General features: G+C 43.8%; 2 protein-coding genes, 1 non-coding gene and 3 pseudogenes across 6 annotated transcripts; 3 read left to right on the plus strand and 3 right to left on the minus strand.

Annotated features, from left to right (window-relative positions):
• The first annotated feature begins 637 nt into the window (after nucleotides 1-637).
• Gng12 (G protein subunit gamma 12) lies at nucleotides 638-145,006 on the plus strand. 4 transcript variants are annotated; one of them, XM_045150116.1, is made up of 4 exons: nucleotides 638-662; nucleotides 62,274-62,326; nucleotides 139,291-139,408; nucleotides 141,078-145,006. In XM_045150116.1, exons 3-4 carry the CDS (start codon nucleotides 139,316-139,318, stop codon nucleotides 141,201-141,203), a joined length of 219 nt encoding a protein of 72 aa, XP_045006051.1. In that variant the 5' UTR covers nucleotides 638-662; nucleotides 62,274-62,326; nucleotides 139,291-139,315; the 3' UTR covers nucleotides 141,204-145,006. The 4 variants fall into 4 exon arrangements, with proteins under 4 accessions (XP_045006051.1, XP_045006049.1, XP_045006048.1 ...); XM_045150114.1 differs by lacking the exon at nucleotides 638-662 and adding an exon at nucleotides 683-741; XM_045150113.1 differs by lacking the exon at nucleotides 638-662 and adding an exon at nucleotides 1,082-1,150.
• Nucleotides 3,317-3,416, minus strand: LOC123461214 (annotated as a pseudogene).
• LOC123460684 lies at nucleotides 39,505-60,747 on the plus strand (annotated as a pseudogene).
• On the plus strand, nucleotides 129,829-129,935 carry LOC123461097. The gene has a single exon (XR_006637415.1). It is a non-coding gene; the product is annotated as a U6 spliceosomal RNA (small nuclear RNA).
• A 21,678-nt stretch (nucleotides 145,007-166,684) lies between the features above and the next one.
• Nucleotides 166,685-168,991, minus strand: Gadd45a (growth arrest and DNA damage inducible alpha). Its single transcript, XM_004663218.2, has 4 exons — nucleotides 168,822-168,991; nucleotides 168,530-168,631; nucleotides 168,176-168,416; nucleotides 166,685-167,340 (listed from the first exon to the last, which is right to left on the minus strand). The coding sequence occupies exons 1-4, from the start codon at nucleotides 168,863-168,865 to the stop codon at nucleotides 167,227-167,229; spliced, it is 501 nt and encodes a 166-aa protein (XP_004663275.1). The 5' UTR covers nucleotides 168,866-168,991; the 3' UTR covers nucleotides 166,685-167,226.
• Nucleotides 168,992-192,619: 23,628 nt separating this feature from the next.
• LOC101606492 lies at nucleotides 192,620-193,513 on the minus strand (annotated as a pseudogene).
• Between the last annotated feature and the right edge of the window lie 94,845 nt (nucleotides 193,514-288,358).

Genomic DNA, 288,358 nt, shown 5'->3' on the forward strand with positions numbered 1-288,358 from the left:
AGGAGGCAGAGAGGGAAAGAGGGGTAGAGGAGAGAGAACGAAGAGGAGGAGGAAGGGAAAGGAGAGGCAGGAGAAGGAGGAGGGAGAGAAAGGAGAAGGAGGAGGGAGGGGAAGGAGAGGGAGGAGGGAGAGGAGGAGGAGGGAGGGTAAGGAAAGGGAGGAGAGGGGGAGAGGAGGAGGGAGGGTAAGGAAAGGGAGGAGAGGGAGGAGGGAGAGGAGGAGGGAGGGTAAGGAAAGGGAGGAGAGGGAGGAGGGAGAGGAGGAGGGAGGGTAAGGAAAGGGAGGAGAGGGAGGAGGGAGAGGAGGAGGAGGGAGGGTAAGGAAAGGGAGGAGAGGGGGAGAGGAGGAGGGAGGGTAAGGAAAGGGAGGAGGGGGAGGGAGAGGAAGAGGAGGGAGGGTAAGGAAAGGGAGGGGGGGAGGGAGAGGAAGAGGAGGGAGGGTAAGGAGAGAGAGGAGAGGGGGAGAGGAGGAGGGCGGGTAAGGAAAGGGAGGAGAGGGAGGAGGGAGAGGAGGAGGAGGGAGGGTAAGGAAAGGGAGGAGGGAGAGGAGGAGGGAGAGAAGGAGCAGAGGGAGAGGGAGAGGAGAGAGAGGGGAAGGGAGGAGCGGGGGCCGGCCGCTCCTCCCCGCGGCGGGGCGGAGCCGGGGCCGAGGCGCGAGGAGAGGTAGGTCGGGCGGTCGGGCGGCTCGGAGCGCTCCGAGACTCGTCCCGGTGGCGGCGGCAGCGGCGGCCCCGCGGCAGCGGTGAGTGTGGCGGGCGGCGGGGCCGAGTCCGCGGGCCGCCGGCGGGGTCCCGAGGTCGGGGCGCCCCCGAGACTCGAGATCTGGGCGCGAGATGGAGGGATAGAGCGGAGGGAGGAGGGAGAGAGGAAGGAAGGAAGGAGCGAAGTGTCCGGAGGGCGGAGACTGCCCGGGGCCCTGGGGCCCGTGGAGTGGCGGGCGGGCCGGGGCCGCGGGAGGACCGGGACCTCACCCGAGCCCCGGGCGCCGCGCCACGCCCCTCTTCTGCCCCCGGGCCCGCGCGGGTTCGCAGCCCGGCGCCCAGCGCGGCCCTGGCGGGGGCCGCGGGCTGTGGAGAGACCTTGGTGCCCTCCACGAAGGAGCACGGCGGACCGCGGCCGGGCCGAAGCCGCCCCTTGACGGGCGGGATTTGGTAAGGGGTGGTCAGGGCTCGGACTTCAGACGAGTTTTTTTTTTTAATGTATCGCCTGGGCATTTACTCGAGGGAGTAAGATTTCTTCTCATTTTAATTAAGACATACCAGCTATAACTCATTTTACGACGCTGTCACGGGCCGGGCAGCTGGCTCAGCGGTTCAAAGAGCGTGCTTTCCAGGCCTGCGGGCCCGGGTTCAAGTCCCCAGACCCGCGCCCGGCCCGAGGGCCCTTGCTGTGCGGCGGCCGCCGACCGTGCCCGCGAGCGCGCGCGTTTCGCAGAAAAATCAAAACGCTGTCGCGAGCGTCCCCCGGCCCTCGGAAGGGGGTCTCATCGCCGTGACTGTAACCATTCGTAATTTTCAGAAAGGGCACGTGATTCTTATTTAAACACCCCGCGGTGGACTGCAACTTGGGGCCCCTGGAATGGGCGCTGAGATCGGACAGGCCTGCGCTCTTGTGCTGGCCGGTCTGTGGGCCAACCAGAGGGTAGATGCGGAAGGAGGGAGGTCGGCACCCGTGGACAGGGCTCGTGGAAGGGCTGCTCCGGGAGAAACGCACCGAATTGAAATTCTTAGTCCCTTCAGAGTTGGACAGACTTCATAGGGTTAGCCTCCTTCCCACCAGTTAGTTCCTCTCCCGCGTTGCCTTTGTGGACACTTGTTTATATTTCCTCGGGCAGTTGTAGCTTCGCCTGAATAGATTGTCTATAATGCGTCTTGTGAATGTCACAGACAGGCCTGGGTCTGTGTGTTCTCTGTTTCAAAGCAGAGCTTGTCACTACGCTGCGCCATTGCTGGCACTTCTGAGCCTTAGATGTAAGTTATCACGGGGTCTCAGCCTTCCCCTAGGCAGCCAGAAAAGCTAGAAGGATAGAATTGAATTTTGCTCTTACCAAACAATCACTTTCAAGTAATGATCCCCTCCCTCCCCCACACAAATGTATATGCCAGTAACCCCTTTTTTAGTTTTTTGAGGTAGGGTTTCACTCTGGTCTGGAATTCACTATGTAGTCTCAGGGTGGCCTTGAACTCGGTGATCTTCCTACCTCTGCCTCCCGAGTGCTGGGATCAAAGATGTGTGCCACCATGCCCGGCTTCACAACACAAAAGCATTCAATTGCCAAGTGGACTTTTAGATTAAATGATAGATGTTTTTGCTTCCTTAGCAAGTAACCAGGGCTGACAGCAACCATATAGTATGTTAGCCTTATGAAACAATGCAACTGTATGTATCCCAACTTATTTTTTACTAAGTAGAGAACACAATAAAATGCAAATTTTTGTTTCACAAGTGACTGGAAAAGGTGGTTATGGCTACTTTCTGTGTACAGAGCCCCTCTTATTTGGAGGAAAAACTGGTAAGAATTTAGTTGGTGGAGTCACTTGTTTCAGAGCTCATATGGTTGGTTCATTTGGGGGAGCAAAGAACTGCATATAGTCAATGGTTAGCTAATGCTAAGTTGGTTTTATACCTTAACCTCTACTACAAAAAATGAAAGAGGCAAATTTAGAATGATGTCCCTTGCTGTACTGAATTTTCATTAGATGGGTTTGCTTCTTATTTTTGTTATGTTATTATTTTTGGTTTTTCGAGGTAGGGTCTCTCTCTAACCCAGGCTGACCTGGAATTCACTATGTAGTCTCAGGGTGGCCTTGAACTCACGGCGATCCTCCTACCTCTGCCTCCTGAGTGCTGGGATTAAAGGCATTCGCCACCATGTCCAGCTGTGTTTCTTTTTTTATTATTTTTATATCAGCATAAGCCTAATCTAGGAATATATATCCTGGAAAATAATTTTTTTTCTGAGAACTGAGTTCTGAAAGAAGTGTGGGCTTTGGTGTCAGACTGGGATGAGAATATTAGTTATTTGACTTTTTCACTCTGATTTGGAAAATTGGGATAATAGCAGTCTCTCAATTTCTAGATCTTAAAGGAAAATATATGAAGTATCCAATCTACAGTAAATGTCCAAAATTCTTTTCTTTTCTTTTTTCTGAGGTAGGGTCTCCCTTTAGCTCAGGCTGACCTGGAATTCACTATGAAGTCTTAGGGTGGCCTCGCACTCATTGGATTCTTCTACCTCTGCCTCTGGAATGCTGAGATTAAAGGCTTGCACTACCACAAACGGCTCAAGATTCTTTTTTCTTTCTTTCCTTCTCTTTTTTTTAATGGAACATTTCACGAACTTCCGTGTCATCCTTGCTCATGCTAATCTTCTCTGCATTTTTCTAATTTTAGTATATGTGCTGCTGAAGCAAGCACTCAAAATTATGTTCTTATCTAGCTTGCTCAATCAACAAGCTACTGGATAAATCATAAAATGGCAGCTTGAGCCTTCTGGAAATGCTGGTGAGCAGTTTTAAATTCCAAAGATAATTTACCTGTATGCCAGTATGGTGGTTTATGCCTGCAATCCCATTCAGTTGGGAGATTGAGGCAGGAGGATTTCTGTGAGTTCAAGATCAACCTGGATACTATAGTGTTCCAGGCTGGCCTAGGCTACAGAGTGAAAGGTCTCAAACACAAAACAAAACAAAAAAACATGGATTACTTACCTGTATATGTGTAAATATTTATGTGTGAAAAGTTGTGTTCTGTTTCTACCACTGCAGTGTGAATAATTAGGACTGAAGGATTAGCAATTTTAACATGCTTTTAGTGGTGATATAATAGTTACATAGTATTTCTATGGTCAGGCAGTCGAACTTTTTATGAGTTGTCTTTCAAATTTAGCCTTGGGTATGAAACTAAATCAGGAACAGAAGAAGCATTTTGTCTTTAACCAAGTATGATTTAAAAATAAAGTCTGAAAAGATGTGACCCAAGAGTGTACAGTTGTTCACTTTGACATATATGGATGTCCAAGGCTAACAGATAAGAACTGTGAATTATGAGCATTTGTTTTTAAACTTTTGTGAATGTGAATGTTTAGTTAATTCAGGGAATCTGCTCATTAAATCATTTGCTGTACATATATATGCATATATTTAAACATATACATACATATATATATATATATATATATATATATATATATATGTATATTGTTTTTTTTGTTGTTGTTTTTGAGGTAGAGTCTCACTCTAGCCCAGGCTGACCTAGAATTTATGTAGTCTCAGGCTGGCCTACCTCTGCCTCCCAAGTGCTGGGATTAAAGGCATGTGCTACCACACCTGGCCTACATCATGTGCTAAAATTTGCAAAATTGAAAAAAGTTCCTTTAAGCTTTTTTTTCCTGAATGCATATTGGGTCCCTGGGATCAAGCTGAGCGGACTCCTAGCTCATCTCAGAAGACTTACACTTTTACTGATGGTTCCACAGGGACACAGAAGTCGTTTATGATTTTGAAAACCTCTAAATGGTACAGAATTACTGTAATTGTTCCTGGCCTACGCCTTTTTGCTCTGACACTTGACTGACTGAATGAATGATGCTTTAACTCCTAGAACATTGCAGTATAATGGATTACTGGCTCTTATTTCTAGGTATGCAGACTGGCCAAGGTACTTAGTTTCTTTGTGCTGCATCAGTGTTGTGAGGAATAATTGAATTAGTCTCTATAGACCATTTAGAACAGTGCCTGGCATGTAGCCCATTCTCAACATTAATATTAAATTGTCTTCAAAGTATTATGTAATAAATATGCATTATTTTAATAACAGGAAAATAGCCATGCAAAACTTTAGTATTTCTCCCAAATCCAAAATGGTTGTTACCACTTAAAAACTCCTGCCAAATTATACTTAAAAGAAACTAATAGTTAGGTAATAGCATTGTGTCTTTAAAAAATATATATATACATATATATTTAAATAATTTTATTTATTTACTTGACAGGGAGTGAGAAAAAGGCAGAGAGAAAGTGAGTGGTACACTAGGTCCCCAGCCACTGCAAATGAACTCCAAATGCATGTGCTAGTTTGTGCATCTGGCTTCACGTGGGTACTGGGGAATCAAACTCAGGTTGGCAGGCTTTGCAAGCTTTCCTAACTGCTGAGCTGTCTCCCCAGGCCTATATTGTGTTTTTAAAATATGAAATGGATTGTGATACTGATGTAATCAACAAATTAATTTAGATCTGTTTCATATTTTTGGAATTCACTCTGGTGTGTCAGGGTGGCCTTGAACTCATGGTGACCCTCCTACCTCTGCCTCCCAAGTGCTGGGATTAAAGGCGTGTGTCACCACATCTGGCTTGCAGCTGGATTTTTAAAAGACTTGAGTGACATATAGACCATTGAGTTATGGGATTATAAAAGCTTGCCTCCATTTTCTTCCATAAGCATGTAATATATAATATAGTAGTAATAATATGGTAGTAACATATAATAGTTACTCAAAATAAATTATGTTTTATCCTATATTCAGCAAGGCATTGTTTTAGAAAAAAAAGTACCAACTTTTTTTTTTTTTTTTTGGTTTTTCAAGGTAAGTCTCATTTTAGCGCAGGCTAACCTAGAATTTACTATGCAGTCTCAGTGTGGCCTTGAACTCATGGTGATTCTCCTACCTCTACCTGTGTCTTAGTGCTGGGATTAAAGGTATGCGCCATCATGCCTGGCTTTTTTTTTTTTTAAATATGTACCAACTTTTTCATGGCACATTAAATGTCCTTCAGTTAAGTGCAAAAATCTCAGTAGTATAAGGGAGGCCACTTCAGAAGTTTGCTGGTTTATTTTCAGGAGCGATATTTTAATTAATTTAGATGGTATGTATGAAAGAGGGGGAGAGCGCAGGAGAGGGAGAATGAATTAAATTTAGGGCCTTATACACTCTAGGCCACACAGTGCACTAAGTTACCCAGGCAGGCCTTGAATTTACCCTCCTGCCACGACCTTCCAAATGCTGGGATCACAGGTTTGTGCCACCAGGCCTAGCTCCTCCTAAGAGGTATTTGAAAAAGTTTGTCAATTAATGATAAAGAGCCTTGATTTCACTGAAGGTGTCACTTGAAAAGCTCCATTTGTCCAAATCTCCACTAGTCTGCCAGACACCTGAGTGACAGAAATGAGGAAGATTTGGGTACACTTAGGTTAACAAGAATGTTTGAGAAATAAAAAGTGATTCTGGCACCATTGTGTGATTCTCCTCACTAAACTGTGCTATGGACTCTTTCATTTTGCCCAGTCCTCACAAAGTCCTAGATGAGGAAGTTGGGGTTCCCTAAGGGTCTGGACCTTTCGCAAGGGGCTGGAGCTGAGTTTTTCCCCAGAGTTGCTCTGGCTCCTCAGGCTTGCACTGACCATTCTGGCAAGAGCCATCCATCTAGAAGAGAGTGCAGAGGGCTGAGTGGGTTCAGTTGTGTAACTCATGGTCTCTGGGTGTTTCCTCGTTCTTGATGTCTTACTCAAAGAATTGAGGAGGGCTGAAGAGATGGCTTAGCGGTTAAGCGCTTGCCTGTGAAGCCTAAGGACCCCGGTTCGAGGCTCGGTTCCCCAGGTCCCACGTTAGCCAGATGCACAAGGGGGCGCACGCATCTGGAGTTCGTTTGCAGAGGCTGGAAGCCCTGGCGCGCCCATTCTCTCTCTCTCCCTCTATCTGTCTTTCTCTCTGTGTCTGTCGCTCTCAAATAAATAAATAAAAAATTAAAAAAGTAAAATATCCAGAGCAAAGCAGAGTTTGGATATGGTGTCTAAGGGCCAGCAGGCCTCTCTAGTGGAAATACAGGTGCCAGGGAGTGCTCTGGGGCATCTCTTTACGATTTTAAGGAGAGGATGGACTGGTTGCTGGGGGTTTTGTTTGAGTAAACATCTGGTTTGATTGACAAGTTGTGGTTATATAACATTTTCTCTACTGTGCATGCTTCTACCCATGGTGCAACTGATTTGAATCAAATGCATGCCCAGTTATATATAGGCATAAGATAGTAAATGGAGGTTTCTCTATAAAAGTTCATTTATAGGACACAGTTTGCTTTACTGGTACATGTATCCACACCAGTCTAAACTTAATGGCCCCCAGCTATTCTCATCCCAGGTCTTACATGAATAGGAACTGATCACAACTAATGGGTGCTAGGGGAGGAGAAACCTAGTTCCTTGTTAGGAGTGGGGTATACATGCAGCTTGGAGCAGGTGTGGGCCCCAGGTTGTCAACAGGTTGCTGGAGTGTATTGTGAGAAAAAGGGTGGGTGTATTTACTGCCCAAGACAATTAGTGTTCCAGCTGGCTAAACTATTTGCTTATCTGCCTCAGTTCCATTGGAAAGATGTAAATCAAGTCAAGGGAGAGGGCAGCTTGCACGTTTGAGAAGAGCTAAGTCCTGTTCCTGGACAGATCCTGCCAACAGGTGCAGCACACCACAGTTTCTTTCAGTCAGGGCAAGTAGGCTGCTGAGAACTGGGCAGAGTGCAGGTGACTGGACTGAAGATGAATGACTTCCATCTTGATTCCATTCAGTGCCAAGTCTCTCTTGAAAATTACATCTAGCATCACTTAAGCGTTTGGTTTAGCATGGTAAGTTTTATTGGGTGGCATGACAGTGTTGAGCTATGAGTGTCTGGTTGCTTTCCTGGTACAAAAAGGGGTTTTGTCTTTTAACTCTTTTTAAAAATATTGTATTTATTTATTAGAGAGAAAGAGGCAGACAGAGAAAAAAAAGGGCACCCCAGGACCTCTAGCCACTGTAAACAAACTCCAAATGCATGTGCCACCTTGTGAATCTGGCTTACATGGGTACTAGGGAATCAAACCTGGGTCCTTTTTAGAGGAGGTGTCAGTCTAGCCCAGGCTGATCTCTGGAATTCATAATGTCGTTTCAGTCTGGCTTTGAACTCATAAAGTGATCCTCCTAGCTCTGCCACCATGCCACGCTAATTCATTAATCTTTCTGTTTTTCGAGGTAGGGTCTTACTCTAGTCCAGGCTGACTTGGAATTCGCTATGTAATCTCAGGGTAGCCTCGAACTCACAGCAACCCTCCTATCCCTGCCTCCTGAGTGCTGGGATTAAAGGTGTGCGCTACCATACCCAGCTAGTTTTTTTTTTTAATTTTTATTTATTTGTTTATTTATTTGAGAGCGACAGACACAGAGAGAAAGACAGATAGAGGGAGAGAGAGAGAATGGGGCGCCAGGGCTTCCAGCCTCTGCAAACGAACTCTAGACGCGTGCGCCCCCTTGTGCATCTGGCTAACGTGGGACCTGGGGAACCGAGCCTCGAACCGGGGTCCTTAGGCTTCACAGGCAAGCGCTTAACCGCTAAGCCATTTCTCCAGCCCTAGTTTTTTTTTTTTTTAATTAGAATGTAAAGTAGGTTTTGTTGTGTTGTGTTCAGTTTTTGTTCCCTTCCCCTCTTTTTTCCTCTCCTCCCCTGTGTCCTCCCCCCTGACATAGCATCCTTTCACATTCCTCCCATGTGTCCTTTGGCGTTCTACCCTTTCTTGCCCCCCTTCCCCTCTCATTGCCTCCTATTTTGAATCATAGCCTATACTCACTTTCACGTTTCTTACATTCAAACATTAAAAGTTAAGATTTACATATGTGAGAACATGTGAATGGGCTTGGGTTACCTCACATAGTCTAACTTTTTCCAATTCCATCCAATTTCCTGACTTCATTTTTCTTTCTTTACAGCAAAGTAAATCTCCATTATGCATTTTTATTATCAGTCATCAGCTAATGGACATTTTAGGTTGATTCTTTTTCTTCACTATTGTGAACATAGTAGTATGGATGTGCAGGTGTCTTTGTGCTTGGATATAGAATCCTTTGGCTATATGCTTAGTGGTAGTATAGCTGGGTCATATGTTAGCCACTGCCCACTGCAAATGAACTCCAGACTCATGGGCCACTTTGTGCCTCTGGCTTTATGTAGGTACTGGGGAATTGAACCTGGGCCCACTCTTTTTTTTTTTTAAATTTATTGTTTATTTTTATTATTTGAGAGTGACAGAGAGAGAGAGAGAGAGAATGGGTGTGCCAGAGTCTCCAGCCACTGCAAATGAACTCCAGATGTGTGCGCCACTTGCACATCTGGCTTACATGGGTCCTGGGGAATCGAACCTCAAACCGGGGTCATAGGCTTCACGGCAAGCATTTAACCGATAAGCCATCTCTCCAGCCTTTTTTTTTAAAAAAAATATTTATTTGCAAGGAGAGAGAAGAGAATGTGTGTGAGAGAGAATGGGCACACCAGGGCCTCTAACCACTGCAAACAAACTCCAGATACTTGTACTATTTTGTGTTTCTGGCTTTATGTGAGTACTGGGGAATTGAACCCAGACCTAGGCTTTGCAGATAAATGTCTTAACCGCTGAGCCATTTCTTCAGCCCCCAGATCAGTTTTTAGCTTTATTGAGAAAACTTCACACTTATTTCCATAGTGGCTATACCAGTTTACACTCCCATAGCCAATGAATAAAAAGTCTTCCTTTCCCTACAACCTCGCCAGCATTTGTTATCATTTGTTTTCTTGATGATAGCCATTCTGATTAGAGTGAGGTGAAATCTCAAAGTGCTTTAATTTGCATTTTTGCATTTCCCTGATGGTTGAGGATGATGAACATTAAAAAAAACAAAAAAAAACAAAAAAAAAACAGCTGAGGCTGGCATAACAGTCAAAGCACTTGCCAGCAAAGCAAAAGGACCCAGATTTGATTTCCCAGTACCCACATAAAGTCAGATATAGGAGGTGGTACATGTGTCTGGAGTTTGTTTGCAGTGGCTAGAGGCTCTGCTGTGCCCATTCTCTCTCTCAAATAGATAAATGCACAAATAATCTGTTGGCCATTTGTGTTTGTTCTATTGATAATTGTATATTTATTGACAGTTTTGTTACTTTAGTGGTTACTTTTTGCAGTCTTTTGTATATTCTAGATGACAACCCCATGTCAAAGGATTAGCTGGAAAAGCTCTTCTCTTAGGCTTTCTGTTCACTCTTCTGATGGTTTCCTTTGTTGTGCAGAAACTTTTACTTCCAGGTAGTCCCTTGTGTTGATTCTGAGGACTGTTTCCTGTGCTATTGGAGCTGTTTTCAGAAAGTTCTGGCATTTGCTGGTTGCTTGGGTTGGAGATCGCAGGGCTAGAGAGTCTGCCCTTTACCTGCCTTCCACTCATCTGTTGGCTGGATGCCCTCTGTGGGCTGGGTTCTGGGGCCTGCCTTCCCTTCTAGTCTCTGCTGGTCAATTGGCTAGAGGTCTCTTGTGTGGGCAGGGGCAGGTCATGTGCTGGAGCCTGGCTTCCACTGGCTGGTTGGCTGGAGATCCCTGTCAGGATTTTGTCTTATTATTATTTACTTTTTTTTTTGGACAATTTCAAATAGGTATATATTATATTTTTTGGGGGGGTATTCAAGATAGAGTCTTCCTGTAGCCCAGGCTTACCTGGAATTCACTGTGTAGTCTCAGGGTGGCCTCAAACTCATGGTGATCCTCCTACCTCTGCCTCCTGAGTGCTGAGATAAAGGCATGTGCCACCATGCCTGGCTATACATTGTATTTTGATCATACTCTCCTCCCATTACCTTCTGTTAGTCTCCCCATTCCTGTCCCCAACCCACTGCACCCCTTCTTTCTTCTATTAGGATGTCTTAAAACAATTGTCCTTGCTTCATCATTCATCTGAAAATACTGATAGGCCCAAAACTGTGTAGGTCTGTTTATTTTTATTATTTTTTTATTATTTGCAGGTGGCAATAGCTGCTGGGGTGCTGTGAATGCACTGGCCATTTCATGACCAGAAGATAGTGTTTCAAAGCACTCCTTCCATCCTCTGGATTTTACATCCTTTTCTCCTTGTCTTTGGTGATGTTCCCTGAGCCTTGGAGGGCAAGGGAAATCCCTCCTTTAGCATTGAGCTCTCAACGACTTATTCTCAGGATTTAGCTAATTTTGACTCTTCTCAGTAGTCACCATCATCTGCAAGAAGAAGGTTCTCTGCCCTAAGTTTGAGAATAAAAATATTTAGAGAAAAATCTTATGGGTACAACATCTTCTTTTTGCCAAACTACAATAGTAACCCCTCCCCTCCCGGGGCTATGAACTTTCAAACCCATGGGCTTTTTTTTTTTTTTTTAAGAGAAAAGATGAGAGAGAATGGGTGAGCCAGGGCCTTCAGCACTGAAAACGAGCTCCAGACATGTGCCCTCCCTTGTACCTATGTGTAATATTGTGTGCTTGTGTCACTGTGCATCTGGCTTACATGGGACCTGGAGATTTGAACATGAGTTCTTAGGCTTTGCAGGCAAGCTCCTTAACTGCTAAGCCATCTCTTCAGCCCAGCCCAGCCCAGCCCAGCCCATAGGCTTTTGATTAGGTTTTCTTTACCAGGCATGAGTTCACTCCCATAGAGATGGCCTCAAATCCAATCAAAGGGCCATTGGTTACCCCTATAACAGACACGACACTATTGTACCAGGGGGCACATTTTGTTTGGCTACTTGGCTGTGTTGGATGCATGCTGGATCCACTGGTACCTAAGACTGTTAGTGAATTTTCTCCCTCAATAGTCTTTATACACATCTCCCCATCTCTTTGTTTGATCTTTTTTAATTGTTTAGGTTTTTGAGTTTTTGTATATACTAGATAGTAGTCCTCTGTGAGATGTTTAGCTAACAAAGATTTTCTCCTGTTGTGTAGGTTGCCTTTTGACTTGCTTGATTGTTTTTTGTTGCAATCAGGTTCGCATTGTTGGTAGAAATCACCCGAACAAGAGCAGCTTGTGGGAAAAAAGAGGTTATTTTGGCTTACAGGCTGGAGGAGAAGTCTCCATCATGGCAGGGAAAATGAAGGCATGAGCAGAGGGTGGACATCACCCCCTGGCCAACGTAAGGTGGACAACAGCAACTGGAGAGTGTGCCAAACACTGGCATGGGGAAACTGGCTGTAACACCCATAAACCCTCTCCCAACAATAAAAAAAAGCAGTCTTCCAAGAGTTGTTAATTCCCAAATCTCCATCAGCTGGGAACCTAGCATTCAGAACACCTAAGTTTATGGGGGACACTTGAATCAAACCACCATAGTTTTCTTAGGTGTACAAAAGCTTTTTAGTTTTATGAGGTACCACAGTATAGTAATTTGAATTTATGTCCCCAAATAGATTCCAATGTTTTATTAAAGTTGTAGCTTGGTTTTCCGAGCTGCCTGGCTGCAAGAGGTGTCACTGTGGTGGATCCTGGGGTCTAGCCCTAAAGTGTTAATTGGGGTCAATCTGAATTCCATCCTAAGTTAGGCCAAGAGCAGTCTGAATTCTGCCTGGATTCCTGCTGTTTTTACTGTTGGTATTTTGTTGCTGGTTGCTTGCTTTGTGGTACTGGTGTGGTTTTTCTGTCTTTGTTCACCTGTGAACGGGGGCCACTATAATGGAACTTCCCCTGGATCTTTTAGCCTGAAATAAATCCCTTCCTCATAATCTCGGTCTGGTTTCAAGGTTCATCCCAGCAGTGTGAAGCTGACTGAAACACACGGGCTGGTTGTTTCTTAGATAGTCCTATTCAGAAAGTCCTTCCCTGTTTGAAGTGTTCTTATTTTTTTCTCTAGTTGTTTCAGAGTTTCAGGTCTTATATCGAGGTGAATGATTTCATTTAAAGTGGATTTTGGGGCTGGAGAGATTGCTTAGTGGTTAAGGTACTTACCTGTAAAGCCTAAGGACTAAGGTTCGACTCCCCAGAACCCATGTAAGCCAGATGCACAAGGTGGTGCATGTTTCTGGAGTTCATTTGCAGTGGCTGAAGGTTCTGATGCAACCATTCTCTTTCTGTACTAATAAAATTTTAAAAAATAAGTTTTTTTTTGAGGTAGGGTTTTACTCTAGTCCAGGCTGACCTGAAATTCACTATGGAGTCTCAGGGTGGCCTTGAACTCATGGCGATCCTCCTACTTCTGCCTCCCAAGTGCTGGGATTAAAGGTGTGTGCCACCATGCCCAGATTAAAAAAACATTTTTTAAAGTTGATTTTTGTGAGAGGGTGAGATAGAATCTATTTCATGCTACTACAAGTAGATATTCTGTGTTCCCAGAACCCTTTGTTAAAAATGCTGTATTTTCTTCACTATATATTTTTGCCATCTTTATCTAAAATCAGGTGGATACATGGACTTAATACCTAATACCTTGGTTCTCTGTTCTATTCCGCTGATGGACATGCCTGCTCTTGTTTTTTTTTTTTTTTTTTAGTTTTTATTACAATGACTCTGTAGTATAACTTGACATCAGGAATGGTAATATCTCCAGTAGTATTTTATCATTGTTGTTTAGGATAGTTTTGGCCCTTCAGAATCTTTTGTGCTTCCGTATGAATTTTTTCTTTTCTTTTTTAAAGTTTTCTTTTCTTTTCTTTTTTTTTTGATTTTTCAAGGTAGGGTCTCACTGCAGCCCAGGCTGACCTGGAATTCACTGTGGAGCCTAGAACTCATGGCAATCCTCCTACCTCTGCCTCCCGAGTGCTGTGATTAAAGGCATGCACCACCATGCCCGGCTAGTTTTCTTTTACTTATTTGAGAGAGAGAAAGAATGGGCATGCCAGGGCCTTCAGCCACTGTAAATGAGCTCCAGATGCATATACCACCTTGTACATCTGGCTTACATGGGTCCTGGGGAATTGAACCTGGGTTCTTTGGCTTTGCAGGCAAATGCCTTACCCGCTGAGCCATCTCTGTAGCGCTCCATGTGAACTTGTCCTATTGCTGTGAAGAGTGATGCTAGAATTTAGATTTGGACTGTGTATGGCTTTGGGTAGCATGGACACTTTTTCAATGTTAATTCTTCCAATCCATGAGCATGGGAGGCATTTGTATCTTCTGATGTTTTCCTCAATATCATTCTTCAGTGTTTTCAAATTTTTATTGTAAATATCTTTCACTTTCTTCATTAGGGATATTTTAAGATATTTAATTTTTTAAAATAAATTATTTCTTTACTTATTTGAGAGAGAGAGAGAGGAAGAAAGAGGATGGGCATGCCAGGACCTCCAGCCACTGCAAATAAACTCCAGATACATGTGCCCCCTTGTGCATCTGGAATAACTTTTTTTGTTTTTTAAGACAGAGTTGTTCATTGGCCTGGAATTCATGAAGTAAGCTTAGACTGGCTGCTTATCAAGCTCCTGGGATCTACCCATCTCTTTCTCTCCAGGTCTGAGATTAATATTTTAAGATATTTAATTTTTTTTGTGGCTGTTATGAATGGGATTGTTTCCCTGATTTCTTTCTCTGTATGTTTAATGTTGATGTACAAAAAGTCTTCAGATTTTGGTGTGTTAATTTTGTGTCCTGCCACTTTGCTGAAAGTGTTTATCAGCTCTAGCTATTTTCTCACTCTACCTCAGGTTGACCTGAAGCTCACTCTGTAGCCCCATGTTGGCTATGAACTCACAGTGATCCTTCTACTTCAGCCTCCCAAGTGTGAAATTAAAAGCATGTGCCAGTACATCTGGCTAAATTATTTATCTTTTCTTATTTAAAAAGGATTTTAATTTATTTTTATATTATTTTTATTCATCTATTTTTATATTACTTATTTATTTACTTGAGAGAGAAACAGAGATAGGGAGAGAGAGAATGGGCACAACAGAGCCTCTTGGCTGTTAGAAACTCCAGATGCATGTGCCACCTTGTGCTTCTGGCTTTAGGTAGATATTGGGAATTTGACCTGGCCTGTCAGGCTTTGTCAGCAAGTGCCTTTAACCACTGAACCACCTCTCCAGCCCCTTGTTTATCTTTTCAAAGAGCCAGTTCTGCAGGGCATGCAGAGGTAGGAGGATCACTGTGAGTTAGAGGCTACTCTGAAATTACATCGTGAATTCCAGGTCAGTCTGGGCTGGAGTGAAACCGTACTTCGAAAAACAAAGCAAACAATAAAAAGAGCCAATTCTGTGTTTCATGGATTCTTTGATTTTTTTTTTTTGATTCTATTTTATTGATTTCTGCCCTGATATTGATTATTTCTTTCCATCTGCTGCTTTTGGTTTTCATTCATTTTTGTTTTTCCAAGGTCTTCAGATGCATTATGAAGTTATTTATTTGGGATCTTTTTGTTTTTGTAATCTAGTTACTTAGAGCTATAAACTCTCTTTAGGACTACCTTCCTTTTTTCGATATATATATATATATTTTTTTGTATATTGGGTTTTCATTTTGATTTAGTTAAAGGCAATTGTTGATTCATTTTCAGTCATGTCTTGTTTCATCTCCATGAGTTTGTGTGTTTCTGTTTCTGTAATTTTTATTTAATTACTTTCTAGCTTTATTATCCTGGGGTTGAATAAAATACAAGAGGGTCTTTGCAAGCAAGCATCTTATCTGCTGAGCCAATTCCCCAGTCCCTGTTGGCAGTTTTTTATGTGTTCTAGAAATAAAGAAGTAATATAGGGATTGGGGAGATGGCTTAGTGGTTAAAGGCTCTTGCTTGCAAAGCCTGTTGGTTCAATTTGATTCTCTAGTATCCATGTAAAACTAAATGTACAAAGTATCCCATTCATCTGGAATTCATTTGCAGTAGCAAAAGGCCTTGATGCACCTATACTCTCATGCTCAAATAAATAATGAAATACATAAAATCTTTAAAAAATAAAATACAAGAAGTTTATCAGTTTTCTTGTTTGTTGAAACTTGCTTTTCTTTTTTTTTTTTTTTTTTTGGTTTTTTTGAGGTAAGGTTTCACTCTAGCTCAGGCTGACCTGGAATTCACTATGGAGTCTCAGGGTGGCCTCGAACTCACGGCGATCCTCCTACCTCTGCCTCCCAAGTGCTGGGATTAAAGGCGTGCGCCACCACGCCCGGCTGAAACTTGCTTTTCTTTGTGCTGTCTTTTAGAGAAGGTCCCATGGACTGCTAAGAAAAAGTTATGTTCTGTATGTAGTGTTTGAATGGAATGTTTAAATGTCTGTTAGGTCCTTTGATTTTTTTTTTTTAATGTTTAGAAAGATTTTTTACCATAGAGTATGACAGAGCTTGAAAGAAGGCAAAGTACCTGTAAAACAGAAGGGGGTCCTGAGTGGGTAATCCCTAAGGTTCCATTTTACTTCAGTGTTTCTCTTTATTTTTTTGACCAGCTGGCTTATACTACTGAGAGTAAAATGTTGAAGTCACTCACTATTACTGTATTGGGATTTATTTCTATATCTAGTAGAATTTATTTTATAAAACTAGGTGCATATATGTGTAGAATTCTGATGTTTTCTTTATGGATTGTTCTCTTAATTGGTATGAATTGACCAGTCTTTCCTCTGATTAATTTTAGCTTGAAGTCTATTTTGTCAGATTGTAGCCCTAAAGTAATGTATGTCTTTGATGGTATGACAAGTTCCTTGAAGATAGCAAAAAGGATGGATCCTGTTTTCTTAGCCAATATGTAGGTATCTGTCTTTTGACTGGGGAATTAAGTCCATTAATATTGTTACTGAAAAGTGTGGGTTAATCACTGTCATGTTGATAATTTTGTGGTGTTTCATATTTTCTGTTTTTGTTGTGGTTTTTTCTGAGGTAGTGTCTCACTCTAGCCCAGGATGACCTAGAATTCACTACGTAGTCTCAGGATGTTTTTTTAACTCACAGCGATCCTCCTACCTCTGCCTCCCAAGTGCTGGGATTAAAGGTATGCGCCACCATGCCTGGCTAGTGTTTCATGTTTTCTTAACCTTCATTTACTTACTCTAACATTGAGCATTATTTATATCTCCCTCATTTTAAAAAATATTTAATTTATTTATTTGATAGAAAAAGAGGGAGAGAGAAAGAGAATGGGTGCACCAGGGCCTTCAGCCATTGCAAACAAACTCCAGACATGTGCACCCCCTTATGCATCTGGCTAATGTGGGTTCTGGGGAATCAGAACTGGGTCCTTTGGCTTTGCAGGCAAATGCCTTAACCACTAAGCCATCCCTCCAGCCCTCCCTCATTCATCCCCCCCCCGCCAAGGTAGGGTCTCACTCTAGCCCAGGTTGACCCAGATTTCTTACTGTAATCTTAGGCTGGCCTCAAACTCACAGTGATCCTCCTACCTCTGCCTCCCAAGTGCTGGGATTAAAGGTGTGCATCACCATGCCTGGCTTTTGTTTTCTTTTTCCCTCCCTCATTCTTTTGAATATTGTTGTTTTTCTCTTCAGTGCTGAGTAGTCTGTCTAGGTGGTTTGGTGGTCATGTGTTCCTTTAGCTTGCTTTTGTCATGGAGAGTTTTTCTTCTTCTATTACATAGATAACTTTGCTGGGTATAGTACTTTGGGTTGGCAGCTGTTGTCTTCCAATACATGAAATGCATCATTCCAAGCCCTTCTAGTTTTTAGAGGTTCCATTGGAAAATCAACTGATTCTGATGGGCCTAACTTTATATATGACTGAATGTTTGTCCTCTGTGAATGCCAGTATACTTTCTACTTTGTTCTGTGTATTTAGTGTTTATTTCTTTTTTAAAATTTGATTATTTGTGCATGTGCACACACATGTGCATGTGTGTGTGCATGGTCAGAAGACAACTTTTATGTCACTTCTATGTCCACATCATTTGGAGCAGATTATCTTGATCTAAAGTCTTCATTTGCTGTCCTTCACTGCACTTGCCATGAGGGTCCAGACAATTCAGCATCCAGGTGTTGAGATTACATGGGTCTGTGGATTGAATTTGGGGACTCAGGCTTGGATGGCAAGTACTTTATCCACTGAACCACCCATCTAGCCCCAGATTTAATGTTGTGGCTATAATAATATCATGTGGGGAGTTTCTTTTATGGTCCTATCTACTTTGTATTCCATTTACCTCATGTACCTGGATAGAGATGTTTTCCCCTAAATTTGGGATTTTTTTTTTCCTTTTAGCATTTTATTGATAATATTTACTTTGTCATTGTTCTGAAGTTCTTATTCAAATAGTTGGTCTCTTGGTGCCCCAAATATCTCTTATATTCTGTTCATGCTCATGTTTTGAGTTTCTTTTTTTTTTTTTTTTTTTTACCAATTGATCCCACTCCTCCACTTTATCGTCTGGACCTGTAACCCAGGCTGACCTGGGGCTTATCCTCCTACTTCTGTCTTCCAAATACTGGTATTAAAGATGTGCATCACCAAGCCTGCTCCTTGGAGTTTTTTGTTTGATTTACTGTACTTTTCATTTCCAACTTTATTTCAGTTTGATTTCTCTACAGGATTTCTATCTCCTTATTAAATTTCATTTTCATATCCAGATTTGACTTGCTAATTTTGTGTTTGTGGTTGTTTTCTTATAACTCACTTCAGTGTTTGTGTCATCTTTGTGTTCTCTCAGGGTTTTATATGGACATTATCTCTGTCCTCCTTGTCTGTGTACAGATTTATAATCATTCTTTTTGAGTTCATTGTCTCATGGGGATCCTCTACTATGAGATTGATCAGGGGACAATCATGGGCTTTTTTTTTTTTTTTTTTTTTTTAATGTAGGTCTTGCTATAGCCCAGGCTGACCTGGAATTCACTATGTACTCTCAGGGTGGCCTTGAACTCACTCACTGTAATCCTCCTACCTCTGTCTCCCAGGTGCTGAGATTAAAGGTATGCATCACCACACACAGCTGGGCTTGGTTTTTTGTTACCTTTTTTTTTTTTTTTTTTTTAGCACCTTGACCATCTGGATACTATTAGTTGATCGGGTCTTACACACCTGTGTTACGTGAGTATCTGGGTTGGTACCTAGCCTTTCTTTTTGTTTACTTCTCTTTGTGCTGCTTGGAGTTCAGTCTTGAAGATACTTGTTGCTGCTTCATGGCTGAGGTGATCTCACCTGGGTTCCTTCTCTGTCCCCTTGTTCCTATAGCAGAAACACTGGCTGTCCACTCAGCAGTGGGAAGCGACAGTGATTTGGGGGAACTGTGTGCTCCCCTTGGTAGGTCCTCTAGGTCAGGGGAAGAGTCTTCCTGGAGTGGGGAAAGGAGAGTGCTGTGTGCTGCAGCTAACAAGCTACAATGCTCAGGGAGGGGAAGGAGAATACCTCACAGGAACTCAGTGGCAGAAATCGCAGTCTAGTGTCCTTGGCAAGGAAAGGCACAAGCCTCTGGGGAAGTGTGCTGGGACTAAGGCAGCTCAGTCGCCCACAGCAATGCCCGTGGCAGGGAAGCGAGAATGACTTAAGGCAAGCTGTGTGCTGGGACTAAGGTGGTGGAGGTCTTCCTGCTCCTATGCCCAGGGTAAGGAAGTTGGCACTAATCCCCCAACTCCAATGCTGAGATTTTGTCTTTCAATGCCTCTGAATTTCAGAAGACTATTGATAGTAAGTATCAGAGTGTTGCAAACTGTTCTGATTGGATACTTTCAGTCCTCCTAGAAGATTAGTCTCTAAAAGAACTTTTTCCAAGTCTGTCTGAGTCAGTTAAAAATCTTTTATAGTTTTCACACTTAATATTAAGTGCATAGCTTTGGGAACAAGGCTTCAGAAGGTCTGATGGACTTCTTTTTTTTGTTGTTGTTGTTGTTGTTTGTTTTTGAGGTAAGGACTCACTGTAGCTCAGGCTGACCTGGCATTCCCTCGGTAGTCCCAGGCTGGCCTCGAACTCACAGCACTCTTCCTACTTCTTCCTGAGTGCTGGAGTTAATGTTCCTTTTCGTGTATTCTCTGCAGTATGTGTCAGCATGAGATAGGGTTTTGATTTTGACCAAAAAAGTAAGGTTGAGGCTGGAGAGATGGCTCAACTTCTAAAGGCACTTGCTTGCAAAGACTGATTGGGTTCGATTCTCCAATACCCATGTAAAGCCAGACACACAAAGTAGTGCATGTGTCTGGGGTTCATTTACAGTGGCAGAAGGCCCTGGTGCACCCACACATTCTGGAAAGAAAGGAAGAAGTTTAAAACAGAAAAAGAGAAACTCCACAGGGACTGCTCGGTAGGAATTGTCATCTTCTGCTAGTTTTGCTTTGGAAATTTGAAGTTTTCTGAAGATGATTGAGCTTGATGAGGTTTACATGGGAAAGTGTTCACTTTTCTGGCCTTTTCACGATGGCTTTTTGAGGTTCATTCTCTCCATAAAACAGTAGAAGGCCAAGGGGCAAAGTAGAGACCAGCCTTTGTATTCTTAGCACTCTGCCTAAGAGCTAGTCCCACCAAACAGGGCTGAGCTCCCGCTGTTGTGCAGATGCCTCTCAGGAGGGGAGCAAGGCAAGAAAGTTAATTCTTTATTATTATTATTATTATTATTATTATTATTATTATTGAGGTAGAGTTTCACTGTAGCCCAGGCTGACCTGGAATTCACTATGGAGTCTCAGGGTGGCTTCGAACTCACGGCGATCCTCCTACCACTGCCTCCCGAGTGCTGGGATTAAAGGCGTGTGGCTTTAAAGGAAGCTAATTCTGATGGTGAAGACAAGTTGAAAGAGAAAGCATGGGGCTGGGGAGAAGGCTCAGTGAGTAAAGGTACTTGCTTACGAAGCCTGCTAACCTGAGTTTAGTTCCTCAGCCACCCAAATAAAACAAGATTTAATACATGGCACAAGTGTCATGTGTGTGTTTGCAGCAGCAAGAGGCCCTGTCATACACACACACACACACACACACACACACACACACACACACACACACACTCCAATAGGTACCTAAAAAAAAAAGATTACAAAGAAGAGAAAGCATGTATGAAGAGGCTGTTGACACTGAGATAGCCACAGACACTCTTAATTTCTGGTGGCTCTGTCACCAAGACTCATTCTAGTTTCTGGTTTCCTCACTTCTTCCCTAAATTAGAAGTCTTTTCCAAAAGAGTCAGTCCCAGTGGTTTCTGTTGCCTGCATTTCATCCCAAAGAGGAGGGACCTGGTACGTACATAGCAGACTCCCTTCCTACATCCCCAGCAGGCACTAGGACTCCCTTCCTTGCATCAGACAGGCTATGCTACGGAGCGGGGAACCTCAGCTGTTTCAGATGGCGCTGAGAGCAATGTGAATACCACCACATTTTAGGCTTTAGTCACTGCTGCCTTTAGGGAATGATGAACTTGAAAGAAGTCATCAAAAGATCTATGTACCACAGAATGTATGCTTTCTAGCAAATACATTTGTGTTACTTTTTTAAATTAAAAAAAATATTTATTTGAGAGAGAGGGAGGGAGGGACAGATAGATAATGGGCACACCAGGGCCTCCTATCACTACAAAAGAACTCCAGACACATGTGCCACCTTGTGCAGCAGGCTTATATGGGTACTGGGGAATCACATCTGGGTCCTTGGGCTTTATAGGCAAGCACCTTAGCCACTTAGCTGTCTCTCTAGTCCCCTATTAAAAAAATTAAATATTATTTATTTATTTACTTACTTATTGGAGAAAGAGAGAGAGAGGGAGAGAAAGGAAAATAGTGAGATAATGGGTGTGCCAGGGTCTCTAACCACTGTGAATGAACTCCAGACACATGCCCCACATTGTGCATCTGGCTTATGCAGTTGTGGTGGTTTGATTCAGGTGTCCCCTATAAGCTTAGGTGCTCTGAATGCTAGGTTCCCAGCTGATGAAGATTTGGAAATTCATACCTACTAGATGCAGTGTATTGTTGGGGGCAGGCTTATGGGTGTTATAGCCAGTTTCCCCATGACAGTGTTTGGCACACTCTCCTGTTGCTACTGTCTACCTTATTTTGGCCAGGGGGTGATGTCCACCCTCTCTTTGCTCATGCCGTCATTTCTCCTGCCATCATGGAGCTTCACCTAGAGTCTGTAAACCAAAATAAACCCTTTTTTCCACAAAAGCTGCTCTTGGTTGGGTGATTTCTGCCAGCAATGCGAACCCAACTGCAACAGTAGTACTGGGGAAAATAATCTGGGTCCTTAGGCTTCGCAGGCAAGCACCTTAACCTCTAAGCCATCTTTCCAGTCCCAGTCTTATGTTTAAAATTTTTATTTATTTATTTGAGACACAGAGTTAGTATGGGCACTCCAGATGAATGTACCATTTTGTGCATCTGGCTTTCTGTGGGTACTAAGGAATTAATTGAGCCCTGGATAGGTTTTATAAGCAAGCACCTTTTGCTGCTGAAAACTCTCTCCCCTGTTTTTTTACTTTTTATTTTTTATTTTTTTAAGCAGGGCTGTAATTTAGTCCAGACTGATCTAGAACTCGCTCTGTAATCCAGGATGGTCTTAAACTCCTGGTGATCCTCTGACCTCAGCCTCCCAAGTGCTGGACTTAGTGTGCACCACCATGCTTGGCTTGGAGTTTCTTAAATAGCAAACTCACCTGCTGCATTTTCAGTATGATTTCATTTCAGCAAAATTACAGGACTTTGAACTTTTCAGGAATCTTTCTCTTGTGCTAAATATTTGACATATACTTTGCTGTCATGTTTAACATACAGCATGTGATGAGTGGTTTGTTTCAGTCCTAGTGTCTAATTCCAGAGAGCTACACACTCCTGGCACAGTGCCTGGGAGGTAGTTCTAGCGTTCTACCTTTGCCACCCATTCACCTGCAGCTCTTGTACCTTCTTGCTGTAATAAACACCAGCAACTCCAGGCCACCCACACCCAACAGGGCATAAGTTATCCTGTCCACGCCTGCTGTGCTGGCCTCCTGAGCTCTGGACAAGTTTCCCTGACTTACAGACTTTGACATGAGAATTTACTGCCTCCACCCAGCTCTTCAGAGCCCTGCTCTTGAGCTCATCTACTTAGCTTTGTTTTGTTTATCCAAGCTGCTCTTATTCTTCACATTTCTGGGAACTGTTAATCCCAGCACTCAGGAGGCAGAGGTAGGAGGATTGCCTTGAGTTCGAGGCCAGCCTGAGACTACATAGTGAATTTCAGGTCAGCCTGGACTCTGCCTCAAGAAAACCAAAAAACAAACAAACAAAAAAGGTGATATGTAATATGCTAATCTGGCCTGCCAAAAATTGCACAACCACATGTAAAAAGGAAAACCTTGAAAGTAGCTTCCATCTCATTTCTATCTAAGCTGAAATTTCCCATACTACCTACAAGTTTTAGCTTATAAATATAAGCAATTAAGGCTAGATATCAGGGAACCTCATAGAAGGGGATGGAAATAATGGAAAAGCAAGAGAATGGCGAGGAGGTTTGTGAAGAGCTGTCTCTGGACAGGGCATGGCGGACACTCATGAACTCATTGCAGCTGTGGTTTCCTGCCCAAGATTGAGCATGTCAGTGCTTCATCATCACCCTTGATGGGGGAAGGGTACATAAAACTCCATATCCACTAGAGCTAATGGTTGCTGAGAGAGGAAGGGGCACATAGATCGAGTAAGTGAGTGTGTGGGGGGCTAAGCAGGTGGCTGTGTGGGCAGAGGAGGTGCACATGGCACAGGCAACGTGCCCAGACTGTTACATGCTGGTGTTGGCAGGGGAGGTTGTCTGGAATGGGATGGTGGGCTTGGGCTCTTGCATGGAAGTAGGGGCAGCAATGTTTGAGGGGAGCAAAAAGGCTGGATTGAATAAAAATGCCGGCCTTTAATCCCAGGCAGAGGCAGAGGTAGTAGGAGGATCACCATGAGTTTGAGGCCACTCTGAGACTACATGAATTCCAGGTCAGCCTGAGCTAGAGTGAGACCCTACCTCAAAATAACAACATCAATAAAACCCAAATAAACTTCATAGAGAAATCTACTCTGTTTACAGATAAGCTGATTGGGTTGGGGCATGTATCCTGAACATGATTTTCAAAGACAGGAAGGTTTCTAAACTGTTTTGCTCTTGATTTTAAAAATATTTTAAAGGCTGGGGAGTTGGCTCAGTGTTTAAAGGCACTAGCTTGCAAAGCCTCCTGGCTCAGGTTCAATTCCCTAGCACCCATGTAAAGCCAGAAACACAAAGTGGCACATGTATCTGGAGTTCATTTGCCAGTGGCAAGAGGGCCTGTCATACCCATTATCTCACTCTTTCTTAAATAAATAAATGAAAGTATTTTAAAAGTTAAAATATTTTAAGGGTATCTAAGGCAGAGGGAAGGAGGAGAGTGGTTTTCAGAACCAGGCTAAAAAGAGGAGCTGGTTAACACTTAATGAGCTACTCTCTGGATCTTGCATTGATTTTCTTTAAAACTTCACACTGTCAACCTCAGGCTCTTCAAATTCAGGTCAACATTGTTAAATATTCCTCCAGCCTCCCCTCCCCTCATATCTCCTTTCTCACCTCTTCTAGTTTCTGTCTCTGCTGACCTTTCCTTCCTGCCACCATGTCAGGCTCTGAACTGTTGGTCCTCCAAATCTCTTCCCTCCTGCATACCTTCACACGCCCCAGTCCTGGGCCACTTTCTAACTCCCTTCTGCCTCACACCTGATCTTTGCCCTCCACATTGACACCAGATAGTTTCCTGGCTGGCTGACAGTGAGTTCCCCAGAGGCATTCCAGTTTTTGTTTTTGTCTCAGTTTCACCATCTCTAAAATGAGGGTGATACAGCACCCACCCCACACAAGTAGATTATAGATTTTGAAATACGTTAAGAGTGAGAGGTAGTCAGCGCTTGCCTGACACCCAGAAGCCTCAGTGAACACTAGCTGCTCTGTAGCAGGCTCGGCTGGTCTAGCCTGCTGTGCTCCCCGTCAACCCCCCCCCCCCATCACTCCGGTAACAGGCCATATGTAAGTACCGGCATCGAGAACATACAAGCTTAGACATCCTTGTAGCAATTTGACTATCGTTTCCAGTAACAAGTTGGATTTACATTTTGTCCAAGTTTTTAGTTAATTTATATTGCAGTTTACAAAACTTTCTTCCATGATGAATTGTAAATTTTAAAAAACAGCAGGTCTTGACCCCACAAATCAAATTGTTCAAGAACCAGTAATATACCCTGATTCAGTTTCTTCTGCTGCGCATCATTTATCAAGTGCCTACAATAACTATAAGACTGGCATAACGATGGTAAGGCGCTGCCTTTACTTTTTAGAACGTTTTCCTCAAACTAGTCCATGGATTTTTGCTTGTTTCCTAAAACTAGCATAAAACATTTAAAAAAACATTTTATTGACAACTTCCATAAATATTAAGTATGTACCCCTCCCACCCACCACTTTCCTTTTCCTTCCTCCCAAACCTACCCCTCCAGTGAGTCCTTTCTTCTTTACAAATAGTTGTTCTTCTATCTTGATGTTATCATTTTTCTATCTTGATGTTAATCATTTTTCCTCTTCTATTATATGGGTCTTGCATAGGCAGTGTTAACCACTGTGAGGTCGTGACTATCTAGGCCACTTTGTGTCTGGAAAACAGTACTGTAAACATTCCTCACCCCGAAGATTTATGAAGAAGCCATATGGAAACCTACTTCTTCACTAGCTAATAATGTATATGTTAAAAAAGGTGTTTGAGCCAAATTTAATTTTTTTTGTTCACACATTAAGAAGATGTATATTAAATACCAAGTGCTTGGACCACAAAGACAAAACTGATAACAAGTAGTAACTGTAGCTTAGAGCATTGTGACTGGGGAAGTGCGGAAGTACTGCAGAAGGTGCTGAGCTCGGCTTTGCCTTGGCTGGGGAGGGGGTTGGGGGAGTCAGAAGTGGTTTCACCTGTGAGGCAGAGACAGCGCGATGAAAGATGACGATATGTATCTTAGAGGCAAGGCCGTGACCAGAGCCCAGCTATGCACTCACTGTGGAATGAGGGCCTGTCTCTCTGAACTTGAGACCTCCCCTTCTGTAACACGGGGTTGCAGCACCTGCCTACTTTGCAGACTTGTCTTGAGTTTTACTCAGAGTTGGTACAAAGTGTGCTTAGAAAAATGTCTGATAACAAGCTCCGTAAGTCACCTGATGTGACTGTGCTCTCCTTTAACTCCCATCCCTGCCTTACTGTGGCTAGCGAGCCAACCAGGATACTAATGTGAAACTGCAAGCAAGCAGCTTTAACTGCTGAGCCATCTCCTGAGCCCCTAATGATGAAACTGGATTAGGTAGTTTTGCCTGCTGTGTTTTGGTCTTCCTTCTGGAATCTTTTGTCCCCCTTGAGTACAGTGCCATTTTTTCATCTTCACATTGCCAGTGACAGTATGTAGTGGGTGGAAGGCTCCATGTAGCTGAGAACCTTGTACCTTTCAGAAGGCTTTATGACATGAATTTCTACCTTACAGGTGGGGAAACTGAGGCTCTTTCTAGATAGTTTCTGTTTACTTACTAAGGCCATGGAGGTGGTAGGCATAGCATTAGAACCCTGTACCTCTTCCGTGCTCTGTGCTGTCTTACCTAGCCAACTCTGAGAACTACCGGCCATGAGGCTACTGGCTGGGCTTTGAACCGTCTTATCACCTGCTGTAACCCTGCCTGGTATGGCTTAGTGGGTAGGAGCCTGGAGACACACCTTCTCCCCACCCTGCTCACTCCTTGTTGCCCTGAAAGTACTTGTTTATGTGAGAGTCCACCGGGGAGGAAGTGGGGTAAGGTGGCCAGCTACAGCTGGGGGAAGGAGGAAGAAGCCCTGGTCCTAAGTGAGTGATTCTAGAGCAGGGGCCTGGCGGCAGGGAGCTGGGGAGAGGAGCCAAATGGAATTAGGGGGTGGGAAAGCCTTGGTCAGGATGACCAAAAGGCAAATAGAACCTGTCACAGACTACTCTCTACTCCTACCCTCTCCCCCCCAGCCTGCATCTTGGTACACAAGTCCTCTGCTGGGGACATGTTCTATGCTTGATCCCTCTGATTGGGTTGGAATCATCATTATATCAGTGCTGGGATAGGCATGCATGAAGTACTCTGATCTCAGCTCTCTTGACTCAAGCAAGTTTGAAATTTTTTATTATTATTATTTTTTTAAATCTCTTCTCTCATTCAGAAAAAAAACACTGTCCAGAGGGAGAAGGATCCAACTTCAGGGAGACAGAAGGAATCAGGGTGTGGTTCTCACCCTGGTCTGCATCAGCTGGGGAGTGACTGAAAATCACTATGTCCAACCGCACCCAGACCTGTGGAGTCAGCCCCTGGGATGTGGTCCAAAGACAGTGGCTCCTGTACAGCTGGGGTGTTTCCAGCATGGTGCAATGTGGGAGTTCGAGAAATCTCTGCAGCACAGATAATAGGAGGGACTTAGATTCTGGCTACTCAGGAGTCTTAAGATTCTAGCTCATTTTCTTCATGCTTATACGAGGCTTATTAGCCCAAATTCATATTAGCTCACAGAGCTCCTTTCACAAAAGACCTAATCTACTATTCAAAGAATGCAAACCAGAAACTCTTCTATTTGTCAATTATTGCTCTATCCAATTAGGTCAAAACTAAGCAGAAGCCGGGTGTGGTGGCGCACACCTTTAATCCCAGCACTTTGTAGGCAGAGGTAGGAGGATCACTGTGCGTTCGAGGCCACTCTGAGACTGCATAGAGAATTCCAGGTCAGCTTGAGCTAAAGTGAAACCCTACCTCATAAAACCAAAAAAAAAAAAAAAAAAACCCCAACCAACCAAACAAACAAACAAAAACTAAACAGTGTGTCCTTGGAGGAAGAATGTTACCTACAGCATAGCAGCCCAGCCCCTGGGGATGAGGCACATGCAGACAGCCTTGGCTGAGTCCTCTCTTGAGTGTAGTCACACTGTGATGGCTTTCTAGAGCTTGGATTCTGGGACACAAGACCACCTTGTTATTATACAGTGGGTTGAAGAAAATTATTTATTGAGGGGCATGTGGACTCTTAAATTTTGCTTAGAAATGGCTTTCATGCTCAACATTAATCTAATGCAGGATTTAAGTGTTCTCTTTATTTGGGCTGGAAGGATGGCTTAGCAGTTAATGCGCTTGCTTGCAAATCCAAAGGACCCAGGTTTGATTCCCCAGGACCCACATTAGCCAGATGCACAAAGGGGCGCACACATCTGGAGTTTGTTTGCAGTGGCTGGAGGCCGTGGTGTACCCGTTCTCTCTCCCCCCTCCTTTCTCTGTCAAATAAATACATTTCTTTTTTTTTTAATTTTTTTTGTTTATTTTTGTTTATTTATTTGAGAGTGATAGATAGGGAGGGAGAGAGGAAGAGGGAGAGAGGGGGAGAGAGAGAGAGAGAGAGAGAGAGGGAGAAAATGGGCACGCCAGGGCCTCCAGCCACTGCAAACGAACTCCAGACACATGCTCCCCCTTGTGCATTTGGCTAACGTGAGTCCTGGAGAATCAAGCCTCGAACCGGGGTCCTTAGGCTTCACAGGCAAGCGCTTAACCGCTAAGCCATCTCTCCAGCCCAAAAGGTAGTTTCTTTTAAACTTTCTTCTTTATTTAAAAGTAGGGTCTCACTCTGTAACCCAGGCTGGTCCTCAGCTCATGGTATTCCTCCTACCTCAGCCTCTCAGGTGCTGGGACTAAAAGTGTGTGCCACCATGCCTAGCCAAGAATATTTTATTTTACTTTTTGATTTTCTGAGGTAGGGTCTCACTCTAGTCTAAACTGACCTGGAACTCACTATGTAGCCTCAGGGTGGCCTTGAACTCATGGTGATCCACCTACCTCTGCCTCCCAAGTGCTGGGATTAAAGGCGTGTGCCACCACGCCTGGCACAAGAATATTTTATTTTTGTCTGGAATTTAGTAAGAGGAAAGTTGTGATGGAATGCAATCTGTAACATGTTTCTAGAAACAATTTCTAGCTCTGTATTGATTGATCCAAATGCAGGTCCCTCTGTTTTGTTGTGTTTTATTTCAAAGAAGGGTTTTGTGTGCTCACATTTCAGATCATCATGTATTTTCCCCTCTCTCCGGAGTGATCAAGCCCAGGAATATGCATTCAGATTGCCCTGAAAAACATCTTCCACTGTAGAGGGGGTTATATTGTTGATGATTGCCTACTGTTGAGTTCTTTGTCTTGTGATCATGAAAGTTTAGGCACATGCATGATGAGGAGGGAGTAAGATGAAGGAGATTTCTTTAGAAAAAAGTAAGAAGGCTCCAAAGTGTCAAAGCAAGCATGCTTACAATTTGGGCCTGCATCTAAAGAAGAGAAAGAATGGAAAAAGGAAATGCTACACTTTCTGACTTAGAATGAGAGAAGTGGGCAGGATCAGCAGTGAGGGGCTGCCACGGGTAAAGCACATTGTTGACTATTCCTTCCACCTTTTTGTTTTGTTTGTTTTTTTGAGGTAGGGTCTCACTCTAGCCCAGGCTGACCTGGAATTCACTATGGAGTCTCAGGGTGGCCTTGAATTCACAGTGATCCTCCTATCTCTGCCTCCCCAGTGCTGGTATTGAAGGCATGCACCACCACACCTGGCTTCCTTCCACTTTTTTAGTATTTCTGTAGGTGAGTGGTGGTCTCTTGATCAGGTGATTGACAGGTTCCATTGATTTAACTCTTCAGGAAGGTAACTTAGTCTCCACCTAGGCTTAGAGGACTTTGTTCCTTTGTTTAAGGAGGACATGGCTGGCTCTTCTCTTTCATACAGTATTTTAAATCCTATGGCGAGGCAATTATGATGTTTCCCTTACTAATGTTACCCAGGAGACAAGGGTAATGTTTACCTACCTACAACAATATGAGGTTTTACTAGTTACAGAACAAAGACATGCATATATCAAGGCATTTACCAAATACATTGGTTTGGACTGCATGCAGGTGGGTTACAGTCAATTGGAGGGAAAACAAAACAACAAAACAAAACAAAAGCTCTGTTATAGGTTTCCAATGATGTCTGAAACATAGAAGCTATCAGACACTGGAGTGGGCAATGAACAGCTTTCAGAGGGAGTAAAAGTAGCTCTGGTGCGCAACATTTTAACTCTCCAGAATCCTGAAGTTTAGTTATTTGCTCTTTTAGAATATTCAATGTGAGGCTTTTTTAAAAAAAAAATTTTATTAGCATTTTCCATGATTATAAAAAAAAAATCCCATGGTAATCCCCCCCCACTTTCCCCTTTGAAATTCCATTCTCCATCATATTACCTCCCCATCACAATCATTGTACTTACATATATACAATATCAACCTATTAAGTACCCTCCTCCCTTCCTTTCTCTTCCCTTTATGTCTCCTTTTTAACTTACTGGCCTCTGCTACTAAGTATTTTCCTTCTCACGCAGAAGCCCAATCATCTGTAGCTAGAATCCACATATGAGAGAGAACATGTGGTGCTTGGCTTTCTGGGCCTGGGTTGAATGTGAGGCTTTTTTTTAAAAAAAAATTTTTTTTCTTGTAATTTATTTCACAGAGAAATACAGAGGGGGGGGAGGGAGGGAGGGAGGGAAGGAGGGAGGTAGAGAGGGAGAGGGAGAGAAAGAGAGAAAGGATGGGCATGCCAGGGCCTCCAGCCACTGCAAATGAACTCCAGACGCATGTACCATCTTGTGCATCTGGCTTACATAGGTCCTGGGGAACTGAACACCTGGGTCCTTTGGCTTTACAGACAAGCACCTTAGCCTCTAAGCCATCTTGCTCAGCCCTCAATGTGAGGCTTTTTAAAACACATTTAAAAATATTTATTATTTGAGAGAGAGAAAGAGGCAGAGAGAGGGAGAGAGAGAGGGAGGGAGGGAGAGAGAATGGGTGCACTAGGGCCTTCACTCACTGTAAACAAACCCCAGACATATACGCCTCCTTGTGCATCTGGCTGATGTGGGTCCTGGGGAATCGAACCTTGGTCCTTTGGCTTTGCAGGCAAATACCTTAACCATTAAGCCCTTTCTCTAGCCTCAACATGAGGCTTTCAAAATTTTTATCTGGGAACTTCAGTTTACAACTCACGAAGTTGTTGTGAGGATAAAAGTAAAACTGTGTGTGTAAAGGACACAGCTGAGAGCCTGCCACGAGGGCCTGGCCTGGCTTAGGAGGAGAACCCGTCATCACTGCTCCCTCGTGGTCCCCAGCTTCTGCCCTACCTGGCTGCCCTCTCACTCCTTCCTTGTTGGTACTTTCCTCTGAATAACTGCATCTTAGCCTGTTTTTCATCAGCACACAGTGCTGTGTACCTTAAAGTGCTATCTCTAATTAGACAAATTAAACAATAAGGAGTACTATGTTGAGTAGGACTGAGCTTTGGATAGCCACAGATCCCTTAACCCAAGAACCAGTTCCCACCCATGAGAATCTATTCCTATTTCTCTGTCTTGTTTGTGGGCTTTTCAAACACATCTCTTTGTTCTCTCTTAGTTCTACCAGCTTCTCTGGCTGGGGCAACCCCACCTCCTGCCTGTTGCTTCTCAGGCCTTTCTTTATACATCTGTCTGCAGCCCACTCAGCCATGTAGCAGGGACTAACTGAACTTCTAAGGAGAGAAGGACACACCTAACTTCTTTAGCAGCAAACAGGCCAACGAGTGGGTGCGAAAGGAACGCGCTGCTCAAACTGCAGGGTAAAGAGGAGTGTGTGGCCGGGTATAGGGATGCCTGGTGCAGAACTACCCAGAGGCGGGGAGGACGCTAGACCTTCAAAGGTACCACCGAGCACGCTTTATCCCAGTGGTTGTTTTCTTTTGCCATAATCATATCATTTGAGTTTAAAAGATAAGATCTACCATTTTTTGAGTGTTAATAAGGAAGAGGAGCAGGGGCAAGGTGTGGTTGCACAAGTGCAGTGATCATCAGATCGCAGGTTTGCAGAGTGACTGCAGTAACTGACTAGAAAATGGAGAGTCATGTGCCAGGCCACCCGGCATTAGTAAACTGTGCATGGTTTTATAAAAGTGCTCCTTATTCTCATTTCTCCATTTGTTCTCATTGTCCTGTGTCCTCATTATTAGTGCCAAATGTCACACATGTGTGTCGATTCTTTTACTAGCCCATCCTTTCTCTACTATGGACTCTATATATATTTGTGGAAATGTATCCCCTTTGGCAACTTTGGACCAGATGCCCCGTGGGCACCTTCATGCCATCTCATTGTCATGGGTACTCAGGCTTTGAAACCTTGGCTTGACCTGAGGCTTCTTTCCTTGTGCTCTGGTTAGGATACCATGAGCAGGGCACATCAGATTTGTTCTCCTCTAGACACTATCTGGGTTCTCTCAGGCAGCCTGCAAGTAAGTACCTACTCCCTCCCCTCACTGCCCCCTTATTTCTCCTTCCTCCCTTACTCTTTCTCGTCTCTCTCTAAGTTAATATTTATTTTATTTTTTCCAAGATAGGGTCTCACTGTAGGTCAGGCTGACCTTGAATTCACTATGCAGTCTCAGGGTGGCCCCTCAAACTCATGGCAATCCTCCTACCTCTGCCTCCTGAGGGCTGGGATTAAAGGTGTGTGCCCCCCCCACATCTGGCTTTTTAGGTTAATATTTATTAAACTAAGAACTGTGCTCATTGCTTTGTATGTATTTTTTCATTTAACGCTCACATAAGGTTTATGAAATGAAGTATTAATATTGCTTCATTTTGCAGTTTAGGGAAATGTCACATAGTAATGTCATAATTAGAGGAAATCTGTCAGGTTTAGTTGATACACCCAAATCCCAACCCCTTGTGACTTTCACATAGACCACTGAACTAGGACACAAATTAGTCTTTCCTCCTCCTGTCCATGATTTCTTCTAAAATCATTCCAGATCTTTCCAGAGCACAAATGTGATTATGTCACTCCCTTATTAAAAGTTTTTCACTTTGTAGATCATCCCAGTCTTCCCCTCAACCCATGTCACTTTAAAGTCTGACACCTGGGCTTGAAGGCCGGGGATCAGCACTGGAGCCTCTACTTCCTTAAGGCAGACGCTTCCCTGAGCACCATTCCTTTTCTCATCAAGTGGATATTCATCATATGTTTTGTTATGGTCATCAGTGTGTTGAGGGATTTTAATGTTTAGAGAATTCTCAGATTGGCCATTTCTTTTTTTAAAAAATTATTTATTTATTTATTTGAGAGCGACAGACACAGAGAGAAAGACAGATAGAGGGAGAGAGAGAGAATGGGCGCGCCAGGGCTTCCAGCCTCTGCAAACGAACTCCAGACGTGTGCGCCCCCTTGTGCATCTGGCTAATGTGGGACCTGGGGAACCGAGCCTCGAACCGGGGTCCTTAGGCTTCACAGGCAAGCGCTTAACCACTAAGCCATCTCTCCAGCCCAAGATTGGCCATTTCTTAATCTTTGAAGGAGTCTGGTGATGGTATCTTCTCACTGGACTGTGAGAGGATCAACAGAGCTATTGTGAACAGAAAACACGTGCCAGCCGGCTCCAGCTGGGCTTCCTCTGTTCTCGCCTTGAGGTATTCTGTCACTTTTCTTTTATTTATTTGAAAGAGAGAGAGAGAGGGCACACCAGGGCCTTCACCTGCTATAAATGAACTCCAGATGCATGAGCCACCTAGTTAGTGTATGTGGGTCCTGGGGAATCAAACCAGGGTCCTTTGACTTTGCAGGCAAATGCCTTAACTGCTAAGCCATCTCTCCAACGCCCCCCCCCCCTTTTTTTTGTATTTTTGAGGTAGGGTCTCACTCTAGCCCAGGCTGACCTGGAATTCACTATGTAGTCTCAGGGTGGCCTCGAATTCATGGTGATTCTCCTACTTCTGCCTCCCAAGTGCTGGGATCAAAGGCATGCACCACCATGTCCAGCCCTCCTTTTCTTACTTTTAATACAGCTTTTCCCAGCTTCCTTTCCCTTTAAACATTCTGTATGGTCTTCATGGGTGAGCTGAAAAGATCTCAAACCCTTTGATCCTTGTTGGAACCATCTTGCTTAATGGAGTTGTACTTACTTATGGAAGGATTCGGTAATTCTGATTGAACACTTTAAAAATGTTTTTTTGTTTTATTTGTATTTATTTGAGAGTGACAGGCAGAGAGAGAGAAAGAGGCAGATAGAGACAGAGAGAGAGAATGGGCATGCCAGGGCCTCCAGCACTGCAAATGAACTCCAGACACGTGCATCCCCTTGTGCATCTGGCTTATGTGAGTCTTGGGGAATCAAACCTCAAACCCGGGTCCTTAGGCTTCATAGGCAAGCGCTAAACCACTAAGCCAGTGTTTTTCAGAGTGCGGTTCATAGACCCTACAGAGTCTCAGATCCTTTTAAGGTATCTACAAGGTCAGATTTGTTTTAATAATAATATTGTGATATTATTTGATGTTTTCCGTGTACTTCTGTTTTCATGTTTTCGTTTGGAATGGTGCTGCAAAAGAAGTAGTAGATAAACTTGAGTTAATCATTAATAGTAATCAAATTCCTCAGGACCGCACAGTTGGAGCCAACCAAAACAGAGAGCTTTCTTTCACTTAAGGATGTCCTTGAAGCAGTAAAAAATATTTATGAAGCCTTATAATTTTAAAGCACACATCTTTTTAATACATGTGACACAATAGAATGAAGCTTTTCTGCTGATAATAAAACATGTTGTCTCCAGGAACAACACTGATTAAAGTTTTGTTATTTTGAGAGATGAGAGAGAGAGAATAAGCATGCCAGAGCCATCAACCCTGCAAAGGAACCCCAGAGGCATGCAGCATCATGTGCATCTGGCTTACGTGGGTCTTGGGGAATCGAACGTAGGTCCTTTGGCTTTGCAGGCAAAGCCATCTTTCCAATCCAACACTGATTATTTTATTTGTAAGCCAAACTAGCCACTTTTTTACTCAACACCATTCTTCTTGGAAGGTGCCTAAGAGATAAGCTATGATTATTCAGATTTGGACGTTTGACATTGTCTCCAAAAAAAAAACCAAAAAAAAAAAAAAACCACAAAGAATAGTAAAATAAACCTGCCACTTCTAGAAAACAGCTGTCAGTATTTGTTGCTGATGACAGAATTCTAGATTTCAATCAGAACTTAGAATTTTGGAAAACTTGTGCCTCTCAACAATTGAGCACTTCCCAGTATGTAAAGACTTTCCTGAAGAGCTCATAGTGATATATTTTTGATATAGTGGAATGCAATATGTCAGCATTTGCAAAGCCTAAATAATGTGTTGAATCAGTGCTTTTCATTGACCAATGTGTGTATGATGTTACAAATCCTGAATGGGTCTATTCTAGAGCAAAGATTATTGAAAGGATTTCAGTTAATGTCTAACAAACCACTACTTATCAAGTGTGGTGACAGTATGGAAGAAAAGCACGCAAAGTTATCTAAGAATGTACATCTCTGTGAAGCCAGACACTCCTCATATACAACAGCTGAAGTGAACTAATACCGACATACTGCACTTAGAAGCAGGAAAAGAGAATCTAGCTATCTCCTACGGAGATTTGCAAAGAAACTTGATGTGAGATTTGAAAAAGGTAAAGCAGTTCTCTTTTGCTTTGGAAAATACATTTTAAAAATTTTATTTATTTATTTATTTAGTGTTTGTGTGTGTGTGTGTGAGAGAGAGAGAGAGGGAGTGAATGAGTGTGCCAGGACCTCTTGCCACTGTAAATGAACTCCACACACATGTACCATTTTGTGCATCTGGCTTTACGTGGATTCATGGGCATTGAACCTCAGCCATTAGGCAAGTACATTTAGTTACTGAGTAATCTCCCCAGCCCTAGAAAATATATATTTAAAAAATTTTAATTTTTATTTATTTCAGAGAGGAGAGAGAAAGAAGCAGATAGATAAGTAGGTAGATAATAGACAACATGCGCTGCAGGGCTTCCAGCCACTGCAAATGAACTCCAGATGCATGTGCCACCCTATGCATCTGGCTTACATAGGTCCTGGGGGATTGAACATAGGTCCTTGGGCTTTGCAGGCAAGCATCTTAATCCTTAATCACCTATGCATCCCCAAAATACATTTTTTTTAAATAAAATGTTCTTTTGTTACAATGTAACAATGTAGTAGATATATTTCTGATGTGTTAAATCTTTAAAATTTTTTCAATTCCATTTTCTTATTTTAATACTTATTTTCATTTATTTCTTTGAGAGATAAGGAGAGAGAGAGAGGGAGGGAGAGAGAGAGAGAGAGGGAGAATGGACACGCGCTAGGGCCTCCAACTGCTGCAAACGAACTCCAGACACGTGTACCACCTTGGGCATCTGAACTACGTGGGTCCTGGTGAATCAAACCTGGGTCCTTTGGCTTTTTAGGCAGGCTCCTTAACTGACAAACCACTTCTGCAGCCCTCCATTTTCTTATAGTATATGTCAGTAGATTATGCCAAATAAACAAAAGCTCCTTGATGTTCTTAATTTTTAGGAATGTCAGACAGTTCCTGAGACCAAAAAAAAAAAAAAAAAAAAAAAAGGCTAAAAGACTGCTCTGTTAGTACTGTGTATTGACAGTCCATTTACTGGTATATGCATCAGTGAAAACTCCCTCTTCTAATATAGTTTGTCGGTGAACATCACTGTCTGGACTAGAGATATTACCTGACTGGGTTCAAAGTCAGACAAATCTGCATGAAGGCGTTACATTGCCCAGTGCTCTCCTGTCTGTAGCCAGGCCTGGCAGTGTGTATTGCTAAAAGTTCATTAAAGATGTGAAAAAAAAAAAGCGCCACACACTAAAGAAACTAATAAAAGTACCTCCTGCCATGTCTATGGTGATAGTAGATTCATAAGATGTATATTTGGCCTTTGTCCTGTTTCTCAGCTTTTAATAGAGGCTAAAAGCCTTGGATAATCTTTGAAGTTATAAATAAATGTGTTTTTATATGCGAGTGAGTTGCCTTAACATCTCCTTACCTTCAAGATGGGTGCTATCTACAAAACATCCCAGGTCAGATTAGGTGGTTGGGGCTTCCAGTGCCACCCTCCCAGCCTTTGGTAAGGGAAGAGGAACTATTGCTAAGAGCTGGGCTGGCCAGTGATTTTATTTTTATTTATTTATTTGAGAGTGACAGAGAGAGAGGAGAGGAGGGAGGGAGGGGGAGGGGCAGAGAGAGGGAGAGAATGGGCACGCCAGGGCCTTCAGCTACTGCATATGAACTCCAAGTGCTTGCGCTACCTTGTGCATCTGGCTTACATGGGTCCTGAGGAATTGAGCCTCAAACCAGTGTCCTTAGGCTTTACAGACAAGTGCTTACCTGCTAAGCCATCTCTCCAGCCCCCTGGCCAGTGATTTTAATAAGTCCCACATGAAGCGTCTGTGAAAAGCACCAGGTCAGGGTTTGAAGAGCTTCTTAGTAGCTAAGCAGTGGAGACTACTGGAAGTTTGGGCCCCTCGAGAGGGCATGATAGCTCCATGTCCTTTCTCCCATTCCTTGACCCATCCATCTCTTCATCTGCATTCACTGTAATATTTAAAATAGACCAGTAAATTTTAAGTGTTTCTCGGTTCTGTGAGCTGCACTCTCAAGTTATTGAACCCAATGAAGAGGTTGTGGAAATGACAATTTCTAGCTGGTCAGTCAGAAACAGGTGCAACAGCCCAGGCTTTGCCTGGAGTCCTAAGACTTCAGGACTGTGCTTCCACTAGTGGGATCACTGCAGAATTGCTTGCTTGCTGGCATGTAGGGCTTAACCACACACAGTGGGTTAAGTGGGTTGCAGACGTTTTCTGGGTTGGATGTTAGGTAAGAATATAGGAGAAATTGAGCTTGATTTTTTTCTCTGTCTTTTCAGAAACTCTTTATAAAATGACCCACTTTTTATCTTCAGTACTATAAGCAAGAAGGTTCATTTTCAGCTGAGGATAGGGCACTTTCTGCTCTTGGCTACTCAGTGGCAGTAGTACACTAACTAATGTGATTTCTTCTTCCTTAACCTTCCTCCTTAGCCACCGCTGATGTGTCAAGAAGAGCCCTTGACTGGGGATGCCCTCAGCTGACAGCAGTTGAGCTATGGCAAAGAGCTCAGCCCAGTTTAAGCACCAGCACCACAGTATTCCCTTGAAATAGGAGGTTTTTATGTGAAGATGAGAGAAAGCTAGGATGGGGAGAGTCAGCCAGTGACTGGGAAGACCATCACAGAGGGAGTCCAAGAGGCAAGCTCTAAGTGATCAGAGGGAAGGAAGACTCATGATGTCGACAGAGGCCACAAAAGCAGAGAAAGCTGGGCTGAGTCCAGACCCTAGTGTCATCTTGGCTCCACTTAGTTCGTGAGTTGCCGTTTGGGTCTCAGTAGGCCAGACTCCGTGGCCTTTGGCATCAATGTCTTTATGACTAACTTAGACTAGAGGAAGTGGGTGTCTTTCTCCAAAAGATTGATATGGATGAAGGGCTGAGTATCCTTGGAGGAGGTGAAATTAGCCAGGCCTCCCAGGACTGATGCAGACCAAAGTAACAACAGAGCAGAGAGAGGCCTGAGTGAGGAACACAGAGGGACCTTCATCACAGCAGAGCGGAGCCGCACTGTTAGCTCAGGCGAGCGTGGGGGACACGGGGACGTCATCACAGCAGAGCAGCGCCTCACTGTTAGCTCAGGCGAGCGTGGGGGACGCGGGGACGTCATCACAGCAGAGCAGCGCCTCACTGTTAGCTCAGGAGAGCGTGGGGGACACGGGGACGTCATCACAGCAGACCTGTGCCTCACTGTTAGCTCAGGCGAGCGTGGGGGACACGGGGACGTCATCACAGCAGAGCTGCGCCTCACTGTTAGCTCAGGCGAGCGTGGGGGACACGGGGACGTCATCACAGCAGAGCAGCGCCGCACTGTTAGCTCAGGCGAGCGTGGGGGACGCGGGGACGTCATCACAGCAGAGCTGCGCCTCACTGTTAGCTCAGGAGAGCGTGGGGGACACGGGGACGTCATCACAGCAGAGCAGCGCCGCACTGTTAGCTCAGGCGAGCGTGGGGGACGCGGGGGACGTCATCACAGCAGAGCAGCGCCTCACTGTTAGCTCAGGAGAGCGTGGGGGACACGGGGACGTCATCACAGCAGAGCTGCACCTCACTGTTAGCTCAGGCGAGCGTGGGGGACACGGGGACGTCATCACAGCAGAGCAGCGCCTCACTGTTAGCTCAGGCGAGCGTGGGGGACACGGGGACGTCATCACAGCAGAGCTGCGCCGCACTGTTAGCTCAGGCGAGCGTGGGGGACACGGGGACGTCATCACAGCAGAGCAGCGCCTCACTGTTAGCTCAGGCGAGCGTGGGGGACACGGGGACGTCATCACAGCAGAGCAGCGCCTCACTGTTAGCTCAGGCGAGCGTGGGGGACACGGGGACGTCATCACAGCAGAGCGGAGCCGCACTGTTAGCTCAGGCGAGCGTGGGGGACACGGGGACGTCATCACAGCAGAGCAGCGCCTCACTGTTAGCTCAGGCGAGCGTGGGGGACACGGGGACGTCATCACAGCAGAGCAGCGCCTCACTGTTAGCTCAGGCGAGCGTGGGGGACGCGGGGACGTCATCACAGCAGAGCAGCGCCTCACTGTTAGCTCAGGCGAGCGTGGGGGACACGGGGACGTCATCACAACAGAGCAGCGCCTCACTGTTAGCTCAGGCGAGCGTGGGGGACACGGGGACGTCATCACAGCAGAGCAGCGCCTCACTGTTAGCTCAGGCGAGCGTGGGGGACGCGGGGACGTCATCACAGCAGAGCAGCGCCTCACTGTTAGCTCAGGAGAGCGTGGGGGACACGGGGACGTCATCACAGCAGAGCTGCGCCTCACTGTTAGCTCAGGCGAGCGTGGGGGACACGGGGAACGTCATCACAGCAGAGCAGCGCCTCACTGTTAGCTCAGGAGAGCTGGGGGACACGGATGGTCATCATAGCAGAGCAGCGCCGCACTGTTAGCTCAGGCGAGCGTGGGGGACGCGGGGACGTCATCACAGCAGAGCAGCGCCTCACTGTTAGCTCAGGCGAGCGTGGGGGACACGGGGAACGTCATCACAGCAGAGCAGCGCCTCACTGTTAGCTCAGGAGAGCTGGGGGACACGGATGGTCATCATAGCAGAGCAGCGCCTCACTGTTAGCTCAGGCGAGCGTGGGGGACACGGGGACGTCATCACAGCAGAGCAGCGCCTCACTGTTAGCTCAGGCGAGCGTGGGGGACACGGGAACGTCATCACAGCAGAGCAGCGCCTCACTGTTAGCTCAGGAGAGCGTGGGGGACGCGGGGACGTCATCACAGCAGAGCAGCGCCTCACTGTTAGCTCAGGAGAGCTGGGGGACACGGATGGTCATCATAGCAGAGCAGCGCCTCACTGTTAGCTCAGGCGAGCGTGGGGGACACGGGGACGTCATCACAGCAGAGCAGCGCCTCACTGTTAGCTCAGGCGAGCGTGGGGGACACGGGAACGTCATCACAGCAGAGCAGCGCCTCACTGTTAGCTCAGGAGAGCTGGGGGACACGGATGGTCATCATAGCAGAGCAGCGCCGCACTGTTAGCTCAGGGAAGCACCTCTTGGGGTAAAGCGCTAGAAAGTACACAAGGGGCTGACTGAGGCAGGGAGGGCTGCAGAGACCCCCTCAGGGTTCTAGAACATAGCACTGGAATGGAGCTTGGGGAAGGGTGGAGTGGCCTGGGGAAGGGAAGCTGAGGAGAGAGCATCTGAGTCAGACACTGATTCCACTGGGGTTGTCCACTTGTGCCAGTCAGGGTTGAAGTTTCTGACCTCATTCCAGTGGAGAGGCTTGGAGAGTCTCAAGATGGTGAAAGGCAGAAGCTGCCAGGACAAAGTGAATTTCTCACTTTTATAACTTTTATATGGTGTGTGTGGGGGGTATCTAACTAGAGATATGGCCTTGCTACAGACAGGGTGGATGTGCCTGGGATCATTCAGTGTCAGGGGCTGAGGGAAGGCACAGGAGAGGTTACGCAGTCATAAGCCTGTGCACTTTCCTGGTCTTGCTATTCTAACCAGGCTATCAATCAGCTTTTCTTTCTTGTTGTGCTTGGGGTCAGCAGGAACTATAGGGGCCTTGTGGCTACTTTGTCTGCATAGGACTGCATCTGTCCTCTTAAGGGAACAGTGTCTATGACCAAACAAGTGGTAGGCTAGCTCCTCAGCTGTGCTCTGTGTGCAATAACCTTAGAGGGCCTGACTCACCTGAGAAAGGCCTTAGCTCTGAAGCAGCAGCTTTCCATTTAAATGTTGGGTGTGACTATCTCAGTGGTAGCACTAAAAGTGGCACTGATGGTTCTTTTCTTTCATTTCTTTTCTTTTCTTTTTTTTTTTTTTTGAGGCAAGCACAACAGACTGGCCTTTTTTTTTTTTTTAATGTGAGGGAACAAGAAAGAATTGGTGCGCCAGGGCCTCCAGCCACTACAATTGAACTCCAGGCCTGTGTGCCACCTTGTACCCATGTTTGATCTTGGGTGCTTGTGTCACCTTGTGCATCAGGGGTAGGTGGGATCTGAAGAGTCAAACATGAGTCCTTGGGCTTTGCAAGCAAGTGCCTTTACTACATCTCTACAGCCCTCCTCCATTTTTTGAGTCAGAATCTCTTCAGGCAGAATGTGGAAAGTTTAACTAGGAATTGCTTGAATAAAATCAGTTGGGAAGTTTACAAAAAGCAAAACCAAAAAAACTAAGGAACTTTCCCCATAAGCCACGGCCTCCTGGCTGGGCTTCCTCGGCTGTGTGAGGCTTTGCTTCTCAGATGCTCGTTCTTGAGATATTGCCTTGTCTTCACAGGAACTTCATTCATGGTTTTGCGCTGCCTCAGTTGTGCTCATGAGACTTGGCACTCAGCCACAAGCAGAGCTGCCTGCTTTCTTCAGTGTCTGGTACACAGAGAGCTTTAGCAGGATGCCTCTACCTTGCTATGCAGTCTTTAGTCAGGTGTTAGAAAAATAATCTGAGCATTTATCTGGTGAACATGACTCTTGCATCTTATTTTATTTATTTAAGAGAGAAAGAGGCAGAAAGAATGAGTGTGCCAGGGCCTCTAGCCACTGCAGGCAAACTTGAGACACATGTGCCACATTGGTATTGGGGAATCAAACTCCAGTCCTTAGGTTTTGCAGGCAAACACCATATCTGCTGAGCCATCTCTCCAGCCCCAACTTTGTGTTTTATTCATTCCTTTTTTTGGCTTGTGTATGTATGTGTGTAGTATGTGTGATATGGTATGTATAGTGCATGCATGTGTGTGTACACGTGTGAGGACAGAGGCAAACATGAGGTGTTCTCTTCCATCACTCTTCCATTGTTTCCTTGGGGCAGAATCTCTTGCTGAACGTGGAGCTACCATTTTTTTTATTCATTCTGCATGGCCAGCAAGTTCCATTGATTTTTCTATTTCCCTTCCTTACAGGACTTCGGATACAGGAGGTATGTGGGTGTTGGGGATTGAACTCAGGCTGTTCCAGACCCTCTCAGGCCCTCATGCTTGTGCAGCAAGTGTTTTATTCAACAAACCATCTACAGCCCTCATCTGTTGCTTTTTTTTTTTTTAATTTTGAGGTAGGGTCTCACTCTAGCTCAGGCTGACGTGAAATTCACTATGTAGTCTCAGGGTGGCCTTGAACTCACGGTGATCCTCCTACCTCTGCCTCCCAAGTGTTGGGATTAAAGACATGTGCCACCACATCTGGCTCCTTCATCTGTTTAAACTCATTATCCCAGTGACAACAAGCCAGAGGTTGCAATATAGTAAGCTGACATGGGAGCTAACTTATTTCTGTCAGCCTTGACAAAATGTTCACTTAAAGCAAACGACTCTTTGCACCATATATAAAACGTTGATTATTAAAATGCTTTCTTTCCTGGGTGGGCATGAAAGTTACATGAAACTAAATTGTAATGTGACCAGCAGACATGTAATGAGTGCCTACTATGTCATTTATTTTGAGTTTATACTCTAAGACTAAAGGATTCCATAGAAAAATGCTTACAGATGTGCCTAGAGACACCCAGGTTTAGAACTTGTGGAACAAGCCAGAATTAACCAAGAGAAGGGTGAAGAAATGAGTCCCTGTAAGAAAGCATCATGGGTGTGCCAGTCTCTGCAGGGAACGGTTGTCTCTGTAGAACAGACCCATGCTGTGTGAATCTGTGGTGTGGAAAGTCACGGACTGATTTTCATACAGCACTTACTCTCTTGTGGCCTTCACATGTTGAAAACAATTGATATGTTTAGCTTGCATATAAACGAGTATGTTTTGTCAAGAAGGCATTCATTTTCATCATGTACACAAAGGCATGCTTTTCAAAATTGTTAAATTGTTAAAAGTGTTAAATTGTGAGCTACTTTTTGTAAGAATTTGAAACATTAATAAATAAGACTAGATAAAACAGCAGAAAGAAGACCCAGTGTTCATTTCTTTTATTAGCCCTGAACTTTCAGTGTAGACTTAAGTATTCTTACAAATCCAGATTCAGGGCTGGGAAGATTCAGTGGCTAAAGGCAATTACTTGCAAAGCTTATCAGACTGGGTTCAGTTCTACAGTACACACATAAAGGCAGATACACAAAGTAGCACATGCATGTAGAGTTTGTTTACAGTGGCAAAAGGTCCTGGCATGTCCATTCAATCTCTCTCTCCTCTTAAACAAGTAAATATAAAAACAAATCCAGCTGAGCAGTGACAGTGGAAGGCATCTCCATCACCCTCTAAGGCTCAGGGACAATTGTGGAAGAGATGGTGGAAAGAATGTAAGAGCCAAAAGAAAGGGAGGAGTGCTTACAATACTGTCAGACACAATGTGACTGGTATTCATGACCCCACAGTGGCTGGGGCTGTCTTCACAAGGCCTGCATAGTAGAAGGGTAAAAAAATGATGCCATCAAAATAGAAGAGAGACTAGTTGGAAAGAAGAAGGGATTCAGTGAAGGGGCATGTGGGAAGGGAAAAGAGAAGGTGGTGGGAGCAGATTATGATCATGTTACATTGTTTATATTTATGGAAGTTGTCACTGAAAAGGTTAAAAAAAAAAAACAAGTCCAGATTCACATTTTCGTGCCAGTTTCAACACACATATTTTTGTGTAGTTGGAGCCTGTATGTGAGTCTGTTGGTCTGTCTTTACATCCAACCTTGTTGTATTGTTCTTTTCCGGTATCCTTCTGCACTACATCCTTCTTATAATGATGGTAAAATAAACTCCTGCCTGGTGAATGGCTGTTGGTTTAACTTTTCATCCAGATACTGGACATTTGGGTTGTTTTCAAGGTTTTATAGTTAGGGACATATTTGTTATAAACATTATGTACAGAGAGCTTAGTCAGCAACATTCTGAACCCCTTTTGGGATGGGACTCTGCCAGGGTCTTTGAAGTGATAGAAACTCATTAAATTAAGAGTCTCAAGAATTGGCAGTCAGGTCTTCTGAGGCAGCATCTTATTCTTAGCCTGACTTTCCTCCTCATACATTTAGGCGTCTGACCTAATGGGGGACCTATGTGTGTCAAGGAGTGTACCGTGCATTGGTGAGCATGGTGGGAGAGTTTTGAGGTACATGCAAAGTGAGGCCATTCTTCACAGCTGTCATGGTAGCATAGGGTTGGTCTTCCAGCCAGGTGAAAGTCACCAATTGAATGTCAGTCTAGCTCTAAGTGGGTGACCCTATGCTGGCAGACTTTGCAAGCAGGTGTCATTAACCACTGAGCCACCTTCCCAGGCCCAAGACTTACATCTTCATTCATTTCTCTGACCTGAATGGCATTCACTTGGCTTCCCAAGTGGATGGATTTGAACTAGGACTTTGGCACTTACCAGCCTGAAGTCTTTCTGTGCCTTCTGTCTGAAGGTCATGTCACCTGTTTTATTCATTAGCCCTGTTATAGGGAAAGAAATATTATTGAACAACTCTTCCTTCCTTTATCAGACAGGAAGTATATTTAGCAGCTTAAAGTTCTAAAGTCAACAGCAGTAGCTTAAGTGCAACCTATATCATATACATAGTCCAGTGGGTGGATTGAGTAACTGTGTGGTGGTTTGATTCAGGTGTCAGCCATAAACTTAGGTGTTCTGAACGCTAGGTCTCCAGCAGTTGGTGATTTGGGAATTAAGGCCTCCTCGAGGCAGTGTATTGTTGGGGGTGGGCTTCTGGGTGTTATAGCCAGATTCCCCTTGCCAATGTTAGGCACACATTCCTGCTCCTGTTGTCCATCCGATGTTGGCCAGGAGTTGATGTCTACCTTCTGCTTGTGCCATCATTTCCCCCTGCCATCATGGAGCTTCCCCTTGAGTGTGTAAGCCAAAATAAAACTTTTTTCTCTACAAGCTGTTCTTGGTCAGGTGTTTTCTAGCAGCAATGAGAACCTGACTATTGGATTTTCCTTGGAATTGGGACTACCATTGTATGTAATATGGTTGTGACTGTGGGACAGTCTTCTTTCCAAAGGCCTGCTACCTAAAAGGGCTTCGGTTTATCCCCATCCATGCTTGCTCTGTCAAAGTGAGGGTGGGAGGGACTGTGGCTTATTTCTACTGCCCCTCTGGTCCAAACTGTACTTACATGCTTTGTTTTACTTGACTAGTAGCTCTCAGGTAGTAAGTCACCATGCGGGACTCACAGTGAGCTCTCTCTAGCACTTACAGTGCCAAGGAACTGGTTTCCTCTTCTGCTCATTCATCACGTTGTAGCTTGGATAACTGCTAACTCTTGGAAGCTTTGCTGGACATCCCAGACTGGTGTGGGCCCTTCTCCGTGCTTTCTGAACTCCTTGTTTTCTCCGTGATACGCTATATGCCACCAATCCTGAGACGCTGCATGGCCTGATTCCTTGTCTACACAGTCACTGCGGGCTTCTTGAGAAGGACAGTATTTTGCTCTCTCGTCCTCCCAGCACCTCTGCTAAACACACACTAGGTACTAGAGAAGCTTGTAAGGAGCAGGATGGTGGAAGAACCACCATGCTGCAAACTCCCTGCCTCAGTGCTTGTTTGGCTGTTACCCTCCTTTCAGCTTTCTTTGGGCGATGAGTACACACTGGATCTGGTTTTAATTTGTACTGCAAGGCATGGGGACTTCATGAAAATATACACATTAAAATAGCGAATGTTGGGCTGGGGAGATTGCTCAATGGTTCAAGTGCTTGCTTGTAAAGTCTGACAGCCAAAGTTCTACTCCTTAGTATCCACAGAAAGCACAAAGTGGTGTGTGCATCTGGAGTTTGTGTGCAGTGGTCCATATACCCCCTCCCTTCCTTCTTCTTCACAAATAAATAACTAATATTAAAACAAAACAAAATTCGCTTACCTCATCTGACAGGGTGACAGTGGGAAGGTGTAGAGCCTGGGAGTGTATTATCAATGCTATGTCTATTGGTACATACAATAAAAACATTTCTATTGTGATAAAGCATTTCAGTGCTGAAGATCTGATGACTCACAGGCTATCCTGTATTAAATTGTGAAATTTGGATGGTTTTGTTTCCTTAATGCCCTTCAGTAAAAATCATTTCCTGTGACTTTTATTGATATTAGGGGAAACGTTCCATATTTTTTATGAATTCTTTCCAAATGAATTAGGTCAGAATTTGCAAATGAAACTACAGAAGATACATTTACAGCATTACTCAAATCTTGTGTAGGATTGGAGACATTTGGGGGCATTCTGTTTAATAGAGTTGAGTATTGCTTGGCTAATGCAGATTTTGGGCCCGAGTATGCACTGAAATTGTCTTGATGATGTATCTGCCAAAGCATGGAATAACATAGCAGAGAGCATGCGGCTAATGCAACCTCTATTGTAACACTGATGCTTGACCAAACTGCTCTTTTTTTGAGGTAGAGTCTCGTTCTAGCCCAGGCTGATCTGGAATTCACTATGTAGTCTTAAGCTGGCCTCAAACTCACAGCAATCTTCCTATTTCTGCCTCCCCAGTGCTGGGATTAAAGGCAGGCACCACCATGCTTGGCAGAGAGAGAAAGAGAATGAGTATGCCAGGGCCTCTAGCTGCAGCAAACGAACTCCAGATGTTTGCACCATTTTGTGCATATGGCTTTACATGGACACTGGGAATCACACTCAGGTCATTGGGTTTTACAGGTAAGCATCTTAACCAGTGAGCAATCTCTCCAGTCCCAAACTTGTAGTTTTTATTAGCTATTTTCACTTAACTGTGTAAGATTGTTTTTTTTTTTCCTTTCTAAAACATTGAATTTGTGCTCTTCTGCACAAAGCAATTATAAATTGGGAACTGGAACTATGGAAGAGTGGACCCTTGAAGCCTTGCCATCCAATATAAATGCAATATACTCTGCATTGGTTTGATCGAGGGTAAAATGTGGGTAAGTTTTAGAAATTTGCAGAGGGGAGTAGTTCCAGTGTGCCATAGATAAGAAAGCTGAAAAGAGGGTAACAGCCAAACATAGATAAGATTGGGAGAAGATGTGTTAAAAAATATGAAGACAGGGGCTGGAGAGATGGTCCAGCCACGGTTGAGGGGTTCATTACCCATGTAAAGCCAGATGTTGCATGTATCTGGAGTTCATTTATAGTGACTGGAGCCCTGGTGCACTCATTTTCTCTCCTCCCTTCTTTCAAATAAATAAATAAAATATTAAAAACAAACAAAAGTCATGAACACAGAAGCAGATGTGGTCCTGCATGCCTGTAGCACGTGGGATGGTGGGGTGCAAGAGTCAAGGTAGGGGCTGGAGAGATGGCTTAGCTGTTAAGCGCTTGCCGGTGAAGCCTAAGGACCCCGGTTCGAGGCTCGGTTCCCCAGGTCCCACGTTAGCCAGATGCACAAGGGGGCGCACGTGTCTGGAGTTCGTTTGCAGGGGCTGGAAACCCTGGCGCGCCCATTCTCTCCCTCTTCCTCTGTCTTTCTCTCTGTGTCTGTCACTCTCAAATAAATAAATAAAAAATGAACAAAAAAATATTAAAAAAAAAGAGTCAAGGTAGTTTCCAGACCAGAAGGGTTATCCAGTGAGGCCATGCTCATAACAAGCAAAACAAAACTTAGTTGATGTTTAAATTATTTATATTATTTCAGCTACATAAGAAACTGGGTAAGGATGACTGGCCACCATTTTTGTGGATTCACCAAAGTGCCAATATTTCTTGAGTGTCTCTAGTGCAGCACATGATGGTTCCTTGATGCTTTATGCAGAGACTTTCCCATGGGAAATGCTGTAGAGTGGGTGCTGTGAGATTCCATATATGTTTCTTCATCTTACCTCACAGGGCCCTCGTCTTATCTCTGGGATGCAGACTCTGGTCTTGGTTAACTCCAGGACTTAGGGACCCTACCATGTCACCTGGTGGTCTGCCCCCCAGTTTTCCATGCCGTTCATTGGTATTGTATAACCTGGCAGTTTCTTCACAGGGTCCCTGTGAAGTTGAAAGTGAATATTAATGGGCTTTAAAAAGCTATCAAAAGGCAAACATTTTGCCAAGAAGCAGTGCTATAGGTTAGGAATTTTTTTGTTTATTTGTTTGTTTTTTTGAGGTGAGTCTCACTCTAGCTCAGGCTGACCTGGAATTCACTATGTAGTCTCAGGGTGGCCTCGAACTCACAGCCATCCTCCTACCTCTGCCTCCCGAGTGCTGGGATTAAAGGCATGTGCCACCACGCCTGGCTCTTTTTTTTTTTTTTTTAAAGGATTAGGTTTCCTTTTCCTTTTTTATCTTTTTAACATTCTTTATTTATGACAGACAGAAAGAGAGAGAGAAAATGAGTACAACAGGGCCTCCAGCCCCTGCAAATGAACTCCAGATGTATGTGCCATGTATATCTGGTTTATGTGGGTTCTGGGGAATTGAACCTGGGTCTTTTGACTTTGCAGGCAAGTGTCTTAACTGCTAAGCTATCTCTCCAGCCCAGTTATGAGTTTTAAATAAAATATGTCTGTTTTATATTTACTAAATGACATGTAAGTGAAAAATTTTATCTTAAAATTGCAAAAGTTTTGGGAATATATTTGTAGCAAATACATACATATTAACTGCTAACCATGAGCTATAAGGAAGACATTCATATTTTTAAGAAAAATGTCAAAATCTGGGACAGGAGAGAGATGGCTCAGCAGTGAAGGTACTTGCCTGAAAAGTCTAAGGACTCGTGTTCGACTTTCGGTCCCATGTGAGGCAGACACACAAGGTCACGCATGTGCCCAAGATGGCACAAGCATCTGGAGTTTGATTGCAGTGGCTAGAGGCCCTGGTGTGCCAATTCTCTTTAACTCTGCCCCTCACTCTCTTTCTGTGATAAAAAACAATAAAAAACAAATGTCAAAATCCTAGTATGTGAGCCAGGTGTGGTGGTGCACGCCTTTAATCCCAGCACTCGGGAGGCAGAGGTAGGAGGTTTGCTGTGAGTTCGAGGCCACCTTGAGACTCCATAGTGAATTCCAGGTCAGCCTGGGCTAGAGTGAGACCCTACCTCAAAAAAAATTTTTTTTTAAATTAAAAAAAAATCCTAGTATGTGAATGAAACAAAGAAATAACCATTTTCAGTCTAGCATGATGGGGAATGATTTAACAAAGTATGGCTTTTCAAAATGAGGGACTTTGGGCTGGAGAGATAGCTTAGCCATTAAGCGCTTGCCTGTGAAGCCTAAGGACCCCGCTTCAAGGTTCGATTCCCAGGACCCATGTTAGCCAGATGCACAAGGGGGGGGGGCATACATCTGGAGTTTGCAGTGGCTGGAGGCCCTGGCGCACCCATTCTCTCTCTCTCTCTCTCTGCCACTGTCTGTGGCTCTCAAATAAATAAATAAAAATGAATAAAAAAATTTTAAAAAATGAGGGACTTTGAATTTATTTAGAAATGTACATGAAGTTTAAAAAAATTAAAATGAATAAAAGGAATGATGACTATCATTTATAGAGTTTTTTATTCTTCTATCAACTATATACAGAAAGTGTTATTAGTTCCTATTTTATAATAGAGGAAATTGAGGACCAAAAGTAAATTGTCCAAGGACTTTCTGTTTATTGGTTGAAGATCCAGACTTCCTTTTAGCTCTTCCCAACTCCCAAGCCTTTACTAGGTTTATTACCCACGAATGTAAAGTGCAACCAGAGTCATATAACATGCGTCGGCTCATCAGTAGTCACAGCTAAAAGTAGATGAACAGCACCAGAATAGCAGGGGTAGAGGTAAAGTCCACTGAAGCTTGCTGCCTTTTTTTTAATTTTTAATTTTTTAACATTTATTTTATTTATTAGAGAGAGAAAGAATGGGTGGGGCCTCTAGCCCCGCAAACAAGCTCCAGACACATGTACTACCTTGTATATCTCCTTTACATGAGTCCTGGGGAATTGAACCCGTGTTCTTTGGCTTTGCAGGCAAGTACCTTAACCTCTAAGCCATCTCTCCAGCCCTTGCTGCTCTTTTAAAACTGCTGCTGGGGCTGGAGAGGTGGCTTAGTGGTTAAGCGCTTGCCTGTGAAGCCTAAGGACCCCAGTTCGAGGTTCAATCCTCAGGACCCATGTTAGCCAGATGCACAAGGGGGCGCACGTGTCTGGAGTTCGTTTGCAGAGGCTGGAAGCCATGGTATGCCCTTTCTCTCTGTCTCTCTGTCTGCCTCTTTGTCTGTCGCTCTCAAATAAATGAAAAACAAAAACAGTTTTAAAACTGCTGCTGAATTTTCAGTAGGAAAAAAATGAGGGGAAAACAGCACATGTAATATTGCAACTTATTGTTCATGCCAACATTTTAATCCATTTTTCTTGGATTGTGACAAAATGAAAGCACAGGCGTGGGTTTTTTTTTTAAATTTTACTCTGATGTTGGTATTGTCAGAATGCTTCATCTCAACTTATCCATGCACTTAGTTGAGAACATATACAACGATGTGGTGGTTTGAGTCAGGTGTCCCCCATAAACTTATGTGTTTTGAATGCTAGGTTCCCAGCTGATGGAGATTTGGGAATTAACACCTCCTGGAAGCAGTGTTGTTGGGGGCGGGCTTATGGATATCATAGCTAGTTTCCCTTTGCCAGCGTTTAGCACTCTCTCCTGTTGCTATGTTGTCCACCTGTTGTTGACAAGGAGGTGATATCCACCCTCTGATAATGCCATTGTTTTCCCCTGCCATCAGGGAGCTTTCCCTCAAGCCTGTAAGCCAAAATAAACCTTTATTCCCACAAGCTGCTCTTTGTTGGGTGATTTCTGTCAGCAATGCAAACCGGACTGCAATACACCAGCTCTTCAACTGAAAATAAAATTGTGGGGGCTGGGGAGTAGTCTCAGAGGTTAAAAGCACTTGCTTGCAAAGTCGGCCAGCCCAGATTCAATTCCCCAGCCACCTATGTAAAGCCAGACAGGCATTCATTTGCAGTGGCAAGAGCCCCTGGTGTATCCATATGCATGCATGTACACACACACACACATGCATGCACACACATAAATAAATGAGAAAAGGCTCAGTAGTTAAAGGTACTTGCTTGCAAAGACTGAAGGCCCAGGGTTAGATTCCCCAGTGCCTATGTAAAACCAGATGCACAAAGTGGCACACGCATCTGGAGTTCATTTGCAGTGGCAAGAGGCCCTGGCATGCCCATAGTCATTCATTCTCTCCCCCTCTTTCCCTCCCTCCCTCCTTCCCTTTCTCTGTTTTTGTCTCTTTTTCTCTGTCTCAAATAAATAAAAATATATTTTTAAATGAAAATAAATTAATTAAATAACCCTTTAGTCTTGCATATGAGGCTGGTGACTAGGTAGAAGAGGTATTCCCAATGAACAACCCAAACCAGCTCTGCTGGGAGGAACCTTTCTTGGGTGGAGATAATGGGGATTACCCTTCGGTTAAAGGGGGCCAGTTCACCATTCTGGGGCATGCCCGACTTCCGCAAACTCTAGTTCTACCTCTAGAGCTACTTCTCTCTATTGCTACTGCTGTCATCCTGGGCCAAGCCGCCATCACATCACACCTGAACAATCAGTTGCTCAGAACTGGTCACCGTTAGCCTGCTGTTGTCTCTTCTAGGTACCTGCACACAAGTTGAACCTATTAGGACATGACATTCCCAGCTCTTGTGAATTTTTAGAACTTGGCACTGCTCAAAATTATCTACAGAGTTTTTTATTTCATTAACTGTGTTCTTCATTGCTAGTAATTCTGACTGGTTTTTCTTTATTATTTCTATTTCCTTATTTATGTCTTGTATTGCCTTCTTTATTTCATGAAATTGGTGTCCTGCATCTTCTTTGATTCCTTTGATTTCCTCTTTAAGTTCCTCTTTGACTCCTTTGATTTGTTCTCTGACTTCTTTGAACATATTTACAATCATTCTTTTGAAATCTTTCTCAGGCATTTCCTCTAACTCGTTCTCACTGGAGGTCATTTCTGATGCACTAATACTTTTAGGTGGATTTATATCATCTTGCTTTTTAGTGTTTCTTGTGTTATAATGTATATATTTTTGCATCTTGGATTAAGTTAATGCTTGGATTTTCTAGCTAGCTGGGTATTCTTAGCTGTATCAATTGATTTGATGTAATATATTTTCAGGGTAGGAGCTTAAGGTGTTAGGTGTGGCTCTTAAGACTCTGAGAGTATCTACAAAGGTGTTCCTAGGGGTTGCGTTTCCCTGCTATGGGAGTAGTCAAGTAGGCTGAGTGGAATAAAATAGAATAAAATACAGGTAGATTCTAAAATTGAACTAAACACTGTACACATTCAATCAAAAACAGCACTGAATATTTATGTAAGAGTAGTTATTATAGCAACCAGATCCTCTAGCAACATAGAGGTTAAGATTTCTGGTCTGTTGAGGGATATCCAAGTCAGCTTGTGACCAAGTGAGACCCTTCCCTGGTGCAATCCTAGTTACCTTGGATGATTTTGGTTTCAGTTAAGTTGCTGCCTGGTCATTGGGCTACTGTTCTGATTTCTGGAGCTGGGCACTGGCTTTTCCTGTGGGGCAAATTGAGCCTGGCAACTGTGGCCCTGCAGATCAGCACCCCTGCTGCTAGGACTGCTGCTGCTAAAGCTGCCTCTGCTGGGTCTGTCAGCAGCTGAAGCTGCTGCTGCTGGGCCCACCGCTGCTGCTGCCTCTGCCGTTGCTGCGGCTGTAGCTAGCTGCCACTTCTGGAGCCACTGCTGCTGCTGAAGCTGCTGCTGCTGGGTCCACTCCTGCTGCTGCCACTGAAGCTGCTGCTGCTGGGTCTGCTGCTGCTGCCGCTCCTGGGTCTGCCGCTGCTGGGTCTGCCGCTGCTGCTGCTGCTACTGGGTCTGCTGCTGCTGGGGCCGCTGTTACCGGTGCTGGAGCCACTGATGTTGCTGCCGAACTCTGCTCCTGCTTGGGTCCCGCTGTCGGCTCAAGTTGGCGTGGCCTGTCCTGGGACTGCTGCTGTGCTCGCTGGAGCTGGGCTCAGGCGGTGGGGGAGGGGAGGGAGCCACAGCTGCTCTGGTTCTCTCGCTGCTCCACGTGTTCTTCTACCTCGAGGTCTGCTCTTCCGTTGCTCACTGCCGCTCTCCCTTCACGTTTCCTGAGTTGCGGAGAGCGCGGTGTGAGGGGAAGCGCCCGCACCTGGCTTTTCCTGCGGCTGAAGCCGAGTCTGGCGGCTTTCTGGTGCACCGCCGCCGCCACCGCCGTGCCGCTTTTGCCGGCCTGTGCGGGCTCTGGATGCTCTGGATCTCTTCTACTTCTCCACTGCTGCTTCAATTTCCTATACACCTCACTTTTTAGTAAAAGTGTATTTTGCTGGATTTTTTTGGTCTTTCTTCCCCCCAGGCTGCTTTGGCGTGGTACCTACGCCGCCATCTTAACCAGAAGTTCCTCAAAATTATCTTACAGGGGTTGAAGAGATGGCTCAGTAGTAAAAGACTCTTAACCTGCAGACTGAAGGCCCCAGTTTGATTCCCCAGTACCCATGTAAAATCAGAGGCACAAAGTGGTGCATGCATCTGGAGTGTCTTTGCAAAGACTGGAGGCCTTGGTGTGTCCATAGTCGCACTCTGTCTTTCTCTGCCCCCCAATAAAATATTTTTTTAAACTATCTATTTTTATATGTGTTTATTATGATGTTAAGGGCCTCAGATGGAGAATACTATTTTCTCGTTCACTGCTGTACCTTCAGTACCTCCAGCGGTTCCCAGCATACAGTTTGTATTGTCTCAGTCACAGTCACATTCATGTACCGCTTATTATTGTCTGTGGAGACGAGAAAGCAAGAGTCAGAATACAGAGAGTGTACTCCTTCCAAGTCCTTTTTCATAGTCATTTAAGAGTACTTTAAATAGTAATGGAAAGATGTGCAGTATAAGATCTAGAGATAACCTAAGTCATGTCCAGGCACCCAAAGGAGATTTTCCAGCCTGTGTTTTCCCTATGTTAATTTACACCAAGGGTGCCCAATCTTTTTGATGTCTCTGGACCACAATGGATGTATGGTCTTGGGCCATAAAACAAATGTATTAACAAAAACTGACAAGCAAAAAAAAATACTTTTGTGATAATCTGTCACCACCAGAGAGTCCTTACTTCGTGATCCTTACCAGATAGCACCCTGCTTGGAGTCTTGAAATCATTGAATAGGTCCCACATTTTGCAGTCACAAATAAGGAAAACAATACATCTAAGTACTAAAATTTGGTTATTATTTTTTTATGAGAGAGAGAATTGGCACACCAGGGTATATGGCCACTGCAGCCGAACTCCAGATGTGTGCGCCACCTTGTTCCCATGCGTCGCCTTGTGCGTCTAGCTTACACTGCTAAGCCATCTCTCCAGCCCCATTGATTTACTTTTGGACATTTTATTCTATTACAGAGATCCTTGCACAAACATGTTCATTGCTGCTCTAGTCACAATAGCTAGGAAATGAACAAACCTACCTGTCATCAATTAATGAATGGATAATGAATATGTATTACAATTATACAATGGAATTTTATTAAGCCATAAAGAAAAATGAAACTGAAATTTTCAGGAAAATGGATAGAAAATGAATTGTCTTGAATGAGGTAACCCAGGCATAGCAAGTCAGACGCTCCATGTTCTCTGTCATAAGTGGATCCTAGCTTTGAATCTTTAGTGTCTGTCTATAGAGGCCAAAAAAACTAGCAAGTGGCTATGGAGGGTAGTTGGGGGTTCAAGGTAGGGGTAGTAGAACACATGTGATATAAACATAACAGGGGAGAAGACCTGGCGTGTGGGGAAGTCTAAACAGGGATGGAGGGTGGATGAGGGAGAGGAAGAAGTAGGGGAAAGGGTTAGCTAAAACTAGGATGAATGAAACTTTCTACTTTGTAAGCTAATTAAAACATATTTTAAAAATATTTTTAGTTATTTATTTGCAAGCAGAGAGAGAGAATGAGAATGGGTATGCCAGGGCTTCCAACTTCTGCAAATGAACTCCAGATGCATGTGCCACTGTGCATCTGGATTTACATGAGTACTGGGGAATTGAACCTGGGTTGTTAGGCTTTGCAGGCAAGTGCCTTAACCACTGAGCAATCACTCCAGCTTTAAAATATGGTTTTATTTTTATTTTTATTTTTTTTTGTTTTTCAAGGTAGGGTTTCACTCTAGCCCAGGCTGATCTGGAATTCATTATGTAGTCTCAGGCTGGCCTGGAGCTCACGGCAATCCTCCTACCTCTGCCTCCCAAGTGCTGGGATTAAAGGCATGCGCCACTATGCCCGGCCCTAAAATACATTTTTAAAAGTTTGAATGATAGCTGGTTGTGGTGGCACCAAAAAATAAAAATAAAAATAAAAAAGAACAAAGGAAGGTACCATACATGGATAGATAATAAAGAAGCCATAGGTTATTAGACAAAACCAGATGTGAGATACGTCCCCTATAAGTTGTTGGTCAGGAAGCCTGCAGAGGTCTTTAAAATAATATAGGCTATTGTTTTGTTCTTGGTTGACCACCAACACTATTCCCTATTGCTGAAGACACCACATGCCTCAGTTGTAATGTATAGAGACATTAATCTGAAACTGAGCCAGAAGTTTCCTCCTTGACGGCTAGTTTTTTATAATACCACCAGAAGGTACTATGCAGGATGCTGGGGGAGAAAAGTCATCAACCGTGTTAATCATCATGACCCTTGATACTACACAACCAACCTACCAGGAAAGATGTGCTCACTCATGCAATAGTGACAGGATTGTTACTGGGATAACCAATTGCTTTCATATATATATTTGAGAGAGAGAGAGAGACAGAGGGGTGGGGGAGGAAGAATGGGTATACCAGGGTCTCTTGCCACTGCTCACAAACTCTAGATACAATATTTGTGCATGTGGCTTTATGTAGGTACTGGGGAATCAGACCCAGACTGGCAGGCTTGCAAGCAATTGCCTTTAACTCTTGAGCCATCTCTCCAGCCCTACCAGTTACTTTCTGATTAGTACTCAACCTAGTCAAAAGCGCATAGTCAAGGAGGTCATAGGTCTCTAGTGGGAAACCTGTTGTTATGATGAATGGACATGCTGTCAAAGTTCCTACTAAATAGTTATATTTATACCTATAGTGTTGCTCTCAGCTTTGATCAGAGAAGCGCTTTTTTTGTGTGTGGGGAGCAGCAGTAAATGCTGAGACACACATCTGTTCTAAGTGCTAAGAATAAGTTTAGTTGTGTGATCATCCCTAAATAAGGCATTTGTATCACTTCCTCTAAGGCTTAGGGAATATTGTGGAAAAGGGGCTGGAAAGAATGGAAAAGCAGGAAATGAGGGGAAGTGCTGTGGAATGCTGCCTCCTGGACAGAACATGGCCTTTCATGGACCTCTGGCAGCTATGCTTTCCTGCAGATTGAGCTAGTCAGTCAGTGTTTCATCATGCTGAGGCTCAGGAGCCCTGCCCCTCCTGAAAGGAGCTGTTGGCATCAAATGTTTGATGGGGGAGTGTGACTCATACTCTAGTTCTTAAGCCACTGGTAAATTGCCTATGCTCCAGTTAATACTGCACCTCCCTCCATGCAAGTAACCCTGATTTAACTCCATGGGTCACCAAAAAAAAAAAAAAAAAAAAAAAACAATAGCTGGTTGTGATGGCACACACCTTTAATCGCAGCACTACACAGGAGGCAGAGGTGGGAGGATTGCTGTGAGTTTAAGGTCTGCCTGAGACTACAGAGTGCATTCCAGGTCAGCCTAGGCTAGAGTGAGACCTACCTCAAAAACTAAAATAAAATAAGCAAAAATGAAAATAAGAGAGGGACAAATTGGGAAGAAGGGGCTTTAGAGAGTATGAGAGGGAAATGGGGGACAAGTATGTTCCAGCTATGTTATATATTGAAGCTAACCTGCTTTCTTCCTTCCTCACTCAAAGCAACCCTTGATCCTGTGGTTTCATATTCCCACCTCAAATTATTCTTTCATTTAGTTTGCAAGCGTGGGCAGCAATTCTCCCTTCTGCAATTAACTGCTATTATCTAACAATGTTGTTATGAGAACAGACTTGGATCAGTTGATGGTTATAATTAAAATGGAAAATAATTATCTTGTTTTGAATTGTTCAAATTTATTGAGAGTAGAGGTGCTAGGAGCATGGACTCTGGAGGCAGACTCTGCTGCCACCTCATATCCTTGAGTGAGCACTTAAACCTTATTGGGCCTTAGTTGCTCCATTACAGAGTGGGGCTGTTAATTTCCTTATCACATAAAGTTATTGAGAAGATGAGTTGAAGTAACAGGAATAAGAACAGGTCCTGGGACATGGGAAGTATTATGCAATATTGGCAGTCACTGTGATTTTCTATTAAAATGACATCATAAGATAAGGTGGTGCCAGATTACTGGGAGAAGGAAACTGGTGAATGAATTCTCTGTTGTTTGAATATAAAATGTCCTTGATAGGCTCATGTGTTTGAAAACTAGTACCCCCACTGGTGGCACTACTTGGGAAGATTATGGAACCTTTAGGTTTTAGCACCTTGCTGGAGGAGGTGGGTCACTGGTGGAGTGCCTTGAGGTTGACTCCACCTCCTGTTCATTTTTGCTTTCTGGTTGAACTGTGATGAGCTGTCCCACCATGATTTCCCTACCATAATGAACTATGTCCTCCAAAACATAAGCAGTATGAACCCTTTCCTTCCTTAAGTTTTTTTGGTCAAGTATGTGTTCACAACAATGAAAAAGTAACTAATAGAGAAAATTGATGGGGCCAGAGAGATGACTTAGCAGTTAAAGTGCTTGCCTACAAAGCCTAAGGACCCAGGTTCAATTTGCTAGTCCCCATATAGAGCCAGCACACGATGGTACATGCATCTAGAGTCCGTTTGCAGTGGCTAAGAGGCCCTGGAGTACCCATTCCCTCTCTATCTTTCTCATAAATAATAAATAAATAAATAAAATACTTAAAAAGAAGAAAATTGGTAATGAGAACTGGGGCCATTGCTGTGATAAACCTGACCATGTTTCATAAGTCTTTGGAACTGGTTTGTGGGATTTAGGAACTCTTGTAAAGACTTTGGAACTTTAGGCTAGAGAAGCCTTAGGGCTATAAGCAGACTTTAATGGACCATTCTGGTAGGAGTCTGGATGACTAGGATGCCGAGAGAAACATGGGCAGTGGAGGCCTGTCTCATGAGGTTTCAGAGGTGAACAAGGACTTATCTGGAACTGAGCTACTGGCAGGTTATGTGAGATTCTGACAAAGAATCTAGCTGCATTCTGCTGTGTCCTGAGAAGGTCAGTTGAACTTAAAGGTAATGGACTAATTGGTTTGGCTGAGGAACTCTCAAGGAAGCCCAGTGTTCTGTCTGTGGAGTGGCTTCAGTGGCTGCTCTTATTCTGGTCGACAGTGAAGAAGAATAAAATGACTTTCAAAATATAAAATTTGGCAAGGAAAGAAGTATGTGCAAGTGTAAAGTTGCAGATTCAGAGGCTGCTGGACAAAGCAGCTGTGATTGTTGGGGGATTAGCACCCTTTAAACAGAAGCCCGCTGCTCTGCACTGGGTAGGATGCCCTGAGCGCAAGACGCATTGTCATCTCTAGTGAGCATAAAATATTCTTTTTCTGTGCTAGAGAAATGGCTCAGCAGTTGAGGCGCTTACTTGCAAAGCCTAAGGGCCCAGGCTTGATTCCCAAGTGCCCACATAAGCCAAATGCACAAGGTAGCACATGTATCTGGAGTTTGTTTGCAGTGGTTGGAGGCTTTAGCATGCCTGTTGTTTCTGTTTGTCTCTTTCTCTTTCAAGTAAATAAATTTGTTTTTTGTTTGTTTGTTTGTTTGGTTGGTTGGTTTTTCAAGGTAGGGCCTCACTCTAGCCCAGGCTGACCTGGAATTCACTATGTATTCTCAGGCTGGCCTTGAACTCATGGTGATCCACCTACCTCTGCCTCCCAAGTGCTGGGATTAGAGCTGTGTGCCACAATGCCTGGCAATAAATTTGATTTTTAAAACAGAAGAAAATTCTTTTTCAAAGATAGAGCCCCTTCTCAATGGGGTGCCCACCCTTAGTGCTAGTAGGGGCTTGTGCCCTCCCCTCTGGCCCATGGGACTCCACGGCGTCCAGCCCAGTTGCCCCTCTTCCACTTCTGCCAGCTGCCCACTCTTCCATAGGTCCCTCCCCAGGCTGGGAACTCACCCTGGGCAGCGCTGCAGCCTACCTGAAACTCAGACAGAGGTGCCTCCCTAGGGTGGGACCTTTCATGCTGGGGATCATTTGATAATGGAGAACTAGAAGACAGGCCTCAAGCACTTCCTGTACGAATTAGCAGTCCCACGTTAGCCCTAGAGGCTAAACTCTTTTGTCAGCCAATCACAGTTTGAAACCTCTGTCCTCTGTTTCAGAGGAGAAAATTCCAAGGACTAGAACCATATTCTCTGGCACAGAGAAGGAAATAAGAAGGGATGGCTAGAGATTTCTTCTCCATCTGACTTTGAGCCCACCATCCTTGTTGGCTTTGATGCTGTTACTGGAGAGTTTACTGGCATGCTGGGACAGTGGGCCCAATTCTTACAGGCCTCTGATAACAAAAGACTAAAAAAAAAGAATCCCTGTCTTAAAGTTCTATGATTATAACAAGGGAAAGAGAAATACCTGAGTTATACTCCTGAGAAAAATGGCCTCCCTTCTGGAACACCAGCACTGGATACCAAGGGATCAGAAAAGTCTTACAGAGGAAGACAGTGATGATGAAGAGACTGCTCCTCCACTCATTGTCATCTGAACAAGCTGTACAAAATCAGGTTATAGGCACTCTGTAAATGACCCCATTGCTGTCTTAAGTCATTAATTCTAACATTGATGGTGGTGCTAAGTCTAAAAGACAAAGAAGAACAAGATGACAGATGATGAGATTACAAAGAGATTATGAACTATTGTGTGCTTAGGTGACTGTGTAAAACAATCAAAAGTTCAGACAAGGGCCTGCTGGTAGTTTTCACTGTGATTAGTGTGGAACTGAAGCAGGAAGTTGCTATAAAGCTGATTAAGGGCTGGAGAAATGGCTTAGAGGTTGAGGCACTTGTTTGCAAAGCCTAACGACCCAGGTTCAATTCCCAAGTACTCATGTAAAGCCAAAACAAAGTGGCACATGCATCTGGAGTTTGTTTGCAGTGGCTGGAGACTCTGGCAGGTCCATATTCTCTCTCTCTCTCTCTCTTTCTTCCTGCTCGCAAATACAAAAAATAGGTTAATTTACAAGAACAGTTGAAGAAGGACTTGATCATTAATGAGATTCTGGTGGTGAAAGAGTTAAGGATCATGACATAGTGAAGCTCTTAAATGATTACCTTGTGGGAAAGGGGTTGTTTGTGGTACCTTGCTGGTTGCTCACTCACAATTGTAACAGAAACTGTATGGATGAAGCAGACTGCTGAATGAAGTATTTATAGGTACTGGGGTGTTTACATGCTAATCAGTGATCCACAGAGACATCAGAAATGATCATGTGCTTTGGGTGATGGAAGGCTTCCGTTTGTGTGCCCAGATCACTCCTGAAGCAGAGCAGTCACAGTATCCTGGTTGGAATGCCATCATGAATGGACCAGAAGCAGTGACAAGGAAAGCTTCTGATTCTAAAGTTGACATATGGTCTCTGGTTATTATGGCTTTTAAGATGGTTGAAGGAGTGCCTCCATGCTTCTGTGAGAATCCCTTGTACATAACAGCAGTGAATGGAACCCTACAACTTCAGAATCCAGAGAAACTTCCAACAGTATTTCTGGATTATTTTGTTTTTAATTAATTTCCTCACTTGAATCTAATATAATTTGATCATAATCTTATCCCAATATCTTCTTCTATCCCCTTATCCCCCTTTCCTGCCAGTAAACTTCTTTTTAACTACTCCCTCTTGTCTTTTATTTTAATAGATTTTTGTTTGCTTGTTTTTCGAGGTAGGGTCTTGCTCTAGCCCAGGCTGACCTGGAATTCACTGTGTAGTCTCAGGGTGGCCTTGAACTCACAGCAATCCTCCTACCTCTGCCTCCCAAGTGCTGGGACTGAAGAAGTGCACCACCACGTACAGCTACTACAGAATTTTTTAATACCATCATCCTCCATGTTGAAATGTTGATGAACTCAATATTGTGGAGGTCTTGTGGGGGTATTGATAGCTACTGTGAGGTCATAAAGTAACAGGCATGAAGTTAGAAGCTAGTGTCTCAAAGTACTCCTATCCTCTGGCTTTTACATTGTTTCTGTCCCCTATTCCCCAACGTTTTTTGAGCCTGAAGGGTATGATAAGGATGTCCTGTTTGACACTGAGGACACGGCCATCGTATATATATATATATCAATGGGCATAAACACAATATAAATATTATATTTTGATGGGCACAGCATATTATTCCCCCTAGGGTCTGTGACCCATTCAGCCATAGGTTTGGGACTAGGTTTTCAGTACCAGGGATGAATTCTCTCCCATGGAATCAGCATATTATTCCCCCTAGGGTCTGTGACCCATTCAGCCATAGGTTTGGGACTAGGTTTTCAGTACCAGGGATGAATTCTCTCCCATGGAATGAGTCTCAGGTGCAGCCATGTCACTACTGTACTGGTGGATACCTCTTGCCTGGTTAATTGGTTGTGTAGTACATAGAATAAATCCATAGTTGGCCTGTTGGTGACTTTTCTTCTCTAGCCGGCTGCATAGCACTTTCCAGCACTATGATAGCTAGCCAGGAGGGAGGTTTCCAGCATCATTTCAACTTGATTTTCCAATGTCCTGAGACTGACACTTGTGGTGTCTTTAGTAATAGGGCCTTACAGCCTAGTTCTGATGGGCAACCAAGAGCTTTAGCAATAGCCTTAACTGTTTTGTGGTTAAGTGACCATTGTCACAAAGCCTAGCATACAAGTTCTCTTTTACATGTTGCTTGGGCAGCAGCTTTCTTAACTGAGTCCTTAGTGGGAGCCATGGCTTAGTCCAAGCAGAAGGAAATTGTGGGACCAGGACAAGAGCAACAACTGAGGAGGCCTCTGTTAACTTGAAGATGTTTGAATGAAAACAATACCATTTATAGTTATACTAGCCTCAGCCTCCAAACACACCCTGAAGTAGATGCAAGAATTCTTCTATTCAGGAAGTTGAAATATGTAGGCAAAAAAAAAAAAAAATGCCTTGTACGCTTTCAGGAGCCAGAAAAAAAAAAAAGCTTTGTTAATCTCTAACTAACTAAATACTCAAATTATGGCAGTCACTTAGGATTGAAAGCATAACCCCTTCCAACCGTGATTTACTTATGGAATATTTGTTTAATTCTATTTCAGATTCATCCTACCACTAAAAACCCCCAAACACTGGACCACACAAAGCCTTACTGGTAAGTCTTTATACATTCAGTATCTTTAGTATCATGACTAAATGTCTATTTATTTATACATTTTTTTCTCTTTCAAATGATTTATGGTATGTCCATGCCTTACAAAGCCAAAGCAACTCAGGCCATTCTTTTTCTTAAATATCAACAAGGAAGAGATCTGACTGCATGTCAAGTACTAGTAAAATAAACCCTTTTTCTTTGTAATGAAATTGTTTCCAAGCCCAAGTTGATGGTCTTTTTAAAAACAGTATCCATAACAACAAAATGTTCTGTGCTGGATAAATTCAGAGAGTCCCTTGTGGTGTCTTATAATGAAAATGGGTGCATAGCTACAACATGTTGAGTAAAGTCAAGGTCAATGTGAAACATTGTTTCTGGGGGTTACCTGGCTATCAGCTGAAGTGTTAATAATAATAATGTCTGAACCATAGATACAGATTCTTTCTTTATTTTTTACTTATTTGCAAGCAAGAGAGATAGAAGAAAGAGAGAATGGGTGAGCCAGGGCCTCCAGTTGCTACAAACCAACTTCAGATATATGTGTCTCTTTGTGCATCTGGCTTTATGTGGGTATTGGGGAATCAAACCTGGGTCTTAGACTTTGCAGGCCAGCACCTTAACCACTAAGCCATCTCTCCAACCCATGGAATCTTTCTTGATGAGAAAAATGGCACAATCTCATTAGAAGGAACATGGATACAAGGATAAGAAGAACTGAACCTCTGCTTTGTCATCTCCTGTAGTAGTTTTGGATCTCGTGAAAACATGTGCAGATGGTAAGAGCACCAGCAGCGGAGGACTCCAGTTAGACTCCCGTTTCATCACCCTCCTGCTGCCCCATTCTAATGACCGAGAGCCTAGAATTCTAGTCCTTCCCTTCGTCGCCTGGTGTCTCACCCAGCTTAGTAGGCTGCGCTAATACCAGCTTCCCCATCCTTTTGTCCTCTCTTCGTTGTTCTGCACAGCAGTGCCACACTTGCTATCCTTTGTGTCGCCTTTCAGGATGTTCCTCCTTTGTTCAGAAGCCATTCCTGCTCCTCCACACCACCTGTCACACCAGCCTAGGTGCCTCCCTCTGGCTTCCCCATTCTCACTATGTGGTGGTTTGAATGTAACATCTCATAGGCTCGTGTGGTTGAATAGCTGATCACAAGCAAAGTGGCACTATTTGGAAAGGTTGAGCAACCTTTAGGACGCAGAGCCTTGCCGGAGGAAGTATGTCTATGGGGGCAGACTTGAAATGTTCAGCCCAGCCCTGCTTGCTCACTCACTCCTTCCCCCACCCCACCGTCTCTCTCCCTCCCTCCCTCCCTCTATCTCTCTCTTTCTCTCTCTCTCCTTCCTACTGATGTGATATGTGACCCTGGCTTCCTGCTTCTGCCATGCTTTGCCCACCATGATGCAGTCTATCCATTGGAACTATAAGCCAAGTCAAATCTTCCTTCTACAAGCTGCTTCTGGTCAGATATTTGCCCACAGCAATAAGAAAGTCACTTATGCAAACTATCTGTGTCCATCCTCTCCTGCTCACTTCCCACTGTTACCTTTAGTCTTACCAGGCTCATTTATTCACCACTTCATAAAACATCTACTTACTCCTCCTCCACCTGGAAATCCTTCTCATCTCGTGAGGCACTGGACTCTCCCTTTTTCCTGCCATATGCGATCTCCCTCTAACCTCCTTCCGGGTCAAGCAGTGTCCTCTCAGGCTTGCGCTTTTTTCTTTCATCTTGCCTCCTCAGTTGCTTTGTTAGCTCTTAGAGAGTAGAAGATTCTATATGCCATCTTGTGGCCCACAGTGCAGGCTGAGAGGTTCCTAGTTCACCAGGCAGTAGCATCGATACTATACTTATTCAGCCTCTCCCAGCAGCTCAGGTGAGCTCCACAATACAAACTTGTTCGTTCATTTGCTCTTTCTTTATTTTTTTAATATTTTATTTATTTGCAAGGAAAGACAGAGAAAGAATGAGCATGGGCACACCAAGGCCTCTAGCCTTTGCAAATGAATTCCAGGTGCATATGCCACTTTGTGCACCTGGCTTTGCATGGGTATTAGGGAATCAAACCCAGGTTGTTAGGCTTTTCAGACAAGCACCTTAACTGCAGAGCCATGCTCCAGCCCTCATAGTCCCTTTCATTCATCAGGTTTGGGGTGGGCCTCGGGATCTTGCTCACTTGATTCTATTGGGATGCTTTCTGCTAGCAACCACTTGTTACAGAACCCCCCCCCCCAAAAAAAAACCCCAACAAACAAAAAAAGCAAGAAGTTTATACAAGACTTGGGTTTGGTCCCAGCAGCCCTGAGCCCTTATAAGAACAGTGTTTTTGAGCTGCTGTTAGTTCTTCATGTGGAAGATGGGAATGATATTTAACTCAAGGCTTGCTGGGAATCTAAAACAATGATGGTTGTTTAAAAAAAAAAAAAAAGCTTTGTAGACCATAAAAAGATATCTAAACAGTGATTTATTGTGGATCTCTGACTACTCATCATTGTGAAGAGAGCTGTTACCTATATGCTGGTAATAGAGAAACAGGCAGCGAGTGGTTGAGTAGTGAGTGGGGCGGAATGATTTAGCATGGTGGACGCAGTACTACTTCGTGAATGGTGCATGTTTGCCAGCACTGTGCTTTCTGCTGTACGTAGAGGTTTACAGGGACATTCTCCAGCCACTTGCATACGTGTCATTTTCTTGAGGTAGGGTGGCCTCCACCTCAGTCCTCTTGCTTCAACCCCCAAGTGCTGGGATTTCAGGTTTACACCACCACAAATTGATCCTCGTAGGCCCCAACTTTGTACTGTACTCTACCATTTGTGAATTTGTATGTGTGTTTGTGTATTTGTGTATGTGTTTGGTATTTCAGAACACCTGCTTTAAATATCTCTGTCCCTGAGAAAAAAGTGGTACTATCAAACATTAACAATTTACAGTTAAGTACAAGGTCTTGTAGGTAACCTGAGATGTTTCGATTTGATGGAGAAGTTGAGAAAGGCAGAGCCGGTCATAAGATTGAAAAAAGCGCAAGTGAGGCTATCTAGGAATGGGCTAGAGAGCCCCCAAGTGCCCAAGGAAGGATGGAGTTAAGCCCGAGCAGGAAGGCGAGGGGAAGACTGAGGTATTGGCTGACTTGGCTCTTTCTAGTCCAAGGCCAGCACTTCCAGCCTGCTTCCCTACTTGGAGCTCCCCATAATTGCTGCCACCATAGGCAGCATTTATAAAATGTCCTCCATTCACCTGGCAGTGCATTTCCATTATTTTGATCACCATAGCCTGAACTATTTGCTTTTAAATATTCATATACTAATAATAAAATTCATAAAAATGAGGAAGGTGATGTTCAGGGAAAGGAAAATCTGAAGTTATTGAGAGATTGGGCCACACCACACTGAGAGCATGCTCAGTGCTGGAGGTCACATGACCCTGTGCTTCGGAGCAGGCAGTCCCAGAAGAAATACAAGCTCAGCCACCACTTCACAGTGGCCGTGAGATTAAAAACATACTAGTTGTGCAGAATACAAATCACAGTTCAAGACTGGTGGATATTTCCTCTGGTCACAAGGAGAATAATGCACAAGGTAACACACAGCCCTCAAGTTGGTATGACATAACACCTGGTGTTGCCCAAGAAATGCCCTGCCAGGCCAAGTGTGCATTCCTCTGTTGGCCTTGCTTAATCCGAGGATAAATTTTTAATAGTTTCAGCTGGAATGAAAAGTTTTTGTATTCATACCTTTGCTTCCTTGTCATCCTCATGGTGGACTGCACAGCTTGACATGGCTTTTTTAAGACAGCCTTGGAATTTGGCTGTGGCATAGGTATGGTACCCAAGGTGAAATTGACTTGTCACTTTTCCAAAAGAAAACCAAGCCACTTCCTGACAGTGCTTTGTGAATTTTTTCTCTTTTTTGAAATTTTATTTATTTTATTTTTTTTAATTTTTATTAACATTTTCCATGATTATAAAAAAATCCCATGGTAATACCCTCCCCCCCACACACACTTTGAATTCTTTCTCTTAACTCCCAGTCTTTCTGGGCTCTGATTCAATTTGGGAAATAGCTGCATTCCTCTCTCCCTCTTTCCCTCCCTTCCTGATTTCTTTCCTTCCTCCTCCTCTCCTCTCCCCTCCCCTCCCCTCCCCTCCCCTCCTCTTCCCTCCTCTTCCCTCCTCTCCCGTCCCCTCCCCTCCCGTCCCCTTCCTTCCTCTCCCCTCCTCTGCCCTCCCCTCCCCTCCCCTCCTCTGCCCTCCCCTCCCCTCCCCTCCTCTCCCCTCCCTTCCCCTCCTCTCCTCTCCTCTCCTCTCCTCTCCTCTCCTCTCCTCTCCTCTTCTCCTCTTCCCCTCTCCTCTCCTCCTCTTCCCCTCTCTTATTTTGAGGCAGAATCTCTAGCCCAGGCTGGCCTTAAACTCACCTTGTTCCTCTTCCCTTGACCTCCTGAGTTCTGGATTAAAGGCATGTACCATCACAACTGGCTGATTTGAGGACTAGCTTTCTGATGCACAGTGTGGACACTGACCCTTTCTGCTTTGACAGGGGTGATGCTCTTGAGTACTGGAACTTGGGCCATGTTTTATACTGGAGGGTTAGTTCTTTTTAGGGGAAGTTTGAGCAGTGTAAGGAGCTTGATTCCAGCTATTTGTTTGATGGAAGCCAATATAAATTGTGCTACCATTGCCCAGTTCTGGATCTTTCTTCTTCAGGTTAATAATTATGACATGGGCTCAGTTCTGTTTGATGGCAACACTGGCAAGAAGAACAGCTAGTATAGATGGCAATATGGGGATCATGCCATGTCTATACTCTTGTTAGGAATTTCATTCAGAGAAGCAATTTTATTTTAGTCAGAATTATTATCAGAAAGGGGCCCAAAGGGCTGGGCATGGTAGGATATGCCTTTAATCCCAGCACTTGAGAGTCAGAGGTAGGAGGATCACCATGAGTTCGAGGCCACCCTGAGACTACATAGTGAATTCAAGGTCAGTCTGCACTAGAGTGAGATCCTACCCTGAAAAAAAAGTGGGGGGACCAAAGTTCCACAGGGATGGACTATCCACGGAAAGACATTTTCTTTGGTCATTATTTTTCTTCAAATAAAGTTATAAATATTTTGGTCATAACAATAGAAATCCAATTTAGTTTCTTTTCCTGTGTGTGTGTGTGTGTGTGTGTGTGTGTGTGTGCGCATGAGCTAGGGCTCTTGCTCCTGCCAGTGAACTCCAAATGTTTGTGCTACGTTTTGCATCTGGCTTTATGTGAGTACTAGGGAATTGAACCCATGCTGGTGGCAGACTTTGTTTTGATTTTGGTTTTCCAAGGTAGGATCTCACTCTAGCCCAAGCTGACCTGGAATTCACTATGTAGTCTCAGGGTGGCCTCAAACTCATGGTGATCTTCCTACCTCTGCCTCCTGAGTGCTGGGATTATAAGTGTGCACCACCAGGCTTGGCTCCTGTAATTCTGAGAACTTTAGATTTGTTACAGCACCACCTTCTAGAACCATCTCCTTCCAGCTACCTCTCCAACAGCACAGGACACACACACTTTTTCTTCTCCCCTGTCTGCTTTTGGAGTTCCCTTTCCTTCAACTTCCCACCCACAGGTGATTGAATCAGAATGAATGCCTGTGTCAAAAGAGGCACTAAGATCATGCAGTTCCATGGGTTTCAAATTCTGCTTGTTGGATTTCTTTTTTTAGAATATATATTTTATTTTTATTTATTTGAAGGAGAGAGAGAATGGGTATGCAGGGCTTCTAGCCACTGCAGAACTCCAGACTATGTGTCACCTTGTGCATCTGGCTTATGTGGGTACTGGAGAACTGAACCTGGGTCCTTTGGCTTTGCAGGCAAGTGTCTTAACCACTAACCCCTCTCTCCAGCCCTGGATTTCTTAATCAAGGACTCCTGAGGAGAAAGAATGGGCTTTAACCAATTCCCTGTCTTGTTTCAGTCACAAATGTTTTATAGAACTTACTCACTTGAGAGGATAGTTTAGAGTTGGGTGGGGGAACTGGTCCTGTATGGGTTCTGTCAACTCTGCTTATATACCTGTGTGACCCTGGAGAAGCTGCCCGATCTGAGTTTTCTTGTCTATCTCATGGAGTTGTTAAAGGGACCTGAATCAGATGATGGGTGGTAAGTCCCTGGCCCCGTGCATGCACAAAGCCAAGTCATAGCAAATGCTTGCTTAGCTAGTGTAAATGAGAGCTATAACCTGTGCATATGCTAGCAACGCATAATGGAGCCATAGCTTTCTGGTGGTTTCCTACTGTCCCTTTCAAGTTTATTCCGTGAGGTATCCCCCCCTCCCTACTGTTAGGTGATAAAAAGTCTGAAGGCCACTTAAAGTCAAAACCTCTCTCCATCTTTCTCTCTCCTCTTTTATACTCTCTCTCTTGTAGTACTTACCTCCTCTTCCAGCCCCCAGCTTCAGGCCTCTTTGACAGTGATGGTGACGCCTGGCCCTGAGGCTTGAGGGACTGATGAAGAAAAGTACCTTTTGGGAGGCTAGAGAGATGGCTCGGAGGCTCATTACCTACCGCTGATGAGAGGACAGTGCCATCTCTTTGAATAAATCTATTTTGTCCAAATTGATTATTTTGGGCAAATCCTCTCATGTTTGTTTCTTTCAGGCAGATGTTACATTACAGTCCTAGGACTTCAGGACACATGTGCCACACTCTGTAGACATTGCCTTCAAAACCTGACTCAGGGCCAGCTCTCTCCCTGCCTGCATTGGTGTGATAGGAATCAGAACATTTCCAATGAATCTTCCTCAGATAGTGTTGTCATTTTCCACTGTGCTGACCTGCTTGGATCCACTTTATTGTGCCTAGGGCCACCTCGGTCAGCTTCTTAGAAATTTCCACTTTATGGTCTGTAGACTTGTACTTTGGAATTTCCCATCTGTTGCATCTTGATGCCACAGTGGAAATTTACACTATAGCATCTTGTTACGTTAACTCAGTCTGAGTAGCTACTGGAAACTCCTCACCAGCACTCTCAAAGTGGTCCTTTACCCAGGGCTTGAAACCTTTCCAGGCACAGGGACTTTCTTTCTCCATCCCTTCCTCCTTCCTTTCGTCTTTCCCTCCCAATTCATTCTGTTGGGTTTCCAAATAACTTAGAATTGTTGTTCTACCAAGCCAAACCCAGCTTCCTGTAATGTTCTTGTTAAAAGGGTATGTGGGTGGGGGAGGGGTGCACGTGTTTGCTTGCAAGCACCACACAGCACCTTGTCTGAGATTTTCCTGCATGGGTGGCAGGATTCCAGAGTAAGGCTCACATGCTCTGTTCTCTGTGACTACAGGAAAACCTTTGGCCCACATCCCTGGGTAGGTTTCTTTACCTGCATACCAAAGTACACTTGATACAGTCCTGTAGAATGCTAGTATGTCTGTGGAAACTGTGCAGTCATCGTTTTTTGAGTTTATGACCTTGACATAGTTTCTCTTGATTTACTGTACATCATGAGGGCATTTTGATTAGGGCTTTGTTTAAAGTTTATGAATTGTGCAAAGCCTTGCAAAATGTGTTCTCACTCTTGAGACCCTCCCCTTTCTATCTTTTTTACAGACTTTTTTCATGAGAGGGAACTTAAAATTTTTATTTAGAATACAAATTAATGGGTTTCATTAGGACATTTCAATTATTGATCTCATTGTTCCTTGCTCCTGGTCGCACTTCATTGTCCTCCCTCCTCTGTCGCTGCTTCCTTTTCTCTCAAGTAGCTTTTTTGGAGTCATCAGACTTTTCTGCCTGCTCTAGCCATAGCACTGTGAACTCAGCCTTGCTACCAACATGATTTGTCATTTGCACCGTGGACCACTATGATGCTGGGTCCTTGGAACAATTGGGTCACTCTCTTGTTTTTGAGATGGGGTCTGACGTAGTCAAGGCTGGCCTCAGACTCACTAGAGCTGAGGATGACCTTGAAGTCTCCGGGGCTCCTTCCGGGCAGGTAGGTAGCGCTGTGGAAGGACCAGGCCTGCTGGTTCCTTCCTGGGGGTTGAGGAGGAAGCTGAGCTACGACGACTCAGAAACCTCTCCTGGCCACCGGAGAAAAAACACACTGAGTCGGGAGTCTTTTCGAAGCAGGAACTCACAGAAAAAACTCGCTTTATTGCTATGAGCAGTTGCCTATATCATGTTGGGGACAAAGGCAGGGATTTTAGGATGTGGGGGGCAGAGGTAAGGGCCAATAGTAAACTGTAACTATTGAAATGGTAATTATAATTGCCACGTGGAAGTGGCAGGCCAGAAGCCATTAGGCGTCTTGCTGAGTCCTAGCTGGCCAGAGACAGGTCGCCAAACTGTAGCTAGGCTCAGGAAGTTCCAGGAGGCCTCACGCCTGCGCCTTTCAGAGCCCAACAGAAGTCTTAATACTTCTTCATCAGCTTCCCAAGTGCTGGATTACAGGGTTGTGCCACCATGCCTAGTGAGGTCAGTCTTGATGTTCAGTTCCCCCATTGTCCCTACACAAGTGAGGGCAGCATGTCAAATGAGTACGTGACACATAAGATACTCTTGACTGCTGGGATAATTCAAAAAGACTTTTTTATTGTTGTTTTTGTTTGTTTGTTTTTTGTTTTCAAGGTAGGGTCTCTAGCCCAGGCTGACTTGGAATTTACTATTTAGTCACAGGGTGGCCTTGAACTCATGATTCTCCTGCCTGTGCCTCCTGAGTGTTGGGAGTAAAGGCATATGCCACCAAGCCCAACTCTTCTAAAAAAACTTTTTTTAAAAAAATATTTATTTAGCTGGGTGTGGTGGTGCATGCCTTTAATCCCAGCATTCAGAAGGCAGAGGTAGGAGGATCACTGTGAGTTCAAGGCCACTCTGAGATTACATAGTGAATTCCAGATCATCCTGGGCTAGAATGAGACCCTACCTCGAAAAACCAAAACAAAACAAAATGCATTTTGTGTATGTACATATTATTTATTTATTTGACAGAGAGAAAGAGGCAGATATATAGAAGAATGGGTGCACCAGGGCCTCTAGCCACTGCAAATGAACTCCAGATGCATGTACCACCTCGTGTATCTGGCTTATGTGGGTACTGGGGAATTAAACCTGGGTCCTTGGGCTTCTTAGTCAAGTAAGTGCCTTATAACTTCTACGCCATCTCTCCTGCCCTAAAAATCTCTTAAAGCCTTTAAAAAGTAGCTCAATTCTCAAGCAAAGGTCTTTTCTTTTAATCAAGTAGGCATTTGAGAAAAACTCATAATATATGCAGGTACCTTTGTTTAAATTTTATTTTGACAATTTTGTACATGTACTTAAGCTATTTTGATCTTATTTCCACATGCCATTGTGTTAAAAAAAATATGGTTTGTTTTATTTCTGTTCAGAGAGAGGGGGAGGAAGGGAGGTGTTGGGTGCACCAAGGCCTCTTGCCACTGCAAACGAACTCCAGATGCATGTGCCACTTTGTGCATCAGTTTTATGTGAGTGCTGGAGAATTGAACCTGGGCTATCAGGCTTTGCATGCAAGCACCTTTAGCTGCTGAATCATCTCTCCAGAACCCCCATTCCCTTTTAGCCCCTGCGTACTTCCACTAAAACCCTTCTTCTTCCCAACTAATCCCCCTCCTACTTTCATAACATTTTTGTGACCCACTGAGTTAAATTAGGGTTGCTTGCACAGGCATAAGGAGGAGGATATTTACTGTCATTTGGGCAAATTTCTCAGTGGCTATACCCCTGAAAATCATGTGCAAACTGCCAACAGCTACACTGGGATGAGTGGGAACTTGTGGGCATTTCCTCCATCCATGATGGGACGTTGATGGCTCTGTCTTAGGCAGGAAGTTACAGCTGCTGTGAGTCCATTATTGTAGTGGTCATGTTGTATCCAGAAGTCAACATCCCACAGCACTCCTCCCCATCCCCTGGCTCTTACATTCTTTCAGACCCTCTTCTGCTAGGTTCCCTGAGCCTTGGAAGGGTTGGTTTCGATGCTCCCGTTGGGGCTGTGTTTAGTAGGAAAGGAGAGAATGGATTATCTTGTTCTTGATCTTAGCAGGAGTACTTCAAGTTCTTCTCCATTTTGCATGATATTGAACACTGCTTTATCATACATAGCCTTTATTATGCTGAGATATGGTCCTGCCATCCTTAAACTCTATAGGACTTTTATCATGAAGAGATGTTGGATTTTTGCAGAGGTCTTTTCTGCATCAGTTAAGATGATCATGTGATTTCTGTCCTTGGGTACTTTTGTGCGTGTGTGCGTGCACATAGTTTGTGTGTTGTGGTATCCGTATGTGCTGATAGGGCACTCTGTGTGCTCACCTTTGTTGCCTGGTGGGCTCACATGCTGCTGTAGCCGGAGCAAGTCATCGGGCGTCTCCCTCCATCATGTACCTGCCTGGTTTTTCCTTCTGACAGTCTTTAACTGATTCTGGAGTTTGCTCTTCATGAGCCTTAGCAATTCTTTGGTCTCTACTCCCCTCAGGACTGGGGTTATAGACATGAAGGGTCATTCCCTGTTGTGAATGTGGACTCTGAGGAGTTGAATGACCCACCTCTGGCCCTCATGCTTGTTCAGAAAGGGCACTTAACAGCTGAGCCATCTCTTCAGTCCACTGAGTACATTCATGTGATAAATTACGTTTGTTAATTTACAAATGTTGACACATCCCTGTACCCGTGGAATGAAGCCCACTTGATTGTGGTGAATAATCTTGATTTGTTCATGAATTTGAAATCATTTTATTGAGAATTCTTATAACTATGCTCATCAGGGAGATTTGTCTATAATTTTATTTTTGTTGTTTTAAAGTCTATCAGGTTTATGTGTCAGGATAACACTGGCTTCATAAAAGTAGTCTGGCCTGGTCGCACATACCTTTAATCCCAGCCCTGGGGAAGCTGAGGTAGGAGGAGTGAGTTCAAGGCCAGCCAGATACTAAATAGTGAATGCCACTTCAGCCTGGGCTAGAGGGAGACCCTGCCTTAAAAAAACAAATATGTATACACACACATACATACATACAATCATAGCTATATTTAGTAAAATGCTATAAATTGATATGCTTTTTTTGTTCCCTTTCAATAAAAAGGTGCTAGTCCAAGGAAGTCTGAGTAGGGAATTTGACCTCCCACACTAGAAAAATAGCAAGAGGCATGGGCTGATCCACAGGGGAAATGAGGCATGGCCAGGCATATGTGGAGAAAGAACACAGCAGACTTGGTGTTGAGCAAGACGGTGCTTTTCACATGCCAGATGTTTTCTCCTGGAGCTTCTCTTCCAGATCTGCCTTTGGGCAGAAACCAATCCTGAGTGGTGGGCTACCAGCCCTGTCCTCACGTCTCCCTGACTGCATCTGTGAGTGAAGACAAACATTGTGGTTGGGCTGATTTTTGTAGTTGGTTTTGTTTATTCTGTGTCCAGATACCTTTGGTGAACAACAAACTCATGTTTCTGACTTACCTGCCTCCTTTGGACTGTCATGAAATATGTATATGAAATATGGCTGGGTAGCAAGAGAGAAGCAGTCCATTCTTGAGGGATGGGCAGGTCAACGGTAGCTAGCAGACCAGTTTAGGTAGTTGGTCAGCAAGTGTTAGTGAGCACCCACTGTACACTTGGTGCTGTAGGAAGAAGGAGAGAGAGGGGCAGGTCTAGGCCATCGGCCATGTACTCCTCCTTTCTAAGCGCCTCGTCTACTCCTGATGGCCGAGCCCTGTGGCCTTTATGTGGACAAGGCTTGTGGGAGTCCCCTCATGTGCGCTCCTTACCTAGCAGAGGACTCATGGTGGTTTAGAGGCGCACATTTCATGGCTCTCCAGTGGTAGCAGCCCCTCCCATGCCCTGTGGCATAGCTAATTATATTTTTTATACTGTTTTTGTTGTTTTGAAAACAGTCTTGCTATATAGATCAAGGTGGCCTGAAATTGTGGAGATCTTCCTGTCTCTGCCCTCTTAGTGCTTTGTGCAAATAAGGCTCTCAGGATAGTGTAAAACTCAGACCAGGTCTAGGCACAAGAAAAAGAGAAATGATTGTCATATGTCCTAGACCTCTACTTTGCATGATTATATGTGGTCATTGAGAAGCCACAACTTAAGATCTGCTTTTCCCTCTAGAAAAGGCCTTGGCCTTGCCTGTGCCTCTTCTATAACTAGACCTGAGTTCCTAGTTGGCACTTTTTTTTTCAATTTTTTTATTGACAACTTCCATAATTATAGACAGTAACCCATGGTAATTCCCCCATCTCCCCATTTTCCCCACTGCAAATCCACTCTGCATCTTACCCCTTCACTCTCTTAATCAGTCTCTCTTTTATTTTGGTGTCATGATCTTTTCCTCCTCTTAATGATGGTCTTGTGTAGGTAGTGTCAGGCACTGCGAGATCATGGATATCCAGGCCATTTTGTGTCTGGAGGAGCATGTTGTAAGGAGTCCTACCCTTCCTTTGGCTCTTACATTCTTTCCACCACCTCTTCCACAATGGACCTGAGCCATGGAAGGTATAATAGAGATATTTCAGTGCTGAGCACTCCTCTATCACTTCTCAGCACCATGGGGCCTTCTGACTCATCCCAAGGTCACCACCATCTGAAAAGAGAAGCTACTCTAACTGAAAGTGAGAGTAGTATTAATACATGGGTATGAACATTAAGAGAAGTGTTTACTGGGCAGGTTGGTGAACATAGTATATACATTTAGCCAGACACCATCAAATGTTACACCCCTAGGGCTCATGACTACCCATGTTGTAGGTTTTTAGTATCAGGCATGTATTCCCTCCTTTGGAGCAGGCTTCCAGTCCAATTAGAGAGCAGTTGGTTTTCCCCATAACATATATGTCACTATTGTACCCATTGGCTCATTTGGTTTGGCTGGCCAAATTTAAGGCTTGCAGTACCCACTGTTGAGAGTCTCCATTTGTGATCTCTCTTTCTCTCCCATTGAACTGCGTGCAGCATAGCTTTTTCCAGCTTTCTGTCAGCTGGTTTACATGGAGGAGGTTTTCAGCTCAGCTCCAGCAGGATTTCTCACTGACCTTGCAGCCCAAGTATGTGGAGTCTTCAGCAATAGGGTCTTACCATCTATTCCTGGTGGGAAAGCAAGAGACTGGGCAATGGCCTGTAATGTTTTGGGGTTATCAAGGACCTCCCTGGCCAACAACTCACTGGAAGGTATCTCATTCTTGGCACTGCAAATTTTCTAATAACAATCTATGGCTTCTGGGTATTCCATTGTCCAAAAAATAGGTTTCCATATGCCTTATTCATACCTTCTTAGATTTTGATTAGCCCTCCCTCTACCTTTCCTTTACTCAATCTCTTCCCCTGACCTCACTTTTAGGTCTTTCCATCCTCATTAATCTGTTCTTCCACTTACATGTATACAATGCCATCCTAATAAATATCTTCCCTTTTCTATTCCCTTATATCCCCCTTCTATCTTACTGGTCTCTACTATTGAGTTTTATTCCTACTCACATAGTTGTCCAATCATTTGTAGCTAGGATCCACATATGAGAGAGAATATGTGACGTTTGACTTTCTGGGCTTGGGTTACCTTATTAAGTATAGTCCTTTCCAGATCCATCCACTTTCCTGAAAATTTCATAATTTCATTTTTCTTTGCTGCTGAGTAGAACTCCATTGTATAAATGTGCCACATCTTCATCATCTACTCATCTGGTTCTAGTGGGCTCTCTTGAGCCTTTAAGGGAGAGCAGGGAGACCCAGCTGCCTGTGCTTGTCCCAGGCACCTTCTGTGTTGTGTGAGGCCCTGTCATTCCTGCAGGAAGGGAGGCCCCTTAGTCTTAGACCTATGGTAAGACTGGTTGCTGAGAGGTCCCACACGCAAAGGGTGGGAGGAAGCATCGAAAGCATTCACCGGATGAAACAGACCCAATGAGAAATTTTTCTTTAGAAAGATGGCTTAGTGGTTAAGCGCTTGCCTGTGAAGCCTAAGGACCCTGGTTTGAGGCTCGTTTCCCCAGGACCCACGTTAGCCAGATGCACAAGGGGGCGCATGCGTGTAGAGTTCATTGGCAGTGGCTGGAAGCCCTGGCGTGACCATTCTCTCTCTCTGTCTGCCTCTTTCTCTCTGACTGTTGCTCTCAAATAAATAAATAAAATAAACAAGAAACATTTAAAAAATAAATAAAAGTCATTGGAACTATATCAGCTTTGATAAAACCATAGTTCTGACCTCCAATTTTAAGAGAATGGGCCATATGGATTTATACAGGACTGTATGGATAAAGTAGAGGGGGGCCCCTTCCCTCATAAATACCAGCCCCCCATGGATGTTCCAATTTTTTTTCTAGAAAGTAGCATACATCTGCATATATTCTCCAGTATACTTTTCTAAGAGACAAGATCTTGCCATTTACCCTACACTGGCCTTGAACTCACAATGTTCTGTTCTGAATCTCTGGTTGTATACCACCACACCTAGTTCCCTCCCATGTACTTTAAGTTATTTTTAGATTACTGTTACTATCTAATCCAATGTAACTGGTTATAATGTGTTGTTTAGGGCATAAGGACCCCTAAATCCCTGTACATGGTCAGTATAAACATGGAAGTTTTGCTGAATATTTTTTAATATTTTATTTATTTATTTGGGGGAGAGGGAGAGAGAGAATATGGGTACACCAGGGCCTCTAGCCACTGCAAACAAACTCTAGACACATCTGCCACCTTATGAAGCTCCCTTTATGTGGGTACTGGGGAACTGAACCCTGGTCCTTAGGCTTTGCAGGCAAGCGCCTTAACCACTGAGCAATCTCTCCAGCCCTTTACTTGAGTACTTTTATCACATACCTAGTCTATGGTCCAGAGTAGATAGTAAATATGTGCTGAATTAATGAACAAATCAGTGAGCAGGAGAACAAATGCATGTATTTAGAGTCCTGAGAGGAACACCTTCTGTAACCATCCTCTAAGTGAAAGCCATCGAAACAGCATAGCAATACTGACTTTTTTTTCCTTTCTAAATTAAAACATATTTTATGTCATGTGAATATGTAGGGCCAGGTGTGCTGGGGAATTAGGCAAGAGTACTTCCCACACAAGCCTGAGACTGCCTGAGTTCAGTTCTCCAGTGTCCACATAAAAAGCTGGGCATGGGGCTGGAGTGATGGCTTAGTAGTTAAGGCATTTGCCTGCAAAGCCAAAGGACCTGGTTCATTTCTCAGGACCCACATAAGCCATATACAAGGTGGCACATGTGTCTGGAGTTTGTTTGCAGTGGCTGGAGGCCCTGGCAGCCCATTCTGTCTCTCCCCCGACCTTTCTCTCTTTCAAATAAATAAAAATAATCAAAAGAAAAGAAAGAAAGAAAGAAAGAAAGAAAGAAAGAAAGAAAGAAAGAAAGAAAGAAAGAAAAGGAAGGAAGGGAGAGAAAGAAAATAGCTGGGCATGGCAAGGTAGGGCACGTCATTAGCCATAGTCCAAGGAATTACTGAGGCTCACCTACTGATAATGACAGCTCTGGGTTGAGTGACAGGTGAGAGATTCCATCTCAAGGAAACTCGTGGATGAACAATAGAGGACACCAGTGTTCACCTCTGGCCTCCACAGCTTCACGGGGCAAACACAACTACACAGACACATGCTTATACCACACCCATACCACAATACTTGCATACACACACATGACTAGAAGGATACTCTGAGGTGGGCTAGACACTCATCCATTCTTGAACTGCAAGTTGACAGCTATTTAGAAAAGAAGTTGTTAATAAGATATTTACAGCCTTGAGCCAGGTGTGGTGGAACTTGCCTATAATCCCAGCTCAACTTGCTAGGTCAAGGCAGGGATTCAAGGGTAACCTAAGCTACATAGGGAGTTTGAAGCCAGCCTGCATTATATGACCCTGTCTCAGAAACAACCAAAAAGAATAAATAAGTCAATAACAATTTTAATTCTTTTTAACAAATAAATTATTAATATAGGCATTATTAGAAAAAACAATAAGTAGTTGATAGGTGTTCATTTTAGAATTATAGCAAAATTTTATGACACCCCAAGATTTTACAGTAAGGAAATGCTTATGTGAAATGGAGTCACATTATATGTAGTCATTAAAAGTGATGCATGTTTGTGGCTGTGTTATCCCCTCCCTAAGTGCATACCTTGCATCTTGCATCTCATAAATGCAGCAAACCTAAATTAAAGGACATTCTACAAAATAACTAGACATTACTATTAAAAATGCCAACATTAGGCTAGAGTAAAACTCTGTGTCACAAAACCAAAAGAGGAAAAAATAACATAAAACAATGTTGTAAAATACAAAAACTCAGAAAATATCACAGATTAAATACTAAAGAGATACAGCACTTGAACATAGTATATAATCTTAGACTTTATTTTACTATACTAGACATTAACAACGATTGCCTAAAACTGCATGTTAGGTAATAATAGTATATCAGCGACAATTCCTGACTTGGCTAGTTACAGTGTGGTTATAGAAAAGGATTTATTTGTAGGAAATACGTGCTTCCTGCCTATCATCTCTCCATTGCTAGGGTGGGATAAGTTTTGTAGTAAGATGTTCACCTTATAGAATCCAAAGCTAGGTGAAAGGTACTTGTCTTACTCTAAATGCTCTAAATGGGAATTTATGTCATAGTTCTAAGCCAGTCTCAGTGGCACATGCCTGTAGTACCTCAACAGGCTGAGATAGGAGGATCCCTTGAGTCTAATAGTCCCAAGATCAGCCTGGGTAGCATAACAAGATCTGCATTAAAAAAAACAAAAAAAACCAAACCGTGAGGGCTGTAAAGAATTTGTCACATCAGGAAATGCTTCTAATGAAAGGGAGTGAAATGCAAAATTAGGGTTAGAGAGCTGGTTCAGTGGTTAAAGGTGCTTGTTCATAGATTGCAAGCCTGGGTTTTGATTGCCCAGTACTCACCTAAAGCCAGGTCCACAAAGTAGTGCATGTATCTGGAGTTTGTTTGCAGAGGAAGGAGGCCCTGGCATGCCCATTCATTCATTCATCCCAACCCCCCCAAAAATAAGTAAATCAAATAAAAATACAAAATTATATAAGAGAGTGTAGATTCACCTGCCTTAAAAACTCAAGAGAAAAGATTAGAAGAAACCACAGCCAGATATGCTTCTAAGTATTTTATATATAATCTCTAAGTATTACTATATTTTATACATTCTTTAAAAAATAGGAAAAGAGGGCTGGAGAGATGGCTTAGCAGTTAAGTGCTTGCCTGTGAAGCCTAAAGACCCCGGTTCGAGGCTCAGTTCCCCAGGTCCCACGTTAGCCAGATGCATAAGGGGGCGCACACATCTGGAGTTCGTTTGCAGAGGCTGGAAGCCCTGGCACGCCCATTCTCTCTCTCTCCCTCTATCTGTCTTTCTCTCTGTGTCTGTCGCTCTCAAATAAATAATAAATAAATAAATAAATAAATAAATAAATAAATAAAGATAATGAAGAATGAAATATTAAAAAAAAATAGGAAAAGACCTCCAGACATAAAATGGCCCCGATATCCATGACCTCATAGTGCCTGACACTACCTACACAAGACCATCATAAGAGGAGGGAAAGATCATGACATCAAAATAAAAGAGAGACTTATTGAGATGGGGAGTGGATATGATGGAGAATGGAATTTCAAAGGGAAAAAGGGGGGAGGGAGGGTATTACCATGGTATATTTTTTATAATCATGGAAAATGTTTTAAAAAATGAGAAAAAGTAAAATAAAATTTAAAAAATAAAAAAGAAACAGGAAAAGAAAGCTTTTTTTTTTTTAAAGTTAAAAGGTGAGGAGATGGAGAGATGACTTAACAGTTAAGGTGCTAGCCTGCAAAGCCAAAGGACCCAGGTTTGGGTCCCTAGGACCTACATAAGCCAGATGCACAAGGTGGCACCTGCGTTTGCAGTTCATTTGCAGTGGCTAGAGGCCCTGAAATGCCCATTCTATCCCTCTCCCTCCCTCCCTCCCTCCCTCTCTCTCTCTCAAATAAATAAATTTTTAAAAGAAAAACAAAAGTTGTTCTTCATTAAAAGAAGAAAAAGAAAGGGTTAGGAGTGGGGTTGTAGCTTAGTGTAAAATGCCTGCCTAGCATGTCCAAGGCTCTGGGTTTGATTCCTAGCAAGCAAAAAAAAAAAAAAGTCTGAGTAAACCATAGTAGTCATTGTGTCTTTACTACCATGTCCTCCATTCTAATAGAGGGATACCATGTTTATAAAATATACACATATTCTTTTTAAAACAACATATTTTCTTTTGAAGCATTGGGGAAATGGCTCAGCAGATAAGAGTATTTTCTCTGTAAGCATTAGAAAACCTAAGTTCAGTATCTAACACCCATGTTTTAAAAAACACACACAAAACAACCAGCAGATCTATGCCTGCCTATAACCACTATAAGTACATCCCTGAGGGGTACAGAGACAGTTATCACTGGGACTCACGGGTCAGCCGGTCTAACTGAAAAATGAAGCAGGAATGATAAAGGACACTGGACACTCACCCCTGACCTCTGCACACAGAGAGGGCATGTCTGCACACACGTGTATACCATGCACACACACATATACACACCACATCACATATACAAAACTAACTTTGATTTCTAAAGTTTTTATTAGTGTATAATTATATATAATAAAAAGTTTCCTTATGTTATATATATATATGTGAGATATCATTTTAAATGTTTATTTTCAAGGAAAGAGAATGAGAAAGAATGGGCTTGCCAGGGCATCTGGCCACTGCATACAAACTCCAGATGCATGTACCACTCTGTGCATCTGGCTTTATGTGGGTACCTGAGAGTGGAACCCAGGCTTTGCAGGCAAGTGCCTTATACACTGAGCCATCTCTCTAGCCTCTATAATATCTTTTGTTCATGTTCACCTCCCATTACTCTCTCTTATCCTCATACAATGTTCACTGATCCTTTCCTCCTCGCGGTACATTTTATTAAGGTCTCTTGAGGAGCATGTGTTATGGGTTATTTACAGAAGCATGGGCAGCTTACCAGTAACTACACTCCTTCCCCTTCCCCTAGCAGCTGTCAACTGCCTATAGATCCTCTGGGAGGGATGGGTCTCATGAGCCCCTTCCCCCTCTGTGATGGCATGTTGATGAGCCCAAGCCTGTGTGGCTATTGTGCAGGCAATCACATCTGCTAGGAGTTCAAGAATGCAAGAGCCGTGTCATTCATTCCCAGAAGGCAGCATTCTACAACACCTCACCCTTACTTCTATCTAGCTCTTACATTCTTTCTGCCCTTTCCTCTGCTACATTCTCTGAGTCTTGGAGGGCTGATGTAGATGTCTCTGAGCTTTGCAGGGGTGATGTGATGTCCCTAGCTCTGCAAGGGTGATGTTAAACATCTCATTTGGGGCTGAGCATTTGTCTCATCTTTTTTTTTTTTTTTTTTTTTAAAGGTAGGGTCTCACTCTAGCTCAGGCTCACCTGGAATTCACTCTGTATTTTCAGGGTGACCTCGAACTCATGGTGATCCTCGTACCTCTGCCTCCTGAGTGCTGGGATTAAAGGCGTGTACCACCATGCCTGGCTTGTCTCATCATTTTGACTAGTGATGAATATCTGCAGTAACTGCCAAGCCCTGTGAAAAAGACACTTCCCTGACCAGTGCAAATTACATACATCTATAAAAATATTTTGAGATAGTGTCTCACATATCCCAGGCTGGTCTTGAATACTATATAGCTGAAGATGACCTTGAACTTCTATCTCTACCTCCCCAAAAATGTGTGCTGGGATCAAACATAGGACGTTATATGCAAGCTAGGCAAACACTGCCAACTGTACAACTCTACAACCATATACTTCTTAAATAATATTTGAGGGAAATCCTATGTTGGACAGGAGTTAAACAAGATGACTTTGTAAGCATTTTCCAGCCCTTGGGAATCCTTATTTTCAGTTCTGTGGGAGTTGCTACCTATATGATGCAGATACTATGCCAGGTTGAGTACACAGGGATGAATAAGCCACCCTGCCTATCTTCTAAGTATGTCTGCAGTCCTCAGAGGGAGGGAGATAAACAGATTAGAGACTGGCCAGAGTTGGGACACAATGGCAGCGGTGAGACTTAACTCAGAGAGGCATTAGTCTTGCAGATGAAGAAAGCTAAGTGAGAGCTTCCATTTAGAGAAGGATTACAGAGCACCGGGAGCATTTATTCTCAGTGGCCCTCTGGGTTACCATTTTAGAGACCCTTGCTGGACTGGGTGAGAGTCCTACGAGACTTGGGAAGTTCCAGTTCCTGCTGGTTCTGCTGTCCTAGGTAGACCAGGGAGTGAGTGGTGGTTGCAAGTAGCCTGAAGGACTCTGGTCATAGAGCAAAGCCCTAATTGAACTCCATGCTTCCATTGATAGATATGCTGGGGGTTGGTCCTGTTATACCTACCAAGGGAAGTACACACTGTGAAGATAGGGAGGATGAGATGGCGTGTGGCAGTACCACATTGGATGGAGCATTTTCTTACCTTTGATATATTCAGTTGAATTGTTGGAATTGCTTTTAATTTTGCGATCATGAATAAAGCCAAGAGGGCTTTGGTCTGTAGAGACCCACAGCAGTGTGGCTGAGAGTTGTTTCCCCATGTCCCTGGAGAGCAGCTCATCTTTGAGCTTTCTGCCTTACCCTGTTTCCCCTTCCCATCATGAGAACTTGAGAACCCCAATACATTTTACTTTCCATTCTGTAAATAGATCAAACAGGCACAGCAGTGGCTAGGATCCTGCAACTGCATTAGAATGGAATTATCTCTGTTTGTCTTGGAACCTTTTAAAAAAACACTTTGAAGTTATCTCATGGATTGCTAGGAAAGTTGTACAGCTGATATAATTTGAGGCCGAGCATGTAATAAACATTCAGTAACTGCATGTGTTAGAACTCTCAAACACTGCCAAGCAAATGGAGAAAGCACCATCTGGAGATGAGGTTTTTAACCCTCCTTTTATCACAATGATTCTAGAAGAGAAAAGAAACTGAGTTTAGAAATCTTTTGGTGTCAGGCTGAAGTTGTGTCAAGCACTTATCTACATAAGACCCTGGGTTCAGTCCCTCTCACACACAAAAAGAGGAGTAATTCTTTACAAAAAGAAATGTTTTAATATGTAACTCAATAACCTATAAGTATACAGGAACCTTAACTTTGTTATCCATAACTTAAATGTTCTATTTACTTACTTACTTATTTATTTGAGAGAGAAAGAGGCAGATAGAAAGAGAGAGAGAGAACTTTCAGGGCCTCCAGTCACTGCAAATGAACTCTAGACACATGTGCCACCTTGTCATCTAGCTTACGTGGGTACTGGGGAATCAAACCTGGTTCCTTAGGCTTTGTAGGCAAGCACCTTAACCACCAAACCATCTCTTCAGCCCCTGTTCTACTCATTTTAAAGTAAAAATCAGTAATCACTTTTCCATGTAGCACTGTTTCAATGGTTAGGTGGTTAGTGTACATCAGGTGTGTGTCACAGTGTCTGGCAGCAGAGTGGGTCCTTGATGTAGGAGAGCTGGCATGTTATTGTAAGCTCCTCATGTACAACATGACTGTAAAGACACACTGACTTGCTGATGTCATAAGGTACAAGTTTTCCACATGGTTCCTTCCTACCATTGGATTTGGCTTTAGGCGTTTTTCATTTCCTGAGTCTAAGTTACCTCATCTTGAATGTGTGACTGTTAGGTTCCTCTGCCTGAGCATCTTGAGTGCTCTAATTGGAAAGAGCCCAGTGTCAGCCTCTGTAGACTCAGGTTTGTACTTGAGTGGCCACTAGGTGTCAGCGTTGGTCAATAAACAGAAAAAGGAAAAAGGAGTGATCTTGAAACTAGAAGCTGGTTTGCCCAGGTTGAGTTGACCTTTGTGACCTCTGGGCAGAAGTGGCAGGCGATTGCTCCAAGATTTGCATAAATGGACTCTAGAGCAACTCCGTCTAGACTCACTGGGCCTCAAATCCAGCAAACACAGGCAACTGCTCCGTGCTTTGCCAGGTGGAGAAAGCTCTGCATAGCACATGGAGGACCACTTCCAGTGTTTGGTACCGGAAGACAGTACTGTTCTGTTTCCTGCTAGCCAGGTACCAAAGTCACAGTCTTTGTGCTATATTCCTTGTTTCACAAAATCAGGTTTTTAAATACCCCCTTAATGGTAGGATGGTGGACTCCCCTTAAACGGTACCATGGTAAAGGGCAGCCTGGAATATAGACCACCCAACTTCTAAGAATGTCACTAACATGCTGTCACACAGCAGTGTTTTGTACAGAACTGGCACTCAGGGAGGGGTTAGTGACCCTTGCTGAAATCATTCAAGGACAGGAATTTTCTTGCACAAACCATCGTTCATATCTAGATGTCTTATATTTTTTAATGTAATTTGAGGAGAATGCTCTAGGAATAACAACCAAAAGTATTTATTTCACACTTAATATGTAATATGTGCAACACAGTACACTAACTATTGCACATGCATTTTCCTTTTAATCCTCACAGCAGCCCTTTGACATGGGTGTACTTAGTATGCCATTTGGCAACCAAGAAAATTGAGGCACAGAAAGATAATAGCCAACAGATATCCCATGCTTATTGCAGGTCATTTTCCTAGTATTGTCATTTCACAGATGAGGAAACCAAGTCTCAAACAGGTTATATAGCTTTGTCAAGATCGCTTAGAGAAAGAATGTTTCTGAACACAAACTAAGAGCTACATGATTCCAAAGTACTTAAAAAGAAAACAAACAACTCTGTGTTATGCTAATCTTTGTCAGCAGTATGTTCTTGGGAAATGGTTGAATAGAATAATTAAAGGTCTGTACCTAACCAACACTGAAAATCTATCTAAAAACTTGCAAGCCTCCAGGCCTAGCACTCCTCCCACACCAGCCCGCACCTCCGCCCGCCCCCTTCATCAGTGGGGGACACAGACCCCGCTGGCCTGTGTGCTGCCTTTCGCTCTGCACTTGATGTTACTAGTAAGATGGCTTTCCAGTGGAGCAGCCAGGAAAGGGCTGTCTCAAGGCATTGCTTTCAGAAAGTGCTTCCATGGGGAGCACCTTGGCATATTTCACTTAGTTCACATGTTTCTGGCGTCATTGGTATTGCTTGAGCTTCTTCAGGAATATTTGTGACCAGTACAGGCTCTGTAGCCTTAGCCAGGGCTACAGGCGGCTGTGGTGTTGCATCCAGCCCTGAGCGTCGCACCATCTGGGTCTGCTACTTTGTGCAGGGTACCCCCCTCCGCACACATCCCCCAGGCAGCACCCTCCATGCTCCTGTCTCCAGCCTGATGCCAGGGGAGGTAGAGGGTTGTTGCCCAGGTCAGCAAGCTGGCCACCGTTACCAGGCAATGGGATTGGGTCATGGCGCTGCCTGAGGAGGGAGAGCAGGACTACTCGGGGCTTGTTAATCATTCTCCAGTGTGCTAATTCTGTCCTGGGGACTCAAGGTTGTTTGTTCTTTTAATTTGTCACCATAGTAGGCACACCAAGTGCAGCTGGACTAAAACCTCATCAGACCTAAGGCTCTGAACACCATGCTTGTTTTTGTAACCACGGGCGTGTTTACTTCCAGTAAGCCGAGCTATCCACCCTTTCTTAGGCCTCTCAGCATTCCCCAATGTTTGTAAGACCCCCAATCCACTAAGAAAAATAGCACCTTTTCTTCTGGAACTTTTCTCCCTTTAAATGCAAACCAGCCTGCTCCTGTGGCCAGAGCCACACCTACTAGAGAAAGTGAGAGCAAGTAGAGCTGGAAGGGAGAGGGGAACAAGATTCCCCAGGAAGGCAGGAGTAGGGAGGGATGGCCCAGAAAGCAGGCCCCCGTCCCCGTCCCCCCCCCCCCCGTCACGGCCTTCTGATCCCTGCTGCTTGTACTTTCCATCCACGCTAGTCTCTGGGCTTGCTGGCCGGCTGGCCTAGCCGAGGCTCAGGCTGGGGAGATGGCTCAGGAGTTAAAGGCAGTGGCTTGCAAAGCCTGAAAGCCTGGGCTTTATTCCCCAGCACCCACATAAAGGCCACATAAAGCTATGTGGCACTTGCAGCTGGAGTTTACTTGAAGTGGCCCAAGGCTCTGGTGTACCCATAATCACTCATTCACACTTTCTCTGTAATAAATAAATAAAAAGCTTTCTATTTACTTATTTTTATTTTATTTACTTATTTTTTTTGAGGTAGGATCTCACTCTAGGCTAGGCTGACCTAGAACTCACTGTGGAGTCTCAGGCTGGCCTCAAACTCACTGTGTACCTCCTGAGTGCTGCAATTAAAGCCCTGCACTATCACACTGGGCTAAAAATCTCTGACAAAAAGAAAAAGAGAGAGAGGATGTGGAAAGTGATAAAGGTACCCAGTATCAACTTCACACATACAGAAAACAGCCATATTGTAATAAGGAGGAAGATGCTTATGATCAGCTGGATCTTGTAACTGCGGGATAAGGTGACTGATGAGGCACCACACAGACGCATGCATGCACACACACGCACCACACCATAGTCACTCAGGTGTGCAGCAACTGTTCTGCCTGTATGGAAATGTCTGGCATACATACTTCATTCCAACAAAGTGTTTTATGAACACAAGGAAGCTTGAAGCCCACTGTGCATCATCATGTTGTCAATGCAGACCTGCCCCAGTCCTGAACATGAGCAACAGTCATGTACCATATGATTTTGGAAATGTTTGTCTAGCATCATTTGTCCTGTTTTAGTCTGAGAAATCCCTGTGACCATGCAAAAGTGCAATGGCCACCTCTGCTCCCCACCCTCCATCAACATAAACAGGTATCCAGGTCTTGCCTCTCCCATTCCTGCCGCAGCCAGGATGGGCTTTTCATCAGCTATAAACCGAATCATGGTCCTCTTTTTTTACTTCTTTCTTTGCTCCTCTGGATGAATTTCTCCTTGAGGTCTGAGCACAGTGTAGATGTTTCTCTGGGCAGCCTTCTTCATACTTTAAGTCTAGTTTTAGACTCTTTAGGACACCCACCACCATTCCTCTTAGAACAATCAGCACACTGTCTGAAGTTGTTATTTTTCCCCAGCTCCCAGACTCGAAGCACAGTGAGGACAGTGGTCTGTCTGATCAGTGGCCGTGGCCACAGGCTCTGCCATGAGAGGTGAACACGTAGTGTACATCTAGTCTGTGCTTCACTGAACAGTGCCCAGCTCTGCTCATTCCATGTGGCTTTATTGCCTTCGTCATATCAAGGCTGTCATGTAAACAGACAGAAGCTCACATGAGTGCTCACCCAGCACCAGAATATATATAGCACAATTTGTTGATGTTTAGTGTTCATTGTTATGACACTAGACATTATGAAACTCTTAATTGCTCTTGACTCAGCATAGGAAAATTAGATTATCCATTCAGCAAACACTTTGAGTCTACACTTTGCCCAAATGTGTATTCAGCACAATGAGGACGCTGGGTAGGATGATGGGTTTTTCATTCTGGGAACTGTTATGTTTTGTTCATGTTTCTTCCTATGTTGAACATTTGAAAATAAAGAAACAGAATTAGCCTCTGAAGAAAGCTCATTTTGCCAGGCATGGTGGTACACACCTTTAATCTCAGCCCTTAGGAGGCGGAGGTAGGAGGATTGCCGTGAGTTCGAGATCACCCTGAAACTAATTCCAGGTCAGCCTGGGACAGAATGAGACCCTTCCTGGGGGTGGGGGACAAGAAAAGAAAGCTTGTTTTAAGAAAAGGGTTATCTTTACTATAAAGGCAGATGGTGTAATCCCAACACTTGGGAGGCAGAGGTAGGAGGATCACTGTGAGTTCGAGGTCATCCTGAGACTACATAGTGAATTTCAGGTCAGCCTGAGCTAGAGTGAGACCCTACCTCAAAAAAACAAAACAAACAAACAAACAAAAAAGGCAGAGGATGGTGGTGACGCTTTGTTCAAACACAGGGTGAGGTAAACCACCAGCTTTTGGGAGAATTGAGAGTACATCACATGTGAGTCTGCCCTTAAAAGCTCACAGTCTAAAAGAAGTAGAAAGCTTCATACCCAAATATGTCTAAGACAAAAATGCCTGACTATCAAATGAGTTCCAGGCCAGCCTGAGATACAGAGTGAGACCCTGTCTGAAAACAAACAAGGAAAAATCACATACAACTAGATACTCAAGGTGTACATGCATCTGGAGTTCATTTGCAGTGGCTAGAGGTCCTGGCACATCCCATTCTCTATCTGCCCCTCTCTCAAATAAATAAAAATAAAATATTAATTGAAAAACCATAAAAGGAGAGAGATAGAGGGAGGGAAGAAGGGAGAAAGGCAGAAGGAGGGAGGGAGGGAGGGAGACTACATGTAGTTGGGCTTTTCATCTGTTATTCTGCCCTCAGAATGTCAGCCTGCCCTCCTCACAGTGCAGAAAGGTTGCAGACATCCTGTCCTTTCATACCTGTGCCAAGGCCGATGAAGAAATGTTTGTCATTCGCCTCTCTTTTTTAAGACAAAGGAATCTTTTTTTAATCCTACTAGCCAACTTCCCCTCATGTCTCACTATAGAGAAGTAGGACACATGTCCACCCTAATCCTGTCCCTAACAGATAGGGTGGGGCCTTTATGTGGCTTTGTCCAATCTCAAATTACCTCAGTCATATGCAGAATGAACTTGTGGGCTGGAGAGCCGTTAAGGCACTTGCCTGCAAAGCCAAAGGACCCAGGTTCTATTCCCCAGGACCCATGTAAGCCAGATACACAAGGGGGCACACACATCTGGAGTTTGTTTGCAGTGGCTGGAGGCCCTGGAGTGCTCATTCTCTCTCTCCCTCTCTCTCTCTCCCCCAACCCTGCCTATTTCTGTATCTCTTTCTCAAATAAATAAATAAAAATAAAATATTTTTTTAAAAAGAGTGAACTTGTTTGGTCAGCCCAGAGGAAGGAGGACATGCCGGCCAAGTAGCAGGCAAAGGTTCCCACCACGAGAGGAATCCAGGGGACCTTTAGAAACTGCATTGCCCAGAGAACAAGCTGGTCCTCTTGAGCGCTCCTGGTGGGGAAGCTTCAGGAGTGTGTGCTTTTTTCCCAGGCAGAAAGAAGTACAGGTGCTGTGAATGGGCTACAAGGCATAAAGCAGGTGTGTAGGCTAAGTGTGGAAGAAGGTTGAATCTCAGATTTTCCTTTCAGAAAGCTCACTGTGGAGGTGGAAAGTGAATTAGGAGGTGCTGTGCAGGAAGGTAGAGAGGCCAGCAGGGAAGCCATCCTGGCATAGCAGTAATCACCCATGAGAGCTGCTCAGAGTCTCAACACGGGAATCAAAACATGCTGATGGAAACATACTCCCAGGGAAGTACAGTAAGCAAGACCTGGAGCTGACAAAGTGGTGCAGAAGAGGGGAGGGGTATCCAGCATGACTTCAGGGTGTCTGGCTTGGTCACCTACCCAGGGCTACTCCCTGAGCAGGAGACCCTAGCGCTCAGCAGAGGTCTGTGGTGAGGATGAGGATGGGATTACAGATGTGACCAGAGCTTGGTGTGTGGCACACAGGCAAGGTCAAGATAAACTGAAGCGGTGAAGAGTGACACATGCAGGGCCCAGGGTCTATGCCAAGAGGCCACACTGTTCTCCTAAGGATATATACAGAAATGGTTGTGAAAAGAGATGGAAAGGAGAAGCTGCTGAGAAGTCATACCTCTCCAGACCCAGACAGACACAACAAGCTGTATGTGTTGGTCAAATGGGTGGCATACCAGAAGACAGGCCAGAGTGAGTGCCCCCCCACCACCACCCAGAACAGCAGCCTCCTAAAGAGGAGAGAAAAGTGCCTGCTTTAACTTGGCCACGTGCTCACCTGCACTGGTACTTGGTGCGGGTGCCACTCCTGCCATACGTATCCTTCCCTGCAAGGGATTCCGTGTCCTTCTGCACATGATGCCTTGTCCCCTTGTCTCCCTCCGCCCCGTGCTCTGTTTCCTTCAGCGCTCTGTCAAGGCCCTCACTCATCACCGATGGAACTCTTCACCAAGTTCTGACCGTGTGGAGCATAGTCCAGCGAGGGCGGCAGGGAAAGCAACAGAACCCCAGCCGCAGAGCGCAAAGGCAGAGGTGGTATAGACAAGCCAGTGGAGGCTGCCCTGGCTCCAGCCTCTGCTCTGGCTGGCCTGCCCAGTGCTCTTTGATTTGATGCATTGACCTGCAGTGGCAGCTGCTCTCAGACCATCTGCTCACTATTGAGCATGGTGGAAACTCAGAACTTTAAAACCAAGAGTTTTTTTTTTGACCAACCCCCCCCCACACACACAAAACTCCTTTCAACATATTTACGACACACCTACCACATGCTCAGCAGTGTTTGGTGGCTGGGCGTCCACAGGTGAGTAAGACATGGGGCTTCCCTGGTGGGGCTCAGGAGGGAAGACAGCCGCATCAATAGACTTAGTAGGACGATGAAGTGAAGCCCTTGCGGTCATGTAGGAGGTGGAGAGAGGCTTCTCATTCAGCCAGAAAGTATCAGGGGAAGTTGCTGCAAGCTATAATACACACCAAATTCCAGTTCCTTTCCTCTCCTTGGGATCTTCCTAAGAACTATTCACTATGTAGTCTCAGGGTGCCCTTGTACTCACAGTGATCCTCCTACCATTGCCTCCTGGGTGCTGGGATTAAAGTCGTGTGCCACCACGCCCGGCTTTAGCCTGACCTTTCTTTATGTTCTGTGTTATTTCTGGGTTTGGATGAGGAAGTTAGCCGCATACGTGCCAAGATTGTCAAGGTAATTTGAGCACATGTGTTAGGAGCACATTGGGTTGGAAGCTGTTCCTCTTTGCTGGCAGGGTTTGTCTCTTCTAGAGCACCCATGTGATAACCATTTAGATTTCTTCAGAATGCTATTGGATGGGAAGAAAAGTAAGGTATGACTTCCAGGTTACATGGTGTCTAGGATGGTTTAATGGGGAACCATGCCACAGGCATTATTGTCTGCATATCCTATGGTACTCAACACAAGCACCGCACAGCACAGCAGCCCCAGCCTGCTTGAAGGCCCTACCCTGTCCCTGGAACTGCTGTTCTGCATGCTCTGAAAGAACAGGGCCCCAGAATGACCTCATATGGACCCAACAGTCAGGGTGTTGCTCCTGTCTTTGAGCTACCAAAAACTTTCTTGCCAGGGAGAAAATGTCCTGTAGATTGCTGTCCTCTTCAACAACTATTGCTCTTCATTTTTGCTTTTTGAGATAGGATCTCACTGTGTACCCCAACTTGCCACAAGCACACAGTCTTCCTGCCTCCAGCTCCTAGGTGCTGGTCACAGCTGGTCAGGAGTACACCTGGCCTTTAGCTTCTGTTGTTATTATTTTAGTTATTTTTTGTTTTTCAAGGTAGGGTCTCACTGTAGCCCAGGCTGATGTGGAATTCACTATGTATTCTTAGGGTGGCCTCAAACTCACGGTGATCCTCCTATCTCTGCCAAGTGCTGGAACTAAAGGTGTGTGCCACCAGTGCTGGCCTATTATTTTATTTTATTTGGTTTTATTTTGTTCTTGAGGCAAGGTCTCATTCCAGTCCAGGCTGACCTGGAGCTCATTCTGTAGCTCCAGGTTGGCCACAAGCACATGGTGATCCTCCTACTTCAGCCTCACAAGTACTGGGACTAAAGGTATGCACCACCATGCCTGGTTTGCTTTTATTGTTTTTTAAGCTGTTAGTCATTTATTTAGTAGATAGTAAATGTATATAAGGGCCCACAGTACATTTAAAATATGTATATATTTCATATAAAATATTTATATAGCCAGTCTGAAGTTTTGTTTTTTTCTTTTTGTTTTTCGAGTTAGGGTCTCGCTCTAGCCCAAGCTGACCTGGAATTCACTATGTAGTCTCAGGCTGGCCTCAAACTCATGGTTATCATCCTTCCTCTGCCTCCTACATGCTGGGATTAAAGGTGTGCACCACCATGCCCAGCTCTGAAGGTTTAATTTTTATGACATTTCTTTTTCTTTTTTTTTTTTAGAAATAGGTAGAATTGCCGGCGTGGTGGTGCATACCTTTAATCCCAGCATTTGGGAGGCAGAGGCAGGAGGATTATGGTGAGTTCGAGGCCACCCTAAGACTACATAGTGAATTCCAGGTCAGCCTGAGCTAGAGCGAGACCCTACCTTGAAAAACCAAAAATAAATAAGTAAATAAATACAGTATGTGATGAAAATTGAATGTTCTGTCCATTCAACCTACTTTCATTACTGTCAGTTAATTTAATTAGAGGGTGCTTCACGTCTAAAACTTTTCTAATCTATTAAATTTAAGAAATCAATAAAATGTTTGCTGTTGAATATTTGAAATGAGGTAGAAAGCATTTGAAAGCTATCTCATGTACAGTTTTCAGACACTAAATTCTGGTTTGATAATTTTTCATACTTTTATAGTGTCAAAATAAATAGTTTCAAGAATTTAAAAAAAATAAAGAAAGAAATAGGTAGAATTGCTGGGCATGGTGGTGCACGCCCTTAATCCTGGGCTAAAATGAGACCCTACCTCAAAAAAACCAAAACCAAAAAATATACATATAGATAGATAGATAGATAGATAGATAGGTATGTAGATGGATGGATGGATGTAGAATTTAAATGGGTAGACATATGAATAAATAGTGGAAAAATCTGAAGTGGCTCAAATAGTAACTGAAGTTGGAAACTTGATAAAAATCTTTTAATACAAAAGAAGAAACAAAAGTGTATACATTTTTTAAATGATTAGCAAAAATGATTCCTTACTCCCTTAATGTTAAGTGACTAATGCATATGAAGGGTAAGCAAATTGTCCAAAGTCTCCCCATTCATAAATGGTAAACACTGGACACAGACCTGGGCCTGTCTACCTCGAAATCATCATACTATCCTTGGACACTGTGTACATGCGTGCATGCCACAGTGATGCATGCATGGAGGTCCAAGGACAACGTCTTTCCACCTTTGCCACAATGTCTGTCTTGTTTGTAACATTTCACGCACTATACTAGCTGTCCCAGGAACTTCTGGACTCTGCTGACTCTGCTGCCCATTGCCTTCGGCTGTTGGGATCACAGACATGTACACCTTTGTACCATGTTTTATGTGAGTGCTGGGGGAGGACTGAACTTGGGCGGGCAGGCTTGCAAACCTGTAACTGCTGAGCCATCTCCCCAGCCCTCGGACACCTTTTGCTTACCATTTCTCACAGGTCTTCTGCCTTCTCTGCCTTCATTATTAGGGCTAAATAGAAGTGTCCTCACGTGGAGGCATGAGAAGAGGAAGAGGCCTCAGAAAAATAAGTCAGAGAGATGAAGTTATTTTGGGAGAAGGAGGGACTGTGCAGGAAAAATGGACTAGGCAGGCAGCCAGGGAGAAGTACAGCAGGGCGGGGAGGCAAGGTAGCAGCCCTCCCTTCAAAGGTGGCCCGCTCCTGTTAGCGCTCTGCAGACACTGCCCGTGTCACCTGCTCTCCACAGCGCGTGGGACTTCCTTGTTTTGGGAACATTTTTCCCTTCCAAAGAACAAAACCAGGACATTGACTTCTCAGTGTCTGTAGCGACTAGATGAAGTCATCACTGGAAAAACAAGAACGGCAGTTGGTACTGTCACTTCAAGAACTTTCAGAGGTGCGGACAGAGCAGCTGCTGTCCCCAGGAGACACTGGCACTCTGCCTGTGCTGCTCGCCCATGTCCCCAAGCTCCAGCTCCACTTCCGGTGCCCTGTCGACATTTCTGTCAAAGATCCCACAACTTGTGTACCTTTGAGAGGAGGAAATGCTTGCAGGAGATTCCATAAGGCAAATGGCATCTTCCCAGTGCCCTATAGCAGGGTTGCAGGAACCCTGTGACTTTTCTTTCTGATCTTTGATTGATGGTTGCCTCCTACTGCTTCCTTCAGGAGAGTATTAGGGAAAGCCAGTATCCTTTTTATTGATCTCTAAGAGAACTGCAAGAAATGTTCTACAAGCGAAAGGATCTCTTTAAAAAAATTTTTTTAGGGCTGAAGAGATGGCTTAGCAGTTAAGTGCTTGCCTGCAAAGCCTAAGGACCCCGGTTCAAGGCCTGATTCCCTAGTACCCACGTAAGCCAGCTGCACAAGGTGGCTCATGCATCTGGAGTTCATTTGCAGTGGCTGGAGGCCCTGATGCACCCATTTTCTCTCTCTTTCTGCCTCTTTCCCTCTCTTTCTTTTTGTCACTCTAAAAAAAGAAGTTATTTGAGAGAGAAAAAGGAGAGGGAGAAAGAGTGGATGCACCAGTTCCCTCTCTTTCTGTCTGTCACTCTAGAAAAAGAAAAATTTATTTATTTGTTTGAGAAAGAGGAGAGGGAGAAAGAGTAGACGCACCAGGGCATCCAGCCACTGCAAATGAACTCCAGACACATGTACCACCTTGTGCATCTAGCTTATGTGGGCTCTGGGGAATTGAACCTGGGTCCTTTGCCTTTGCAAATAAGCTTCTTGACTGCTAAGCCATCTCTCTAGCCTCCAAAGAATCTCTTAAAAATTTTGTGTATTGACGTGGTGGCACACGCCTTTAATCCCAGCACTCGGGAGGCAGAGGTAGGAGGATCGCCATGAGTTCGAGGCCACCCTGAGACTACATAGTGAATTCCAGGTTAGCCTGAGCCAGAGTGAGACCCTACCTCGAAAAACAAAACAAACAAACAAACAAAAAAAATTTGTGTATTGACTGGGTGAGGTGGTGCATGCCTTTAATCCCAGCAGTCAGAGGCAGAAGTATGAGGGATCTCTGTGAGTTCAAGGCCACCCTGAGTCTACATAGTGAATTCCAGGTCAGCCTGGGATAGAGCCAGACCCTACCTCGAACGAAAAACAAACAAAAAAAGATTGTAGTCTGGGTGCAGGTTCCCTCCATTGTGGTTTTTTTGTGGGTTTTTGTTTTTTTTTACTTTCTCCTTAAAGAAAATTATGTCCTCACCTCCTGCCTTTTTGTCCTTCACGTAGTCTCTTGGTCCAGTATGGCAATTTCTATAGTATTTTGTGCTTTGAACATTAGGATAAGGAAACATTTCAGTCACTTATCTGTGGGTTTCCATCTACTCCACCATCCTTCTCACAGCCAGCAGCCTCAAGCCTCACTGCTTCTCTGCCTTGGCACAGCGAGCACATGGTTTGCATAGCAGGCATTCCTGGACAGTTGGAATGGTGAGTTCTACTTGCCGAGTATCCCTACCCGGCTGTGGGTGTTTGTTCCGGTGAGGGGAGGAGAGGTGGTGACTTTTCATGATCCACAAGTGATGTTATCCACCCACCACACGCAAATAGAAGTTGAGATCTTCAGAGGATAGCTGAACATTAAGATACTTCAGTCTTTTTACCAAGAGGTATAGTCTGAATACTTGTCTCCTATAGCATTACCTGCTCTGTCCAACCCTCATTTTGAAAAAAGCCCAACAAGAGAGATTTTAACACTTATTCCAAAGATTGGGTCGTACACCAACCAACAGTCAGAAGATTCTCTATGCTAAAGCCCTTGTGTGGAAGCAAGCTGGATCCAGAAATGACATCAGAAAATATGGAAGCAACTTAGTTAAAACTTACCAGTGTGGTTTTTTCTGTGTGTGTGTGTGTGTGTGTGTGTGTGTGTGTGTGTGTGTGTGTGCGCGTGCGCAAATGCATGTACCCCATATGCACATATGTGGAGGCCAAAGGAGAAAATTGGGTGTTGTCCTGTATAACTCACCCATTTATTGCCTTGAGACAGAGCCTCTCACTAAACCAGGAGCTGCTGTTTTTAGTCAGATTGGCTGATCAGCAATTCTTTGGTCCCTACTTCTCACTAGACTGAGGTTACAGGCTTGTGTGGCCATGCCAAGCTGTTTACGTGGGCACCGGGGATTGAGCTCAGGGTGAATCAGACCCTCTCAGGTCTTTATGACTGCATGGCTAGCTTTTCTGCCTGCAGAGCCATCGCCCCAGGCCTGTAACTTACCAGTTTTTCTTCTCTTCATTTGGGGTAAATTATAGAGCCCCTCCCATAGAAAACACTTGCACTGTTTGCTTTAGAGACATCTAGTTGTCTCCTTTTTAAACTAGAATTTAAGCCATCTACATCCTTTCTCTTATCTCCTTTACCTTCTCTAATTCTGAAAGTACATGTTTAGAACTCTGGGATAAAGATAAAATTGTACCCTACATGAATTACTTACTAATATTCACAAGCTTTATAGCACCTTTTTTCATATTCTTTTAAAAAAATCAAGGCATCAGTTGGTGGATTGAAGCCAGACTCCCTGTTTTTAGAATAGCACTTAAAAATCTCATATTTTATTTTAGGCCACTGGGCGTACAGTAATTAACAGGAGGCTCCTGGGCACTCATGGCCCTGAGGAACTGGTCTGACCGCTTCCTTTCCCAGTTGCTGCTTCCCTCTGGATGCTTCTCCAGCACCAGCCACTGAGGCCCTGAAGAACTGAGTACTAGGAAGGGTTGTTGAGGTTTAATCTTTTTAATTTTTTTTCATTTTTGACACTTTCAATACGTGTATAAAATGTATTTTGATCTTATTCCCTAATTACTCTCTCTTATTTCCTCCCCCTCCCACTGAATCCCTTCTTCCCCATTAATACCCATCTTACTTTAATGCCTTTTTTTTTTTGACCCACTGAGTTAAATTAGGTTTGCTTTGCATAATCATGGGTGGGAGGTTATTTACTGTGGAATGGGCAAGAAATGCTGTCTTCTGGATAGGACATGGCTCTTATACTCATGAATTCATAGCAGCTGTGGCTTCCTGCACAGGGTTAAGCCTGTAAATATTTCACCATGGGTGGAGGAAGGGTTCATAAGGTTCTATACCTCCCAGAGTAACTAATGGCAGCTAAAAGTTTCTGGGTGAGGAGGAGTCATGTTCATCAGCAGTGACACAGAATTTTTTAAAGTATTTTAAAATGTTTCTTTAAATTCTGGTGAATTTATGTATTTGTTGAGTTGAGAGGGAGCTGGGGACTATTAAAATTAGGAATGGAGGAGAGACATACCCTTACATATTTTTGCAGGTGTCAATTAATGCTTCTGTCAGCAGAGGGTTTATAGAGGAGATAATTTTTTAAATATTTTTAAAATATTTCTCCTTTTATTTATTTATTTGAGAGAGAGAGAGAGTGAGAAAGAGGCAGATAGAGAGAAAGAGAATGGGCACGCCAGAGCCTCCAGCCACTGCAATTGAACTCCAGAAGCATGTCCCACCTTGTGCATCTGGTTTATGTGGGTCCTAGGGAATTGAACCTGGGTCCTTTGGCTTTGCAGGCAAGTACCTTAACCACTAGCCATCTCTCCAGCCCAGTGATAGTTTTTTGAAAAGAAGCTCTGGCCTTTTAATTATCCTAGTTAGTGCTCAGCCTTAGAAAGTGTGTGTACTTACTGAGTATGTTAATTTAACCCCTTTATAGTATCTTAACTGCTATTACTGGTCCCTCACCACCTCCCTAAAGAAAAGAATTCTGGAGTCAGGTTTGAGAGAAATTTAACCTTTTCTTTCTTCATTTCTGTTCCTTAGTCTTCTGAGCTCCCACTGAACCTTACTAGTTAGCTCTTCCTGCAGCTTCAGAGTCATCCATTCATGGATTCACTGTCCCTGAACTCAGTCCCTGACTGTGTATTAAATGTTGACTTTGTACTCAGGCATCCCTGTTTTCAGGTTCTAGGGACCTAGAGATCAGTACTAGATGGAAGTTTATTTCAGATGGTGGCAGGTGCTACAGATCATTTCCAAAAATACTCAAATGTTCCCCTCATCACCCTTAATATGCCGTGTTCTTGGGGAACCCTATTTTCCCTGTCTCTCACATTCACCTTATCTGTTCCCATGTCTGAAAAGTGGGGGTAGGAATGTGGACAGTTTTCTCCGCTGTATAGGAATACGTATTGAAACTAAAAGAAATGGAAGTTTGTCCAAAGTAATAAAAATGTGTGTCCGAGGAGGGGAGGGATTGAGAGTATATTACATAAAAATGGAGAGGGTGGGCACCCTTGTCTTGGTCCAGACCTTTGAGGAGATGCTTTGTTTTTTCCCCTTTTAGCACTGTGTTGTCCCTAGGTTTGTTGCATATAGCCTTTATTATGTTGAGGGATGTTCCCTCCACCCCTATCCTCTCCATTGTTTTTTTTTTATAATAGTTTATTTATTTATTTATTTATTTGAAAGAGAGAGAGAGAGAAGCAGATAGAGAAAGAGTGAGAATGGGCACACCAGGGCCTCTAGCCACTGCAAATGAACTCTGGACGTATGCGGCACCTTCTGCATCTGGCTCATGTGGGTACTGGGGAATCGACCCTAAGTCCTTAAGCTTTGTAGGCAAAACCTTCCCTCCAACCCTCTCCAGTGTGTGTGTGTGTGTGTGTGTGTGTGTGTGTTTGTTTCTTTTGGTGGGAGGATTCGAGGTAGAGTCTCACTGTAGCTCAGGCTGACCTGGAATTCATGATGTAGTCTCAGGGTGGCCTCGAACTCATGGCAATCCTCCTAAGTCTGCCTCCCAAATGCTGGGATTAAAGGCGTGCACCACCACACCCAGCTTCCTCTCCAGTGTTTTTAACATGAAGGAATGTTGAATTTTGTCAAAGGTCTTTTCTACATCTGTTGAGATGATCATGTGAATTTTGTCCTTGAATCTGTTTGTGTGGTATGTTTCAATTATTGATTGACAAATGTTGACCCATCCCTGCATCTCTAGAATGAAGCTAACTTGATTGAGGTGAAAGATGTTTTTGATGAGTCCTTGAGTTTGGTTGGCAAATATCTTAATGACTATTTTTGCATCTATGTTCATCAGAGACATTGGTCTATTCTTTTGGGTTGTGCCATATCTGGTTTTATAATTGATGTAATGCTGGCTCCTAGAAATTGGGGAACATGCCTGCCTCTTCTATTTTATGGAATCATTCAGTAACCGTGCTTTCACATCTTCTGATGGTATTCTGCAGTGAGGGCTGAGTTTAAGACGTTTGCCTGACAAGCCTAAGGACCCAAGTTCAATTCCCCAGTATCCACATAAAGCCAGATGCCCAAAGTGGTGCATACATTTGGAGTTTGTTTGCAGTGGCTAGAGCCCTGGTGTACATTCTCTCCATCCTCCCTCAAATAAACAAATACATAAATAAAAATATTTTTAAAAAAGAATTCTGGGGCTGGAGAGGTGACTTAGCAGTTAAGGCATTTTGCCTGCAAAGCCAAAGAACCTCGGTTCAATTCCCCAGGACTCATGTAAGCCAGATGCACAAGGAGGGGGGTACATGCGTCTTCAGTTCATTTGCAGTGGCTGGAGGCCCTGGTGTGCCCATTCTCTCTCTCTCTCAAATAAATAAATAAAAATAAGGTTTAAAACAACAACAAAAAAGAATTCTGCAGTAGACCTGTCTAGAGCTATATATTTGGGGGGGGGGGCTCATAGGTTTTTTTTTTTTATTACCACTTCCATCTCATTGCTTGTTATATATCTGTTTAACTTATTTGTCTCATCTCAGTTTAACTTTGGCAGGTCATATGCATCTGTTTTCACCCACCTCTTTCAGGCTTTCCAATTTGATAGAATATAGATTTTTTTGAAGTATGTCTTTATGGTAGGGTCTCGCTCTAGCTCAGGCTGACCTGGAATTCGCTGTGGAGTCTCAGGGTGGCCTTAAACTCATGGTGATCCTCCTACCATTGCCTCCCAAGTGCTGGGATTAAAGGCATGCACCACCACACCCGGCCTCAATTTCATTCTTATTTGTTGTAATCTCACCTTTTTATGTCTAATCTTATTGAATAGGATTTTTTTTTTCTCTTGTTTAATTTGGGTAAGGGCTTGCTAGTCTTGTTTGTTTTTTTAAAGAACCAACTCTTAGTTTCATGACCCTGTTTTATCATTTTTGTATTTCATTGATTTCTGCCCTGATCTTGATTATTTCTTTCTGTCTGGCACTTTTGCATTTGGTTTGTTCTTATTTTTTCAAGGCTTTCAATTTTTTGAGGCAAGGCGCACTCTAGCTCAGGCTGACCTGGAATTTACTCCATAACTATAGGCTGGCCTCATGGTGATCCTCCTACATTGGCCTCCCAAGTGCTGGGATTAAAGGCATGCACCACCACACCCAGCTTTGTGTTTTGTGGTATTCTTGTTTTGTTTTGTTTTTTTGTCTTTCGAGGTAGGGTCTCACTCTAGCTCAGGCTGACCTGGAATTCACTATGTAGTCTCAGGGTGGCCTTGAACTCGTGGGGATCCTCCTAACTCTGCCTCCCAAGTGCTGGGATTAAAGGCATGCGCCACCACGCCCAGCTACAGCTTTGTGTTTTTATTTTCATTCAGCTCTAAAAACTTTTATTTCTTTCTTTTAGTGATGTATTGCTTAATCTCTAGGTGTTTGTGTATTTTTGTAGCTTTTTTGCTGTTATTGTTATTAATTTCTAGCTTTATCCCATTGTGATTAGATAAAATATAAATAATTGTTTCAATTTTCCTAAATTTGTTATGACTTATTTTTCAAATTAAGCCTCATTCATCTAAAACTATAATTTTATAACCAATAGTTGAATGTGTAACTACCTTTGTTCTAATGAATGTTAAAAATAAATACCAACTCTTTCTGTTAAAATAAGGAATGTTGTGCCAGGCATGGTGGCTCATGCCTTAATCCCAATACTCCGGATGCTGAGGTTGGAGGATCGCTGTGAGGCTGAGGCCAGCCTGGGACAAGAGAGTGAGTTCTAGGTCAGCCTGGGCTAGAGTGAGACCCTACCTTAAAAACAAAACAAATAAAAACACCAAAATAAGAAATGTATAGCTGTTATACCTAAAAGCAATTGTGTGTTCTCAAGACTCGAAAACTGCTCTACGGTGTAGATAAAAAATGAGATGGGGCTGGAGAGATGGCTTAGCGGTTAAGCGCTTGCCTGTGAAGCCTAAGGACCCCGGTTTGAGGCTCGGTTCCCCAGGTCCCATGTTAGCCAGATGCACAAGGGGGCGCACGCGTCTGGAGTTCGTTTGCAGAGGCTGGAAGCCCTGGCGCGCCCATTCTCTCTCTCTCCCTCTATCTGTCTTTCTCTCTGTGTCTGTCGCTCTCAAATAAATAAATAAATAAAAATTTTAAAAAAAATGAGATGGTATAATTCATTGGGGAGCTTTCATTGAACATTAATGACTGTATATAATAAAAGATTTCTTTGATACACTTGGGTTTAGGTAGCATATGTCACTCTTTACATACTCTTCTACGTTCTCTTTAACGTCTTTGGACCTTACCTATCATTTCACACCTGTCCCAACTTTGTCCTCTTTAGATAAAATCATGCTTATTGAGTAATTTTGAGCATGAGAGCCCTGAGCACAATGCCTGGCTGGAGAGATGGCTTAACTGTTAAGGTACTTGCCTGTGAAGCCTAAGGAGCCAGGTTCAATGACCCAGAACCCATGTAAGCTAGGTGCACATGGTGGCACATGGAGTTCATTTGCCATGGCTAGAGGCCCTGGTGTACCCATATTCTCTCTCTCTCAAACAAATAAATGAAAATATTTCTATTTGTGAGGAGAGAGGAAGGGAGGAAAGAGAGTTCACCCTAGGACTATAAACAAACTCCAGACACATGCACCACTTGGTGCATCTGGCTTTATGTGAGTACTGGGGAATCAAAGCCAGGCTGGCATACTTAGCAAACAAGGGTCTTTAACCACTGAGCCATCTTCTCAGCCTGTGAATAAAATGTGTATTGGTACTAATTAATTAATGCACATTGCGGTGGAATCTTTTGTGCTTATTTTGTGAACCTTTATTCCAGTCTTTTCTTCAAAGAGTGTTAGAGAATCAGACAGTTCACCCTCACTCATGCTGCCTCCAAATGGAGAAGCCAAAAAGGAAAAAGAAAAATTCAGTCTCAGCTCTTAGAATTTCTTTGCTTGTTTGGGGGACACTGAGTATCAAACCCAAGGCTAGTACTTTAGCACTAAGCTGTACCTCCAGCCAGCACCTGGAAGACTTTGATTCCTGAAGTTGTCACTAGCCCCATGCCTATTTGAAGTATTAAAACAACTTCCCTAAGCCAGTTTACCTGTGTTCACAACCTCAGAGGCCTGAAGGACCCAGCTTTTGGGATCAGCTTTGCAAGGAACAAGGCTTTTGATCCCATGGTACCTCTGGACTCAGCCCCAACTGAGCAGCCCTGTGGGAATGTGTTCTCTGTAAAGAATCCAGAAGCTGGATATTTATGTGAAAACTCCCAATTTATAAATGTTGGTTCCATTTTTTAAAAATAATAATTTTCTGGGGGTCAAACAAAACAAGTCTGCAAGCCAACCTCAGCACTCCAGTTGCCAGTTTATTATTTTGATGTGGACTTCCTTCCGCAGTGTGAGGGTAGAGTTTGTCCTAAGTTAGGTAGGCTCTTGTATAATTATTAGACTATCTCACTGTGCTAAATCTGATGGTTTACCTGCTGGTCTCAAAGCACAGGCTCCATATCCTTCTCCTGCAGGCATACAAAGGGAACAGCATGCCAGGCAGTTAGCAGCCCAGGTCCCTCTTTCAGGACTTTGGATGGAATATAATGTACTTTCTTTCAAGGCCAGGACATTTAAGTTCTGTAGTAGGGGCAGTTTGGATGAAAAGTCCCCATGTCAGTACATTCTTCCTGTGTGATCTTACACAACAAAGTGGTGACTATGAAGCCCAGTTTTATTGTGAGGTTAACCAACCAGGAGCAAGCCCATCTCTGTAATCACAACACTTTGGAAGACAGAATCTGGAGGATTAGGAGTTTAAGGTTATTCTCAGATACAAAGAGAGTTTGAGGCTACCCTGGGCTACCTGAGAACCTATTTCAAAACAAACAAACAAACAAGAAATTGCCAGGAAAAAAAAAAAAGAAAGAAATTGCCAGGAACTTAACTATTTATTTTTCACAAGGGCCAGATGAGCCTTCAAAAGCAAACAAAGCCTAAATTGCAAGAAATGCTTTTTTCATTTGCAGTAATCTTTTAACACAAGAAGCATCTCTGGAGACTGGGGCGATCAGTTAGTAAATTGCTTGCCTTTCAGGCATGACACCCTGAGTTTGATTGCCTGTACCTACATAAAATGTTGAGTATGGTGGTGCACGCTTGTAGTCCCAGCACAAGGGAGGCAGGGACAGCTGGACCCTTGGGGCTCACTGGTTACTCAGCCAGCCACTGTAGCCTAATTGTTGAGCTTCAGGCCAATGACCTTGTCTCAATTAAAAAAAAAATGAGGATAATGTTCCTGAAGAACTACACCTGAGCTGACCTGGCCTACATGTGCAGCACATATGTGTCTGCTCACACACATGTTCACGCTTACGAAAAAGAAGCATTTTTGCATCCTCTTTCCCCGGTCGTCATTGTATAAAAATGAACTGAGGTTCAACTTAACATAGCAAGCTTTTTTGTTTTCACTAATGACCTTCTTATCCAAGTTGAAATGGAAGCAGTGGAGAGAACGGTTAAAGAAGTAGTTAGTTTTATTTTTGGTAAGAACTACTGGGTGAAAGTGTGGTGCATAGAGCAATCCTTGCTCACACATCCACATTCATGGAATGCCTGCTCGCTATGGCCTCAGCCTGCGCAGACTGTTAGAACAAAATACCATACATGGGATGGTCTGTAAGCAGCCGATGTTTTTTTCTTATAGTCCTGGAGCTTGGAAGGCCAGAGCTTTGGCAGAATCTATGTCTTATGAGAGCCTGCTTCTACTTACATGGAGCCTTTTTGCTGCTTCCCCATGCATGGAAGAGGCAGTGAGTTCTCTTGGCTTATTTGACAGGCAGTAATCCATTCATGAAGCTCAGCCCTGGTTATCTAATCATCACCTTCCAACACCATGACTTTGGGATTAAATTTCCATGTAAGACCTCTGAGAGATTCAGATCACTTTGTACACATATGTGGTGGACTTCTGGAATGAAACATAATGATCTTCCCTTATTTTGGACCAGGGCTTGGCAAACTTGTTTGTTAAAGGGCCAAATAATAAAACATTAAGTTTTGTGGACCTCTCATTCTTTGCCACAACTTCTCAGCTCTGCCACTGTAGTCACAACAACTATGGATAATACATAAGCAAATATGTGTGCTTATGTTCTAATAAAACTTTATTTACAAAGAATTGACAGTAGACTAGATTTAGCCACCTGATTATAATTTTACAGACTCTTGTTGCGCATGAATGAGGAAATAATTATAGACATAGCATTTTTGTTTTTAATTGCTCAAGCATCAATAGTAAGATGTAAATATATATATGTATATATATATGATCTATCAAATTAATTTTTAAAATATTTGTATTGGCTTATTGGCAAGTGGAGAGGAGAGAGAATCTGAATGGGGTGCACCAGAGCCTCCAAACACTGCAAATGAACTCCAGATGTATGCACCACTTTCTGTATCTGGCTTTATGGCTTTATGTGGGTAATGGGGAATTGAACCTAGGTCATTAGGCTTTGCAGGCAAGAGCCTTAACCACTAACCCATCTCTCCAGCCCTGACTTAAGTTTTGTATGTTCTGCTCACTCTATAAATTTAATATTCTGTGTTGATATACTTTGTAAATACAACTCAAATTATTTTTTAACCTAAGTAATATTCTCAGCCTGCTTGATGGTGCAAATACAAACCTCAAAATGTGTACCCTAGTGCTACAGAGTGCGCCATCTGGCTGGCATGCCATGATTTACCCAGTTCTAGATTTGTGATTTTTTTTCTTCCTTTTTAATAATTCTTCAGTAAAAATTTCAGTTCACACATTTTGGATTATTTTCTAAGGATAAATTGGCTGGGACTGAATTACTGGGTTAAAACACATTTTTGTATTTTATTATGTAATTATATTTTTCCTGTATGTGGGTGTGTGCTCCTGGCAGTCAAACCTGGGGACTTGAATACGCTAGTCAAGTACTCTACTACCGTGCTGTAACCCCAGGCTCTAGTTTTCATGCTTTTGGGAAAGAGTTAAAACGGTGACTTTAAAAGAAAGTTGTAAAAAAAAAAAAGACAAAGTTTTAACTATTTCCAATTTTACAGTGGCTTTTGTGGTTAGGTTAGGCTTAGGTAAGCAGATCATTTGATCTTAAAATCAACTCAAGGTTGTGTTCAACACCCATTTGCTCTGGTCCACAGGAGGGGAAGGCTAACACTTCCCTCACCTCTGGTATGTATCTTTCAGATATTTGGAGTCATGAAAACATCATTAGGAATAAATCTCTAACCCTCCAGATGAAAGACATTGAAGGGGCTTGTTATATGGCAAATGTCCTCTGCATTGAAAGCAGTGACCAACAGTTGCCAGCTTTATCCAAAACAGCTGAGTCAGCTCACAAACCACAGGTGGGGAGTGAGATTCAGGTGCCCCTGGGCCAGCTGTATCCTATAAATGTGTGAGGTCTTGTAACCTCGGGGGAGAGAGAGTAAGCATATAGAGGGCAAGAGAGCAATAAGTACTAGCTAGGTGGGGTCTTTGAAGTCTCCATGCCCTGTAAGTAAGCCCTCACCCCAAAACTGAGGGAGGAGCATCGTGGGGCAATCCAGATATAGTGAGCCCCACTGAAGTGCTGCTTTGGGGTCCTCATACTACTGTACAAAGACAGGAGCTTTTGGAAGCAGCCATAGGGACATTGTCATTCAAGGTGGGATGCGACTTCTCGATGGCGCGGCTGCTCCGGGGTCCCCATGCTCTGTAGGTCTCAAGACTGAGGGGAGGAGCATCCCAGGAGAAGCCTTGACAAGGCTCATAAAAGTGCCTGCTTTAGGGGCACCAGGTTCCTATAAATAACTTTTCTCTGTGCTTAATGAACCCATTAGTTCACGCAGCTGGTATTGGTATAATCGTACTTTGGCCTGCCATCTGAGCTGTATTTGGCGTGGAGACATGTGTTTGCATCTCCCCAAGGGAAACATTTCCCATGACAAGGCTATTTCTTTAAAGTTGAAGATCACTTCTTTTGTTTTTATTTTTTTTATTTTATTGAGAAATTTCATACATGAACATTTTGTAACTTGATAATTCCCTCCCATTACTTTTGTTTCCCTGCCCCTCTCCCCTTCCATTGAGCTTTCAAACTAGTGCTTCTTGTATTTTTAAAAAACATTTTTATTTGGGCTAGAGAGATGGCTTAGTGGTTAAGCACTTGCCTGTGAAGCCTAAGGACCCTGGTTCAAGGCTCGATTCCCCAGGACCCACGTTAGCCAGATGCACAAGGGGGCACACATGTCTGGAGTTTGTTTGCAATGGCTGGAAGCCCTGGTACGCCCATTCTCTCCCTCCCTCTCTTTCTCTCTCTCAAGTAAATAAATAAAAATGAACAGAAAAATAAAAAATATTATTTATTTGAGAGAAGGATAAATAGAGAGCATGAGAATGGGCACATTAGGATCTCTTGCCATTACAGATGAACTCCACACACATGCATCACTTTCTGTGGAGCTGGGGAATTTGAACTCAGGCTGGCAGGCTTTGCAATCGAGCACCTTTCACTGCTGAGCCATTCTCCAGGCCAGCTTATTCTAAATATTTATTTACTGATTTGAGAGAGAGAGAATGGGCATGCCAGAACCTCTTGCCACTGTCAGCAAACTCCAGATATATGTGCCACTTTGTACATCTAGCTTTACACGGGTATAGAGGATTGAACCTGAGCACACAGGTTTTACAAGCAAGTGCCTTTAATCACTGACCTATCTTTCCAGGTCTCCTCCCCACCCCACCTCCCCACTCCTATTTTGGTGTCTTGTTCTTTTAGCCCTGTTGCATCATCCGTGTCACTATGTTAATGGGCTCAATATTGTGCAGTGTTTACAGAGGTAGTGACAACCAACAGCCACTATAAGAATATACCTGTCACTTCTGTTTGGAGGGTGGTGTCCCAAACTCCTCCTCCTCATACTCTGGCCCTTAAATTCTTTCCACCCTGCCTTTCCCTATGTTCCCTGAGCCTTGCTGGGTTAGAGATGTCTCAGTTAGTACTGAGCTCTCAAAAGCTGCTTCTCAGCACTTAGACAAGTTTGATTTTCCCCAGTATCTACAGCCATCTCAAGAAAGAAGCTTCTCTTCTTTTTGGTGAGAGAAGCACTGACATCCTTTCTGTCATCTCCTCTGTAGTATTGAACACCACTTCTGAAAGACCTTCTTTGTGTTCCTGGACACCTGAGTCCCTTTCTTCTGTGATTTCCCAGAAAGGAGTACACCCGTACAGCACTGCTTCAGCTGCCTGATGTGGGCTTGCCCTATCTGCTTTGTTCGTCGTACTTCTGAGGATAGTAGATTTTTATCAAATTTAGACCAAATTAAGATCAAATGGTTCCTGTGATCAGTGGTGTGTAGGTGTCACTTTAAACAAGTTGTGTCAGATAGGAAAAGTACTTCAGATCTGAACATTCGAGCAAATTCTGTTGCCATTCAGAAAAGGGTCTGTCACAGGAAAAGGCATTTCAGACATGGCGCTTATGACAGGAAGGAATCCCAAGGCTTGCTTTCCGCATGAGAAGCCTGAGGTGCACTTCAGTGTACACGTGGAGCTGCTCAACAGGCAGGAGAGGATGGATGACTAGAGGGCCAGCAGGAGGTCAAGGCTGGAGACCGAGCAGAGCGTTGGCGATCACAGGAAGACTTGATGTCGATCAAACTTTATCAAGACAGTGCCCATTGTCTACTTGATTTACCTGTGTATGCCTCACATGAAGTTGTGTGTGTGTAAAAAATAAGTTAATCTGTGATAATTATTGTACATTGAGTGTGGTTTAGTGTAAAACAAAAATCACTAACTAAAAATTTGCTTCATTATTCCAAACATAAAATAGAATTCTAGTGTGTAGTTTCTTAGAAATAATTAGTTTGTGATAAAATCAAAACTTGATACTTCAAGGTCATTTAATGATGAGGTCAAAAATTCATGGGCCAAGCCGGGCATGGTGACACACACCTTTAATCCCAGCACTTGGGAGGCAAAGGTAGGAGGATCACCATGAATTTGAGGCCACCTTGAGACTACATAGTTAATTCCAGGTCAGCCTGGACCAGAGTGAGACTCTATCTTGGAAAAAAAAAAAAAGAAAAGAAAAAATCATGGGCCAAGAATGGTAAGCAGAATGGATGGTTTATGGCAAAGAGCAAAAGAATGTTTATAGAATATTCACATTGACACAAAACTGAGTAATAGTGTCTGTCCTAAGTGTGAAAGCACTATTCTTAGTCAAGTATGTGGAGCTGTTTTTGCCAGAGAATTATCTGTCCCTACCACATGGATAGGTTCCCTGGCAGAGGCGTACCCTGTGAGGGGGGCCACTGCTCCTGGATGGCCATTATGAATCTAAGCCTGCAGGCCGGGCATGTGAGTTCTGCTGAAAGGTTGCCCTGGTAACTGTTATGCATCCATCCCTGCCACAGGGCGGCAGAGCTCTGCCCCAGCACAGGGTTCATTTACATAGTTGCACAACAGGAAGCAGGTCCAGTATGGGGAGCTGAGCTTTCTGGTCTGCTGGGAGATGTCAGGTACCCGTGTCAGACCAGCCAGGCTGTGGCTTCCACATCATTGGCTTCAGGAAGCTGTGGTCTGCTGCAGCCTTCTCCCTGCCTGCTGCTTGGGGCCTTTTTGTTTCACGTTCTTGTGAACTTCACATGTTTGGCAGGCATGACTCCAAAGAGGGTTGGAGCACAGTGCAGTATGTCTTTTGTGCAGTCAGCTCCTTCTGACCTTGAGCTCCCTCCCACAGTGGCTCGCAAGTCATACAGCAGGTATATGAGTCACTTCATGAGATGGAAACAGGAAGACATCATGTTGATGCTAAGCTATTTTCAGTTCAGCAATGAAGATTTACCCCCAGAGAGTTAGTAAGTATCCCCTACTTCCCTGGGCACAGTAGTCATGGAAACTGAGCTCTCCCTTGGGAAGGGCATCTCCAATCCATTAGCACTCAACACTTCAGCTATGTGCTCAGTCCGCATGTGTTACAATGTCTTTGTCCAAGAAATGTTCTGTCTGAGCTGTTTTTCTTTTAAATTTGTTTATTTGCAGGCAGAGAGAGAATGGGCACACCAGGGTCTCTAGCTGCTGCAAACAAACACCATATATATGTGCCACGTTTTGCATCTGGTTTTACATAGGTACTGGGGAATCCAACCCAGGTTGTTAGGCTTTGCAAACAAGAACCTTAACCACTGAGCCATCTCTCCAGCCCTTTTTAATATTTTATTTATTTATTTATGAGAGAGAATAGGTACACCAGGGCCTATAGCCACCATAGACAGACTCCAGGCACATATGCCACTTTGTGCATCTGGTTTATGTGGGTACTGGGTAATTGAACCTAGGTCCTTAGGCTTCTCAGGCAAGTGCCTTAACAGCTGAGCCATCTCTCCAGCCCATCTTTGGTCCCTCCTTTTTTTTATTTCTTAATGCTCCCCTTGTTTGTCCTCTTCTTAAGCATGCGATGATGCTTTGGGGCTTTCTTCCATGTGACAGGGATTGTGACTGGAGATTACTGTGACTCCCTGTCTTCTTAAAAGCTCATAATTATTTTGTCCTTAAATTATTTGGTGTTCTTTATCATTGTAAGTAAGTGCTTCCATTTATTGAAGCTTCAAGCCAGGCACATTTCCTTCTAAAACAGTTACATATGGTACCGGGATTATTGTCACTCTCATTGCAGACAAAGAGACAGGCTGGTTTAAACAGTTTTGAAAATCACAGTGAACTGAAAGAACCAGAATGCAAGCCCTGTTCCTAACAACTCCCTGTGCCAGTGTTTACTTGGTGTGGCCATGAGACTCAGATAGCAAATTGCAAAAAAAAAAAAAAAAAAAAAAAAAAAAGTTTCCATGTCCACATAATTTGGAGAAATGTAAGTCATATGTATGTGTGTGTCTTAAAGATCATGAATACAGCCCAGTATAGAATGACCTGGAAGGTCCTGCATGAAAAAAAGGCTGCTTATTTTTGTTTGAAGTGGAGCTTTCCAAAATACATGACATACCACATTAGTCTAAGAAGACAAGTTAATCTGTTGTTTAGGCACATGGGCTTTGCCTTTATATCTCCTTTCTAGCTTACTGGCCTGTGCTACTGAGTTTTCCTCCTACTCACACAGAAGTCCAGTTATTTGTAACTAGGATCCACATATGAGATAGAACATGTGATGTTTGGTTTTCTGGGCTTGGGTTACCTCACTTTGTATAATCCTTTCCAGATCCATCCATTTTCCTGCAAATTTCATAACTTCATTTTTCTTTACTGCTAAGTAGAACTCCATTGTATAAATAAGGCATATGGGCTTTGAAACAAACAAGAGGCATCTACCTGGTTTCATATCACATTTTTGCTACTCCCTAGATAGATTTGGTTAGCTTCCTATGCCTCATGTGATAGAGAAAGTTATCATTGCATGTGATCAGAGAGCAGTTGTGAGAATAAATTAGTCAGCTCATCTGAAGACCTAGAATCAGTGCACATGCAGTAGTAGATGCTATTCAAAAGGCACCAGAACAAATCAGAACATTTGCTCTCAGTGGGGCCTGGCCACCACCAAAATGCTGTTTCATAGATCTTGAGAAAACATACTGGAAAGGAAGTGTGCCTTCACCCCTCCTTCCTCCTTTTGCTGTCCTGTCCTCTTGCGGCTCCTCCCCATCTGGTAGCTCCAGATAGCTGCCCAGACCTGGGCTCCCATTTCAGCCATCAGGTCTCTCTTGCCCTTAAGTCAGGATTAGCATGCATGTCTCCTGGGTGAGAGAAGTACTATCAAGGTTAGACACATGTGGGTGGCCCCACAAAACGTACAAAGAGAAGGGAACCAAAGTTCACTGTGTTTGAGTCAGACAGTTGCCCTCATAAACCATGGGCTCCTGGATTTCCAGAAATGGAAGCATTCAAATTACACTTTCACTGAACCTGCTCCTGCCCTTTGGCCGCTCTTCCAAAGGAAGTAGACACTGGGTCCCGAGCTGGCATTTCTGCAGGCTAAGCTTCTAAGTGCTGGTCTGTGAGCCTGGCCAGCCTGGGCCACTAGTTAGAAGCAGAAAACATGCAGTAGGGTTTTGCTTGTTCTATACCCAGTATCTGAAGCTGGTCCTCCTTTGACTCCCAGAATTAGGATCTAGAAAGAAGGAAATTACTAATTTTCAGAGTGACCCTAAGTGTTTGCTACATTGCCCCCCTTTTTTTGCTTTTTCTAAAACTTTTATGTCTCAAAATGAATAATCAGAAAAACATGCCAGTATGGGTTACCCTTGATATATTTACTGTGTGAAAATGCAATCTGCACAATGACATATAAATAGATTTCATTTGTCTAAAACATATCTATAGAGCTGGAGAGATGGTTCAGTTGTTAAAGGCACTTACTCGCAAAGCTTGCCAGCTTGGGTTTGATTCCCTAGTACCCACGTAAACCCAGATGCACAAAGTGGCATATGTATCTGGAATGCGTTTGCAATGGAAGGAGGCACTGGCAACCCCAGATTCACTCTTACTCTTTCTCTCAAGTAAATAAAGCATATCTATGTATATGATATGTTTGTCTGTTTGGTTTTGGTTTTTTGAGGTAGAGTCTTGCTCTAGCCCAGGCTAACCTGGAATTCACTGTGTAGTCTCAGGGTGACCTTGAACTCATGGCGATCCTCCTACCTCTGCCTCCTGAGTGCTGGGATTAGTCATGTGCCACCACGCCTGGCTTATATAATGTGTTTATAAAGGTCAGTAGAAGGTGTGGCTGGAAAGAAAGATGACTGACAGTAGTTACTCCTTTGGAGTTTTAGTGTTTATTCTATTCTCATACATCTAGTTTGGAATTTGCAGCATATTTCTTGTCTTATATCTTTATAGAATGAAGAAAAGGTACATACCCCGAGCTGGCTTCAAAAATAAAGCTGGGGCTGGAGGGATGACTTAGCAGTTAAGGCATTTGCCTGCAAAGCCAAAGGACCCAGGTTTGATTCTCCAGGACCCACATTATCCAGATGCACAAGGTAGTGCATGTGTTTGGAGTTTGTTTGCAGTAGTTGGAGGCTCTGGTACGCTCATTCTTTCTCTCTCCCTCTCCCTCTTTCTTTCTGTCAAATAAATAAATAAAAATAAAAATATAAGGCTAAATAGTGATAGCTAGAATGGGTGTTGTTGCTTTGCTGCCTGGAAGGCTTTGCAGCAAAAGGAAAACTCAGAGAAAGCATGAACTCATTCCCGTCATACCCACACTCTCCAGGGAGCTACACAGTGTGTAGCTTCAGAGTCCTGAAGTCCTGAGCTGTGCAACATTTGGCTGTTCCTTCTTCACACCCTCCTTCCCTTAGGGGAGCCGCACCAGCTGCCCATGTCCTCCGAGCTTCAGCAGCCTTTGCACTGGCGCTGGGCTCAATAAAGCTGTATCGTCACCCAAACTCTGAACAAATGGAGGGTTTCACCCCAAACTTAAATGCAAGCAGGTGCGTGTGCCAGGAGGGCAGTCACCATCGCAAACTGTATAGTGAGCCCTGGCTGTTGATGGTGCAAGTGCCTCCTCCAGAAATCTTGAGACAGAGTAGAGAAAGCCTCACTGGGAGTCAACACCCTCTCTTATGAGGGACCCAGTGAGCTCAGGCCTCGTTTTGCCTCTGTTTTCTTCCATACCAGCAGTCCAGGCTAATTCCATCGCAGTGTGCTTGTGAGGGATGATTGGAAGTGCAAGGGCTTCCAAAAGTAAGAGGAGGCAATGTACCAGGAAGAAATGCCACTGTGGGTGTCTTCGTAGCTGCCCTCCACTGTGAGGCCACCACCCAGTGCCCACGCTGACCGCCCCTCAGCACAGTGTTGCTCTTTCTTGGCTTGGAGGCAGAGTCCTTTGCTTTACAGCACCGAGTACTTCATCCCTGCTTTTTAGATAAGATCCAGGGACTGAGAGTTTGAACAGCTGGGGTTTTCTCCACCTTCCTAGATCCCGCCAGAAGGAAGAGGCAGAGGAAGGGGCAGAAAGCCTTGACCATGTCCAGATGCTGAGCACTGAGACAGGCTCTTGATAGACATCTTGTTTAGAAGACATGCTAACAGTGGCTCATTAGAGTGTGTCGCAGGGGACACAGTCCTCACATAAACCTTGCATGTAGTCTTAGGTCACCTTGATATTCTCTTTTGCCCGTGTTCTTTTCAATGTCAGTCTTTCAGTGTTATGAGCATTAGGGTGGAGGGAGACAGGATCCGAAGGCTCACAGACTCCTGAGCTCATCCAGCCCATCCATACTGGGCCTCGTGTGTTTTGTTTTCTTTAGCACCTTCCTACTTTTTGTTTCCTCTATTATTGTTTTATGAAAGAGGGAAAGAAATGGCACCCCAGGGCCTCTAGTCATTGCAGTGGGACTCCAGATGCATGTGCCACTTTGTACATCCAGCTTATACGGGTCCTAGGGAATTGAATATCCTGGGTCCTTCGGGTTCCCAGGCAGACACCTTAACTGCTAAGCCATCTATCTCTCTAGCCTCACTTTTTCTTTTTTCTTTTTTGTTTGTTTTGTTTTGGTTTTTCAAGGTTGGGTCTCACTCTAGCCCAGGCTGACCTGGAGTTCACTATGTAGTCTCAGGGTGGCCTTGAACTCATGACAATCCTCTTACCTCTGCCTCCCAAGTGCTGGGATTAAAGGTGTGTGCCATCATGCCTGGCTTGCTTTTTTGTTTTTGTTTTTATTTTTGAGGTAGGGTCTCACTCTGGCCCAGGCTGACCTGGAATTAACTATATAGTCTCAGGGTGGCCTCAAACTCATTGTGATCCTCCTACCTCTGCCTCCCAAATGCTGGGATTAAAGGTGTGCACCACCATACCCAGCTTTGCTTTTTCTTTTTCTTTTTTTTCTTTTTTCGAGGTAGGGTCTCACTCTGGCTCAGGCTGACCTGGAATTCACTATGTAGTCCCAGGGTGGCCTCGAACTCTCGGAGATCCTCCTACCTCTGCCTCCCGAGTGCTGGGATTAAAGGCGTGCGCCACCACGCCCGGTTTGCTTTTTCTTTTTAAAGAACATTTTATATTTATTTTTAGAGAGACAGAGTGACACCTGGATTTATGTGGGTACTGGGAAATTGAACCCTGGGCTGACAGGTTTTGCAAGCAAGTGCCTTTAACCGCTAAGTCATCTTCCCAACTCCCTTTCCACCTTTTCTCATTCATTTAAAAACAGTTTTTTAAAAGAATGTTTATTTGCAAGAGAGTGTACATGTATGGGCATGTCAGAGCTTTTTGCTGCTACAAACGAACTCTAAACACATGCACCACATTGCACATGTGGCCTTATGTGGGTACTGGGGAATTGAACCTGGGCCAGAAGGCTTTACAAGCAAGTGTGTTTAACACTGGGCTATCTCCCCAGCCCTAAAAGCAGTTTTTTTTTTTCCTTGTTGTTGTTTTATTTGCAAGCAGAGACAGACATAGAGAGAATGGGTGTGCCATGACCTCTAGCCACTGCAAATGAACTCCAAATGCATGGGCCACTTTGTGCATCTGGCTTTACATGGGAATTGAACTCTGGTCATTAGGTTTTGCAGGCAAGCAAATTTGGTTAATGAAATTGGGTGTGCATGTATATTTTACTTCTCATTGCTGGCACAAAGCACCCACCAAAAGCAGCTGACGGGAGGAAAGATGTTTATTTTGGCTCATGGACTCAAGTGGAAGCTCCAGTATGGCAGGGAAGATGCTAGAACAGAGGCTGGACATTGCTTCCTTGCCATAGCAGGTGGAAACAGCAGCAGGAGAGTAAGCAAAGGGAGCTGGCTATAACACCCTAAACCCACCCCCAACAACACACCTCCTCCAGCAAGGGCCCACCTCCCAAGTTCCCATCAGCTAGGAGCTTTCAAAACACATTAGTTTATGGGGAACACCTAGTTCAAGCCACCACAATGTGTTTGGTGCATATATGTTTAGAAATGTAATATCTTCTTGTTGGATTGTTCCCTTAATCAGTATTAAGTGACTTTTTAAAAAAATCTTACTAAGATTGATTTGAAGTCTATGCTGTCAGATATTAGAAAAACAATACCTACTTGTTTCCTAACTTTTTTTTGTTGTTTTTGTTTTTGTTTTTGTTTTTCAAGGTAGGGTCTCACTCTGCTCCAGGCTGACCTGGAATTCACTATGTAGTCTCAGGATGGCCTTGAATTCACAGCAATCCTCCTACCTCTGCCTCCCAAGGGCTGGGATTAAAGGTGTGCGCCACCATGCCTGGCTCCCTAACCTCATTTACTTGAAATGTGATTTCACATTCTTTCACCCTAACTAACATCTGTCTTTTAAGGTTGAGGTGTGTTTTTGGAGACAAGAATTTGATGGGTTCTGCCTATAGTCCATCTGATACTCTGTGTCTTTTTTGATGCGGGGGAGGGGTTGAAATTATTTAAATTCAAAGGTATTATTGAAAGGTGTTGTTAATTCCTGCCATTCTTGTTGATTTTGTTTTGCTTGGTGCTTTTTCTATTCCTTTCTTGCATTAACTATTATTCAAGCATGGTTTATTCTTTCTTGTGGCCTCATGTATGTGTTTTTCACTTCTCTTCAGTCTAAAGAATTCCTTCAAGTATTTTCCATATATTTGTCTTAGTGCTCTTGAATTCTTTTAGCCAGTTTTTATCATGGAAAGTTCTTTCTCCTTCAATTATGACAGACTTCTTTGCTGAGGATCCTCATTTGGGTTGACATTTGTATTTCAGGACTTGAAATATATCATTTCTAGCTCTCCTGGCTTTTAAATATTGTGTTGAGAAATCTGCTGTTTTACTGATTTTACTGTCTATAAGTATGATGGTTCTTCCTTGCTGCTTTTCCATGTAGTTTTGTTCATATATTTAGTACTTTAATTATAACATGACAAGGGGAGGTTCTTTTGTTGTCTTGTCTGTTTGTTATTCTACTAAGTGCTTTCTATACCTTTACTGAAATATTAATCCCAGAGTAGAACACTAGCAGCAGGAGTGACCAAATCTGGTGGATATACCCACGGTGTAAGTGTCATAGTAATAAACTAACAACACTGGTCTCTTTTTCTTCAGTAACTGGGGATAAGTAAGCAAGGATGCTATGGAGCACACTAGGATTCTGCTTACTTTGAAGTGAGAGGGAAGCAGAGTAGGTTAGGATGGGGAAGACCGTTCACTTCAGATGTGTTGGAACGGGGCTGGGACTATGGCTCAGGGAATATAGCCATCACTGCCCAAGCCTCCCTACCTGAGTTCAGTCCTCCCCAGGCCCCACATAAATAGCTAGAAACCATGTCCTGCTGATGGTGAGATGAGAGGCAAGGATTACAGAATTTTCTGGCAACTTGAAGTCTATTTTGTCAGATATTAGAATAGTGGTGCCTATTTGTTTCCTGGTTCTGTTTGTTTGAAATATCCTTTTCAAATTTTTCCTCTATGATAGTGTATGTCTTTGGTGATGAGGTGGATTTTATTTATTTGTTACAGTCTGAGTGAGCGATCGAGAGCGCGAGAGTGACAATGGGCACGCCAGGGCTTTCAGCTACTGCAAACAAACTCCAGATGCGTGTGCCCCCTTGTGCATCTGGCTAACTTGGGTCCTGGGAAATTGAATCTGGGTCCTTTGGCTTTGCAGGCAAGCTCCTTAGCCACTAAGCCATCCCTCTAGCCCGGATTTCTTTAAGCCAGCCCTGAGTTAGATCATATTTTCTAATCCAATCTTCTTGTCTTTGTTGGTGTTAAAAGTTATTTATTTATTTGTGTGTGTGCGCACTTGTACTTATAAGCACCTAGCAATCTTCCCTTCCTTGATTGTCTGTATCTTGTTTTATTTGTTTATTTTAAAGCAGAGAAAGGGGAAGAGAGAGAACAAGAGAGAGAGAATGAATGAATAGGTGTAGTAAGTGCTGCAAATGGATTCTAGACATACATGAGTATTAGGGAATCAAACCTGGGCTGGAAGGCTTTGCAAGCAAACACCTTTAACAGCTGAGCCATGGTTAAAGAATTGAGACTATTAATATTCAGGGTTATTATTGAAAAGTGTGTATTGATTCCTGTCATTTTGTAGTGTTTGATGTTTTCTTAGTTCTAGATGACTTACCAAGTATCCTAATATCATTTCCCCCCTGTTGCTCCTTGGATGTGTTTATCCTTCTCTTCCTTTTGAAGTATTCCTTTCAGTATCATCTGTAGAGCTGTGGTCATAAATTCTTTAAGTTTGCCAGGCGTGGTGGCACACGCCTTTAATCTCAGCACTCAGGAGGCAGAGCATGGTGTATCACCATGAGTTCGAGGCCACCCTGAGACTACATAGTGAATTCCAGGTCAGCCTGGACTAGAGTGAAAAATAAAAAAATTCTTTCAGCCTACTTTTATCATGGACAGTTTTTCTTTCTCCTTCAGTGTGACTTACAGTTTTGCCATGTAATCTATGTTGGTAATTGTGTCTTTGAGGACTTGAAATACATCATTGCAAACCCTTCTGACTTTCAGTTCCCATTGAAATGTCATCTGTTATTCTGATGGGTTTGCCTCTTGCAGCTCTTAATGTTCTTTCTTACTATGATGTGATGGGAGGAGTTTCTTCCCTGGTGCTGTCTATGTGGTAAGGTGTTCTCTATGCTTTTTGTACCTGGATGGGCATCTAGTACCTAGATTTGAGGAATTTTCTGTTATGATTATATTGAAAATATTCTCTGTTATAGTAGGGCTGAGGTGTTGTTTAATTCTTGTTAGACTGGTGTTCTCCAGCTCCAGCCCCTCCCCCCATGAATAGAATACTGTCTGTCACAACAGTCGCTATTCAGGGGTAGACTCATTATGAAAATGAGCAAGTCTAGTATAAACCAGTCATCTCTTTTTTTTGGTTTTTCGAGGTAGGGTCTCACTCTGGTCCAGGCTGACCTGGAATAAACTCTGTCATCTCAGGGTGGCTTTGAACTCATGGCAATCCTCCTACCTCTGCCTCCCGAGTGCTGGGATTAAAGGCGTGCGCCACCACGCCCAGCTATAAACCAGTCATCTCTTAAGTTTTAAACATTTTAGCAAGTGAAGGGACAGTGACGTACTGGGTGGCAGTATATTAGTTGTTGTGTTGTGGTATCCCTGTTGGGTGCCAAGTGTCAAGTGAAACCCCCCCCCCCCGCCTCACACACAGGGGGCCCGTGAACACACACAGTCCATTCATCCCAGCTAGGGCTCACTCGACAGACCAAAGCATGATTGCTCCAAAACCAGTTTTGGTGGACCAATGAGTTTATTGGGGTTACTTACAGAGCAGGGTGAGGGGTTGATTACAGGAGCAGAGGTGACTCTAAGGCAGCTGTGTCACTGAAAAGCCCTCCCCAGCATAGGTGATGATTCACGCAAGATGCATCTTTGGAGTGCACTGTTGATTTGCAGGTACCTGGGAAACTCAGAGTCTCCCCCAAACTGGTGTTTACTGGTTATGTAACCTTAGGGAGGGGTCTTTTAAGTCTTAGCTTTCAGAGACTTGTTGACCTCTTGACTTCCTTCTCCCCTCAGGAAAAAACGTTGCAGTTCAGAGAAAATTGCTACTTAACATTAGTTGGAGTCTGCCCCTCAACAGTTGTGTAATCTCCTATAACATTGAGTGATCCTGTGACCTTTTAAGTTTCAATTCTCCCAGATTTTGTTGACCTCTTGACTCCCTCCTCCCTCCTTCCTGCAGGAGGGAATATTACAATTCAGATGAATTTGCTATGCAACATGTGTGTATGAGCAGAAAGAAAATGAAGGGAAAAAAATCAGACTAGTGATTAGTACTGGGATTATATACAAAAAGTAGAGAAGATAGAACATGTATAGAAGGGGAAGCTATGGGGACAAAGTAGGCAAGGTTGAGAGAATTTCAGCCAAAGGTAGACTGAAAACAGAGAAAAAGAGAGTGAAGATGCTATCAGGTATTGAAGAATAGTTCAATCTCTCAGGAAGCTGAGACACAGAGACCTTGCAAACCAGAGCAGACTGGTTTGTTGTCATTTTGTTTTGTTTTTGTTTTTTTGAGGGGAGGGATAGGAGAAAGGGAAGGGAAGGGGAAAGGGAAGGGAAAGGGGAAAGGGAAAGAAGGGAAAGGGAAAGGGAAAGGGAAAGGGAAAGGGAAAGGGAAAGGGAAGGAAAAAGAGGACCCCCCTCCCCAGAAGTAGCAGCAATTTAGGGGAAGAACCTGCTAAAAGACCTGCTCAAATGACATTGGCTGTTAAACATGGAGTAGGTTAAAGAGAACAGAATGGAGATTCAGGATTTGAGAACTGACTGGCCTGATTGTTGTCTCTCATTGGAGTCTCTTGCATTCTTTCTCCTACACCTGAAATGCCATCTGCCTCTAGGATGGACCATTTCCTTCTCCCCTCTGAGGTTTCCTTTGGATCACGGATGTTGTCCAGGTCTGTGGGTAGCTCTTCAGTGGTAGAAACTCTCTTTAAAACAGATACATTTTGGTACCATGAAATTGGAAACAAGTACCTTGACTGCAAGGGCGAATGCAAAGTGTTCTTCTTGCCAGTCACCTCAGGAATCTCACGTCGTGCTCTTCTTCCTCAAGTCCGGATGTGTTCGGTGAGAGTACATATCTTTGCTTTAGGTTCTTGGGGGAGGTTAGAGGAAGGAGGAAGAAAAATTATATCTTCTATTCTGTGGGTTTTGATATGTTTAACTTCTGAGTGTCTGAGCTATAATATTCTTTTGGGGGGTTTACTTCCTTGTATGTGTGACTCAGAGCTAAGTAAATAGGACAAAGGGCCCAGATCATGGCTTGTAATTTCATCTGTGCCCCCTCATATGACATTTTGTTGCACATGGACATTGGACCTACTGTTAGTTCATGATCTGGGGCAGGAAGTTAGATAATTATTAAAGTATATGTCTGATTTTTTAATGATTCATTTCACCTGCTAATAATTATCACGTAATATATCATGAATGTTTGAACACAGAGGTTGATTTTTGTTTGTTTGTTTTTTTCAAGATAGGATCTCACTGTAGCCCAAACTGACCTGGAATTCACTATATATAGTCTCTGGGTGGCCTCGAACTCATGGCAATACTCCTACCTCTGCCTCCTGAGTGCTGGGATTAAAAGCATGTGCCACCACACCCAGCTTTGGACACAGAGTTAGTCTTCAAATTTTCAAACATACACAGAAGTAGAATAAATCCCATGCAACTTAATTGTTGAAGTTACCTGGCTTCAATAGTTAGAGGCTAACTTGTTGCCAATCTTATGCAATTTATACCCACCCATTCTTGTTCCCTCTTGAGGTTTCTATCGCAACAGATGAGTTTTGCCTACACTTGAACTTTATATAAATGCACCTGGACAGTCCATGCTTGTTTGTGCCTGGTGGCTTATGTTCACTAAATCTGAGATATTAGCCCATCAAAAACTATTTTCTAAGCTGGGCATGGTGGTGCACACCTTTAATCCCAGCATTTGGGAGGCAGAGGTAGGAGGATTGCCGTGAGTTCAAGGCCACCCTGAGACTACATACTTAAGTCCAGGTCAGCCTGGGCTAGAGTGAGACCCTACCTCAAAAAAACAAAATAATGATAATAATAATAATAATAAACCACCTGTTTTCTAGAGCTAAGTGTGGTACCACATACCTGTGTAATCCCTGCTCTCAGCAGATAGAGGCAAAAGGATCAAGAATTTGAGGCCAGGACTAGAGGGATGCCTTAGTGGTTAAGCCACTTGCCTTCAAAGCCAAAGGACCCAGATTCAATTCCCCAGGACCCACTTACGCCAGATGTATAAAGTGGCGCATGTGTCACGCTCCCTTGTGAATCTGGCTAACATGGGTCTTGGGGAATTGAACCTGGGTCCTTTGGCTTTGCAGGCAAATGCCTTAACCACTAAGCCACCCCTCCAGCCCTTGTTTTCTCTTTAATATCTGCTTTCAACCTGAGCTTCCTGACTCTGCTGTCCTTCCCCATCTGTGCATCTTCCACATCTCTCTTCTGCTCACTTCTGTTTGAAATGTTCTTTTGCTTTCAGAAGCACTCTACCACAACCATCTTCTGAGACAACCTTGCCCCTGAAAGGGCCAGTTGAGCATCTTGTCTTCTGTACACTGCCAGCCTTCTCTCGAAAACATCTGTCCTCACTGCCTCTGTTCCTGACTTAATACTCTCCAGCTTATTATGTCACCTAATTACATTCACATTGAAAACCACCCAGAAGCCATCCAGGCACTAAGTTCTATGGGCAAATTTGGCCCTTTAGTTCTTTTACCCCTATAAAGCATCTCCCCTACCTAGTTTGGTAAGTGACAATTTCATGGTGGTTGAGGGTGCTTAGTGTTTTTGTTTGTTCGAATGTGTGTATGATGTATTTATGACATATGACATGTGTCTATGTGAATGTGGAGACCAGAGGTTGACTTCAGTTTCTTCCTTGATTGCTCTACACTACTGAGGCAGGGTCTCTCAATGAATCCAGAGCTCACCAACTGAGCTAGTCCCACTAGCGACCTTGCCCTCACTGTCACCCCACCCAGCATTTACATAGGCACTAGGGGTCCGAATTCCAGTCCTGCCACTTCTGTCATAAATGCTTAATCCACTGAGTCATTCCACTGATCCTTTTCTTTAATCATAAAAGTATAACGTGCTGGGGGATCTAGCTCAGTGTTAGAGAATTTGCCCACCACATGCAAGGTCCTGGATTTAATCCACACTGGGTGGAGGGGGAGGAGGTATTACATGTAGCTGAGAGCAAGGCTGCTGGGGTGTGAGTGCTGACTCCTCCCTGTTCCTTCTCTCTGATCTCCGCTTGTTCTAAGCAGCTGCCTACCAGAAAGAATAGTAGCAACTTCATAGCATTGTTTGACGGATGAAGTAAGAAGTAAGTTTATGTGTTGAGCCCTGAGAACAATGGTTGGCAAGAGTAAGAACGATATGAGCCTTTCCTATTACCAAAGTGAAAGACTGACCAGTTACAGCAGTACATGAAAGATAACACTAAAATCCCCTAAAAACAAAAAATCACCTAGCAGTGGATTCTTATGTGCTTGCTGGGTATACTTTTAACTAATTATGTTTATATGGCATTAGCTGCTCTTTCTCCTTAAGCCCTGTCTCTCCTCCCCTAGCTTTTGTGGCAGTATCTTCCTGTCAGGGTGGCTTTGCTTGCCCCTTCTGTGCTCCTCTGAAGATATCCTTCTTGACCGTGTTCCTGGGAAGAAGCCTGAGGTCTCCAGGTGCACACTAGTGTTTTCTCTCTGTTTGCTGTAGAAGGCAGCAGCTACCTCTGGTTGTCAGTCCCGGTTAAGCCAAAACTGAACCCTTATTCATTCCAGTTGCCTTCATCTGTTTGAAACCCTAACTTCCGATGGTGCTGGTAGTGACATAGATAACCCTGGGTGGCTCCTGTGTACTGGTCACTTTCTATGTGGTTTCATGTAATCATTTCAGTTCTGTAAAGTAGATACTCCTTGTCTTGTTTTCCAGACAGAATCTGGGATTTCAAGGAGACCGAATGATTTAGTGTCATTCTACATTAACTTACAGGCTGAGATTTGAACCTTGTTGCATCTGACCGCCAAATCTTACTGTATGGACTGCCTTAGAATTTCTGCAATAATAGTTACCTGGTCCTCCTCTGTCTCTCACTTTCCCCCTAACTGAGGTTGTCCAATCATGTCTCCATCAGGCAGATCCCTTAAGCCTATCACTTGTGCCCAGAAATCTCTGGTAGCTCTTCTTTCACTAAGGAAGTAGCTTTAATCTGCCTCCTATTCTTGATAGTAACCATTCTGAAATCCTCCTTCTCTTCATCCCCACCTGTTCAGGGCCCGTTCTTCAAGGATTGATTCATTTCACGGGAGTCATCTGTCTTCTCTTCCTGCTCCAGACTTCCGTGGTCATCCTTTGCTCTAAATTCCTAATTCTTGCCTTTGAACGTTTTGTTGTCCCACTTACATTTCTTCCTCGTGCTCAGGATTCATCCTGCAGCAAGTCTTTCAGTGCTAGTCTAACAGCACACATTGCATCGGTGATGCCCAGTGCCAGCTAGTTCATTGTCATCGTGAGTGAGCTGCACAAAGTGTTCTCAGCCCTTCCTTCCCTGCTCCTTTAAGATGTTTGCACCATTCAAGCAAGGCATTACTTGTTACCTGTAATCTAACATAGGTACAGCAGCATCTGCCTCACTTTTATTCTCACACTAGATGTTTGGGGGTTTTCTCTGGATGCACTCTTGTGGACAAATTCAATCACTTGCTGATGATAGGAGGTGTGCCATATGCCTTGAAGATTCTGAAGCTAGGCCTTTAAGAAACCTAAATGTTTCTCTTCTGCTTTTTCAGTCTCCTAGGAGCAGGGGTAGAATGGCCACAGTATGGACAGCATTCAGGGTGAGGATTCTCCTTACAACCTCCAGCTCTCTCGACCAGGGCAGGTAATAGCTGGTCCTTCAAGAAAGCCAATGGGTTATGCGACCTTGTTGGTCACATAAATAGAAAGGAGTGTTTCTGAATTTAGATATCAAAAAGGTCATTGACCACTTTTTCACAGGTAAGAGGTGAGTTACACAGCCTGAACCAGTGCCTTTTTTTTTTTTTTTTTTTGGTTTTTCAAGGTAGGGTCTCACTCTGGTCCAGGCTGACCTGGAATTAACTATGTAGATTCAGGGGGTCTCGAACTCATGAAGTGCCTTCTTAAATCTGACTGGTTGTATGTCACTTGCTAGCAACCTCATCAAAAACCTTCAGGTTGTATAAATTGAATCCCTCACCTTTAGCTTGGTCCTAGGATAATGTCCGGAAGATGGGTCAAGTTTGCTTCAAGTAGTGACTGTTGCCAGTGTGGTGGTGCACACCTTTAGTCCCAGCACTAGGGAGGCAGAGGAGGGAGGATCGCCATGAGTTTGAGGCCACCCTGAGACTACATAGTGAATTCCAGATCAGCCTGGGCTAAAGTGAGACCCTACCTTAAAAAATAAAAAGAAAGCAAGTGGATGTGATGGTGTACACCTTTAATCCCAGCACTTCGGAGGCAGAAGTAGGAGGATTGCTGTGAAGGCCACCCTGAGAATACAGAGTTAATTCCAGGTCAGCCTGAGCTAGAGTGAGACCTTACCTTGAAGAAAAAAAGAAAAAAGAGAGAGGGAGAGAGAGGAAGGGAAGAAGAGAGAGAGAGAGAGAGGAAGGGAGGAAGAGAGAGAGAGAGAGAGAGAGAGAGAGAGAGAGAGAGAAGTCAGCTCTATTCAATGCAGGGAGAGGTTCCTAAGCTTTGGGAGCAGAGAAATCTCCTGGAGACTTACTAGGACACAGACTTTCAGTGTCCATCCCATTTCTGATTCAGTAGGTCTGGGTTGGAATTTGAAATTTTCTAAGAAATTCCCAGGTAAGCCTGTGGTGGCTGTGGCAGGTGTGGAAACCACAGGCTGAGAGCCACTTCCTCCCTGGAGTCTGTTTCCCTTCACAAGTAAGTTGCATCTTGCTGAGCAGTGAAACCTGAATTGCGTATGTTCTTACGGGTTTTTTTTGGCAGTCTCTCTCATCTTCTACTAGCACTTGTCCCAACCACCTCCCAAGTATTGAGTCCTTTTAAGGAATAATTTTTGTCTTCTGCTTCTTTAATAATGCTTACTTTCTCTGGCCTCAGAAGCCCTCTGGGAAATACAAGAGGGATATAGTGTGGGGCAGTGGTTAGAAGCACTAGCCTTCATTTAAACCACCACTTGTTAACTCAATATCTCTGTGAACTTTTCAGCATCTTCATTTGGGAAATTGATTATCATGCTCTTCCATATATTTATATATAGTACTAGTGAAAATAACACACAGAGCAACGTATGTAAATTGCTATGTAGCCAAGGATGAACTTGAACTTATGATCCTCCTGCTTCTACCTCTCAGGTATTAAGATTTGGGGTCTGTGCCACTATCCCCAAGTTGTAAGCTAGATTTTATTGTGAGCCCTTTGGGACTATTCTGAGTAATCCCTTTATGCTTAATATTCCTCTCTTAGCAACAACAACAAAAAAGCTAATGAAATAATAGTAACTTCTTTCTCAAGGACATTGTAAATAAGAACTTTACATAAAGCCTGGACATAGTGCTTAACATTGAAAACACTCCTTAAGCGTTACCCTGTTTTTCAGCATTACCTAGTTGTCATATTCTTTCATGCACTTATCCATTCATTTGTGGGTAAACAATAAGAGTCCTGTGCCTCTGTGGGTCACTAGCAGAGGGCACCTCCCATGGGTATGTCTTTAACAGCTGAAAACCTGTTTGGGTACTTACATGAGTACATGGCAACCTATCTCTTGGAGCCTGGACACCATCCTACACTGGAGGTGAAAGTTGACAGTAGGCAGTATTTTGCCATCGACCTGTGGGAAGGAGTAGCAAGGTGTAACCTGTTTCTAAGAAAACAGTGAGTACACAGACACCCTCAGGAGGTGGGTTCACATTTTTTGTGTTTGTGTTTGTATTTGCTATAGTGTGTTTTAACCTAACGCAGATGTATGTATTGTATGTATGTATTGCGGTCTTGGTCAGATGAGAGAGAAGAGGATAAGAGAGACACAGTAGCCATGGGATGGCTCACCTGCTTGGTTAAAGCATGGCTTTGACATTGGAGAAAATTGAACCAATATTCTGTTTCTACCACTTAATATCTCTGTGATCTTAGCAAATTGTGTAATTTTCCTGCGCTTTGGTCTCAATAAGTATGTAAGTCCAACCTCTTATGTTGCAGAGCATATTAGATGAACTCATGTCCGTATGGAATGCTTGATACAGTAGGTACAACACAGTGAATAAATGTAGTCACTCTATTACTGAGCTAACAGTTCAGCAGGAAGACAATATTTATGTAAACTCAGTTACATAACAATGAGCATTAAAAAGTATATGGTTAAGCTCTGAAATAAAGGGTGTTACAGACCTTTTTTAAATCATCATTTTAGTTTTATTTATTTGCGAGAGAGAAAGAGAGAGGCAGGCAGATACAGAATGGGTGTGCCAGGGCCTCTAGTCACTGCAAATGAACTCCAGATACATGTGTCACCTGGTACATCGGGCTTTACATGGGTACTGGAGAATTGAACCTGGATCCTTTGGCATTGCAAGCAACTGCTAAGTCATTGCTCCAGCCCAGAGACCTTTTTTAAGAGTTTGATAATAGTCATTCTATTCTTAGGAATAAAACAAAAACCTGAAAACCCTTACCAAAATTTAAATTACTCATGCATAGCTTGTCCTGCCTGTCCTTGCACAGTAGGCCTGCATGGATGGGCCCTTGGGAGTTCTGAAGCTCCTGAGCTATAAGCAGGAATTCATCAAGGAATTCACTGTAAACCTAGTAGCTAGGGAGACCTTCCTTGGAATAAGTAACAGTGTAAACAGGAACCTAAAGCAAGATTAATTTAAATAGGACAAGCAAAGCTAGAGAGAACTTGAGTGGAGGCTAGGGACCTGGAAGCACAACTCACAAGGCCAAGAACTGAAATGGACATCTGTCATTGCCACTGTATAGTGATGAAGGCTCTGGGCTTAGATCCTGGAATGAGCCTGCCTAGGCTCAAACCCCAGCCTACAGCTTAGTAGATATTTGATGCTAGGCACATATGCTCCTTTCCTGTGCCATTATCTTTTCACTTGTAATGTGGAGGTAGAAGAAGAGACCACCTCACAGGGCCATGGTGAGAATTTAGGATAATGCAATGGTTGGCATGTCATCTGGTACCAGCTAGAAAGTTCTGTGTTGAAGAAATGGCTGCTTTTGTGATTAGGATTGCTTTGACAGCAAAAGAGTGAGAGGACCTTGAGGACAGGGGAGACCCTGGGAATCACCTAGGCCTTGTTTGAGTAAGGTTTTCACAGGAGTCAGCGGTTAGCTATTCTCTATCTAAACATACTGGTCAGGGTACATTAGATGGGAAGATTAGGTGCTGTTACAAAGCTAAATAGTAGCCCTAGCTTGAGGTTCTGGGATCGAAGACTCAGATAAAACAGAGAAAATTAAAGGAAATGAAAATGTGGAATTTGTCAAATTAGTTTTCAAGAGGATTTGGAACGTGCTGTAGTCTAAAATTACACTCTGCACTAAAGCCTTCAGTATTGCATCCAGTAAGGTACTGTGACTATCGAGTGTTCACATGCTGATAGTCCAAATTGAGATGGGCTAGGTCAGTGTACACTGCATTTCAAAAATTTAGTACCTCCAAAATCTAAATTATCTCAGTGATTTTTATAGAGATTATATTCAGCTTTACTCATCTTGGGATAAATAAAATAAATTAAAACTTATTTAGTTTTTTTTGTTTTTTAATGTAGTCTCTAAAAAATAAAAATTATATCGTGTGGTTCACATTTCTGTTGGGCATATCTTGACCTAAGGAATTAGAAGAAGAGACCAAGACAAAAGGACCAGGACAATCAGGGTGTCACTCATCAAGAAGGGATGTCATGGAGCTCAGCCATTAAAGGTACTGGCTTATAAAACCTAGTGGCTCAGGTTTAAGCCCCCACTATCCATATAAAGCCAGATGCACAAAATGGCATATGTGTCTGGAATTCCATTGCAGTGGCAAGAAGCCTTGGCACTCCCATATACTACCCTCTCTCTCTCTCTCTCTCTCTCTCCCCCCCCTCTTTCTTCCTTCCTTCTCTCTTTTGGCAAGTATATAAAAATATTTTTATTTTATTTTATTTTTGGTTTTTCAAGGTAGGGTCTCACTCTAGCCCAAGCTGACCTGGAATTCACTATGGAGTCTCAGGGTGGACTCGAATTCACACAATCCTCCTACCTCTGCCTCCTGATTCCCCGATTCATTTTATTTTATTTATTTGAGATAAAGAGAGAGAATGGGTAAGCCAGGGCTTTCAGTCACTGCAAATGAACTCCAGGAGCTGTGCCACCTTGTGCATCTGGCTTACATGGGTCTTGGGGAATCGAACCTGGGTCCTTTTGCTTTGCAGGCAAGTGGCTTAGCGGTTAAGGTGGCACATTGCATCCAGAGTTCATTTGCAGTGGCTGGAAGCCCTGGTGTGCTCATTCTTTTTCTTTCTTTCTCTCTCTCTCTCTCACAAATAAATGAATTTAATTTAATTTTTTTAAAAAGGAGGGACATCAGGGGAATGGGGCTGTAGTTAAAAGCACTGGACAACCAGAGTTCAGATCCCCAGAGCCTACATAAAAGCTAGACATAGTAGTGCAGATGTCTGTAATCCCACAAGATGGGTGGCAGAGTGAGGGCCAACACCCTGAGGTTGTTGTTCCTCTGACGTCCCCATGCTTACCATGACACGCTAACACATGCCATGACACATGCAAACACACATTCACCGTGTGCACAAAAACAGTGGGAGAAGGGGACATCAGGAAGTCTGGGGCCAGAGAGTGGTGTTTCATTGGGTTTTGCCTATCATTGTGGACCATTCAAGTATGAATTTACATCAACTACCATTTGAACGTTGGCACTAAGGTCAAGCATACATGCAAAATGTCTTGGTCATGTCTAAAGTCTTGGGGAGGAAGCATTATCTCTAGTGAGGAGCAGTAAGTCCAGAAAGTGCTAAGTATTGACATGTGTTCTTTCAGCTCATCCTAGACTGAGCCCTTAAGGAGGGCACTATTTATTGTACCCTCCCATTTTACAGGTGAGGGAATTAAGGCTTAGAGAAGAAAGCACCTTAACGGTAGCACACAACAAGCCAAGTCTTTAATTTATCTGATTGTCCAAGTCCTTGTTGGCTGTACTGGACCAGAGCCCCACCACTGAGCCCCGAGGAGAGCGCCCGCACTGGAAGCAGAATGAGAGCTGCATGGAGGAGCCCTGCAAGTGCGGCCAGAGCAGGTAGTCCGGTATCTTAGTCAGCACTTTTCAGAAGGAAGTGGCAATAAGAGAAGAGTAGACTGTTAGAGCAAAGAAGATTGTCACTTGATAAGGTAATTCTATGCTGAAGGAACTTAACCCTATAGGCTAAGGTTACCAAAAGAGAATTGTTCAGGGCTTATTCACCTCTTTGAAAGGTTAATCATGGACCGAAAAAAACATTCTTCTAAATGGATTTGTTTTAATTCCAGGCAGAAATAAGCATGGGCAGGGACAAGAAGCAGAGTCTGGTCATCACTAATGGTGATTCTTAGATGGACTTCTATCAGAATCTTTGATGACATTTGCTAGCGCTCTGCTTGGGCCGGGCTCCAGACTCTTGGACCCAGGTTTCTTAAGCAGGAGCTGTGGATACACAGTGAAGTTAGGAACTTGCTGTCCAAGTTCTGCAGCTTGCTCTCTGCTGGAGTGTGCCGGCGTTGGCTCGCCCTCCCGGCTCCCTACCAGCCTCTCCAGAGCGTGCAGTGTGATGGGAGGTCAGAGGACAGCCTTGGTGTCCGCGTGTAAGCATTCGCCCAGCCTTACCCAGAGTCCGGGGCATGTGTTCTTCTGAATAAGAACACCCTATTCTCTTTGGTGTTGCTCCTACAAAGCCTCTTAGTTCTGCACTCCGTGCCTACACTACTGTGCAGGGCACCTCTCTGAGGGAGCAACAGCCCCGGGGCTTCCTTTGTGCTGTGCCACTGGCTGACACCCACTGCTTCCTTTGCCCAGGCAGCACAGGGTGGTTTCTACAGTTCTAGCTTTCTAAGAGTCAGGTGCGTGCTCCCTTCAGCAGCACATATACTAAAATTGGAACGATACAGAGAAGATTAGCATGGCCCCACCGCAAGGATGACAGGCAAATTTGTGAAGCGTTCCATATTTTTGGCACAAGGGGGCGCATACATCTGGAGTTCGTTTGCAGTGGCTGGAGGCCCTGGCACGCCCATATTCTCTCTCTCTCTCTCTCTCTCTCTCTCTCTCTCTCTCTCTCTCTCTCTGCCTCTTTGTCTCTCTGTCACTTTCAAATAAATAAATAAAAATAAACCAAAAAATTTAAAAAAAAAAAAGGCAGGTGGCCTGAGTTCTAACTCCACCGTATAACCCAGTGTGATCTTAGGCAAAAAATGTTTCAGGCTGAATATAATCAGCTATAAAACAAAATGATAGGGCTGGAGGAATGGCTTAGCACTTAAGACATTTGTCTTCAAAGCCAAAGGAGCCAAGTTCAATCCCCCAGGACCATGTTAGCCAAATGCACAAGGGGGCGGATGCATCTGGAGTTCATTTGCAGTGGCTGGAGGGCCTGGCATACCCCCCTCCCTCTCCTTCTTTCTCTGTCAAATAAATAAATAAAAATAAATAAATAAAATATATTTAAAACAAAATGATAAAATAGTTAAAGCTAAGAAAATTAAGCATACTGGTGTGTACACATGACAGACTATGTATTCAGCAAATGGCAGCAGTTGTGAGAATTTGCCATTTAAACTTACTGTCTTTATCATTACTGTTCCAAAATGTGCCCTAGAAGGCATGTTAACCAGTTAAAGCAAAGTGTCAGGAGTCTCAAGAGGGCTTACAAGTGTTGCTTTCACAGGGTGAACTCGTCCAAAGCCGTGCCTGCTGCTTGCCAGTCTGCTGCTTCTGAGCCTTGTAAACTTCTCTTAGAGCTCTAGATCCCCACCACAAAAGGTGTTTTCCACCTCTCCACACAGCCCTTCCTCATCTCTCCCTCCTCTCCTCGCCTCAAAGCCAGGAGAATAATTTACTCTCAGAACCCTTTATTCTCCAAACTTTGCAGAAGCAGGACAGAATGTATAACTGGCTGGCCGCAGGTTCAGCTTCCTTTGGCCTCACAGCCTTGTGGCTGGGGAAAGAGGGAGGAGGTTATGTCATACTCCTCCCTCATTTGAAGGCTTGGAGTTTGAGGAGTTCAGCAATGATGGCCTGACAATAATAGAACAATAGTTTTTAAAAACAGGTTAATGATTAATTCTGTATGGTTCATTTTCAGCTAGCAGGGGAAGTAGCCCTGGAAGTTTTAGCAGAACTGGCCTTAAAACAAGGAGTGGGGTGCTTATCTTCATTGCAAGGTGAACATGCAGGATATCACTAGAGACCCTAGAAAGGATCCCAGCCATGGTGCCCTGTAGCCTCTCTCTACCTGGTTGGTTGTTAACTTAACACTGGATGCCCCCCACCTCCACAAACAGCATCTTTCTCTCCACCAAGCAGCCAGAAGCTTGCCTTCCTCTCATTCCCACCTGCCAGGTCACTCCTAAATGTGTTCACCAGAGTCCTGGTGATGAGAACTTAGATGTGGTTTGCTAGGAATACTGGACCACAGACCAGGGGCCTCAGGCCATAGTATTTGTGTTCTCACATTTCTGGAGGCTAGAAATCTGAGATCAAAGTCATAGTAATGTTTCTTCTGAGGCCTGTCTTTTTTTAAATTTGTTTTTATTATTGACGACTTTCAAAATTATAGACAATAAGATAATTCCCTCCCCTCCCCCCACACTTTCCCCTTCACAACTCCACTCGCCATCATATCCCTCTCCATTAGTCTGTCTTATATTTTTTTAAATTTTTTATTTATTTATTTGAGAGTGACAGACAGAGAGAGAAAGACAGATAGAGGGAGAGAGAGAGAGAATGGGCGCGCCAGGGCTTCCAGCCTCTGCAAACGAACTCCAGACGCGTGCGCCCCCTTGTGCATCTGGCTAACGTGGGACCTGGGGAACCGAGCCTTGAACCGGGGTCCTTAGGCTTCACAGGCAAGCGCTTAACTGCTAAGCCATCTCTCCAGCCCAGTCTGTCTTATTTTGATATCATCATCTTTTCCTCCTATTATACTGGTCTTGTGTAGGTAGTGCCAGGCTATCCAGGCTATTTTGTGTCTGGGAGAGTACATTGTAAGCAGTCCTACTCTTCCTTTGGCTCTTAACATTCTTTCCGCACCTCTTCCACAATGGACCCTGAGCCTTGGGAGGTATGATACAGATGTCATAGTGCTGAGCACTCCTCTGTCACTTCTTCTTAGCACTGTGGTGCTTTTTGAGTCATCCTAGAGGTCACTGCCATCTGAAAAGAGAAACTTCTGTAACCAAAAGTGAGAGTAGCATTACTAAATGGGTATAAACATTAAGAGAAGTGCTTGTTGGGCAGTTTGGTGAGCATAGTATATGCATTGAGCCAGACACCAGCAGGCATTATATCCCTAGGTCTCATAACGCCCCCCCCCCAAGTCATAGATTTTTCAGTATGAGGCATGGCTTAGCACTTAAGGCATTTGCCTTCAAAGCCAAAGGAACCCTCCTGTGGAGTAGGCCTCCAGTCCAATTAGAGAGCAGTTGGTTTCCCCCATGTGATAGTTTGATTCAGGTGTTCCCCATAAACTTAGGTGTTCAGAATGCTAGGTTCCCAGCTGATGGCAATTTGGGAATTAATGTCTTCTGGAGGCAGTGTATTGTTGGGGATGGGCTTATGGGTGTTACCCTTACCAGTGGTGTCCACCTGATGTTGGCGAGGGGGTGATGTCCACCCTCTGCTTATGGTGTCATTTTCCCCTTCCATCATGGAGCTTCCCCTAGAGCCTGTAAGCCAAAATAAAAATTTTTTCCCACAAGCTCCTCTTGGTTGGGTGATTTCTGCCAGCAATGCGAACCTGACTGCAACACCCCATAACAGACTTGCCTCTATTGCACCCATTGGCTCATTTGTCCTGGCTGGCCAAACCTAAGGCTTGCAGTGTCCACTGTTGTTTACCTCCACTGGTGATTTCTCTCTCTTTCCCATGGAGCTGCATGCAACATGGCTTTTTCCAGCTTTCTGTCAGCTGGTCTACACAGAGGAGGTTTTCAGCTCAGCTCCAGCAGATTTCTCAGTACTTTGCAGCCCAAGCATGTGGAGTCTTCAGCAATAGTGTTTAACCATCTATTCCTGGTAGGAAACCAAGGGCCTTCTGAGGACTTTCTTCCTTGCTGGTAGACATCCATGCCCTGGTCTTCCCACTGTGCCCCTCTGTGTCCAAATTTCCACTCTTAAAAAGACATCAGTCATATAGAATCAGGGCTTACCCTAATACTTTTTTTTAATCAAGCCCCACAGACTGGCCCCCTTTTTTTAATGCAATAGAGGGAGAGAATTGGTGTGCCAGGACCTCCAGCCATTGTAATTGAATTCCAGATGTATGCGTCACCTTGTGTGCATGTGTGACCTTGCACATTGTGTCACTTTGTGCATCTGTCTCATATGGGACCTGAAGAGTCAAACATGGGTGGGTCCTTAGGCTTAGCAGGCAAGACCTTAACTGCTAAGCTCTCTCTCCAGCCCCTTAGTGAGATTTTAACTCAGCTACCTCTTTCAAGACACTGTTGCTTCTCTGCAGTTCAGTGAGGGCAAACCAGCTGCTTAACGCCAGTCTACTAAGAGCTACAGAGAGCTTCCTGTACGTGGCCGTGTAGTAGAAGATGTCGGTGTTAAACTCTTTCATGTTTAGTCCGTTTGCATGCTCCCTCCCCCCACACACACTCAGCAGAAGGGCTTGAACCCAAGGCCTCATTCATGCGAGGCAAGCATCCTACCACAGAGGCATACCCCTAGCTCCACACACATGCTCATTTTATCTGTGACTATTAACAGCCCTTTGAAATTGGAAAAGTATAATTAGCCTCATTTTTCCCATGAGAAAATGGAGACTTAATTTGCAAGTCTTGCCCAAGGCTTTTGAGCTGGGAAATGTCAGGAGCAGGACTGAGCAGTGCTAACCCTTGAAGATCGGTGTCTCTGGAGTGCATGGCCAAGGCATAGTGTAAAGGCAATGTCACAGATTGGGTGAGAGGCATGGCAGATACACTCGCACCTGAGAAAGGAGCGGCGGCCAGTCAGGTCCCGTCCAGTTTTGTAGGATTTTCTGATCTCCCCACCCCACCGCCACCAACCCTAGAAATCTTCCTTTTATTGTCAAATTTTCAAACGGTGAATGTATCAGTTACTTTCCTTGTTGCTATGACAAAATATTTTATTCTTCCCCCACCAAAATTTTTAAAAAAGAAAAACACATACCTTACCAGGAAGCAAGTTAAGGAAGGAAGGGTTTATTTTGGTTAACAGTTTGAGGGTATGCAGTGCATGCTGCTGGGGAAGGCATGGTGACAGAAGCCTAAAGCAGGAGCACAAAGCAGCTACCTGTTCAGTTTGTAGTCAGGAAGCCCAAGAGAGAAATGCTGGTGTTCAGCCCACTTTCTCCTTTTTATCAGTGCAGAGATTCCCGACCTGTGAAACAAGAGTCTTCCACAGTCAGGGTGGATCTGCTACCTCAGTTAACCTAATCTAGAAACTCCCTCACAGACATACCCAGAGGAAGGGTCTTAGATCCAGAAATGTTGGCGTATTTACCATCACAATGACAATCGTTGAAGTTAAAACACTATGGGGTCAATGAGGTGGGGTCCGATGTGAATGGTAAGTGCTCAGGAGAACGTGTATGTATGAGGCAGCTGTGCCCTCCCAGCAGCTGCCTGAGTCCTTGTCTCCTACCCAGAACATGGGCCTGGGCCCATGTTTAGGAATATTCCTGTGTTTGGAATATTTTCCCATCTTTCCTACTACAGCCCTGTGAGGCTGGTTTTCTTGTCTCCCTTTTACAGAAGTTAGACAGAGAGATAGAGTCAGACTTAAATCCAAGTCTGTCTGTAGGGTTTTTTTGTTTGTTTGTTTGCTTAACTCCTTCCAGTGACTCAATTGCTGCCCAGGCCAGGATGACTAGTCATTCAGACCCGGGGGGCTGCCTGCTCCTTGGGGAGTGTGCTCAGTGACATTTGTGTCCCCACCCTCCTCTCTGGCACCAGGCCGTCTTGACAAAGATTAAATGCCTATATTTCCTTACTGACACATCTCTTTCCTGGGAATCTCTAAGAACCTGAGAATTAGATGAACCACAGCATTCAAAGCAGTGCAAACCATTTGATTACCTGAACACTATGTTTCTTTTTTTGTTTGTTTTGTTTTTATATATCTGAGAAACTCAGTGACAACCGTGATACTGTCTCATAAAGGAACAAGTACCCTTAGCTTGTCTTTCAAACACTATTTAATAAAACCTATTTTAAAAATTTTATTGAAAACCTCCACACATATACTCAGCAATCCACCTACCTCTGCCTCCCGAGTGCTGGAATTAAAGGTGAGGCTTCCTTGAAGCTTTTTGGTGGGATTTTTTTTTTCCCCTGCTGGTGGGCTCTTTATGAATCTGTGTTCTTCTCTTAACCCATCAACTGATCAGAATCTTATCTATATATTTAAGCTTAAACAATGAAATTGATCCCAACTCCATACCTAATTACCATATGGGCCAAAGATAGGCTCATCCTCAGTAGAGGAAAACCCCAGTCCAGAGTGCTGATCAGCAGTTTCTTGGGGAATCCTCCCTACTTTAAAGAGCTGGGTTTTTTGTTGTTCTTTGTTTGTTGCTTTAGTTTTCATTCTTTTTGTTAAAAAATATTTATTTTCTAGCAGAGAGAGGAGCATGCAAGGGCCTCTTGCCATTGCATATGAACTCCAGATGCATGTACCACTTTGTGCATCTAGATTTATGTAAGTACTAGGGAATCAAACCCCAGGCAGTCAGGCTTTACAAGCAAGTGCCTTTGATAGTTTTGCCATCTCTGCAATTCTCAAGAAGTTTTTTCCTTCACATCTCAACTAGCTTTGCTTGCTGGCCCGTCTTCTGTTGTCCACATTAGTCATTCTTTGCATTCATGAGACAATGAACTTTGACCCACAAAGTGGTAACAGCAGCACTAGGGAGGCCTCTGTCTTTCCAAGAATCAAAGAGCAGTAGCCCCTGCCTAGACATGATGGCAGCTAAGCAGAGGCTCCTCATGTCCCTTGAAGACACTCCTGATTTTTCCATAGAAACAAATTAATAACCAGGTAATCCAGTTTTTTTCCAGTGGCCCCGTGTACATTTTCTAGGAGTATCCACAAATACCTGTTTGAATTGACTTCCCAAAGCTATTACAATAAAAGTCTGTGAGGATATAAAAATCTCCAAAGCTTTATTATTTATGGACAATAATGCATGGGTGGTGGGGGCGGTTATCCATGCATGTATGAGCAGAGAGGAGGTGACATTTGGTGGGGATCCTGAGCAGCATGGCGGGGTTTGGACTCCCCTGAAGCTAATGACTTGTTTCATGTTGTCTCTGTGAGGATAGGCACTGTGTCTGTCTTGCTGGTTTATTCTCAGCACACTCTATCAAGTACCAGAGTGCTCAGTTAAAATGTGCTATCAGGATAAGTGGCTCACACCTGCTATTCCGTACTTGGGAGCAGAGGATGGTCATGAGTTCAAGGCCAGCCTGGGCTACAGAATGAAAGCTTGTCTCCAAAACAATAGATAAATAAAATATATTGCCTAGTTTCAGCATGGTGGTGTCTCGAGACTGTAGTCCCAGTTAGTTTTGGGCTGCAGAGGGGGGAAATTCTGAGCCCAGGAATTTGGGCCAGCCTCTGAGATTCCCAGCTCTAAGAAGGAAGGCAGGAGAGGAAAAGAAAGAAAACATGTGTTAACATGGACTTATAGCACCTGCAAGCAAGGTTACCCTGTGGAAGGGAGCAAGAGAATTGTGGTTGTAACAGGTCCCTGTGAGGAAATAGGTCAGAACACTGACAAGAAGCCTTGAGCCTGCAAGTGGATTGCTAGCTGTTTTAAATCCTGAGTATAGCACAGTGGAGAGGGGAGTCAGTGTTCAATGCACTAGATGCTTACCTGGCCACTTCAAGAGGGCTCTTCCCAGGCTTTTTATAAGTAGAGCCTAACTGTGGATCATTTGCTGAAGGCCACACAGATGGGGGCAGTGACTGTTCTCTAGCTACCTTGATTACGTGTGACCTGTTTTGCTGTTACTGGAGAAGCTGCCTTGGCCCTGGAAGCTGTGCTTCCTGGAGGTTGAAAAGAGGGAGTGCTTAGCATGCCAAGGGAACATTCAGAAATTCCCAAGGGTACACCCTGCAAACCACAGGCTCACATTCTAGATCTGACAGTCTGAGAAGCAGCCACCAACTAGAAGGAAAGCCCAGCTTCCCAGTTTGCAGGGAACAGAATGTGTTCAACTTCCTCTGCCTCAGGGCCTGTACCCTGTTCAAGTCTCAGTGACACCTAGTTTAGTAAGCCCTGGCCTGGGATCAAAATGGCATGACCAAGAAGAGGCGGTTAGGCTGGGAGTGTGTTCAAAGTTCCCTCAGGGCCTAGGACAAGGCAAGGCCACTCTGCCCTGCCACACACTTCCGGCTCCCATTTCTTCTGCTGTTGGACTAATACAGCTTTCTTATACCTAGGGGAACATCTGTTGGCTGTCACCACCCTTTCAGTAGCATCACTGCCAAGGGTCCTGCTCAGAAAGGGCTAATGAAGTCTGGAGAGATGCCTTAGTAGTTAAGGCACTTGCCTACAAAGCTGAAGGACCCAGATTTGATTCCCCAAAACCCACATACAGCCTGATGCACAAGGTGGTACATGCATCTAGAGTTCATTTGCAGTAGCTAGAGACCCTAATGTGTCCATTCTCTCACCATCTGACCCTCTCCCGCCCCCTCTCTCAAATAGTAATAAAATATTTTTTTAAGAAAATAAGGCTCATGTTTATGGCCCCAGACCCCATCAGTGAACATCTTTGAGGCTTGATGAGCAGGTAGGAGGCGAGGAGGACAGAACAGGCAGGTCAACAGAGAAGTCTGTCTAATTCCTGGTGCCGTCTGACCCCAGGATAAAAACAATAGCAGCTGCAGTTTGTGGAGCCCCTTCACTTTATATTACACATGAGATGTGCATTTGTGAATTGAGTCCCCACCCATGGCCCCCAAAACCATTCTTTAAGTTGGGTAATTGTAATCCATGTGAGAACACTTGAACACACAAGGTGAGGCAGCCAACTGGTTTCAACCAGCCAGTAAGTAGCCAAAGCAGCTTCCAAACCGAGGAACACGAAGCCGACGAGAAGGCTGATTTCACACAGCACGCAGTTCCGAGGGCTGGCTTTGGATTTTGTGTTGTTTTACATTTGAGCTCAGAGGGTGTAGCCGTACCCACCTCCTTGACCCAGCCCTTGGAGACATCCTCAGTCTGGCAGAACTCAGCCTGTGGGTTGCTGTTGTGTTTTGCAGCCTTGTCTAGTCTAAGCCTTTGTGCAGTTGTGAGCTCCCCAGAAGGCTGAGTCAGCCTGGGTTTGTTGCTGGCACCATGATGCCCTGAGGTTGCTGGGTCTTTGCATAGTTCCGGGAAGACATACCTCATTCACCTGCTCCCATGAGTCATAGAAGTACACGCTGTCACCGGGCTTGCCAGCCCTGCCTTTTCCTCTAGTAACCACCATGCTCGGGATATGCTTAACTGTATATGGCAGGGGCACCAAGCAGTACTTGTTCCTGGCCTGCCTTCCTCTTGAAAGAGTGCCATTGGATAAGTACACAGGTCAAAGCTCAAGGGCTAGGCTCATTTCCATTGCTTTGCATCAGGTGGCTTGGGAGAGAAGCAACAGAACAGCTTAGAATCAGGCCAGAGGGAGATTGTCAAGAGCAGGTAACAGGACTGGCGAGTGCCTTGGCCATCAGTATGAGGGCAGGAGAGGTCTGTGGAAGGAGAGAGAACATTTCATTCATGACTCCAGGCTTCTGGCCACTGGTGCATCTCAGTTAACATTTACTGTGGGGCTGTCATTGGCTAAAAGCTTCCCACTTGTTCTGGAAGACTTAGCTCAAAAATCATCACACATCTAAGAACACTTGGGGGAATTCTCTAGAGGAGGGCTGCCTTACTATTTCTTACTACTTGGACTTATATTAGGATAATAGCTGAATAAAAAATAGCACAAAAGAAACACAGTTAAACTTTCTATGAAAGTGGGTAATACTGATATGAAAGTGACATGTATCGTGGCCTCTAGTGACAAATACTTGCTTTTTCTAGAGGTCTCTTAACTGCTGCAAGTTTCAATTTGTATTTCTTTCATCCTGGGATAGTCTTTAAAAGGGTACCTTTCTGTTGTATGTTGGGGCACACCAATTAGACTGTGCCAATGTGTCTGAGCCATTGCTGGGTTCACTGAGGGACATTTTTTGTGATGATTAGGAAAATGCAGCCAGTTTTGAAATCAAGTAACAAACATTGTAATCAATGATTTCATGGCTTAAAGATGAATGGCATTGACTTTTCTAATTTTTTTTAATTCTCTTCAGATTTCAGGAAGAACAATCATTGAAGATGTCTAGCAAAACAGCAAGCACCAACAACATCGCCCAAGCCAGGAGAACTGTGCAGCAATTAAGATTGGAAGCCTCCATTGAAAGAATAAAGGTAGGGAGTTTGGTGGGACTAGCTGGGCTTTGTGTCCAGTTCCCCTGCTCTTCCTGGACTGGGGAACACATCCCAAACAGTTAAGCCATAGGATTCAGCTTACTTCTGGTATTTTCTCAGAGCAGGGCTAAGAGTGTCAGAGGTGAGTTTTCATTTCCTACCTAACACAGCCCTGATTCCAGACGAGCTGAGGCACAGGACATCTGAATGAGCCTGTCTTTCAAACCCCACATAGTACGTCCTAGAGGCCTGCCTTCCCTAAGATAAGTATAGTCAACTCTTGTCATCGTTACCTTCTAAACAGGGTCATGGGTTCCAGGCAGATTTCACAAGCACCCTTGGTCGTCCTCCTGGAATTTATAAGTGTTCTAGAAAGGTCAGTACAGCTAAGGTAGCCTTGCATAGCAAGTCAACAGTCATCTGGGGAACTTTGTTTAGGAAAATACTGTTTTTTTAATGTGCGTGTATCCCTCAGTGACCAGTTTATACCCCCAGCTTTAGTGGCAATCCTGTTGTGAAGCCAGAGAGCATTACTTTAGCCTACCTGACCTTGAAGTCTTCCCCTCAATCCTGAGAGGACTGGCCAAAGAGAACCCTAGATTATTGTGACTACTGCTTGTTCCTAGAAACTAAAGCTGTCTCCTGACAAATTCCTCTGACCCTGGAAATAGTCACCTGTCTTTAAAGTATGAGGCTCCCTGTGAGGCCCTCGCAGCCCACTCACCCTAAACTGTGGCATTAGCTCTCTGGTTTGGGTACTTCTGTGATGTCCCACTCTCCAGGCCTGGCAGCATCCTATGCTAATTTCTACCCTTTAATTGCCCTAAGCCTGTAATTCAGTTCTTACACTCTGTTCTACATTCTAGACTTTTTTTTCCTGAAACTAAGATATAACTTTCCCTTAATTCACTCCCACTTTTCCTTCCCTGCCACTGACATTTTATTTAGAAAAATTTTATAGTTACAGAAAAATTGTAATAGCAAAATCCATATTCTCTTGGGCTGGAGAGATGGCTTAGCGCTTAAGCACTTGCCTGTGAAGCCTAAGGACCCCGGTTCGAGGCTCGGTTTCCCCAGGTCCCACATTAGCCAGATGCACAAGGGGGCGCACGCATCTGGAGTTTGTTTGCAGAGGCTGGAATCCCTGGCGCGCCCATTCTCTCTCTCTCCCTCTATCTGTCTTTCTCTCTGTGTCTGTCACTCTCAAATAAATAAATAAATAATTAAAAAAAATCCATATTCTCATTACCAAGATATCACTGGTTAGCATTCGAGTCTGTTCACTTTTATGCCCTCTCTCTCTCTCTCTCTCTCTCTCTCTCTCTCTCTCTCCATATTTACACAGAAGATGCATAATTTCTCCTCTAAACCACTTAAAAAGCCACTTGCACTGCAAGCCACTTGGTGTGCAGAGTTGGCCTTACTTATGATGTGACTGTTTGCTGCTTAGATGCCAGTTAAGCATTTTGGCAGGAATGCCAACAAGACAGCTGCTGACGGGTTGATAGTCACAGGCTAAGACATGCAGTAGCAGCTCATCTGCTTGCTGGGTTACAGCAGGCCATGGTCTGGAAGCTGTACCCTTACACTGACTATCAGCTCAGCACCACCCCTGAGGTCTAGAAATAAGTCTCTTCTTTCTGATTTGCTTTCGCTATGCCCACATCAGGTCTCAAAGGCATCCGCAGACCTCATGTCCTACTGTGAGGAGCATGCCAGGAGTGACCCGCTGCTGATCGGCATTCCGACCTCAGAAAACCCTTTCAAGGATAAAAAGACGTGCATCATTTTATAGTGAAACAGTAAGGCAGCTCCTTGGCCTGCTCAGCATCAGCCATGAGCAGCAACTTGAAGAGAGATGCCTTCAGCTCATCCGGTAACCACTGCTAGTAACGAACATGCTCTTCTTGGAATGATAGACTTTGAAGTCTGTGTTTTCCAAGTTGCCCTTTCTTTAAAATACTCTTTACTGATTTAATACAGAATAACAATCTTGTTTTCTATTTGGTTACTATAATATCATATGGGGTTACTGTGTAAGGAAAATGGGGGTGGGGATGCTATCTTTCAAATAAACAATTGATTCAGATATGTTAAGATCTAAATTGCCTAAGCTCCTACAAATTAAAATGTCAAACATAACTTCAGTCCTCAACCTTTATATCATATCATATCATAGATCATGTTCTTAATTAGGTTTGTGCTGACCTGTATAGCATACCCAAGGCATGGTAGGGGGTGAGGGGATGTGTCTACATTCATCTTTGTGTGTACAGTATTGGCACTAGCCTCATCAGCTCCCTGGTCCTAGAAGTTATTCCTTTATCTTGAGCTGTGTGTAGGTAAAATAAAAAATTATCTCCAAAGCCAGGCGTGGTGGCACACACCTTTAATCCCAGCACTTGGGAGGCAGAGGTAGGAGGATTGCTGTGAGTTCGAGGTCACCCTGAGACTCCATAGTGAAGTGAATTTCAGGTCAGTCTGGGCTAGAGTGAGACCCTACCTCACAAAACCAAATATATATATATATTTCCATATTTTCATCTGTATACAAATAGTAAAAGAAAGCCCATCCTGAAGATGATCTTTGCTGTAGTCACATGACATCATCTCTCCTCACCTGAAATTTTGCTGGGCCTTTTAGGCAACAATAGACTGTGCCAAGTAAAATTTTAAAGCTGAATTGAAAGCCCCTTGGAAAGGTGTTGATTCACAAGCCTTCTGGGCTTTTATAATCCTGAGACTTAAGTGAGTGAGTACCTTTAGGAGAACCCTGGTTAGCTGCACTCCGGGGCTCCCAATCTCTGCTGGGTTGTGGGTAGACACCTCTGAAACTTCTGCCCTTGTGGTCAGAATGAGACACGGAGAGAACCATGAGCCTTGCCAGAGGGGAGCAGAAATGAGTGAAAGCAGTTGCTCTCCTGAGCCCCGGCTTGCTTTCTTCTTGTCTTCATGATATCTGGCCTCTGCTGCTAGTGTGTGTTTTCAGAGTAGAGCCTCCCCCAGTCCCAGCTCCAGCTGGATGAAACACATAAGCAAGTGCAAGGTTGCAAGACACTAAGCTCTTTGCAGTTTCATCCCTACCTTGTCCACAAACCACCTGAGGAGGCCTTGAGGGAGGCTTGGATGCAGCAGGCCAGTCCTTGGTCCAAAGAGACCAACACTGAGTATGGAGCACCTTAGTTTTCCTCTGATCATGGAAAGAGACCCCACTCCCTCAAAATCCAATGGAGGTCCCCAAGGCACATGCCTGCCATGACCAAAGAGGTAGCTTGACTTTGTCATAAAGAGAAGGTCCATTTTATTTAAGCACCCAAACCAGACACAAGGCCTATGTTGTTTTAATTCATCTTCAGTCCATTGAAATAACTACTAATAAAGAATTTTAAAAGCATTATCAAAAATGACTCCACCCCCAGGAGTTATTTACGTCTCCTCAGCACTGTGAACTGGCCATGTGGAAGTCGTGGCAGTGCCCTCCACCTTTCCTCACCTTCTACCTGATTCTGTGGTACACTCAGTTCCCAAGCAAATGATGGGCACCTGCTTAGGAGAGAGGAAGCTTTTACCTTTCAAAAGGTAAAACTAAAAATGTACACCAAAAAGACAATTTTTACACTTACTTAATGAAACCTTCTTTTTTTACAAGTATATTTTTCTACTTACACTTTCAGAGCACTAATCTTATTTTCACTCTAATTGTAAACATGTTTATTTTTATGCAGCTTATTACAGAATATTTTCATGAAATTACTTTTATTCTAGCATTGTGTGTGCACTATTGGTGGCGGGCAAGTACATGTGTTCCTTCTACTGAAGCTCTTGTCACCTGACAGCACACGGTTCCACTAGGCTGCGTGTCTGTCAGTGTGCTTGGAGTGGTAAGAAATGGACTTGAGGTCCAGTAGACTTCATTTCATCCTCACTGGGTACTAACGTCTTATAACTTCCTGAGTAGGTTATGCTACATTCATTTAAGAAAATGGAATCAAATCCTTTGATGCTGGACCCAAGACGGGAAAAATTGTAGCCAAATGTCGATTAACTTATAACTAGATGTCTATGTGAGAAGATATAATATATGTATACATTTATATGACATGCAAAAGTCACTTTTATTTATCTGCCTTTGTTCTACTATGAGGCCATTGTTTAACTGTCATAAATGGACAGAATGCCCAAAATGTGGGGTATTTTCCCCACAAACTTACTTCTTTGGCTGCCTTTTTGTGCTACTACTTACGTATGTTCAGTCGATTTTTGTCTGTAATGTCTCTTCTATTAACAGTGATATTGGGGTTTTTGTATTCTTGTATCTTCAGTAGTTCATCGTAAATCTGTCAGTTGAGGCCTCAGGACCATGATGAGATAGGCTAGACAGCAGTTCATGCCTCCAAAGTATTTTACAGCAACACACACTTTTTTTTTTTTATAATGGGAAAATACTTTGTATACCAGATGTTTCACAAGGTGTAGGTTGTAGCTAAATATTTTCTTTTTCTAAAACCAGGCTTTTTAAAAAATGCTTTACCTTATTAAGATGAAAAAGTGCCATGCTTATGTTTTAAATGAAAGGCCTGATTTGCTTTCTCCATGATTGGACCATTTTTATACTTTAATAATTGTTAGGCTATCCAGTTTAAGAAAAAAAAAAAAAACACCTTTATACCAATGATTTAGTGATGTTGACATGTAGAGTAGTTTCATAGTGGAAGATTGCCAAATTCTCTCTTCAGCTGCCACTTCTCTCCAACTTATAACTAAAGTACCATCTAACTTCTTACTCGGAATTTTTATTTAAGGTGTATTCAGGCCCAAGAATAGAAGGACAATGCATGTCACTCATTTCCAATGAAATAAATGTGATGCTAGAGAATGTTATGAAGTGCATTGACTTCTTTTATAGTAAGCCTGTCAATGAGAAAAATACATCAGATCAAAAGGGAAGCGCACTTTAGCTGAAGCCAGTGGCCTAGCATTTAGCCTTGGGTCACTTTCCAGTCAGCCGTGTGCCAGGCGGCTTTGGACCAGACACTTCAGTTCTCTGAGCCTCCACTTCCCTGTTGTCACAGGGGCTGGAAGCAGATGGTGGCTGAGATCCCTTCTATTCCCAGATGCCTTGATTCAGTGACCTTCCTCTAATGGTCCTGCCAACGTGCTGGTGCTATAAGCTGCCTCAACTAGAAAATTGGTTTGCCTATAATACGTGCTCACTTGATAGCTTATGCAAGGCCTTTGTTATATAGTGCTTTTTCCCCTTGTATTTTTGGACTTAGTTACTATACTGATGTCTTATTAGCCTGTAACTACAAACATAGATTCTTTTGCTGTCTCAGTAAATTTTCATTTGATAAACTGTTGTTGAGATTTTGTTATTTTGTAACATTTTCTAGCTGCTCATCCGTCCAGCATCTTAATAACTTTAACACTGTGATCAATGTTGGGAAAGCTGTTCTATGGAAAGGATAAAAGCATTTATTTCACTGTAAGCATGTTCACAGATTTGAGAGTTTCATTAAATGCACCATTGCTTTACTTCCTGGGTCAGTGCCTCTTGTCATTCGACCTGTGTTTTGCTCAATAAACTAATAAAAAGACCGTTTTTCTTCCTTGTCTTCCCTTCATTCAGTTGACATAGTCCCAGCACCTGCTGGGAGCCAGGTGCTTGGAGTCAGGCCCTGAGGACACACAAGTGGAGGAGAAAGTGACTCACGCTTAGAGTGTGGATTTCCCATATTGCCCTATAAGCAGCAAGAAATCTTAAGAGGTGGCTAAATGGTGACTCCTCACTTACCAGTTGTGACCATGGGAACAAATACCACATTTGCCTCAGGCATGCCACCCCCTAGTCTGTCCTTTCCATGGAGATGAAGGGCTTGGAGTGTCTTCTCAAAGGAAAAGAGAGAAAGGAGCAGCCAGAGAGCCCCAGGCGGTGTGGCGGATAAGCTAGGGCAGCAGCCCCTGCCCTGATAGCCCCCTGTACACACCTGCCTACAAAGGGTGAGACAAGCGGTGGTCACTCAGCCCTTTCCAGGGAGCACGGAAGAATGTAGGTACATTGGCAGTGAGAACTAGGCAATGACTAACAAGCACTTCCACCAGTTCTGACCAAATTCCCACAGTTCTCTTTAATTTTCCTTCACCACATCTACCTCCACCCAGTTCTTATGACTCTAGAGGCACCTGTATAAGGGATAACGGTGAAAACACGGAGAGAGATGATGAGGCAGGAAGGGCGTGTAAGTCAAAGTGGTTATGAACAGGAAACACATTGAAGAACCAGCATCAATTTAGGAGGTAATGGCACTTGGTCTTTTAATTTCTGTGGACATGTGCCATGACCAGCTTTTCATTGGCAAGAGGGTCAGTTGTACACACACAATCGTCCTTTTCATTCCCAGGTGAGGTGGGCAATCCTGGGCACGCATCCCTCCCAGTCTGTCTGACCGCTCTGAGCATGCTGGTAAAACCTGCTCCCACCATCTTTGCTCAGCCTAGTCTTGCGACCGCCTGGAGCTAATCTGCTGGCTTCCCCAACCACTAGTGCTGTGAGTATCAAATGAAGTTTGCCCCCCCATCAGCCTGCAGGTCCTGTTTCCTTGTCTGAGTTGTTCAGATCTACATTTAACCACAGTTGATGTCTGGGCAAACCTACTGTTAGTCCTATGAACTCTCACTTCAAATACCAATTTTTTCAGAAATCATTTCTCTGCCCTGTAGAAGATTGCAGTTCAAATAAATTCATACTAAAGTGTTAATGACTTAATATGTTGGTTTGTAGAAGATCATTGGCAACACAAAGTGGACTGTGGAGGGAACAATGCTTACTCTAAAGGAATGCAAGCCAATAGTAATAAAACTCTAGGTATCATTGAGAACTATTACAAATGAAGGACTCCTATAGTACTCCCCAAAACTTCCCAAATAGTCGATGCCATTATGAAAGCAAATCAAGTAACTAAGATACACATTAAAAGCTGGTCGTGGTGGCACACATTTTTAATCCCAGCACTCGAGAGACAGAGGTAAGATCACCTGGAGTTTGAGGCCACCTTGAGACTATGTAGTGAATTCAAGGTCAGCCTGGACTAGAAGGAGACCTTACCTTGGAAAAAAAAAAAAAAAAAAAAAAAGCTGGTCGTGGCACTTGCCTTTAATTCTAGCATAGAAGTAGGTGGATCACTGTGAGTTCAAGGCCAGCCTGAGACTATATAATGAATTCCAGATCAGCCTGGGCTACCATGAGATCTTACCACTAAAAACCAATACCAGAAAGATACAAATGGATGGTGTCAGGTCTGAAAGGAAGACATATTCAGCTAGACATCATTGTATGAGCTCTACTTACCCAGCCATCCCCCATTCCTACACACATACACACACACACAAAACTAGAAGACATTAACCATGTGACAAGAGGATGTGGAGATCCAGCAGGTAAGGTACTGGGTATACCTAAAGCAATCACTCCTTGATCAAACATGGCTACTTGCACTGGTAGACTGAGTCATTAATGTCCCCTGGGATCAATTTAAGAACAATCTTAAAATTTATGTGTGAGATTTTTAGTTGGTATGATTTATTATTATTTTTTGTTGGGGATTGAACATGAGACCTCAAGTTTACTAGGTCCTCACTCCTAGCCATGAATAAATTAATTTTTAAACTCATAGTGTGATTTTACATGTATAAGGAAAACTAAAATTAGCAGAACAGGGGTTGGAAAGATGGCTCAGCAGTTTAAAATGCTTGTTTGCAAAGCCTTTTAACCCTGGGCTGGATTCTTCAGTACCCATGTAAAACCAGATGCACAAATTGAATTGGCAAGAAGTCCTGGCATGCCTGTTCTCCCCTTCCCACTTTCTGCTTGCAAATATGTGTGTGTGTGTGTGTGTGTGTGTGTGTGTGTGTGTGTGTGTGTGTAATTTTTTATTTTAAGAAATAAGCCAAGCGTGGTGGTGCATACCTTTAATCCTAGCACTTGGGAGGCAGAGGTAGGAGGATCACCATGAGTTCAAAGCTACCCTGAGACTACATAGTAAATTCCAGGTCAGCCTGGGATAGAGTGAGTCCCTACCTCTAAAAAAAGAAAAAAAGAAATCCAAAAGAAAGAAAGCCAAAAAGAAAGAGATCTGGGTGTGGTGGAACAAGCCATTAAATCTCAGCACTCGGGAGGCAGAGGTAGGATTGCTGTGATTTTGAGGCCAGCCTGAGACTACATAGTTACATAGTGAATTCCAGGTCAGCCTGGGCCGGAATGAGACCATACCCTGAAAACCAAAAACAAAACAAAAAAGCCAGATTGCCTTTTCTTTTTTCATGTTTTTTCAAAGGTCCAGCTGGCCTTAACTTATGTTTGTAGACACTTGTGCAAGGCACTGAGAAAGGACGACACAATATTGGACTCAAGATGCTAACTGGACAGTTTGCACATGTTTTCCTACTTAGGCCTCTGTGGTGGTTTGAATCAGATGACACCATAAACTCATATTCTGAAGGCTTGGTCTCCAACTGATAGCAATTTGGGAGTTGTGTTATTGGGGTGGGCTTAGGGGTGTTATAGTCAGCTCCCCCTTGCTAGAATCTAGCTCACTCTCTTGCTATTTTCTACCTTCTGTGGAAGAGGTGATGTTCAGCCTCTGCTCATGCCATGCTTTCCCTTGCCATCATTGAGCTTCCCCTCAAGACTGTTAGCCAGAGCTCTCTCCCGTCAGCTGCTTTTGCTCCAGTGCTTTGTCCCAGCAATGAGTTGACTTCAGCAGTCTCACAACTAGTGGAAAGTAGATGTGATTCAACTTCATCTTTCAAGTAAAGAAACAGGCTTAAAAAGTTGAACTAGAACGTGCAGTGCCTGAGCTTACGCACCTGCATCACCCCAAGTCCACACCCTCTACTGCCTCCATATTTTTAGTATGGTTTGGATAAGTGCACACATTTAATCTCAGCACTCAAGAGGCAGAGGCAGGAGAATTGCTATGAGTTCGAGACCAGCTTGGGACCACAGAGTAAGTTCCAAGTCAGCCTGGGCTAGAGTGAGACCTTACCTCAGAAAAACAAAACAAAAAAAAAGAATTTTTAAAAATGGGATTTTTAAATCAAGAATAACAAAAACCAGCAGTGGTATATCCTAGACATTTAGTATGACCAGGTACTGTTTTTTATTAATTCATTTATTTCCCACAACAAATCCAGTAGGTAGCTACTATTTTTAACCCCACAAGCTTGGGGAGATCCAAAGGTGTGTTTGATATACTCTTTTAAAAAATTGAATTTGTCATAGTATGATTTAAATAGAAGATTATATATAGTCATCCTCCTGCCTGCCTCCCTATCTACAAGAAGATATAGGTTCCAAGACCCTCAATGAGTGCCTGGGACCACAAATATTACCAAGCCTTATATATACTGTATTTTTTCCTATAACTACAAACTTATGATAAAATTTAATTGATAAATTAATAGCATTGTAATAAAATGATTATAAATGTGTATATAATTATAAATTATAAATGTATATATTATTATAAATTTATGCCAGGCACGGTGGTGCACATCTTTAATCCCAGCACTCAGGAGGCAGAGGTAGGGGAATTACAGTGAGTTTGAGGTCAGCCTGAGACTACATAGTGAATCCCAGGTCAGCCTGGGCTAAAGCAAGACCCTATCTCATAAAAAAGAAAGGAAGGAAGGAAGAAAAAAGATGATGAATTGTTGAATTTTTGTATTTAATAGTTTCTTGTTTATTTATTTATTTGGAAAAGAAATAGAGGCAGATAGAGAGCAAATGGGCATGCCAGGAGGGCCTCTAGCTATTGCAGACAAACTCCAGACGCATGTACCACCTTGTGCATCTGACTGATGTGGGTCCTGGGGAATCCAACCTGGGATTTTTTGGCTTTGCAGCCAAGTGCCTTAACCACTAAGATATCTCTCTAGCCCCTTCATTTAATATGTTCCATCCTTGGTTTGACTTCAGGTAACAAACCTTGGAAAGTGAAAGTTTGGGTAACAGGATTGTGTTCCTTAAAATCCAAGTTTGGCCAGGCGTGGTGGCTCATGCCTTTAATCCCAGCACTCGGGAAGCAGAGGTAGGTGGGTCACCATGAGTTTGAGGCCACCCTGAGTTTACATGAATTCCAGGTCAGCCTGGGATAGAGTGAGACCCTACCTCAAAAAAAAAAAAAAAAATCTGAGTTTGTTCTATTCTGACTGGTACCATTTTCCATAGGACTTTAGGTTAATTATGATCTCTAGTTTTGTTTCCTTACCTCCTAAAAAAAAAGTCAGGTTTTGTAATGTCTAATGTTTGCTCTACGTTTACATTTTATATATCTATGAATTTAAATTTCTTATAGATTTATGAAGGAATAACAGCTCACTTTTGGTTATTTTCCTCCTTGAACTAAAAATCAGGAGGAGAATCAAAATCCAGAGTATGGAGGCTGAGAAGGGGTGGATTTGCTATGGATTACTAAAAGAATTACTTCCTGATACTTCAGCTACTAACTTCTCACCAGGACTGGAAAGAACTTTTAAGGATAAATGAATTGTAGAAAGGTATTTTGGATTTGGGCTGTGTACAAGAGAGAGGATTATGTAAACAAAGTCTTCCAAGAACCATCTTACAGTGACCTTGTAATCCATAGCTAGGAGAAAGAAAGCAGCCCAAGCTGGCATCACTTGGAAACAGCAGGGTCTTTGCATTCGGAGGCAGGACAGTCACCCATCCATTTGTTGAGCCGCAGGACGGTCATTCATTCATGGCTGAGCCACCACTAGGAAAACTGTAGCTGTTCTTGGCCCCGTGGTAGTACGGTACGCCCTTGATAAACACAGAAAAGACAAAGACCTCTCGGGAGAGTTTAGATGGGAATAATGAAGAATTGACAATAGGAAGAAAAGAGATCACTATGCAATGTGGCAAATGCTATTATTAGATATTATTAGTACCTGGAGGGGGCAAAGGGTCAGTTGGGCTTTGGAGTATGAGTCAGAGTTTGTTGGTAAAGAATAGGGAAAAGATAGTGTATTAGTTACTTCTCTCATCAATATGACAGAAGCAATTTCACAGGGGAAGAATTTATTTTGGCCTGTGGTTTAGGGGGATATGCTCCACTATGGTGGGGAAGGCATGACCTCTGTGGCTCTCTCCTTGGCTATAGAGCTTGCTGTGTGGCTCATTATGTCTCAGCTGGCTAGGATGCTCCAAGCGCTCAGGCTAGAACCCAGGCTCATAGGTCCACCCCTAGTGATGCACTTCCTTCAGCTGGTGCTCAGGCACATTTCACATTCAAGCCATCACAGATGGTCTCAGCAGTGGAAATGGTGGGTTCAACAGCCAGGGGCTGGGAAGATGATTCAGTGGTTAGAGGCACTTGCTTGCAAAGCCTTCTGGCCCAGGCTCAGTTCTCAATCAACTCACATAAAAGCCAGAGGCAAAAAGTGATACAATCATCTGATGTTTGTTTACAGCAGCAGGAAGTCCTGGTACATTCATCCACGCAGGAGCATGTGGGCCTGCAGACACACAGGTACTAATAAATAAACATGTCAAGCAAAGAAGCTGTAGTTTCTCAAGAAGCTGGGGTGTCAGGGCCGGTGAGCCCTCTGCAGCAAGCATGGGGGGTGGTGAGGCTGCACAAGAAGGACAGGGCGAACCATCCAAGCCGCGTGAGCTCATGTGAGTGGGTGGCGGTGAATTCTGAAACAAGTCTTCACGGGATCGCCTTGTTATCAGGAAGATAATTACAACCAAGGAGATTATGGTGGGGAAACAACTGATGGCAGTGTTCCTAATGTCTGCTCAACTCCTCCACTCCAAACTCTCATCACCTCCTCCTCTGATAAACATGTGCATGTATGTAAAAGATGGGCTTATTCACACTTACTATACACTGGTACATACCTATAGTCCCAGCTCTTGGTGGTTAAGGCAGGACGATCGGAAGTTCAAAGTTATCTTCAGCTATATAGTGAGTTTGAGGTCAGCCTGGGCCACACAAGAACTGGTCTCAACATATATAAAGCCAGGTGCGGTGGCACACACCTGTAATCCCAGCACTCAGGAGCAGAGAGGCAGGAGGATCAACATGAGTTCGAGGCCACCCTGACACTACATAGTGAATTCCAGGTCAGTCTGGACCAGAGTGAAACCCTACCCCAAAAAACAAAAAACAAAAAAAACAACAACAACAACAAAAAAAACCTCAACACTGTATGTATGTGTGTGTGTGTGTAATGTACATGCACAGATCCCTCTAACATGGTGACTTAATTTTGTGCTGTTAGCTCACTTCTGCACCACCAGCTTTGGTGGCATCAGACTCTCCCATTGCTTTCCAGTCTCTTTAAAAAAAAATTTTTTTTTGTTTATTTTTATTTGTTTATTTGAGAGCAACAGACAGAGAGAGAAAGAGGCAGATAGAGAGAATGGGCACACCAAGGCCTCCAGCCACTGCAAATGAACTCCAGATGCGTGCGCCCCCTTGTGCATCTGGCTAACGTGGGTCCTGGGGAATCAAGCCTCGAACCGGGGTCCTTAGACTTCACAGGCAAGCACTTAACCACTAAGCCATCTCTCCAGCCCTCCAGTCTCTTTTTTTTCCTGCCTGTTCCCTAATTTTCCACCTTCAGCCCCAAGTTTCTATTCCTGACCCACTGCATCTTTTCTGCAGTCCCCATCTTTTCTTGGTGCTCACATAAGTTTTCACACATTGTGCTGAATACTAGCTGGAAAGTCATTTTTGTTCCAGAGTTCACTCTGTAAGCCTAGCTGGCCTTAGACTTACAGTGATGCCTCTGCCTTCCCACTGCTGGGAACCAAACCCACAGATGTGTTGCACAGTGGAGAGAAGGTTGCCTGAAGCTTTGACTGGAGGAGTAGAGCAACAAAAGATTGTGCCCAACTTCATTTTTGTTTTACTTTGTTTTGTTGAGATAGGAGTCCCACTATCTTGCCCAGGATCTTACCTCTAAAGCAATTTGATACTCCCGGCTCAGCTTCCCAAATAGCTCAGACTACACACACATGCCACCGTGCCTAGCCCTGCTGGACATTTCTAACAGTCATGCACAGACCTGAGACATACTAGGCCTAAGACTAAATTCTCCTCTCCCTGAGGTTCAATTGGTAGCACTAAAATCAGTAAAGTACCTAAGCTGAAAGCTTAAGCAGCATTCAAGAATTACCTCTCATGCCTTATACTGGTCACCAATGCATGCCTACTTGATTTCTAGACATATCTGAGACCCACATCCTGGTTTCCTAACCAACTGCAATGAGTTAGTCTCATGACGTTTCTAGACTGAACTGAGAAAACCTCCTCTCTGTTTTCCCCTGGCATGAGGGTAACAAGTTGTTGTGGTTTATTTGGGAATGGACTAGATGCAGCAGTAAAGTCCTACATTCCCGAAATCTCTCAGCTACTACTGTTTGCCCTACTTTCAGTTGCAACTGAAACTAGTTGAAGCACATAACTGAAAATCCACTCAGGGATAGCTAGACTCAGAAGCTCTGTTTTCCAGTTCCATTTTCCTCCTCTTGCCTTGCATAGGATGAGTCTCTGGGGCAGGCAGCAAAGGTACACGGACAGACAACACTGGAAGAGATTCTGCAGCTACCATGGTCAGGAAGGTAGGCCTGGTGTACATGAGTAGTCCTCCTTGACGATGGGGAGAGGCTGCCAAGAAAACTTGGTAGAAGGAAGAAGAAGGAAAGTAAGGTGGGCTTAGAACTGGCTGTGCCTCTGCTGGGCACTGCCCTCGGGTCTCCTCAGTCTGCTGTGGCATGGGCACCTGCATCTATCTGAAAAGAGAATCAGACAACACTCAGATTTGAACTAAATTTTTCTCTTTCAAAGTAGGGTCTTGCTCTAGCCCAGCCTGACCTGGAATTCACTATGTCATCTCACGATGGCCTTGAATTAACAGCAATCTTCCTACCTCTGCCTTCTGAGTGCTGGGATTAAAGGTGTGTACCACCACGCCCAGAAGAACTAAATTTTTTTGACAACCTCTATATACGCTTACAATGTACTCTGACCATGGTCCCCTACCACACCTCCTTTGTTCCTGCCTCTGTAAACCCCCTCCACTGAACCTCTTCTTTCCAACTAGTCTTTCTAGTTTGAGGTCATCATTTTTTCCCTCCAATTATGAAGGCCTTGTGTAGGTAGCATCACCACTTTCCGATCATAAATACCACCACCACTTTATATCTAAAAGACAGTTTTGCAAAAATTCCTCTCCTTCTTTTGCCTCTTACTTTCTTTCCACTACCTCTTCTGCCATGGTCAGAGCCTAGGTGGATGGGATGGATGTGTGTCTAATATAGTACTAAACAGTGCACTGTCACTTCTCAGCATTTTGAGTTTAGAGTCTTCCCAGTAGTCACCACCATCTGAAAGGAGAAGTTTGTCTAAACAAAGTGAGAGCAGTAGTTTTTGTAAAATCCTCAAGCTGGGTGTGATAGCATATGCCTGTGACCCCTGTGCTTAAGAGCTAGAGGAAGGAGAATCAGGAATTCAAGGTCAGCCTGGGCTACATGAGTTCCTTTCTCAAAAGAAAAAAAAAAAATCCCTGAGCTGTCTCACTGCCTGTAAAGCAAAGTCCATGTCGTGTAAAGGGCATCTGGAGCCTGATGACTTGTCTCTGCCTACCTGTCCACCCTGCCTGTCTCTGCTCCCTTCCTCAGCACCTAAGTTAAGTTTAGGAGGAGTGTAACCATTGAGAGAGCTCCGCATGCGCCACGCCTCCCTTCTTCCTGTGCACACCCTAACCAGGCTCGTGACTCACTCAAGCGTCACCCTTTCCTAGAAGGCTCCCTGATCACCGAGCTGTGTGTGTGCACACACACGTGTACACACACATACACACACACACGCATAGGGCATTGTCGTTCTTCCATGGTAGCACACTATCCACTTAATGCAGCTTTGAACATGCCTCTCGCACAGCCAGTGAGTTTTCAGCCCTACATATCTGTTCAGTTGAGACAGGGCCTTGCTGGGTATCAACCTTCTTGTCTCCATCTCAGGTAGCACCCCTGGATTTTGAACAAAGGTATTCTGATAATCCAAATGAAAGATTAAGAACTAAATTGAGCATCTAGCATGTAGAAAGTCCAGTAGTGAAAATTAGCATGATATAACCAGGTGGTTCTTGCTTGGTCGGTAGGGTTATGCAGTTTCTGGGAAGTTTTCTTTGTTATATAGATCACAGGCTGATTTGCAGACCTAGAATGAGTGCATGGAATACATACATACAGAGAATATGGCATAATCTTGGAGATACACGTGTTACTAGGTTACATATATTGAATGCTCCTAGAAACTGAATGCTGTCTGCTTCTTGTTGGTCTCCGTGAGGTGTAGCCAGATCTGACCTTAAAGGCTCAGCAGGACTCCTGCCTCTGCCTCTCAGACGCTCATGCTTGCCCAGGAAGAGCCCCTACCCACTGAGTCATCTCTCCTGCCCGGCAAAGATGTTAACATAAGAGCACAGATACAAGGACCCCTTTTCCTGTGATGTTCTGTGATGAGAGAAAACAATTTTTAGAAGACTCTCCTCTGCTTTTACTTATTTCTTTTTTTAAATTTATTTAAAAATTTTTTTTGTTGTTATTTTATTTATTTTAGAGCGACAGACAGAGAGAAAGAGGCAGAAATAGAGAGAATGGGTGCGCCAGGGCCTCCATCCACTGCAAACGAACTCCAGATGCGTGCGCCCCCTTGTGCATCTGGATAACGTGGGTCCTGGGGAATCGAGCCTCGAACCGGGGTCCTTAGGCTTCACAGGCAAGCGCTTAACCACTAAGCCATCTCTCCAGTCCTTTAAAATTTATTTTTATTAGCAGGACGTGGTGGCACACGCCTTTAATCCCAGCACTTGGGAGGCAGAGGTAGGAGGATCACCGTGAGTTCGAGGCCACTGAGACTACATAGTGAATTCCAGGCCAGACTAGACTAGAGTAAAACCCTACCTCAAAAATAAGTTATTTATTAGACAGACAGAGAGAGAGAGACTGGGTGCACCAGGGCCTTTAGCCACTGCAACCGACCTCCAGATGCATGCACCACCACATGCATCTGGCTTACATGGGTCCTGGAGCAATGAATCTGGGTCCTTACACTTTGCAGGCAAGTGTCTTAACTGCTAAGCCATCTCTTCAGCCCCTCTCTGCTTTTAATTAAACTTTTTTATTGACAACTTCCATAATTATATCCTTTCTGCTTTTTTTTTTTATTTGAAAGCGACAGACACAGAGAGATAGACAGATAGAGGGAGAGAGAGAGAATGGGCGCGCAAGGGCTTCCAGCCACTGCAAACGAACTCCAGACGCGTGCGCCCCCTTGTGCATCTGGCTAACGTGGGACCTGGGGAACCGAGCCTCGAACCAGGGTCCATAGGCTTCACAGGCGAGCTCTTAACCACTAAGCCATCTCTCCAGCTCTCCTTTCTGCTTTTTGTCTCCTTTTTTTTTTTTTTCTTCTGAAGCTCTGTTCCAAACCTCAGATAAGCAAAAGATTCTATTTCATTTCTTTCATCCTCTCCAAGGCTAACCTCTTCTGTCTGGCTGGCTTCTTGAGACAGCACAAGTATAAAGAGGACTAAATTCGCAGCAAAGTGCTCTATATTCCTCAGCTTCCTGGTGGTAGAGCTTCTGACCTCTCTGAGAGCACACTGCAAGCCACAGTGTGCTAGTGGGTATACAAAATACAGAAGACCACTGACTCCTCAGCACCCACTGTGTGCCCAGCTGACAGGATGGTAACAGTTTCAGTCTGGTCTTTATAGGGCTGAGGACATAGCTCAGTGGTAAGCACTTGCCTACCATGGGTGAGATCCTGGGTTCAGTTCCCAGTTTGTGTGTGGAAAAACAAACAGAGCCAATGGTTCTGCGCGCACACACACACCTCTTACTCTTTCCTGAAGAAAAAAAAAAAAAGTTCCCTGCAGCCTTTGCAGAGAACCGTTCTCTTAGCTCCTGAAGTTTTTGGGAGGAGTGTTACTGGCTGCAAGGAGCATAGCTCCCTCCCTCTCCCACCCCGGGGACCTGCTGAGTCTGCAGCTGCAGAAACTCTGGGAAAACATATTTTCCTCACACATTCCTGATAAGGATTACCTGAAACACTTGTTTAAAAAAAAATTGGGGGCTGGAAAAATGATTTAGCAGTTAAAAGACACTATCTTGGAAATCCTGGTGGCCTTTGTTCGATTTCCTAGAACCCACCCAAAGCCAGATGCATGCACATGTGTCCAAGGGCCCTGGCATGCCCATTCTCATTCTCTCTACTTGTAAATAAAATATTTTTTAGAAATCTTGAGCCTTATCCCAATCTCACTTAACCTGAAAAGGGGTTAATTTTTAATATTTTATTTTTGGTTTCAGACTGGTCTCAGCCCAGGCTGACCTCCAACTTGCTCTGTTACCAAGAATAATGAGCTCCTGACCTCCTGACTCCACTTCCCACATGCTGGGTCTCAAGCATGTGCCACCAAGCCCGGCTTGCAAGATACCTTGAAAGGTATGTTTTAACAAGCTCCCTAGAGCCTCGTTTGCATCAGCGCTTTGAGGTGTCCTCATAGTTCACTTGAGGTTGAATGATTTGGAGTCCTAAGGTGAAAGATGCTTGTTTGGGGGATGGAGGTGAAGGGTGGGCTCCATACACTCAAATGGATCAGAGAGGGAAGCCCCGTGAGTCAGTAGGCTACAGTTAACAGGATGGGAGTGAGGTATGTGGCAAACTGGAAAACCTTGTTGTTGTAAGGAGATGGTTCTTTGTAGCATCTGCCAGTGCAGCAGTGCAGGACATGGACCCTTTGCCACCACAAAAAACAATTGCTCAAGACACAATGTTAACCAAGACTTTGTTAGAAATTTTTCCATACTTAAATGTCTACAATCAATTTTTCAAAAGTTGTTAAGTACTGTGTGAATCAAATTTACTTGGCTCCCAGGTTTCAACCTCTCATCAGGATTTTGTAAGTCATTATATCATCTTTTCCTGTCTCATTCATGCACACACACACACACACACACACACACACACACACACGAACATTTTATAAGGACATTCATTTTAAAACAATCTATGTCCCACCAAATTGGATAATCTAAAAGAAATGGATGAATTTCTAGATGTGTATGACCTACTGTTACAGTTACTGTCTCATTGCTGGCACAAAGCACTGGGCCAAAGGCAACTGATGGGAGGAACGTTGTTTATTTTCGTTCACAATCCCAAGGCAAAGCTTCATGCGGGCAGAGGAGGGGACAGCGTGAGCAGAGACGGAACGTCACCTCGGAGCACAGCAACGTGACAGTGAGCCTACCACCGGCACAGGGAAGCTGGCTCCGGCACTCCGCAGCCTGCCCCCAACCCACACGCCCCCCAGCAAGACGCTAACTCCCAAATTGCCAACAGTTAGGGACCAAGCATTCAGAACACATGAGTTTATGGGGGACATCACACCTACCAAAATGGGTTTAATAACTTAAACAGATCTATAACAAGTAATGAGAGTGAAGCAATAATAATGATAATAATAATACTAATAACAAATCTCCCAACATAAAATAATTCCTGGTCCAAAAGGATTCACTGAAGAATTCAACCAATTTTTTTTGTTGTTGTTGTTTGTTTTTTTGAGGTAGGGTCTCACTCTAGCCCAGGCTGACCTGGAATTCACTGTGTAGTCTCAGGGTGGCCTTGAACTCACGGTGATCCTCCTACCTCTGCCTCCTGAGTGATGGGATTAAAGGCGTGTGCCACCACGCCCGGCTCCAAACTTTTAAGAAAGAACTAAAACTTATATTATTTCATAAAATATAAAGGTAAGGAATACTTACAAACTCTTTCTGTGAAATCAATATTACTCTGATATAAAAACCAGACAAACACAGAAACACACAAAATAAAATAAAATTAGAGAACAATCTCTTGATGAGTAGTCTCAATAAACTACTTGCAAACCAAATTCAAGACCACCTCAAGAAGTAAACACACTATGATTATGTGGGCTTTGTTTCACAGGTACCAGGATAGTTAAGCATATGCAAATCAATAAATGTAATTCATCTCATCGATAGACTCAAGGACAAAAATAACATGCTCATCTCAATTGATACAGAAAAGGCCTTGGACAAAATCCAATGTCCCTTCATGTTAAAAGACCTGAAGGGAGGATTGGGAAGATGGCTCAGTGGCTAAAGGCTCTACTTGCAAAGCCTGCTTGCCTGGGGTTTAATTCCCCGATCACCCATGAAAAGCCAGATGGGCTTTCATTTGCAGCAGCAAGAGACACTGGCACTCATGCGTGCACACACACACACCCTGCCCAACCATCAACTCCACTGATCAAGACCTCAATGTAAGACCTGAAAACTCTGAAAGTGCTGAAGGAAAGAGTAGGGAGCACACTGCCTAGACGACAAAGTACCTTCTGAATAGGACTCCAGACACTAGGGAAATAAGATTAGCAGTTGACAAACAGCACCACATGAAATTAAAAAGCTTTTGTTCAGGCCTGGAGAGATGGCTTGCGGTTAAGGCACTTGCCTGCAAAGCCTAAGTACCCATGCTCAGTTCTCCAGATCCCATGTAAGCCAGATGCACAAGATGGCACATGTGTCTGGAATTTGAGTATAGTGGCCAGAGGCCCTGGTGGGCCAATTCTCTCTCTCTTGCTTGCTTTCAGTGTCTTGCATTAAAAAAAAAAAAAAAAAAGCCAGTCTATTGGGCTTACCTAAAAAAAAAAAAAGCTTTTGTACAGCACAGGAAATGGTCAATTGATGAGGAGATAGCCTACAGACTGGGAGAAAACCTTTGCCAGCTATGATCTGACAGAGAATTACTATCTAGAATATACAGAGAACTCAAAAAAGTAAACATCAAGAAAACAATGCAATCCAAACATGGATGATGCCACTAGACAGAGTTCTTAAAAGAAATACAAGTGGATAATAAATGTTTCAAAAAGTGGTTAACATCTTTAGCCATCAGGAAAACGGAAGTTAAAACAACCTTGACACTCCATCTAACTTTGACCAGAAAAGCTAGTGTCACAAAAACAAACAGCAAATACTGGTGAGGGTATGGGAAAGAGACCCTTCCCTGTTGGTAGGAATGCAAGCTGGTGTAGCCATTATAGAAATTAGTATGGAAGTTTCTCAAAAAGCTAAAAATAGGACTGAAGAGATGACTCAGCAGTTAAAGGTTGTTGCTTGCAAAGCCTGATGGCCTGGGTTTGATCCCCAAGTATCCATGTAAAGCTGGATGCACAGAGTGACACACGTGCCTATAGTTCATTTGTGGTGGCAAGTGGCCATGTTGCATTTAGTCATTCTCTCTCTGAGTGTCTGCTTGCAAATAAGTAATAAATATTTTGAAAATATATTTAAACATTAGTTTTTTAATATTTTATTAATATTTTCATATATCTCTGTACATTTTTAAAAATAATTTTGAGAGAAAGAAATAGGAAGAGGCAGATAGAGAATGGGTGGACCAGGGGCTCCAGCCACTGTAAATGAACTCTAGACACTTGCACCACCTTGTGCATCTGGCTTATGTGGGTACTGGGGTATTGAACCTGGGTTCTTAGGCTTTGCAGGCAAGAGCCTTAACCTCTAAGCAATCTCTCCAGCCCTTAAACAGGGCTTACTGTAAAGCAGATAATAACCGTTTGAATTTTTTGTTTTGTTTTGTTGTTTGTTTTTCGAGGTAGGGTCTCACTCTAGCTCAGGCTGACCTGGAATTCACTATGTAGTATCAGGGTGGCCTCGAACTCATGGTGCTCCTCCTAGTGCTGCCTCCTGAGTGCTGGGATTAAAGGATTAAAGGCGTGCACCACCACGCCTACCTGCCCAGCTACAGTTTGAATTTTTAAAGTGTCTTTTTTTTGGACATCTGGTTAGCAGCCAGGAGAGTGGTTGCAATGTGGGAGGGGCCAGTCAGCATGCCCCAAGAAGAGAAGTGGCCTGGCCAGTGGGGCCTGAAGACTCAGAAATCTCAACAGACAAAAACCCAGGGCTCCATGTAGTAGCAGAGGCAGTTTTGTCCCCTGGCCTCATGGATGGACCTCCATTTTATCATTGTCCCATGTCCTTCTGGGTAGCTCTCCATGACCTGCTCTTTAGTGGCAGAGGTGCCAGGAGGCCAGTCTCATTTCTACCCATCAATTTCAACTCAGCCCATCTGCCAGGTATGAGAAAATGGAAAGAGAAAAAGCCACTGGAGTGTAGGTGGGGGAGGGCGCACGCCGTCAAGTTGATGGGTAGCTGATGCTTTCAAAACCAGTCCACGGGCCACTGCCACAATGGCTGGAGCATTAGTCAGTTCTCTAGAGGAACAGAATTGATAGAATGAATTTATAGTATAAAGGGAATATATTAGGTTGGTTTACAGGATATGTGCTGGCAGTCCAGCAATGGCTGTCAGTACCCCAAAGTCGATCCATTTGGTAGGTCAATCTAGATCGGTCTAAGAGGAGATTTTTTTTTTTTTACAGTGTGAAAGAGGGAAACTTACCAATTTTAGAAAATAAGAAAGTGTTAGAAATTTGCCTAAAGGCAAATTGCCTGCAGTCATAAACCACAATTCTATTCATTATTACTTGAGAGAAGCTGGAAATTGTGGCTGGGCAGCTATCCTAACATCTCTTGTGGAGAGAAGCCACCCAGTGTGCCATTTACATGGAAGAGGAGGTCTGAAGAGAAGAATGGGTATGACTTCCTTGTTTAGGCACTGCAAGCTGCCAAATGGGGAGAGGGGTCCAGGACTTGCGAAAAAACAGATGGTAGAGGTAGAGAGAAAGAGAGAGAGAAAGAAAGTGAGAGAAGAGAGGAGGAAGAGAAAGGGAGGGATTATATTTGGTGTTTTACTATATAAATCTCTGTGTGTGTGTCTTCTCTACCAATATGTTAAGGAATAAGAGACCCATTGCCGGTGCTATTTACTCTGGAGCCAACCAAGGATTTAGCTCAAGAGGGCAAGATGCACTTGGTTGGGGAGGGTATAAAGAGTTGGAGGGGAGTAGAGATAAGCTCTGGCAATCACTTGGGTGAAGAGAAATAAGGGGACAAACATCTTCACACCTCTTAGCATCTCCCCAGTGTGTGTGTGTGTGTCGTACACTTGTGTGCACAATACTAGACCACATGGAAAATGGGAGAAGAGAATCAAGCATCCTTGTGTCTCAACTGATTCTAGGCAAGGAAGGTCCTGGACCCTTGTCTGTAAGGTGTAAGAACTGAGTATGTCACCTGGCTTGATGCTGAGTCAGGTGTCCCAGAGACACAATAGACTCACCAGAGGAGAATCAAGCTAGTGTGGGCCATGGAGAAGCTTCAGCAAAGACAGAGGAAGGGGTGAATGTGTGTGTGGTGGGGGATCAGTCTGATAGAGCCCCTTTCCAAGTCATGACACCATATGCCATCTTCGGGTTGGAGATACAGAAGACTAAGGATGAACCCAAGATTTTTATTTAACTCCAGGAGAGAATGACAGGGTCCAAAGCAAAGGGGAAAGAGGCTTTGAAACCCTAAGGTTTTAAGGGTTTGGGGGGCAATGTGAGGGAAGGGCCTTGCATTGGACAGGACTGAGGTGGAGGCTGGGGGAGGGAGAATTCCTCCTCTCAGTCCTGGTGCACTGGGCATACTCAGTTACCACAGTAGGTCCAGAAGCCCAGAGGTCTGACCATAGCTATTGAAACTGGGAAAAGGGGATGCAGAAGGAAGAGGGGGAGAAGGGAAGAAGGGAGGGAAAGAAGGAATAAGGGAAGGAGGAGGAAGAGGCAGCAACTCTCTTGAAATCTAGCATTTGGGTCAATACCTTGGCCCTGGAAGCTCTAAGAAGCCAAATTCAGTTACCTGCTCTCAATAGGCAGATTAAAGAGACAAGTAATCATAAAAGCAGATAAAAGATTTATTCAATGTGGTCACATTGGGAAAAGGAACAAATAGAGAGGCCTAGTTACCCCCAAGTCCATCTTGGGGGTCCTGACATGAGGGCTAGGTTTACATACAGAGCAAGAGGTAAGTGTAACCACGCAGTCCTGGTAAATGTATGGTTCTGCCCATATGCCCACCACGGACACATCCTTGTCTTGGCTTCTTGCTCCAGGTTTGTTCTGCAAGTAGTTAAACTATTTAAACCCTTTTCCAGGAGATAAGCACCTCTGACTAGCTTCTGGAGCTTGGTCTTTTCCTGCTCAGCATGAGATTTTTAGGGGTATTCCAGTTCCTTGGCTCCCTTATCTCAATAGTTGGATAGCTGAAGAGGTTCATTGTCTTGATAGTCTAATAGGGGAAGTGTCCCTCTTCTGCTCCTGCCAGAGTAGTTGCACATCCCTAACCGTGCCAATTGTTTTTAGTTTTTCATCATCTAGTGGTAAAAAGCTAGACTTTCAGTAACACCATGGTTTTGTATCCAACTTCCCTACCTGTGGTGGTTTGGATATGAACTATTGCTATGAGAAATGGGTCAGGGTTAAAACACTTGCTTGAATATGAAATGTCCCCCATAGTCTCATGTGTTTGTGATCAAGCCTCATACTCAATCGCCTGTTGGAGGAGCCTTGTTGGAGGAGGGGTGTCACTGGGGACAGGGCTTGAGGTGTATTAATCCAGCCCTACTGGGTAGTTGCTAGATAGCTCACTCTTGCTGCTGCCTCCCACCTAGTATGACAAGATGTAATGCTCAGCTTCTGCTCTGCCATGCTTTCTCCACCATAGTGAAACTTCCCCCTTGAAACTGTAAGCTGGAAAGAAACCTTTCCTCCCATAAGATGCTTCTGGTCAAGTGGTTTGTCCCAGCAACACCATCTCATCACTCATCCTTGTAGGGCATGATTGCATTCTGGCTTTGCCACTCAGCAGCAGTGAGTGATTCTGGGCAAATTAACCTTTTACTTTCAACATGGAGACAATAATAGGACCTACCACTATATGACTATGGTGCTAATGAATTGTATTAGGTAAAGTGCTTAGATCAGTAGTGTTTGGCACAAAGCTACATAAATGTTGTCTTCCCCTAGAAACTACTCCCAAATATGCTGTGAGCTGCATCCCTCTCCATACCTAAACTCTCCAGCCCAAGCTGCTGTTTCTCCTCTTGGAATAAACTCCTGGCAGATCTCAACTTGTAATGTCACTGGACCTGTTCCCCAACTTCAGGAACACTTGGGTCTTGAACATGCCCCATTATCACATCATCCAGTGTTGCAGGCAGTGGAACACCGTCACTAAGCTGGGCACATCCTTGAAGGCAAGCTGCTGCTTCATCTTTTATAGCTGTGGGACCTCACACAGTGCCAGGTACATGATAGATGTTCAACAAATAGCATTATAGAAATGACTGGGCTTTATTTTGACTTCCTTATAGATTATATACTTGAAAGAGATCCCATAGGCTACATTCCTATAGTCCCTGCAGCACCAAGCAGGATTATATCCAGCCCATTAGTCAAGTGGTTCTTGTACTATGTGTAACAGACAGTGCTAGCTTCTGATCAAAGAATGTACATGCTTTTCTCCATTCCATCCCATATGCACTATGGAAATTTCTACCCTTTATGGCACCACAATAGTCCTTTGGGCCTTTATTTTGTTACTGGACCTTTTCTGTTTTGGACTGTATCTCAATATATTCTTTTACTTTATTGTGAGTACTATGAGGCCAGAGTATATGTTCTGATTGTTTTAAAAATTTTATTCTTGCCGGGTGTGGTGGCGCACACCTTTAATCCCAGCACTCGGGAGGCAAAGGTAGGAGGATTGCCGTGAGTTTGAGGCTACCCTGAGACTCCATAGTGAATTCCAGGTCAGCCTGGGCTGGAGTAAGACCCTACCTCAAAAAACCAAAACAAAAATTTTTTATTCTTTGTTTTTGTTTTTGAGGCAGGGTCACATTTTAGCCTAGGTTGACCTGGAATTCACTCTGTAGCCCAGGCTGGCCTCAAATTCAGAGCTCCTTTTACCTCAGCCTCTCAAGTGTTAGGATTAAAGGTGTGACCCACCATACCTAGCACAGAAAGATAATAGATACATACATACAAACATACTTATATACATATATACATTCACATAGAGAGAGAGATTGCTGGGATTACAGGCATGTACCATCATACCTAGCCAAAATGCCTTTAAATTTTTCTTTAAATTTATTTGACAGAGGAAGAGTGAGAGAGAGACAAAGTGGGAAAGAGAGAATGGGCATGCCAGGGCTTCCAGACACTGCAAACGAACTCCAGACGTGTGCACTCCCTTGTGCATCTGGCTAACGTGGGTCCTGGGGAATTGAACCTGGGTCCTTTGGCTTTGCAGGCAAACACCTTAACCGCTAAGTCATCCCTCCAGCCCAAAACTCCTTTTTAAATAATACAAATATGTGGTAAGTAACAGCTTTCTCTGAGGCCTTGAATATTTTCTTATTGATATTACTGGGTTTTAGTAATGCATAAAGACAGAGCATCTACTATGTACCAAGTAGTAAGAATTTATTTTTTTCAGTAATAGAGATTGAACCCAGGACCTCACATTCTTAGTCTTTCCTTATTTCAAATCATCCATTTATTTAACAAATACTAATTTAGCACTTGTGTGCTAAATACTGGGATACAACCATGACCCAGGTATTAGTCCATCCCTCTCAGGAAGTTGTAAAACTGTAGGAGGCAGTAACTCTGCAAGATGCTAATTTCATTTCATTTTACAGATGAGGAAGTCAGAATGGAGAGCTAACCAAGACATGGCTGCTGCCCATGCTATTCCCAGCACACAGCTGCTTTCTTCCACTCAGCCTTTGGTGAAACACGGTAGTTGCAAAAAAGGGATTGAAACATCCTTGAGTGAGGTGAGAGAGAGAGAGAGAGAGCAAGCGAGAGCGAGCAAGCGAGAGAGAGGGGAAAGGTGTGTTGGCAATGCCTTTAATCCCAGCACTTGGGAGGCAGAGGTAGGAGGAACACCATGAGTTGGAGGCCACCCAGAGACTACATAGTGAATTCCAGGTGAGCCTGGGCTAGAGTGAGACCCTACCTGGGAGGGTGGGGGCCATCTATTGTTTTAACTCTCTGCTCTTAATCTGTTGGTAACATAAACACCAAATATTAACATTCCAGTTGTTTTGGGCACTGATGCAAGAAGGGTAACACCACTTAGAAACCCACATTTGTAGCAGAAGTACAAAAGTAGAAACTTCATTGCTAAAGTGAAGGGTTCATAGGCCTCTCTAAAATATGCCAAAAACAAAACAAAAAAACCCTAAGCTTTGTTGTTGCTATTGTGTCGCGTTCCCCCGCCCTTTTTCCTAACTGCATGTAGTTGGCATGCAGAATGGCTGGAGAAGTGGATGGAAAAATCCTGTACATGAAAGCTCGGCTAGGCCATGTGCTTGCAGTAAGCATTTTTGACTTTCTTTGGCTCTGCCTACATGAAACTGTTGCAGTTAATTATCAGGTGGCGTTCCAACTAAATAGATGTTCTGCTGAAGGCTTTCATTTCTTCTGCTGCATTCTTCTCTGCCACTTCTCGCATCTAACAGTCTAACATATCCAGACCCCTCACAACAGTGGAACTGTTCAGCTGGGAGGTGCAAAGCCCTAGGAAAAAACTAAGTGCACCACAAAATTTCCCCTTTATCATGCTCTTGCAAAACGTACAACCTTGGATTACTAAACAGCCAGCCACTCATCTCAATGGCCATCCTGCACAGCCTTGTGTTATCTTCCTGTGACACTGATCATGTAGACTGCTAAGTTAGAGCAAAGTCCAAATGCATAAGAGTAATGCAAAAATGCCCTTTGAGTCTGGCCCTGATCCCCACCTGCCCTTTCCAGTCATCTCCCCTCTTATCTTTCTGTTCCAGAGTCACACTATGTTCCCTGTGCAGGTTGTGATCTTTCAGGCCTGCACACTTCTGCACAAACTGGTGCAGCTGCTAACACTATCCCTTGCTTCTCTCTACTTAAGGAAATGAAGCTCATTTCTTAAGACGCCAAGTGAGCTGGTTTTCCCTCAGTCAGTACAAGCTTTACCCATCTTGTAAATAACTTTGGGAACTCTCTCCTCTGCATTCACATCTTGCAAACAATTAACTAATACCACTGAAGTATAATAACTCAGACTTTACAAGCTGAATCTAACCAGTCCTTTTTCCCTAACCCCAACCCTCTTAAATCATCATTTTTTTCCTGACCAGTGTATAGCAGGTCATCAATGAAATGTCTGTTAATAAAATCCAAGTTACAAGAAACAAAAACACATTGAGAAATACTGCAATTATTCCATACCAGTTTATTTTAGGTATTGTGTTTCAAAAAATTTTAGTATAAATAAACCTTCATGTCATAAAATAACTTAGTACAATTTACTATAATAAAACACTTGAGAATTAACATCTCATCAAAATACAATAAAATATGGTTTTAAAATATGATTAACCCTTTTGACTTGTCTTTTACTTGAGGGCATATAAACCAAAATACATGAACTACTGCTACACATTTAAACCTTTAACAAAGTGTATTTGGCTTATTTTAATGTAAGTCATCCATACTAGTTTCCTTTCCTGCACAGTTGTCATTTTTGTTCCTTTTGACTTGTATTTCTGCTTCGACATAGCTTCCCTCATTTTCACCTCTTTCCATTTGCAAAGTCATCTATTTCCTGGCCCCCGGAACATGTAGTTGAACTCACTCAGCCCCTTTGACATCAGTTTCTGTAATCCTTGCATCAGTGTAGGGAGTAACTGCTTGAGTAACTACAAAGGTATTTCAAAACTTCAGTGCAATTTGCTTCAGTTATTTTCATTCAGATGCCATCACCGTTCAGGGAGATTAATCACTGGAACCCACTGATCCATGTAGCGACTTTCCCGGCAAAAACAAATAAGTTGACTTAGGGCGGGATCCTTCCATTGTGATGAATGTGGATTCTGGGAAGAAATTTAGAAAAATTACCTCATATCATCATCAGCATATAGTGCTAATTGCACTACCACAAGGAAGACACCTGAGCATTCTGTTGAACTGTATTTTGCAAGATCTGAACACATGTAACCCACACTGAGCTGCATAAACATCTATACAGTTTTTTATGAGTTATCATTCACAATTTTGCCCTACGCAACCTGCACCATGCGCAGGGCCATAAGTAAAACAATTCTGAAAAAATATTCTCAGGCTGTGTGCACAGCGAGAAGAGAGAGAGCAGCAGATCCACCATCTGTTATGAAGAGAGTTCAGAGGTAGAGAAGTAATTAGGCTGCTACTTTCCTACACTAGTATAAGAAGCAAGAAAATAAGAAAATCAGAAGACAAAGCTAGCACATTTTTGTCTGAAAACACGGAAACATTACGCACAGAGGTTTTAAGGGGTAGGGGCCAATCCATTTATATAAGTGCAAAATTACGAAGGGGAAAAAATTCCACTCCATACTTAAGTACTTCTAGGGAACTAGTAAGGCCTGTCTCCTACACCATTTCTATTTTTAGCTTTGACTACCAGCGAATGAAGCTGACTTCTTACTGAAGGGTGAGCCGGGAATTTATTTGGCTTTATCTAATCTGCTCCGCTCAAAGAATTAGTCACACAAGGTAGTGCCGATGTAGGCAGGAGTGGCCGTGCCGGCGGCGGCTGCTGACTCACAGGGATCTCTTCCGCTGCTGGCGGCCGCCAACGTGCGTGGGCATGCTCGGTCCCGGCCAGGGCCCCGGGAGGAAGCAAGGCCAGTCGGCCCACGTCCACGGCGCGCGCAGCCAGGCCCTTACCGTCACCAGCACGCAGTGCAGGTCCGGGGGTCCCGCGGCGCCGCCGCTCGCTGCCGCCGGGCCTGGCTCGCTCTCCAGCAGCAGCAGCTCGGCCAGCCGGCCCGGGTTGCTGACGCGCAGGATGTTGATGTCGTTCTCGCAGCAGAACGCCTGGATCAGGGTGAAGTGGATCTGCAGGGCCACGTCTCGGTCGTCGTCCTCGTCCGCGGCCAGCAGGCACAGCACCACGTTGTCGGGGTCGCTGCGGGGCAGCGCGTGGGTGCGGTGAGCGCGGACGCTCCGCCACGGCCACGGCCACCGCGCGCAGTGGGACAGGGCGGGCTCGCGGGCGACAAGCTTGGACCCCCCACTTACACGTTGAGCAGCTTGGCCGCCTCGTACACGCCCACCGTGATGGTGTGCTGACTCCGCGCTTTGCTGAGCACTTCCTCCAGGGCATCGCCCACCTTGTCCATCCTGCGGGCGGTGGCGCGTGAGCCCCGGGCGGGGAGGGGAGACAGTCCCCCACGTCACGCCTTCCCTCCGCCCGGCTCGCGGGGCCCGGGGTGCGGGACGACGGGGGCCTCCCCCCGCCCTGTACTCCCCCGCGGGCGGTCCCCGACGGGGCGAGAGGAGCCCGGGCTACCGAGTCCGCAGGCCGACTCACCGTTCCGTCTTCTGCTCGCCAGCCGAGAATTCCTCCAATGTCATATTGCAAGCGCAGGTCCCTCACGGCGAGCGGACTGCTGCTGGCTCCGGCGCCGAGTGCTGCGCGCTGGCCCCGCCGTCCGGTCCTCTCCGCCGGCTCCGCCGCTCCGCAGTCCCGTGCGCGCGCTGGCCGACTCTCAGGGCCCCAAGGCGCACCTCTAAACTCTGCAACACCCTCGCGATCACTAGAGGACAAAAGGCCGGTCTAACTGGTTATTGGGCCAAGCCTCCTCCAACCACGTTCCGCCTCATTTACATACAGCGTTGCCATTGGCTATGCAAATTAACAGGCTTCGTAAATTTGACCCCAGCTCCTGGACCCAGGCTGAGAGGAGCGGAAGTGGGAGGGGCGACTAGGGAGGCGAACCGGGGAACTGGAGTGATGCTGACACCCGGAGGGCAGGGTCCTGAGCCAGCTGTGCAGTTGGTTGGCTGTACTCTCTGGTGTGAAAGGCTTGGCAGTAGCAGGAGATGTCAGCTTAGCCAGAAGCAGCCTCCCAGTTGTTTCTCTAGTTGGTACACAGTTTTTGAGTGTGTGTGTATTTATCATAAGGATTTGTTACTAAAATTTATTTTGGGGCTGGGGAGATGGCTCAGCGGTTAAGATAGCTTGCTGTATGTAGGAGGAACTGAGGGTCTTAGTTCGATCCCTCAGCACCTGTGGAAAGAGCTGGGCGTGGACACGCATGCCTGTAACTCCAGTCCTATGGAGAACGAAGACAGAGAATCTCTGAAGCTCCTGAAAATTGTAGCTAGAGGTCGAATCACTCTGGTCTCCACATGCCCAGAGGCTCGTGCATCTGCACACAAATGTTCAAAAGTCGCCAGTCACTGCACAGCCACCGCATACACTACACATACACACTAAAAAAATAAGTAAATGAAATCTATTTCCAGGGTTGATGCACCCGTCTCATAATTATTGGCCAGCATATTACATTTTAAGTGTTCAGAATTCCCATGAAAAATTTACTTCAGAAGTGTGACTTACCTGAAGTCCTGGGCAATGGTGCTTAGTAGTAGTAGTAGTATTATTTTAGTTTCCAGGTGGTTGGTTTGATTGATTGATTGATTGATTTAGTATTTTTATTTTTTTGAGAGAAACGGAGAGAAAGAAAAGTTATGTGTGTACCAGGGCTTCCTGCTATTGCCAGTAAACTCCAGATGCATGCACCACATTGTGCATCTGACTTTATGTGGGTATGTGGGAACTGAACCCAGTCTGATAAGCTTTGCAAGCTAGTGCCTTTGACCACTGAGCCATCTCCCCAGTCCTTGATCTATTTTTAAAGGGGTTGAAAGGTCAAAAAAGAAAAATCAGCACATTTGTGCTGGGAGATACATGGCATGGAACCAAGTTGTAATCTTTTACACACACACACACAAAAAAAAAACTTTTAAAAAGTCTTCCCTCCTGTCACATGTAATTCTGGAACCCTAAGCCAGTGTACACGGGGAACTGGTAACCTCATGCTTGACAAGGCACTTCATCTGTTTCATAGTCTTTCCTAAAGAAAGGTCCTTCCACACAGGTAACAGCTGACAGACAAATTAGCTGACTCCCACAGCAGTCAGCCACAATCTAAATTCAAAATGATCTTGAAATGCCCCCAGCTTCCTTTAAGGCAAATGAGTACACCACTACCTTCCACAGAGAGTCTATGATCTCACTATGAATTATTGATATGAGGTGCTGAATCATGACTCTGTAGCTATAGAACATTTTAGTCATATGCTAAAACTTCACCTTTGAGATAATGGCAGCCTGTAGGTGGAAAGCAGACATGTATGATTGCAAACAGAAATTACACTTTTTTTTAAATGGAAGGAAGGGATTTATTGAAGCTTACAGATCCAAAGGAAGTTCCATAATGGCAGAAGAAGCTGGCCTGCTTTTTATAGGTCCAATCAGAAAGAGAAAAAGGAATTACATATTTTTAAAAATAAGTTTAATATATAGACTTTTGGTAACTAGTTCAAAAGTCCCCTCCTTTGTTTTATGAATTTATGGGATAAATGCAAAAGCATTTCATGAAGCTTCTTAAGTCACCAGAAGTGGTGAGCATGCCTCCCACATGCTTGCATTCAAAACAGTGCTTATGTTGTTGAGGTCACTGGGCATCTAAAGGTCACAGAACTAAATTTTGTAAAGGAACATGGGAGTTTTACACACTTGTGTTTTTATTCTTCTAGGCAAAATATTTTTCAGTCCTCATCTTAACTTGATGGAGAAAAAAGTGACAGGTTAGTTTTCTAATGGCATTTTGCACTCAGCCCTTAACTGCATTGTCAGCAGGAGACATTTGAGTAAAGGAATGATTGTCAGCGTGTGACTCACCCCATAGTGCTTATGTATCTCATACATAAATCCTTAAATCCTAACACGAGGTGCCTTTGCTAAAGAGCTCCTCAACATCAGGGCTGAGGGAGAAATTAGCCCAGTGCCTAGCCTGCTCCAGACCCTGGGTTTGATTCCCTAGCACTGCAGAGTGGTAATGGTGACAAAACTGAAACAATGAAATTTAGTCAGGTACTGAAGCTGGTTTGGTTTTGCACACAAAACTGGAATTACACAAGAAGGTCTGAGTCATCATTTCCAGGCTGTTCCCTCGAACTCCAAGGTTTCACCCACTCAACATTTCTTGGAGGTTCTTGGAAGTGTGATAACAAACTGATCAAAGATTGGAGAATCCTGTGAGTTTTTCTTGGGGGGGGGGGATGGGGTAATTGTGGTTTGTTGTTTTTTGTTTTGTCAAAGTAGGGTCTCAGTCTAGCCTAGGCTGACCTGGAACTCACTCTGTAGATCCAGGCTGGCCCCTACCTCTTCTTCTGCACTGGGATTAAAGGCATGTGAGGTGTTTTTTTTTTGTTTGTTTTTTTTTTTAACAGCAGAGACTCTGTTCGCTTCAACTTGATGTCCTCAGCACCTTTCATTGTTCCTGCAGTTAATAGAAGCACAGGGTATGTTTATTGAATTTAATAGACTGGGAATTAGCCAAGATCTCCACACTCATGTACATTTGCATGAATTTTAAGATATGCCATGACTTACTTTTTTTGTTGTTATTGTTTTTGTTTCTCGAGGTAGGGTCTCCCTTTAGCTCAGGCTGATCTGGAATTCATTATGTAGTCTAAGGCTGGCCTCAAACTCACAGTGTTCCTCCTACCTCTGCTTCCTGACTGCTGGGATTAAAGGCACGCAGCACCATGCCTGGCTTCCATGACTTACTTTTGATGTTCTGTTATATACCAAGAACTGCATAATTGTTGCTCCTTTGCCTGTAAAGACATATGACCTAGTTGATACAACTATGCCTGACTGGATTTTAGACAAAACAATGTCACTGTCATCATCTAGCTATGATGAAAATCCCATGATTTAGTCATCTGCATGGAAGCTGTAGGGCAGTAGAGCCTTGTATTGTTTATACCAATTCAAATAAAACACAGTCCAAATAGTGTCTCAGTAAAAAGATGTGCTATCTAAAATAAATAAATAAATAAATTTTAAAAAGGACTGGAGAGATTGCTTAGTGGTTAAGGCACTTGCTTACAAAGTCTAAGGACTCATGTTCAACTTTCCAGATCCCACATTAGCCAGATGTACAAATGTGAGGCAAGCACAAGGTCGCACATGCCCACTAGGTTGCCCAAGTGTCTGGAGTTCCATTGCAGTGGCTGAAGCTCTGGTGAGCCAATTCTCTCTCTCTTTCTCTTTTTTCTCCCCTCTCTTTCTTTTTTTTTTTTTTTTTTTTTTTTTTGGTTTTTCGAGGTAGGGTCTCACTCTGGTCTGGGCTGACCTGGAATTAACTCTGTCATCTCAGGGTGGCCTTGAACTCATGGCAATCCTCCTACCTCTGCCTCCCGAGTGCTGGGATTAAAGGCGTGCGCCACCACGCCCGGCTTCCCCTCTCTTTCTTTTGCTGTCTCTAAAATTAAAATTAAAAAAAAGATGTGTACAAAATAGTCAAAATATAGCAATAATCCTTCACTAAAAACTATGTTGAAGCTGGTCATGGTATCACACACCTTTAATCCCAGCACTGGGAAGGCTGAAATAGGAGGATCACCATGAGTTCAAGGCCAGGCTGGAGCTACAGAGTGAGTTCCTGATCAACCTGGGCTAGAGTGAGACCCTGCCTTGAAAAAATAAAAATAATAATACTGATTGCTATATGGAGCCTTGTGAAAAAGTTACTTGTACAAGTGTGGGAGTTTTCTGTGAGATTACCAGTCTTTTAGTCTTGTAGTATTCAAAATTATTCATCTTACTTTTTTACTTTTTTCAAGGTAGGGTTTCACACTAGCCCAGGCTGACCTCGAATTCACTATGTTGTCTCTGGTGGCTTTGAACTCATGGTGCTCCTCCTACCTCTGCCTCCCGAGCGCTGGGATTAAAGGCGTGCACCACCATGCCTGGCTTCATGTTATTTTTTGACTCAGATATACTTGTGTCATTTGGCCTGGTGGCTGAGTCCACCCACCTGGAATGTTTCATCAATGTTTATCTCCTGTGCGCCTCCTGGCTGGAAGTTGGAACTGAATTTAGCTGCACTGGATTGCAGTTGCATATTACAGTAGCAATAAAGTATTGATTTCACAAACTAGCCCAAATTTCTTTAACAAAGTATATGTGTGGATGATGGGCCAGTATGTATGTATGTTTGCCTATGTGTGGGTGCACATGAGTGCATGTAGAGGTGAAAGGTCAACATGAACCACTCTCTACTTTGTATGTGTGTGAATGCTGTGTATGTGTTCATGTGTATAAGTACAAGCACATGCATGCCATGGTGCATGTATGTATATTTTTATTTATTTATTTATTTATTTATGAAAGAGAAGAAATGGGCACACCTGGTCCTCCAGATGCTGCAAACGAACTCTAGATGCATGTATCACCTTGTGCATTCAGCTTTATGTGGGTATTGGGGAATCAAGCATGGGTCCTTTGGCTTTGCAGGCAAGTTCCTTAACTGCTAAGCCATCTCTCCAGCCGCACTGATTTTCTGATGAATGTTTTCATCTCCCCCAGCTTATTCCTGGAGACTGGCTGATGGTGCCTGAGGGTAACCTTCTTGGTTGGCTCATTGGCCTTGATATTGCCCACAAGAGGCCCTGTGGCATTTCAGGAAAACATGGTACTGGAGGGCATGTTGCTTTTCCCATCATTCTGTGTCTTTAAAAACCTCTTTAAAGTTGGTGTGGTGATGCACCCTTTTAATCCCAGCACTCTGGAGGGTGGAGTAGGAGATTGGCAGCCCCATGAATTTGAGGCTACCCTGAGACTACAAAATAAATTCCAAGTCAGCCTGGGCAAGAGGGAGATCCTACCTTGAATAACCCCCCCCCAAAAAAAAAGAAAGAAAGAAAACCTTTTAAATATTATCATCACTCATACCATATACACACATTCTTTCTACTGATTCTGTAATACAGAATTTTATAATGCTTCCCTCTGTTAAAAAAATAGCCAGTGCTGGGCTGGAGAGATGGCTTCATGGTCAAAGTGCATGTTGACAAAGCCAAAGGGTCCAGGTTCAATTCCCCAGGACCCATGTAAGTCAGATGCACAAGGTGGTACATGCCTCTGGAGTTCGTTTGCAGTGGCTGGAGACCCTACAGTGCCCATTCTTTCTCTCTCTCTGCCCCTTTCTCTGTCTCAAATAAATAAATACATAATGGAATATTTTTGAAAAGTAGCCAATGCAGCGAGGCGTGGTGGCACATACCTTTAATCCTAACACTCAGGAGGCAGAGGTAGGAGGATCGCCTTGAGTTCAAGGCCACCCTGACACTACATAGTGAATCCCAGGTCAGCCTAGACTACCTTGAAGAACCAAAACCAAATAAAAAAAAAATTGAAAGATATCTCTGATACTACATAGTAAATCCCAGGTCAGCCTAGACTACCTTGAAAAAGCAAAACCAAATAAAAAAAAAAATTGAAAGATATATGCTTGTAATTTCAGTATTAGACAGATCATTAATGGTCCACATTGGAAAGATAGATTAGTTAGGTTATTGCAGATGGATTTGCCAAGTGCCAAGAATTGTATTATGATTCAGTCATAAAATTGTAAGACTCTGACTTCTGTTTTGCTATTGTTTTGTTTGTTTAATAAGGCTGGTAAGGTTATTTTCCAAGCAGGCCTGTGAATTTCCTCCAGTGTTTCTCCTAAAACATTTACTAAGAAGGGAAGAAGGGGGCCCTAGCTGTGATAGGAGCCCTTCTCTCCCCCAGTGGAATAAACAGCTTTTTCATTTCCTTTTCTTTTTTAAAATATTTTATTAATTATTTATTTATTTGAGAGAGAGAGAGAGAGAGCGAGAGAGAGAGAGAGAGAGAGAGAGAATGGCTGTGCCAGGGCCTCCAGCCACTGCATATGAACTCCAAATGCATGCTCCATTTTGTGCATCTGGCTTATGTGGATCCTGGGGAATCGAACCATGGTCCTTTGGCCTTGCAGGCAAAAGCCTTAACCACTAAGCAATCTCTCTCTCCAGCCTCCTTTTCTTTTCTTTTCTTTCTTTCTTTTTTATTTTTTTTAATTTTTTTTTTGAGGTAGGGTCTTGCTCTAGCCCAGGCTGACCTGGAATTCACTCTGCACTCTCAGGGTGGCCTTGAATTTACCATGATCCTCCTACTTCAGCCTCCCAATTGCTGGGATTAAAGGTGTGCAACACCAGGCCTGGCTCTTCATTTCCTTTTGACAAATGGCTCTGCTCTCTTCCAATGACTGCTGCCAGCCTAGGAATGAAGGGTCTTTCTCTGTTGATGGATCCTGTGCCAGTGGAGAACTCCCTGCTTTGCTGGTCTGAGCTCCACCATGTTTTTGAAAGTTGGCACTGTCACTTCCCTATCACCACGGCAACAAGGGAACTCTTGGTGAGTTGCACTTTCCCCTCTCAAATTAGCTGCTCCCCTGATTGGTCCCTGTGACTTTTCACCTCATTTACATACACCCAACCAATCAGTGTGTAAACTGCACACATCCTCTTGTCGGTTTTGCTGGATACTAACAAGAAAAGTGACCAGACACAAATGTGTCTGGCCCCCTGGAGCTTGTGCTGGTGCTGCTGGACCCATTTCTGCCTCTGAGTCCCTAGAGCTGCTTATGCCTATAACTACCTCTGTAGGGCTGGAGCTGCTCTTCGGGCCCACCCACTTCCTTACCTTCACCTGGGAAATATACATCAAAAGACTTCTATCCCAAGGGAGGATTCTGACAGGCACTTCTTGGTAGGCTGATCCCTAATTGAGTTGGTAATTGGCCATTGGTGGTCCATTCCTGCACCTTAAACAGGCTTGAGTTTTCTGTCTCTGAAACAGAAGACAGGACTGTTCACCCATCTGCCTCATTGTAAAGTTTCTTCTTCCTATTAAGAGCTCTGTCCTTGGGCCTTGTCTCTAACTTACAATCTTGGTGACCTCATCTGGTCCTGTGGCCTTAAATATTCATATACTAATGAGTCTCAAATATATTTATCTGATCAGTCATCTCTTAGAGATTACTCATCATTTTTGTGTACAATAAGCACCTCAAACTTAAAATGTCAAAGTTGTCCTCCTTCTTATAGGTCAGCAGCATCTCCATTCTTCCCAATGTTTGATCCTCAAATCTGGCCATGGTTTTGTAAGCAAGCGCCTTTAACCACTGAGCTATCTCACCAGCCCCTGGGTGTTAGTTATTCTGGACTCCTTTCTCTATCAAACCATAACCAGTGCATCAGCAATCCCATGGGCTCTACTTCAAAATGTAAAATCATGCAAACTTTTCTAACCACCACCTCCATGCTCTACCAAGATGGATGTAACAGCTTGTCTCTTTCTGCCTATGTCTCCCTCTCTTTGCCTCTAGCAGATAAAGTATAAAAGTTGTGGGCTGCAAGTAGCTATAGCCACCTGATATTCGATAAAAATGCCAAAAATACTCATTGGAGAAGAGACAGCCTCTTCAGCAAATGGTGTTTTGAAAACTGGTTATATATCTGCAGAAGGATGAAAATAGATTCTTCTCTCTCGCCATGCACAAGAATTAAGTGCAAAAGGATTAAAGACCTTAACATCAGACCTGAAACTCTGAAACTGCTAGAGGAAAAAGTAGGGGAAACCCTTCAACATATTGGTCTTGGCAAAGACTTTCTGAATACAACCCCAATTGCTCAGGCACTAAAACCACAGATTAATCACTGGGACCTCATGAAATTACAAAGATTTTGCACCGCAAAGGACACAGTGAAAAAAGCAAAGAGGCAACCTACAGAATGGGAACAAATCTTCTCCAGCTATATATCTGATAGAGGATTAATATCTAGGATATACAAAGAACTCAAAAAGTTAAATAATAAGGAATCAAACAAGCCAATCAAAAAATGGGCTATGGAGCTAAATAGAGCATTCTCACAGGAAGAAATACGAATGGCATATAAACATCTAAAAAAATGTCCTACGTCACTAGTCATCAGGGAAATAAAGATGAAAACTACATTGAGATTCCATCTCACTCCTGTCAGATTGGCCACCATCATGAAAACAAATGATCATAAATGTTGGCGGGGATGTGGAAAAAAAGGAACCCTTCTACACTGCTGGTGGGAATGCAATCTGGTCCAGCCATTGTGGAAAACAGTGTGTAGGTTCCTAAAACAGCTAAAGATTGATCTACCATATGACCCAGCTATAGCACTCCTAGGCATATATGCAAAGGACTCATCTCATTTCCTTAGAAGTACGTGCTCAACCATGTTTATTGCTGCTCAATTTATAATAGCTGGGAAATGGAACCAGCCTAGATGTCCCTCAACTGATGAGTGGATAATGAAGATGTGGCACATTTATGCAATGGAGTTCTACTCAGTGGTAAAGAAAAATGAAGTTATGAAATTTGCAGAAAAATGGATGGACCTGGAAAGTATTATACTAAGTGAGGTAACCCAGGCCCAGAAAGCCAAGCGCCACATGTTCTCTCTCATATGTGGATCCTAGCTACAGATGACTGGGCTTCTGCGTGAGAATGAAAATACTTAGTAGCAGAGGCCAGTAAGTTAAAAAGGAGACATAAAGGGAAAAGAAAGGAAGGGAGGAGGATACTTAATAGGTTGATATTGTATATATGTAATTACAATGATTGTAATGGGGAGGTAATATGATGGAGAATGGAATTTCAAATGGGAAAGTGTGGGGGTGGGGAGGGAGGGAATTACCATGGGATATATTTTATAATCATGTAAAATGTTAATAAAAATTAAAAAAAGTTGTGGAATGGCTTAGTGATTAAGTCACTTGCCTGCCAAGCCAAGGGACCCAGGTTTGATTCCCCAGGATGCACATTAGCCAGATGCACAAGGTGGCACATGCATCCAGAGTTCATTTGCAGTGGCTGGAGGCCCTAGCATACACACCTCTGTTTCTCTCTCCCACTTTCTCTCAGTCAAATAAATAAATAGCCAGTTGTGGTGGCACATATCTTTAATCCCAGCACTCAGGAAGCAGAATTAGAAGGATTGCTGTGAGTTTAAGGCCACCCTGAGACTACAGAGTGAATTCCAGGTCATACTGGGTAGAATGAGACTCTATGTCGAAAACCCAAAATAATAATAATAATTAATAAAATATATTTTAAGTTGAAACATTTCTATACCTATACCCTATACTCATGCTCCCCAAACCCTGTTCTCTCTCTTTTTCAAATCCTATCACTAATCATCTTCTAACATATCTATTTTACTTACATACATTGTTTGTTAGGACTTCCTTTCCCTGTCCATCCTACTCCTTTAGTATGTTTGTTAACTGGGGTTGATTTCCAAGTGACTGGAATAGTGTTTTGCATACAACAGACCATTAATAATTTGTTAAATCAAATTGGGCATGGTGGTACACATCTTTAATCCCAGTACTCAGAAGGCTGAGATAAGAGGATCTTCACTAGTTTGAGGCCTGCCTAGGATATATAGTAAATTCCAGGTCATCCCAGGCTAGAGTGAACCCTACCTGAAAAATTTGTTTTTTCTTTTTCCTAAATTAGAAATTGTTGAAGAAATGTGTGTACAGATTTAAAGGTTTGATGAATGAACTAGATCATAGGGCTATAATCCTCCTGGTCACTTTCTATTAGAAAGAATGCTCTCTTGATGGAATCCTATTTTGCTGGTAGTATTTTTAAACTACAGAGGGTTGTACACATTTGCCTATTATTTTTCATACTCCTCCCACCTCACCCAAATGTTTTTCTTGTATTTTTTTTCTATAGAGCTATGAACTGTTATTCATTACTAGAAACAGCTAACTTGTTAACTGCTTATCATGTGCTCAGTACTAGGACACAATTTTATTTACATGACACCATCAGACCTTCAGGGTCATCCATGAGGCAGACACAACCCTTTCATTTGACTGCTGAGTAAGCAGTGGCCTGGGAGAGGTTCCGCTAGTTCCCAGCTCCATTGGCCAATGTTTGGTCCAGGATGCGAACCCACAGACTGGGGTCCCAAATTTCCTATTCTGACCACACATACTCCTCTAGGATAGCTACAGTCCACATGACATCAGTATAGCTTCAGAATACAGGCTCTAGGGTCACCTACTCTCTTTTGTCTATTTCCTGATAACAAATTATTGCATAACTTTATTATAAAGATTAAGTGATGATCCAGGTGTGGTGGTGCATGCCTTTAATCCCAGCACTCAGAAAGCAGAAGTAGAAGGATCACCAAGTGTTTAAGGCCAGCCTGAGACTACAGAATGAGTTCCAGGTCAGCCCAGCCTAGAGCGAGATCCTACAATAAAAAACCAAAACAAAAACAGACAAACAACAACAACAACAACAAAAAACTTCCACATCTTTCTGTGCTGCCACAATGGTGTTTGTGTGTGTGTGCATGAACCTTCCCACTGATGCCTTCAAGAGCATTCAAAAGGCTGAAAAAGGAGGCTAACACCAGGTCCTAATTAAGCTTGTGCACCAATGTCATTGTCCAGTTTCTAACTGTGATGATGAAGTATGGTGGTTACATTTGATCAGAGAGCTGGATAAATGGTGTGAATGTTACAGGAAGATTAAATGAGTGATTAGTCCCAGATTTAGTGTCAGCGCAATGATATAGAAAAATTGCTGAATAATCAGAGACTATCCCATTAGTTTGGGTTCACTGTACTAATAGCCTCCTCAGCAGGATCCATGGGACTGTGAAGAAGCAAGATGCAGCTCACAGAAGGCAGCACCTTGGGATCCTTTGTCTAGGGATATAAAACATGCAGAACAAACATCTCAACAGGAAAGTCAAGATTAAATGAGATAATATGCATTTGTACAATACATCCAGGCCATAGCATATAGAAGGATGCTATCAGTGATAATTATGTAACACCCATTTTTGAGCTTCCATTTTAATTGTATTTGTTTAGATTTTTTTCCTCTGAGTAAAGTACTATATTTATTTTCATCTTCTCTAGTATTTGGGCCATCATTGCTGATGGCAAAAATACTGGGTTTCCAAGTCCATATCTACTGTTGTGCAATATTTCAAATATTCCTCTGAATTTTATTTGTATATATGTCTGCATGTATGCATGTATGTGTCCTCTTGCCACTGAAAACAAAACCCTCGATGCATGGGCCACTCTTTGGGTCCAGCTTTATGTGGGTGTGAGGAATTGAACCTGGGCTGGAAGGCTTTGCAAGCAAGTGCCTTATAAGGCTAAGATATCTCCCTCTGAATTTGAATGCAGCTATACGTACATCCAATATACATAGTCCTTCTCTGGAGATGAACTGAGCCTTCTCTAGGCATTTTCGGACAATACAAATAATGTATTTCTTTTTTTCTAAGGTACTGTGCTTAATGTTATCTATCTGTTGTTTTTGTTTGCTTGTTTTGTTGTTTTTTCAAGGTAGGGTCTCATTCTAGTCCAGGCAGACATGGCATTCACTATGTAGTCACAGGGTGGCCTCAAACTCACGGTGACCCTCCTACCTCTGCCTCCAGAGTGCTGAGATTAAAGGTGTAGTGGCCCCCACCCGGCAATCATCTGTGTGCTTTAAAATAAGGAACAATGAGTTTCCCAACTTCACTTTATAATATTGTTTTCCTTTTTTAAATTGTGTTTATTTATTTATTTTAAAATTGTGTTTATTTATTTATTTTCCAGGCTGACCTGGAATTCACTGTGTAGTCTCAGGGTGGCCTAGAACCCTCAGAGATCCTCCTACCTCTGCCTCCCAAGTGCTGGAATTAAAGGCACATGCCTCTACACCCCAGTTCCCTTGTTTTCTTTCGTGTGTGTGTGTGTGTGTGTGTGTGTGTGTGTGTATGGGCACACAAGGGCCTCTTGCTACTGCAAATGAGCACCAGATGTTTGTGACATTTTTTGCATCCAGCTTACATGGGTGGCTTGGGAATTGAACCTAGGCCCACAGGCTTTGCTGAGCCATCTTCTCAGCCCCTTCTTGTGTTTTCTTTTATCTTGTGACTTTCCTTATTTGTGAACTCCTTTCAGATCAGCAACTGCAGCCGCAGCATCTGGACTCCCTCTGCCTTTGGGAACATTAATTAACTGGTCTCCTCCTGTTAATTCTCACAGGCCGGAGCTCAGGAAACACACAAAGGCAGGCTGGTAGCTGTGGGAACCCAGCAGCTGGTGTGCAGGCAGCGCTTCAGAACTGGCCGGGGCAGAAGTCAATACTGCTGATGTGCACAGCGTTGGCTGTGGTACCAGAAAGGCTGGTCCCTCCCACTTCCCCGTTGTCATTTGATCTCCATCTGGCTGCTGTCAATAGAGCTGCCTTTTATCGCTTGCCAAAAAATGTAAAGCTAAAGACATTTCTGCTTCTCACAGATCTTGACTTCTTGTCTTTGTCTTAGTTTTTCTAATTTTCTGGATACTTCCAAACAATTCTTCTGTTTGAGTCTTTATACTGTCACCAGGGAACAAAATGGCTCACTTGAATATGTACCTATTCTATGTTGTCTTGGTGAATCAGATTTAGCAAGAGATTTCTTTTTAAATAGAACTTTTTAGAGATGGTCTGTGGCTTTGTGGATTTTAAATATTATGTCTTAAGTTTGATGTGGTTTGAGTTTCTGATATCAATGTGAGATTTGCTTGCAGTCTCATGCTATGATATGTTTTATGAGGATATAGATCACAACAGTCTAGCCACACAATCCTGTGGATCCTTGTATTGAATTAGAATCTACACAAATTAAACAATAAATATAATGGTAACATGCCATAAATTGGGACTTCTAACAGTTTAATAATCTGAGGGGAACAGAAGAATGAATTCTGAGTCGAGGTGATGCTTAGTCATCTAGAATGTTTTCCTGAACAGAAGCTGATTGTAAATCTGGTGTCAGACTAAAGATTTCTTGTTGGCAATCTACTAGAAGGGTTTAGCGGGAAGAAGGCTCTTTTGGGGGTGCGTGTGCAACAAGTGCTACTCGTGCCGAGGGCGCCAGCTATCGTCAGTTCTGCACACAAGCAGAACCCGGATTTTATGAAGTGCCGTGAAACAATTCTTTGAGAGATCATTAGAGTTCAGTCCTAAATGGGGCATTTATCTCTCCCCTTCCAGGGGTCGGAGGCCATCTCAGACAGCATGTAAGCAACAGAGCAGCAGAGAGGCAGTGTGGACTGCCGACTTCTTGGCATGACCCAGCCATCATTGACTCATAAAAGTGGCTGTGAATACCTACACAAAATCTCCGCAAGACTGAGCCCATCAACATCTTATTATGAGTGGGAAGGGGCTCATGGGGCCCCACCCCTCCCTTAGGACTTAGGACTTAGAGGAAGTTAATCGTTGGTGCAGGAAGGAGAGATACTGTTTTTTAAAAAATCTTTATTTTATTTGAGAGAGAGATAGAAAGAGGCAGATAGAGAGAGAGGTACTGGGGCCTTCAGCCACTGTAAAGAACTCCAGACACATGTGCCATCTTCAGCATCTGGCTTACGTAGGTTCTGGGGAATCGAACCTGAGTTCTTTGGTTTTATAGGCAAATGCCTTACGTGTTAAGCCATCTCTCCAGCCTGAGAGATACGTTTTTAGGGGTGCAGCCAGTGGTAAAGTGCTCATGTTCCTATACATGAGGATTGTACATGATTGCTGGAGGAAGTATATCACTGTGGGCCTTGAGGTTTTATAGTCTCTCTGTCTCTCTGCTTCCTGACCCTGGAAGATGTGATGTAGACTTCCTATGCCTGCTGCCATACCTTCCCAGCCTGATGAAACTACTCTAGAAACTAACCGAATTAAACCCTTTTCCTCCCATAAATTGCTTTTGGTCAGGCATTTTTGTCCCAGCAACAAGAAAATAGCTGATATGACTAACTGGTAGTGATGAATAAGGAGCTAAAAGTGACTCCAGGTTGTGTCAGCAACTTGCTTGATGGTAGAACCACTTATTTTTTTCCTCACAACTCATTACGCAAAAGTCCACAGGCCTTTATTCCTAGAACTCAGGAAGCTGAGGTAGTGGACTACTATGAATTTGATGCCACCCTGAGACTACATAGTGAATTCCAGGTCAGCCTGGACTAGAGTGAAACCCTGCCTCATAAAACCAAAAAGGAAAAAGAAAAAAGAAGAAGTGTGGTCCAAGGATGAAGTATGATGATGATCAGACATGGGAAGGAAGTTTTCTTAAGACTCACCACCTATTCTCTTGGGGTTCTGTTCCTCCTCTTGCCCACATTGTTTTGCTAACCCACATATCCTTTGCATGTATCTGGGAACTCAGCCCTATGGAGATGCTATTTGTTATGGGCCTGAGGTGGGAATGCATTTCTACCTTTTATTTTATTTTTTTAAATATTTTATTTATTTCAAGTAGAAAGGATAGAGACAGACAGGGAAAATGGGTACACCAGGGTCTCTAGCCACTGTAAACAAACTCCAGATTCATGTGCCACTTTGTGCATCTGGTTTTACGTGGGTACTGAGGGAATTAAACTGGGGTTATTGGGCTTTGCAGGCCTTAATTGCTGAGCCATCTCTCCAGCCCTAGAATCGACTTTTTTTTTTTTGGTTGGGTCTCACTCTAGGCCAGGTTGATCTTGAATTCACTTTGTAGACTTAGGGTGGCCTTGAACTCACAGTGATATCCCTACCTCTGTCTCTTTAGTGCTGGGATTAAAGGCATGTACTACCACACTTTCTGTTTTTGTTTTTGTTTTATAGTCCACATTTTGAATGGGAGAGAATAGGAAATAGGAGAATAGAATATGTCAGAGACCCAGTTGTTACATTATAATTTCTTTAAAAAAATTTTTTTTATATCAATTTGAGAATGACAGACAAAGAAAGAGGCAGATAGAGAGAATGGGCACGCCAGCCAAAACTCCAGACGCGTGTGCCCCCTTGTGCATCTGGCTAACGTGGGTCCTGGGGAATTAAGCCTTGAACTAGGGTCCTTAAGCTTCACAGGCAAGCGCTTAACTGATAAGCCATCTCTCCAGCCCCCTATAATTTCTTTTTTATTTTGTTTTGTTTATTTATTTGAGAGAGCAAGAGAGGGAAAGAGGCAGACACATACACACATACACACACAGAATGAGAGAGAGAGAAAGAATGGGCACTCCAGGGCCTCCAGCCACTGCAAATGAACTCCAGACGCATGCAGCACTTTGTGCATCTGGCTTATGTGAGTCCTGGGGAACCAAACTGATGTCCTTTGGTTTTGCAGGCAAATGCCTTAACCACTAAGCCATCTTTCTAGCCCTATATTATAATTTCTTAGAGAGAAGATATGGTCAAGCTAGACCCCACCCTTTTATTCTCCATTATCCCTGAGTTTTCTTCCAGGGTTTTATATGTATTCCTTGATAGTCAGTTGTCTTTCTTTGTGATCCAACGAAATTTTTCTTAGTATTCCCAAATCTCAGCTTACACACATTTGAGGGATTATATCAATGGCATTGGGTTCATTGTCTTCCACAACCAGATGGAACCTTGACAAATGGAAGAATGTACCATCCAAGGGTTGCAAAATAGGGACTTAGCTGTGTGAACCATTGCCAGCCTCTTGGGTTCTAAATCAAGGTATACTGCTATAGTTTCCTCAAACTTCCAAAGCTCTGATGTGTTATTTATGTTATTCTTATTAATATAGATCATATTCAAATCATACTAATATGCCAAAGAGAACTTGGGAACTTTTTGATAACAGTTCTGTAATTGAGAAATCTCATCATAAGGGTATAAATGTAACAGGTTTTGAGAGCAGTAGAGCCTTTCTCAGCTCTGGGTGGGTTTACCTAAGGGATTAGACACTCAACAGTCATTAAAGCTCTGCAAGCTGGTTAGGCTCAAGTTTGTTGTTTTTGACCCCCAAGAATAGACAGGTGCAGGCACAGCAGGACAAGTGGAGCAGGGCATGGTGGCATCACCTTTAATTCCAGCACTGGGAAAGCAGAGGTATGAGGGTCCCTGTGAGTTTGAGGCCAGCCTGAAACTTGAGAGTGAGACCCTACCTTGAAAAAACAAAATGAAAAAAGAAACAAACGCAGAAAACTCCCAGGCTGGGAGGGGCCTTGAGTGAGTAACTCTTGGTATCATAGATCAGGGGTTCTTATATCCTTAGAGCTGCAAATTAGCCATCAAGTCAGGGTGGATTGGTTGTTTTCATATATTTATTTAGGGTGTGTGTGTGCGTGTGTGCGTGTGTGTGTGTGTGTGTGTGTGTGTGTGTGTATTGGCACACCAGGGCTTCTTGCCCCAGTAAATGAATGCTAGATACATGAGCTACTTTTTAAGTCTGGGTTCATTTGAGTACTGGGAAATCGAACCCAGCTGGCAGACTTTGTAAAGCAATCATCTTTAACTGCTGAGCCGTCTCTCCAGCTCAGGTTGGTTATTGTGAATGTATGGGAGGTCTCTTGAAGGGCAGGTGGCAAGCTGACATCTTGGTGAGTCACGATGAGTCAGGGCTTTTTTAAGTTCAGTCCCTGGACTCTGTTCTCTGGATTTATCATTAGTGATACTCTTCTTGGGCCTGCAACCCTGACTAACTACTTACAAAATGAAGACTACCTTAGTCCTAATTCCTATCACAAGGATTAGTTCTGTTTCATGGGGAACACCCAGATGACCCCAAAGTTAGGGTTATGTGGATAGAGATTGAGAAACAAATTAACTTTCCATATGCCCATTTGCTTATGGTGGTTACAGAAACGGAAATCTGTGAGACATTTCCAGCCTCATTTCTTGCATTCTGTGCCTTCTCCAGGATGGGCTGGCCAAGATTTAAAAAAAAAAAAAAAAAAAAAGGATGCTAAATAATTATGTAAACAGTGCTCTAGATCAGCCTGACAGACCAAAGCAAAAATGGTGCTGTTTTATCCTGAACTTGGCAACCTGCCCTTCATCCACACCTCTCTCCTGGGAGCTCCTGGTGCACTGTGAGCCTTGTTAACTCCTGTAAGCTGCACTCCAGTCCGTGCTCAGCACGCCTTTCCTTGGATGCCCCTCATGAAAAGGCCAGCTTCAGTGCGCGAGCTGACTCCCCTCTTCGGTGAGCTGCTCCTGATTGCCTCCTGAGCCCCCAGTCTGTTCCCAGGAGGACCACCAGAGGTTTCTTTTTGCAAATGAATCCAATCAGGTTACATCACTGGTGAGAAGCCTTCTAGGGCTTCTGGTTAGTTATGGAACAAACTCCAGGCTCCTTAGCATGATCTGGCCTCTTCTGACCTCCCCAGTATCATTTCCTGCTTCATAAAGTACTTCTTGTCCCAACAGTGCTGAAACATTTATGGTGTCTATCAGGTCTGGCTTTGCCGGTGTGACACCCATGCTATTGCTCAAGGCCTGAGCTTAGAAGAGCTTCCTGTTTGACTTAAGGCTCTGCTACAACTGTTAATAACTTCTGCCCAAAGGGCTGCACAGCTTCATTTTGTGTTGGGCCTTACAAGTTAGGTAGCCCTGATGCCCAAACCTGGTACTCCATTCCTTTGTGCTACTTACAGTTTTCTCCATGCACTGTGTATCTTTCCCTCTGTCTTCTTCTGTTTTTTTTTTTTTTAATTTTTATTTATTTATTTATTTGAGAGCGACACAGAGAGAAAGACAGATAGAGGGAGAGAGAGAATGGGCGCGCCAGGGCTTCCAGCCTCTGCAAACGAACTCCAGACGTGTGCGCCCCCTTGTGCATCTGGCTAACGTGGGACCTGGGGAACCGAGCCTCGAACCGGGGTCCTTAGGCTTCACAGGCAAGTGCTTAACCGCTAAGCCATCTCTCCAGCCCCCCTCTGTCTTCTTTCATCAAACCTAGAGTATCACTTGTCTAGAGATGGTGTCACTGCAAACTCATGTCTCTACTTCTCACATTCATCACTCCCCCTCTGTGTGGACCCCCTTCATATTACACATGCATCTGTTTTAGCTCTTCTGTGCTATGTGGCAATTCACCTTTTAACTGCTTGTCTCCTTCTACAAAACTTTGCACTCCTTGAAAACATGGCTTGTGCAAGGTCCAGGCAGTAGAGCATCATGGTTAAGAAAAAGGGTATCTGGCTGGCTGGGTATGACCCTGAAGAATTCATCTGTTTCTGAGTTTCCTACGTAACAGGAGAATAATCAGAGCATCTGCCTTGTAGGGTTGGTTCTGTATGGTTTAAATAGGATAATCCATATAAAATGCTTCAAACATGCCCAGCCTTTAGATAGTGCTTGAACTTACTGCAGTGGCTAAAACATTTATTCCTACAAGTTTATTTATTAAATATGGCATGCTAAGCTCTATGCTGGCCCCTTGAAACACAAGAAAATCATGGCTTGTTATCAAAATATTTGCCTTTGAGGCTGGAGAGATGGCTTAGCGGTTAAGGTGTGTGCTTGAGAAGGAATCCCAAGGACTCAAGTTTGATTCCCTGGTACCCACATAAATCCAGATGCATAAGGGGCACATGCATCTGGAGTTTGTTTGCAGTGGCAGAGACCGTGGCATGCCCATATTCTCTCTCTCTCTCAAATACATGAAGAAAAAGATTTTTAAAAAAAAAATTGCCTTTGATCAGAGAGTAAACAAACATGGTGCAGCTTGACAAGACAATAAAACAAGGTGCTTTCATAAGACAGGAGAAAGGCATTTGAATCCGACTGAGGAGATGAAACTTGATCTGGATTATAGGACAAGTAAAAGTTAGCTGACCTTGGAAAAGGAGGAACGTTATTCTAGGAAGAGGGAGCACATGTAAATGTGTAATTGTATAAAAAGGTCTTGCATGTTTATAACTGTTGTAGATAAGCAAACATTAGGCTTGGAGGTAATTGAGGAAAAACCCCAGCACCCTGTCTCCTCATAACCCTGACTAGGAAGGTAGCACATTATTCCCGCATTGTATTTAAAATACCATGAGAGCTGGAGAGATGAATTATTGGCTAAGCTTGCCTGTGAAGCCTAAGAACTCCGGTTCGAGGCTCGATTCCCCAGGACCCATGTTAGCCAGATGCACAAGGGGGCGCATGCATTTGGAGTTCGTTTGCAGTGGCTGGAGGCCCTGGGGCGTCCATTCTCTCTCTATATATATACCTGCCTCTTTCTCTCTCTGTCTGTTGCTCTCAAATAAATAACTAAAAATAAAACAAAATCAGTAAATAAGATAAAATACCATATGAGCTGGGCACAGTGGCACACACCTTTAATCCCAGCACTCAGGAGGCAGAGCTAGGAGTATCACTGTGAGTTCGAGGCCACCCTGAGACTACATAGTGAATTCCAGGTCAGTCTGAACTAGAATGAGACCTGACCTTGAAAGACCAAAATAAATAAATAAATAAATAAATAAATAAATAAATAAAATATCATATGAGAGCTAGGGAGATGGCTCAGCAGTCAAGGTGCTTGCTTGCAAAGCCTAACGACACAAATTTGATTACCCAGTGCCCATGTAAAGCTGGATGCACAAAGTGGTGCATGTGTTTGTAGTTTGTTTGCAGTTGCAAGAGGCTCTCTCTGTGTATGTGTGTGTGTGTGTGTGTGTGTGTGTGTCTACTTGCAAATAAATAAATAAGTAAAATACCATATGAAAGGGGTTAACAGGGCTGGAGAGACGGCTTAACAGTTAAAGGCAATTGTTTACAAAGCCTGCTGACCTGGGCTTGATTTCCCAGCACCATGTGAAGCAGTTGCACCAACAAGATGCCCTGGTACACACACACACACACACACACACACACAGAGAGAGAGAGAGAGAGAGAGAGAGAGAGAGAGAGAGAGAGAGAGAGAGAACTTTTATTTAGGATCATTAAGGGAAGGGCCACTTCCTCTTTTTCAGGGAATAAAGTCCATGTTCCTCTTGTATCTAAATGGAAATATGACATTCTAAGGTGCCCAAAACAATACTAATACTGTCCCCTCCCTAAGAGTTAATCCAACTGAACCTGTCAGCAACTCACCTGGTCAGGAGACAGCCCTCACCTACAGACATGCAAGGAGGTGGGAGGAGTAGTTATCCATTCAATGAGATAGTGTACTTAAACCCACAGAAGTCCCGCCTTCATTGTAATTGCTTGAAGCCACTGCTATATCTGCCTGATTCCCTGAGCTGTAACTAAGAAAGCATAACTTTTCATTTGTATCTTGCTTTCTCTTCTGACAGGTGAAGTTATAAGCATGCTTGCCCTCATACTTCAGAGCTTTTCTACCTTTATTTATTTATTTGTCTATTTTATGTGCAGGAAGATAGAGAGAGGGGGAGAGAGAGAGACTGGGTGCACCAGGGCTCCAAATGCACGTGCCACTTTGTGCACCCAGTTTTACATGGGTTCTGGGAAATCAAACCTGGGTCGTTAGGGCTTGCAGGCAAGCATGTTAACCACTCAACCATCTCTCCAGCTCTGGCTTTACCAATAAATCTCCTTTGCCTTACTCTTCTTTAACTGTTTGCCTAATATTTTGTGGCTGTGAGACAACAGTACGAAAATCTGCACAATTACTCCATGTCATTCTATGTGACTAGAGCAAATGGTGTTTGGTAAGAGGCAGGAGTAGCAAGAAGGTTTTTACTTTGGACTGTAGGAGGTAGCTTTCAGAACATTTTGTTGTGAAGTATTCTAAAGCTGTGTCCAGTTTCAGCAGGCAGAGTGATGGAATATATGAGTCCACTTCTAGGAGCAGAAGAGGGGAGTGGCTGGCTGCACCATAGATATCTGCCATTATTGATTATGCAGGACTTCATGTGTAGTAAGATATTTCATTCCAAAGTCTGTAGGGAATAAGCGAAAAATTTAAGCCCAGGAGTGACATGATCATATTACACAGAAATGCCTATTGGATTGAACTATCCTCTCTAAAATATCACACAGTGCTCCCCTGATCCGAACCTAGCAAATGTGTCTAAGTTGCTCATGCTCAGAGGCACTGTGCTGACTGCTGAAAGAAGCAGAACTGTGTCCAGAGGTGCTCAAAAGCTCCATGCTTCATATCAAGAATGACAATGGTGTATAGCTCTGTTGTTGCATGTTATCAAATTGATGTGTCCCAAAAGAGACTCCTAGGACCTTTAACCGATTTGCTGGTCACAAACAGTAAGAAACGATTGGTGGACTGGGAAGATGACTGAGTTGTTACAGGCACTTGCTAGCAAAACTTGCCAGCCCAGCTTCAGTTCCCTAGTGGCCATGTAAAGCCAGACACACAAAGCAGTGCATACATTGAGTTCATTGCAGCAGAAAGAGGCACTGGTGGGTCCACACTTAAAACCTCTCTTAAATAAATAAATAAAAAATAAGGGCTGGAGAGATGGCTTAGCGGTTAAGCGCTTGCCTGTGAAGCCTAAGGACCCCGGTTCGAGGCTCGGTTCCCCAGGTCCCACGTTAGCCAGATGCACAAGGGGGCGCACGCGTCTGGAGTTCGTTTGCAGAGGCTGGAAGCCCTGGCGCGCCCATTCTCTCTCTCCCCCTATCTGTCTTTCTTTCTGTGTCTGTCGCTCTCAAATAAATAAATAAAAATTAAAAAAAAAAAAAAAGGTGTGCGCCGCCACACCAAAAAAAAAAAAAAAAAAATTAAAAGGAAGAAAATTATTGGAAAAAAAGATTTGCAATGTTTGTAAATATTTCCAATTGACTAATTGTTGTCTAGTAGAAAGGACTCTGAAATTTTAGCTATTGTTAAAAATAAATATATAGATTTAAGGAAGTTAAGGATTAAAGCCTATAATATTAGTATCTGTTATTGCAATTATTACATTTAATTGTCAGTAGTTTAAAAAATTGTGAGAGAGCCCGTGTTTCTGAAAGAATATACTGCTGGGTGTGGTGACACACGCCTTTAATCCCAGCACTTGGGAGGCAGAGGTAGGAGGGTCGTTGTGAGTTCAAGGCCACTCTGCGATTAGAGTGAATTCCAGGTCAGCCTGAGCTAGAGTGAGAACCTACCTTGAAAGCCTACCCCCCCAAAAGAATATACAAAGTAAGGTTTTATTGCTCAGCACACTTAGTGTAATAGCCAAAGAATATATTTTTATTTACTTTTCTTTGAGTCCAAAGTGATTTAAGATATCAAGGAACTTGGCTGGAGAGATGGCTTAGTGGCTAAGGCGCTGGCCTGTGAAGCCTAAGGACTCAGGTTCATTTCCCTGGTACCCATGTAAAGCCAGATGCACAAGGTGGCACATACATCTGGATTTCATTTGCAGTGGCTCAAGGCCTTGGTGCATCCATTCTCTATCTGTCTCTTCCTCTCATAAATAAATAAATGAAATATTTTAAAAAATATATCAAGGAACAACAGAAAGATAGAGCAAGGAAAAATGAATTTAAAATAATTATGAAAGATTGGGCAAATGAAATTGAATGTATGAAAATCTGGAGTCTGTGTAACAGATTAGCATACAACATGTGAGAAAGTTTATATATCATTAAAAAGTTATTTATCCATTTATTTGAGAGAGAGAGAGAAAAGGCAGACACAGAGAAAGACTAAGCATACCAGAGCCTTCAGTGGCTGCAAACAAGTGTCAGACTCATGCGCTACCCTGTGCATCTGGTCTACATGGGTCCTAGGGAGTTGAATCGGGGTCCTTTGGCTTTGCAGACAAGTGCCTCAACCTCTAAGCTTGTTCTGGAAGCATTAGTAAGCCATCTCTCCTGCCCAAGTTTATATATCTTAAGATACTCAAATCAAGCAATATTTGAATTCCTTTTTTTTTTAAAAAAAAAAAGCAAAATGAAAACTTTTATTAGCTGCTTGATTCTAAGTCTAAACAGAAATAATTTGGATGATTAACCCAACAAGGTGCTTCTTTTCAAAACTAGCAGCAGTAATTTGTTGTGCAATGCCTATCTCTAACAAGCTGGTTTTCCTCTGTTCTGCTCCTTCGTCGTAAGGGTGCTCAGTCTAACAGACTGCCTTCTGCAGCTGCCTCTGGAAGCAGAGAAACCATGGTAAGTAAGAGGAACAAAGTGTGCCTGAGGGGTCCTGGGGCCCAAGAACACGTGCTGGGGCTGCACAGGGCCAGGATGCTTCCATACAGAGGCCAAAAGACTGTTTCCAGGAGGAAAAAGGATCACATCCTGGCTGTTTGGTCGCCCTAAGACTCACAGCTAGCTACTAGGCAGCAGCCTAAAGCTCTTGGGTAGTGGTCAAAACAAACCTTTCGATTACCTTCTGAAAACTTTCATTCTGCTTTTGTTGATGCTTTGTCCATAATTTACTGACTTTATGACACCAATGTATTTAGGCCAATTAGGAACAAAGCCAAATTGCATTCTTGGGTCTAATTAGCTGATAAATCACATTTTTCTAGTGACTTCATCATGTAACCTTTAATAAAAACTCATAAGTTGCATTGATTATTCCCCAAGAGATTAGAGACCGATGATAATTCAGATGAGCACCTCTGAAAAGATTCGCCAGCTTCCTATCCCGCTCTAGCCAAATTGTTTTGAAAACCTTGGAGAAGGACTGAAATTCCCCACCAATCTGAGACTGTATTCGAGCCTTTACAACATTAACTAGAAAAAACAAGAATCCCAACATGGCACCCAGAAGACCTCCACAGATGAAGTCATTGACCAGATGAACACTATGCGTCGTCGCCGTAGGCAGATGCTCCTTAATAGGTCCTCGAAGGCCAAAGAAAAGGGCATTGCTAAATCCATTTCAGAAAAGAATAGGCACCAAACCTCGATAATATTCCCTAACCCCATGACATTTCAGTGCCCAGAAAGCCTGGTAAGTGCTTGTGAATTTGTCATGATGCTTATGTACTTGAAGCAGTGTCTGAACTCTTTCCAATGGAGTGAAAATGGCTTCTGTTGTCCCTGCAAGTATTGCTGCCACGCCACAGGTTACAAACTCAGGAGCACTGACATGCTTCCAGAGAAGGCAAGATAAATCCTCATAGAGACCAAACATAAGGGCCAGGGTAGTGGTTTTCTGCATCAATGGAGGGAGGATTCCTCGATACAGGTTTTGAAATCCATCCCTTCTCAACTGCAGGACTGCATCCCGGGTTTTGAGCCCATATAGCTGCTGCTGAAAGAGGATCTTCTGAATGGGATGTGTGATCGCTACATTGTTGAAAGCTGCACAGTAGCCGCACAAGTAATGCTTCATTTCTCCAATGTTTGTAATGTGAGGAGACAGATCTTGTCTTGAAGATGTTAGGATCCGTGATCTCTTCTCATGAGTTTCTGAATCCATCATGTTGCTTAAGACCTTTCTTCTTCAGGAAGGACTCTTTTAGCCTCGTAGTCTGGCTCAATTCAGTGAGCTAATCATGGAAAGCACTCAGGAGTAGTCTGGAGTGCAGAAGGTCCTCAACAAGGCTGAACTATGTTATTGTTCTTTTCTGAAGTACTTAGATGTATAGATGCTCCTCAGGTTGCATCCTGTGCTACCAGCTAAGCCTGGTGTTAAGGATGACAGCTTTTTGGTAACTCTCCCAATTTTTTCCATTGTTATTGGCTTTTCAGGTTTGCTCTTCTATAATCAATTTTAATAACTGGGTTTCCCCTCGGTGGTGGGCACCTGCCCCACGCCCGGAGCTGCCCGCCCACAGGACGGCTGGCAAGTGAGCCCGCGCCCCTTGAATTCCTTTTATGTACCAAAAAGAAAACTGAAAAAATTGATGTTTCTTATTTAAGTGAGAACACTAAAATCAAATTTTCAGATACTACCTAGAAGTAAGAGAACCAATGAAGATTTCATGACACAAATTAAAATTGGGGCTGGAGAGATGGCTTAGCAGTTAAGCAGTTAAGGTGATTGCTTACAAAGTCTAAGGACCCATGTTCCACTCTCCAGGTCTCACAAAAGCCAGGTGCACAGTGATGCAAGCACACAGGTGTTATATGTACACAAGGTGGCGCACACATCTGGAGTTTGATTACAGTGACTGGAGGCCTTGGCACACCAATTCTCTCTCACATAAAAAAATGCCAGCCAAAAAGCAATGCCAGTCTGTTGGGCTTGCCTCAAAAATATTAAAATTTGTACTATTGTATGACATTTTTCCTTTGAGCATATCATGATGCCATTTTGGCATAGAGAATGCTTTGGTCTGATAGTCATGGCAACTTTGAAACAGATGATGATGCAGTCAGTTTCATGATACTGTTAGAAAACACCTGACCAAGAGACGTTTGTGGGTGGAAAGGATACATTTTGGCTTATGGACTCAAGGGGAAGCTCCATAATGTCATGAGCAGAGGGTGGGCATCACCTCCTGGCTAACATGAGGTAGACAATAGTAGCAAGAGAGTGTGACAAACACTGGCAAAGGGAAGCTGGCTGTGACACCCACAAACTCACCCCCAACAATACACCACCTCCAGGAGGCTCCAATTACCAAATTGCCATTAGCTAGGAACCTAGCATTCAGAACACATTTATGGGGGACACCTGAATCAAACCACCACAATGCTGAAATCCTGGGGACTCAAAAGACTTGGGTGATTCCATCCATCTAGCCTGGCAACTGTCCTCTAGTTCTGGCATCTCTAGCATCCTGGGATCTCTACTGCATCTTCAGACAACTTCACAGCTCCATCCAATAGTCTCACAGGGTCTTCTTTCAGAGATCTTACCTTGCCTTTCATATTCTCAGGCTTCAGTGGCTTGCAGAACCATAGCCATATCCCATGACCCTATTTCCTGAATTTGTAATTCTTCCAGAATCAGTACCAGGTGGGCAACACTTCCAAATTTATAAATCCATAACCAACTTTGAGGAGAAGAAAGTTCCTTCAGTATTCTTTCTTCAGGCTCCCTCCTTTGAAGAGCCAGCACACCTCCTACTTTCCCAATTCAAAGCACCTAGCCTAATCTTAATGATGGTAATCTCTTAAACTATTATAGCTGAACTTCTGCATGCAGTCTTTTTGTTCAGGATCCAAACCTGCTCACATTTCCTCTCCACCAAACACATCAGTTCATTACGTTACTATTCATTAGGTCTATTACTTTTAAGTTCAAGTTAAAGTTCTCAGTACATGGGCAGAACATAGCCAGCCTTTCTGCCAAAATATTACATGAACTGTCTCTAGCTATAACGATTTCAGTCAGGTGTTCCCCATAAACTCATGTGTTTTCAATGCTTGGTTCCTAGCTGGCAATGTGGGAGTTACAGCCTTGTTGGAGGAGGTGTGTTTTAGGGGACAGACTTGTGGGTATTATAGCCAGCTCTCCTCTGCCAGAGTGTGGCTGCCTCTCCTGCTGCTATCACCACCTGGTGTGGCAGATGTGATGTCCAGCCTCTGCTCATGCCATGCTGTCTTCTGCCATCACAGGACTTTCCCTCCAGACTGTATGCCAAAATAAACCATTTCCTCCCACCACCTGGTTTTGGTCAGGTGTTTTATCCCAGCAACTGGAAAGTAAATACAACATTAGCCCATTTCCTAACAATGTCCAGTTTTCCCTTCTGAAACCTCAGAAACCACATTTTCATAATCCACTCTTTGCTCTGGATTTAGGTCTATTGACTCTTAACAGAATGACTCCTCAAGCCCACTTACAGCACTGCTTAGGTTTCTCTAGCCCAAAGTTCCTAATCCTTTCATAGTTCTTCCCACAAACTAGTTCCCAGAAACACATGGTCAGGTTTATTTTAGCAATAGCCCTACTTCTAGATACCAATTTCTGTTACAGTTACCTTTTTGCTGCTATGTCAAAACACCTGACCAAAAGTAGTATATGAAAAGAAAGGGTTTATTTCAGCCTACAGTTCTGAGGAGAAATTTCATCATGGTGGGGAAAGCATGGCATGTACAGGAAGCTGGCGCACATTGTCACATATCAATGGCTGGGAGAAAATCATCTGAGTGAACTTGAAGCGTGGGCAAAGGGGCTGAGCTATCAAGTCCCAAGACCCACTATGATGACATGCCTCCCCCAGTAAGGCTCCACCTCCCAAAAGCTGCACCAGCTGGGAACTAACTAGAATGCTTAACCACAAGTACTTGAGGCTGTGGGGGCATTCTACACTCAAACCATCACAGCCAGCATGCTTAAGATTTGGCCAGCATTCAATAAAGATAAAGAAAGGGAAGAAGGAGAGGAAGAAAGAAAGAAAGAAGCAAGAAGGAGGACCTAGGGAAATTGTGGCTAAAGGCGCTTGCAAAGCCTGCCAGCCTGAGTTCATTTCCCAGCCACCCACCTATAGCCAGACAGGCATTTGAGTACAGTAGTGCACACAGATACACACACAGATAAATAATTAACACTATTAGAAATAAATTCACCAGAAATATATAATACTTTCTGAGTTAGAGTTCATAGAAGTAAGCAGGCTCAGCAATTTAGAGGTGCATCAAAGCAACTGCATCAAAGGAGGGGCGCTCCCAGTGGTATAATACATTATTTCATTAAGTGGATAACAATTACAATTCCTCAGCATGTCTTTAGATGAGTTATTGACAGGATCCATTTAGATTAACTCTTTTTTTAAAAGTTTTTATTTATTTATTTGAGAATGACAGAGAGAGAAAGAGACAGAGAGAAAGAGAGAGAGAATGGGCGCGCCAGGGCTTCCAGCCATTACATATGAACTCCAGACACGTGCGCCCCCTTGTGCAACTGGCTAACGTGGGTCCTGGGGAATTGAGCCTCAAACCGGGATTCTTAGGCTTCACAGGCAAGCGCTTAACTGCTAAGCCATCTCTCTAGCCCCTTAAGAGTTAATTTAGATTAACTCTTAGGGAGGGGATGATAGTCTCCATTTAGATCCTCTGGCAAAGAGGAAGAGTCCTTTTCCTTAGTGGGCTTTAACAAAAATTAAACACAGGGGCTGGAGAGATGGCTTAGTGGTTAAGCGCTTGCCTGTGAAGCCTAAGGACCCCGGTTCGAGGCTCGGTTCCCCAGGTCCCACGTTAGCCAGATGCACAAGGGGGCGCACGCGTCTGGAGTTCGTTTGCAGAGGCTGGAATCCCTGGCGCGCCCATTCTCTCTCTCTCTCCCTCTATCTGTCTTTCTCTCTGTGTCTGTCGCTCTCAAATAAATAAATAAATAAAAATTAAAAAAAAATATTTAAAAAAAATAAACACAGATTCAGACATGTTTTTTATATTTTATTTATATTTATTTATTTGAGAGAGAGAGAGGCAGAAAGAAAGAGAGGGAGAGAGAGAGAGAGAGAGAGAGAGAGAAAGAATGGGCATGCCAGGGTCTCCAGCCATTGCAAAAGAACTCCAAACACATGTACCAGATTAAATTTCCTACTTGAGCTCCCAGCAGGCAGAGATCCCTGCTATAGGTGTGTCACTGGGGGTGGATCTTGGAGCCCAGTCCTATGGCATGTAGAGAGTAGTTTGAACTCTGGTGGGCTTTAAAAAATTTAATTTTGCTTTATTTTTATTGAAACTTCCATAATTATAAGATGATAAACCATGGTAATTCCCTCCCCCCACTTTTCCCTTTGCAACTCCATCATACCCCTCCCCCCAATCAGTCTCTTTTTATTTTGATGTCATCATATTTTCCTCCTATTATGATGGTCTTATGTAGGTAGTGTCAGGAACTGTGAGTTCATGGTTATCCAGGGCATTTTGTGCCTGGAAGAGCACGTTGTAAGGAGTCCTACCCTTCCTTTGGCTCTTACATTCTTTCCGCCACCTCTTGCATAATAGATCTTGAGCCTTGGAAGGTGTGATAGAGATATTTCAGTGCTGAGCACTCCTCTGTTCACTTCTCAGCACTATGATGCCTTCTGAGTCACCCCAAGGCAACTGTCTGGCAGGCTTTTGAGGCTGGCTGTTGGTTGTGTCTCTCTGCTTGGATCTATGAAAGTAAGCCAATCTTCTTCTGCCATGGATGGAATTCTCCTGGAATCAATAAGCCCAAAATAAACCCATTTCCTCCCATAAACTACTTCTGGTCATGTGTTTGTCCCAGTAATGCAAATCTGACTGCAACACATACACATATTTATGTTTCAGAATGACTACAACAGGGTTAGAATGTCAAAGAGTTTCAAAGAGAGTTGAGAGGCCAGAGCTGAGAAACTGATAGAAATGTCAGAGTCTATATTGAGAAGATTACCTGGTGGAGGAGAGGCTGAAGAAGCTGCTGGCTAGAGCATCAGGCTTCGGGGTCAAAGCTGAGCTTCAGGAGCCAAGTGTCTGAGTCCAGACCCCTGAACAGACTGATGGATGGCAGAACTGCAAGTCCAGGTGGGTGAACAGGTGAACAAGCGGACAGCAACTGAGTAGGCAGTATCAACAGTGGGGACTGTGCTGATGCCCATGAAGTTCCTTTGATGTGACATGGGGCAGTCAAATGGCAGGTCAATGGAGGCCATGCCAATGCAGTGCTGCATGTCCACTTCTTTATGGGATCCAGGTGAGAGAGTTGCTATTTCTTGGTCTAGTGTGTCTGTTCTTGGCCTGATTTTCCTGATTTTAACACACTCATATGTGTTCCCATAGTCCCAATTCACCTGGATAAATTCACAAGGTGGTACCCTTTCTACTCCCAGGAATTTCATTTATAAGTCTACATAGGTAGTGCTGGACAGATGGTACCATTCACATGTCCACCCAGGTGCAGAGTTGTCCTCCACTCTCAACACGGAATCAAAAGCTGCTTGCTTACTTAGACCATCCCACTCCCCGTAATCAGCCCATCTACTTATATAGCCACAATACCCTCCCCTTAAGCCATCCCCTTTCTTTCCTCCCTCATAGTTGCTTTGAAGTGAGAGTTGTGTCTTTTACATCATTAGTTAATAGTGGATTAGACATCCTGCTTCTGTCCATGAGCACAGAAGTGTGCTTCTGATAGGATCCTCCCTGCCTCAGGCTGTGAGTGTAGAAACACTTGCTCAACTAGTGGCCTTGACTGTGGGCTATAAGATGCAGCATCTTTTCTCTGGGGGATTTTCTTCTCCTCTTGCCCAGGGCTTCTGGAACCAAGACAAGATAAAGTCATTGTTATCTCCATGTGGCTCAAATTCCTCTCCATAATTTCATTATCATCCCTCTTCCTCTTCTTTAATATAAATGCGCATAAAGGATTAAGGACAGCAAATAAATCCCCATGAAGTGCAAGGGGCAGCTTGACAGCAGCATTTTCAAGAGTATTGTGGTTGAGTAATATGTGTATGACACTACAGAGGAATTGGAAATTTAAACATGTGGCTCTCACATTGGTAGCCAGGGAGATGTCCATAGACACTGAGGAGACTCAAAACGTATCAGATCAGAGGTTGCTGAAAGCTCAACTTTAAAGGAGACTTACAACATGCCCTCTAAGGCTCAGGGAACATTGTGGAAAGAATGCAAGAGCCACAGTATGGGAAGGTACACTGTGAGTCTTTGTTCCCCCCACACCCTTGTGGAGACTGATTGGAACATTCATGACCCCACAGTGCACACCAATAGCCCACTGAGGACAGCTTTCAGAGGAATGGGCTGGGGAAGGGGGAGTAAGAGTGTAACATGGTAGAAATATGACTAATATGCAATATGTTTATATATTAATTCTCAATAAAAAAGACAAGAGAGGGCTGGTGAGATGGCTCAGCAGTTAAGGTAGTTGCCTGTGAAGCCTAAAGACCTAGCTTCAATTCCTTAGTACCCAGATGCACAAGGTGGCACATGTCTCTGGAGCTCATTTGCAGTGGCTTACGGCTCTGACAACCCTGTTCTCTCTCTATTCTTCTTCTTTTTTTTTTTTTTTTTTTTTTTTTGAGAGTGACAGACACAGAGAGAAAGACAGATAGAGGGAGAGAGAATGGGCGTGCCAGGGCTTCCAGCCTCTGCAAACGAACTCCAGACGTGTGCGCCCCCTTGTGCATCTGGCTAATGTGGGACTTGGGGTACCGAGCCTCGAACCGGGGTCCTTAGGCTTCATAGGCAAGCGCTTAACCGCTAAGCCATCTCTCCAGCCCTTCTCTCTCTATTCTATCTGCCTCTCTCTCTCTCAAATAAATAATGTATATTTTTTGGCTTTCAAGGTAAGGTCTTGCTTTAGTTCAGGCTGACCTGGAATTCACTATGTAGTCTCAGGGTGGCCTCGAAGTCATGGCAATCTTCTACTTCTGCCCCCAAGTTCTGGGATTAAAGGTGTGCACCACCATACCCAGCTAAACAAATTTTTTTTAAAAAAAGGGAGGGAGAGAAGAGGGGATGGAGAGATGGCTTAGCGGTTAAGGCATTTGCCTGCAAAACCAAAGGATCCTGGTTGAATTCTCCAGGACCCACATAATCCAGATGCACAAGGGGGCGCATGCATCTGGAATTCATTTGCAATGGCTGGAGGCCCTGTTGTGCCCATTCTCTCACTCATTGTCTCTTCCTCTGACTCTCTCTCTCTCTCAAATAAATAAATAAAATATATTAAAAAAAGAGAAGAGATTAGTTTGAGAGTTAATAATGTAGCCATTTTTATTACATAGAAATAGGCTTACTGAGATTCTGAATGTCACTGCTGAGTTAGTATTATTTGTAATCTTTATTGTGAAAAGAAAATTATTAGACAACTATATAAAATGATAACATTTTGGACTTGTATATTGATGATGAAAAGAAATATGTAGCAATTTTAGTCTGATAAAAGGACTTTAATATACATTATTTACAGGTATTTTAATTAACACAAAGCAATTTTATGTCCTATTATTCTTGTTACCCATGGCTATTAAAAGCAAAGTATAATTAACTAAATGTTTTACAACCTGCTTTGTAAAGAAATCATCAAAATCTATAAGTCTAATGCTAACCTCTTTAGCTCAATGAAATTTATGTCTTAAGACCTCAATAAATATTATCTCACACAAACAAGTAGCATTTTAAGGTGTCATGAAACATTTAATAGACCAAAGATATCATTTTATTAGATTTCAAAAGTGTACCTAAGTTTATAGTACTTTTAAGTACTTTTAGGCCTTTTTGTATATTCCCAACACCTGCATTCATATTCACTCACACATCTTAAATTGGCATACCAAGAAATCAAAAATAACAAATGATGATAGTGGCTGGGCAAGGTGGCCCATGCCTTTAAGCCTAGCCCTTGGGAGGCATTTTCACACAAGGTGGTACACATGCTGGAGTTTGATTACAGTGGCTGGAGGCCCTAGTGTGCCAATTCTCTATCTGGTGCTCCTGCTCTCTTGCATTAAAAAAAAAAAGCCAGTGTGGTTTGATGGCGTATTCTGGTCAGAATTGAAAGATCTTTTTATTTTATTTTTTTTTAATTTTTATTTATTTATTTGAGAGTGACAGACACAGAAAGAAGGACAGATAGAGGGAGAGAGAGAGAGAATGGGCGCGCCAGGGCTTCCAGCCTCTGCAAACGAACTCCAGACGCATGCGCCCCCTTGTGCATCTGGCTTACGTGGGACCTGGGGAACCGAGCCTCAAACCGGGGTCCTTAGGCTTCACAGGCAAGCGTTTAACTGCTAAGCCATCTCTCCAGCCCAGAATTGAAAGATCTTAATGCAGTAAGAACTATGGACTGTGAGGTTTGGCTTATGACAGTGAGAAAGAGCTTTGGCTGGACTGGGATAGCATAGTTTGGGTGAGAGGCTTGCTGTTATGGCCATGTCCTGAGAAGTTGTGCAGGGTTGCATTGTGTAGAAATGGACTAGTGTGAGCAGAGGGATATGGCACAGATAAAATGAAATCTTTGGGCCTAAACTGCTGCCTGTTCACCTTCAATTGTTTGAGAGGTTACAACCATTGAGATTAGGCCAACTGACCTGCACTGAGGCAACAGGAACAATGTAGACTCTTTTGTGCTCAAGGAGTGTCCTGTTCTTCAAAGTCTGCTTATTACCCCCCTGGATTAACAAATTGGCACCATACCTGGTATTGCAGAGTAAAATAAATGCAGGAAAGAGGGAGTCATTGAATTTTTAACACAGTCTTGTGTTTTGGAAAAGGCCATGGGCAATGTAAAACAGGTTTGCTGGATGCCTGCATGGAGACCCGATGGCGCTAAAAGAATGGACCATGGGTTGCAATGGAGACCCAGTGCAGATGTTGGGACCACGAGATGGCTGCTAAGGAAAGCTTAATGATGAAGTTTGCCAGGACTGTGAGTAGCCTAGCTGGAGGTGTAGAATTGAAATTCCAGAGACTTACTGCTGATTAGAATTATCGGACTTGGAGATTTGTCACTGGCTAGAGTTGTTGGACTTGTAGCTACAAAGTTTAATGTTTGCCCTATTTAAATTTTGTATTGGTTGAATATTTCTTTGCTATGCCCAATGTCATCTTTTGCAGTGTGTTTATTCTGTGCTATTATGGATTTTTTGCAGGGGAAGTGTTTTTGGTGTTATGGCTTAGTTAAAAGACCTGATGATGTTCAGATATTTCCATAATCCAAGGTCTTTTACCTGTTACCTGGAAAACAGAAGAAGAGAAAGGTGTTCCAATACCACATCCCTTTGATTCTAATTCCTGTGGCATCTCACCGATGTCTCCACGCCTCAAAAAGGCTGTGGTTCCAGGGAGCATCTCGGAACTACTCAGCTGGAGGAGAGAAGATTTGAGGAAGAATATTTAACTTATATGTGGGAATCCCTTTTTCTCTTGAGTGACACCTCAGATAAAGAAGAAGAGACAATGAACAGACAGTACTCATCTTTAGCTGTGCATTCAACCCTGAGGTACCCCAAGGTGACAGGGTTTATTTGAGTTACCTCTGTCCAAAGTAGAATCCTCTTTTTTCCCCCTTTAGATCCATCCAGAAAGAAGCCAAATCCAAACTGCTTGGGCCTTAATACAATAACCCTGCCCCCCACACCTGTGCTGTCTAAGTAACCCCAATAAACTCACTGGTTCATCAAAATTAGATTTTGATGCAATCATGACTTTGGGGTGTTATTTGGTGCCCTATCTGAGATGAGTAGACATGTGCTGAGTCTCCCCAGAGAAGAAGTGTCACGCCACACTGGGAGACCTGGAGCCCCATGAGCAGATGAAGAGGTACAGTAACTCACACAAGTGCCACAAGGTAACTGGTGAAGCAGGAATTCAAGCCCAAGTTCATGTAACAGTAAAACCCCCTCTTTAAGCATAGCGAAGATTTCTGTGCTGCTCATGTGCAGTAGCAGGGGAGTGAATTCAGAACAAATCCAGCAAGTGTCTCCTCCGCATGAGGCCACATGTTCGTAGAAAGTGAGGAGGTGGGAGTCACAGGTAGGTTAGAATCACAAGTTCCAGGCTTGGAGGAGGAAGCCCTCCTCAGCAGACAGCCTCTCAGTTGCTGGGTTTGTCAGCCTCACAATGCCACCCCCTGTCCCAAGGTTCCGACTCAAGCTGTGTGAGCATGCGTGTGCCTTTCCCTGACTTGTCCAAAATCCTCTGCTGAGAACAAAGGGGTCCTTACCTAGTGAGCTGCCATGGTCATTTGGCTAAAAACTCCTGACCTTTGCCTAGTCACCTTTCACTCCGTTACTGGTGTTTATCTTGTCAAGAATGGCTATGACCCAGAGGCCACATAGACTCACAGAGGTGACACACATTAGGAAAAGCCCACTTAGATGTAACAGTCTCATTTACATGTCTGGGTGAGATCAGCTGGACAGTGTAATAGGATGACAAACATCTAAGCCGCCCCAGAGCTGCTGCAGGGCACACAGACTGCCACCATGTCTGCCTTCACTTGTTCCTTCTTAGCCATTTGTCATTGCACTGTCATTTACTAAGCGTTTTTCTTTTATTTGCTGAGTGTGGTGGTGCATGCCTTCAGTATTAGTACTTGGGAGGCTGACGTAGAATGCTCACTGTGAGTTCAAGGCCTGCCTGGGTTACAGAATGAGTTCCAGATCAGCCTGGGATAGAATGAGACCCTGCTTAAAACAAACAAACAAATTCCGTTTTTGCCTGCTGTGTTGTTGCATGTTTGTAATCTTAGAACTTAAGAGGCTGAATGAAGCAAGAGCGTCACCTGACCTAGGGCAGCCTGGACAGCATGGCAAATGTTATCTCCAAGAAGAAAATAAATTCACACGTGAACTTAAATAAAACTTTACATAATTATGCAAAATAAAATACGATGAGGCTAGGGAGATGGCTCAGCTGTTAAAGGTCCTTGCTTGCAAGACCTGTCAATGCAAATTCAATCTTCCTCAATACTATTTAAAGTCAGATGCAAAGTTGTACATGTGTCTTTGATCCCAATCAACGATAGGATGGAGCCAGGAGAATCCAAAGCTCATGGGCCAGCTAGTCTTGCATTGTTTTGCAATGGCAAGAAATCCTCTGTCAAGGAAGGTGGAAGAGCACAGATGCCTCAAGATTGTCCTCTGACCTCCATATGCATAAGTGGCATGCATACAACCCGGCATGCATACACACTCGCAGATATATAAATAAAAATTAAAGAAGCCAGGCATGGTTACACACACCTTTAATCCCAGCACACGGGATAAAGAGGTAGGAGGATTGTTGTGAGTTCAAGGCCACCCTGAGACTACACGGTAAATTCCAGGTCAGCTTGGGCTAGAATGAGACCCTACCTTGAAAAACCAAAAAGGAAAAAGAAAAAAAAAGGAAAATGAGATACACATGTCAAATAAAGAAGAAAGCTTTAAACATAAATTTAACTCTCTTGGTAGGAGTCTTTTGTCTTGTTCCACTTAAAACCACAGCTCACTGCCAGCAGAGCTTGCCTGGCCTACCCTGGCCCAGTATGGAGCTGGAAAATTCAGATCTGGCTTTGTGTCACTCCAGCATAGGGAATGTTTCTATGGTTAGGACCCTGCAGGGGATGACTTAAGGTAACTGGGCTGCATTTTCCCCCCTGGCAACAGGATAATCATAGCATCTGCCTATAGAGGTGTTGTAGGGATGGGATGAAATATCACAATGAAGCGTCGGCCAAAGACCCAGCACACAGTACACGCGTGGTGTGATGTCTGCCTTTTCTAGAGTCCTCCCTGCAAGTACACTTGCAATTTCTATACCATCCATTGCCATCTTTAGTTGGGAAAATATGGCTTTTTATTATAAGCAAAATCAAAGCTCAAGGTGAAGTGGAGACATCTAAGAAACAGCGAGAAAGGTACAATCATTGTGTTATTACTCCAGCAACGACTCATGAGGGTCACTTAGCTAAAGTAAACACATTTTACGAAGGGTCCAGGGCTGCCTCTGAAGAAGGCACGGGCCAGGTCCTTGGCACGGCTTCAGCCCAGCAGCTCCTGAGGGACAGCTTGTCTATGGAGCTCTCTCTTGGTTCCTGGCAGCACAGCCTGAGTCCAGAGTGCAGAGTCCTGTGTCCCAGACCAGCCTGCCCTTCCCAGACACGTGAGGGAGGTATGACTCTCCTTTGGGGAAATCAGAGTGTCTCTCAGCCTGGGTCAAAGGCTCTCTGGGCTCTGCACAGGGAGGGACTGACATTCCTAGCAAGAAGTAGCCGTTCCAGGTGGAATTCCGCCCTTCCTACCCAGCTTGGCACTGAGGCCTTGATCTTCTCTCTCTTAAACACTCTACCCTCTACACGACCAACTTTCTTCATAGTGTCGCTTTACCCTTCTTCCACGAGACTACGCTACTTTCTCTTCTCCTCTGTTCCCCTGCCTCTCTCATTTCCTCTTCTTTCTCTCTCTTTTCTAGTTCACTCCACCTTCTTGTCCACTCCCTCCCTCATCTCTCCCCTACGTCTTCACAATGTTTACTGAGCCCTACTCATGGGCTAGCTATTGTGCTTAGCTATTGTGCTGAGGGTCGCAATGGCAGCAAGATCCTTTTGCCATTTCAGTCTGAAAGGAAAGACTAACAAATGATTGCTCGAATAATTGTTTTGTTATATCTGCAATAACACTATGCATAAGAGACTCATTTCTACAGAACTCATTTAGCACATTCGAATAAACTGCGTTCTAAACATCCTGTAGAGCAAAGGGTATGTCTGCCTTGAATCGACTCCAGTGCCTAGCGTAGAGTCCGGCATACATATAGTGAACACTTGGTAACAGCTGGATAAGTTGATACAATGTTTTAATCCGCAGATGTGCATGTGGCAAAGGGTCACAACAGAAAAATCACAGGTGGCAAATCTCTTTGGTCCATCCTCCTCCACCCTCCCAACAGCCAAGGACATGCCAGATGTAAAAGGTGTCAAATAATGGAAGAGGGCCAAGAATAGATTCTCTGCCCTCAGCTCTCACCCTCAGGAACCTCCCCTCACCCCCAGGAATGTCCCTCCATGGACCTCCAGCTTTGACATGAAGTCTCTCAGTCCTCAGGGCGGCAAGTGCAATACCAAGGAGCTGGCCTCTCCTAAGGGCCCAGCGATGCTTGCCCTCTCGGCAAAGGCAAGAGAGCACAGAAGCAAGCAAGCAGGCAAGGAGGGACCATGTTCCTGCTACAGCCAACCCACTTCTACCGTAATGCCATTGACCCACCCACAAGGGCAGGGTCTCTTGACCTAGTTCCCTCCCTTGCGCCCACCTTCCACACTATTGCATTGGTGGTTACCGTACGTGAACTGTTGGGGACATGTTCAAACCAGGGCAGGGAGAAGAAATAACGGGACATCACTGTGGCCAGCTTTATGGTGTCTGCTGCCACTATGGCTACACAAATGCATTTCAATTCATTCTGGGATTTATTTATTTTTTAAAATTCTGACTACCTTAATTATATATGCAAAGCAGAGGGTTATTACTCATGTAAAAATGATCAGTTACAAGAAGAAACTGGTCAGAAGGGTGGTGCTGCTTTCATTTCAAACTAGGCAGAACAATGACAAATTAATGGATGGAAAGAGGGCTGGAAAAATAAATGGCTTAACCATTAAGGTGCTTGTCTGCAAAGCCTTACATCCTAAGTTCAATTCTCCAGTACCCACATAAACCAGATGCACAACGTGGCACATGCACCTGGAGTTCATTTGCAGTGGCTAGAATGGCGTGGCCATTCTGTCTCTGTCTGTCTATCTCCCTCTGCTTGCAAATAAATAAATAAATATTCTTCTAAAAAATAATGGAAGGAAATAGTTTCCATCAAGGCACTGTTTCGGAGGTGGGCAGTGAGGGACGGAGAGCAGAGTCAGTATCTCCTTATTGCTAGGCCCCCTGGCTCCCCAGGTGTGAGAGACATCAGTCATCATACAGGAAGACAAAGGGCCTGAGGCTGAACCTCGCTCTCACCTAGCTTTGAAAAGAATCTGGCAATCATGTGCCAGTAAACTCCATGGATTTGAACAACTCAACTGGTACCAAAAATCTTCATGGCTTTTGGGGGCAGAAGTATCCTCATTGTTGCAGAGTACAAGAAGCACAACATCTCTAGCTTTTCAGCTCAGGACACAGTTAGCCCTTATGGCCCCTGTACCTGGGGGAGGAATGCAGATATAAGGGTCAATGCTGTATGCCCTGGAAAGAACTACGGAGTGAAAAAGAGCTCGATGATCAGCCTGCTGTGGGGCATGCAATTGCCCAGCATGCAATAAACACATACCCAGGGTTTTATGGCTGTCACATTCGTGAGAGCTTGTCTGAAGTCTCTGAACTAGTTCAACATCATCTCTTCCAGGGTGAGGCAGAGGCCAAGACACAGGAAGTGACCTTCTTTTACAGCATTACTAAGTTAGTAACAGAGCCATGACCTGCTCACAAAGTACCTCCATCTACTTCTCCAGCCCCCACGATAAGCTCTCAATTCCTGTTCTGCCCACTCCGGAAATGAAGGGTCAGTCAGAATAGAAAGGCACCACAATTACTGCTTTATGCACTTCACCCACCTTGGGGCACTTAGGTGACAATCCCACTTTTGTGGATGCCAGGGAACTTACTGTCACACACAGCTGAGCAGTGTTAAATAAGTGCGGAACCAGGGTGTTCTAACTCTACCGCTAATCGCATACTCACAGGAACTCTCTGACCCTGTGGCTTCACAGCACGCAAATCTCAGGGCAGTCAGCCCAAGGATTGAGCAGGAGATTGCAGAATAGCCCTGGCAGCTCTGGGCCAGGAGATTACAGAGCACTTCCAGCTCTGTCCACAGAGGAGTTGTGCAGTTGGGGTGCTCCCCAGAGGAGAAAACAAACAATGATCTCCTTGAAATCAATGTTTGCTGCCAGGTGAGCGTGTGCCACTGGGAAGGAGTGGGCAGTCAACACAGAGATGGAGGGTGGGAGGCGGCCAGAGGCTCTGGGCCATGAGAAAGTGTTAGGACCTTACCTGTGGAGCATGGTATGTCTACACATAGAATTGCAGGAGCATGGAATGTGCCAGAGGAATTTCGGCTGGGTAGAGGGTGGGTTTGAAAGGGGTGGAGGACAAGCAGAGGAAACAGGAAGGCGGTAACAGCTTGAGTGAGATGATAGGGCCTTAAACATCAGCTTCAGAGGGGCAGAGGCAAAGCTGACAAAGTCAGGATGATGAAGAGGGAATTGGGGTCAGGTCAGGTCTCAGCTCTCCAGTTTTGATGGCTGAGTGGGTAAGAGCCAAGGAGGGAGGTCAGGAAGGGGCAGGACCCATAGCTCTGTGGCATCCAAAAGATATTTCCACCTACATTTTCCCAAATCATTAGCAAGACCTGGGACAAAGGTTTGTGAGGTTCTTTATTTGGAAAGATAGTCCATGGAACAGGAGAAAGGGACTGGGAAGGGTAAGCTGGAGAAGCTGGAAGACCAACAAAGGGCAAGGATCAAGCCCAGGACCCTGGAGCCAGTCCCCTGTCCCCAACCTGAAGCCCCCTCAGCAGCATGTCCACTATACCTTGGAGCTATGCTACCAAAAGATTGATTAAGCCAGTGCAAGGTAATCAACTGGTTCTTGCACCCCATTGGTCCAGGACTTAGCCACTCTTGGAATCTGGGTTGTACATGCACAAGGGTCAGGGACTTCCTGGCATTTAGGATAGTTGCCAAGGGGCATCATAGCTTGAAGGAAAGTATGAGCCACTTGCAGAAGAAAGCTGTTGATGCAAAACCACTGGGTCCCTGCCTGGTGGTGCTTTTGGGAAGATGGTGGAACTTCTAGGAGGCAGAGCATTACTGGGGGGTGGGTCACTGTGGGGTGGGTCTTGAGGTTTTGTGACCCAGTCCCACTTTCTGTTTGATCTCTACTTCCTGACTGACTGCAGTGTGAACACTTGCTCTGCTCCTGTGCCATGCCTTCCCCACCACGGCAGAGGAGTCTGCTCAGAACCAGAAGCCACAGCCAGCCCTCTGCTTCTTTAACCTCTTCTTGCCAGGTATTTTGTCATAGCAAGGAGTAAAGTAACTGATAGGACACTGCCATCATGGTTGTCCTTGAACAGGGCTTGGATGGTGAGCAGGAGAGAGTGATGGAGAGGGGCCACGTTTTGGGAACTTCAGGAAGTCAGGCAGAGCAACCTCCCTTTTCTTGATGAAGCAGCATCATGTGCTGAGACAGCAGGAGCTCAGCTTGTCTTCTGTCTGAGAGTGTTCAACCTAGGGATTTCACAGAGAGCTTTTTGTAGTGTTCAGTTTCTGCTGTTAGCTTTTACTGAGCACAAACCATGTGAGTCACTGCAGATGGTGAAATGGTGACTGCTTAGGCCCTGGGATTAACCACACTCCAAAGGCAAGACCTAGTCAGAAATAGACTGGGCAGAGGACTTACCTATCCCTGGCCAGGAGTCTCCATCTGGTCACACATTTACTGGGGAGCTGTTATATGCCAGTACTTATCCAGGTGTGCAGAATATATCAGAGGAGAAAAAGAACCCCAAACCCTGCTCTTGTGGACTTTATGTTCTCATGGGAGAATCTGAAGTATGCTATAATGACTGACTGCAAAGTATCCATGACTTACGACATACTGCAGACACACTTGCACATCCATGTTTACTGCTGCACTATTCACAAGAGATGGAACCAGTCTAGATCTCCATTAACAGATGAATAGATAACACAAATATGGTCTGCTGCAGTCAGGTTCACATCTGGCAGAGAATACCTGACCAAGAGCAGCTTGTGGGAAAAAAAAGGTTTATTTTTGGCTTACAGACTCAAGGGGAAGCTCCATGATGGCAGGGGAAAATGATGGAATGAGCAGAGAGTGGACATCACCTCTTTGCCAACATCAAATGGGCAATAGCAATAAGAGAGTGTGCCAAACACTGGAAAGAGGAAGCTGGCTATAACACCCAAAGCCCGCCCCCAACAATACACTGCCTCCAGGAGGCTTTAATTCCCAAATTACCATCAGCTGGGGACCTAGCATTCAGAACATCTAACTTTATGGGGGACACTTAAATCACTACATTGTGCCCCTGACCCCCATACACTGATCTACATGATATAAAATACAATGCATTCAGTCCATTTTTAGGTGTGGCTCTGAAGACTCTCAGAGTATCTACAAAGATGTTCTTAGGGGTTGAGTTTCCCTGCTATAGGAGTATTCAAGCAGGCTGAGTGGAATAAAATACAGGTAGATTCTAAAATTTAACTAAACACTGTACACATTCAATCAAAAACAGCCCCGAGTATGTATGCAAGAGTAGTTATTATAATGACCAGATCCTCTATCAACAAAGAGGTTTAGATTTCTGGTCTGTTGAGGGATCCAAGTCAGCTTGTGACCAAGTGAGACCCTTCCCTGGTGCAATCCCAGTTACCTTGGGTGATTTTGGTCTCAGTCAAGTTACTGCCTGGGTCGTTGGGCTGCTGTTCTGATTTCTGGAGCTGGGCACTTGCTTTTCCTACGGGGCAAACTGAGCCGCTCCTGCTGCCTCTGCTGCTGCTGTAGCTGCCACCACCGGAGCCACCACTGCTGCTGAAGCTGCTGCTGCTGTGTCCACCGCTGCTGCTCCCCCCGAAGCCGCTGCTGCGGAATCTGCCGCCGCTGCCACTCCTGGGTCTGCTGCTGCTGGGCCGCTGTTACCAGTGCTGGAGCCGCTGATGTTGCTGCCGAACTCTGCTCCTGCTTGGGTCCCGCTGTCAGCCCAAGTTGGTGTGGCCGGGTCCCGGGCCGCTGCTCTGCTCGCTGGAGCTGGGCTCAGGCGGTGGGGGAGGGGAGGGAGCCACGGCTGCTCTGGTTGTCTCGCTGCTCCACGTGTTCTTCTACCTCGCAGTCTGCTCCTCCGCTGCTCGCTGCCGCTCTCCCCTCACGTTTCCCGAGTTGTGGAGAGCGCGGTGCGAGGGGAAAATCCCGCACCTGGCTTTTCCTGCGGCTCGAGCCGAGTCTGGCGGCTTTCTGCTGCCCCGTGGGCGCGGCAGTTGGCTGAGCTGCCGGAGCCGCTTTTCCCGCCTGTGCAGGCTCTGGATGCTCTAGAACTCTTCTACTTCCCTGCTGCCGCTTCAATTTCCTATACACCTCACTTTATAGTAAAAGTGTGTATTTTGCTGAGTTTTTTTGGTCTTTTTCCCCCCTAGGCTGCTTTGGCATGGTACCTACGCCGCCATCTTAACCGGAAGTCTCTCAGTCCATTTTTAAAAGTCCCCATAGTTTTTATCAATCTTAATGATGTTCAAACATTCTCATAGTTCAAGGTCTTTTAACTGAGCCATAATGCCCCCCCGCAAAACCTTAAAATAACTCATAATGGCCCAGAATAAACATTCACACTGCAAAATATGGCATTGGATATAGCAAAGAAATATTCAGCCAATATAATATTTAAGCAGGGAAAACATCAAACTGTGTAGCTCCAAGTCCAACAACTCTAAACAGTGATGAGTTTCCAAGTCTGATAATTCTAACCAGTGACAAGTCTCTGGAGTTCCAATTGCACCCCTCCAGCTAGGCTTACTCAGAGTCCCGGAAGACTTCATCCAGTGCCAGCAGCTCTCCTTGGCAGCCATCCCATAGTCCTGGCATCTCCACGGGGTCTCTGTTGCGACCTACAGTCCGTCCTCATGGCTCCACTGGGGCTCCACGCAGGTGACCCAACAAGCCTGCTTCACACTGTCTATGGCTATTTCCAAAATACAAAACCGTTTTGCAAATTCAATGACCCTCTCTTTCCTGCATTTCTTATACTCCATAACACCAGGTTAGCTACCAACTTATTAATCCAGGGGAGAATAAAGCAGACTTTAAAGAATAGGACTCTCCTTCAGCATTCAGCCTCCTTCAAAAGAGTGCATTTTTCGTGTTGTCTCAATGCAGGTCAGTTGGCCCAATCTCTATGGTTGTAACCTCTCACACAATTACAGCTGAATGAGTAGAAATTTAGGCCTAAGATTTCATTTCTGTGCCATACTCCTCTGCACACAGCAGTCCATTTCTGTACAATGCAACCCTGCACAAGTTCTCAGGACACAGGCACACCAGCAAGTCTCTCACACAAACTGTTTCTAGCCCAGTCCCCACAAAGTTCTTTTTCACCCTCATAAGTCAAACCTCACAGTCCATAGGTCTTACTGCATTCAGGTCTTTCAACTCTAATCAGCATGGTCCATTCAGCTGTACTTATAACACTGCAAGGTGTCTTTTGGGCCAAGATTTCAAGTCTGTCCACATTCCTCCTGCAAATCAATTCCAAAAGGCCAAAAGCCACATAGTCAGATTTCTAGCACCAAAGATACCATTTCTCAGTACTAGCTTTACTGTTGCAGTCAGGTTCTCATTGCTGGCAGAAAACACCTGACCAAGAGCAGCTTGTGGTAAAAATGAGTTTATTGGCTTACAGACTTGAGGGGAAGTTCCATTATGGCAGGGGAAAAATGGTATAAGCAAAGGGTGGACCACCTCCTGACCAGCATCATATGGACAACAGCAACAGGAGAATGTGCCAAACACTGGCAAAAGGAAGCTGGCTATAATACCCATATGTCTGCCTCCAATAATACACTGCCTCCAGGAGGGTTTAATTTCCAAATTTCCATCTGCTGGGGACCTAGCATTCAGAACACTTAAGTTTATGGCTAACACTTGAATCAAACCACTACATGGTCCATGCACACAATGGGATTTTATTTGGCCATAAAGTAAAATGCAATCATGACATTTGTAGATTTGCAAAAAATATTTTAAAAAGGAATGGGACTGGAAATCATTATATAAAGCAAAATAAGCCACACCCAGAAAAATACTGTATTTTCTCTCATATGTAGAATCTACACTTAAAAGTGTGTGCATGTGTAGGTTATAGAAAGTGAAAGGGGACTATGAAAGGGGAGGATGAGATCTTCAGGGTATGGGGAAAAAAGAGGGTCATAGAATACGTGTGACAGGAAAGCAGAAGTGGAGACTATTTTGAGAGAGGGGCAGCAACAGGTAGGATAGGGAGGACTGTTGAAGACATTTGCTGTCTACGTGTTGCTGGGGCGAACATACAAACCAGACAGTTTATGGAAGGAATGGGATTTATTTGAAGTTTGCAGATCCAGGGGCAGTTCCATAATGCCAAAAGATGCTTGCCCCCTTTCACAGATCCCAGCAGAGAGACATGACCAGCCACCAGCAAGTACCAAAATCAAGCACAAAACCAGCAGCAGAACAGCAGGGAACTGAGGCAGAACTCAAGCACTTGGCATACCTTCAGGCTGCAAATCCAATCTACCCCAAACATACTTTGGTCTGGACTCCAGGATCTGTCCCCAGGGACACCTCTTCCAGCCAGGTGGCTGGAAACCCACATTACAGGCTTTACTAAACCTCCTCAGTCTACTGGGGGACATAAATTTAAACTACCACGGGGATGAATAAGAACAAAATATAATTTTATATATATATATATATATATATATATATATATATATATATATATATATCTCACTATCTAAACATACACGGCAGTTACCTTCTCATAGGTAGGATAAAACACCCAACCAGAAGCAGTTTATGGGAGGAAAGAATTTAGTTCAGGCTTACAGATTCCAAGGGAAGTTTCATCATGTGGAAGAAACGGGCTCACTTCATACTTCCGTAGCAAAGACAGAAGGAAAGAACAGCCAGAGGTTAAGATGGCTCAGAACACACCTTAGGACTCAGGATCCACCCCCAGTGACACCTCCTCCATCAGGGCTGCTTAATGCTCCACTAGTTGAGGACTAAGTAGGAAACTTAATTCCAAACATCTGTGGGGACATTTGCATTCAAAACCACCACAACATATATACATACATGCCATATATTTATACATATGAAGAAATCATAATAAAACTAATTACTTTGTATGAAATTTAAAAAGTTAATTAAGCTAGCATGGTGGTACATGCTTTTAGTCCCAGCACTTTGAAGACTGAGGTAGAAGGTTAGAGGACAGCCTAGGCTACAGAGTGAGTTTCAGGCCATCTTGGGCTAGAGTGAGACTCTGCCTCATTTAAAAAAAATGCTAGACGTGGTGGCACACACCTTTAATCCCAGCACTCGGGAGGCAGAGGTAGGAGGATTGCCCTGAGTTTGAGGCCACCCTGAGACTACATAGTGAAATCCAGGTCAGCCTGAGTTAGAGTGAGACTCTATCTCAAACAAACAAACAAACCAAAAATTGATATTGATAATTGAATGCATTATTCAGTCTTACACCTAATACTCACGCTTCATTTGAAGTCCCTTCTGGTGAGATGTCAGAGTGGTTCAAACAGCCGAGATTAGAATGTTTCTAATGATTCACAGTGGAGATTTCTGACATCTGAAAACAAAGAGGGGCTAAAGAAATTGCTTAATGGTTAAGGTGCTTGCCTGCAAAGCCTAATGACCCTAGTTCGATTCCCCAGTATCCAATGTAAAGCCAGATGCACAAAGCGGTGCATGCATCTGGAGTTCATTTGAGTTGGCAAGAGGTCCTGGAACACCTATTCTCTCTGTCTTTCTTTCCTTCCTCATTTTGTTTTTCCAACATGATATACTTTATCATATTAGAATATAAAAAGTGATGAGGGTGAAGGGATAGGGAAGAACTAACCAAAGCTTAAGGCATAAGAAAAAGCTATATGTAAGCCTACTTCTTTGATGCTACACTTAAAAATACACTTTTAAGGGTTGGAGAGATTGCTCAGTAGTTAAAGGTACTTGCTTGTAAAGCCTGATAGCCTGGGTTTGATTCCCCAGTACCTATATAAAGTCAGAAGCACAAAGTGGCACATGCATCTGGAGTTCGTTTGCAGGGTCAAGAGGCCCTAGCATAACCATTCTCTCTGTGTGTGTCTCTCTCTGCAAATAAACAAATAAAAGTATTTAAAAATCTATAGGTTTTTTGGAGGCAAGGTCTTGCTTTAGCCTAGGCTGACCTGGAATTCACTATGTAATCTCAGAGTGGCCTTGAACTCATGATGATCTTCCTACCTTGGACTCCTGGGTGCTGGGATTATAGGTGTGCACCACCATGCCTATCTCTATGATTTTTTTAAAAAAGAGTTTTTGGTGGATTGGAACATTGGCTCTTACACACTAAGTGACTCCAGCTCAAGGAATCTCACACAGAAGTGTCCTCTTCCTTCCACATGTACACACATGGGGTGTGTGCATCTGCACACACTCATAACACCCCATGCCACACCACATGTAATCTTTGCACACAACCAAATGCCAAAAAAGAAGCTTGAACAAAGTACCCTGCACAGCTAGATAATACTGCTCCCAGAAGTGATAGGTTATTAAAAGAAAACCCCATGGGCTGGAGAGATGGCTTAGTGGTTAAGCGCTTGCCTGTGAAGCCTAAGGATGCTGGTTCGAGGCTCGGTTCCCCAGGTCCCACGTTAGCCAGATGCACAAGGGGGCGCACGCGTCTGGAGTTCATTTGCAGTGGCTGGAAGCCCTGGCGCGCCCATTCTCTCTCTCTCCCTCTATCTGTCTTTCTCTCTGTGTCTGTCGCTCTGAAAGAAAGAAAGAAAGAAAGAAAGAAAGAAAGAAAGAAAGAAAGAAAGAAAGAAAGAAAGAAAGAAAGAAAGAAAGAAAGAAAACCCCAGTGCCGAGGTAGGATTCCTTCCAGTGAGATTGCTCACTGAGGCCCTGAGGTGCCCACAACAACATAGGCTTTTGCTACTGCTTTTGGTTGTCAAACAGAACTAGAAGGTAAATTTCTATTGCTAAAGACACCCCAACTTTGACTACAGGATTCTGAGAAATCAAGCTGGAACTGAGTTGGAAATTTCCTTTCTGCTGGCTAGCAAGGCAGTATGCAGGCTGCTGAGAGAGAAAAGTCTTACCCCATGGTGGACATGCTAGACAACATCAGCCAGGCAAGATGTGTCTGCTGGCACAAGAGTGGCAGGACTGGTATGGAGGTAACCAACAGTTTCTGATCAGGTCTGAGGCCCACTTCTCAGGGTAGATTTTGTGCCTTGTACTGAAAACATAGTCAAATCTCATAGCTAGGGAAGTCATAGACTCTAGGTTGTTTGTCCAAATTGTGTCCCATGCATCTGTTCGTTTGCACTGGCTGGAGGCCCTGGAACACCCATTCTCTCTCTATATATTCCTCTTTCTCTGTCTTTCATTCTCAAATAAATAAAAAAAGGGCTGAAGGGGTGGCTTAGCGGTTAAGGCATTTGCCTGCAAAACCAAAGGACCCAGGTTCAATTCCCCAGGACCCTCGTTAGCCAGATGCACATGGGGGAACTAGCATCTGGAGTTAGTTTTCAGCACCTGGAGGCCGTGGTGCACCCATTCTCTCTCTCTCTCTCTGTCAAATAAGTAAATAAATAAAACTATTTTAAAAAATAAAAAAAAAGAAAAAGAAAGACTATCAGTGAAAAAATGTATATAAAAATAATAAATAGCTCTCTCCCACCCTGGCACCCCTGTCAGGGTGGGAAGGACACTTTTTTCCTTTAATATATATATATATATATATACTGTGCCCATCAAACTTCCCCTTAAATATTTATGTTTATGCTCATAGATTATTGCTGCTTTCAGCTTTGGTTGAGAAGCTTCTTTTTTTTTGTTTTGTTTTTATTTTTATTTATTTGAGAGCAACTGACACAAAGAGAAAGAGGCAGAGAGACAGAGAGAATGGGCACACCAGGGCCTCCAGCCACTGCAAATGTCACCTTGTGCATCTGGCTTATGTGGGTCCTGGGTAATTGAGCCTTGAACCAGGGTCCTTAGGCTTCACAAGCAAGCACTTAAATGCTAAGCCATCTCTCCAGCCCCTGAGAAGCTTCTTTTTGCTGTGAGCAGTTACTACCGGGGAGAGTCAAAACTCATCAATGTTCTGAGAATAAGTGACTGCTGATAGCTCAGTGCTAAATAGGACATCTATATTATCCCTCCCCTTCAAGGTTGAGGGAACATTGTGGAAGAGGGGAAGGAAAGACTGGAAGAGCCAAAGGGAAGGGATAATATTCTCTTCCAAATAGTCTGGCCTGACCTCACAGTAGCTGTCATGACCTGCACAAGATTGGACCCACTAACATTCCATATCACAGATGGTGGCGGAGACCAGGCTCTCACCCCTTCCTAAGGGGTTGATAGTTAATGGCTGTTGGGGTTGATAGGGCAGCAGAGACATTTTATTCAGTAGCCACTGGTAAGTGCCCATGCTCTGACAACTATGCTCATGCGTCCTATTTAGGCTCAGTGCTTCACACTCACAAAAATTATCAAAGTGGAAGAGGGTCTAGCTGGGAATAAGAATGAGGGACAAGGACAGGCGTGGTGGCGCACGCCTTTAATCCCAGCACTTGGGAGGCAGAGGTAGGAGGACTGCCATGAGTTTGAGGCCACCTTGAAACTACATAGTGAATTCTAGGTCAGCCTGAGATAGAGAACCTACCTCGAAAAACCAAAAAAAAAAAAAAAAAATGAGGGACAAAGGGGGGTAATGGAGGTGAATATAATCAAATTATATATGTGCACACAAGTTGTCAAAAAATACAATTTTAATATTTTTATTTATTTATTTTATTTATTTAAGAGAGGGAAAGAGGGAGGGAGGGAGGGAGAGAGAGAGAGAATGGGCACTCCAGGGCTTCCAGCCACTGCAAAGGAACTCCAGATGCATGCGCCATCTTGTGCATCTGGTTTACATGGTCCTGGGGAATAGAACTGAGGTCCTTTGGCTTTGCAGACAAGCACCTTAACCTCTAAGCCATCTCTTCAGCCCTAAATACAATTTTAAATCCTGACAAAAATATGTCAAATGATTGTATGTGTTGATTTATGTTACATACATCTATATAAAGGTGTAGACATAGGGAAAGCAAACACTAAATTCCAGGCCATGTTTATTCATGACAGAGAAATATATTTTTCTAAGGGAAGAACACAGAAGATATGTAAATTGCACTATTTTAAATTAATTTTTGACAATTTTATACATGGAAAAAATATTTTTATCATGTTCACCCTCATTACTTCTCTTGTTCCCTGTCACTTCCACTGACCTCTTCCTTCTTCCCAACTAATACCACTACTATTTTGATGTCTTTTTACTTGAGAGACAGAGAGAGAGAGAGAGAGAGAGAGAGAGAGAGAGAGAGAGAGAATTTTCACACCAGGGCCTCAGCCACTGCAATTGAATGCCAGACAATTTTGCCACCTAGTGGCCAGCTGTGACCTTGCATTTGCCTCACCTTGCATCTGGCTTAGGTAGGATCTGGAGAGTCGAACATGGGTCCTTAGGCTTTGCAGGCAAGTGCCTTAACCACTAAACCATCTCTCCTGCCCCCAGTGAGTTTTACTGGGGTTGTATTATTGAGCACATGTGAGGGGTTATTTACAGGAGCATGGACAATGTACCAGTGGCTATACCACCGAAGAAAATGTCTCCCCCTACCCTAGCAACCAGTAACTGACACCAGCTTTTTAGGGAGGAGCTAGGCCTAGTTAGCCCTTCCCAAGACTGGGGATTTCTTGGTACAGCCAAGACAGAACAGATCTGCTTTGACGAAAGTAAAGCAGCCAACACTGTCTCCACTCCGGTCTGCTCCAACAGTGCATGCCAAGGGGCGTTGCTTTGCGTGGAGCACATGCTGAACTTGGGTTGCTCTCGCGCTGCCTGCCCCGTGGTGAGCCCACAGCCTGGACACCTTCGGATCTAGTCCACGACCTGCTTGTTTCCTGAACTGGAAACCAGGAGCACATCCTTGATTTCCTTTGATAGTTCTTTCATCCTTCTGCCAACTGCTTCTTCATAGTTCTAAAACTGTACTGGGATAAGTGTTCACTTCCTCCCAAAGAATTCAACAAACGTGTGTGCATTAAGTGGCCTGATATGATATGATCTTTGACTGACCTCTTTCCTAAAGGAGTGCTCTGCCAAGACACAGTAGATAGTTAAGAAAATTCTCTGTTTTGGGGGTTGTTCAGTTGCTTCCTCCTCCAAGAAATCTTCTGGACCATCTTCTAACAATCAGACTTGTGCACATGTCCTTCCTCTGATCCCTGACCTTTATAGAAATTTTTTTTCCTGTAACAATGGATAGACTTGTCAGAGTCCCCCACAACAGAGGGACCTGTACACTTGAATTTTGTGTACCTTCCATAGTATCTAGTACCAAGTGCAAGAGAATGAATGTCACTGAATGAATGATAGATACTGGGAATAAGGGCAGTGCCCAAAGTAGTGCTGTGGAGAAATACACGAAGGAGCAGCCGATTCTGATACTGGGGTGAGACAGGGAGAATGGGCTTTTGAACAGTCTTGAAAGACGGGCTGCAGAGCTGCACAGCTCAGTGGTAGAACATGTGCTCGACATGTGTGAGGTTCTGTGTTTGATCCCAAGCACTCTAGAGGAAAGGAGGAAGTGAAGGAGGAAGGGAGGGAAAGAAAAAGCCAAGTTGGAGTTTGTGTGTCTCTATCTCAGGCAAGGCAGAAGCAGGGTCCTCCAAGCTACAGGAACAGCATGAGCAAAAGCATGCAGGTAGGAAAGCATATGAAGGATGGAAGGCCATGACAGCACAGCAAGGCTCAAGAAAAGCTCTGAGTGGAGGGACATGGGACAGGTGTGGTGGAAAGGTCATCTTAAGTAAGTTTCAAAAGATCTGAAAGTCATCCTGGCATGGTGGTGCACGTCTTTAATCCCAGCACTCGAGAGGCAGAGGTAGAAGATCACCGTGAGTTTGAGGCCACCCTGAGACGACATAGTGACTTCCAGGTCAGCCTGGGCCAGAGTGAGACCCTACCTCAAAAGAAAAAGAAAAAAGATCTGTGGCACTTATGACCTCACAGAGGCTGATGCTACCTATATAAAACTTGCATAATAGAAAGGAGAAAAAATGATGACATCAAAATGGAAGAGAGACTAGTTGGAAAGAAGGGATCCTAGGACTCTAGTGGGGGGGTATTTGGTAGGAGGCAAAGGGAGAGTAGTGGGAGGGGGATAATGATCATGGATATTTGCTTTAGGTACAGAGGTTGTCAATAAGTTTAAAAAGGGACTGGAGAGAAGGCCTAGCAGTTAAGGGGCTTGCCGGCAAAGCCAAAGGACCCAGGTTTGATTCCCCAACAACCCACATAAAGCCAGATGCAGGTCCTTTGGCTTTGCAGGCAAATGCCTTAACCGTTAAGCCATCTCTCCAGCAACCCTCCCTCTTTCTTCCTCTATTTCAAATAAATAAATAAAACCTTTGAAATATCTACCTATCTATCTCTCTATGTATATATATTCTTTTTTTGTTTTGTTTTAGGTTTTGATATTTTGAGATAGGGTTTCACTATAGTCCATGCTGACCTGGGATTCACTATGTAGTCGCAGGGTGGCCTCAAACTCATGACAATACTTCTGCCTTTGCCTCCCAAGTGCTGGGATTAAAGGTGTGCACCACCACACCCAGCTCTAAAATATTTTTTTTAAAGAAGTTATAAAAGGAAGATCTGGAAGTGACACCAAGGAGTTTGAAGATTACAGAGTCACAAGCCACTGTGGGGTACTAACAAGACCAGACAGATTCTAAAAGAAAGAAGAAGTATTAATTATTGCCTTTTCAGTAAACAGAAGTCATAGATCTAACTCCGTTTGTGCATCTCTTGACCCTCTATGAAAATAAAAATAAAAAAACAACCACAAGGGCAGCTGAAGCGATTCTTCTCTGGTAGTGTAAACGACGTGGATGCTCTTCCTGTGTTTTCCACCAGCGGCTTGCTGGGGGGAGGGCACACATGGCCGAGGAGACAGCAGCTGGTCTGGCTCTGAGCAATGTGGGGGAGTGCTGCTCTGGGCAGCATGTCAACTCCTTCCTGAAAGTCTGGGCCAAGGGAGTCTACAATGACCTTGTTTACTCACTTTTGCTCTCAGTGTTGAGAAAATTGCTTCTGATTACTGCAAAGGTGTATGAGGTCACTATTGGCTCACAACCCTGCAATCCCTTTGAAAAGATGATCTGATTGTACCAACTGGAACCTTATTTTAATACTTCAGTTCCTTTTTGAAAAAACTTCTTATTTTTTGTTAATTTATTTTATTTATTATTTAGTTGCAAGGAAAGTGAGAGAGAGAACCAGAAGGAGAAAGAGAAAGAATGCGTGTGTGAGAGAGAGAGAATGAGAAAGGGTATGCCGGAGTCTCTTGCCATTGCAAACAAACTCCAGTTGCATGCACCACTTTGTGCATCTGGCTTTATGTGGGTACTGGGTAATTGAACCTAGGCCTGCAGGCTTTGCAAGAAAGTGCCTTTAACCATTGAACCATCTCCCCAGCCCAGTAGCCATGGTGTTTACTATTGGATTTTTATATGTAGACTTTATTATGTTGAGATATATTCTCTCTATCCCTTATCCCTCCAGTGTTTTTTGTCCTAGGGTTGTCCAATTTGGTCAGAGGCCTTCTCTATATCTATTGAGATACTCATATGGTTTCTGTCCTAGGGTATATTTATTTGATATATTACATTTACTTATTCATGTATGTTGAGCCATCTCTCCATCTCTGGAATAAAGCCAACCTGATCAATGACATTTTGTTGTTTTGAGGTAGGGTTTTGTTTTAGCCTAGACTAGACAGAGGCAGATAGAGAGAGAATGAGCATACCAAGATCTCTAGCCACTGCATACGAGCTCCAGACATTTATGCACCTTGTGCATCTGGCTTTATGTGGGTACTGGGGAATCAAACCTGGGTCCTTTGGCTTTTCAGGCAAATGCCTTATCCAATAAGCCATTTGTCCAGCCTGTTTTCTTTTTATGTTGTGTTTCTATCTGGTTTTAGTTTTAGTGTAATGCTGGCTTCATAGAAGGATTCAAGGACTGTTCTTACCTTTTCAATTTTATGGAATAATTTGAGGAGCAGCGATTTCAGTTTTTCTTCCAAGGTCTGTTAGAATTTTGCCATGAACCTGTCTTGTCTGGACCTGGACTTTTTTGGCTTGGAGGTTTTATTACCATTTCATTATCATTGCTTGTTATAGATCTGTTTAAATGTTTTTATTTTTATTTATTTATTTAGAGAGAGAATGGGCACACCAAGGCCTCCAGCCAGTGCAAACAAACTCCAGATGCATGAGTCACTATGTGCATCTGGCTTACATAGGTTCTAGGGAATCAAATCTGGGTCCTTGGGCTTCACAGGCAAGGGCCTTAACCATGGAGCCATTTCTCCAGCCCTATATCTGTTTAAATTACATATCTCACTTTGATTTATCTTTGGTATGCATATATATGCATCTAAAAATTCATTCTTTCATATTTTCCAATTTGTTGGAATATAAGCTTTTGAAGTATAACTTTATGATTCCCTCAATTTCATTAGAATCAGTTGAAATGGATCAAAAAGACCTTTATTTTACATAATGCTGAGCAATGCTAGAAATGAGCCAGCAATGCTGAGACTACTAGAAGACAACATAAATGAAAGTTATAGGTAGGAACTTTCTGAACAGACTCCAATAGCAAAGTAATCCCAAGAATTAGCAAATAGGGACTGCTGCATAAAATTTAAAAAAGTTTCTTCACAGAAAAGGAAACTATTAGCAAAAGCAAACAGGAAGCCTGCAAAGTTGCCATCTATTCTGATGAGACCCCTAGTGTCCTGGTGGGTCTCATAGCAGCAGTACCCATTGACTTGAATGCCCCCTTGAAGCCTAGCTGGACTCTTTACCACCTCCGCGTCTCCCCGGCCACGCAGGGCCCTTCTGCTCCTGTGCCAGGCTGCAGTAGGGTAGTCTATCTGTGTGTCTCTCTCAGGCTTCATCTTTGCAGCAACCACTTCCTGGGAGAGGAGGGGCTTCCACTTCCTCTAAGGCTCTGTGTAGGAAGGAGGCACAGCACCTCTATGCCTGTGGGAATACGCTATCCATCCTCTCATTCCTGGTGGTCCTGGGTTTGAAAAAGCAAAACCAGGAAGGCAGCTGCAGGCTCCTTGTGCCTTCTTCCCTGACACCTCCCTTCCCCGAGGCATGGGTCCAGACCAACCTGTTACCACCAGGAGAAAATACCAGAAAGGAAAATATATATGTCATCCTAGTTAGTTCCAGTGAATACACAAACCATTAAGTAGCACAAGCCCAGTCACTTGGGAGGGTTCTGAGCCAGCTTCCTGGAAAACCTTTCTCCTGAGGCCCCACAGGCACCTATGTTCCCCAAGGCAGGGTAGCATTGCTATTCCTCTTGTGTCTGGAAGCCACAGTAAGTGCCTTGCCCCCAAATTCCTGATTTCGTCTGTGTGTTCTCAAGTGTGGCAGCAGTTGTAAAGGGCACTTATCCATGCCTGAGATGCTCACGGTTAATATTCTACATGGCTAACCTCTTTACTACCTGGAACTGGTTCTTACTACCCTTTTCAGTCAATGAAGGTGGGCCACCTAGAACCTGGGTGACTGTGGAATGTAAAATGGCCTCCACAGACTCAGGTGTTTGAATATTTAATGCCTAGTTGGTGGCACTATTCAGGAAGGCTGTGGGACATGGAGGAGGTGGAGCCTTGCTGGAGAAAGTATGCCACTGGAGGTGCGCCTTATTTTTTTAACCCCATTTACTATTCTCTGACTCCTTCTTCCCTGCTGATGTGATCATGTGACATTAGCTTCCTATACCTGCTGTGCTTTCCCCATCACGGTTGATGCTCCCCTCTAGAACTGTAAGCTGAAATAAACTTTCCTTCCCTAAACTGCTTCTAGTTGGACACTTTGTCCCAGCAATGAGAAAGTAACTGACCCAGTGGCATTGGCTGAGTTTGCCTCTCCCAGCCTCATTTTCCTCAGAGGTAAATGTGTAATGAACACTTACCATCTGGGTAGCTATCAGAATTAAGTAACAGCTCTAGATAAAAGACGCAAGCTGGGCCTGACAGCAGTGGCTATGGCCAATTAGCCACGGCTGTTGCTTGCATGAGCAGGCTTTTCCTTTGCCTCCCTTCACAAAGCAGGCTGGGAGTGGGCACATCTAACAAGCTGCACTAGAGCAGAGGCGTCCTGCTGGCAGACTTCACCCAGCAGAAGCACATCAGCGCTTCATGAAGGTCTTCAGTCATTCCAGTTTCAGATCAGTATTGACCACCCGTCACTAAGCATGTGGAACATCAACTCTGAGCAGACGTTTCCCACATGGTACAGCTGGGAGGGGGCTCCGCAGGCTGGGGGAGGGGGAGACAGACATGGACAGAGTAACAGAACAGCAATGGCCAGGGCTAAAACAACTAGGTTCAAAGTGCCACAGGATCAGGAAGCACTTTTTGTTTACGTGTAGTCATTTATATATTAGTAACACCTCCAGGCCGAGAGTGGTGGCACATGCCTTTAATCCCAGCTCTCAGGAGGCAGAGGTAGGAGGATCACTGTGAGTTCAAGGCCAACTTGAAACTACATAGTGAATCCAGGGTCAGCCTGGACTAGAGTGAGACACTACCTCAAAAAAACAAAACAAAAAAAACCCAAAAAACAAAACAAAACAAACAAACAAAACCCCAAAAGACCAACTCTATAACCCCCTCTTTTTCCAGAGAGGATTTAAAGAGGCCTGGAAGAAATTATGAATTCTTGTTAAGAGGTTGCATTGTCTAGCCTGAGAGGGCAGAGTGTGCCAGGGCTCGGCCATGTGGCCACCCCAGACCTAGATCTTGTTTTCCCAGTGGAGGACATGCATCTTTATTCTCAGTTGTCTTATGCCTTGTTCCCTCACTCCATTCAGCTGTCTGCTACTCTCCAAAGTAAGGCTTTCCCTACCTACCAGTAAGTTCCAGCTCATGTGGGCCAATTGGAACATTTTCAGGAAATTCAAGAACTTATAAGTAAACATAGCTATTAACAAATATTAAAAGTATTGGCACTTAAAGTAAATTATAGCGGAAGCCAAGATTTAAAAATACTCAAAACTCACCAGTTTATTATTCCTTTACATTTAACTATTATCTCTACTTGAGGTTATTTTCATGCCTTGTCTCTGGAAGAAATACTGCAGATTGCTGGGCTGCTGTGTATATCCTCCCAATTTCATGTTTATGTCAGACTTGCAGTTGTCAATCTGCCATTGCTGGACCTATTTACAACCTTGGAAACTGGCCAGTGCGACACTTCAGGGCCTCCTCCTCCTTGAAAGCCATTTGCTACCCATATACCAGCACACCCTGCTAATCACCTCACTTGAAGTCATAACCATCTTCCCACCTCCACTTTCATTCACTCTGACTTGTTTTTTCTCATGAACATATTACTTTCTTTTTCTTTTTCTTTTTTGGTTTTTTCGAGGTAGGGTCTCGCTCTAGCCCAGGCTGACCTGGAATTCACTATGGAGTCTCAGGGTGACCTCGAACTCATGGTAATCTCCCAACCTCTGCCTCCCCAGTGCTGGGATTAAAGGCATGTGCCAACATGCCCAGCTACATATTACTTGCTAACAAGTTTCATTATCTAGTATCCTTATGATACCTCACCCGTTGGAAGGGAAGCTCTACGACACACATCTTGCTGCTGTTGTTTTGTGACGCTCTTCATGCATCCCCAGCCCCCAGAAGAGTGGGTGAAATGGAGGCACATGTGAATGCCATGAATGCTGACAAGGGCTGGACTGCTGTGGGCATTCTCCACAGCCGTGCCTGTGCCCTGTGAAGTCTTTCCTGAGTCACAGGCCGATGCCACGCACGGTCACTCCCCTTCTCCCTCCTTCTACCTTAGTACACAGAGCTGTGGACACCTCGTGGGAGTGAGCTCCTCCAGTTCCCCCTTCCTGCTTCCGTGAAGCTGTATCTTGGCACTTTTACACCACACTTAGTGTGTTAAGCATTGGGATTGGTAAAATATCAGAGAGGGGCCCTCCACGCGTGAAACTTCAGGAGAGTTACCACTTCTGGGCAGAGCTGGAGTCCATCTGGGTGGTTGGAGAGGGGCGTGTCTCACTCTGGAGCCTCTGCATTCGTGGCACAGTCTCTGAAGGCCCTGCAGGAGGACACTACCATTATCTCTACTTACAGATATGGCTACAGAAGCTCAGAGATGGCAAAGGTCTTGCCTGAGGGTGTACAACTAGGAAATGTTGATGCAGAAATTTGAACCCAGTCCTTTGTACTCCAAAGCCTGCAAGGAGATGGTTGCTGTTACATACAGCAAAAGGGGGTAGCCTAGGAGGCGTTTATAAAATAGTTTGAAAATAGCCCTTGTGTCCTGGGCTGAAATGTGTTTTTCTTCTAAATTCATGCACTGAATTCCCAGCCCCCAATATCTTAGGGTGGTGAAGCGGGGCCTTTGGGGTGGGCTGTGCTTGAGTATGAGCGTGTGTTGATGACAGGAAGAGATGCCAGGGATGCAGGTCCTCAGAGCGAAGCTACCTGAGGGCACAGTGAGAGGAAGCAGGAAATCTGCGTGCTGAGAAGCTTCATTTGAGACCAAACCTGCTGACAGCTTGATCTTGGACTTCCAGCGTCCAGAATGGTGAGGAAATAGCGTGTTGCTGAGGCCACCAGCTCTCTGGTACTTTGTTGTGGTAGTCCTAGAAAATTAATATGCCTTGCAACCTCTCTAGGGACTGTTTTTAGGGTGTGAAAACTTGAGGAATATTGACTGAACTGTGTTTCCTCTGCCACAGATCCCAAAAGGATGAGAGGTCTGAGGTGTGTCCTCTGTGCTGATACGTGTTATGAGGATCCCCAGGCCTGGCTCTTTCCTGTCTCAGGGGCATGTGCTGAACCAAAGCTGGAGATGGGGGGTATCATTCCTAGCTTTTTTTTTTTTCTTCTTCTTCAAGGTAGGGTCTCACTGTAGCTCAGGCTGACCTGGAATTCACTATGTAGTCTCGGGCTGATCAACTCACATCACCTTGGCCTGGAATTAAAGGCATGTGCCACCACACCCCACCCCTTTTCTAACTTTTTTAAGAACAGCATTCATCTGCAAAATTTTGATAGAACCTGGAGACAAAGCAAGAGCCCTCCACGATGGAGGAGGGAACAAAGAGGTGATAAAGATTAGAGGGTGCTACAAAGGGACCACCTCACTTCCTTGCTGTATCACAGAATAGCACTGGCCACTTGGCCACTTTGATGACCTAATTCTCACTCAATGCAGCACTAGACCTCGAAGCATGGCTTACTGAATGAAGCATCTCAGCAGCTGGAAGTACAGACCCACAGCCACAGGGACGCGGACAGTCTCTGCAGTGGGAGCCTGAGCCACTGCGGTGAGGAGAGCGTCAGCTCGCGTCCATCAAGGCTGAGATGGACTCTACCATCTGCCCTGAGATATAAAAGGTACTTGTTCAACAGAGCAGAGCTTAAAACCTGAAAAGCAAGCTATATGTTATTTTTGCACACCCGAGTTTGTGCATTTAGATTCCAACCAGACCCATTTTATTTTCAGAATTGGGATGGCAAATGGCAGAGCAGAAGCCAATTCAACGCAAAGCTTTCAGCAACGGAGGAGAGACTCGCAGGAGAGGAGGAGGAGTAGCTAGCGTTTCTTCTCTGGCTCTGTTTTGTCTCCTAAGACGCGTTATGCTTGCCGTCTACATCAGAGGGACGGGCTAAGATTAACAAGCTAGCACTAGGGAAAGCTTTTGGCGCTCAGTGGACGAGGGAGGAGCTATTAGCAAGCCCAGCGGCCACCAGCGGAGCCGAGAGCGAGAGCGAGAGCGAGAGCGAGAGCGCTTCGCAGGTTCCAGCCAAGCCTTGCGCGCACGTCACATCCTCACTTCCCTGCAGAATTCCCTAGAGTTCTACCATGCTTCCTGAGTGGAGGAAAAATGAACACAACATAGCCGTGAGAAGAAAAAGGTTCTCTTCTCATCACTCTTTCCTCCACACTGGTTGATCTGCATGAGTGGGAGCGCATGACGCCCAAGAGGCAGGCATAGTCTGGAAGTCAAGCAAGTGGGACAATGGAGCCAGAGACCCTGACTCCTCCACTTTTCCATGAGGAGGATTTAGGCTCATCTTCATTCGCCCAAATAGGGTTACTACTCAGTTTGGCTTGCGTGGGGAACAGACTACCCAAGCATCAGTGGATAGTTTGGTTAAAATTGACATTACTACTGCCTGTCACATAACAGGTTTGTGTTATGTATGAAATGCCAGCTGGTTTGAACTCCTTTATTCAAAAATTACTTACTGCATGTGAGCTAAAATTTCTAAAAAGTACCTACATTGAGTATCTTACAAGACTAATCTCCTGATCAGAATTTCAATGAGGAAAGTGGAATGTTGCAGGTCCACAGTAAAAGTATCTTGGGCTACCTAAGCTCCTTTGATGGCCAATTAACATTTTTTTTGTTGTTGTTTTTTGAGGTAGGGTCTCACTCTGGTCCAGGCTGACCTGGAATTAACTCTGTAGTCTCAGGGTGGCCTTGAACTCACGGAGATCCTCCTACCTCTGCCTCCCGAGTGCTGGGATTAAAGGCGTGCACCACCACGCCTGGCCCAATTAACATTTTCAAGCCCCTCTCTCATCTATCCTTCTCTGACATTGTCTACCTCCAAATAGAATGAAATTCCACATCAAAGGAAAAGATTGTTGTGGTCTGTTGTAGGAGAATAACCACGGTAGGGTTAAGATTTGCCTACTGAGTAAAATGATTGCTTCACATACATCCTATGTTAAAAATCTCTATTTGTGAAAACAACTCTTCCAAGAGCCCAAACCCACATGTTACAGTGTGCTTTCATTCTCCTGAGCATCCCTTCTTTTACATAACCCTCATGCTTAAGGCCGTATTAAAACATCGTTAGGGCTGGAGAGATGGCTTAACAGTTAAGGCACTTGCCAGGGAGGCGTAAGAACTCATGTTAGAATCCCCAGGTCCCATGTAAGCCAGACACACAGCAAAGCAAGCACTCAATGTTGCATATGCACACAAGGGGGTGCACGCTTCTGGAGTTTGTTTGCAGTGGCTGAAGGCTCTGGTGCGCCCATTCTTTCTCTCTCTCTTTCTCAAAATAAATAAATTAAAAATACATCTTTAATAAAATTTTCAAGTCTGCTTCTACTGGTTCTTCCTAGAATTTGTTTCTGTGTGAGGCCACAAATCCTGGGTTTACCTGAGTTGGGGATCCTAAAAGTATAGGGGGACTCCTCAGGCTACTGAGGGTGATAATGTGGAGCCATGTCAAGGTTCCCTTGCTGCTGGCATTTCGGAGGCTCACTTGGGATTTATCTGAAGCTTTGTTGGTAAGTCTCTGTAGCAGACAGCTTAAGGTTCACTGAGATGAACTTCCAGACCAGGCACAGTTATGGAGGAAGGGATATTTATTGAAGCTTACAGATCCAGAGGAAGTTCCATAATGGCAGAAGAAACTGGCCTGCTCTCATAGGACCAAGCAGAGAGAGAAGAAGCACAAGCCAAAAAACCAAAAAACACATAGCACACTTTAGGAACTCCAGCTAGGCACACTTTGCATATCTTTAGATTGAAATCTGAAACCGACCACCACACCTTAAGATCCACCCAGTGACACTGCCTCTAGCCAGGTGGCTATAGATGCAAACTACAAACAATAAAGAACTGAATATATTGGGGGCATCTATTCAAAGTACCACAGTCACTCTACTTGCTACTTCTGCTCAGCTGTATTCATGACTTGCATGTTATCTTGGTGTCTTTGTTTCTATTCTTCTAGCCAAAAACCCATACAGTGGATAATAAATGCTAATGGTACTAAAGATTAAGAAATCCAATAGACATCCATGCCCTGTTTCTGGATCACATGGAACAGTGCATGGCTTTTCCTGGGGAAATCATTATAAGGACGGATCCCCTAGATGCCCTCAGCCACTCTTTTGCTGCCAAGAGAGCAGCCCCACCACAGTGGAAGAGTGCACATTCTGGATCCAAAGCACATTAGGAATGGCTATCTGTTCTGTTCCTGCCTGACACTCCTACCATAACAGCTATGTGCAGCTGATAACCTTAGGCCAAGAACTGCCTCCTCAACAGCCTCAATTAAATGGAACTCAGCCTTCTCCTCAGTGCTGTATTGCTAGCTACCTTCTTCCTGGTGAGACTGTATTCTCCTATCTTTAAATCTGGATGTGCAGTAGATGATATTTGAAGAAGTGGCTTCCATAGCTTTCAAAGACTCTATGTGTTCTTACAAGAAGTTAAAACCCAGCTGTGGTATATATGTCTTTAAACTTGGCACTAGATGGGTGACAGCAATGTGATGCCTAATCTATGTGAGGACCTCAATGATGAACACCCCAAGTTTGCACTAGACTGATGACATCTGGTCTTTGTGGGGAGCTCAACCATATGGACCTTAGATTTGCACTTGATGAAAACAGTGAGCTCTGATCTAGGAAAGACTTCTGCTGAAGCTTAGGGAAGAAGAGTCGCCCGTGTGTTGGTGATGACTGAGTGCACAGTCAGGGGCTATCTTGGGTACAAGCCAGTGATGCTTGACTCAGAGATTGAGGACAGGCTGCTGTTGTCTGATCTAAGATACGTTTCCCACATTGTCACTGGATGGACACTGGGTAATCTTCTAGGTCTATTCAATATAAATTAAAGGAGTAAAAAGCTCTGGCTCAAAATGATGGTGAAGAAGGTATTTCCATCTGTAAGGACATCTCCTCCATTGCTGTTTAGCGACTTAAAACAAACAAACAAACAAACAAAAAGACTACATGACCATCATTTCACCTTTCAATCTGTTGTCACTAACCTGTCTTACATTTCGGAGAGAGGAACATGAGCATTCTACTTGATTTTCTTTTCTTGGGGTGCACCAAGGTATTACATAATTATATAATTATGTAGTGCATATCCATGATTATTCTTTTTTATATGTTGTTTTGTCTTTAAAAAGGGAGCACTGAGCCAGGCGTGGTGGTGCATACCTTTAATCCCAGCACTTGGGACGTAGAAGTAGGAGGATTGCCATGAATTTGAGGCCACCCTGAGACTGCTAAATGAATTCCAGGTCAGCCTGGGCTAGAGTGAGACCCTACCTTGAAAAACAAAAACAGAAAAAAGCCGGACATGGTGGTGCACACCTTTAATCCCAGCACTTGGGAGGCAGAGGTAGGAGGATCGCCATGAGCTTGAGGCCACCCTGAGACTGCAGAGTGATATCCAGGTCAGCCTGGGCGAGAGTGAAACCCTACCTCAAAAAAGAAAAAAGAAAAAAAAGGGGGGGGCTGGAGGGATTGCTTAGTGGTTAAGATGCTTGCCTGTGAAGCCCGAGGACCCAGGTTCAATTCCCCAGGACCCATGTTAGCCAGATGCACAAGGAGGTGGATGCATCTGGAGTTTGTTTGCAGTGGCTGGAAGCCCTAGCATGCCCATTATCTTTCTGTCTGTCTCTCTCTCCCTCCCTCCCTCTCTCTGACTCTAATAAATAAATAAAAATAAGTTTTGGGTGTTTTTTTTTTTTTTGTTTTTTTTGAGGTAGGGTCTTACTCTAGCTCAGGCTGACCTGGAACTCACTAGGTAGTCTCAGGGTGGCCTCAAACTCACAGAAATCATCCTGCCCCTGCCTCCCGAGTGCTGGGATTAAAGGTGTGCGCCACCATGCCCAGCCAAAATTAATTATAAAAAAATCTTAAAAAAAAAAAAAGAAAGACAAGGATCTGGGTGTGGTGGCAAATGCCTTTAATATCAGCACTTGGGAAGAGGCAGAGGTAGGAGGATCACTGAGTTTGAGGCCACCCTGAGACTACCTAGTGAAATCCAGGTCAGCCTAGGCTAGTGTGAGACCCTTCCTTGAAAAACTAAAACCAATAAATAAATAAATAAACCTATTTTTTTCTTATTTTATTTATTTGAGAGAGAGAGAGAGAGAGAGAGGAAGAGGCAGACAGAAAGAATGGGCACATTAGGCCTTTAGCTGCTGCAAACGAACTCCAGATGTGTGTGCCACCATTTGCGTCTGGCTTACATGGGACCTGGAGAATCGAATCTGGGTACTTTGGATTCACAGGCATGTGCCTCAAGTGCTAAGCCATCTCTCTAGACCCCATTAAAAAATAGTTTTGACTTCCGGTTAAGATGGCGGCGTAGGTACCATGCCAAAGCAGCCTAGGGGGGAAAAAGACCAAAAAAACTCAGCAAAATACACACTTTTACTAAAAAGTGAGGTGTATAGGAAATTGAGGCAGCAGCAGAGAAGTAGAAGAGTTCTAGAGCATCCAGAGCCCACACAGGCGGGATAAGCGGCTCCAGCAGCTCGGCCAACCGCCGCAGCCGCGGCGCAGCAGAAAGCCGCCAGACTCTCAGCTCCAGCTGCAGGAAAAGCCAGGTGCGGGATTTTCCCCTCACACTGCGCTCTCCGCAACTCGGGAAACGTGAGGGGAGAGCGGCAGTGAGCAGCGGAGGAGCAGACCGTGAGGTAGAAGAACATGTGGAACAGTGAGACAACCAGAGCAGCCGCGGCTCCCTCCCCTCCCCCACCGCCTGAACCCAGCTCCAGCGAACAGAGCAGCGGCCCAGGACCCGGCCACGCCAACTTGGGCTGACAGCGGGACCCAAGCAGGAGCAGAGTTCGGCAGCAACATCAGCGGCCCCAGCACCGGTACCAGCGGCCCCAGCAGCAGCGGACCCAGGAGCGGCAGCGGCGGCAGATCCCGCAGCAGCGGCTTCAGGGGGAGCAGCAGCGGTGGACACGGCAGCGGCAGCTTCAGCAGCGGTGGTGGCTCCGGCAGTGGCAGCTACGGCAGCAGCAGAGGCAGCAGCAGCGGCTCGGTTTGCCCCGTAGGAAAAGCAAGTGCCCAGCTCCAGAAATCAGAACAGCAGCCCGATGACCCAGGCAGCAACTTGACTGAGACCAAAATCACCCAAGGTAACTGGGATTGCACCAGGGAAGGGTCTCACTTGGTCACAAGCTGACTTGGATCCCTCAACAGACCAGAAATCTAAACCTCTTTGTTGATAGAGGATCTGGTCATTATAATAACTACTCTTGCATACATACTCGGGGCTGTTTTTGATTGAATGTGTACAGTGTTTAGTTAAATTTTAGAATCTACCTGTATTTTATTCCACTCAGCCTGCTTGAATACTCCTATAGCAGGGAAACTCAACCCCTAAGAACATCTTTGTAGATACTCTGAGAGTCTTAAGAGCCATACCTAATACCTTAAGGTCCTACCCTGAAAATATATTACATCAAATCAATTGATACAGCTAAGAATACACAGCTAGCTAGAAAATCCAAGCATTAACTTAATCCAAGATGCAAAAATATATACATTATAACACAAGAAACACTAAAAAGCAAGACGAAATAAATCCACCTAAAAGTATTAATGCATCAGAAATGTCCTCCAGTGAGAAAGAGTTAGAGGAAATGCCTGAGAAAGAGTCCAAAAGAATAATTATAAATATGTTCAAAGAGGTCAAAGAACACATAAAAACAATCAAAGAAGAAATCAAAGAGGAAATCAAAGAGGAAATCAAAGGAATCACAGAAGAGGCAGGACACCAATTTAATGAAATAAAGAAGGCAATACAAGACATAAATAGGGAAATAGAAATAATAAAGAAAAACCAGTCAGAATTACTAGCAATGAAGAACACAGTTAATGAAATAAAAAACTCTGTAGAAAATCTCACCAGTAGAATGAATGAAGGAGAGGACAGAATATCTAAGCTAGTAGACCAGGTGGCAGATCTAATACAGGCCAACAAAGAGAAAGACAAACTTATAGAAAAGTATGAGTGGGAATTTCAAGATATTCGGGACACTATGAAAAGATCCAATATAAGAATTCAGGGCATAATAGAAGGAGAAGAACTCCACTCCAGAGGCATAGTAGGCATCTTCAACAAAATCATAGAGGAAAATTTCCCCCAAATTGGGAAAGAGGTGCCAATACAGATACAGGAAGCCTTTAGAACCCCAGCCAGACAAAACCCAGAAAGAACCTCTCCTCGCCATATTATAATCAAACTTCCAAACACACACACCAAAGAAAAAATACTGAAAGCAGTTAGAGAGAAAAATCAAGTTACGTACAAAAGCAAGCCCATCAGGATTACAGCAGATTATTCAACACAAACTTTTAAAGCCAGAAGGGCTTGGAGTGATATATTCCAAGTTCTGAAAGATGACAACTGTCAACCAAGGTTACTTTATCCTGCAAAGTTATCCATTCAAATAGATGGAGAAATAAAGACATTCCATGACAAAAGCAGGTTAAAGGAGTATTTGAAGACAAAACCAGCTCTATAGAAAATACTTGATAGAATCCTCCATGCTGAACAAAAGGAAAAGCACACATATAAGGAACCTAGAAAAAACAAGCTATACTCAAATACCAGTTAACAGAAGAGAGCACAGGTAGAACCAGTAACACACACACACACACACACAAATGGCAAACATAAATACACACCTTTCAATAATATCTCTTAATATCAACGGTCTCAATGCCCCAACGAAAAGACATAGATTTGCAGACTGGGTTAAAAAGCAGGATCCTACAGTTTGTTGTCTCCAAGAAACTCACCTTTCTACAAAGGATAGACATTATCTTAGGGTGAAAGGTTGGAAGACGGTGTTTCAAGCAAATGGGCCTAGAAAACAAGCAGGGGTTGCTATCCTAATATCAGACAGGGTAGACTTTAGTCCGACGTTAGTCAAGAAAGATAAGGAAGGTCACTTTATATTGATTAAGGGCACACTCCAACAGGAGGACATTACAATCCTAAACATATATGCACCTAACATGGGGGGCTCCCAAATTCGTCAAACAAACACTATTAGAATTAAGGTCACAGATAACACCAAACACAGTGGTGGTGGGTGACTTTAACACCCCACTCTCATCAATTGACAGGTCATCCAGGGAAAGAATAAACAGAGAGGCATCTGGACTAAATGAGGTCATAGAAGGAATGGACCTCACAGATATATACAGGACATTTCATCCAAAGGCTGCAGAATATACATTCTTTTCAGCAGCACATGGAACATTCTCTAAAATAGACCATAGATTAGGACACAAAGCAAATCTTAACAAATTCAGGAAAATTGAAATAATTCCTTGCATTCTATCTGACCACAATGGAATTAAACTACAAATCAGTAGCAAGAAAGGCTATAGAGCATACACAAAATCATGGAAACTAAACAATACACTACTAAATGATGAGGGGGTCAATGAAGAAATCAAAAAGGAAATCAAAAACTTTATAGAGTCAAATGATAATGAGAACACAATATACCAAAATCTCTGGGACACAATGAAGGCAGTTCTAAGAGGTAAATTTATAGCCTTAAGTGCCTATATTAAGAAATTAGAAAGGTCGCAAGTAAGCGACCTAATGCTTCACCTTAAAGCCTTGGAAAAAGAAGAACAAGGCAAACCAAAAAGTAGTAGACGGGAAGAAATAATAAAGATTAGGGCAGAAATTAATGAAATAGAAACAAAAAGAACAATCCAAAGAATTAATGAAACCAAGAGTTGGTTCTTTGAAAGGATAAACAAGATTGATAAACCCTTAGCAAATCTGACCAAAAGAAAGAGAGAAGAGACACAAATTAATAAAATCAGAGATGAACAAGGTAACATCACAACTGATTCCAGAGAAATTCAAAAAATCGTAGGGACATACTATAAAAGCATATACTCCACAAAGTATGAAAATCTGAAAGAAATGGATGATTTCCTTGATCTATATGACCTACCTAAATTAAATCAAAATGAGATTATCACTTAAATAGACCTGTAACAAACATGGAGATCCAAACAGTTATCAATAATCTCCCAACTGCGGGCTGGAGAGATGGCTTAGCGGTTAAGCGCTTGCCTGTGAAGCCTAAGGACCCCAGTTCGAGGCTCGGTTCTCCAGGTCCCTCGTTAGCCAGATGCACAAGGGGATGCACGCGTCTGGAGTTTGTTTGCAGTGGCTGAAAGCCCTGGCGCGCCCATTCTCTCCCTCTCCCTCTATCTGTCTTTCTCTCTGTGTCTGTCACTCTCCAATAAATAAATAAATAATTAAAAAAAAAAATCTCCCAACTAAAAAAAGCCCAGGCCCGGATGGATTCACTGCTGAATTTTACCAGACTTTTAAGGAAGAGCTAACACCATTGCTTCTTAAGCTTTTCCAGGAAATAGAAAAAGAAGGAATTCTACCAAACTCCTTCTATGAGGCCAGCATCACCCTGATACCAAAACCAGGCAAAGATAGAACAAAAAAAGAAAATTACAGACCAATCTCCCTCATGAACATAGATGCAAAAATTCTCAATAAAATATTGGCAAACAGAATACAAGAGTATATCAAAAAGGTCATTCACCCTGACCAAGTAGGCTTTATCCCAGAGATGTAGGGATGGTTCAACATACGCAAATCTATAAATGTAATACATTACATAAACGGGTTGAAGGACAAAAATCACATGATCATCTCATTAGATGCAGAGAAAGCATTTGACAAAATTCAACATCCCTTCATGATAAAAGTCCTACAGAGACTGGGAATAGAAGGAACATATCTCAATATAATAAATGCTATTTATGACAAGCCTACAGCCAACATATTACTAAATGGGGAAAAACTGGAAGCTTTTCCACTAAAATCAGGAACAAGACAAGGGTGTCCACTGTCCCCACTTCTATTTAATATAGTTTTGGAAGTCTTAGCCATAGCAATAAGGCAAGAGACACACATAAAAGGGATACAAATTGGAAAGGAAAAAAATCAAGTTATCATTATTTGCAGATGACATGATTCTATACATAAAGGACCCTAAAGACTCTACTAGCAAGCTGTTAGAGCTGATCAAAAACTACAGCAATGTAGCAGCATACAAAATAAATACACAGAAATCAGTAGCCTTCATATATGCTAACAACAAACACACAGAGGATGAAATCAGAGAATCACTCCCATTCACAATTGCATCAAAAAAAATAAAATACCTTGGAATAAACCTAACCAAGGAAGTAAAGAATCTATACAATGAGAACTTTAAAACACTCAAGCGAGAAATTGCAGAAGACACTAGAAAGTGGAGAAACATCCCTTGTTCCTGGATTGGAAGAATCAATATCGTGAAAATGGCAATCTTACCTAAAGCAATCTACACATTTAATGCAATCCCTATCAAAATTCCAAAGGCTTTCTTCATGGAAATAGAAAAAACAATCCAAAAATTCATTTGGAATCACAAAAAACCTCGAATATCTAAAGTAATACTGAGCAACAAAAAAGAGGCTGGTGGTATCACCATACCTGATTTTAACCTATACTACAGAGCCATAGTAACAAAAACAGCATGGTACTGGCACAAAAACAGACATGTAGATCAGTGGAACAGAATAGAGGACCCAGATGTAAGCCCAAGTAGCTATAGCCACCTGATATTCGATAAAAATGCCAAAAATACTCATTGGAGAAGAGACAGCCTCTTCAACAAATGGTGTTTTGAAAACTGGATAAATATCTGAAGAAGGATGAAAATAGATTCTTCTCTCTCGCCATGCACAAGAATTAAGTCCAAATGGAATAAAGACCTTAACATCAGACCGGAAACTTTGAAACTGCTAGAGGAAAAAGTAGGGGAAACCCTTCAACATATTGGTCTTGGCAAAGACTTTCTGAGTACAACCCCAATTGCTCAGGCAATAAAACCACATATTAACCACTGGGACCTAATGAAATTACAAAGATTTTGCACCGCAAAGGACACAGTGAAAAAAGCAAAGAGGCAACCTACAGAATGGGAAAAAATCTTCGCCAGCTATATATCTGATAGAGGATTAATATCTAGGATATACAAGGAACTCAAAAAGTTAAATAATAAGGAATCAAACAAGCCAATCAACAAATGGGCTATGGAGCTAAATAGAGAGTTCTCAAAGGAAGAAATACGAATGGCATATAAGCATCTAAAAAAATGTTCTACGTCACTAGTCATCAGGGAAATGCTGATTAAAACTACATTGAGATTCCATCTCACTCCTGTCAGATTGGCCACCATCATGAAAACAAATGATCATAAATGTTGGTGGGGATGTGGAAAAAAAGGAACCCTTCTACACTGCTGGTGGGAATGCAATCTGGTACAGCCATTGTGGAAAACAGTGTGGAGGTTCCTAAAGCAGCTAGAGATTGATCTACCATATGACCCAGCTATAGCGCTCCTAGGCATATATCCGAAGGAGTCATCTCATTTCCTTAGAAGTACATGCTCAACCATGTTTATTGCTGCTCAATTTATAATAGCTGGGAAATGGAACCAGCCTAGATGTCCCTCAACAGATGAGTGGATAATGAAGATGTGGTACATTTATACAATGGAGTTCTACTCAGCAGTAAAGAAAAATGAAGTTATGAAATTTGCAGAAAAATGGATGGACCTGGAAAGTATTATACTAAGTCAGGTAACCCAGGCCCAGAAATCCAAGCGCCACATGTTCTCTCTCATATGTGGATCCTAGCTACAGATGACTGGGCTTCTGCGTGAGAATGAAAATACTTAGTAGCAGAGGCCAGTAAGTTGAAAAGGAGACATAAAGGGTGGAGAAAGGAAGGGAGGAGGCTACTTAATAGGTTGATATTGTATATATGTAATTACAATGATTGTAATGGGGAGGTAATATGATGGAGAATGGAATTTCAAACGGGAAAGTGTGGGGGTGGGGAGGGAGGGAATTACCATGGGATATATTTTATAATCATGGAAAATGTTAATAAAAATTAAAAAAAAATAGTTTTATTTTGGCTGGTGGGATGGCTTAGTGGCCAAAGGATCCTGGTTCAATTCCCTAGGACCCATGTAGGCCAGATGAACAAGGGGGCACATGCAACTGGAGTTCATTTGCAGTGGCTAGAGGCCCTGGCGTGCCCATTCTCACTCTGTTTCTTTCTCCCTCTCTCTCTGTCTCTAATAAATAAATAAAATAAAATCTTAAAAACCTATTTTTTAAATAAATGAATGCAGGTGTTTTGACAATATATTTAAAAAACTTAGAAATACATACTCAAACTTCAATACTTTAAAAAAAATTTTTTTTGTTTGTGTTTTCAAGGTAGGGTTTTACTCTAGCTCAGGCTGACCTGGAATTCACTATGTCTCAGAGTGGCCTCAAACTCATGGTGATCCTCCTACCTCTGCTTCCCAAGTGCTGGGATTAAAGGTATGTGCCACCATGCTCAGCTTCAAACTTCAGTACTTTTTATTTATTTATTTTGTTTTGTTTTGTTTATTTATTTATTTGAGAGCAACAGACAAGACAGTGAGAGAAAGAGGCAGATAGAGAGAATACTTGCACCAAGGCCTCCAGCCACTGCAAATGAACTCCAGATGCCTGTGCCACCTTGTGCATCCTGCTTATGTGGATCCTGGGGAATCAAGCCTTGAATTGGGGTCCTTAGGCTTCACAGGTAAGCACTTAACTGCTAAGCCATCTCTCCAGCCCCAAACTTCAGTACTTTTTTAAAAAATAATTTTTTATTGATAACTTCCATACTTATAAATAATATACCATGGTAATTTTCTCCCTTCCCCCACTTTCCCCTTTGAAACTCCACTCTCCATCATATCCCCTCCCTCTCTCAATCCGTCTTTCTTTTATTTTTTATTTTTTATACAAAAAAACACATAAGAAAAGGGGCCACTAGGTGACATTTTAATTTACAAATTGGCATCATAGTCTTTCTTTTATTTTGATGTCATGATCTTTTCTTCCTATTATGATAATCTTGTGTAGGTAGTGTCAGGCACTGTGAGGTCATGGATATCCAGGCCATTTTGAGTCTGGAAGAGCACGTTGTAATGAGTCCTATCCTTCATTTGGCTCTTACATTCTTTCCGCCACCTTTTCTGCAGTGGACCCTGAGCCATGGAAGGTGTGATTGAGATATTTCAGTGCTAAGCACTCCTCTGTCACTTTTTCTCAGCACCATGGTGTCTCCTGAGTCATCCTAAGGTCACTGCCATCTGAAAAGAGAAGGTTCTCTACCAAAAGTGAGAGTAGCATTAATATATGGGTGTGAACATTAAGAGAGGTGCTTACTGGGCAGTTTGGTGAGCATAGTATATACTTTTGGCAGACAGCAACAGACATTACACTCCTAGGGCTCATGATTACTCCTGTTGCAGGTTTTCAGTATCAGGGAAGTATTCCCTCCCATGGAGCGGGCCTCCAGTCAAATTAGAGGGTGGTTGGTTTCCCCCACAGCAGATGTGTCACTATTGCACCTGTTGGCTAATTTGGCCTGGCTGATCAAATATAAGGCTTGCAGTGTCCATTGTTAGGTATCTTCACTGGTGATTTTTCTCTCTCCCATTGAACTGCATGCAGCATGGCTTTTCCCAGCTTTCTGTCAGCTGGTCTACATGGAGGAGGTTTTCAGCTTAGCTCAAGCAGGATTTCTCAGTGACCTTGAAGCCCAAGTATGTGGAGTCTTCAGCAATAGGCTCTTACCATCTATTCCTGGTGAGAAACCAAGGACCTTGGCAATGCCCTGTAATGTCTGGGGGGAATCAGGGACCTCCCTGGCCAGCAACTCACTGGAAGGCATACCATCCCTGGCCTGGAAATTTTCTACTAACAATCTATGGCTCATGTGTGTTTCATTGTCCAAAAAAGTAGGTTTCCATATGACTTATTTATATCCTCTTAGATTTTGATTAGCCCTCCCTCCAACTTTCCTTATTCAATCTCTTCCTCTGATCTCACTTAGACCTTTTCACCCCCATTAATATGTTCTTCTACTTACATATATACAATACCATCCAATTAGGTACCCCCTCCCTCCCTTTCTATTCCCTTTATATCTCCTTTATATCTTATTGGCCTTTGCTACTGAGTTTTCTTCCTACTTACCCAGAAGTCCAGTTATTTGTAGCTAGGATCCACCTATGAGACAGAACATGTGACAATTGGCTTTCTGGGCCTGGGTTACCTCACTATTGTAATCCTTTCCAGATTCATCCATTTTTCATCTGACACAGAGTGAGATAGAATCTCAATGTAGTTTTTATCTGCATTTCCCTGATGACTAGGGATGTTGAACTTTTTTTTTTTTAGATGTTTACATGCCATCTGTCCTTCTTTTGAGAACTGTTTAGTTCTATAGCCCATTTTTAATTGGGTTGTTTGATTTCTTATCAATTAATTTTTTAGTTCTTTGCATATCCTAGATATTAATCCTATATCAGATGTATAGCTAGCAAAGATTTTCTCCCATTCTGTAGGTTGCCTCTTTGCTTTATTCACAGTGTCTTTTTGCCATGCAAAAGGCTTGCAATTTCATTATGTCCCAGCAATTAATCTGTGGTTTTATTGCCTGAGCAATTGGGGTTATATTCAGAAAGTCCTTGCCAAGGCCAATACGTTGAAGGGTTTCCCCTACTTTTTCCTCTAGCAGTTTCAGAGTTTCAGATCTGATATTAAGATCTTTGATCCATTTGGACTTAATTCTTGTGCATGGAGAGAGATAAGGATCATTTTTCAACCTTCTATAGTTACATATGCAGTTTTCCCAGCACCATTTGCTGAAGAGGCTGTCTTTTCTCCAATGAATATTTTTGGCATTTTTGTCAAAGATCATACATCTGGGTCCTCTATTCTATTCCATTGATCTACATGTCTGCTTTTGTGCCAGTACCATACTGTTTTTGTTTCTATGGCTCTGTAGTATAGGTTAAAATCAGGCATGGTGATACCACTGGCCTTATTTTTGTTGCTCAAATGTTTTAGATATTCTAGGTTTAAATGTTTCCAAATGAATTTTTGGATTGCTTTTTCTATTTCCATGAAGAATGCCATTGGAATTTTGATGGAGATTGCATTAAATGTGTAGATTTATTTTGGTAAGGTTGCCATTTTCACAATATTGATTCTTCCAATTCAACAACAAGGATGTCTTTCCATTTCCTAGTGTCTTCTATAATTTCTCACTTGAGAGTTTTAAAATTTTCATTGTAGAGATCCTTCACTTCCTTGGTTAGGTTTATTCCAAGGTACTTTATTTATTTATTTATTTTTGATGCAATTGTGAATGGGAATGATCTCTGATTTTATTCTGTGTGTGTTTGTTGTTAGCATATAGAAAGGCTACTGATTTCTGAGTGGTTTATTTTATATCCTGCCACATGGCTATAAGTGTTTATCAGCTTTAACAGTTTGCTGATAGAGTCTTTAGGGTCCTTTATGTATAGAATCATGTCATCTGCAAATAATGATAACTTGATCTCTTCCTTTCCAATTTGTATCCCTGTTATGTGTGTCCCTTGCCTTACTGCTATGGCTAAGACTTCCAGTACTATATTAAATAAAAGTGGGGACAGTGGACACCCTTGTATTGTTCCTGATTTTAGTGGAAAAGCTTCAAGTTTTTCTCTACTTGGTATTATGTTGGCTGTAGGTTTGTCATAAGTAGCCCTTATTATATTGAGATATGTTCCTTCTATTCCCAGTCTCTGTAGGACTTTTATCATGAAGGGATGTTGGAGTTTTGTCAAATGCTTTCTCTGCATCTAATGAGATGATTGTGTGATTTTTGTCCTTTAGACCATTTATATAATGTATTACATTTATGGATTTGTGTATGTTGAACCATCTCTGGGCTAAAGCCTACTTGGTTGGGGTGAATGATCTTTCTGATATATTCTTGTATTCCGTTTGCCAATATTTTGTTGAGAATTTTTGCATCTATGTTCATGAGGGAGATTGGTCTGTAACTTTCTTTTTTTTGTTCTATCTTTGCCTGGTTTTGGTATCAGGGTGATGCTGGCCTCATAGAAGGAGTTTGGTAGAATTCCTTCTTTTTCTATTTCCTGGAAAAGCTTAAGAAGCAATGGTGTTAGCTCTTCCTTAAAGGTCTGGTAAAATTCACCAGTGAATCCAACTGGGCCTGGACTTTATTTAGTTGGGAGATTTTTGATGATAGCTTAGATCTTCATACTTGTTGTAGGTCTATTGAAGTGGTTAATCTCATCTTGATTTAATTTAGGTAGGCCATATAAATCAAGGAAATCATCCATTTCTTTCAGATTTTCAAGTTAGTGGAGTATATGTTCATATAGTAAGTCTTTATGATTCTTTGAATTTCTCTGGTAACTGTTGTGATAGTGTCTTTTTCACCTCTAGTTTTATTAATTTGTGTCTCTTCTCTCTTTCTTTTGGTCAGGTTTGCTAAGGGTTTATCAATCTTGTTTATCCTTTCAAAAAACTAACTCTTTGTTTCATTGATTCTTTGGATTGTTTTTTGGTTGCTATTTCATTAATTTATGCTCTAATCTTTATTATTTCTTCCCATCTACTAATTCTCAGTTTGCCTTGTTCATCTTTTCCCAAGGCTTTAAGGTAAAGCATAAAATTTTTTACTTATGATCTTTCTAATTTCAATTAAGAAATTAGGCACTTAAATATAGGCACTTAAAGCTATAAATTTCCGTCTTAGGACTGTCTTCATTGTGTCCCAAAGGTTTTGATATGTTGTGTTCTCATTATCATTTGACTATATAAATTTTTTTATTTCTCCATTGATCCATTCATCATTTCATAGTGTACTGTTTCATTTCCATGATTTTGTGTATGCTTTATAACTTTTCTTGCTATTGATTTGTAGTTTTACTGCTTTCTAATCAGAAAGAGTGCAAGGAATTATTTTAATTTTCCTCTATTTATTAAGATTTGTTTTGGGTCCTAATAGATGGTCTATTTTAGAGAATATTCCATATGCTGCTGAAAACAATGTGTATTTTCCAACATTTGGATGAAATGGCCTAGAGATATTTGTTAGGTCCATTTGTTCTATGATCTCATTTAATCCAGACGCACCTCTGTTTAATTTTTGGCAGGATGACCTGTCAATTGATGAGAGTGGGGTGCTGAAGTTACTCACTGCAACTGTGTTTGTTGTTATCTGTGACCTTAGTTCTACCAGCATTTGTTTGATGAAGTTGGGAGCCCCCATGTTAGGTGCATATATGTTTAGGATTGTAATGTCCTCCTGTTGGAGTGTGCCTTTAATCAATATAAAGTGATCTTCCTTATCTTCCCTAACTAATGCTGTTTAACCCAGTCTGAAAACCTATGTCTTTTGTTTGGGGCATTGAGGCTGTTGATTATTATTGAAAAATTGAGTTATTATTGAAAAGTATGTATTTATTTTGCCATATTTTTGTTCTTCCCATTTTACTTTTGCTTTCTTTTATTAACTAGTATTTGAGTGTGGTTTGTTTTTTCCAGGTTCCTTATATTTATGTTTTTCTTTCTCTTCAGTATGAAGGATCCTTTCAAATAGTCTCTGTAGAGCTGGTTTTGTCTTCAAATATTCATTTAGCCTGCTTTTGTTGTGGAATGTCCTTATTTCTCTGTCTGTTTGAATGGATAGCTTTGCAGGATAAAGTAACCTTGGTTGACAGTTATCTTTCAGAACTTGGGAATACATCATTCCAAGCCCTTCAGGCTTTGAAAGTTTGTGTTGAGTAATCTGCTGTGATTCTGATGGGCTTGCCTTCATGTGTGACTTGACTTTTCTGTCTAACTGTTTTCAATATATTTTCTTTGGTTTGTGTGTTTGGTAGCTTAGTTATAATATGGCAAGGAGAGTTTCTTTCCAGTTTTTGTCTTTTTGGTGTCCTAAAGGCTTCCTGTATCTGCATTGGCATCTCTTTCTCAATTTGGGGGAGGTTTTCTTCTATGATTTTGTTGAAAATGCCTACTGTGCCTTTGGAGTGAAATTCTTCTCCTACTATACCCTGAATTCTTATGTTTGATCTTTTCATAGTGTCTCAAATATCTTGTAATTCCCACTCATACTTTCCTATTAGTTTGTCTTTCTCTTTGTTGGATTGTATTAGATCTGCCACCTGGTCTTCTAGTTTAGATATTCTGTCCTCTCCTTCATCCATTCTACTGGTGAGATTTTCTACAGAGATTTTTTTTTTTAAATTTTCATTGACTATGTTCTTCATTGCTAGTAATTCTGACTGGTTTTTCTTTATTTTTTCCATTTCCTAATTTATGTCTTGTATTGACCTTCTCATTTCATTAAGTTGGTTTCCTGTGTCTTCTTTGAGTTCCTCCCTGATTTCTTTGAACATATTTGTAATCATTCTTTTGAAATCTTTCTCAGGCATTTCCTCTAAATCAGTCTCACTGGAGGTCATTTCTGATGCATTAAAACTTTTTGGTGGACTTATCTTGTCTTGATTTTTGGTGTTTCTTGTGTTATAATCATATTTTTGCATCTTAGATTAATTTAATGCTTGGGTTTTCTAATTAGCTGCAGTATTATTAGATATATCAATGGATATGATGTTATATATCTTCAGGGTAGGAGCTTAAGGTGCTAGGTGTGGCTCTTAAGACTCTCAGAGTAACTACAAAAGTGTCCCAGATGTTGCGTTTGCCTGCTATGAGAGTATTCAAGAAGGCTATGTGGAACAAAATACAGGTAGATTCTAAAATTTAATTAGAAATGTACACATTCAATGAAAAACAGCACAGAGCATTTATGCAAAAGTAGGTATTATGACTACCAGATCCTTAAACAAAATCACAGTCCCTTATGATGTGTGCTGCCCCACATCCTTAATCCTGTCAACTAGGAAGCCAAGATTTCTGGTCTGTTGAGGGTTCCTTGTCAGTTTGTGACCATGTGAATCCCAGTTATCTTTTGGGATGATTTTCGTTTCAATTATGCTATGTTCCTGGTTGGGTCCCTCTTCGTTGCACTGTGGGTTCAGGTAGGCTGGCTGGGTTGCTGGATCACTGCTCTGATGGCCTGTCGAGTGCTGTGTAGGTGACTCCCTTCCCCAGGTCTCTGGTACTTGCTGATTCTTACACTGGTGGTGGGGTAGGGGAGGCTGTGGATGGTAGCTGATGTTTTCCTGCTGGTCCTTGCAGTCATCTTCCTCATGAGCTGCTCCTCTGTTACTCCCTGCCGTCTTCCCTTCGTGTTTCTTGAGTTTGCGAGGAGCTCCGTTGTAAGTGGAGAGTGTCCTCACCTGGCTTTTCCTGCGCTCAGGCCGAGCCTTGCAGCTGGAGCCCCGTGGACCTGGGGCTGCCACTGCTGGAGCTGCTTCTGCCTGCCTGTGTGGGCTCGAGAAGCTCTGGATCCCTCCTACTTCTCTGCTGCAGTTGGTAATTTCTTATACACCTTACTTTTAAGTATAAGAGTGTATTGTGATGTTTTATTTATTTATTTATTAGCTTTTTCTCCCCTAGGCTGCTTTGGCATGGTTCCTACACCACCATCTTAACCAGAAGCCCCAAACTTCAGTATTCTTAAAAGCCTGCTCAAATGTTCTCTTTGTATTTGTTTAATAAAACATTAAGATGCTACTTGTTTATATAAGATAACATTCATTAGAATCAAAAATCTCATTAAACTACAATATTTAATATTGGATATATAGATTTTTTTAAAAAAATTGTTTATTTTTATTTATTTATTTGAGTGACAGAGAGAAAAAGAGTCAGAGAGAAAGAGAGAGAGAGAGAGAGAATGGGCACGCCAGGGCCTCCAGCCACTGCAAACGAACTACAGATGTGTGCACCCCCTTGTGCATCTGGCTAACGTGGGTCCTGGGGAATCTAGCCTTGAACCGGGGTCCTTAGGCTTCACAGGCAAGCACTTAACTGCTAAGCCATCTCTCCAGCCTTGGATATATAGATTTTAATAATGATATCCTTCCAAAACAAGTTCTAAAAATTAATTAATTCTAACTTATTTGTTTAATAATCCTAGGTAACAAAAGATAATAAAAAACCCAGCAATATCCATAATGTACAATCAAAAAATCTTTTTCTTGCCAGGGCTGGTAGTGCAAGTCTTTAATCCCAGCACTTGAAAGGCAGAGGTAGGAGGATCACCATGAGTTCAAGACTACTCTGAGACTACATAGTGAATACCAGGTTAGCCTGGACTAGAGCAAAACCCTACCTCAAAAAGCTAAAATAAATAATTTTTTAAAAATTTATTTTTGAGACAAGGTCTTGCTTTGCAGCCAGAGTTACCCTGGTACTTCCTATGTCTAAAAAGTCTTTTACTGTCTCTTTGTCTCTCTCTGCCTCTTTCTCTCTGTGTCTGTTGCTCTCAGATAAATAAATAACAATAAACAAAAAAATGTTTCCAAAAATTTAAAAGGGCTAGAGAGATGGCTTAGCAGTTAAGCGCTGGCCTGTGAAGCCTAAGGACCCTGGTTCGAGGCTCAATTATCCAGGACCCATGTTAGCCAGATGCACAAGGGAGCGCACACATCTGGAGTTCGTTTGCAGTAGCTGGAGGCCTTGGTGCACCCATTCTCTCTCTATCTCTTTCTCTCTGTGTCATTCTCAAATAAATAAATAAATAAAAATAAAAGAAATTTTAAAATGTTTAAAAAAGTCTTTTAATTGCTCCTTCTTTCTTTTTTATTTTCTTGTTTGTTATTTTTAATTTTATTTTACTTATTTATTATTATCTTTTTTATTTTCTTATTCATTCTCTATCTATGCCAGTACACATTAATTCTTACCATTCTCCTAGTCATGCCACAGTGCAGGAGGTGAGTGGCCTGCTCTGCACCACCCTCCACCTGTGTCCTCACCTGCGAATCCTTTCTATCTACCTAGTCACACCAAGCACAGGGGCACCCAACTTTATATAACAAACACTACTAGACACAAAGTCACAAATTAACTCTGATACAATTACAGTGTGTAACTTCAACCTTCTCCAATAGACAGGTCAACCAAATAAAACATAAAAGAGGATAAACCTTGGTGCCAAGTGATATTACAGAGCAATGGACCTAACAGATGTGTACAGAGGGCTGGAGAGATGGCTTAGCAGTTAAGCACTTGCCTGTGAAGCCTAAGGACCCCGGTTTGAGGCTCAATTCCCCACGACCCACGTTAGCAAGATGCACAAGGGGGCACACATGTCTGAAGTTCGTTTGCAGTGGCTGGAGGCCCTGGTGCATCCATTCTCTCTCTGCCTCTTTCTCTCTCTGTCTGTCACTTTCAAATAAATCAATAAAAATGAACAAAAACAAATAAAAGCTATGCACAGAGCATTTCACTCAAAACCAATGGAGGGGCTGGAGAGAGAGCTCAGCTGTTAAAGCTGCTTACTTGCAAAACCTCACAGTCCAAGTCTGATTTCCCAGTGCCAAGTAAAGCCAGATGCCCAAAGTGGTGCATGCATCTGGAGCTCATTTGCAGTGAAGGGGCCTGTTGTGCCCATTCTCTCCCGCTGCCTTTCTCCTAGCAAATAAATTTAAAGAAAACTCTATAGAGTACACTCAATAGGCCATGGGATTTACACTCTAAAATACATCACATATTAGGACACAAAGAAAGTCTCAACAAATTTAGTAAAGTTGAAATAACAAAGCAAAATAACCACAAACCCAGAAAATGAGAAGTATTAATGTAGAGAAATTAGAATCTCTGTACACCATTTACATTGTTGGTAGGAATGTAAATGGATGCAGCCACTATAGAAAACAGTAGAGATGTCTTCTAAGAAATTAAAAATAATGTCAACTCAGCTATTCTATTTCTAGTATGTACTCAAAGAAGTGAATGCAGAATCTCACAGAGATGTTTGTAGCCATGTTCATGGAAGCATCCATTATAATAATAGCCAAAAGCTCCATCTGTAAAGGAATGGAAAATTCAAAGGGGATATGAACACATACTAGAGCAGGACGTAGCCTTAAAAAGGAAGAAAGCTGCAACACACGCTACAACCCGGGTGAATACTGAGGACATTAAACTCAGTGAAGTGTACCAGTATCACAAGGACAAATACTGCATGGTTCCTCTTACATAAGGGACCTAGATTCTTAGAGACAGAAAGTAAGATGGCAGTTGCCAGGGTCTGGTGGAAGTGGAGGAAGGGGGAATTGGTGCTACTGGGTACAGAGTTTGAGTTTTTCAAGTACAGAAAGTTCTAGAGATGTAATGCTATGACAGTATTCTTCACCATCAGCTTAGTTCACAATGAATGTTATGCTTTACAATGGTTAAGGTGATAAACTCAGCCATTAAAATTACCTTGAAATGTATATATTTCACCACAACTTAAAAAAAGAAGCTAATGACCCAATAAACTAACCTACCTCCAAGAAGTATTATGTCAAATGAAATAGTAACAGCCACACCAAACTCTCCAGAGTTAAAGGGGTTCATGGTTCAAATGCTCCAGCGTTGTCCTTGGGATTTCACATTTTAAGAGCCAGTTTCTGCTCTGAAAGTGTCTGTCTTTATTCCTGGTGCAGGTCACACAAAGTGCTTTATTGTTGGGTTAGATTTGAGATGTTTTTAAAAGAAGGAAAGGGCTGGAGAGATGGCTCAGCAGTTAACGTTCAAATCCCCAAGACCCGGGCTGGAGAGATGGCTTAGTGGTTAAGCACTTGCCTGTGAAGCCTAAGGACCCCGGTTCGAGGCTCAGTTCCCCAGGTCCCACGTTAGCCAGATGCACAAGGGGGTGCACGCGTCTGGAGTTCGTTTGCAGAGGCTGGAGGCCCTGGCACGCCCATTCTCTCTCTCTCCCTCTATCTGTCTTTCTCTCTGTGTCTGTCGCTCTCAAATAAATAAATTAAAAAAAATTTTAAAAAAAGTCCCCAGAACCCATGTAAGCCAGATGCACAATGTGGCACACGCATCTAGAGTTTGTTTGCAAAGGCCGAAGACCCTGTTGTGCCCATTCTCTGTCTCTGCCTCTTTCTTTCTTTCTCTCTCTCTGTCAAACAAATAAAAAGTTTTTTAAAAAGTAGTTAAGACTTTGGGTGCAATTGCTGAGTGTGGTGGTTTGATTCAGGTGTACCCCATAAACTTTCATGCTCTGAACGCTAGGTTCCTAGCTGATGGAGATTTGGGAATTATCGCCTCCTGGAGGCAATGTATCATTGAGGGCGGGCTTATGGATGTTATAGCCAGTTTCCCCATGCAAGTGTTTGGCCCACTCTCCTGTTGCTATTGTCCACCTCATGTTGGCCAGGAAGTGATGTCCACCCTCTGCTCATCTCATCATTTTTCCTGCCATGGTGGAGCTTCCCCTGGAGCCTGTAAGCCAAAATAAACCTCTTTTTTTTTTTTTTCCCCACAAGCTGCTCTTGGTTGGGTGATTTCTACCAGCAATGTGAACCTGACTGCAACACTGAATTCAAAGCAGACGTTTATTACCACCCACAGTCCTTAGAACTAGCTTCCAGGCAAGAATCTGGTTTGATGGGCAAGGCACCCCAGGGTGTCACTGCCACACAGAGGTACCTGGTTGCTGCCAGCTGTGGACTTTGTCCCACTGGGGAAAGATAAAAAGCTCAGCAAGCGTCTGCGGGTACAGGCCCTCTCTGTCCCCTGGCACTCGGCCCGTGCTCTGGGTTGCCGGATCTTCTCCAATGACAAAAGCGAAGAATCTGCTCAGGGGAACTTGGTATTCTACATATATTGTCTCTTGTAATCCCCCCAGGGACCTAATGGGTGACTGTCATCTGCTTGAAGTGATTGCTGACCTAGTGATAGGGAGAAACTTGATTTGAATTTGGGTTTTGTCTGGAACTGCTACTCATTTCCTTATGTCCCACTGGATACCAGTAAATAAACGAATGGTTATTGTAAGGGTTGTTATTTCCCAGTGGTTTTCACCTGAGAAATTCAAAGCAGTTTTCCCCAAGCATTCTACATTTATTCATTATTTGCTCTGCAGGCATTGTATTTAATATCTTCATTCCTTTTCTATTTTATTCTTTTTAAGTAATTAACTTTAGTTTATTTTGCCAAAGTATTGATCTGCAAAGGATTGGTATAAAGCAGTTTAATCAATTGCCACCAGTGGCTTAGAAAGCAACGAAGCAGCAACAGAAGAGGTAGGATTCAGAGAACACAGGCTGACTCTAGGGCCTGTGCTCCTCAGGCTTGCAAGATGGTTGCAGCACCTCCAGCGCTGGCATCTGCATTCCGAGGAGGAGGAAGGAAAAGGTGAGGACAGGAGGCACATGGCAGCTGCGTCACACGGAGCTTATTGCTGCTTGTTGCCACGCTAACCTTACTCCTGCCCCACAGCCTTTGCTCTTAATAATCGGTCTTTTCCAGATACCCATAAGCCTCTTCCTGCATGCCACCCCTCTCGGCATTCCAGAGTCCCCCTAGACAGCCACCGGCTGCCCATCACTTTTTAACTCACAGGCTTGTGCTGTCCAACATAGCTGCCAGCAGCAGGTTCCTGCCTGAAGTATTGCTTGTCCACAGAGACACGCTGTGCGAAATGCAGATTTCAAACTTTGTTCAATAATGTGATGTAAGATATCTCATTAATAGTTTTTATATTTGTTATATGCTGAAATAATATTTTGCATACACTATATTAAGATATATCAATAAAATTATGACTGTTTCTCTTTACTTTTAAATGGTACTGCTAGGAAAATTGAAATTATATTTATGGGCTTCAATATATGTATTTTCTTTTTAAAACTTTTTTTTAAAGTTTATTTTTATTTATTTGCAAGGAGAGAGAGGGTGGGGGAGAGGGAGAGAGAGAGCCACACCAGGGCCTTTAACCACTGCAAATGAACTCCAGATATAGGTTCCACCCTGTGCATCTGGCTTTACATGGGTACTGGGGAACTGAATATAGGTCATTAGGCTTTGTAGGCAACTGCCTTAACCACTGAGAAATCTCTCCAGCCCTATTATTTTTCTTTTCTATTTGATGGGGAAAGGGGCTCAGAAAGTCTCACTTATATTCCCAGGCTGGTTGCAAACTTAAAATCCTCCTACCTTAGCTTCCTAAATGCTCCAATTACAGGCATGCACTGATATATTAAACTGAGATGTGCTACTCATTGAGACAGCTTGATCCACCCCCACCAAAGGCACTCTCACTACTATTTGTTGATATTTTATTTATCATCAGCCTCTCCCACTGGAATATATGCTGCAGGGTGTCAGGGACTTTATTTCCTAATGTCTAGAGTAGTGTAGACAACAACTTGTAGAACTCTTGAATGAGAGGATGAAGACGTGAATGAACAAGACCACTTGGGCTAGAAGCTCTCTCAGCCCCTTACATCTTGGCATTTGTATAATTTTGCATCTGGAAAAACTTGCTTAAAAAGATGGGCTGGAGAGAGGGCTTAGCGGTTAAGCGCTTGCCTGTGAAGACTAAGGACCCCGGTTCGAGGCTCGGTTCCCCAGGTCCCACGTTAGCCAGATGCACAAGGGGGCGCACGCGTCTGGAGTTCGTTTGCAGAGGCTGGAAGCCCTGGCGCGCCCATTCTCTCTCTCTCCCTCTATCTGTCTTTCTCTCTGTGTCTGTCGCTCTCAAATAAATAAAAAATAAAAAAAGTTTAAAAAAAAAAAAAAGAGTTTGTAGCCGAACATGGTGGTGCACGTCTTTAATCCCAACACTCAGGAGACAGAGGTAGGAAGACTGCTGTGAGTTCAAGGTCAGCTTGGGCTAGAGCAAGACCTACGTCCAAAAACCAGAAGAAAACCCAAAAAACAAAAACATACATGCCAGGCATGGTAAGACTACATAGTGAATTCCAGGTCAGCCTGAGCTAGAGTGAGGCCTTACCTCAAAAAAAAAAAAAAAAAAAAGAGAGAGAGAGAGAGAGAGAGAGAGAGAAAGAAAGATAAAATACATACACAGTGCATGTGTATTAGTTCATTTTATTTATTTTTAATTTTGTTTATTTATTTCTTTATTTGAGAGTGACAAACACACATATATGCGTGCGCACGCACACACACACAGATAGAGAGAACGGGCATGCCAGGTCCCCCAGACACTGCAAACAAACTCCAGATGCATGTGCCCCCTTTTGCATCTGGCTTATGTGGGTCCTGGGGAATCGAGCCTTGAACTGAGGTCCTTAGCCTTCACAGGCAAGTGCTTAACTGCTAAGCCATCTCTCCAGCCCTGATTGCTCATTTTCATCTGCACCCTCACATTACTTAGGTATGAGTCAAAGTGCCCTGCTCTACACACAGTCTGAGGAGATAGCTTAAGCTTTCCAAATATAGATATATGCACCAGAGGCTTGTTAATTCACATCAGTGAATGGGCAAGTAATTAGTTCTGCTAGAGAAAGGGCAGTGAGTAAGGTAGCTTAGCTAAAAAGATCACACATCTCAACTCCTTCAAATCCAGTTGCATAGTGCCTTGGGAAAGCCTGGAGGTCTAAGACCCCTGAAGACTGTGCCTATGTCTTTGTAGTGGACTCTGAAAGTGGGAAGCTTAACTAGGCCTTTGGAGAGCTGGTCTCATAGGAATGAATCTTTCAGGCAGTGTTTCCAAGACTTACTTTTTCATTCTTACACTTAAAAGAATGGATGATGGGCTGTGCCTAGCTTGCTAATAGATGTAAGCCAGGTAGACTTTGTTCCAAGACTCACTTGCATAGCACACCTGCAGGTAGCAAGGTGTGGGGGAACTGAATGTGTGTGAGAGGAGATGGGTGCTGACCCACATGCAGACTAAGCCTAGTCCTCAGAGTGGCTGTCTGGCCTCGTATCTAGGTGCTACTCCTTAGTGGACACTTTCTCCCCAAGCTCTTCCAACACCGCAGCAGAAGCATGACCTGCTGGACAGGTCCTGTCTGCACTCTGCTCCGGTAGTTCTGGTCTCTGCTAGGCTTGTTGCCACAGGCTGTTGCCAGGGTGACAGGAAGCACCTCCAACACATAAGAGGTCATCTAATTAGACTCTGCCTCATTTGCTCCCTTACCCCATTATCTTCACGGAAAGAAAATTATTATATGCCACTTTCCTCCTTAAGACCTCTGATGTCTTCCTGCCTAGCTTACAGTGAGATTGTCCTAACTTATAAAGCCACGTGCCCAGGTCCCTGCCCGTTCTCAAGCTGCAGCACTCCCTGTGACCCTCATGCCTGTCATGAGAGCTTACTGTTAGCTTCATGCTGCTAGAATGTTCCTTCTCTGGGTGCTTGCAGGCATGGACCCTTCTCATCTCATGGGACACTGATAATGAGAAAAGCAGGCAACCAGTGTAATGCATGTGCTTAGCAGTGGGTAAACATTTCTCACTGCAGAGGAGCCTTTCCTCAGCACCACACCCACGCTACTTGCTGTCACATGACCTTGTTTTGTTCATAGTGAAGAAAAGTGTGACCCAGCATTTGCCCATTTGTTTGTCCATTTAGGATCTGCCTCTTCCTCCCACTCCAATGCCACACACACACACACACACACACACACACACACACACACACACACGCATGCGTGAAAACATGCATGCATACACAGTACACTTCCTCCTGTCACTAACACTCCAAACATACTTGCTGAATGAGTAACTTATAAACAAAGTATTTCATATTTGAGAATCTGAACCTATAGGGAGATTTAGTGTGAGATTTAGTGTGAGAGAAAGATTTTCAGATGAAATATAAAAAGGTGTTTCAAATAGCGAGAGATGTGAGTGGACTTGGATTTTTAGAAAGGGAACAAAGTTCAAGGAAGTACGGGTACTGAAGCCTGTTACTGAAAGGTGTCCTGTGTTGTCCTTCACACCCCTGTGAGGTTTGCCTCCTCCTCCTCACTTACTGACAGGCAGGTCGGGAGAGCTTAGGTTACTGGTCACACAGTGTCATGCAGTAGAAAATAATGTGTAACTCAGGGGGGTTCGATGCAAAGCCCATGCCACGGCCAGTACGTGGTCCTCTTCCATCCCTCATTTGCAAAATGATGACTATACTGTTAGACATGAGGAGCCCGGAAGCTGTTGTTGGAGGCCGTTTCGCCAGGGTCACGGGCCCTCACAGAGGTAAACATCTATGGCCGGCTATCCTAGCCAATGCAGCTGTAAGGCCGTTGCAGGGCAGGAGCTGAAATTCTAAGGAAACTCCTACTCATCAAGGTGACGACTGCTGACTCATCGCGATGCCACTGAACACCTCCCTTTGTTCATTGTTCTCCCAGCTCTCCAACTCCCCAGAATTCTGGCAGGTCCTCCTTGAGCCCACACAATCTCACCTTACCTTTTCACCAGTCAGAAACCTCTGAATATGTGTATGTAGAACCATCACCACTGTCTTACCTGTTTGATGCCTAATCTCCATATGAGCTGCGCTTGGACTTGTTCCAAATGTATAAATGCCACTGTAATAATGACTGCCAGTAGACAACTGTTTTCGAGATGGCTCAGAGGTTAAAGGCGCCTGCTTGCAAAGCCTACTGGCCCAGGATTCTATTCTTCAGTACCCATATTGTGTCAGGTGCACAACACAGCACATGCTTCTGCACTTTGTTTGCAGGGACAAGAGGCCCTGGAGCACCCATACTCTCTCTCTCTCAATAAATAATTTAAAATATCTTGCAGATTTTTTTTTATTTTGTGGAGAGCACGCATGTGCAAGAGAGATACAGAGAATTGGTGTGCCAGGGTCTTAGCCACTGAGATTGAACTCCAGACACTTGTGTGACCTTGCACTTGCCTCGCCTTTGTGCGTCTGGCTTATGAGGGATCTGGGAGTCAAACATGGGTCCTTAGGCTTCACAGGCAAGTACCTTAACCACTAAGCCATCTCTCCAGCTCCATAAGTATTTTTTAAATATTTATTTATTTATATGCAGAGAGAGATAGAGAGAAGACAGAGAGAATGGGACCACCAGGGTCTCTAACCACTGTAAATGAACTCCAGATGCAAATGCCACTTTGTGCATCCCACTTTATGCGGGTATTGGGGAATTGAGCACTGGTTGTTAGGCATTACAGACAAGTGCCTTAACCACTATGCCATCTCTCTAGCCCTACAAAAATATCTTTAAAAAATAACGACAGATGGCTGGAGAAATGGCTTAGCTGTTAAGGCACTTGCTTGCAAAGTCAAACCACCCAGGTTTGATTCCCCAGGACCCATGTAAGCCAGATGCACAAGGTGGCACATGCATCTAGAGTTTGTTTGCAGTGGCTGGAAGCCCTAGCGTGCCCATTCTCTCTCTCTCTCTTTCTCAAATAAGTGAATAAATATTTTTTTTATTTTTGGGTTTTTGAGGTAGGGTCTCATAATGGCCCAGGAAATTATAGATAGATAGAATTTATTTATTTATTTATTTATTTATTTATTTATTTATTTATTTATTTTGGTTTTTCAAGGTAGGGTCTCACTCGAGTCCAGGCTGACCTGGAATTAAGGCTTCCCTTGAACTCATAGCAATCCTTCTACCTCTGCCTCCCAAGTGCTGGGATTAAAGGTATGTGCCACCATGCCCAGCTCATAAAATATTTTTTTAAAAAAAGAAAGTTATCTCTGACCTCTACACGTGTGCTGTGGCATGCGTGCATGCGCGTGCGTGCGCGCACACACACACACACATTCAAACAAAACAGAAGTCTATGAAATTGGGTAAGACACCCTCACAGATGGTGGGATTGCAAGAGTTAATACACAAGTACAGATGTCCATGCTTGTGGGAACTAGAAGTTCACAAGAGGCCTCCTGTGAGCAGTGCTCCCTCCAGTGAGCTCCTAGGTAGGCAGTGCATCATGCCAGGGTGCAGGACCGTGTTCGTGCAGAACTTGCTTCCTAGCTGACCTGTTAGATTTACAATAGGCCTGAGCAGAGATCCCTGTGCAGAACACATAAGGAGGCAAACAAATAATATGTTCCTGTTTTTAAGTTTCAGGGAAAGGCCAAGGGCTATTTTTAGCTGTGGTAGTTTTGAGTTCTGAGAGGGTACAGGAGTTAAGTTTCTGTGTTTGTTACATTACATTTTAACATAATAAAGTCACCTCACTGAAGGGATCTGTGTCATGTTGTTTTTATTAATCAAAGAATGTTTCTTTTTTCAAAGCTGAGATATTAATGGCCAGCAAGAAGCAGTACCTGATCAACAGATTTAATAATAAAACAAAAATAGCATTTAGTTCTATCACATTTCCATGAGTTATAAAAACAGGAAAAAAAGTCACAAGTAAAGCATTGCCTTTGTTTGATAAGATGTACTTTTAGGGAAAAAAAATTGTGATTATACTATTGTGAATCTCAGAAATAGACTTCGGGAGAATGTGTTGTGATTCAGGAATACTGTTCCTATGGAGTGTGTACGTGTGTGTGTGTGTGTGTGTGTGTGTGTGTGTGCGTGCACACATGCGCATGCGTGTGTTTGTGTGTGTATAGGACAAAAGACAAGCTTAGGTATTGTTTCTCAGGAACACTGTCCATTGTTTTTCTTTTTCTAGAGATAGTTTTTTTTTTACTGGCCAAGAAGTTACCAAGTAGGTTAGACTGGCTAACTAGCACCCCTGGGGAGCTGCCTGTCTGCCTCCCTGATGCCACAATTACAAGTGTGTGCAATGACACATAGCTTTTTCACATGGGTTCTGAAACTCTAACTCGGGTCTTCATGTTTGCAAGGCAAGCACTTACTGAGTCGGCTATCTCTGCAACCTTGCAGTTTTCCGTTTTGAGCTTTCCCAGGTACAAATATTTATCTGTGAAGATGACTTGAAGCAGAGGAGAGGGAATCATCACAGCAACCACACAGCATTCGGGTTTTGGAGACTGGAGGCTAAATGTTTATGGGACAGAATAAACCATGTCCTTCAGGATCAGACTCAGACTCAACTGGGAGAGATGGCTGAGTGGCTAAAGGCATTTGTTTGCAAAGCCTACTGGCCAGGTTTGATTCTCTGGCAACCACATAAAGCGGTGCATGGAGGACACACATACCCCGAGCACGCATGCACACACACACATATACACACACACACACACACACAAAATAAAATGAAAATAATAGTAGGGCATGGTGGTACACACCTCTAATCCCAGCCCTCAGGAGGCAGAGTTAGGGGACTGAGAGTTTGAGGCCAGCCTGAGACTACATAGTGAATTCCAGGCCAGCCTGGACCCTATCTCAAAAAACAAAACAAACAAAAAACAAACAAACAACAACAACAAAAAAAGAAAGTAAGAAACATTTGCAGGGCTCAGGTGGGTCTGCCACTGGCGGAGCACGAGGGGACAGGTAGATGTAGGGCATCTGGGGGGACAGGAGCAGGAGACGAGACCTGCGTTCACTCAGGAGCCATCAACTTACTAAATCGGGACCTTTAGTTGCTTTATCTCTGGAACAAGGTGAAGCATTTCTGGTTGAAAACAGCACATTAAATATGGGTGTATATAGTCAAAACCCTTGTCCCAAACTTCAAAATAAAAGGATAGTCTGAGAGAAAAAGCATGGTACCCAGAAATAAGGAGTCTCAACCTAAGAGAGAAGCCCAAGAGCCCAGGATAACAGTGAGGGCTCCAAGGTGACAGCTAGGTCCTGATCATAGGAGCTACTTGTCTGTATCCAAACTGATGATAAGGCTGAAAGAGGGAGAGGAGAGGAAATAGGGAGAGAGAAAGAAGGAAAGAGGGAGAGAGAGGGGCTGTGCAAGGGTGAAGCAATCCAGCACCAACTATTTTTGGAAGTGTTTAGGAAGTACACTATGATGAACATGTTTGAGGGTGAATTAGAAGTAAATACACAGAAAATGAAACTAACTTTAAAAATATGAAAATAGGGGATGGCTTAGAGGTTAAGGTGTTTGCCTGCAAAGCCAAAGGACCTTGGTTTGATTCCCCAGGTCCCACATTAGCCAGATGCACAATGGGGTGCATGTGTTTGGGGCTCATTTGCAGTGGCTGGAGACCCTGGTGTGCCCATTCTTTCTCTCTCCCTCTTTCTCTGTCAAATAAATGAATAAATATAAAATATTTTTTAAAAATAAGAAAATAGGATCAGTGGAACAGAATAGAGGACCCAGATGTAAGCCCAAGTAGCTATAGCCACCTGATATTTGATAAAAATGTCCAAAATACTCATTGGAGAAAAGACAGCCTCTTCAGCAAATGGTGTTGGGAAAACTGGATATATATCTGTAGAAGGATGAAAATAGATTCTTCTCTCTCGCCATGCACAAGAATTAAGTCCAAATGGATTAAAGACCTTAACATCAGACAGGAAACTCTGAAACTGCTAGAGGAAAAAGGAGGTGAAACCCTCCAACATATCGGTCTTGGCAAAGACTTTCTGAATACACCCCCAATTGCTCAGGCATTAAAACCACAGATTAATCACTGGGACCTAATGAAATGACAAAGATTTTGCACTGCAAAGGTCACAGTGAAAAAAGCAAAGAGGCAACCTATAGAATGGGAAAAAATCTTCACCAGCTATATATCTGATAGAGGATTAATATCTAGGATATATAAAGAACTCAAAAAGTTAAATAATAAGGAATCAAACAAGCCAATCAAAAAAATGGGCTATGGAGCTAAATAGAGCATTCTCAAAGGAAGAAATACGAATGGCATATAAGCATCTAAAAAAAATGTTCTATGTCACTAGTCATCAGGGAAATGCAGATTAAAACTACATTGAGATTCCATCTCACTCCTGTCAGATTGGCCACCATCATGAAAACAAAAGATCATAAATGTTGGTGGGGATGTGGAAAAAGAGGAACCCTTCAACACTGCTGGTGGGAATGCAATCTGGTCCAGCCATTGTGGAAAACAGTGTGGAGGATCCTAAAACAGCTAAAGATTGATCTACCATATGACCCAGCTATAGCACTCCTAGGCATATATCCGAAGGAAACATCTCATTTCCTTAGAAGTACATGCTCAACCATGTTTATTGCTGCTCAATTTATAATAGCTGGGAAATGGAACCAGCCTAGATGTCCCTCAACTGATGAGTGGATAATGAAGATATGGCACGTTTATACAATGGAGTTCTACTCAGTGATAAAGAAAAATGAAGTTATGAAATTTGCAGAAAAATGGATGGATCTGAAAAGGATTATACTAAGTGAGGTAACCCAGGCCCAGAAATCCAAGTGCCACATGTTCTCTCTCATATGTGGATCCTAGCTACAGATGACTGGGCTTCTGCGTGAGAAGGAAAATACTTAGTAGCAGAGGCCAGTAAGTTAAAAAGGAGACATAAAGGGAAGAGAAAGGAAGGGAGGAGGGTACTTAATAGGTTGATATCGTATATATGTAAGTACAATGATTGTGATGGGGAGGTAATATGATGTAAAATGGAATTTCAAAGGGGAAAGTGTGGGAGGAAATTAACATGGGATTTTTTTTATAATCATGGAAAATGCTAATAAAAATTTTTAAAAAAAGAAAAAATATGTGAAAATGGGACTGGAGAGATGGCTTAGTGGTTAAGGCACTTGCCTATAAAGCCAAAGGACTCCGGTTTAATTCACCAGGACCCATGTAACCCAGATGCAGAAGGTGGGGCATGCATCTGAAGTTCATTTGCAGCAGCTGGAGGCCCTGGTGCACCCATTCTTCCCCCACTAAAAAAAAATATTTTCAAAAATATGAAAATAATGCCAGAGGCCACAAAAGTTGTGCTGGAGAATTTTTATAAAAATCACATGCACTTAGACTGGAGAGATTGCTTAGTGGTTAAGTGCTTTCTTGTGAAGTCTAAGGATCCTGGTTCAAAGCTCCCATTCCCCAGGACCCACATTAGCCAGACGCACAAGGGGGCTCACGCATCTGGAGTTTGTTTGCAGTGGCTGGAAGCCCTGGTGGGCCCATTCTCTCTCTCTATCTGCCTCTTTCTCTCTCTGTTACTCTCAAATAAATAAATAAGAATGAACAATTTTTTAAAAAAAAAAATCACATGCACTCAAGTGACACAGCTGTGAAACTATTGATGTTAGTAACATTGAGTTGTATCTATATTAGGAAGACAAAAGAACAGGAGAAAAGTAAGGGCTTGTGTGGGAGAGGGTGTGTTGAACATGGGGTGGCAGGTTGATGTCAAAGCACAATCCTTATCTTCCATGTACAAAACAAAGAAATAATTCTTTTAAAAAATATTTTTATTTTGTTTATTTATTTGAGAGAGAGAGAAAGGGGCAGAGAGAGATGGGGGTGGGGGGTGGTGGAGAGGAAGGGAGAAAGAGAATGAGACTGCCAGGGCCTTTAGCCACTGCAAACAAACTCCAGACACATGTGCTACATTATGCATCTGGCTTACATGGATCCTGGGGATTCGAACCTGGGTCCTTTGGCTTTGCAAGTAAGTACCTTAACTGCTAAGTCACCACTCCAGCCCCCCAACAGATAGTTCTTAAAATTGAGACATCAGCCAGGTCTGTTGGCACAGGTCTGTAATTCCAGAGACACAGAGGCTAAGGAAGGAGGACTGGGAGTTCAAGGCCTGTCTGGACTAATTGAGCTAAAGGCCAGCCTGAGTAATTTAGCAAGTCCTCTCTTCCTGTCTCCCACAAGTGGTGAGTGAGGGCTGGAGTGGTAGCTGAGTGGTAGAGAGCTTGCCTAGAATGTGCAAGGCATGGGGTCAATCCCCAGCAATCAAAACAAGTGATAGCACACAAGCATGTCACTTAAAGTCATGGGATGAACAGCAGAAACTCTGCTAAGGGGCACAGAGTTCTGGAATTCCTTGTGTTTGTCAGCAAACATAACTGCCATAGACACATCACATGGGGACCTTTGTAAGAAAAAGCTGCCATCACATGGTATGCCAGGCTGCCTGGCTCTTCATATTGTTTCTCACACTTACAAAGTTGGCTTGTTGATAAAACATCTGCTTGAAAACAGGAGGGATGATAATAACAGTGTGGACCTCCATGGCATGGTTTAGCGTCCATTGAGAAAGGACATTTAGTTAGCCAGTGGTCTGTCCCTCCTCTGTCATGATCATAGATAACTTTGTTTACAGGTGGTGCTTTAAAAGGGATGGGAGATGGGGCTTAGTATCCTTTCTTTTCTTTCTAACCCCATACAGGTTGTGTGGCTGGAGTGTTTGATGTGATAAACCATCTGAAACTATGGTGTCAAAGGGCATACCCTGAGGATGGTGGATAGAAAGATAGAAGAAGACCTCCACCTAGCCTCCTACTTCCAGCCTGTTGTATAAGGGAGACAAGTCCCAGATGGCTGTCTTATAGTCTTATAATGCCTTTCTTGAATTCATTAACGTTAATAGTAGCACTGTGTGTAGCAACTTGTTATGGTATGTAGAGAAACACCCAGTCAGACCTGAGTGCTGGTAGTCTTGATCCTCCTGCCTTCACCTCTTCAGCAAAACTTGACTGGCATGTGACACCACAACCGGCATGCTTGTTGTCCTATATGCCAGATTGACGCAGTCTTCTATAGCCCCAGAATCACTAGAATGTTCTGTGCGCAGACAATAGTTTGAACATCAGTGCAGAAGATAAGAGAGTCATAAAATCAAGGGAGCAGAAAGCAGGGAGTGGATGGAGTAGAAGAGGGAACCTACCATAAATGAGGCTGACCATAGTGACCATGGTACTGGCACAAATAGACATGTAGACCCCTGGAATAGAATACAGGGACTCAGAATTAAACTGGCATAGCCATGGATCATAAACATGCACTGGAAAAAGAAAGACAGTCCATTCAACAAATGGTCCTGGCAAAAATGGGTATCCATCTGCAGAAGAATAAGGTTAGATCCTAATCTCTAACCCTGCTCAAATATCAAGTCAAATGGACCAATGACCTTAATTTAAAATCAGAAATGCATAAACTGATAGAGGAAAGCACAGGAAATCTACTTCAAGTTACAAGTATAGACAAGAACTGTCTGAACAGACTTCTAAGGGTGGGAAATAGTTCCAAAAGTAAAAAAGAAGAGTACATAAAATTAAAAAAATTCTGCACAGTAAAAAACAAACAAATAAACAACAACAAAAACAAACCAGTCTTGCTGGTGCACACCTTTAATCCCAGCACTCAGGAGGCAGAGGTAGGAGGATCACTGTGAGTTCGAGGTCACCCTGAGACTACCGAGTGAATTCCAGGTCAGCCTGAGCTAGAGTGAGACCCTACCTAAAAAAAAAAAAACAACAAAAAAACAACTATGAGCAGAGTGACCAAAGAGACTGTAGAATAGGAGAAAATATTTGCCAATCATACCTGTCACTGCGATGAACTTCCAGACCAGGCAGAGTTATGAAGAAAGGGGTATATTTATTGAAGATAGAGGGGAAGTTCCACAATGGAAGAAGAAGCTGGCCTGCTTTCACAGGTTCAAGCAGATAGATTAAAAAAAGCCACAAGCCAAAACCCAAAAGCCACAGTACACTTAGAAATTCCAGGCAGAACTCCTGCATTTTGCATATCTTTAGACTGGAATTCCAAATCCACCACCACACCTTAGGGCTGAACCCCAGGATCCACCCAGCAACGCCTCTGCTAGCCAGGTAGCTGGAACTCTAAGAAGCTTTAATAAGCTGAATCTACTGGGGGCATCTACTCAAACTACCACATTCCACCCTAGCCCGCCATAGAATCAAAACCATCTTACACTGTAAACTGTACTCAGTCCAATTTTAAAAGTCTCCACTATGAGGAAAGTTGAGACTTTTTGACATGGAATTCACTATGTAGTAGGGTGGCCTTGAATTCACAGTGATTCTCTTACCTCTGCCTGCCTGAGTGCTGAAATTAAAGGCATGTGCCACCACGCCAGGCTCGGAAAGAAAAGTTGAAAAGAAAGACAATAGACTTGAACTGTGACAAAAGGAAATCATTTATTGCAGACATGATAAATGGTGAGGGACAAAGACCTTTGTATGGTCTACAGGCTGTCTGTATCTCACCAGAGCTGAAGTGAAGCTTATAGAAGTACAGGTGAATGGAGCTAGTGTGGGTGGGAGCCTAGGGGGCTACTGAGGTTATTTTTGAGAAGTGATTCAGGGAATATAATTTCTGAGATGTAATGCCCCAGAAGGTCCAATGTGGTTTCAATGTGGTTAGGCATTGTTTGTGGGTCAGTATATGGACTGATTGTTTCTCTGTGATTTTTGGATGTGGTTCATGGGTCATGAATTCAGGGAGGCCCTGATTTTCTTTTGGAGCCAGAAGACAGTCCTTCATATTCAGACTCTGAAGGGATATAAGAAATTGGACCAAAAGGGAAAGGGGCAAAGGTCATGGAGGAGTGACTTCCTGCTGAGACAGGTCACAGCCTTCTAGGGAGAATGATAGGTGAGGTCCAATGAGGAGCAGGGCCAGAGTCTTCGATGGGCTGGTATTGGCTGACCATGAAGAGCTGTCACTCTTTGTGAGGTGAAAGCACGGATTCAGACAGGCATCTAGCAACTCTGGGACCAAAAGAAACAATTAGCAGGAATATGATGACAGATACTATAAAGGGAGCCAACCGTGGGCTCCAGAAGACCCAGGTGTCCTTCCATGAGGGTTGTTTATTGAAGCCATATTTACTTATGTGACAGAGAAAGGTGAGGGTTAGGGGGGAGAGGGGATGGGCGCACCAGGGCCTCCAGCCACTGCTAATGAACTCCAGATTCATGCTCCCCCTTGTGCATCTGGCTAACATAGGTGCTGGGGAACTGAACCTGGGGCTTTGGCTTTGCAGGCAAACACTTTAACCACTAAACCATCCCTCCGGCCCTGTATTTGGTTTTTATATCTACCAAAAGTTGTCTAACATTTTTCCTGACTATGCCTGATTGATTCATGTAGAAACAACATACTTCACTGAGAAAAGCACAAATTCCCCTCTTTTCTGCTGTCATAAGATCAAGTCCTCTCCTGTTCTGAAATACCATTTCAGCTAGAGAGTCAAGTTGGTTTTGGAGGGCGACTATGCTCTGTTGGACCAGGGAAAGGTCCTTCTTGACTTGCTAGGCGTGTTGACTATGTTGGACTTGTTGGAAGCCTGTAGCTATGGCCCCTGTGGCTGTGGCCCCGACAATAGCCATTCTCAGTAGTACTGGAGCCTCTTTTGTTCCTGAGTGTGGGTGTCAGATATTGTTTGATTTCATGGCCTGGGAGAATGTCTAGATCTATCACATTTGTCCCCTGGATAACAGGTGTGGATCCCTTTGGGGCAAGTGAAATTTGTGCCCTCTGGGGCCATGGAACTAATGAGTATATGGGTGCAGTTGGGATGGGGGTGTGACATGATGTATTGTGGTTCACCAATGACTGGAATAGTGGGCCCATCTAGACAAGCATTCTTTTTTTGTGTGTGTGTGGGTATTGTTAGGGAATGTGAGGCTGGAGAGTTCTATTCCTATGTAAGAAAGTTGTCCTGTGCTAAGACAGATCCAGCAGTCATTTCCTAATTCTGGATCAGCCTGTTTGATGAGTTCATGGCTAGTATTAGCTAAAACTATCATTTCTATTAACGGTGGGTCAGGCTGTTCAGGATGTTAATAAGCATTAGGGCTGGGATGTTGGGCAGGAGCCCAGGGGTCTAGAGAGTTCGCCTTGCTTACAGGTCAAGAAATATTAGCTGCCTTGATGGCAAGCCTGGAGTTCTCGGGGAGTAATTAAGACCATAGCAGCCCATGCAGTTGAACCCCCCCCCCCTCCCAAGGTTGTGAGTTCCCCAGTGGAGGGGACAGACAAGTTACTTCTAGAGTATGCATCCCAGTTCCTGGACTTGTGTTAATATTTGAACCCCTTGTCTTAATAGGGGGAACCCCTTTCAATTTCTCTAAGAGGAGGTAAATTCTACACAGCTCTAGTATTTGAGAAATGACCAGGAGGGACTCCCACAGTCACTGGTAGAGTGGGCAATGTGGTCATATGTGGTTATGTATTCAATTATGTCTTTCCTAATAGTCTGGTCATACATGAGACCATTTGTGTAACCATTACAGCAGAGGGGGACCAAGTGCCTTTGCAAAAAGAGTTGGAAATGGGAGTAAACTTCAGGGATGAGGCCCCACACCATTGGATGGACGGCGTGCATGGCCCATATGGTGGGCAGGTAGATATGTTCAGAGGAATATGAGAATCTGATAGATACAGGGAGGCCTCCCAGACTAATTTATGTTGGTTAAAGGAAGAGAGATTGGGGAGAGGACTATCCAGTGAGGATTGGTAAGAGAAGAAGCAAGATGGGTAGAAGGAGGGGTTGCATTTTATGACCAGTCAACTTGCTGCATAAGTCCAGATAAAAAGTGTGAGAAGTAGTTTTTCAAATCCAAGTCCACTCTGAAGGAGTTGTGGAGATTAATCCAAGATTAAGAAGAATGATGAACATGAGGGAGAAGATGAGAGGCAAGGAGGGTGGGGTGGGGGCAGAGCATTCCCCTTGAAAAAGAAAGTAAAGGACAACAATGAAGAATTGGATTTGGTGGGGCTGAAAGTACTGAAAGGTCCCTTATAACTGAAGGATCTCAATGACATCCAACAGCTAGTCGATGTTACTGATAGGTTGTGGTGTTAACCATGAGTCCTCAGCAGATCCTCCAGGCAGAGACGAAATTGATGGAGGTCCAGTGACATCTGAAAATCTAGAAAAGGTGACATTAGATTAATGGTATGGTCTGTTGGCTCTTCAGGGATGGGTGGGAGGTGTGAGATCTTAAATTTAGTGGGTCCTAAAACTGTTGAAAAGAGAATAGAATAGAATGTGAGTCCAAGAATTGCTGAAGAAAGACCCCAGACTCAAATAGTATGTAAAAGCAAAGAGCGTTTATTCTGCAGTCAGCCAGCATGCCGGGGTCAACCATTCATACAAAATGGAGACCCCGAGAGGAGCTCATGGGCTCCCTTTAAGCACAGCTAGAGGAATTTTGTTGGGCTTAGGTAATTTTTTTTTTCGAGGTAGGATTTCACTGTAGTCCAGGCTTACCTGGAATTCACTGTCGTCTCAGGGTGGCCTTGAACTAATGGCAATCCTCCTACCTCTGCCTCCCGAGTGCTGGGATTAAAGGCATGTACCACCATGCCTGGCAGGTAATTTTTTTTAAATGATTGGCTAGGCAAGCAGTAATTAAGTTGTGCATTTCTGATTGGTTGGGGCAGAAGGGTTGCAAAAAGGCATAAAAGGGACTTGTCTCCAGAAATTGACTCAGCCCCTGGGTGATTACCTTTTTCGGCCACATGTCAGGATCACTGTTGATTAACAGCCCACCCTTTCTCAGAAGTTTTGTTTGCCTCTCTGGGAAACTGGAACTTAGACCTAGTTAGGGTGGCACCTTACTGAAGCCTGTCATGGTGTTAGTTTGGTCCCTTCATTCCCCCCAGGAGTATGGTCCCATCTTGAATCCTTGAGATGTATCTAAAGGTTGGCATTGTTGTCTTAGAACCATTAGTTGTACCGTGGCTAAGTGATCCTTAACAAATTTGACCAAAGTATTAATGATATAAGGTCCACAGGTGAGAGCAAGCAGTAAAAGGATAAGGGAATCATTAGGGCAGAAATTAAAGTCATTAACCAGGGGGACCAATTGAAGATGGACTCATACCATCCTTGAGATTGTTCTTTTTCTAATTTTCTTTCATGTAGTCTTTTTCTAAGTATGGCCATGGATTCTTTTATAACACCAGAGTGATTAACATAGAAACAACATTCTTCCTGTAAAGCAGTGCAGAGACCACCTTGTTGGAGGAATGGTAGGTCTAGTCCCCATCTGTTCTGCAGTGCTACCTCAGCAAAGGTGACGAGGGCAGTGTATGATTGCTATCTCTTTGGGGGAGCCATATAGCCTGCAGGAGGTCCATAATCTCCCATTTATTTTTAATGGATTTCCTTCTGCTGTCATAGTCACCTTTCTTTATAAATGGTCCCATGTACATGTACCATTGCAAAAGCATAATGGCTATCAGTATAGATATTAAGTCTCTTTCCTTGTTGCAAGGCCTTGGTCAGGGCTATCAATTCAGCTTTCTGGGCAAATGTAGCTGGAGGGAGGGCTTCTGACCATACATTTGTTTCTTCCATTGTCACTGCAGCTCCTGCATACTGGATACCATCCTTAAGGAAGATGCTTCCATCTGTAAACCAGGTCAGCTCTGCTCCTTTAAGGGGAACGTCCTTGAGATTTGGTCAGACCCCTTGTAAACTGCTCAGGATCTCTGAACAGTCATGTATGGGACTGTCCAGATCAGGATCAGGTATCAGCATTGTGGGATTGAAGGCCTGACTGGCAGCAAATTGAACCCATGGGAGGTTGAGAAGAAGAGCCTGATAATGAGTCAGTCTGGCATTGGTTGGCCACTTGTCAGGGGGCTGCTTTAGCACTCCTTCAATAGCGTGAGGAGTAGTCACTCTCAGGGTTTGGCCCAAAGTCAGTTTATCTGAGTCTTTGACCAATAAGGTGGTGGCTGCTATTATTCAGAAGCATGAGGGCCATCGCATTGCCACTGGGTCTAATTTCTCTGATAGGTAAGCAATTGGCCTCTTCCAAGGGCCAAGAGTTTGAGTTAGTATCCCTTTAGCTATGCCTTTGTTCTCATGAACATAAAGATGGAAAGGTTTTTGGATGTCTGGCAAAGCTAATGAAGGGGCTTTAAGGAGGACCTTTTTCAACTGGAGGAAGGCCTTTTTTCTTTCTGTGGTCCATTCAAGGGAATGTTCCTGTCCCCTCATGGCCTCATAGAGATACCCCATGCAGTCTAATTCTCTCAGCAAGGCCTCTGTGGCTGAGTGGCAGGTTTCTTCATCTGAGGCTGCTATGAGAAGGTCATCTATGTAATGCAAGAGGGTTATTTGGGGATGGGCCTGGTGGTACTCATCCAGATCCTCATGGAGTGCATCATCAAAGATGGTGGGTGAGTTTGTAAATCCTTGTGGCAGTCTGGTCCAAGCCAACTGTCCATTGAATCTCTGGATCGCTCCATTCAAAGGCAAACAGAGGTTGACTGACCTGGGCCAGTTGCAGACTGAACAATGCATCCTTGAGGTCCAGCACCATGTACACACTACATTCAGGTGACAGAGCGTTTGGCAGAGTGTATGGGTTTGGCACTGTGGAGTGGATGTCCTACACCTGTTTATTAATTTCCCTCAGATCCTGCACAGGCTGGTAGTCATCGGAGTGGGGCTTCTTACTGGCAGGAGAGGAGTATTCTAGGCGGACTGACGTTTGTTCCCAAAGTTGGTTTATATGAGGCGTTATTCCCAGTTTGGCCTCTCAGGGTATAGGGTATTAGCTGACTCAGATTGGGCTGGCATTAGCCTTCAGTTGGGCCATGATTGGGGCCCGATGTTTGGCCAGCCCGGTCTGATTTCTTTCTGCCCATACACTTGGAATCCTTTTCCATAGTTCCCTCAGATATGGGCTTTTAGGCATGGCTTGGGAGAGAAGGGTATAGAGTTTATATTCTTCCTCCAGTGATACATGTACAGGACCATTCTGATTAAGAACCTGTACTCCCTCAGGGCTGAAATGGATTTGTGCCCCATTTTAGTCAAAAGGTCTCACCCCAACAGTGGATATGGGCACTCAGGGATGACCATGAATGAATGGGTTACCTGTCCCATTCCTAAGTCCTCTTCTCTTTGGGTAGTCCATGAATATTGATGTGTCCCAGTGGCTCCCTGGACCCATGTCCTTTGGGTGGACAGGGTTCCCATGGGCTGTTTCAGGACCTAATGCTGAGCCCCAGTGTCGACTAGAAAGTCTACTGGTTTCCCTTCCACCTTCAAGGTTACCCAGGGCTCATGGAGGGGACATGAGCCCTGATGCCCTCAGTCACTGAGTCCTCCTGTCTCCAGGATTTTAGGATTTTTGTCCCTTTGTCTTTGTGGACATTCATTTTTTCAATATCACATCTCTTTGCAGTAAACACATTGGCCTTTTTGGAGATGGGGTTGGTGTTGCCCTTCCCCTCTCAATTGTGGGGCTGGTGTGCCCGTTTCTTCCATAAGCCATGTTTTTTTAATTCCCTTGGGTCATATTTTTCCATGGAAGCCAGTAGTATTTTGGCCAGGCCTCTATTTTTGTTTATCTTCTGGAGTCTCTCTATTATTATAAACTTTTTCTGCTATTGCTAAAGTTCTGACATGTGCTTACCCATGAAACCATCCAGTCATTGGGGTTTTCTAGGATGTCTGGCATTGCCTAGCTCACAAAAGCCATGTTCATGGCAGGTTTTCTCTTGCTTCCTGGTCCAGAGGCATATAAGTCTGATAGGCTTCTGGTAGCCTCTCTACAAAGGCCCCTGGGCTTTCCTCTTTATCTTGTATAACCTGCCCTACCTTAGATAAATTTGTGGGTTTACTAGCGTCCTCTGGAGAACCCCCCCATCAGAAACTGGTGGTCAGCTTTCAGTCTCTCCTTACCTTCAGGGCTGTTAGGGTCCCAGTCAGGGTGGGTTAAGGGGGAGGCTGCATCCACAACAGTCTGTACAATCATGGGTTGGCCATTAGGTCCAGGAACTAGCTTGCAGGCAGCAGCTAGCATCTATTCCCTTTCCTCTGTTGTAAAGAGAATCTGCAAAAGCTATTGACAGTCATCCCAAGTGGGCTAGTGAGTTATCATTATGGAATCTAACAAGTCTAGGAGGGCCGAGGGTTTATCTGAAAACTTCTGATTCTTCATCTTCCAGTTATACAAGTCACTAGTGGAGAAAGGGATATGGGCCATGAACTATTGGCCATCCTGATCAGGGGGGCCTGTTGCTCACAAGGCAGTGCAACTGTGGTGGGGGTCTGCCTGTCTTGTGGTCCAGGCTCGCCTATGGGAAGGACTGATCACATTTCCTCTGTCTTCCCCAGGACTCTGATCAGCAGCTACCACTTGTGATACAGGTTCTGGCATAGGGGCAGGTACATAGGGAGGTGGGTAGAGATCCTCTTTGGGGGGCAGAGGTGGGGCAGGACTGCTGGCTTATGATCCTTCAGCAGTTTAGATTCCTTAACAGGCAGGATGGCTGGGGCTGGCAGCAAAAAGGGGCTCCACCAAGGAGGCGGGCTCTCTACCAGGTATTGCCAGGCTGTGATGTATGGGACCTGGTCAGGATGCCCAGCACTTCCATACATGATACCTTTAACTTGATAAATGATGGAGGGGTGGAAGGTGCCTCCTTCTGGCCATCCCACATTGAAAGTTGGCCATTCCTTCCTGCAAAAGATGGTTAGTTGCCCCAGCTGTTCTGTTAAACTTAGATTGTCCGCCAGGCATCTGAAATCCTTCAAATGTGACTGGACTAGGTCCAGTAGGGTGGTATTGGTTGCCTGTCCCATAGTACCTTTCAATAAAACTCTCAAGAAACCAGAAAAGGACCAAAAAGACACAGACACTCAGACAAAAACAAATTTCCAAGGAAGCAAAAAGAAACCAAAACACTGCAGACGGTGGCCTATCCCATAAACAGGCTCCACCAGATGGGCGCAGCCTGTCAGCATTTACCAAAACCAGAGTCAGACGGGAGCTCTCAGGCTCTGCCCAACTGGAGCTTTCCAGCTTTCCAGTCTCATCAGATGGTGGACTATCCTGAGAATGGGCTCCACCAGAAGGAGGTCCAGAGAATCCTCAGAAACCCCTGGCCCCAAGGTAATTACGGGCTCATCAACCTTACCTCCATGGGCTTCCAGATTGCACTCTGATGCCAGATTTACCAAAAATGATACAAAGAACAGACAAGACCAAAGACACATGCTACAGAGGGGTGTCCTGACTCACTGATCGGTGGAGAACCAAAGACTTTCCTGGAAACACTCTACTATTGAATCTAGGGTCCCCAGCAATCCAGGGAGAGCCCCCAAATGTAAGGGTCCAAGAATGGCTGAACAAAGACCCCAGATTTGAATAGTATATAAAAACAAAGAGCATTTATTCTGCAGAGTCAGCCAGCATGCAGGGGTCAACCATTCATGCAGAATGGCAACTCTGGGAGGAGCTTGCAGGCTCCCTTCAAGCACAGCTGGAGGAATTTTGGTAGGCTTATCCTCAGTAGATCCTCCAGGAAGAGATGAAATTGATGGAGGTCCAGTGATATTGGAATAATCTAGAAGAGGTGACATTAGATTAATGGTGTGGCCTATTGGCTCTTCAGGGATGGGTGGGAGGTGTGAGATCTTAAGTTTAGTGGGTCCTAAAACTGTGGAAGAGAAGAGAATAGAATAGGATAGGATAGAAGAATAGAATAGAAGGGAAGGGAAGGGAAGGTACCTTTTTTTTTGTGGTAGGGTTTCACTCTAGCCCAGGCTGACCTGGAATTCACTATGTAGTCTCAGGGTGACCTGAAAGTCACAGTGATCCTCCTACCTCTGCCTTCCCAGTGCTGGGATTAAAAGTGTGCACCACCATGCCTGGCTCTAGAAGGTGCCTTTTTGAGGCAAGAAAGATGAAACCAAGGAGTGAGGTTTTGAAGATTGGCAGAGTGGGAGTGAGAAGAATGACTTTATGGGGGCCTTGCCATTTAGGTTGTTAAGGAGAGGTGGGTACCAGAGGAGATATAAACTAGGTCTCCCACATTAAGAGCTGGCAGGGGGTGTGTTTGGGACCAGTGCAGGGAGTCTGGTGTCAGTTGTTTCCAATGGTTGTGTCCTGAGGAAATCTTGGGCAAGGGTGAGGGGTAGGTGGCACTCAGTGAGGATGAGTCCCCGGGAAACGATAGGTCTGTCATATATCAGTTTGAATGACTGATGTTTGTTAGTTTTCATGGAAGCGTGTGGAGGTGGAGGAGAGCTAGGGGTAGGAGTTTAACCCAATCTAGTTTTAGTTCTAGGCTTAATTTAGTTAGGATTTCCTTGAGAGTTTGGTTAGTTCTTTCTACTTTCCCTGAGGATTGAGGATGGTGAGGAATGTGAAATTAAAACTGGAGACCATGCGTTGGATGATGTCTGAGATGAATTCGGGACCATTGTCTGATTGTAAGCAGGAAGGCAGGCCAAACCTGGGGACTAGTTAGATTAGGAGGAGATGGACTATGGTGAAAGCCCTTTTGTTAGTGGTGGGAAAGTCTTCTGTCCAACCTGAAAAAGTGTTTACAAGGACCAGAAGGTATATAAAGCATTTAACAGGAGGCATGTGAGTGAAATCAATCTGCCAGTCAGAGGCAGGAATGGTGGCCCTCATTTGGTGGGTTTAAACTGGGAAGATCGAATAACATATTTGGGATTGGTTTTCTGGCAGGTGATGCAGGAAGAGGTTAGCCTTTGCCATCAGGTGTGAGGTTATAAGAGTTTTTGAGGAAGGAAAGTAAGGTGTGGATGGAATATAGAGTGAAGGTAGGAGAGGATATCTTGGGTAGGTGGTGAGTCTGGGGGAGTGAGAGGCTTGTTGGTCAGGAGGAACGAGTCAGCATCTTCATGTTCCTTAGGTGATATGGAGATTTGTGTAGGGAGCACTAGGGGTAAAAGAGGGCTGTGCTCTGTGCTGTGGTGTCAGCTAATTTGTTAAGTATGAATATGCATTTGTTGTTCCTTTGATGACCTTTACAGTGGAGGATGGCAACTTAAGTGGGGAGTAGTGCTGTGTCCAAACGTTCCTGGATGTAGAAGGAATTAATGATGAGAAAGGCCTTTTGGGTGAGGAAACCCCTCTCTCTCCAGATCAGGATGTTGGAGTGGATGATATTATAAGCCTATTTTGAGTCAGTGTAGATGCTGATGTGGTGGGTTAGGGCCCTGGTCAGGGCTGAGTTCAGCCTGTTGGGAGGTGGTATGGGGTGGTAGGGATTTGGCTTCTGTTTCACAGGGGTTATGTGAGTGAGGGGGGTCTCCCTGGAGGATAGCATACCCAGTAGTAAAGGTTCTTGTTTGAGGGCCCTGCCATCTATGAACCAGTCAGGGGCATTGGGCAAAGGGGCGTCCAGGATGTGTGAGAACAGATTTAGGTAGAGGTTGAGGACTTCTGTGCATGAATGTGAGAAATTGTTATGTGGGGCGGGGGATGAAGGACTGGGTTGGGGGCATTGTGGAGGACTTAGTGGGCAGGAAAGTTGTGGGGCTGAAAGGGGTAGACGGTTCAAAGGTAAGGTTAGGATCAAGCAGGTGGCATAGAAGGTTTAGATTTGGGATGGTGGGAGACAAGAAAAGCCAAATACTGAGTAAGTCCTTGAGTGAGTGTGAGGGGTGGATGTTCAGAGGGCTATGGAGGGAGATTTTGTTGGCCTCAGTGAAAAGGAGAGGTATAGCTGCTAGGGTTTGGAGGCATGAGGACCAGCCCAGAGTTAGCATGTCTAATTGTTTGAAGAAGGATGCAAGGGAATGATATGTGTCACCTTCTTTTTGGCAAAGGATGGCTAAGGCTTGTCCCTTATTAGTTGCATAAATAGGAAAAAAGATTTGTTAATGTCCCAGCAGTAAGAAGGTGGAGGCTGTAGACAAAGATCATTTAAGGTCATTGATGGGTGTTGTTGGGACTGTGGGACTGAGAGAGGCTCATCTAGGTTTCCTTTGGTGGCTCATATAGGGAATGAGCAATAAGGGGGAAGCTTGGAATCCAGATTGGAAGAAATTGAAAGGGCCAAGTAGGGCAAGTACCTCTCATTTAGTGTGAGGTGGAGGGTAGTGCAGAAGGTGTTGAGTTCTGGAAGGAGGGATACCTTTGCCTCCTTGGAAATGGAAAGACCGAGGTAAAGAACAGAGGGCTTGCAGGTTTGGGCTTTGTCTTGAGAAGCTCGGTAGCCCCATACAGCTAAAGAATTAAACAGGATGGTTGTGTGTTTTATGTTAAGTTCAGTGGTGGAGTTGCAGAGGAGGAGATCATCTACATGCTGGAGAAGGAAGCTGAATTTAAGATCTAGAGAGGCCAGGTCCTTTTGTAGGGCTTGTCCAAAATAGAGGGGGTTATTCCTGAAACCTTGGGTTAAAAACGTCCATGTAAGCAGCTGGGCTTGGAGTGCACTGGGGTCCTCCCATGTGAAGGCAAAAAGGTCTGGATTGAGGGTGTAGTGGGATGGTGAAGAAGGCATCTTTTAGATCAAAGACAGAAAGAATGTTCAGGTAGGAGGCATAGAGGAGAGTAGTGTGTAGGGGTTAACTACAACCAGAAAAGTGGGAATATTAGCTTGATTAATTTTGCAGAGGTCCTGAACTATGCCGTAAGTGCCATTAGGATTTTTAATTCCCAGGATGGGAGTGGCTGAGGAGGTGGGGGTGAGGAGTGTGAGAGAGGAGGTGTTGGGTTTTAAACTGGCTGGTTGGCTGGAGACAAAGGGTATTGGTCCTGGGATACATAGGATGAGGGGTTTTTGAGAGATAAGAAGGGGGGCTGGTGACAGGCTATAGCAGGATTAGAGGTGTCCCATATTAGGGGATTTACAGTAGGCAGAAGGGAGGCTATGGAGGCTTGGGTTGGGGATTGAGACTTTCCTGAGTCAGAGTCTAGGTATAATAAGAAAACAGAGGTGGCTTTTAAGTGGGTATGTAGAAAGAAACTTTGAGTTTAGACATAATATTTCTTCCTAAAATGGGAGTTGAGCATTGGGGCATTATAATAAAAGAATGTATGAGAGTTAGATCACCAACTTTTCAAAAGATAGGGGAGTACAGGAGGAGTTGTAGGGGTTCCAGAGATACCCATGATGGTGATGTCAGTAGGTAAAGTGAAAACATTGGGAAGGAGCCAGAGTTCAGGCAGGGTTTACACAAAAGCACTAATATGACCCCTGGCCCATAAGGGGAACAGGACCTGCACCCCTCAGATGGGCAGTGTGGCACCTGTCAGCTGTTTAACCCATTAGTGGGCAAGGCGAGTGTTGGTGCTGCTCAAGGAGTGAGTAGCTGGCAGCAAGAAAAGAGCTTCAGCCCTGAAAATCCCTGGGGTGTGGGGAAGTCCGAGTCATAGCACCAATAAATGTAAGGAAAGTTGAAGAGAAAGACCATGGACTCGAGCTGGGACAGAAGGAAACTGTTTATTGCAGACATGATAAACAGTGAGGGACACAGACTTCTGTACGTGCTAGAGGCCCTGTGCCTCTCACCAGAGCTGAAGTGAAGCTTGTAAATGGACAGGAGAATGGAGCAGGTGTGGGTGGAAATCTAGGGGGCTATTGAAGGTACTTTTGAGAAGTGGTTTGGGGAGTATGATTTATGAGGTGTAATGCCCCAGAAGTTTCAATGAGATTTCAATGTGGTTAGGGGTTGTTTGTGGGTCATGGTATGGATTAATTGTTTCTCCATGATTTATGGATGGCTTAAGTCAGTGTTTGTTCATAGGTTATGAATTCAGGGAGACCCTATTTTCTTTTCTGGGTTGGAGAAGAGCCCTTCACCCAGTCTTTACCAACTTAAGATAGTTCCAAAGTCCCACATCTCATCTGATATTGAAGATGGTCTCTTAGCTGTGAGTCCTGTAAAATCAAATGAGTTATATACTTTCAACATATAAAGGTGTTGGGCATTGCTAAACATGGACTGAGACTATGAGAAAGCTGGCCTGGGCTGTTGGACATGGCCAGGGACCTTGGGCTGTGGGGGTTGTGGCTGGCCTTATCGTCAGGGACCCACTCTGGCAATGGCACTGGCCATCCCTTCTCACAAGGTTGTAGTGTGCCTCATCTTCGCCCAGAGGAAATGGAACCTATAGGCCTTTGCCCCTACCCCAAAGCACCTGAACATTCCATAGTCTCAGGTTCTGCCCCACACCCAGTTCCCGACCTTGTGGCCAGCTGCGCAAGAGACCCTTACATGGTAGTAAACAGTCTCCCTGCTGCTGTAGCCATCCAGTATGTGGCTGAAATCATATAGCTTTTCTCTTGCAACTTCTCCCTCATAACTTCTGCCTTCCAACACCAGCCAATTAGATAGAAACTCATAAACCTATGTATCCAATCACCTTACAGTCTGTATGTGCCATCTCAACCTTTTCCAAGTGTTTATAAACCCACTCCTCTTTTGAATAAACAAGACAAAACACTACCCATCAGACTGTCTCCTGGGTGGTTCATTGCCCATTACACTCACCTTGCTCCCCCAACTCCTCCTGCCCCCAGGGATGTTGGTGGCCAGTGACCCCCGGGGATAGCAAGGACCCTCATAAAGGCACACAGTAAGCATTTTCAACTGCTATCAGGCATAACAGGGTGAGACTAGAACAATGTAAATTCAACAACCATCAAGAAAACATCAAAATTCTGTAGTTCAAGTCCAATATCATAACCAGTGACTGACAGTCTTCTGATTTTCTAATTCTGCCTCTCCAGTTGGGCTGAATAGCCAGGGAAAACTTCCATCCAGGCCACTAGCACTCAATGCACAGTCCTTTGCATAGTCCTGGTATATCCAGAAAATCTTCAGGTCTCCATGCAAACCATGGTCCATCTTCCAAAGGTTTTCCCCGTCAATTCATGAAGTTCATCACACCCTGCCTATATGTCATGTCTCAGCAGTGGCTCCTGAAACCATGTGCATCTCATGACCACTCCACACTTTTTTTTTTTGCTTCCAAAACCAATTCCAGGCATGCAGGATACAGCCATATTCTTAATATAGGGACAAAATACATCATAACCTTGAAGAGCAGGTTCCTTTTCCACTCAACTCTTTCCAAATGAGTTTGCGTGTCTATGATAGTCTTTCCTCAGGCATTCTTTCCATTTTTTAAATTTTTTATTCTTTCATTTTTTTTGGCAACTTCTATAATTGTAAACAATACCTCATGGTAATTCCCTCCCTCCCCCTACTTTCCCCTTTGAAACTCCTCCACTCTCCATCACATGCCCTCCCCCCATTCTTTCCATTGTTTTAATGTAAAGTAGTTGGGCCATCTTCCTTAAGCTTGTTAATATGTTTGGCAACAGCAGCTTTAGTAACCTAAAACCAGTCTCAGTGCCTGTAACTTAACTTACTTGAGTTTTTTCAACTTACAAATCTTAAATCTCTCTGTCCAATATCTTTAGCCATTTATACCAGTCCACTATAAATTTAACCTTGTTCAAACTCTCTGGCCCTGGGCAGCAGAATGCAGCCAGCCATATGCCTAGAGCTTATGTCAGCCCTTAGTCCAATTCCAACAAGGCTTTCTGCAGTCTTTCATTCCCCTTAGGAAGTTTATAAGCCAAGCCTCCGAGTTCAATTCTCTCTGCACTTAGCATTTTCAAACTCTCACAAGAATAGTCCATAATACTTGGCTTACTGCCCCAGAAGGCATCTTCAGTTGTAAGCACCAAGACCATGCCTGTTCCTCCAAAACAAAAGTTCCAAGAGACCAAACTCCACATGGTTATATTCATGTCACCCCACTTCTGGTAATAATTTCTGTAGTATACAGCTTCAGGCCACTGTGATGAACTTCCAGATCAGGCACAGTTATGGAGGAAGGGATTTATTGAAGATAGAGGAGAAGTTCATTGAGGGAATAAGAAGCTTGCCTGCCTTCATAGTTCAAGCAGAATAGAAAAATGCCACAAGCCCAAACCCAAAAGCCACACCACACAGTACACTTAGGAATTCCAGGCAGAACTCCCATACTTTTCATATCTTTAGACTGGAATTCCAAATCCACCACCACACCTTAGGGCTGAACTCCAGGATCTACCCCAGTGACATCTCTTCCAGCCAGGTAGCTGGAAATCTAAGAAGCTTTAATGAACTCCCGAATCTATTGGGAGGCTCTTTTCAAACTACCACAATACTTCAGACAGGTTTTTGATATCTAGAATAGAAAAATAACTGCAAAACTTAAACACAACCCTTACAAAACTGCTGACAATACAATGGGATAACAAAATAAATAGTTATCCAAAGAAGAAATATAACACAAATGTTTAAAAAGTATTCAAGACGGGCATGGTGGTGCATGACTTTAATCCAAAACTCAGGAGGCAGAGGTAGGAGGATTGCTGTGAGTTCAAGGCCACCCTGAGACTATATAGTGAATTCCAGGTCAGCCTGGGCTAGAGTGAGAGCCTATCTCAAAAAACCAAAAAAAAAAAAAAAAAAAATCAATATCCTTTGCCATTAGAGAAATGCAAATTAAAGCCACTTTGAGCCAGGTGTGGTGGTGCATCCCTTTAATCTCAACACTTGGGAGGTAGAGGTAGGAGAATCACTATGAGTTTGAGGCCAGCCTGGAACTACAGAGTGAGTTTCAGGTCAGTCTGGGATAGAGTGAGATTCTACCTCACACACACACCAAATAAATAAATAAATAATAAATAAGCCCCTTTGAGATTTCATCCCACCCCAGTCAAAACAACCTGCATCAAGAAAACAACAACAACAAATGTTGGCAAGGATGTGGGGAGCAGGAACCCTTCTTTATTCACTGTTGGCAGGAGTGTAAATTGGCACAGCCACTACAGAAATCAGTATGGAGGTTTCTTAAAAATCTGAAATCAAAAGGCCAGGCATGGTGGTGCACGCCTTTAATCCCAGCACTTAGGAGGCAAAGGCAGGAGTATTGCCATGAGTTCAAGGGACCACCCTGAAACTACACAGTTAATTCCAGGTCAGCCTGGACAAGAGTGAGACCCTACCTAGAAGAACAAAAATCTGAAATCAAACTACCATAGGACCCAGCTATACCACTCTTGGGCATATACCCAAAGGACTCTAAGTCTACCACAGAAATACTTGTATATCTATGTTCATTACTGTTCTATCTGCAGTAGCAAGAAAATGCAATCAAGCCAGATGCTTATGGCTGGATGACTGGATAGTGAAAATGTGGTGCGTATACACTGTCTTGGTTACTTTCTTGTTGCTGTGAACAAATACCTTACCAGAAGTAACTTCCAGAAAGAAAAGGACTTAATTTAGATTACAATTTAAGGGAAAGAAGTACAGGAACAGAGCTCTTTACATTGGCTAGAGTCAGGAAGCAGAACAACAGGAAGTGGGGACAAACTGCAAAACCTGCTCCAGTGACCACTTCCTCTAACAAGGCTCCACCCACTAAAGCTTCCACAATCTTCCCCCAAAAGTACCACTAGCTGGGGACCAAGAATTAAACACAGGGCGCTATGGAAGGCAGTTTACAATCAAACCATAATACACGCAAGAGAATTTTATCCAGCTGTGAAGAAAAATGAAATTATGAATTTTGTGGGAAAATGGATGGAACTGGAAAAGACTATACTAAGTGAGGTAATCCAGGCCCCAGAAAGACAAAAATCTCATGTTCTTTCTCACATATGAATCTTAACCTTTCATGCTTCTATGTATGTAAGTAGGGGTGTGAGCCTGGGAATAGGTTCCAAAACTAGATAGGAGACCATGAAAGGGGAGCAAGAAACATTAGCTGGGCGTGGTGGCGCACACCTTTAATCCCAGCACTCAGGAGGCAGAGGTAGGAGGATTGCCGGGAGTTCAAGGCCACTCTGAGACTACATAGTTAATTCCAGGTCAGCCTAGGCTAGAGTAAGACCCTACCTCAATAAAACAAGAACAACAACAACAGCAGCAGCAAAAAGAAGTATTGAGAAAGGCTGAGGTGGGCAAAACACAAAAGGGGAAGGGAGGTTCTGTCGAGGAGAGGTCATTGAGAGGCAAGGGATGGGAAAAAGAGAGAGGAAATTTTAAAAATTGTTCAAAAGCACTATAATGAAACCTAAATCTTTGTATGCTAATACAATTTTTATGAATTTTTTTGTTTTGTTTTTATTTTATTTGAGAGTGACAGAAAGAGAGAGAAAGAGGCAGACAGAGAGAGAGAGAGAATGGGTGCACCAGGGCCTCCAGCCACTGCAAACAAACTCCAGAAGGGTGCTCCCCCTTGTGCATCTTGCTAACTGGGTCCTGGGGAATTGAACCTTGAACTAGGGTCCTTAGCCTTCGCTTAACTGCTAAGCCATCTCTCCAGCCCTAATACAAATTTTAAATAAAATAATGAGGCTGGTGGACTGAAGAGATGGCTCAGGGTTAAAGGCACTTGCTTGCAAAGCCTGATGGCTCAGGTTCAAATCCCCAGTACCCATGTAAAACCAAATGCACAAAGTGGCCCATGCTTCTGTAGTTTGTGAGCAGTGACAAGATGCCCAGGTACACTCATTCCCTCTCTTTCTCTCTCTCCCACTCTTTATGCTTGTAAACAAATTTTTAAAAAATTTTAATGAAGGAGCTGGGTGTGATGGCATATGCCTTTAATCCCAGAACTTGGGAGGCAGAGATAGGAGAATAGCTGTGAGTTCAAGGCCACCCTGAGACTCCATAGTGAATTCCAGGTCAGCCTGGGCTAGGGTGAGTCCCTGCCTCCAAAAACCAAAGGAAAAAAAAATGAGGCTGGTGAGCATTGCATTTTAAGCCATGCTAAGGAGTTTTGAATTGCATTCAGGGTCAAAGACGATGTAACAATGTTTACCTAGTAGAATTTGTGGGATGGGAAATGGTCAGGAATAGTGCAGTCACAGATACTAGTAAGGATGTTGTTTTCATAATATCAGCAAGTGGAAAAAGTGAGTTGGAAATGTTAAGAGCTGGAAGAATGGACAGAGAAGAGGTGATTTGACGAGATTTGGCCAGCAAGGAGCATCTGCTGACTCCACATGAAGGTACAGGGGGAAATGGGCCTTGAGACTCAAGCCAGTGTTCCTTGCTGTTCCTCTGGAAGGATGGCCAGGTGGTTCCTGAGGGCAATGAATCAGATGGGGGTGGTGAGTGGCTGGGGAAAGTGGCAAAGGGCCTGCGCTCAGATGGAGGAGCCTGCAAAACACCTGTGTGCTGAAATTCAGGATGAAACTAGATATTTAAGAGAGGCTGGGGCTATCCATGGATTTGTACTCACCCCAGAATTAGTCTTTGCAGTGCATTTTTGTTTTGTTTGTTTTTTGAGGTAGGGTTTCACTGTAGTCCAGGCTGACCTGGAATTCACTGTGTAGTCTCAGGGTGGCCTCAAATTTACAATGACCCTCCTACGCCTGCCTCCCGAGTGCAGGGATTAAAGGTGTGCGCCACCATGCCCGGCTTTCCAGTGCTTTTTTTTTTTTTGAGGCAAGGTCTCACTCTAACCCAGGTGGCCTCCAAATCACTCTGCAGTGCAGGCTGGCCCTGAATTCACAGTGATCCTCCTACTTCAGCCTTCCTGAGTGCTGGGATTAAAAGTATGTACCACCATGCCTGGTTTTGTGGTGCATTTTTTTTTAATTTATATGTAGAAGCCCAAATCTAGTGACTGTGTTTGGAGATAGGGCCTTATTTTTGTTTATTTATTTGAGAGTAACAGGCAGAGAAAGAGGCAGAGGGGGAGAAAGAGAAAGAGAATGAGCACATAGGGCCTTCAGACACTGCAAACGAACTCCAGATGCATGCACCACCTTATGCATCTGGCTTATGTGGGTCCTGGGGAATCGAGCCTCAAACTGGGGTCCTTAGGCTTCATAGGCAATCATTTAACCACCAAGCCATCTCTCCAGCCCTGTGATGCATTTTCTAAAGGTAAATTAGGCACACTTCTGAACAGCTGCATCCAGTTGAAAATAGGATAATCGTTTTCCAGCAGAAGAATCTGGAATCCCAATATATCTGAAGCTTGCACTGGGAAAGATAGAGGGCCAATCCTTTCGTCTGATCAGAAGTGGAAATGTAGATCATGCAGGGAAACAACTGTGCAATCTGGATCTTTGCCAGCTGTTCTTCTGAACCACCAGCTAACCCCTCTTTATGTAGATCATTCACTCAGCCAGCAATCACTGAGGGCTTGTCTGTGCTCTATAAGCTGCAGGAGTTGAAAACATATATAAGGCAAACAAAATGAAGTTCCAGTTATTTTTATTTTTTTAATTTTTTGTTTATTTTTATTTATTTATTTGAGAGTTACAGAAAAAGAGAGAAAGAAGCAGATAGAGAATGAGTGTGCCAGGGCCTCCAGCCCCTGCAAACAAACTCCATACGCATGCACTCCCTTGTGCATCTGGCTAACGAGGGTCCTGGGGAATTGAGCCTCAAACCAGAGTCCTTAGGCTTCACAGGCAAGCACTTAACTGCAAAGCCATCTCTCCAGCCTTTATTTTTTATTTTATTTGGTTTTCAAGGTAGAGTTTCAGTCTAGCTCAGGCTGACCTGGAATTCACTATGTAGTCTCAGGGTAGCCTCAAACTCATGGCTATCCTCCTACCTCTGCCTCCTGAGTGCTGGGATTAAAGGCGTGTGCCACGACGGCCGGATTCCAGTTATTTTTTGAAAAGAAGGCTATTCTAATAAATAAATAATCCCTGCCACCACCACCCAGATAATGACAAGTAGTTTGCAATTGGCATCATGAGGGAAATAAAGATGTGTATAATTGAGAGGGGTGGGGGACAACAGGGCAGCATGAGATGTGTTGTTCAGAAGAGCCAATCATGTAACAAGCTAGGAAAAGATGTCTCCAGCAGGAGTATGTGCCAGTGCAGAGGACTTGAGGTGAGCTGGGTTTAATGTGGACGAGCTGTCAGAGGGCAGGATGGCTGGGGCAGCTAAGCAGAAGATAGGAAAGGGGGCTGGGTAGGCCAGAACAGGGGATCGTTCAGGCCAGGGTCTGGATTTGATTTTATGTATAATGGGGAGTCACTTGAGGAGTTGATTATACTTATGCATAGTGGAGAGTCATTGGTCAGTCCCTGTTGCTGCCATTATTTGTGATGGGTAAATCTGGGGCAGGGGAGTGGGACGGTGTGGAAACTGTGATTAGGAAATGCAGCCTCCTGCTCTGGCTCTGGCTGTCTCCTGGGATGCTCCATGTCACCACAAACCTCCATGAACAGCAGGCACAATCACTCCTACTTCTGATGAGCCTATTTTGATTATTCCACAAAGCCAAGCACAGTTTGAGGCATGGGGCTGTCTCTTTTAAAAATGTTTGATGTTATCTAATAAGTTAAACAACCCATTGATTCCAAGAATCAGGCAACCCAATTAAAAAGGCCTGGACACAAAGGCTGGATGTAGCAGCTGTTTGCTGGCACTGGTCAGTTGCTAGAGCGGGAAGCCTTGTCAAACTCAATCAACAGGCCAAGCCAGCAGCCCATGATGACACAGTCTCCAGGTCTGTCATTGTTCTATGCCCGCATGAAGCTGTGTCTCTGTGCCTCCAGGAATCTGGGGAAAATAAAGCATTCTTTTTCAACCCAGTGTTTTTCTCAGTGACAGGAGCACCCTGCCTGGGACGAGCAGGGCAGCCTGGCTGACTGATGCTCACAGCTAATCTGTTTCCCTTTAAAAATATGTATTTATTTTTTTCCAAGAAGAGAGAATGAGAATGGACACTCCAGGGCCTAGTGTAATGGTAAACAAAATCCAGATACATGCACTGCTTTGTGCATCTGGCTTTATATGAGTAAAAATTGAACCCAGGCCTTCAGGCTTTGCAAGCAAGTGCCTTAACCACTGAGCAATCTCTCCATCCTCAATCTGTTTCCTTTTTGAGTGTCTGTTTAACACAGGATCACGGGACTTTCCTCACAAACAGGGCCTGAGTCACCACAGAAGCTGGGGAAAGGCACAGTCATGCTTCCTGCCCTTCATTCTTAGGCCAGGCCCAGCTGTGGAGGATAACCACTGGATAACTGTCACCCTGAGAGGAAAGGCAAGGGGACGTAGGGTCACCTGGTTCACCTATCCCCTTGTGTGCCCAGCCAGTCCTATTTAGAAAATGGAACCCCATGACCTTAGGGCCTGATGGGAGAGCTTCCTTTAAGTCACAGCTTGGCATAAGAAGGTGAGTGAGGTCAATCAAATGACACTGTGCTTTAGAGCAAAGCCTAGAGGCACAGGTACTCGGCAGGCCTCTGCTGTGAAGAGCAAAGGTGGTGGACAGTGACTGCAGGGTGTATTCCATGAGGATATAGGGAAAACTGGCATAGGGGACAGAGAGAGAGAGAGAGAGAGAGAGAGAGAGAGAGAAAGGTCTGGAACATTTTCAACTGATAACATTAATTTGTCTAATGTTAAATTGTAGAAAATAGACAGCCAGATGAAATGATGCAGTACTGTAATCTCAGCACTTGGTAAATGGAGGCAGGAGGATCAGGAGTTCAAAGCCAGCATCAGCTACATAGTAAGTTCCAGGCCAGCCTGGGCTACATGAATCAAAAGAAATGGAAATCAAAATTCAGGAACTTGGGCTGGGGAGATGGGTCAGTAGTTAAAAGCACATGCTTACAGAACCTGAGAGCCAGGTTTGATTCTCCAGTACCCATATAAAGCCAGATTCACAAAACGGCACATGCATCTGCAGTTTGTTTGCAGTGGCCAGAGGCCCTGGTGTGCCCATACTTATTCCTTACTCTGTCTGCTTCTCTCTCTCTCTTTCAAATATATAGATATATATTCAAGAGTTGGTCATCCTCCCCACTGCAGAGGATGAGTTTAAAGTGCATATGAGCTAGGTAGTAGGACTCCATCTCAAAAAATAAAAGTCAGGCCTGGAGAAATAGGTTAGTGGTTATGGTGCTTGCCTGCAAAGCAAAGGACCCAGGTTCTATTTTCCAGGACCCATGTAAACCAGATGCACAAGGGGGCACACGCAGCTGGAGTTCGTTTGCAGCAGCTAGAGGCCTTGGCATGCCCATTCTCTCCCTCTCTCTCTCTTTCTCTCTCTCCCTATTTCTCTCTCTCAAATAAATAAAGAAAAATAAATTTAAAAAAAGAAAGAAAGAAAGGGAAAGAAAAGTCAGTTCTGGGCTGGAGAAATGGCTTAGTGGTTAAGGCACTTGTTTGGGAAGCCTAAGGACTCAGGTTTGATTCCCCAGTACCCATGTAAGACATGCACAAGGTGGCACACGCATCTGGAGTTCATTTGTAGTGGGTAGAGGCCCTGGTGTGCCCATTCTCTCTCTATATATATATTTACCTCCTTCTCTATGTCAGATAAATAAATAAATTAAATATTTAAAAAAAGAAAAGAAAAGTCATGCTGGGTGTGGTGGCGCACACCTTTAATCCCAGCACTTGGGAGGCAGAGGTAGGAGGATCACCGTGAGTCTGAGGCTACCCTGAGACTCCATAGTGAATTCCAGGTTAGCCTGGGCTACAGTGAGACCCTACCTTGAAAAACCAAAAAAAAAGTCATGGGCTGGAGAGATGGCTTAGCAGTTAAGCGCTTGCCTGTGAAGCCTAAGGACCCGGGTTGGAGGCTCGGTTCCCCAGGACCCACATTAGGCAGATGGACAAGGGGGTGCACACGTCTGGAGTTCGTTTGCAGTGTCTGGAGGCCCTGGCGTGTCTCTCTCTCTGTCTCTCTGTCTGTCACTTTCAAATAAATAAAAATAAACAAAAAATCTTAAACAAAAAGAAACATCAGTTCTCTGATTTACTACCCAGATAGACTGTTCTCATCATGCAGATGGTGGTGGTTTTACTGGCCAGCGTAAATCTGGAAAGCACATACCATTTTTCACCTTTGGATTCCAATGCAGCTGAAGCTCAACTCTACACCCTGCTCCCCGCTGATGGGATCTTCTGCACCCTGCAACAAGCTGCCATGCTACATTGGCTCTCGTCTGCCACCTTTGTCTTGAGCTAGTTAGTAGATTTGATTTTAATTCCTTACCATCAAGAGTTGCAAGTAAGAGCATACATCTGCTGACAATAATGAAAACAACGAACACTGGAATTTATCAAGTTATATATGGCTGCCAAGCTCTGGCTTCGTGTCTACATGTCCTTATTTACTTTTTTCAGATACCTAACAATGCAGTTACTTTTTAAAAGTTCTTTAAAAAAAATACTTATTTTGCTGGGCATGGTGGTGCATGCCTTTAATCCCAGCACTTGGGAGGCAGAGGTAGGAGGATCGCCGTGAGTTTGAGGCTACCCTGAGACTCCATAATGAATTCCAGGTCAGTCTGGGCTAGAGTAAGACCCTGCCTCAAAAAAAAGAAAGAAAAGGAAAAAGAAAAAAAAAACACTTATTTTATTCATTCATTTATTAGAAAGAGAGAGAAAGAGAGAATGGGCATGCTAGGGCCACTAGCCGCTGCAAATGAGCATGTGCCACCATGTACCATCTGGCTTATGTGCGTACTAGGGAATTGAACCTGGGTCCTTAGGCTTCCCAGACAAGTGCCTTAACTACAAAGCCATGTCTCCATTTGACAAACAAGAAAGCCACTATGAGAGTAAGTGAGACATCTAAAATCGAGTTGTCCAGACTTGGTGGGCAGTAGCAGGAGTGGAATTGATTTTAGCCTTCCATGATCCGTGTGTGGGAACCTGAATTGACTTTCTACCATGGACGGGGCTGTGAATGTGGGCATGCAAGTAAATGGGAACTTAAGTCTGGAACTTTCCTAGAAATCTCTAGATTCTGGAACAAGCTGGTTTGGTTCCAATTATTTCTCTGCTTGGTTCTTTTCTTCCTCTATAGAAAGGAGGTTTGGCATATGTAATTACAATGATTGTAATGGGGAGGTAATATGATTGAGAATGGAATTTCAAACGGGAAAGTGTGGGGGTGGGGAGGGAGGGAATTACCATGGGATATATTTTATAATCATGGAAAATGTTAATAAAAATTAAAAAAAAAAAAAAAAAAAAGAAAGGAGGTTTGGCCAGGCATGGTGGCGCACGCCTTTAATCCCAGCACTCTGAAGGCAGAGGTATGAGAACTGCAGAGAGTTCGAGGCCACCCTGAGACTACATAGTTAATTAAGAAAGGAGATGTGAGAAGACAAGGCTCTGAGCTCAGGATGGCCCTGATGGGAGACAGTTCTTCATACTGACTGCATGCCCCTTGATCTCAAAGCCCTGCCAGCAAAATCCCCTGATGTTAGAACTTTGGTTAGAGGATGTAAGTCATGTGCTGATTTGCACTGGAGGCAGGTTGTGAGTGTGAGGGGGTGAGACCAGAGTCAGCACACACTTCTCGGCTGAGCTGCATTTCCCATTTGGCTTGGCAGCAGCTTTTAATGACATGATACCAATCCAAGAATTCCATGTCAACATCACTTCTTTTACCGGAACCACAAGTTCAGCTCCCCGGGACTGGCTGTGTCTCTGAGCAGCCTTCAAAAACAACTCCTTTTTTTAATTTGAAACCAGAACACTCTTCTTAGAGCCACCCCCTGCACACCTTTCCCCCGAGGAAGAAAGCGGAGGGCAAAGCTTGTGGAATGTACCGTTAGCAGAGGTGGCCGGGCCTGCCAGGCTGTGGGGTTTCTCCACACTCAGCTGTCGGTGTTGCCTTTCTTGTGCTTCCAAGACCCCACGGCTCCTTCCTGCCTCCTCGCTCCTTCCAGAATCAGCTTTATTAATAGCAATGGCCTCTTCCAAACCCCATCGTTTTGCCACAGCTGCCCCCCCCCATGCTGAGACTCCAAGTGGGGATATTGCAAAAGATGCTGTTGCTTTCAAAACCCTTTTCCCGGTCCAGGA

Source organism: Jaculus jaculus, chromosome 5, assembly GCF_020740685.1.
Source record: "Jaculus jaculus isolate mJacJac1 chromosome 5, mJacJac1.mat.Y.cur, whole genome shotgun sequence".
Lineage (NCBI taxonomy): Eukaryota > Metazoa > Chordata > Mammalia > Rodentia > Dipodidae > Jaculus > Jaculus jaculus.

Coding starts and splice junctions, on each gene's coding strand:
- Gng12 (XM_045150116.1), top strand. CDS start 139,316: ATGTCTAGCAAAACAGCAAGCACCAACAACATCGCCCAAGCCAGGAGA. Junction 139,409..141,077: donor CCTCCATTGAAAGAATAAAG/GTAGGGAGTTTG, acceptor TGCCCACATCAG/GTCTCAAAGGCATCCGCAGA.
- Gadd45a (XM_004663218.2), bottom strand. CDS start 168,865: ATGACATTGGAGGAATTCTCGGCTGGCGAGCAGAAGACGGAACG. Junction 168,417..168,529: donor GCGGCCAAGCTGCTCAACGT/GTAAGTGGGGGG, acceptor GCTGCCCCGCAG/CGACCCCGACAACGTGGTGC. Junction 167,341..168,175: donor TGCACTGCGTGCTGGTGACG/GTAAGGGCCTGG, acceptor ATTTCTTCCCAG/AATCCACATTCATCACAATG.